At 43.9% G+C, this 288358-nt stretch overlaps 3 protein-coding genes and 1 long non-coding RNA gene across 5 annotated transcripts; 3 read left to right on the top strand and 1 right to left on the bottom strand.

Moving 5' to 3' along the window:
* Positions 1-92483: 92483 nt before the first annotated feature.
* On the bottom strand, positions 92484-177212 carry BTD (biotinidase). 2 transcript variants are annotated; one of them, XM_077491372.1, is made up of 5 exons: positions 177163-177212; positions 150242-150329; positions 118719-118944; positions 103284-103433; positions 92484-93766 (listed from the first exon to the last, which is right to left on the bottom strand). In XM_077491372.1, exons 3-5 carry the CDS (start codon positions 118935-118937, stop codon positions 92603-92605), a joined length of 1533 nt encoding a protein of 510 aa, XP_077347498.1. In that variant the 5' UTR covers positions 118938-118944; positions 150242-150329; positions 177163-177212; the 3' UTR covers positions 92484-92602. The 2 variants fall into 2 exon arrangements, with proteins under 2 accessions (XP_077347498.1, XP_077347497.1); XM_077491371.1 differs by lacking the exon at positions 177163-177212 and having other exon boundaries at positions 150193-150329.
* LOC143998219 (uncharacterized) lies at positions 127035-133614 on the top strand. The gene is made up of 3 exons (XR_013277789.1): positions 127035-127251; positions 132457-132604; positions 132683-133614. It is a non-coding gene; the product is annotated as an uncharacterized LOC143998219 (long non-coding RNA).
* On the top strand, positions 141292-151137 carry CUNH2orf66 (chromosome unknown C2orf66 homolog). The gene is made up of 3 exons (XM_077491373.1): positions 141292-141508; positions 141596-141716; positions 150213-151137. The coding sequence occupies exons 1-3, from the start codon at positions 141459-141461 to the stop codon at positions 150369-150371; spliced, it is 330 nt and encodes a 109-aa protein (XP_077347499.1). The 5' UTR covers positions 141292-141458; the 3' UTR covers positions 150372-151137.
* Positions 177213-177318: 106 nt separating the features above from the next.
* HACL1 (2-hydroxyacyl-CoA lyase 1) lies at positions 177319-251627 on the top strand. The gene is made up of 17 exons (XM_077491370.1): positions 177319-177483; positions 183722-183826; positions 193783-193823; positions 204879-204959; positions 208541-208613; positions 211485-211562; positions 212125-212219; positions 216028-216140; positions 216612-216747; positions 217265-217370; positions 219914-219997; positions 220588-220689; positions 223694-223848; positions 229026-229184; positions 233456-233563; positions 235745-235931; positions 248303-251627. The coding sequence occupies exons 1-17, from the start codon at positions 177412-177414 to the stop codon at positions 248333-248335; spliced, it is 1728 nt and encodes a 575-aa protein (XP_077347496.1). The 5' UTR covers positions 177319-177411; the 3' UTR covers positions 248336-251627.
* The last annotated feature ends 36731 nt before the right edge of the window (positions 251628-288358 follow it).

Raw genomic sequence — 288358 nt, 5'->3', positions numbered from 1 at the left:
TAGATTGGGGCCTGTGCTGGGTGTCTGAGGTCTCTCCGCTGGGTGTCTAGAGGCTCTGCATGTGCTGTGGCCATAGTTCTGTTCTGCTGCCATTATCTCTGTTCATTCACTGTGTACAGTTGCTTGTCAGCCATTTTCTGTGTGTCTCAGTGGAAAGCATGGTCGGGGGTCATTTTCCCTGTGATTGTCCCTTATACAGGGCAGCTGGCGGCCATTTTTGTTGTAGCTCAGCACGGTTTTTATCCTCAGCACTGGTCCCTGTTGCTCAGAACGGTGTGTTTTTTTTGCTCTGAACACCTGGGAGCTGATAATGGATGCAGACACCTGTAACAGAATGGCGCAGCACTCGGTCTGGGTGGTGAGTCCTGCGGTGGGGGCCCCTCAGTCTAAAGCAGCTAGGAGGGTGGAATTGTGCACCTGTCCTAAGTCCCCAAGGGTGGCAGACAGGGTGGGTCAGCATGGCTTCAGAAACAAGTGTTTCTTCCCCAAAACTCCCTGCAATTGCAACCGGCTCGTCTGCAAACCTGTACACGTAAGGTGTTTCCATATCTGACTTATTTAGATAAGTTCATATACAAGGAATGGGGAAGCCTGCCGCGGACCTTCTCGGTCCCCAAAAGAAAGGTGCTGTGATAACCCTTTGAGGAGAGCCTTCTTAAATGGTCGGCTCCTCCGGTCGTGGAACCCCCAGTATCCAGATTAAATAAAGTAACCACAATCCCGGTAAAGGGGACTCCTGCATTTAAGGACCCTACCGATAGGAAGGCAGTGGCAGTGGCCCTTTGCTGGCGGTTGTGGGGTCAGCAATACAAGTACTGGCCACAGCACTAGTGTCACAGACGCTGAATAGGCAAAACTTTTCCACCGTGAATTGGAGAAGCAGCAGGCTACTCCTGTCTGCGTGGAACTAGCAGACCAGTTAGTGCACAGCCTTAAGTACGTTTGTGGTGCAGCCCTGGATGCGCTTCCTTTACTCTACAGGGCTTCAGTGTCAGCAGTGGTGCTGCGGCGCTTGATTTGGCTAAAATGCGGACCAGGCATCTTAAAAAAAAAAAAAAAAAAACACCTTGACGGATCTACCCTTCCTTGATGAGCCGCTATTTGAAGCCTCATTGGATGACATTATTAAGAATGTCACAGGTGGGAAGAGCACCTTGCTCCCACAGGCAAGGAAGAGTAAGGAGGTTTCAGGGGTTCTACTCCAATCTGTAGTCGCCAAAAAGGAAGTGGTATGTCCAATCTTGGACCTGAAAGCCCTCAATTGCTTTATAAAAGTACAGAGGTTCAGAATGGAATCGCTTCACTCAGTTGTCGCTGCACCCCATCAGGGGGACTCCCTGGCGTCCTTGGACATCCAGGACACGTACCTGCATATACCCATATGCCTCAGGCATCAGAGGTTTCTGTGATTTGCAGTAGGGGAAGCCCACTACCAATTTGTGGCTCTCCCCTTTGGCTTGGCTTCAGCACCCCAAGTCTTTACCAAGATATTGGCTCCAATTTTGATGTTGTGACAACGCGGTATTGCAATCGTGGGTTACCTAGACTATCTCCTCCTGGGAGCAACTTCCGCCTCAGAATTAAAGGATGATGTGGCGATCACCATGCAAACTCTGCAGGTATTTGGGTGGCTGTTGAACCTAAAGAACTCAGCGCCTGGAGTACCTAGGCTTACTGCTGAACTCTGTGGAAGCGAGAGTGTTTCTCCCTTCAGACAAACTGCAGACTGAGTCGCGGTAAAGCTGTTGATGAACCACAGGTGGTAGTTGCTGCGCTTCTGCATGCAATCCTGGGCCTCATGGTGGCCTCCTTCGAGGTGGTACCGTACACCCAGTTTTGCACCAGAGTATTGCAGAAGGAGATATTGACAAAATGGGACAAATCTCCGTTATCCCGGGATATGCAGATTTGGGTGAGCCAGTCAGTCAGGGACTCCCTGCGCTGGTGGCTGAGATCCCTGGCACTTCAGTCTGGGAAGTCGTTCCTACCTCTACATTGGACAGTGATCACAAGGGACGTCAGCCTGACTGTCTGGGGTGGAGTACTGGGAGTACAGTCGATATAGGGCCTCTGGTCGGGGGAGGAATCCAAGTTGCTGATCAATGTGCTCGAGCTCCGAGCGATCAGGCTATGCCTCTCCACATGGTTTATGAGACTAAGAGGGCGGGCGATCAGGATCCAGTCAGACAACGCCACGACGGTGGCGTCAACCATCAAGGAGGAACAAGAAGCTTGGCTGCAGCACGGGAGGTTGCTCACATCCTTCGGTGGGCAGAGCGGCATGTACCGGCCCTGTCGGCCATTTACATCCTGGGAGTAGAAAACTGTCAGGCGCACTGTCTAAGGTTCGTATCCAGGACAAGCGATCCTTGGGCGGATGCGTAAGATGCGTTGGTGGCTCCGTGGGATCAGTACCAACTGATCTACGCCTTTCCTCCGCTAAAACTGTTACCACGTCTACTCCACAGAGTGGAGGCCAAGGATACCAGTGATACTGATTGCCCCAGATTGGCCTCTGCGTCCCTGGTACGCCAACCTAGTATGCCTGGTTGCCGATGCTCCCTGGCAGCTGCTGATGCAAGAAGACCTTCTGGCTCAAGGTCCGATTCTCCATCCTGCTTTACCATCGCTGGTTTTAACGGCATGGCTGTTGACAGCCAGGTGCTAAGGAACTGAGGCCTGTCTGACTCAGTAATTTCAACTATGTTGAGGGCACGGAAATAATCTTCTCGGAAGAAATACTATCGTACATGGAAGGCTTATATCTCCATGTGTGAGGAGATGGGGTGGCATCCACGCACCTATTCAGTTTCCAGGATCCTGCTGTTCCTACAGCGAGGAGTAGACAGAAACCTGGCTTTAAGCACCATTAAGGGAGATATCTGCTTTGGCTGTTTTTTTTTTATTTTTTGTTTTTTTTACCCAACGACCCCTGGCATCTCCCTCTCTAGTGAGCACCTTTGTACAAGGGGTCCGGCATGTAGTCGCTCTGGTACGTCCACCCTTGCCCCAGTAGGATCTGAACCTGGTGCTATCGGAGCTTCAGAAACAGCCATTTGAGAACATCGGGGAAATTCCCTTGTTGACTTTCTCAGAAAGTGGTCTTCCTAGTGGCCATTACATTGGCCAGGAGGGTTTCAGAACTGGCGGCCTTGTCTTGCAAGTCGCCCCATCTTGTTATCCACAAGGATAAAGTGGTGTTGCGTCCGCAACCTTTTCTACTGAAGGTGGTTTCGGCTTTTCACATCATTGAAGACCTGGTGTTACCATCTCTGTGTCCTAAACACACGTCCTCCATTCCGTGGCCCTCCATTCCCTGAATGTGGTCCAGGCTCTAAAGGTATATCTGTCTGACTCTGTTTCGGTAGCTGGTCCGAAAAAATTGATGGTGGTCTCGTTGGCCACCATTTCCAGGTGGATAAGACAGATTGTGGTACAGGCTTATGCCTTGAAGGGGCAGGCGCCCCCCTTTCCTGTCACGGCCCATTCGGACCGCTTGGGCTTTCTGACATCAAGCGTCAGTCACTCAAGTAAGGCGGTGACTTGGTCATCCGTTCACACCTTTACAAAGTTCTATAAAGTGGATGTAAGCACATCATCTGCCTGCTTTTGGCCACAACGTTTTGCAGGCATCCGTGTAATGTTGCAATTTTACACTCTCTTCTGTTAAGAAAAAGTTACTTTCCCAAGTGATCTTCCAGGACACCCCTTGAGAGATGGAGTCCCTCCCATCGACCCAGGAACCACATTGCCACAGTTCAAAAAGTGGTCCCTCAGGTCCCTGGTCAGTCATTAGTGTTTCCTCCGGAGGAACATGTTGCCAGGAACCTGGAGGGACTATCTGAGGCTACAGTGGGGTCCTTCCAGCTGACCAGAGCAGACCCGTTACCCTCCTCCTTCCAGTGCCGAGGTGGCCAGGGGCAGGATGGTGCCGGTTTCCCCCAGGAGCGGTGAGTGGAACCTTCCATCTCAGCTCCTTGTTGTGGGGGGGCTGGAGACGCCGAGCATAATTTCCGGCAGAACTGCGTCATCACTGCGTGCTGAGACTTCCGGTTCTGGGTCTCTAGGGCACAGGGAGGAGAGGGAGAGCCAGCGTCCAGCTACACAGGACTAGCGGCGGGATCCGGAGCAACAGGGGGGGGGGGACCATGGAGGCTATTCCCCAGGACACTCTGGTGAAGGCAGGCACCAGCCAATCCCAGGTAGGCTGCTGGGAATGCTATTACTCTGGTGGTCTAGGGAGTTGTGGTGTTGGTAAGGCTGGGATCTGTAGTGCCCCACGGTGGTGGTTAACTCAGTTAAGGATGTATGCAGTGATGGTGATTCTAAGAAAGGAGATAGAGCTGGATGCTAAGAATGTTGTTTTCTTATTTTCAGACTAAAGAGCTCCCAAAGGAACACAAGGCAGGCTGCAAAAAGTGCCCTAATTGTGGGAATGAGATTATCCTCTGGCTCTAACAAAGCCCTGTGCAAGCAATGCATTGCAACTTTTAAGTCCCTCTGAGAATTAATCACGGATGTAGGCACAGCTGCACAGCTGCCTCCACTAGTAGAACTTGCGATTTCCTTCTCACCATGCCTTACAACACCCAGCTCTGGGGAGCCCCGTATAGTCAGGGAGCCTAGCCCCACGTTGATTAGCCCTGATTCCTCTGATGCAGATTCAGATCAGGATGAGGATCAAGCGGCATCTAAAGTCTCAAAATATAAGCTGTCTCTTGAGGAAGTAGATGAGCTATTGAGCGCCATCTATGATACGCTGTAAATTGAGGAGGAGGAAACTCAACCAGACATAAGATGTATGAGACTCTGGGGAAAAAGAAAGCAAGGGTTTTTCCAATACATAAAGTGCTTTCTGACCTTGTCCGTAAGGAGTGGTCTGAACCGGATAAAAAGATTTTGTTTCCTAATACCCTTAAGAGAAGGTTTTCCTTTGATGAGAGCACAGAGGCGGTCTGGAATAAAAATCCTAAACTAGATGCCCCTCTGTCCAAAGTCTCAAAGCAAGCTGATCTGGCTTTTGAGGATATGGGTCATGGACAGGAGAACAGACAGACATAGTTTTAAAGAGGGCCTGGGATGCCTCTATGGCAGGCTTGAAACCAGCTCTAGCCACTTCTTGTGTAGCTAGAAACCTGAAGTTCTGGTTGTCACAACTGCAGGAACACTTACAAGCAGGCACTCCTAGGGGGGAGCTTTTGAAAACCTTCCCTGTGCTTTTCAAGGCCACTAGTTTCATTTGACGCATCCACTGATTCTGTAAAGTTTATGGCTAAGTCAGCAACGCTTTCAGTGGCAGCAAGGAGGTCCGTATAAATGAGAACTTGGGGGGGGAGACATGGCGTCTAAAACTCGCCTGTGCAGCGTCCCTTTTACAGGAGACTTGGTCTTTGGGCCTGAGTTAGATACCGCCTTAGAAAGAACGGCGGATAAAAAGAAAACATTTCCCTAAAAAAAGAAAAATTTTCAAAGGAAGATTTTTCTTCCCTCTAAGGAACTCTCTAAATCAGAGAAGGGCTCCATTACCAAAAAACACTGGTCGGGACATAAGGGGAAGGGAAAAGGGGGCATACTTTTTAACCGCCCCAATCAAGACCCCAAACCCCAGTAACGTCAGGGTTCCTGTGGGAGGAAGATTGAGCAAATTTCTTCCACAGTAGGAAAAGACCACCTCGAACGAGTTTGTCTTAAATATAATAGAAAGGGGTCACGCGCTGGAATTTCACAGCAGCCCTCCCTCAAAGTTTTTGGTGACAAAACTCCCAAGTCACTCAGAAAAGGCCAGGGCCTTACCATTACTGATAGGGGAGATGGTGGATCAAGAGGTATTGACACCAGTCCCTATTCAGGAACAGGGGGACGGTTTTTACTCAAATAGTTTTGTGGTAAAAAAAAAGCCGTCAGGGAAGTTCAGACTAATTATGAACCTCCGACCTCTGAACCACTCCATCCGTTACAAGAGATTTCGGATGGAGTCCATTTATTCCATAACAAAATCTTCTCCAGAAAGAGATATTTATGACTACCCTGGATCTAAGGGATGCTTATTTGCATATCCCAATAAGGAAGGAATGCCAAAAATTCCTTCGGATGGCAGTGCAGATAGACACGAAAGTTTATCGCTTTCAGTGCAGAGAGCTCCCGTTCGGACTGTCGTCCTCCCCGAGGATCTTTACCAAGGTTCTTGGGGAGGCACTAGTTCCGTTAAGACTCCAGTCAGTCTCGATTATTCCCTATCTAGACAACTTACTCCTAACAGCACACTCGGAGAGTTGTCTTTCTCAGGATTTAGAGTTGACACAACTCAGCCTGAGTTGATTGGGGTGGATTATCAGTCAGGAAAAATCCAAGACTACCCCAACACAGGAGATCCTGTATTTAGGTTACAGGATCAAGTCTGTAGAACAAAGTATAGTCCTGCTGGAAGAAAAGATATTGAATCTGTGTCAGAGAATGTCTTTTCTTCAGTGCAGCCCCAAATGTACAGTGAGGGAGGTAATGTCAGTACTAGGTCTTATGACAGCAACCATCCCAGCCGTACAATGGGCCAGGATCTACCAAAGAGACCTTCAGAGGTTCTTGTTGGAACAGTTAAAGAGCAGAGGTCTGGAGGAGGAGGTATCGATCCCCTCAAAAGTAAAACGCTCCCTCTGGTGGTGGAAGGACAGGGAGAACCTAAACAAAGGGGTTCCTTGGGTCCTGCCTATCACATCAACACTGACCACGGATGCGAGCAACTAGGGCTGGGGAGCCCACCTCGGCTCGAGCTGGGTCCAGGGCAGGTGGACCCCGGAAGAGATAGGTTTCTCCTCCAATTGGAAGGAGCTAACAGCAATCCTAAGAGCTATTTTAGCTTTTCAGACCACAATACAGGGTCACCATCTACAAGTCCGCTCAGAAAACATGACGGCTGTAGCTTATATAAACAAACAGGGAGGTACCAGAAGTCCTCGTTTGATGTTGGTGGCCAGACGCATATTCCAGTGGGCAGAATCCAATCTAGGATCCATTTCTGCAGTACACCTGAAAGGGGAGCTGAACAGCACGGTGGACTTCTTGAGTCAACAGAGGTTCGAATCAAGAATGGTCTTTGCACTCGGAAGTATTCAATCTTATAACAGCTTACTGGGGAAAACCAGTAGTGGACCTTTTTGCAAGCAAGGAGAATGCAAAGGTTCCCAGTTTTTGCTCGCTAAGCCCAGGAGATCAGCCCCTGGCTGTAGATGCCTTGCAGACTCCGTGGACCTTCAGTCTGGCGTATGCATTCCCCCCTCTTCACCTCATTCCGAGGGTCCTAGCAAAATTCCTAACAGAGGAAACCTGTTTAATCCTAGTAGCCCCGTTTTGGCCCAGGAGACCGTGGTTCACAACCTTGCTACAATTGACAGACCATCCTCCTCTAAGACTCCTGTCGCAGGGACCTCTCTATCATCCGCAGGTGGCCATGCTGAAGCTTTCGGCATGGTTACTGAGGAGGAAATTTTGAGGAGTAAGAGCTTGACAGACGAGGTAATTGCAACCTTACTACAGAGTCGTAAACCAGTCACGAGAGCTAATTACAAGAAAATTTGGAGGAATTTTAATAGTTGGCTGAATAGCCGTAAGGAGAAAAACATGAATACGGCTAATATTCTACAGTTTCTCCAGGAGGGGATAAACAAAGGGTTAACTCTAAGTACAATTAAGGTACAGATAGCTGCCTTAAGTGTGTACCTAGATGAACGGTTACAGAAAAATCCTGTTGTCGCTAGATTCTGTAAGGCAGTTGCTAGAAGTAAACCGGTCAGGGTCAACAGAGTTCCATCCTGGGATCTAGCAAATGTGCTGAAAGCTTTCTTGGGGTCACCTTTTGAGTCTCAGAAGCCTCCCTAATACCCCTTTCACACCAGGGCGTTTTGCAGGCGCTATAGCCTTAGAAATGGCACATGCAATCCTCCCTAAAAAAAGCTGCACCATTGTTTGTAGAATACAGCGGTGCGCTGGCAGGACGTCAGGGAAAAGTCCTGCTAGCAGCTTCTTTGGAGCGGTGAAGGAGCGGTGTGTTTACCGCTGCTCCCCATTGAAATCAATGGGGCAGCGCTGTAATACCGCCGGCAAAACGCCGCTATTGCAGCGTATTGCCTGTGGTTTTAACCCTTTCTCGGCCGCTAGCGGGGGGTAAAAGCGCCCCTCTAGCGGCCAAAATGCGCCACAACAAAAAAATAGCTATGGGAGGTGTGGTATGAAAGGGGTCTAAGGCTTATTACGTTTAAAACAGTACTCCTGGTGGCAATCACTTCAGCCCGTAGGGTCAGTAAAATCCAAGCCCTTTCCATCAGAGAACCGTTCTTACAGATTCTAGAAGACCGAGTCATTCTAAAGACAGACCCTGGGTTCTTACCAAAGGTAGCATCTAGTTTCCATAGGTCACAAGATATTGTCCGAAATTAAAAAATTGGACAAAGCCGCGCTTATGCAAAACGAGAAGCAGAAGAAATACAAAGAGCAAAAAGCATACAAATATCTGTATATACAGGTTGCTGCCCCCCCCCCCGCAATATTTCCTGACGGGGTGCTTTACTGGTCCAGGGGTGTGGAACCCAGGGCCGGATTTCCCACAAGGCCACCAAGGCCAGGCTTTGGGGTGGCAATCATGCAGGGGCGGCGCCCAGGGCCAGTACAAGGGGTGGGCCCTGGGCGGGACCATTTACTGGAGAAAGGGGGATGCATTAGAGGCCACTCTACAGGCAGTCTGTCCTGGGGCTGCTTTGATCTGTTTCTGCAGCGCTCCTCTCCCACCTCCTCCTGTTTGTCACACAGCGCCAGGAGCACTGTGTGTCAGGGAGCTGGACCCACCCCCCCTAGACCAGCTCATGTGGTAGCAGATTAAATCAGGATTCCACCTATCACATGAGCTGGTCTGGGGGGGGGAGCGGGAAGTTGTTACGGCACCGGCGAACACACAGACCCAGCTGTGTGACGCACAGCGCTGCCGGAGATGTGTGATCCATCCAGGGCAGGCTTATAGTGTTTGCATTCATAGGCAAAGTGAGGCACAGAGGCTGAAATTATGGGCACAGAGAGGATGCAATAATGTTCACAGAGGCTGCGATTAAACTTTTAAATACTTTGTCCTACGAAGATATTATCGATGAGTTTGCCAAAAGAAAAGTTAGAACTAAAAAATTCTAGGGAGTTTCTTACTGCTATAATCTTTAAAAGGCATTTATTTTCATACATCAGGGGACACAGAACCATAGTACATACTACGTGGGTTATAGGGCTACTGATAGGTGATGGACACGGGCAAGCCCTAAGGCAAGAAGTGTACTCCCTATATAACCTCTCCCACTACTGGGAATCTTCAGGTTTTTTTTTTTTGCCAGTGTCTAAGGTGTTGGTCATTTTTCTTAAAAATGGCTCCTTTTGAATTATGTTGTCATATCTATGTGTCACCACTGGGGGCTGTATTGAGCACTCACCGACTGATGCTGGAAACAGCGCTGTGTCAGAATCCTTCATTTCTCCTCTCCGGCAAGAAAGGGGGGACTGGCTCTCCTCCTGCGCCCCCCAGTGTTGGAATCTTCCCTTCGGGGGACTTGTATGCCAAAAGCATTTCTTTTTTGAAAAAAGACAAACCGCGAGTCAGATGCCAGTAGGGTTGCCACCTGTACGGGAATGAACCTGACAGTCTGGGTTTTGATAGTTGTGCCCGGGGTTTCTGACCTCCTGAACCTGGACACAGCAGCATACCTCTAGTCCCAGCCAGTGTGGGAACTCGGTGGGAGGGGGGTCATACATCCAGTACAGGCCCCCCCCATATACTTTAAATGGTGTGCTGCTAATTAATCCTGAAGGCTGTGGCTTCAGTGCTCTCTCCCTCCCCGTATCCTTCAATCCAGGCTGATGAATAGTGCTGGCAGACAAGGAAACGGACAGGTACAGTGGAGATGTGTGGCTGCCATAGCCAGGATGGGAGGACAGAGCGAATCAGGGCATTGCAGGTGACAAACACTTGGTCTGTGTTGCGGGTGTTCAGTACAGGTGGGCGCGGTGGGGTGGGGAGAGTGTAAGGGCAGGGGATACAGGTACCTCATGGGGCTCAAGCAACAGTTTCTGCCTCTGCCCCAGTGGTTGCTTACAGACAAGATTGGTGCAGTGGGTTGTTTTCAGCTTCCTCCTCCATCTGTCCCCTGGGCTTTCCCTTGGTTCTAGCAGTAGGTAAGTGGGTGTTCACAGCGGGTCCCTGGAGGGTCTGTGTGGCTTGCTCCTTCTCGGAAGCTTCATGTGTCTGTCAGTCCTTGGTCCTCTCCACCTCTCAGGCTGTGTGACCTAACTATCCAGCACTTTTTTACTCAGTTTCAGACAACTGGCTGTTTGTATCCTTTAGAAAAAGACAATCACAATGTATCCTTCCAGAGAACAATGTTTTACAATAAGCCAATCTACTCCATTGGTCACTGACATCCTGAAAGCTGAGGTAGAGCCATTACACAGGTTAGATCCATCCCATGGATGGATTGGCTGCACATCATGCCTGACAGATTTCTTCTGATGGGCTGTGTGGGACTCAACAACTGATTTAGTTGCTCACTGTTAACACTAGCATTACTGACCTTATTATTATACCAACACTTTGGGCTTCTAGGGTATGTTTTTTTGGCACAGTTTTTTCTGGAATTCTGGGACTAGTAGTCCATTCTAGCTGGGTGTGGGTGTAGTAGGAGTCTGCTCCCATTCCCCCATGTCTCTTAGTAGCTGGTAGAGGAGGTGGATGGTCTGGGTGCATGGCAGGAGAATGTGTCCTGAGGAACATAGGGCCCATCATAGATTTGCTGTGTGTACATTTATATATGTGCTGGGATACTGGCCACATCAGACCGCACGGGGAGAACCCCAAAGCCCCTTTAAGCCCCCTTTCACTGTTAATGCAATTGGCCACACCCACTCTTCGCCGCAGCATGCTGGGCGTGCTGCATTGCTATTTTATAGTCCCATAGTATATATGACAAAAAAAGAAAAAAGTCATGCGCCGCGGAAGTGTTCGACTCAACGAAAAGGTGGCAACTAGAGATGGCCTTGCGGTTCGCGGCGAACTTTGCTTGTTCGCGATTCGCCAAACCAGCGGACTTCTGGTGCTGTTCGCGGCGGACATATTCGTTTACATTGTGAAGAAGCCTAGAGGCGATTCAGTTCGCATTGCGCGCTATATAAGTATTTCATTCATTCATTCATTCAAGAACTTTGACCTATGACACATCCATCATGGGGTACAGGACAGCCAATTGAGACATTTCAGCACATGGACATACCCCCTACTTTTTAAATAGACCTGATCTGGCGGCCATTTTACATTCTGTCTTTTGTCAGTGTAGGGAAAGGACGCTGTGTGGAGCAGGGACAGTCAGTCAGTCTGTCGCTAGCTATTACGATTAGGTCCACAAAAGTCCTTTTAAGGACTGGTATAGGTGTACAGTATATAGGGTATGCTCTACCATCTTGTCACCTATATATAAACCTTTGGTTATCCATTTATTGAAGATATCACTCTGTCACTCTTCAGTTATAATACTACCTAATGACGATATAAATGATGGTAACATCTTCTGCTGATACATTTTGGAGTATATATGACTTGTTCCTTTTCTTTTTTTAAATTATGTATCTATGTAATACATGTTTTTTTGTAAATAAAATTATATCTTTTTAACTAATTAGTTTTTTGTACCAGTGCCTATAAAGTCCAAAAGCCCTCCCCTTCTCCTTGTATTATTCTCTGTAATTGAGGGCGCGGCAATTCTCGTAAAAAAAATTCTAAGGTATATCCACCATACCACTAGGTGTATTGATATGGCTATTCCTATAAGGTCCACAAAGGTCCTTTTAAGGACTGGCATAGGTGTACAGTATATAGGGTTGTAATACTTTATACTTTCTTTCAAATATAGAAAGCATATTATAGTGCACTGCAGTGCTGACCGATTCTGCAGCTGTCTTTTCTCAGTGTAGGGACAGCTTGTAATTCACTCGCTGCTAGCTAGCTACTATTAGGTCCACAAACGTCCTTTTAAGTACTGGCATATGTATACAGTATATAGGGTTGTAATACACTTATAATATACTTTCAAATATAGAAAGCGTTTTATAGTGCACTGCAGTGCTGAAGTGACCAATTCTGCAGTTCTTTTCTCAGTGTAGGGATAGAGTTTGCTGTTGGAGCAGGCACGGTCTGTAATTCACTAGCTAGCCACTATTCGGTCCACAGACATCCTTTTAAGGACTGGTACAGTATAGGTGTACTATTTGGTGTGCAGTATATAGGGGTGTAATACATGTATAAAATACTTTCAAATATAGAAACCATATAGTGCATTTCCACTGTGCAGCATTGTGACTGCTGAGCGGTTCTGCAGCGATACTACAAAGAGTGACAAACGCATTAGAAAAAAGTATTCTAACTAATGTGATAGACCAGTGGCCCCCCAAAACGACAGTTCGAAGCGGGGTGTTTTATACCTTCTTCCACATATACTGCACTTCTCTAGAGACTTTTGTCAAAGGGTCATTTAAAAAATGACAGGCAAAGGAAGGGGCAGGCCCTTCCGCAGGGGTGGTAGGGGTAGGGCAGGAGCCAAAGTGGGAAATAGCAGAAGGTGCGTTCGATTACGTCAAAGGTGGCTCACTCAGCCTTAAGCCCCGTACACACGAGAGGACTTATGTCCGACAGACTTCCGAAGGAGTTCTGCCGGAGTTCCGACAGAGTTCTGACGGACTTTTCGACTGAGCGGACTTGGCCACACACAATCACACCAAACTCCGACGGATTCGAACGTGATGACGTACGACTGGACTCGAATAAGGAAGTTCATAGCCAGTAGCCAATAGCTGCCCTAGCGTCGGTTTTAGTCCGTCGGAATAGCATACACACGAGCAAATTTTTCGGTAGAAACTGGGTCCGGCGGAGTTCCGTCGGAAAAATTTGAAGCATGTTCCATTTTCTAAAGTCTGTCAGACTTTTGCGAATCAAAAGTCCGTTGCAGCCCACACACAATCGAATAGTCTGATGGAATCATTCCGTCGGACTTTGGATGTTGAAAAGTCCGCTCGTGTGTACGGGGCTTTACTCTTCTGCACCCTCCTCATCCTCTCGATCTGCACCCTCTTCCTCACTCTCTGCTGTGTGCACCCCTAAAGACACTACCACCAACACCACCACCACCATATACCATCCGCTTGAGTTACAGGAATTATTTTCCGATCCATCACAAGACATTTCCGATGCACAGCCACTCTTGGCATTGGATCAGGAAGAGGAGGTAGCAACAACCGCCACTCAGCAGTCTGACCACAGTACCCAGATCAGCCCAAGGAGGTTGGTCCCCGCTGTTGCTGCCTACTCTGAGATCTCCAATTATAGCGGTGGGGAAGGTGACGTCGATGGTGACGTGTCTAGGGATGTCACGTGGGTGCCCACAAGAGAGGAAGAGGGGAGTTCAGAAGGAGATATGGACCAGCAGATAGGGAGGAGAAGCAGGCGGAACTTAGATTGCACAGGAGGGACAAAGCAGCCTGCTAATGTATCAGGAGCGAGGCATCAACAATGTACGGTCACATCTGGCGCTCCCAGGACGCCGGCACATGGCTCCACAGTGTGGGCTTTTTTTTAACGTGTCCGCTGCTGACAATAGTGTTGTCATCTGCAGCCTTTGCAGTCAACGCATAAGTCGTGATAAGCCCAACACTCACCTAGGGACGACCGCCTTAAGAAGGCACATGAGCTGCCATCACTGAGCCCAGTGGGAGCAACGGAACCCACAAAGCCACACTCCAGGCTCTCACCGTCCAGCCTCTTCTACTTCGCCTTCTCCTCTCTCCTCAGAATTGTCCTCCACTCCACCTTTCATCATGCCGTCCAAGTTTTTCTGGGAAAAGGCAGGCTTCCGTGGGCCAAATGTTCGAGCGTAAAAAACCCTCTTGCCCAACGGTTGACCGCTGGCTTGTCAGAACTGATTGCCCGCCAACTACTGCCATATAAACTGGTGGATTCGGAGGCCTTTTGAAAATTTGTGGCCATTGGAAAACCACAATGGAGGGTCACAGGAAGGAAGTATTTCTCACAGAAGGGAATCCCAGAGCTATATGGCCATGTTCAGCAGCAAGTGAATGTATTTCTGGCACAGTGTAGGTGCCAAGATGCATCTGACCACAGACACGTGGTCTAGCAAACACGGGCAGGGAAGGTATATAACTTTTACTGCCCACTGGGTGAACCTTCTGATGGCCGTCAAGCATGTAATCCATGGCACCCGTGTAGATTTGGTTTTACCGCCGCGGATTGCATGCAGGCCTGCCTCTTCTCCTACTCCATCCTCCCTCTCCTCCACGGCTGACTCCTCCTTTTCTGCTGCTAGCGTATCTTCCACTGCGCCGCCCAAGATCCCCAGAACCTATTCGACATGCCAGGTGAGATGTTGCCATGCTGTGCTGCGTCTGTTGTGCCTGGAAGCCAAGAGCCACACTGGCCCTGCACTCCTTTCAGCTTCGCGTTTACAGGCAGATCAGTGGCTAACACCGCTCAATTTGACAGTTGGTAAAGTGGTGTGCGACAAAGGTGCCAATCTGCTTAGAGCATTGAAATAACTTGGACGTGCAGCGATTTGTTGTCAAATACCCTGGGGCCCAGGACATCTTGTGGCAGGCAAGGAAAATCTTGGCCCATTTCAGAAGATCTTACACGGCCACGGCTCGGCTTACTGACATTCAGCGGCGACACAATCTTTCTGTCAGTTAGGCGTCTTATTTGTGATTGCCCAACGCGATGGAACTCAACCTTCTATATGCTTGATAGGTTGCTCCAGCAGAAACGTGCAGTTAACGACTACCTGTACGAACTCTGTGGCAGAACAGGTTCTGGGGAGCTTGTTTTTTTTCACCGCGCCAGTGGCTGCTCATGTGCGACGCATGCATGCAGACTTCTGCGGCCATTTGATGAGATCACCAAACTGGCCAGTCGTAGCCATCAGTGACATCGTACCTTTATGCCTTCTTTATGGAGCGTGAATTGCATTGTGTCATTGATCAAGCCGTCGAGGAGCAGAAGCAGGAAGATGAGGAAGTCGCAATGCTGGATGAATTCCCAGGGGGGCTACTCCATCTGAGACAAGTCAACAACAGGAGTCTGAAGAGGAGTCAGAGGAGGATGGTGCCGGGGCGGATGAGGAGGAGCAAGAAGAGCATGCTTTAAACCTTTCTGGGATCCATGTTGTCCGTGGATGGGGGAGGAGAACGAGGACAACGACATTATCCTGGATGATGAGCAGGAGCCAGGCCACCACACTGCTTCCAGTTCAGTGCAAATGGGGGCCTTTATGCTTTTTATACAGGGGTCCCTGTTAAACACTGGAGCATGAAGGTCAAGGACCAGTACTGGGTGGCAACGTACTTAGACTCCTGGTACAATTACAAAATGGCGGAAATGTTACCACCATCACAGAGGGCTGTCAGAATGGAGTACTTACAGGCCTTGCTTAGAGAAATGCTGCATTCTGCTTTTGCGTGCGCTGGCAGAGGAATTCTCACTCCCAAAGAAAGAGTTGTGGGTACCAATCCAACAGCGCCTGCAAGAAGAGGGCAGTTTGAAGATGTGTTGGTCACTTCTGATATGAGATCATTCTTTCAGCCAACCCATCGACAGGTGTCATCCGGATCCAGCATCAGGGAACGACTAGACCGGCAGGTGTCCGACTACATCGGGTTAACAGCTGATGTGGACACTCTGAGAAGTGATGCACCCCTGGACTACTGGATGGGCAGGCTTGACCTCTGCCCAGAGCTTGCACAATTTCCAATGGAACTGTTGGCTTGCCCCTCGTTCAGTGTCCTGTCCGAAAGGACGTTCAGCGCAGCAGGGGGGATCGTGATTGATAAGCGTACTCACCTAGCTCATGACAGTGACTACCTCACATTTATAAAAAATTAATGAGGCATGGATCTCGGAGGAATTCAACACATCTGACCAGTAGACCATGTATATGCATAACTCTATAAACGATTTATATAATCTTGCACACGGACCTTTTTAATACTTTTTGGCTCACTTGTACAAAAAAAGCGCACCACACTATATGCCCCTACCCTCCTGTTTGAAGAGGTTGAGCGGTGTCATATTTTTGGGTCCCGCAGCGAGTTGCTGGTGTCAGTGCTCTCTATCATGGTGCTGGTGTGGTGTCAGTGCTCTCCATCACGGTGCTGGTGTGGTGTGAGTGCTCTCCATCACGGTGCTGGTGTGGTGTGAGTGCTCTCAATCACAGTGCTGGTGTGGTGTCAATGCTATCCATCACGGTGCTGGTGTGGTGTGGTGTCAGTGCTCTCTATCTCGGTGCTGGTGTGGTGTCAGTGCTCTCTATCTCAGTGCTGGTGTGCTGTCAGTGCTCTCTATCTCAGTGCTGGTGTGCTGTCAGTGCTCTCTATCTCGGTGCTGGTGTCAGTGCTCTCTATCTCGGTGCTGGTGTCAGTGCTCTCTATCTCGGTGCTGGTGTCAGTGCTCTCTATCTCGGTGCTGTGTCAGTGCTCTCTATCTCGGTGCTGGTGTCAGTGCTCTCTATCTCGGTGCTGGTGTCAGTGCTCTCTATCTCAGTGCTGGTGTCAGTGCTCTCTATCTCGTGCTGGTGTCAGTGTTCTATCTCAATGCTGGTGTCAGTGAGGGAGATGGCAGTGGAGAAGCCAATCAGCAGACAGTGCCAGCACCATGGCTGAGGATCAGCACTGGACTGGCACCTCCGGACCACCACAGTGGAGTCCTGCATAGGTGGGGGTAGGGCCTGGCAGAGGCAGGGGGTCGGGCTCAAGCACAGGTGGGGACACTGGCACAGGACTGCGCTGCCCTGACAGTGGCACTGATCATCTCCTGCACCCCCTTCATAGCCTGGCCTGACCTTGCCTCTCCTCAATGGCCTTCATGCGCTCCTAAATTGACAAAATTTCACAGATAAAAAAAAAAAAAAGGTTGTCGTTGTCGATCCCAGATTCACTTAATAATTCTGGTATGTCAGTGTCCATGTTGTGGGACTATGTGTGCACAGCTAGTAAGTATTCTGTGGCTGAAAATATGACCTGGAGGTTTTTAAGGTTCGCCTGCCAATAAAGTGAATGGGGTCTGCCGTTTGCACATTTTGCGTTCGCGAAACGTCCCATCGGAAGTTCATCCATCACTATTGGCAACTAGATGCCAGCCACAAGTGGAGGAAGTTTTTAAAGCACTGTATGTAGCTACTGCTGGCTGTGGAGGGACACATGAGCACGAGGTTGGCTTGCTTTAGGTTTGGTGACACAGACATTCCCTTTGACACATTATTACTTTACCAGGCTAGGTATTAATAGCAGCTTATAGCGCTGGACTATAACCTAGCCGTGTACATTCTTTTGCTGGTAGTGCCTCCGCTTTGTGCTTTAGGCTATGAGGGTAAAGGGACCAGGAACTCCTCCAAGGGTTCTAAAGGGTCAATGGTTTCACAACAAACTAAATCCATTTCCAAAAGAATGTCGTCATCCTTTGAGAGCAATATGGCCCTGTCAGATTGAGCAGTCAGGGGAGACTGTTGTTGCAGCTGCACTAGACACTTCAGTCCCTGTATATATCACACAAGAGGTTTTTTCTTCTTCTACCATTTGTAATTTGGAAAACAAGATTGATGCTAGGATATCTCTGCATAGTGGGGCTAAACGTAGCAGATCCCCATCTAGTGCTCAGGACCCTCTTATTGAGGTGCAGGGGATCAGGTAGATCTTCCCAAAGAGTTGGAAGATACTTATATATCCTCTTCCTAGGATCCTAATATAGAAGGAGTAGCATCACAAGACAGGTTGCTTGTGCACTCTCTTACTAAATTGGCTCGTTCAACCTTCAAGCAGTGCAGGCTCTTGAGGAACCCACCTCTAATTTGGGATCATTAAAACCTCCCCCATCTGGGGATGCTTTTCCTATTCATGCATGGCTAAAAAAAAGCTTAAGTATTCTGAATGGAAACAATATTTTCCTTCTAAAGCCCCATACACACTATCAGATTATCTGCTGAGTTTTTCCTTCAGATTTACCAAAACCATGTAGTAGAAGGGCCTGCCTGATTGCATACACATTGAAACTCCTAAGGTTTGTCCTCATATTATATGGTTTTGGTAAATCTGAAGGAAAAACTCATCAGATAATCTGATAGTGTGTATGGGGCTTTAGAAATTCTCCACACTTTATCCTATGGAAGAGGATTTCTATAAGAAATGGAGGGGGTTCCAGCAATTGATGCTGCAATCGCCTCAGTGAACAAGAGTCATGTCCGGTGGATAATGCGCTAAAGGATCCAACAGATAAAAAGTTGGAACTTCATTCTAAAGCAATGTCTTCAGCAATGTCTTTAGCAAGTTCAGTAGAGCGGCCGATTCTTGCGGCAATTGGTGTATCTCAGTCCATTAAGGAACAGATTGTAAAGATATATATAAAAATCAATAAATGGTGTTGCGCTACCAAATATAAATTATTAAATTAAAGTGCCTAGTGCATAAATATAAAGTGAATCACGTGTATTTGTAAAGAACTAATTGCAGGGGTGCAAACCCCACTAAGATTAATTATATAATAAATATATCCCTCAAAAAAAACAAATGCAAATACTTTCAGCGATGTCTTCTCTTCTCTGCCACATGGAACGTCTTGTCTTTATTCCAGATTACTTCCTTCGCTTTGTAAAGATACTTAAAATTCTGCCTGATCAGCAGGCCCAGCAATGGGCTAGTGTATCAGATGCACTATGTGTCACAGTAGATGCTATGAAAGATTCTATCATTCAAGCCTCACTGCTTATGCTTGGACTAGTGCATTCTCGCAGAGTAAATCCGGGCCTGGTGGAACCCCCAATAAAAAGGGGCCCCGGTCCCTGAAGGTTTTTTTTTTTGCCACATCAGCTATCATGTTCGGGAGACCCAAATCAACTCTGCCGTTCATCGTAGCCCTGACTCTTTTTCAACATCATGGTAGCATTTATCTCTCCAGTCTATGTGGTTATTTTTTATTTTTTATTTTTTTTCCCTTTTTTTTATTTTTTTTTTATTTTGTCCTTCTTTTTCTTTTCTGTTTTTATTCAGACATGCCCAATGGGCTCCACTTATCTACTTCCCTTGATCATTCTTTTACCAAAAAAAAAATAAAAAATGTACCTGCACTTCCCCCACCCTAACCCCCCCGTGGTCTCTCCTCTGTATCAGGTAGGCAACCAGGTCTGCCCTTACTCATACATCACTCTTTCTGCCATCCTTTCGACATATCTTGGTGTTTGTTGGTACTTTTCCCAAGCATTCCATCGCTTGACAAATCCCGTTTCCCCTAATTCTCCACTGTGCTTTAGGTACTCCAAATTGTGAATTCTGTTGATTTTGCTGAACCATCTTTTCACCAAGGGGGTCTCAGGATTTTTCCAGTAGCAGGGGATTAAACTCTTTGAGGCATTTAATAGGCTTGGTATCAATGATTGCCTATATTGTTTAATAGGCATAGTGGTTCCATGCAGTAGGCATACCCTAGGATCCTCTGGGATTTTTTGACCGGTAATTTCTTTGATTATTGATAATACAGTCTGCCAGAAAACTTTTATTTTAGGGCATGCCCACCAAATGTGGACCACGGAACCCTTCTCTGAGCATCCCCTCCAACATAAATTTGAGAGTCCTTTTTGGAAATGGTGTATTTTATCCGGGGTTATATACCACCGGGCTATGCACTTATAATTCATTTCCAATATGCTACAATCCAGTGAAATTGCATGCGACATCTGTAGGATCTTCTTTATCTCTCTTTCTGAACTTCTAATCCCCATCTCTTCATCCCACCTTTTCATGCATATGGGGGGTTCCGATATTTTTAAACCCATCAATATTTTGTATATCTTTGCAGTAACTCTCTTTCCATCCGTCCCCGCACACAGCTTCTCTAATGGGAGCAAATCGTCTGCGGATCTAATTGGATGTGGGAGGGACTCCACAAAATGTTTCAACTGGATGTACCTCCACCAATTTATTTCTACCACCTCTTTTTGCTTCTTTAATTCCTGTAACGTGCATATTTTCCCATTGTTCATAATATCCCTGACTTGTGCCTCCCTCTTTCTAATCCACCCTCCAAATGACCTATCTTTCCCTGGTGCAAAATAATTAGTGTCACATAAAGGTGTTAACGGGGAATTATAATCCCATTTTTGGATTTTGTGAACCCTGTCCCAGATTACCATAGAAATCCGAGCAATTATGTGTGTGAGCATCTAAATCTCTTAAGTGTGTCGGAATCCAAATCACTTTACCTAATAAAGTCTTATCCCTTTTTCTAACTTTACCCACCTTTTTTCTTTAGGCCCCTTTCACACGCTCAGCGGGGATTGCTCTGTTGTCCCTGCTGAGCCGGCGGCAGACAGGGCGGTCTCCGCACACTGTGCAGGGACCGCCCTGTCAGCTCTCCGCTCTCCTCTATGGGGATCAGATGAGCACGGACCGTCTGTCCGTGTTCATCCGATCCACTCTGCAGACGGATAGAAAAATAGGATTTTCCTCCGTCTGCAGAATCGGACAATTGCGGAGGCGGACAATAGTGGGTGTCTGCAGATGTTCATCCGCAGACACCCACTATCCCATAGGGATGCATGTATGTCCGTATTTCATCCGCAAATGGATGGATGAAATACGGACATACTGTCTGCATGTGTGAAAGGGCCCCTATCTTTTACCCAATCCACCACCGTGCCATTAAAATTGCGTGGTAGTATGTTTTAATATCCGGAGCCCCCAAGCCCCCTTGAGTCTTATCTCTAGAGAGTATCCCCAGGCTTATTCGTGTTTTTTTTTTATTCCACCAAATGAACCTACGGGATTGCAGATTTTGTTTATTAAAATATGAATCGGGGATCGGGATTGGTAACATTTGAATTTTATATAATATTTTGGGAAGTATTATAATCTTTAAACAGTTTATCCTATTAATCGAAGATCGCTGTCTAGGGGCCATAATGTTTAGTTGTGTTTTAATATCGTTCATTAACGGAACAACATTTTGTTGGTATAACTTATCTTGTGAAGCAGTTATTTTAACACCTAGGTACTTCATTTCCTTATCCCTCCACATGAAAGGAACATTTTTTTAAGCCTTTGAACCTCCTGTAGGGTAAGATTTATATTCAAAATTTCAGATTTAGCAGGGTTCATCTTAAAGTTTGATATTTCCCCGTACTGTTTTAAGATGTTCAATAAACACGAGAGGGTTGTCCCCGGGCTGGTAACATAAAACTAGACATCAGCATATGCGCCTATTTTATGAGCTTCATTATCGATCTGCAGACCTTTAATTTCCGGGTTCAATCTTATCCTCGTCCGCAGAGGTTCCATTGATAAAATAAATAAAATAAGGGGGGCAACCCTGCCGTCTCCCATTGAACATCTCAAAGGGCGGCGATAGAGACCCATTTATTTTGACCTTCACTGTAGGGTGTTTATGTAAAGCATATATCCGACTTAACATCTTAGGACCTACCCCAAATGCCTCCAGAGAGTTTAACATGAATCCCCAGTCTACGCTGTCAAACTCTTTCTGGGCGTCTATAGACAGTAGCAGCCCTGGGGATCCACTCTTTCATTTTATGCATAACCAAGAGGGTTCTAATCCCATTATCCCTGCTCTCCCTGCCTGGGACAAATCCCACTTGGTCTGTGTGCACCAGATCATTCAATACCATTTTCATTCGATTGGCTAGAATCTTTGCGTATAGTTTTACGTCAGCGTTTAACAAAGAAATCCTCAAACAGTTAAGCTACCCTTAACTGAGTCAGTTGCAAAGCCCACTTCATGTTTGGGTTTACTAAAACCTCCTCAGGCTTTGCATGCCTTTCCTATCCATTTGTTGCTGGAAAAGCTTATATATTTTGAGTGGGATCACCCAGATAAGCATTTTCTCCCCCCTAAAAAGTTTTCAACACTATCCTATGGAGAAAAATTGACTAAGCTGTGGCGTATATCAGCAATTGATGCTGCTGTATCCTCTGTGAATAAAAGCTTGATTTGTCCGATTGACAATGCACAAATGCTTAGAGATCTAACTGATAAAAAAAATTGGAATTCCTGTTAAACATTTTCTCATTGGGGTATGTCAATCGTTGAGAGACCACTTGAAACAGGTGCTCAAGGTTTTCCCTGAACAGCAGGCCCAGGATTTAGCTGAGCTGCCAGCGGCTTTGTGTTTTGCAATTGACACAATCAGAGATTCTATTATTCAAGCCTCACGATTGGGTTGGTGCATATGCGTAGAATCTTATGGTTGAAAAGTTGGTCAGCCGAAGTGCCATGCAAAAAGCTCCTGGCTGGTTTTCCTTTTCGCAGTGAAAGGCTGTTTGGGGATGATTTGGATAAATATATCCAAAAGATATCAACTGGAATAAGTACCCTTTTGCCAGTTAAGAAAAGGAGTAAACATCCCTCATTTAAACAGGCTCTTCAGTGCCAGGGGCATCAGCCTCCAGGCAGATGCAATGGCCTCCACCATCAGGTTCAAAAGGCAAACCTCAGGGTCAATATTGCAGCTGTCATGTGAACAGCCCCGGCCGCTGCCTCTCCCTCTGCAGCAAAAAGGGGGAGTAGTTGAAGGGGGCTAAAACTGTGGCTCCACCACAATATTTTAACACCTCCCCAACCTCATGTGTGAACAAGCCCTACTACTGTAGCCAGTCACAGTTGGTGTCCCTGTCACCTGTACTAACCCTGGCCAGTTTATTGACCACGTTTCGGCCTGTTGCCTGGATCGATACTTTGCCTGTTTCCTGGCCATGTCCCTTCCTGTGCCTGAACTGACCCATCTGCATGTTTGGCTAACTATGTTCCTATGAGACACCGGTTCGAGCCATTCCCTTTGGACAATTGCCCTGCTGGAACCACAGGAACCCCCTTTTGATCTTCCTATCTACAGCCTCATATACTTCCTGGCCAGTGAACATGGCATTCCTGGAGGCAACCATGTACCAGTATGCTAGGCTTGCTTGGTTTATAGGAACTGGGACTGCTATAGGTGACACTACACTAAGTTATAGTGCCTGATCACAAGTATAGGGGCGATCATTACAGTACATTGGTTTTGATACAATTGGCTTGTGCAATACACAAGATACAATGTCCAATATATAATCAGTCCAAAGAGTGAAAAGGTCTCGTGGTATCACCATACTTGTAAGAAGTAGCAGAATGTGCGTTGAGGTGTATTTCCAAGTATGCCTATGCAGTGTGTGAGCACTATCTTATAAATTGACAACCTGCCTAAAGCTTTTGCATAGTAATGTATATAAATGAGCAATTCACTGAAGAAAAGTCTTAATGAATGATTGTGAAGCAGGAGAATGCAGAAACCTAACCCTTAAAACCCTTACTCCAGGTTTTAGTGAACGTTAGCCACTGGCGGACCGCTTGCCTGCAATTTACTGTGTTCGGGTGGCCTGCACAGGCAGAACAACATACCTATAAGTTTCTGCCTGCTTCTGAGTTTGGGGTGCACGCATGCGCACCAGCTGTGATTGTACACAGTGGGAGCCTGTCGGCAAGTCCTGGCCAATAATTCATGGGTTCGACCTGCTGATCGGCTGTGTGCAATCCCAGCCCAGAGCCCAGTGTTGACAATCAACACAGGTCTCTGTACAGAGGGAACATCTGGTTTTTTTTTTTTATATCTCTGTAAAGCAGATAAGAAACAAAGAAATCTGTAGTAAAAAGCAGCACACATTTTGTCATCTTACGTAAAATGGAAAATTTCCTATCAAATACTTACCGTAATTTTCCTTTCCTGATGGACTCCATGGCAGCATACCCCTATGGGTTTACCTCGCTTCCACTCCCATAAATCTTTGCTCTGAGTCAGAGGCCATGTTCCGTAACTAGCCTACTCAAGACACTGGGGGGACTCCTGCTGCCATGGAGTCCATCAGGAAAGGAAAATTAGGGTAAGTATTTTATAGGAAATGTTCTGTTTTTTTTTTCTGACAGACTCCATGGCAGCATACATATGGGAACTAACAAACCATACACCTAATGTGCAGCCAATGCTAACCCAAATGCTTTAATTTGTACTGTCAACAGACAGGACCTGAAAGCCAAAATAAATAGAGGATAAGAAAGTAGACTCTATTCAATAATGAGCCGTAAACGTATTGAGCATGAGGCCGCCCTACATACTACTTTGGGAACCACATGCTGCAAAGCTGCCTAAGATGTAGCTCCACTCCTTGTGGAGTGAGCAGATACTGCCTCCAAAGTGAGCCTATTGGATGGCCTAGGCAATCTGTGCCACAATCGTCCTAGATGAGGCAAGTTTCTCTGTCCTTTCTGGCAAAAGAATGAACAGGCGTTCTGAAGCCTGAAGGAAGTTGTAGCTTTGTAGATATAACTTCACAATATCTGAGGGATTCCTAGAACTGAAGGAAGGTACTGCTGGGAGTCAACTTAGGATTCCCTGTTTAATAGCCATGCACTTATACCAACTAAGCCACAGCGCGCCCTCTCTCACGTCTAAAGGATGTAAGTTAGAACTCTAAGGGTTGTCAGAAAAATTTATTGGTTCCCATGAAAGACTGATGCTCCCTTGGGAATTGAATCAAGCATAGATAACAGCGGTGACCAGATAGGGATCTGAGAAGACATGATTGTGTAGATCTCCTGCTATCCTGTTGATCTATCCTCAATTCTTCTTCTCCATCAGACCTACCTCAATTCCTGCAAGTCCCCAGACTGTCAGTGCGTGCCATAGGCTGTCATCTTGGCTCTCCTCCACATCTACAGCTGCCTGGCTGTCAGCCTGTGGCTCTGACTCAGGGAGTAGTGGCCATCTTGCTCCACCCAGCGATGATGCCAGTACTCACTCCTGGCATCCCTGACTCCTCCACGCCCAACACACTGCATACCAGCCAACGGAGCTGCCCAGCCTGCCACCCGGGGCTTCCAGCCCTCCTAGCAGCACTTCTCTGCAGCTGCCTGAAAAACAGTCCACAGCTCAGGCTCTGTAAGTAGCGGCCATCTTGCTCCACCCTGGCAACTGCTCTAGGCCTCCCTGACTTCTCTGTGCCTGATCCACACCTGGAGTGATCACTGGTGGGGGGGGGTTGTGGCCAAGTGCAGACCGAGAAGACAGCTTAGTGGAGAGCTCCAGCCACCCGAGAATCATCATCTGCTACTGCTGTCTCCTACGCCTGTGCTGCTTACTCTGACCTGTTACCGCTCTGTCCCTGCCTCTCCACTCTATGCCTTCTTAGCGGCGATCCACCATCCCCCCAGCCACACAAAAGTACATCAGCAGTGGTGGTCCAGGCTGAGAAGCCATGTGTTGATGCCACCTTAATCCAGAGGCTCTGCTCACAACCATGGAGGAAGGTGCCTTTGAACCAGCTCCGGCTCCCTCAATGTCTCAGCCCCCAGCAGCTGACACTGATACTGTTCAATCCTAACTGCAATTTAAAGCAGCAGAGCCTCACTGCTAGTCAGAATAGATAACCTAGAGGAGGAGTGTATCCTCATACGCAATTATCTGGACAAGATAAGAGGTCGTCTCTCAGAGTCTGAGACCCGAGTATCACGGTGGAAGACCGTACAGGGCAGCATGTGGATCAGCTCTCTGAGCTCCACCACACAGTCAAATTCCTGGTCGCAAATGCAGATGAGGCTGAAGACCGGTGGAAGTGCAATAACGTCAGAGTATTGGGTCTCCCTGAGGGGAATAGACCAGCAGACTTTGCGAAAGCCTTCTTTAAGGAGCTTCTGGGCCTTGTTGATGTCTCTCCCACATACGTGATTAAACGGACACATAGAGTCCCGATGATCTCAGAGGCCACCCTTTCCTGGAATGGTTTTTAAACTTCCAAGACCGCAATCGCATACTTGCAGAAGCCAGGAAACATCAGACCCTGCATTATAGCAACAACTCCATTATGCTGTTCCCTGATTTTTCTCTGAAACTTCAAAGAAAACGCCAGACCTTCACAGAAGTTCTTCGCAGACTACATGACCGCGATAAGTATGGCATGCTCTATCCAAGCTGCCTCCGAGTTCCACATGTGGGTACCAAATTCTTTGACACATCGGCAGAAGTGGATACCTGGCTCAACGTACTATGATAATGGTATTTGTCCCTTATCATTGATGCTGTAAGGCAGTTTCTGGAAACCTGTTCTCCTGTGTTTGAGAGGTACTGTTCCATTTTGTAATTGTATACTCAACCTATAGCTATAGGATGTTTGGCTCTGTATCTTGTTTGGGGACTCTGCACCATGATTTTTAACCTGTTGGCACCTCACCTAGCGAGGTAAGAGGAGCACAAAATTGCTAGTTTTTCCTAAAGGCTAGCCTTGTGAACTACCCTCCTCCTACTCCTCCCCTGCCCGTTCGCTATGTCATTCTCCTACTCAATGCACAAACTCCCATGCTTAAGGGAGCTGTCCACAGGTAACTACACATTTGATACCTAAGGAACTCTTCATCCCCCTTCTACTTCCACTTGCTTTCCTCGTGACAAAGAAGTTTGCTGTAAAAGTTTGGGTCCCCTGCTTGGACCGCACCATGGAAGCGAATTGCATCACCATTTTGGGACTTAAACTTACCTAGTTACTGTTGGGAAAGTATGGTGGGAGGGTGCACGTGGTGCACTAAACCCTGGCGCTGCAAGCTGCTGCAGAGGAGGGGCACCGAAGCTATGGCACTCACTTGACTTAATATTTCTGCACCCAGGTGCCTGTGACCCTAGGATCGGCCCTTGTGAGTTCAATATAGGATGTTTAATGTGTAATATGTTTGATTTTTTTTTTACGTATTCAGGATCTTTCAAAAAAGTACATTCGTTCCATCCTCGAGATGGCTACACAGTTTCCAGGGGGTTCCCATATTTTGGTCACTTCTACCCCCTTTTATGTCAAGGCTTTAAAACGAATATCGTGGAACATTATGGGTCTTAATGACAAATTCAAAAGGGCACTAATGTTTAAATATCTCAATCCTCACATACCACATGTACTGTTTCTCCAGGAGACTCACTTGGTGAGCAGTAACCTTCTGGTACTACGCAAGCAGTGGGTCCAACAATCTTTCCATGCTACCTACTCAAGCTATGCCAGGGGAGTGGCGATCCTCCTGAACAAATTTCTAGCATACAAAGTTTTACATGTTATCACTGATACCTCAGGGAGATATAATATTTTATTATTGGAAATTCATGCACTGGTTATTGTTTTTGTGAATGTGTATATCCCCCCTCCCTTTAACCAACAGGTCCTATACACGATATATGCTAAATTGACCCCTTTAAATCTTTCTCTGTAATACTTCACTGGGGATTTCAATTCCGTAATGGATCCCCAGCTAGACTCCTCTAATTCTTTGCAAGCACATTCCCCAGATTTACTGCAATTGGCCAAAGCCCTGGAATATACAGAACTCTGGCGCTGGAAACACCCTGGGGCTCGGGCATATTCATGTCCCCACGACACATAAATCAGGTTCTCGTATTGATCTTGCCTTTGGTAATACACGTGCCATGGCAGCACTCACTGATATCTCCCATTTACCCTCTGGCCTCTCGGATCATGCACCCCTAGAGCTCTGCGTCAAACTACGAGATGTCGGATGGTCTAATTGCTGGCGCCTAGCTACTAAATGGGTAAAGGACCTAAAGGTTGGGGAATTAATCTCGCCCAAGATAGTGCAATATTGGGAATCGAATGAAGGATCAGCCACCTCCGCAATGGTGTGGGACGCTTTTAAGGTGCATATGTGTGGTGAATATAGCTCTGCCATAAAAGTGGCAAAGTCTGATTTATCCTCACTAGTTCAGCAGCTGGAGGAAGATGCAGCGGAGACCTTTTCTATGTCCCCAACTCCAGACAATTTCGGCCTCCTTGCGCAGATGAGACGTGAATTGTCTCAACATCTCAAATCATATCCACTGACAATGCCCTCGCATCTGCAATTTTTGGGCAGAGGTCATATAATTTATTCACACAGTGACCACACTATTCAGTTACCACGCTCCACCCTAGCCAACCATAGAGCCCCCCAGAACTCTGATTGGGCTGCTATTGTTTTATGCAAGAAAAATCATTGTACTTCACAGGAAGGCTCCAGCTGCCCCTACCCTGGCCAGATGGGAAAAACTGGTCAACTCTAATCTGTCCTTATACAAGGCCACTTATCTGTGGTTAAGGAGATGCCCACAAAAGTTCTACAAAGTGTGGGACATTTGGACTGAAACCCCCTCCACCAACGCAGACCCTGATCTTTCTCCCTAAACATTCCACCACCTGCTTTAAAGTTACCAGGCCTAAAGATTGACCATGACTGGTTTAACTAGTTGCCACCCACCCACCATCAAATAACGGTGGGGCGGTGCAGCTCTCGTTCAGAGATGACGGCATCCCAGAACGGCCGATCTCGCCTCAGCCGCGCCATGTTCCTAGGACATGGTGCGACCCCAATCTCTGTAAAAAGCCGCGTCCATGGCTCTTTAACCATGTGATCGGCTGTGTAAAATAACAGCCGGTCACATGTAACCACGGAGATGCCGGTAATCGGCGCTCCTCGCCTCACACTGACAGTGTGTGTGGAGAGGACAGCCGATCAGTGGCATCTCCACGCAGGGGGACAGCTACACATGTGATCAGGGCACTGATCATCAGTGTCCTGATTACAATATAGCACCAACAGTGTCACCAATCAATGCCCATTAGTGATGCCAGTCAGAGCTGGCAATCAATGCCCATCGGTGTTGCCTATCAGTACCGCCTATCAGTGCCCACCAGTGCTGCCTATTAGTGCCCATAAGTGCCGCCTCATCAATGCCCACCAGTTCAGCCTATGAATGCCCATTAGTGCCACCTCATCAGCGCACATCAGTGAAGGAGATAAATTATTTTGTTTCTGTCAGTAAATTTTGTACCGAAGTAAAAAATAACAATTTTTTTTTCAAAATATTTGGTGTTTTATTTTTTTATTTTTTATTTAAAAAAAAAAACAGCAGTGATTATACACCACCAAAAGAAAGCTCTATTTGTGTAAAGAAAATGTTAAAAACCGCGCAATTGTCATTCAAAGTGACAGTGCTGAAAGCTGAAAAATGCCCTGGGCAGGAAGGAAGTGTAAGTGCACTATAGGCACGTGGTTACATACAAGCACTTTGCTGTAGATTTAGGAGCACACTTTTAGTCTAAATGTCAGTTAGGGCACTAATGTTTTTGACTGTTCTAAGTCATGTTATGTTGTGTACAGGTTCTGAACCTTTCAAAAACATCAATAGAAAGTTTTTTTTTTTTTGTTTTTTTTAGAAAAGCATATATAACAGCACCGCTCGAACTGCAAAGAACTTTAAGAAAGTTCCCCATGACCAGTTAATCTCTGGGGCTTTTTATGCCGACGTGATAGCCAGGAACAAGGCAAACTTGACAGAGAGGTATTTAATGGAGACAACCCTAGAACACTTTGTTCCAATTCCCGAGAAGGAGTTGAGATCAAGAGAGAAACTCCACTTGTAAAGTCGCTGCTTAATCTGAGGTCTGAGCCTAGCTACTCCCTTGGAGATTTGCTGGGCAGGAAATGATGCCTAGACCGGGATACACCTGTGAATGCCGATAAATAAATCTGACTGGAGGAAGCTTGGTTATTTATAACTTCTAGATCACTACATGATTTGTCAGCAGCAGACATGTATTGAACAAACTTTAACCAGATTCTCCCATAAACTTTGGTTGTGTTCATTCTTTTAGTATTCAAGAGAGTAGAGATAATTTTGGAGGAGCAGCTGAGGACCTCCAATCTCAAGAACCAGACCATCAGACACAACCATGCTGGACATGGATGTAGAATTGCACCCAGTGATAGGAGGACTGGTCTAAGGAAAAGGTGCACTGGGTTCCGGTCACTGAACTGTGCTAGCAAGGGGAACCATGGCCTAATTAACCAATAAGACATCATTGCCACTGCCTCCACATCCTCTGTTCGGAGTCTTCATATAAACCCCAGGTTGACCAGGACTGGAAAAAGTGCACAGGTCCCACTGCATTTCCAATGATCTGCCAGGGCATTTGTGCCTGAAAACCTCATGCAGAAACCATTTGTTGTTGTCCAATTGGGCTCTGGAAAAAACTCTGATAGAATATTTTGGACTCTGGGGACATAAACTGCTGAGATGTAGGCTCGATTCTTCTGAGCTCAAGACATAATTGGCTCTGCTTCCTGTAATAGAGAACAGGCTGCAAGTCCCCCTTTGTCTTTTAATGTAGGAGACGGCCGCAGTGTTGATTAACCTAAGAGCACTGGCACTCCCTTCATTATATGGTGAAAGGCCTGTAGCGTGCCCTTAGTTTCCGAATGTTTAACACAATCTTGTGAAATTGACAGCCCCATCTGCCTTGATCTATTCCCGACAGACAGCATGCACCCCATTCAATATTGCTAGCATCTAACGTAATTGTGAACCAGGAAATGGGGCAATTGAGGCACACAAGAGACTGAGTGGGCTCCAGGTGTCTCTTTTCCAGATTCAGCTGCCAGCAGAATTTAAGGAGCATTGAAAAGACCTGAGCGTTGGGCTGCAGTAGCTGCCCTCTGTTTTGATACAGTAGGAGGAGGACATCCACCTAACTCTACAAGACTCTGTTCCGGACACACCTGGAGTATGCTGTCCAGTTCTGGGCACCAGTCCTCAGGAGGAATGTGTTGCAACTGGAGAGAGTCCCAAGAAAGACAACAAAGCTAATTAAGGGACTAGAGGATCTCACCTATGGGGAAAGACTGCATGCGCTGAACTTATTCTCTCTGGAGATGAGACGCTTGAGAGCGGATGTAATTTCAATGTACAAAGATCGTACTGGTAACCCCACAATAGAGATAAAACTCTTCAAAAGGGAATTTAAAAAGACACGTTGCCATTCACTAAAATTAGAAGAGAAGAAGTTTAACCTTAAACTGCATAGAGGGTTCTTTACTGTAAGAGCAGTAAGGATGTGGAATTCTCTTCCACAGACAGTGGTTTCAGCAGGGAGCATAGATAATTTCAAAAAACTATTAGATAGGCACCCGAATGACCATAACATACCGGGGTATACAATGTAATACAGACATAAAAGCACGCACATAGGATGGACTTGTGTCTTTTTTCAACCTCACCAACTATGTATCTATGTAGACGTATGCTCCTTGTTTTGATAAAGACTATAACAACCAATAAGACCCTGAAAACACACAGGGTGATGTTGAAAGCTCAGATAGCTGGAGCTTGAGCTGGAGATGGTCTTGACTTACAGCGAACCGAAGGAACTTGTGGAAGTCTTCTACAATGAGCACATGAAAGTAAGCATCTTAGGTCTATTGGAAACAAGCCAGTCACCTGGATGGACCCCCTATGAATCGGGAACAATGTTTCCACCTTGAACTTCTCTTTTGCTGAAAATTGTCTCAGGTGCGCAAGGTCTAAAAACGGCCTCCACAAGCTTTTCCTCTTCAATGACGATTAAGAGGGGCGAATACCTGCCCTGAAATCTCTCACATTCAGAGACTGGCACGGCAGTACTTTGCGACACTAGTGTCTTATGTAAAGCATGAATATATGCTTCCTTTAACTCAAAATGAGGCAAAATCTATTGAAATTAATCCGAGATGAGGACGACTTCTGATGGACCATGCATGTCCCGAAAAAAACACTTTGATGTCCCAATAGTCTGAGGCCAAACTCAGTAGCTTCTTGGATACCAGAGTTCAAGCTTTTAGCATACTTCTGAGGGGATATCTGGTCTCCTCACCAGCTCTTCCTAAAAACCCAACCTGGTCTGTAAAAACGTGTGACCCTCGCACACTTGTTCTGTAGACTGTCATCTTCCGGCCTATCAGGCACCGGTCCCGAGGCAGGACCCCAACTTGCCAACTGTGGTTCGGGGTACGGTGCTATCCAGCTTGCCAAAAGATGAAGCTCCCTCAAAAGGAATGCTATATTACACCTGTTAGACGGGGGATCAGCAAGCCCAGGCCCCAGCCATAGCAGTCACTTGCTATAACTGACGGAATTTCTGAAAACGCTCTTGAATACTGCGTCCACATTCTCCATCCACATTTTCATCTTTTTTAACACGGCCACAAGAGCCCAGGCCAACTTTCGGGCAATTCACGACATCTTCCAAGGAAAAGGGAGATGCTTGCGCAGAAGGGAGGTATATCTTTCGACTTTGCTCGGCTCATCCAAAATTATGCCCCCTAGCTCCATTAGGAATGGGGAAAATAGAACACTCTCTAAGGTTTACATCTCCATTATTGCGACATGATTTAGAGTGCGACTGAGTGCAGCCCTGATCCAATTTTACAGTCTCTGGATCAAAGCCGAATCAAAAGTAGTGCAGGAACCTTTTCAGTCGCTGCAACCTTAAGTCACATAGATTGGAACAGGTGCCATTGCAATCAATGGGCTGCAACTCGTCATGTGATCCTATGTGTCCAAAGTCGCATGACATGTCGCACTAGAGGAAAAACGGAGCCCAAGGTGCTTACAGAATTTCCTCTTGCTTTGCAGGAGACTCTACAGGTTCTATTCATGTAAATGTACCCATCATGGCCTTGACCAAAAGGTGTTACAAGGGTAAAGAGATTCACCTCCCTCTGCCTCACTGTCTGACGTCTTCATACATGGATGGCTTGGTTGGGACAGTTCCAGTTCTTCCTGGTCATCTTAGTGGGAGAACATGCCGCAATGGCTGTTAAACTTTGCGTGTGGTTTGTTTCCCACTCTTTAAAGCGGGGCTCCACCCTAAAGTGGAACTTCCGCTCATCGGAACCCTCCCTCCTCCGGTGTCACAATTGGCACCTTTCAGGGGGGAGGGGGGGTGCAGATACCTGTCAAAGACAAGTATTTACACCCACTTCCGGGCATAGACTCCCACGGGAGTCTATGCCTCTTCTGCCGCGTACACACGATCAAACAGTCGGGTTGAAAAGTCCGGCAAACTCAAGTCCGCCGGACAATCCCCTCGTGTGTAGCCTCCGGCATACTTTTTTGACCCGAAAGTACAGCGGACTTAGAAAGTAGTTTTGCACTCCAATCTTCCCGCATTTCGGCGGACAATCCGGCCGTGGGTATGCCAGTCCGCCGTACTTTTGAAATGAGCTCGAAGGAGACGTCGCTGGCCCCGCCACCTGGTATGGACTTAAAGGGGAACCCCAACGCCGAAAAAAAAAGCGGCGTGGGGGTTCCCCCCAGGTCCACATCAGACTCTTGTCCGAGCACGCTACCCGGCCGGACAGGAAAGGGGGGGATGAGTGAGCGCCCCCCCCCCTCCTGAGCCGTACCAGGCCGCGTGCCCTCAACATGGGGGGTGAAGAACCGAAGAGGGGGACAAGACCCCCCCAAGTCGGAAGAAGAGGCCAGCAGCGAGGAAGAAAGCCGGGCTCCTCAGCTAGCAGTCCGGCGAGAAGACCCCCCGAAGACGGAAGACCCCCGGAGCTGTGCAATAAACTATTTTATCTAGTGTGTTGTGTTTTTTTTGTACTTTATTTTACAGGTGAATGGGTAGGGGTACATTGTACCCCATACTCATTCACATAGGGTGGGGGGCCGGTATCCGGGGGCCCCCTTATTAAAGGGGGCTCCCGGATTCCGATAAGCCCCCCTCCCGCAGACCCCGACAACCAACGGCCAGGGTTGTCGGGAAGAGGCGCTTGTCCTCATCAACATGGGGACAAGGTGCTTTGGGGTGGGGGGGCGCGCGGCCACCCCTTTCTTGGCCGGCCAGGTAGCATGCTCGGACAAGGGTCTGATGTGGACCTGGGGGAACCCCCACGCCATTTTTTTCGGTGTTGGGGTTCCCCTTTAAATCCATACCAGTTGGCGGGGCCAGCGATGTCTCCTTTGCGGGCCCCGCCTACCTGGAGACGCGCTCGAAATGAGCGGACTTTCCTCCGCGTGTGTGGGCGAGTCCGTTCATTTCAAAAGTAGGGCGGATAGTACGGCGGACTTAGTACGCTGTATTACTCTACTGAAAAAGTGGCGTGTGTGGGCAAGTAGCCTGTTCGGAAAGTCCGACGGACAGTCTGGCGGGAAGTCCGCCAGACTAAGTCTGTCAGATAGTCGGCTACGTGTGTACGCGCGGACAACTCCTATTGCGCTGCGCGACTCGCGCATGCGCAGTAGGGAAACGGGAAGTGAAGCCGCAGCGCTTCACTTCCTGATTCCCTCACCTAGAATGGTGGCGGCAGCAGCCGAGAGCCGAGCGGTCGATCGGCCTCGGCTGCCGGCATCGCTGGACCCCGGGACAGGTGAGTGTCCATTTATTAAAAGTCAGCAGCTGCAGTATTTGTAGCTGCTGGCTTTTAATATTTTTTTTCCACAGTGAAATCCCGCTTTAAGGGATTCTTCCACCATGTGCCTCACCAGAGATTCCATTTGCTTCAAATCACCACCCCCTTTCCCAACCGCCTGGGCTTAGCATAGCTCACACAGAGACTTGCCCTCTTGGACCGGAGTCCTGTATCTCCAGCAGGCTCCTTCCCTGGAATGGCTGGCATAGTGGTAAGTGCACAAAGGAGGATTCAGAGCTTCTAATATGAACATTGGACCTTGATGGTGACCTATGACAAATGCATCTGGAAGAAGAATGACCTAATGAGGTCTTTATCATTTCGTGCCATGTATTGTCAATCTGACCTAGAAGGACTAAAGCAAAATAGGATTGAAAGAAATGGATCAAAAACCCCAAAAGAGTACCCAGGTCAGCAAGGAAAGGGAAGGGTTAACCCCCCCCCCCCATACCTGCTACATAAGGGATGGCCACAAGGAGGGGGACAGTGAATCATCCACAGTGTGAAACTGCACAGACAGACAACCTTCACAGGTGATCAAATCATAGCAGAATCACACAGAGGCAGCATATAAGGGTGTGCAGAGCATATACCTGTGATGATTGCACACAGCATTTAGGGAAACTGCTGCAAGCTGCCCACAGAGAAATCCCAATACCAACAGTACTGACCGCTGATTACATTTTTCCACTGAAATTATGCCACCGCCTCCCACAGCAGGAGTAATCCAGGGAGGCCAGGCCGGAAGAGAAAGCAGCGGCTTGGAATGCCAATGCGCTCCAGCTGCCATAGAATGGAAGGCACTAGAGCCAGGGAAGAAAGCAAACAGAGAAAAAAAACACAAACTGCTGCCATGGAATATGTAATATAAAAATATACATCACCACACACAGCATGAACACAGATCTGCAATTCAATCCTGCTTCCACGATCAAACCAGACCAGGTACTTGGGGCAGATAGGGCCACCCGCTAATAGCTAGGCTATCTGGCTATTGCGCCGCTTGCCTGCCAATGGCCAGGCTTTAGCTCTTCCAGCGCCTCTTCCGCTTGCCCACTCCATAACCTGCTAATAGCCAGGGCTTATCAGAGTATCGTGACCTGTCTTCCCAGTGGTCACCGTTGGCCGGCCTTGATCGCAGAGAGGAAAAACTTCCGGTAGTCGAATAACTAAACCAGTCCTTAGGAGGAGGACAAAAAAAGAAACATGGCCTCTGGCTCAGAGCACAGATTTATGGGAGTGGGGTAGGGGAGGATTGGAGGCAGGGTTAACCCATACGTATGCTGCCATGGAGTCTGTCAGGAAATGTATTTTATTGGGATTTTATGTGATAGGCCAATGCAAAGTGGCACATAATTGTGAAGTGCAAGGAAAATGATAAATGGTTTTCAGAATTTTTTACAAATAAATATCTGAAAAGTGTGGCATGCATTTGTATTTAGCCCCCTTCACACTGATACCTCTAACTAAAATCTACTGGCACCAATTGCCTTCAGAAGTCAATAAATAGAGTCCACCTGTGTGTAATATAATCTCAGTACAAATACAGCTGCTCTGTGAAGCCCTCAGAGGTTTGTTAAAGAATCTTAGTGAACAAATAGTATCATAAAGGCCAAGGACCACACCAGACAGGTTAGGGATAATGTTGTGGAAAAGTTTAAGGCAGGGTTTTGTTATAAAAAAAAATCCCATCTCATGGAGCACTGTTCAATTCATCATTCAAAAATGAAAAGAGTATGGCACAAATGGAAACCTCCAAAGACCACCTAAACTGACAGGCCGGGCAAGGAAAGCATTATTTATAGAAGCAGCCAAAAGACACATGATAACTTTGGAGGAGCTACAGAGATCCACAGGTGGGAGAATCTGTTCACAGGACAACTAAAAGCCCTTGTACACACTGTTGGACATTCCGATCACCAAATCTGTTGGAATATTTCCGACGGATTTAGTCCGGAACTGTTGTTGCCTACGCACGGTCAGACAAAGTTGTCGGAATTTCCGATCGTTAAGAATGCGGTGACGTAAACCGCGTACGACAGGACTAGAAAAGGGAAGTTAAGCACCACGTGTGGCACCCTTTGGACTCCTTCTGCTGATCTCGTGTTTATCGTGTGTTAGAAGTTTGGTTAGAGACGATTTGCGCTTTTCAGATTTGTGCTTCAGATCGTTACTGCTCTACAGTTTGTGCTTGTGGGTGCGTATCTACTTATCAGTGCGTGTAGTCAGCTCGCATTTGTTGGTCATTGCAGACTATATCTTGATATAGTACGCTTTGATTCTCAGTGCTTATTGTCTGCTGGTTTCTGATTTTCAGTTCGTTCTTTCAGGTCCTGCTGTTTATCGGTGCTTTCTGTTAGTCCGTTCTGACCAGCTGACTGTTTTGAAGCCATGTTTCATGTACGTACTCGTCGTAGAGTTCGTGCTGTGCAGGGGCTTGGTGTTGGACTTTTAGCTTTGAACAGGGCGAGGAGGAGTTAGTGGAGCAAGAATTAGTTGCTCCAGCGTGAGCAATTCTCACACATGCCTTTGCTTTGTGAGATCCGGGAGAATAATCCTGATGATTTCAGGAATTATCTCCGGATGACGGACCCCGTTTTTCACCGTCTGTTGGCTTTGCTGTCCCCTTATATCAGCAGGCAGGATACCTGCATGCGGCAAGCCATCACTCCGGAGCAGAGGCTAGTTGCCACCTTGCGGTACTTGGCAACAGGGAGAAGCCTTCAGGGCCTCAAGTTCTCCACACGCATCTCCCTCCAGGCTCTGGGAATCATTATTCCAGAGACCTGTTCTGCCATCATACAGGTCCTGCAGAAGGACTATATTAAGGTAAGATTTTTCCTTTAACATCACATTCTATGTATTTAATGTTTGCTAATGTATTGTATTTCTTTCATCGTTCCCTTAATACCATGAATGTAATATGCTGTAATTGATATGCTGTGCCTCTTTGTCCTCATACATGCTGGAAGCTTTTAAAGTTCCTTTTTTTTGTCCTTCATGCATATTTGCCTTCACTAACCTCCCCAGCATGCTCTTCTGGGCCCATACACCTCTAGCCTAGTCACTTAGCAATGTATTTTGTCAGCTCCATAGTATTGCTTTACCCTAAACAACCCCTAAAATGTGTACAAATGTTATGTGTGTGCTTAAATTCAGTGCCAGAGTTTTTTTTTGGTGGGCCAATCTCATTAGGAACCCCCCTCCCCCAACTGCTAAGTCAGATGATAGCAATCCTCTATCTGCTGACTTTGCCAAACCTAATACACACTATGCTTACCTCTTTTGTGGTCAGATTTATGGATGAATTCACCAAAGCATGTAGTGCAAGGGCCTGCCTCAATACTTAAAAAAAAAAAAAAACACAGTGTATTATAAATATGCAGGCATACATTGATTACCTGAAGCTGTGGTCTCAGACACTCACCTGTTGTGGTGCCAATTTCGCCTATTTCTACTATCTCTCCTTCCTCCTCCTCCTCTGCTTCTGGTGTTGGTATTTCCCCTTCTTTGGGAGGTGGGGGGTCCCTGGTGTCCTCAGACGTCCAGAGTCTTCTCTCCCCCTATGAGAATGTAAAAAAGGAATACTTGGCACACAGATATTTGAGGGCAGAAATAGGAATATGAAACATTGCTTGGAAGTGTTGTACAATTGTGTTTTTTGGCAGAGTTCAAAGCTGAAAAAAAAATTTTGGACACTTTCTAAAGCTGGAATACTTACCTGTTTTGTGAACAAATGTAGTCAAGTGCAACTTGCCAAAACATCGTCTTTGGAGTGGGCTAACGAACGATGTTTATTATGAACGATTGAACCCATAAACATGAAAGTGGCCATTTTAAACTGTACAACATTAAATCAAAGCACATGGAGCAGTATGCAAACAATAATAATAATATGAACACACGACAACTACTTACTTTTTTGAAGAACTCGCTTGATCCTTCTGTACTGATCGTGCTCCCTCAGTTTCAGGTCTGACCAGCGTTTCCTCAGTTGATCCATGGATCGTCGTACCCCAAAATTCTCCTGAAGACTCTTCACAACTTTAGTCATGATCTTGGCCTTTCTGACATTTGGGTTTGGGTAAGGTCCATACTTCCCATCATAGTCGTTCCTCTTCAATATGTCCACCATCTCCAACATCTCTCCAAAAGACATATTTGAGGCCTTATATCTTCTCCTCCGGGATCGAGATGTTTCTGGCTCCGGGCTTTCCTCGTCGTCCTCCTCCTCCTAGTTACTGGTGCTCTCCCCACTGCGCCGAAAGAGAAGGGGCGGGGAATAGACTAGAAATAACATCAGGGGCGGGCGGAGTTTCACGCATGCCCACTGTATATAAACCGCAACACGCGTGTGCAGTATGATCTGTGAGCACAGGAAGGAACTGACACGCCGATTGTTCGAACGAAGGTACAATGTTAACTTGGTACATCACTAGCCTATATTCTAGATTGAGGCCTATATTGGGACAAGATTAGGAGAGTTTAGCCTGACATTAGGGTTTGTCTTGTGTTGTGTCTTGCAGATAACATGGTTTAACGACCACAGCTTTCTCCCCCTGTTTATCGACAAGTACAGGGAGCTGCCCTGTCTGTGGCAAGCTAAACATCCCCACTACAGCAACAAATTAAAGAGGCAGGCAGCGATGGAGAAACTGTTGGGGAAGCCGGTGGTCCCCAGGGCAGACAACTATTTAAGAACGAAAATTGGTAGCCTGAGGAGTACATATCTGAGGGAGCGCAAGAAGGTGCGGGAGTCCAGGCTGTGGTACTATGGGAGGATGCATTTTCTGGCAGACCAGAGTGAGGTCAGGGAATCACTCTCCACTCTTCCTTCCACGCTTCCTTCTATGCTTCATTCCACCCCCGCTGAGGCTTCTGACGCCAAACCTGGGCCTTCCAGTCAGGTAAGTGTGGAGGAGCCCAGCTTGAGCCAGGTATAGTATTGTTCTATATATTTTTGGAGTAAAAATGAATGATGTTAACTTGATTTTTGCTCACTAATTACTGATTTTCTAAAGTGTTTTACATCTCAATAGACAGTAGTGGCCAAAATATTTGGGACAAGAAGGAAAAATGCTGGGCTCAGAATGATAGTCTTTTCTATTTGTTAACAATTTGCAACAGTCAAGAGCTGAAAATTGCGTGTGTATTTAATACACAGGAATAACTCCAGGAGGAGGGCGTGGAATGTGGCAGCCAGGAGGTGGCTGTGGAATGTGGCAGCCAGGAGGAGGCAGGGGTAAGTGGCAGCCAAGAGGCGGGCAGGCCTAGGAGCCTGACTCAGTCACAAGTCCCTCCCCTCCGCCTTCCACCCAAAAGGGCCAGAAAGGGGGGGAATGTGGAGGAGTTGGCGCTCAAGCTAATTGGGGAGGCTTCTGCAGCCCTCAAAGCCACCCCCACAAATGGTGGAGGGGCAATGCCTCATGTGTGAGGAAATGATTGTCCAAACTTTAAATAAGGGGTTGAAGGGCCAAATGACACAAAAATTGCACTTGTGCAACTTGGACCATGCTCCTCCTCCTCCTTCTGCGACACCACCAGTACCACAGCCACAGTCTGGAAAGAAGTGTGGAAAGAAGACCAGAGAGTGATGACCTGGGTTCAGTCTGGTCTGACAGAAGATTGCTCTTGTATGAACACAACCTGGGGACATAGATGTCATCTGCTACTGTTCCGGATTTCTTGGACTTCTGGACCAGACTGTTCTCCCTTTAGATATGTACTCCTCAGGCCACCAATTTTTGCCTTTAAATAATTGATGTGTGCCCTGGGGGCCAAAGGCTTCACCAATTTCCCCAGTTTCTCCAGCGTTGCCTCCCTCTTTATTTGTTTATGACACCTAAATGAAGGTTTTTTTTTTTTGTTCAAGAAATACTTGCGTTTTACTTCAAAAAGGACAGTTTATTTGTGAGTAGGCAGGTACATTTCAAAAATACAAAGTCAAATTAACAAGGGGCATCAACACCAAACAACTCCTAGAGATTAAAAAATAAAACAATAAAATAAAAAGATAATAATGGTGTTGTGGTAAGTTGACACACAAAACACACCAAAAAAATAATGAAGATGAGAAAAATGTTGATTAAAAAAACCAACCACAAAATTTAAACCAAAAAAAAATAAAAAAATGATCTGACGAATAAAAATATTCTATTAATGAAATCAGGAAAAAGAATAAAAGAAATAAGTTTTGGAGAAGTGTATGTAAATATGAGCAGCAAAACAACTTAATTCTAGCATTATAAAGAAAAAGAAAATGCACTGCATTAAACAATTTTTAACATTGCAGTGTGATGAATGTGCTATATCGATTACGAACGCTAGTTTTACCTGACCGAGTGCTTCCGTCTCAGAATTTATTCTGAGCATGCGTGGCGCTTTGTCTGTCAGACTAGGCTACAGACGATCGGAATTGATGCGCATTGGATCATGTTGTCAGAAAAGTTTAGATCCAGCTCTTAAACTTTGTTGGTCGGACAATCCGACAGAAAAAGTCCGATGGAGCACACACATGGTCGGATTATCCGGTAACATGGTCCAATCAGACATTTTCCATCCTAATTTCCTACTGTGTGTACAAGGGCTTATGCTGGATTCATACATATGCATTTTTGGTGCTTTTTGCAGATTTTCACTACAGAACATGTTCCATAGCAAACCATGTTAAATGGACTGTAGTGCAAATCTGCAAAATGCAAAAAGCACTAAAAATGCATAGGTGTGAATCCAGGCTTATGCCGCGTACACACATAGCAGACTATCCGTTGGACTTTCTGCCGGACTTTCCGAACGAGCTACCTGCCCACACATGGTACTTTTGCGGCGGACTAATACGGCGTACTAAGTTCGCCGGACTATCCGCCGTACTTTTGAAATGAACGGACTCGCCCACACACGCGGAGGAAAGTTCGCTCATTTTGATTGCGTCTCCAGGTAGTCGGGACCAGCGAAGGAGGCGTCGCTGGCCCCCCGTCACCTGGTATGGACTTAAAGGGGAATCCCTAGGTCCATATCAGACCCTTATCCGAGCACGCTACCCAGCCGGCCAGGAAAGGGGGTGGGGACGAGTGAGCCCCCCCCTCCTGTGCCATACCAGGCCGCGTGCCTTTAACATGGGGGGTGCCTTGGGGAAGGGGTGGCCGTGCGGCCCCCCCACCCCAAAGCACCTTGTCCCCATGTTGATGAGGACAAGGGCCTCTTCCCGACAACTCTGCCCGTTGGTTTGGTCTGCGGACGGGGGGCTTATCGGAATCCAGGAGCCCCCTTTAATAAGGGGGCCCCCGGATACCGCCCCCCACCCTATGTGAATGAGTATGGGGTACAATGTACTCCTACCCATTCACCTGTGAAAAAAAGTAAAAAAAAAAAAAAACACAACACACAAGGGTTAAAATAGTTTATTGCACAGCTCCGGGGGTCTTCTTCTGTCTTCGGGGGTCTTCTCGCCAGACTCCTCTGCTATCTTCTGCTCTTTTGCTATCTCTAGCGGAGGAGCCCGGCTTTCTTCTTTGCCGCCGCCCTTTTCTTCCGACTTCGGGGGTCTTGTCCCCCTCTTCGGTTCTTCTTTCCAGGCCACCGCACCTTCTTCTAGCTCTTTTACAAGTGGTGGCCCGGTCTTCTGTCGCCGCTGCCACTGTCGCCGTCTTCTGTTCTTCTCTTCTTCTGTTCTTCTCTTATTCTCTTCTGGAGATGTTGCCTCGTCGCTGTCTCCGGTCACAATGGCAGGGACGCGGCGTGCAGTGACTTATATAGGGACATCACCGCATGATGTCCCCGCCCATTATGATATCACAGTCCCAGCCTCCTTCGCTGGCCCCGGCTACCTGGAGCCGCGCTCAAAATGAGCAGACTTTTCTCCGGATGGGAAAAGTCCGTTCATTTCAAAAGTACGGCGGACTGGCACACACACGACCGTACTGTCCGCCGAAATGCGAGTCCAGCGGACAGATTGGATTGCAAAAATACTTTCTTAGTCCGCCGGAGCCTACACACGGTGAATTGTCCGGTGGACTTTTCCACTGGATTGTTTGATCGTTGGTATGAGGCATTAGTCATGCACTCCACAAATCTGGCCTTTATGAAAGGGTGGTAAGAAGAAAGCAATTGTTGAAAGAAAGCCATAAGAAGTTGCATTTGCAGTTTGCGAGGAGCCATGTGGGACACACACACTTATGAAAGAAGGAACTTTTGACAGATGAGACCAAAATGTAACGTTTTGGCCTAAAAGCAAAACGCAATGTGTGACAGAAAACTAAGATTGCACATCACCCTAAGATTGCACATCACCCTAAACACCTCATCCCCAGCTTTTCTTTAACAGGGACAGAGAAGCTGGTCAGATTTGGTGGGAAGATGGACGGAGCCAAATACAGGACAATCTTAGAAGAAAACCTGTTAGAGCCAGCTAAAGACTTGAGACTGGGGCAGAGGTTCACCTTCCAGAAGGACAATGACCCTAAACATACAATCAAAAGGGGGCATGTCCAAGATGGCGACTTGAGAGGTTGTGGCTGCCAGAGCTCTGCTGTTCTATTATCCTGAATACCAATTTCCTACACATATTTTTGTCCGAAAGCTGCACTCCGGTGCTCCGGATGTCCAGCAGAACGCGCCGAAAGGGGAAGAAGCTTCATTTCCCGGATCCAGCCCCGGTTTTGAACGTGCAGGCCGTGGTCCCCCAGGCCAGGGCGCGCAATATGGCGTCTCAGACGGAGATGGAGGCCCCGGCGGAGGACGCCGAGATCGGCTTTCGTGAGGTGATGGCGGCCATTGCTACATGTCAGGTGGCGCTGACCAATAAAATAGAGGCTGTACAACTTGATGTGGGTCTCGTCCGCCAGGATCTCGACAGGCTGCGCTCGCGGGTCTCGGAAACGGAGCAGCGCATTGGGCGGACGGAGGACATCACATCGGAACACGCGGAGTCCCTTCGCTCCCTCCATACGCGGGTGCGGGCTCTGGAGTACAAGGCCGACGACGCAGAGAACAGAAACCGGAGGAACAATCTTCGAGTCGTCGGCCTGCCAGAAGGGGCTGAGGGGAAGAACCCCACTATTTTCGTAGAGGAACTGCTGCGCGGTCTCTTACCTGAAGCGCAGTTTTCCCCTTATTTTACGGTGGAGAGGGCGCATCGTGTTCCCCCCACGCCGGGGCCTCCCGGAGCACGACCGCGCACTCTGATCTTCAGGCTCCTGCATTTTTGGGATCGAGACGAGGCCCTGAGATCTGCCCGGCGGATGGGGGAGTTGCGATACCAAAACGCTAACATTATGCTGTTCCCGGATTATTCATTGGAAACACAAAAACTGCTCAGGTCTTTTGACCAGGTGAAAGCGGGACTCTGGTCACGGAACATTAAATACAGTGTTCTCTTCCCAGCCCGACTGAGAGTACAGGATGGCGAAGCCGTTCGCTTCTTTACCGACCCGCGTGAGGCCGCTGCCTGGCTGGAATCTCTTCCTCCGCGCCGGTGAGGGATGGAAGTGTCCGTGATGTTTCTATGTTGCTACCGGTTGGATGGAGTTATACTTGGATCGTTGTGCTCTACCCTCGCATTTTCCACTATGTTACCTACTTGTTGGAAGGTTCCCTGGCCGCTACGCGTTGGCACTGGACAGGCTTGCTCCTGGCTTCCCTCCTAGGGACCGGCTGTGATTTAGTGCGGCCTGGCGGAGTTGCTTGACTATTCACCTAGCTACTTACCGGTTGCATGGGAAAATACACGCTGGTGAAGGATTTTCCCAAAGAAATCTGCTTTTACACGGACCAACGCAGCCTACCATGGACCGGTTATTCATACCTGTGTAAACATGAGGTGAGCGGGATGCTGGTCAGTGGGGGACGGTGCATCTCTTTGGTATTAATGGAGGGACTTTGACTGTACCATGCCTCCGCATTTACGCAGGCGCTCGGGCTACTGCTCGATCCCAGGCTGGGGACTTCTTTACTTTTACAATGGAGTAGATTATACTAGCCCTTTATTTGACCGTGGATCTGTTTGTAACTAAGTCGGTACCCCTAACAGGAGTTGGGAGACTTTGGTTCTTTTTGGACTTTTTTTTCTTTTATCTTCAGCAACTCTATGGCTCACTTATGCCCGTTGGGCGAAACCTCCAGCTATGAACTCACGCTCTCCATAGCGGATGTGTTAGATCTTTTGTTGGGGGCATGAGGCGCCCCCGAGGTTCGGGGGGGTGCGGGGAGGGGGGAAATACTTGTTTCTGACGTTGCAGACGGGGTGGTCATGTTATTTTCTGTTCCTTTTTCTGTTTTATAACACTTTTGGTTTATTATTTTCCTTACCTTTTATTTTTTGGAGTGACTTTGTGGTCGGGGGGAGTGTGCTCATGTCCTATTATAATAATGTACGGGTCTGGTTTAGCCCTACTTGATTCTGTGGTATTCCCGGATGGGGGGTGGAGGGAGGGGGGATGCCTGTGGATTGGGTGGCCTCATCTACATAATAACTACGATGGCTGATGTCTCAATTGTTTCCTGGAATGTCCGGGGTCTTAATTCGGCTACCAAAAGATCCCTGGTTTTTAAATTTTTACAGAAATATCACCCCCAGATATGTATTTTCCAGGAGACCCATTTGATTGGTTCGCAGACACTTGGTATTCGGAGGGCTTGGGTGGGTGCTCATTATCATGCTACCTACTCTGCTTATGCCAGGGGTGTCAGCATCCTGAGCCATAGGTCTCTCCCGCTCCAGATCAAGACGGTGCGGACTGATCCGGGTGGAAGATTTGTGATTTTACATGTCTCCCTATACGAAAAAGAAATGGTACTGGTGGGGTTATACCTCCCGCCTCCAGCGAATGGCCCGTTGTTGTATGATATTATGCACACAGTTATGGGATTTCAAGCACCAGAGGTTCTAGTATTTGGAGACTTTAATTTGGTGCCCCATCAGGACCTGGACAGGCTCCGTCCCATATCTCGGTCTGGGGGTGGCCTCCAGGCATGGGCGGACACATTTGCTCTGGTTGATGTCTGGCGCCATTACCATCCCTATGCACGTGAGTTCACGTGCCACTCCGCTACCCACCGGGCGCTGTCTCGCATAGACTTGGCCTACGCCTCCCCTGGGGCCTTACGGTGGGCTAGGTCTGTGCGACATCTGCCCCGAGGGATATCGGATCATACCCCGCTCCTGCTTACTCTGTCCCTGGCCCAGTCTCCGGGCCCTAAGCTGTGGCGTCTGTCCAGGTTCTGGGCCACTGATGTGCGGTTGCGGGAAAAAACTGAGGAGGCGGTATGCAATTTTTGGCAACAGAACGAGGACTCTGCAGAGGGTTCTGTTGTGTGGGACACATTCAAGGCTGCAATGCGGGGCCACTACATCTCTAATATTGCCGCTATCCGTAAGGTAACAGCTAAATCTCTCGCAGATTTGGAGGAAGAATGAGGGCGGCGGGAGGCAGAATATGTCCGGACAGGAAATGTGGATACCTATCGCAGATGGCAGGAGATCCTTAGGGAGGTATCTCTCCTCCAGGTGACTCAGACTCAGCAGTCTATGTTGTATTCCAAGCAGAGGCTTTTTGAATACGGTAACAAAAATGGCAGGTTACTGGCATGGTTGGCGCGGGTTCAATCAGCCTCCACCCATATAGCAAGTGTTACGGACGCCCAGGGCAGAGAGCTTACCTCCCAAGTGGATATCAACAGTAGATTTTGTGAATTTTTTCAAGGCTTATATGCGTCGAGGACGCAGTACTCGGTTGAGGAACTGCAGGACTATCTGGCGGATATACCCTTCCCGGTTTTATCTGGGGAACATAGGGCGCTGCTGGACGGGGATATTTCCCTGGAAGAGATACAATTAGCGATCGGGGGTCTTCAAAATGGTAAGACCCCGGGAGCTGATGGCCTGCCTGCCGAATTTTACTCCCAGCATGCTGACCTGGTGGCACCCAGATTTCACAAACTCCTTGAGGGGCTTGGGAGGGAGGACTGCATCCCCGAATCTATGGGGGAGGCTATAATTGTTCTGATCCCCAAGCCAGGCAAGGATCCCCGGGAGTGTGGGTCATACCGCCCTATTTCCCTCTTAAATGTAGACGCCAAATTGCTAGCCAAAATCTTAGCCACTCGGTTGAATTCAGTGAAATCTACGTTGGTCCATGCCGATCAGATGGGCTTTATGCCCGGTAAAGGCACAGATATCAACATCAGACGCCTGTTTCTCAATTTATCTATAGACCATGAGGTGGTGGGGTCCAGAGCGATTGCCTCTCTCGATGCCGAGAAGGCTTTCGATTCCGTGGAATGGAACTTTCTCTGAGGGATACTCCTTTGCTTTGGGTTTGGCCCTAGGTTCATCAATTGGGTCAAGCTGCTTTATAGGGCTCCTAGGGCCAGGGTGCGCACAAATACCTGCCTCTCGGAACCTTTTTCCTTGCAGAGGGGTACCAGACAAGGGTGCCCTTTGTCGCCTGGATTGTTTGCCCTGGCCCTGGAGCCCCTGGCTATTCTGATCAGGGGGTCGTCGGTCGTACGGGGTCTTCGGATAGGCACTGTGGAAGAAAAGATATCCCTTTACGCGGACGACACCCTACTCTATTTAAATGACACGGGTCCATCTCTTTTGGCGGCACTCACGATATTTGATAAATTTGGCTCGTTTTCAGGTATCAATATTAACTGGTCTAAATCCATCCTATTTCCCATAGATGTTGGAACACCTCCGTCGGTTGGCACTGTGCAATTGCACTGGACTGCCGAGTTTAAATACCTGGGGGTGTGGGTGACTAGGGACCCCAGTCAGTATTACAATCTGAATGTGCTCCCTCTTCTCCGCCTCCTGCGTGAGAAGTGTCAATCTTGGTCTGGACTCCCGTTAAATCTGCTGGGACATATTAATATTTTTAAAATGGTTCTTTTACCCAAATTTAACTATGTTTTCCGGAACTGTCCGGGCTGGATACCGGGATATTTTTTTCGGGAAGCGGACAAACTTATAGGCTCCTTTATATGGAATGGTTCTGCCCCTAGGCTAGCCAAGTCCACGTTGCAGTCCCCAACGAATGTTGGGGGCCCCGCTCTTCCTAACCTGCAGCTCTACTACTGGGCCGCCATGTTGGTTACCGTCTCTTGGTGGTTTGCGGCGCGAAGGTCAAATGCGGCGGTGTGCTTGGAGGCAGCTATCCTGGGTTCCCTGCAGGAATTGGGGGTATTGGCCTACAAGGGGGCGCGGGCCGATGCGGTTCTCCCCGGTCCCACGAAGACGTCGCTTAGGGTTTGGAGGGTGGCCGGACGTAGGTTTCTGCGGCCGGGATATTGGTCTCCGGCTCAACCTTTGTGGGGTAATCCGAACCTGCCTCATTTTAGGACAGTCCCGGATCCGCAGGTATGGGTGAGATTTGGGGTCCGAACGCTGGGAGAGATAATGCCGTCGGGTAGTCTTCTTTCCTTTGCTCAACTGACCGCCTCCCATGCTTTGCCCGGTTGGATGTACTTCAGGTATGCCCAGCTGCGCCATGCAGCCAGAGCGCAATTCCCTACCCCCCCCCGATCCTGCAGGCCGCTCCGCTGGAAGAGCTGTTCGCGGGAGATGGCCCAAAAAAGCCACTCTCCGATGTGTATCGTGTCGTGTCCCCTGTTGCTCTTTCTAAACTGAACTCTCTATGGGACAAATGGAAGGCGGATATTCCGACGTTGGAACGGGATGATTGGGAGAAATGTCTGGATAGGGGCATTAAATTGGTAATATCCGCGGGAGATAAGCTTGTTCAAACCAAATTTATACACCGGGTATATCACACCCCCATGCGTCTATCCAGAATTTATCCCGCTAGAGACCCGCATTGTCCCCGATGTAAAACGGAGCTGGGGACATATCTTCATATGTTCTGGGATTGTGAGAAACTGGCTGATTTCTGGACTGGGATATTTGATCATTTAAATTCCAGGCTAGAGCTGGGTGTCCCCAGGCTTCCTGAACTGGCTCTGTTAGATATACAGGCTGATGAGCAAACACCCTACCATACTAAACTCTTGATTTCATATCTCCTTTTTTACGCCAAAAAAGAAATGATCTGTCATTGGTTTTCACCCTCTCCCCCTAGTGTGGCCCTGTGGGAGAAGAAAATAAATAGTGTTCTGCCACTTTACAAACTCACGTATCACAATCGAGGCTGCCCGTGGAAGTTCGATAAGGTCTGGCTCCCATGGACCTCTGGATAGTATAGGAGCACTTACTTACTCCGGGTGTGTTGTTTCTTTTTTTTTTTTTTCTCTCTATGCTTGATAACGGGATGGAAACTCTGTTAAGATTGTGTGTCTTCCTAATGGGTTACCTGTATTATATGTAGGAAATGTCCCTTCTTCTTTTTCTGTATCCGACTGTGATGTGGGCTACTCCCCTGTCTTTTGTTTTATTATTCTGTACACATGTCTTTGACAATAAAGCACTCCTGTTGTTTAAAAACATACAATCAAAAAAAGTGCAGTGCTGAACATAAACCATATTGTTTGCTACATCATATTCTTTAATCCATCATGTTTGAACCAGTAAAAATGCAAATAATCAACATATAAATTTGTGTAGCGGTCTCGCTGACTTCCAATTGCCTGAAGGTGACCCCCAGAGCCAGGGAGAACTGACATTCCTCCTCAGGGTGCAGGTAACTATGCATAGTGGGTGTGGTGCAAAGTGGAAAAATTGGGCACCAGTCATTTTTTGTAAAAATGAACAAAGAGATTTTATGTCTCTTAGCCGCTTGCCGCCCGCCGGCTGTCATACGGTGGCCAGCCGGCACGGCTCTCGTTCTGGGCAGGCGTCATATGACGTCCCTCCATTTAAACAGGGAATGCATGCAATTGTGTGCGTGCATCCCTGTTCATTCGGTGGCGGCGTGTTCCCGGGAATGCTGCTCGTCACCAATGCTGGTAAACAGCCATTGGCCGGTGGCTGTTTACCACGTGATCGGCTGTGATCCTTTCACAGCCGATCACGAAATGTCAACAAACCACGGTAACGAGATGTTACCTGGTTCTCCTCCTCACACACTGATCGTGTGTGAGAAGGAGATTGCGGTAACATCTTATTACCACTTACAGTGTACACCAATCACATTGATTGCCCCCCCCCCCCCCCCAATAATGAGGACCTGTGACTACCTATCAAAGTACCTGTCACAGTTCATTTGAGTACCTGTCAGTCCATATGAGTACCTGTCACAGTTCATCTGAGTACCCGAGTACCTGAATACCTGTCACAGTCCATATGAGTACCTGAGTACCTGTCACAGTTCATCTGAATACCCAAGTACTTGTCACAGTCCATATGAGTACCTGAGTACTTGTCACAGTCCATATGAGTACCGAGTACCTGTCACCACCCTTCAGAGTACCTGAATACCAGTCACCAGCCCATCCGAGTACCCGATTACCTATCTGTAGCCCACCAGAGTACCCGAGTATCTGTCACCAGGCCATATGAGTAGCCTAGCACCTGTCACCAGCCCATCAGAGTACCCAAGTACCTGTCACCAGCCCATCAGAGTAACCGAGTACCTGTCACCAGCCCATCAGAGTAAATGAGTACCTGTCTGCAGCTCATCAAGTTACCCGAGTACCTGTCTCCAGCCCATCAGAGTACCCGAGTACCTATCTGCAGCCCATCAGAGTACCCGAGTACCTATCTGCAGCCCATCAGAGTACCCGAGCACCTATTTGCAGCCCATGCCTCATAGAATATACGTTGGGGTGCTTACTGTCCAAAATGGATAAATCCACTGGGGGCTCAATGACCTTCAAAAGTGTGATAGGTAGGAATGAAATGAGATGTGTAATTTATGCTCCTAGAACGCCTGAAGGTACTACTTCAATGTTGGGCCTCTGTGTGTGGCCAGGCTGTGTAAAAGCCTCACACATGTTGTATCGCCATACTCGAGAAGAGTAGCAGAATGTATTTTGGGGGTGTAATTTTTGCTATATGCATGCTATGTGTTATAAATATCTTCTAAATTGACAACTTTGTGTAAAAAAACAAAAACAAATACGTTTTCATTTTTTTTCCACATTTTCCAAAAACTTCTGGAAAAAATTAACCGTTCAAAAGACTCATTATGCCCCATAGATTATGTGTTGGGCTGTTTGCTTTCCAAAATGGGGTCATTTTGTGGGCAATTCCATTGTCCTGGTGCTCCAGGGCCTTCAAAAATGTAATAGGTGGTTGAGAAATTAGATGTGTCATTTATGCTCGTAGAACGCCTGAAGGTGCTACTTCAATGTTGGTCCTTTTATGTGGCCAGGCTGTGTAAAAGTCTCACACATGTGGTATCGCCATACTCGGGAAAAGTGGCAGAAAGTATTTTGGGGTGTAATTTGGTGTATGCATATGCTGTGTGTGCAAAATAACCTGATAATATGACAATTTTGTAATTAAAAAAATAAAAAATCTTCATTTTGCAAAGAATTGTGAGAAAAAACGTAATACCTTGAAATGTCTACTTTCTAAAAAAGGGGTAATTTGGGGTGTGTTTTGCTGACTTGTTAGTGTCTCAAGAAATTAGATTCACCTGATGTACTGAAGGCCTGATCAGATGTGATCAATTTTCAGTGATTAGTGCCATAGTTTGTAGACTATAACTTTAACAAAGACCAAATAATATACATTCATTTGGGTTATTTTACCAAAGATATGTAGCGGTATAAATTTTGGCCAAAATTTATGAAGAACAATGACCAATTAGCAAAATGTTATGACAGAAACAAAGAAAAAGGCATTTTTTCTCAACATTTAGGGTATTTTTTTATTTATAGCACAAAAAAAATAAAAACCCACTAGTGATTAAATACCACCAAAAGAAAGCTCTATTTGTGTGAAAAAAAAGGATGTAAGTTTCATATGAGTACAGTGTGGCATGTAATTGTCAAACTGGGAGAGCGCTGAAAGCTGAAAATTGGTCTGGGTAGGAAGGGGGTGTAAGTGCACTGTGTTGAGATCGTTAACCGGAACGGTGGGAGAGAAGGTTAGGGCACAGGACATCTTTAGGCAAATTCAATAGCAATTAGGCAAACTCCATGGACAAAATAGAGACAGGTAGGCAGCAATACAGAAAAAGGGCCTTTAACCACTTCGCACCTGTGCTATAGCCAAAAGACAGCTACAGCGCGGACGCTAACTGCCGGGAGGGCGTCCCTGCGCATCCTCCTGTTTACTTCCCCTCTGCGCACAACGCCGCCTGTCAGTGCCATCTGCCCCCACTGATACCTGTCAGTGCCATCTGCCCCCAGTGCCACCTGTCATCAGTGCCATCTGCCCCCAGTGCCACCTGTCATCAGTGCCATCTGTCCCCAGTGGCATGTATAAGTGTCACCTGTCCCCCAGTGCCACGTATAAGTGCCACGTGTCATCAGTGCCACAAGTGCCATCTGTCATCAGTGCCACGTGTCATCAGTGCCACATAGTGCCATCTGTCATCAGTGCCACATATTAGTGTCATCTGCCATCAGTGCCATCTGTCATCAGTGCCACGTCAGTGTCACGTGTCATTGTCCTGGTGCTCCAGGGCCTTCAAAAGTGTAATAGGTAGTCAACAAGTTAGATGTGTAATTTATGCTCCTAGAACACGTGACGGTGCTCCTTGCATGTTGGCCCTCTCTAAGTGGCTAGGCTGTGGAAAAGTCCCACACGTGGTATCGTAATACTCTGGAGGAGTAGCAGAATTTATTTTGGGGAAAAAAATAAAAATAAAATATCTTAATTTTGCAAAGAATTGTGGGAAAAAAATGACAACATCAAAAAGCTTACCATTCCTCTTACTAAATACCTTGGAATGTCTACTTTCAAAAAAGGGGTCATTTGGGGGTTATTTGTAATTTCCTGGCTTGTTTGGGTCCCAAGAAATGAGATAGGCCGCTAGTACATCAGATGTAATCAATTTTGTATGATTTGCACCACAGCTTGTAGACCCTATAACTTTCCCAAAGACCAAATAATATCGACCAATTTGGGTTATTTGTACCAAAGATATGTAGCAGTATAAATTGTGGCCAAAATTTATGAAGAAAAATTTATAATTTGCAAAATTTAATCACAGAAACAAAGAAAAGTGCGTTTTTTTTCAAAATTTTCGGTCTTTTTTCATTTATAGCGCAGAAAATAAAAAACCCAGAGGTGATCAAATACCACCAAAAGAAATCTCTATTTGTGTGAAAAAAAGGCCAAAAAATGAATTTGGGTACAGTGTTACATGACTGAGTAATTGTCATTCAAAGTGTGAGAGCACCGAAAGCTGAAAATTGGTCTGGGCAGGAGGGGTTTTAAGTGCCCAGTTGTCAAGTGGTTAAGCTGAATGCAGCAATCTGTATCTTGTAGTAACTGCTGTCTCCTATAACAACAACTTCTCTCACAATAATCCCACTGTAGATCATCAAGCTCAGCTCGCCAACTCTCACTAGACTTCTTGGACTCTCAGCTACCTGCTGGATTCCTCAAGCTTCACCCACAACTAAACACTGTACTTATCTTAAAGCTTTACTTACAGCTGCCTGCAGTACTCCTTCAAGCTTTACTCACAGTATTCCTGGATGAGTCTCCACTGAAGCTTTCCCACTTACTTCTCCATCCCTGGCTAGTGAAGCATCTGCTCTGGTACTCTTTCGGAACTTCATAACTTCCAAACTTGCCTCTGGTAACAGTAGTGGTCGTCCCTCCGGTGACTGCTTCTAATTTACCCCTGGCAACTGCTTATCCTTTACCCCCTGACAATGACCAGGCTCCCCTCGGGCTGAGCCTCTAACACATGCGGTTCTGCCCCAGGCTTTGGGCTTAACCTCTGCTGCTCCTCCTTTGTGGACCTTTGAATTACTGAATAGGCCACACGTAGACCTATCTGCCAGTAGGACACCTGGATAGGCTTCAGGCCTGGCAGCCAGGAGCTGTTTGACACACATCCACCCAGGCCGCAGCCCGGGCGGAAAGAACCCAGATCACCTGACTCCTTTCCAAATAAATAGCCTATCCCAGCATGCACAGCGGCCAAAAGAAGCTCCTGCTAATTGGACAATATATTTACTCATCAACTAGATTCACTTTAATCCATCATTCTAATGCCAAAAGCAACAGTGCCACCTATTGACAGAAGAGAGACTACAAATGAACTCAGACTTAGGACAGAAATAAGTGCTACATGTGCAAAACCAGACTTTATTGTGCATATGAATGATATATGATGAAATATAAATATAAAGTTCAGCGTGCTAAAAAAAACAAAAAAAAAAAACAATAAAAAGTTTAGATGGGGAGACTGAAGCTCTAATTGCCAGTGACAACTCTGCATAAACCATTCAAGGTATGGAAATATTTTAAGTATTTTCTACCCCAATTCCTTCACGTGTGGTGTTTATATATTATCATAGGGGAGAAGAGGCAAACACCAAATGTGAAGGAATCAAGGTAGAAAAAGCACTGCAATCAGGAGTTCAAGGTCTGTTGATGAGATGTTGCAGTGTATTGTGGAAGCTAATCTTCTGTGACGTTCCCTACAGTTTCATCCTCATGCTTGTCTGACTCTTTGCCGCTGGCACAGGGTCCACGCAGTTTGGTAAGAGTATTCACTCTCCCTTTATGGTGGTACATGCACAGTCCTGGGTGACACTTGCAGTGGATGGTGGTCAACTTCTATTTATGCTGAGTATATCTACATCCTCAACTTTTTTCACTCTGAACTATTTTTAAGTCGTCATCTTTATCTACACTGAATGGACTATTTCTTCAGATTTCCATACCTTGAATGGTTTATGCAGAGTTGTCGCTTGCAATTAGAGCTCTCCCCATGTGCACTTTTTATACTTTTGATTATTGTTGTTTTTTTTAACATGCTCCACATTATATTGATATTTCATCATATATCATTCATATGCACAATCAAGTCTGGTTTTGCACAATTATTGTTGATTATTTGCAAATTTTTGCTGGTTCATACATGCAATATGGTTTATGTTTAGAGCTGCACTTTTCTTGATTCTAATGCCGCGTACACACGACCGGACTTTTTGACGGACTAGGTCCAACGGAATGAAGCCGTTGGATATTACGATCGTGTATGGGCTCCAGCGCCCTTTTTTCCCCAAAAGTCAGACGGACCTAGAAATAAAACATGTTTCAAATCTTTCCGATGGACTCGAGTTGAAAAATCCATTCGTCTGTATGCTAGTCTGATGGACGAAAATTGACGCTAGGGCAGCTATTGGCTACTGGCTATGAACCTCCTTATTCTAGTCTGGTCATACGTCATCACATTTGAATCTGTCGGACTTTGGTGTGCTTGTGTGTGGCCACGTCCGTTCGTTCGGAAAGTACGTCGGAACTTTGCCAAAAGTCCGTCGGGAAGATCATCGGACCTAGTCCATCGAAAAGTCTGGTCGTGTGTACGTGACATATCACTTACACAATTTGCCCGAGTGTAGTGTCAGCAGCTTTTTATGCTCTATTACACAGCGCAGTAATTCTTTTAGATTTTTATAGACCAAACATACAGCCAGAGCTACAATGGAATGGTTTAGATCAAAGCACATTTATGTGTTAGAATGGCCCAGTCAAAATCCAGACCTAAATCCAATTGCTGTTCACAGACACTCTCCATCCAATCTGACAGAGCTTGGGCATTTTTGCAAAGAGGAATGGGCAAAAATTTAGCTCTCTAGATGTGCAAAGCTGGTAGATACATACCCAAAAAGCTTTGCAGCTGTAATTGCAGCAAAAGGTGGTTCTACAAAGTAATGACTCAGGGGGGCTGAATATAAATGCACGCCACACTTTTCAGATATTTATTTGTAAAAAAGTTTGAAAACCATTTATCATTTTCCTTCCACTTCGCAATTATGTTCCACTTTATGTTTGTTCTATCACATAAAATCCCAATAAAATACATTTAGGTTTTTGGTTGTAACATGACAACATTTCAGAGGGCATGAATACATTTTCAAGGCACTGTAGCAAAAAATGGCCTGGTCATTTAGGGGGTAAAAACTTCCGGAGCTCAAGTGGTTAAAAAGCTAATTTGGACAAAGTTGGTTCAATCAAACATTTTCCTTCAGGCTGGGTTCACACTATTGCGAATTGGATGCGAGTTCCCTGCATCCAATTCGCAATAGCATGAGATTTTGAACGGCTCTCTATGGAACCAGTTCACATATCTCCAGTGCGATATTGCACAGGATTCCTGTGCGTCTTTTGGTCCGTTTCATGTCTGAATTCAGCCAAAAAATGTGGGCTGAAATCAGACCTGAATCAGTGAAAGGGGACACACCAGACCCTGCTGTGAGCCGCATTCGAAGATAGTGTGAACCCAGCCTTACTGACAAAGGCAAATGCTGTCAGTTTTGTATGAACTGTATGCCGCCTCTAATACATATGGTATACAACACTGTTTCTGTAAAAGGACAGGAACTGACAGTTGCTGCCTTAAAGAAAGTCCAAAATATGAATGGCATATTCACTTAGACTCAGCGGTCTGTCATTGCACCAGGCAAAGTAAGCCTTCCATGTGTAATGATAAATCTTGCAGGAGGTAGATTTGCTCACCCTAAGTAGGGGGGAGGGGGGTGGGGGAGAACAGGGTCAGAGATACTCCTTTCCTTCGGTACTTGGTTTTCAACACCCATTTTTTTTAAAGCCTGGAACTGTGAAGTAGAGTGGAATAGAGGGCCCTGCACCAGTAAGCCTGGTCTGTTTGGAAGAGGCCAGAGCTCATCTGCCAATAGGTGGAATGAGAATTTCTGCTTAGAAGAGTATCAGATTTTTCTTTACTTTTCTACTTCTGGTGCCTCCCTGATATTTTGTGGCATTGTCCAACTGCACCCTGACTGTATGATCTTGCAGAAGGCGGGTCTAGTTGTTGATGGGGAGTCTTGACTTTTCTGTGGACTAATTCCCCTGGACAGTTAGGGGATTCTAAACTCAACCCCAGCCTGTAAGGGTGGCACCTATTCTCACCATCTAACAGGGCATAAGAAGGAAAGACTTTCCAGACTCTACGGCACAGTGTGGGATCCATCATGCTAGCTGGATAGATACACAGGACAATCCAGAGAGCATATCTGTTTGTTCCACGCCATGAGGATGTTGAGTTGAGGGTCTGAATGTGGTAGCATAAAGAGGCAATATTTTTTGGAGGAAGGAAAAACTCAGACCCAGATACTTCAGCCAGTCTGAAAGCAGACCTTGGAGAAATTGCTTAATTAACCAGCTGAAGATTAGAGAGGACTAAATTGTCCTTTGGATGTTGGCAGACAAGGTTATGGCTGAGGAGTCCTTCAGCAGAAGGTCATCCAAGTACCCTGTGACATGAATGCCCCGGGTCCACAGAAGAGCACGAAGCTGGGCAAGCTTTTTTTGTGAACACTCAGGTTGCAGAGGAGAGCCCAAAATGTAGTGCTACAAATTGGACGTTTTGGTGTTTCACAGCAAAATACAGTAGGTGCTGGTGTAAATGGAAGTGGGAGGAGTGTAAATAGGCATTGTTGTGTGTTTACGAAGGCCAACTATTCCCCTTGTCCAGAAAAAGCAATGACAGATCTTGCTGATTTCATAGGGAATTTTAGTACACAAAGTAATCTATTTAGAGATTTTAACTTCAATATGGGGTGGATGTCCCCATTTTGGTTTGGGGACTGTGAATAGGTTTGAATTAAAAACCATGTTCCAGTGACAGAACTTTTATAACCACTATTCATGACTGAAGTTGACACAAGTTGGCCAGTAAATCTGCTTGTTATTGAGCTGTTACTGACAGATTGGGAGGGGGGGGGGGGGGGGTAGTAAGTGATGAGGGGAGAGAGAGATAGCAATTCTTTTTTGTACCCCTCTGAAATTACAGATTGGATCCAGAGGTCTGGGGAGGTTTCAAAACCAGATTGGCTCAAACACCAATAAAGGAGGCTTATCAGAATCCGGGAGCCCCCTTTAATTAGGGGGTCCCCAGATTCCGACCCCATGCCTTATGTGAATGAGTATGGGGTACATGGTACCCCTACCCATTCACCTGGGGGAAAAAAGTATAAATAAAAAACACAGGTTTTTAAAATACTTTGCTTCTTCCGTCTTCGGGGGGTCTTCTCACCGGACTTCTCCGCTATCTTCTGCTAGCCCCTTTGCTAGCGGAGAAGCCCGGCCTTCTTCTTTTTGCCGCCGCCATCCGGGGGTCTTCTGCCGACTTCAGGGGTCTTGTCCCGCTCTTCGGTTCTTCTTGCCGGGCCTCCGCTTTCTTCTTCCAGCTCTTTTACTAGCGTTGGCCCGGTCTTCTGTCGCTGTCACCGCTGCCATCGCAGCCTTTTGCTTCTTCTTCTCTTCTTCTTCCTTCTTCCAATGTTGACACGACGCTCTCTCCGGCCGTAATGCTGGGGACGCGTTGTGCGGCGACTTATATAGGGACAAGGGGCAGGGTCACCAAGTGATGTCACGTGGTGACCCCACCTCTTATGATGTCACAGTCGCTGAGGATACTGGGACTGTGACATCATAAGGGGTGGGGTCACCATGTGACATCACCCACTGACCCCGCCCCTTGTCTCTATATAAGTCGCCGTACGTGTCCCCAGCATTACGACCTGAGAGAGCGTTGTGTCAACATCGGAAGAAGGAAGAAGAGAAGAGGCAGAAGCAGAAGGCAGCGGTGACAGCGACAGAAGACTGGGCCAACGCTAGTAAAAGAGCTGGAAGAAGAAAGCGGAAGCCCAGCAAGAAGAACCGAACAGTGGGACAAGACCCTCGAACAGCGGGACAAGACCCCCGAAGTCGGAAGAAGACCCCCTGATGGCAGCGGCGACGAAGGAGAAAGCCGGGCTCCTCCGCTAGTAAAAGAGCTAGCAGAAGATAGCGGAGGAGTCCGGTGAGAAGACCCCCGAAGATGGAAGAAGAGAAGACCCCCCGGAGCTGTCTAATAAAGTATTTTAAAAACCTGTGTTGTGTTTTTTTTATGTACACTTTTTTCCCCAGGTGAATGGGTAGGGGTACAACGTACCCCATACTCATTCACATAGCGTGGGGGGCCAGAATCTGGGGGCCCCCTTATTAAGGTGGGCTTCCGGATTCTGATAAGCCCCCCGCCCTCAGACCCCGACAACCAATGGCCAGGGTTGTCGGGAAGAGGCCCTTGTCCTCATCAACATGGGGACAAAGCACCCTCCCATGTTGAGGGCACGCAGCCTGGTACGGCTCAGGAGGGGGGCCGCTCGCTCGTCCCCACCCCTTTTCCCGACCGGCCGGGCTGCGTGCTCGGACAAGGGTCTGCTATGGACTTTGGGGGGAACCCCCACGCTGGCTTTAAAGGGCTTCCCCTTTAAATCTATACCAGATGACAGGGCTAGCGAGGTGTCAATCTCAGTGATGGAGGTGGCGACATTCACTTCCTTCGCTAGTTACGTCTGCCTGGAGCTACATTCAAAATGAAAGGACTTTACTCCGTGTGTGGGCAAGTCTGTTCATTTCAAAAGTCCGGCGGATTGTCCCCCCGGATAGTCCGATCGTGTGTACGCGCCATTACAAGCACATTCAGCAGACCAAGCTTTTAATCACAAAATCCTGCTCCTATGCAAAGAAGGGCTTTTAGAGGGCTTCAAAACACCTATTAACATAATCCTTAAGAGGGATTGTCTTCAAAATGAACTGTAGGCTGTTTATTAAGGACTGAAATGACAGGATCTACTACAGGAACATCCCATTTTTATTTTTATTTTTTTTCCATAGCATAAATGTGCCAAAAGACCTAGTAGAAGTGTATATCCTTTCAGGGTGGATGGAAAATTTTTTCTTTTTAATATGTAACCCTCTCTGCTAGGCAAAGAGTAGTTCACACTGCATCAATCAGTATGTCAATAGTGGAGGGCATTTGTTGATACGGCATAGTTTAAGGCTCATAAAATGCAGGGACTAAAAAAATCTGCAGCTTCTGCTGCAATATCTGTGTTCCTATAACATGTTTTAGTTTCATCCTCAAACCGGTTTTGGGATTCCAACTCTGATTCATGAACTAAGTCGGGGGAGGAGGGAGGTGGGGAAGAATAGTGTAGTTTTTTTGTCCCCTGAAAATGGAAGGTTTCAGGAGTGCCAAACATTTTACAAAGAATTCAGACATAGCACAGACATCTACCTTTGTCAGATAAGCCAAATGGTGTGCACCTTAGAGGCAGCAGAGGAGGAAAGTGGTGTCATAGTAGCACACAGCTCCAGGACCTGGGAACAGCTATTACCCTGAGCAATGTTCTGAGTTTCCAGTCAAGGCTATCAGCAGAACTCATGTTAGTCGGCTCATTTGCCCCAACTCCCTTACACCTGTGATCTACCATTGTTAAAATAAGTGGATCCTCAGTGATGTATCATGGAATGGGATGAAGAAGAAATGGGGTTTTGCATGTCCAGAATACAAGAGAAATAACCCAGGCACTGACCATATGGGTGTGCCTCTATAAAAGAAGGTAGCAGAATGTACAGCAAACGTTTTGTGTGTATTTTCAGTGGATTTGGCAGGTGGAAGTGTGTTACCCACAAAAAAAACTGCAAATTTAAAAGTGATCAATATTATTGCACCAAAAACACTGGAGACAATTACAACATTGAGTAACACAATAAAGTGAACTAACCGTATTGTGTGCTAAGCACTGCGGGTTGTCAAATCATAGCCAGGAACAGGTGTCAAAGTACAGGACAGCCCTGCCTAACCTTATCCACGTTGCTGAGCCCTTGAAGGGTCTGGGCTTTGCTTATTACAATGGGAATAACCCCAAATGGGTTCTCATGGCCTGGGAAAACATACAAAATGAAAGACATTCTTTAAAAGAGAAAAGGTTCATCATCTAAAGACTCTAGCAACAAACTGGACTTTCACAGAGTGGATGGGGTTATAGGGGTGACTCTAGCAAGTTTTCTTTATCAGTGACCATTCACATGACGGTAACCTGCATATAATCCATGGTCTACAAATACAAACCCTGTGCCATATACTACATAATAAGAATATTAAGCTTGGTCTCCTGTTGACTGAAGTATGAATAACAGATATTATGCTTCCATTTTGTGGAGTTTGGTAGCAGTTGCTAAATAAAAATAAAAAAAGGACCAGTCTTTTCAAGTCGGGTAGTCAAGAGAAAGAATACCTTGAAAAAGTTGATAGATCTGTTCAGAGAGTGGGGTAGGGGTATCATTTTTCATAATGCCCTTTGGAGGTCAGTAATGCTCCAACTAAAGTTGCAGTCTGCAGCAACTATTTCCTGTACTTTAACCTTACCCATTCTAATTGCCTAGGCCTAAGATAAAAATAAAACAAAATACAAAGAAAAAAAAAGGAGTAGATTGCCATGAAATTGAGATCTGCAGGTTTCTCAACATCCTGCAAGTACACCAAGTTAAATTAGGCTACCTTTTGAGATTGTACAAGGCTCCCTTATTAGTACAAAAGACAGCTCTCACAGGGCTCATTCACAGCCTAAAAGCACATTAATTTACCTATAGCATTAATGAGCAGGGGTGTGTTGTATAAGCGTTCGTTCAGTCAACACTTCTCAAACAAGGCTTTACAAGGCTAAAATGGGAACTGATCACTTTTGACGCTTTGCAACCTTGCTATAGGTGGGTTTACATCTCGTTTAAGGTGCGGTTGTGGTGCGTTTCAATAGAAGTGTATAGAGGCAGTTGCCAATCCTCCATCTGCTCTCTATTGTATCAATTTTGTGTGGCAGTAATAGGCGTTTGGGAAGCGTTAAAGCACAACCCAACAGCCTATTTTCAATGCCTGTGTGAAAGAGCCCACAAGGCATTTGGTGGACTTTTAACTAATCAATGATGCAATAAAAAAAAAAAAACCTTGCCGAAAATCAGACCTCCAAAAAAAGCTTTCCTAAATAAGTGGACTTGAATCAACTGGTCTCAACTCTGTTTGTTCCCAGAGACCACATCTCTGGTTTCTAACTTTGAAAATTGCTTTTGTGATAGGAATCACTTTGAGCTCCCGAGTTTCAGAATTGCAGGCCTTTCTGCTATGTCTTCAAAGATTGGATAATGCTTTGTCCTTCACTAGAACACCTTCTAAATGTGCTCACCACCTTCCATCTTTCTTTAAGAATCTACTTCCTCTCTCTCTCCCTCTCTTTTGGATATGGTGAGATTAGTCAGGTTATGGGTAAGCAGCTTTTGACTTCAAGGCCCAGAAAGGTACATCCAGGTTTTATAAGAGTGTTGCTTCATAGGGCATCCTGCCAACAAGAAAATGGCTTTTTCATCTGGTGTATAGCACATATGGCAGCAAGTTTTTACTACTCAATTCAAATGTTTCTGTGTTGTGCCATATTTACAAGTTACTTTCTGTGACCATAATAACGTTACCCCTCATTTTGCTTTGTTTGCTCCAGAATGTGAGTGCACAAAATACAACACTATTGATACATGTGCTCAGCAGTATATGGCCACTTGGCCAATATTATAGCACAGCAGTCTATTTAGAGCTGCTGCCATAAACTGAAATGTCACTGTGTTTTCAATATTGGCTTATCATTCTACTAGAAATAAACTCTGAGACATTTAGGAGGAAAACAAATGAAAATATAGTTAAAAAAAAATCTCTCTGCCAAATGTAAATGAACACAATGTTTGACTAACAGCTGACGAGTATTTCAAAATGACTCAAGGAATTATTTCACGCGCTAAACATCTAAAATTATCATTTACTTTATTTGGCATACAGATTTACTAGCCTGTGTGTATTTGATAGAGTAGCAAAATGCTAGAATTTATACGTACGCCTTCAGATCTAATGTAGTTGCCAAATTCATACTGTGAGTAAACTGCACAAACAGTAACTTGCTGTATATTAATTATTTATGGAAAGTTTCAAACATTTAAAGTGAAAGGAAAGGCATCACTCTGAAAAAGCACCAATCAACTCCAATCCACCATGTCAAAAGATTTGCATTATCAAAAACTGCAAAATTTGCATCCTTTTCCATTTTTTTTTAAACCCGCCTGTCATGTGACCTTTGTCGAGTCTGGTTATTCTGTTCTGTGTGGGTCCTCCTGGGCGTGTTCCTCCTTGGCTAGCTACGTCATTTCTGGAAGACACATAGCTAGCCCGTGGGTGTTCACCAAGAAACCAAGCACCACACATGTTTTTCAGGAAATTACGCCTGCAAGCCTGTCAGCTGTGGCAGTGTTTCCATGGTAATAGGACACCCCGGGAGACCTGTTTTTTACAGGTATTGCTGTACCGGCCTCATCTGTGGGTTTACAAAAACTCACACATGCGCACACATGTAAATATGTAATATTTTTTTTACATATGTAAAAACATAAACACATTTACCATACTAATCATGGGCAAAATTAGAATTTTGACTTTAATTCCACTTTAACTGGCAAAGGAAGTTAACAGCTGCAAGTAAGTGTGCACATGAGTCATTCACTGGTTCCAAAAGATTCATCAACATATGGATTTTAGGACTGCTCAATAGGAAATATATGTTCCATTTACTGTGTAAACATATATTGAAAGAAATATTGCGACTGCTGACTAATCTGCAACAAGTATCCAAATCAAGAAAAATTTGAAATCCTGATCTGCACACTTCTTCCTGGTTTCTGACCCAAAGTATCGAAGCAAGACAATCAATATGAAAGCAAGGTAACTTACTTTTTTAAAAGGAGACCATCGATAGAAGCCCCCATATTTCTGCAATGATTGGTTAAGTGTAAGGCACTGATGTGCTGAATCCAGTGATTATCTAAGGAGATCCATAGCCATAATTTGCCTAGCTCCACCCTAATCATATATTGATGTAAATTTGCCTAAATCCTTAATTTCATTCTGCTAACATTTATAAATATGCCCCAAAATGGTCTGTACTGTATTTAAGCCACTCCATTTTGCCATGCGAATATTGCCAATAACCCACATACAGGTTTTGGAAGTCTGTTTACAACTGTCATGTCCTTTTACTGTAACTATGGTTGTTAGGGTTGCCCAAAGACATGCAATGAGTGAAGGGCTTTACTGGCCTACCCCTTGAAGGGGTACCACCACTGCCTACATGGGCTTTATCAGCTTAATAAAGGCATGAGTAGAGATGGACTTGCGGTTCGCGGCGAATTTTAATACAAAGAATTACCGCTCTAAGGTAATGACTTCTCCCAAAACAGCTGTCTCCAAAGTCCCACAGGGTGCTGGCTCTGTTTGCAACAGGAACTGAAGTAGAAAAGATGTAACTGGATAGCCGCACTCCGAATTATTCAACTTTATTTCAAAAATGTAATTAAAATCATAGCATCTAGGCTGGTAAACAGACTAACTGCACAGCCGCTGACATGTTTCACACTGAACACAGTGCTTAGTCATAGCTAATGAGCAGAATATACATACAGAGCTATATACACACACACACAAGCAATTAGACAAATGAATAAAATACGTGTATGACAAGATAGCAATTAAGGAAACACCTGTGAACATCCAAAGTCTGAAGATTAAAGCGGTTCTTCACCCTAAAGGGGAAGTTCCGCTAATCTTATCCCTCCCCCCCCCTCCGGTGCCACAATTGGCACCTTTAAGGGGGGAGGGGGGTGCAGTTACCTGGATAATCCAGGTAACTGCACCCACTTCCGGCCAGACCGCCGCAGCCCCCCGCAGACGCTCCGCCCCCCCGTTGTGTTCTGGGAAACACACAGTTCCCAGAGACACAGCGGGGGACCATAAGAGACGCGCAGCGCGACTCGCGCATGCGCAGTAGGGAACCGGGCAGTGAAGCCGTCATGCTTCACTTCCCGATTCCCTGACAGAGGATGGCGGCGGTGGCAGCAGCGAGACGAGCGATCGCTCGTCATCTGCCGCCGACATCGCTGGAACCTGGAACCTGGGACAGGTAAGTGTGATTTTATTAAAAGTCAGCAGCTGCAATATTAGTAGCTGCTGGCTTTTAATATTTTTTTTTTTTTAGGTGCAGCTCCTCTTTAACATTTAAATGGATGAAAGGAAAAAGCCCTTTTCACCTAAAACACCATAATCAAGCTGACACGTTGAAAGCATACATAATGGTAATAAATGAATGACATGACAAATCTTATCCTTAGGTGAAGAGGTATAGGTGTAACCTAAAGAAATAAAAAATGACATAAGTAAAAACATTTTTCATTTTGTATGTAAAAAAAAAATTATATATTTTCACACGCATTGGCAGACACACAAAAAAAGCATGATGCATGGGGCTCATTGAATGTCAAAACCACCAGAGAAAAAATGCACAAAAAATATTCCCTAAAAATATTCCCTAAAAATGACACATCCCAAAAAAGGTTTCATAATAGAAAGATTGCAAATATCTCATTATTGGATGTGTCTACTTAGGTCTTCTCCTATGATACAATACATAGATATCAAAAATAAAAGTAAATATAGGAATAGACCAAATAAACAATCGTTATTGAATGTTCTAAAACCAAGGGCACGTTCAATGTGAATGTCATTATACCGACAGGTATAAGGAGCTAATACAAAAACCCTGTTGATTGATCACACACCCAATATAATATATCAGCTGTGTGATTATCAAACGAATGACAAACATGTCTAATAGGATATTAATTAACATAAAAAATACTGATATTCATAATCACTGCAGAGAAAAATGCTGCAATATATGCATACAGCCCTATTCAAAAAACAGTCTCAATCGAATAATTGGCCTGTCCTCAATGTAAAGCAATTATAATAAATGGAAAATAGTGAATAAACTCTGGCAGAAACATAATAAAATGAGCCCAGCAGAACCAGGTGAAAAAACCTGTCAGCATCAGACCGACAACCAATGAAATGGGAGCCATACACATTAGCTTAGTAAATACTGGGCAATCAATATGTGGAAAATTCACTCATAAAATAATAAATTGTCCCACTCAAAATTAAGGCCCATAGGCTGCCTCGTATGGAGATGGAATATCCAATAAACCTCCCTTTTGCATAACAGACTAAACCTATCACCCCCTCTTTTAGATAAAGTGACTTTTTCCACCCCCTGAATACGTAAGCCACTGACATCCTTATCATGGCAAAGATTCCAATGCTTTGCCACATTAGTGGGGTGGTTTTTGGAAATGTCATAGAGGTGGTCACATAATCTGTCTCTCAGTCTTTGTGTGGTGCGTCCAACATACTGTATGCAACATTGTTCACACGTAACTGCGTAAATAACAAATTTAGTGTTACAGTTAATGAAAGCCATGGCTTTAAAATCCTTATTTAGAGACCTAGAAAGGATGGTATCGCCTCGTAAAAGGTGGGGGCAACATGGACAATTATTGCCCCCACATCGAAACGATCCCTTAAACTGTAACCAATTGGGGCGTTGAATGCTGCTCGAATAGAGGCTGGGGGACAACATGCCACCAATAGTTGGGGCCCTGCAGGAGACTGATCTAATACCCTTAGATAGAATTTGAGCATAGACAGGATTGTTGTAGAGAATAGGTAAATATTTCTCCACGATCCCTTTAATTTTACTAAACTCTAAACTATAAGGCGTGGAGAACACCGGAATTTTTATGGATTTGTCAGATACCCGCCTTCTCCCATCTCCATTCTTGACCTTATCACGAAGGAGATGCTATCCAGTTACATCTTTTCTACTTCGCAGTGAATTTTGCGTGTTCGCGATTTGCCAAACCGGTGGACTTCTGGTGCTGTTCGCCCAGCAGACATATGTGTTTACATTGTGAAAGAACTTTGACCCATGATGACACATCCATCATGGGGTACAGGACAGCCAATTGAGACATTTCAGCACATGGAAAATTGGACATTCCCCCTACCTTATAAATAGACTTGATCTGGTGGCCATTTTACATTCTGTCTTTTGTCAGTGTAGGGAAAGGTTGCTGTGTGGAGCAGGGACAGACTGTCGTGACACAAATCGCTAGCTATTAGGTCCACAAAAGTCCTTTTAAGGACTGATATAGGTGTACAGTATATAGGGTTCTGGTGCACTGCTGTGCTAGTGATTGCTGAGTGCACTGCTGACTGATTCTGCAGCTGTCTTTTTTCAGTGTAGGGACAGGACGCTGTGTGGAGCAGGGACAGTCAGTTTAATCACTAGATATTACTATTAGGTCCACAAAGGTCCTTTTAAGGACTGGTATATGTGTACAGTATATAGGGTTATAGCATCCCAGCTATAGTAAAATGGGAACAGGATATGAGTATAAAAGTAGATGAAGTACAGATGATGGAGATAGCGCATAGATATGTATCGGACGCAACGTCCGTAGAAGTTAATTATAACTGCAAACTACCTGGAACAACATATCACATATGGTGGGAATGTCCAGAGATAAAAGATTATTGGCATAAAATAATAGATTATATAGAAAAAATAACAGGGGAAAAAATACCATATAGTCCCAGGGAATGTCTGTTTTACGGGGTAGAGGAAGAAAGTGGTAACCAAAACACAAAACAAAAAATAAACCAAAAGGAAAATAAAAAAATAAGATTGATACCCTTTTTACTCAATGCAGCAAAAGCGTTGATACCCAAAATTGGTTACAAGTCAAAAAGCCCCCAATTAGAGACTGGATACAGAGAATCGAATTTATTAATAATATGGAATACTTAATTAAAATGGAAAACAACCAAATGAATAGATACTGGGCAACATGGGAAAAGTGGAGAGCATTCAAAAAGATGGAAAATTACATCCAGGCATTAGTAGAATAAGTAGTAGATGGTGGGCCAACAGCATAGGGGGTGGAAGGGTGGGGGGTGGATAGGGGAAATAAGGGTTAGTGGGTGGGAAATAAGATGAAAATTGAATGTATCTACTTAACTTGAAAATATACGGATTGTATAAGACAGTCTTTATTATGTCTGTATATCATACTATTTTTGTATACTTTTAAAAAAAATCAATAAAATTGAAATAATAAAAAAAAAATAGATATTACTATTCGGTCCACAAAGGTCCTTTTAAGGACTGGTATAGGTGTACACAGTATATAGGGTGCTGGTGATTGCTGAGTGCACTGCTGCCCGATTCTGCAGCTGTCTTTTGTCAGTGTAGGGACTGAGGGACAGTCTGCAAATCACTAGCTACTAGGTCCACAAAGGTCCTTTTAAGGACTGGTATAGGTGTACAGTATATAGGGTTGTATACGTATAATCTACTTTCTTTCAAATATAGAAAGAATATTATATTTGACTGCTGCCCGATTCTGCAGCTGTCTTTTATCAGTGTAGGGACTGAGGGACAGTCTGCAAATCACTAGCTACTAGGTCCACAAAGGTACTTTTAAGGACTTGTATAGGTGTACAGTATATAGGGTTCTGGTGCACTACTGTGCTGGTGATTGCTGAGTGCACTGCTGATTCTGCAGCTGTCTTTTGTCAGTGTAGGGACAGGACGCTGTATGGAGCAGGAACAGTCAGTTTAATCACTAGCTATTACTATTAGGTCCACAAAGGTCCTTTTAAGGACTAGTATAGGTGTACAGTATATAGGGTTGTACATGTATAATCTACTTTCTTTCAAATATAGAAAGAATAATATACTTGACTGCTGCCCGATTCTGCAGCTGTCTTTTATCAGTGTAGGGACTGAGGGACAGTCTCTATCATGGTGCTGGTGCTCTCTATCATGGTGCTGGTGTCAGTGCTCTCTATCACGGTGCTGGTGTCAGTGCTCTCTATCATTGTGCTGGTGTGGTGTCAGTGCTCTCTATCTCGGTGCTGGTGTGGTCTCAGTGCTCTCTATCACGGTGCTGGTGTGGTGTGAGTGCTCTCTAACTCGGTGCTGGTGTCAGTGCTCTCTATTACTGTGCTGGTGTCAGTGCTCTCTATCATGGTGATCATCTCCTGCACCATCTTCATAGCCTGCCCTGACCTTGCCTCTCCTCCATGGCCTTCATGCGCTCCTGAATTGTCAAAATTTCACAGATAAAAAAAGAATGCTTGTCGTTGTCGATCCCAGATTCACTTAATACTTTTGTTATGTCAGTGTCCATGTGGTGGGACTATGTGTGCACATCTAGTAAGTATTTTGTGGCTGAAAATATGACCTGTAGGCTTTTAAGGTTCGCCTGCCATTAAAGTCAATGGGGCCCGCCGTGAACTTTGCGGTTCGTGAACTTTTGGCCGCGTTCATGGTTCGCGAAACGTCCCGTCGGAAGTTCGTCTATCACTAGGCATGAGTACACTACCTTCAGCTTGTAAACCTCCACATATACCCAGTGAAGGGACTAGCCTCAGGTGAAACACAGAGATGAAACAATCCTCCTACATAAATTGTATTTGATCATCTGCAATATTTTCTTCTCTACATCCGTTCAAAGTCTAGAATTTATAAAGCTTGTCTGAGTTGTCAGAGAGCTAAAGTTACACTTTGCAGAGCTCAGTGAGGGAAGCTCTGAGAGCTGATTGGAGGAAAAAACACCCCCTCCCCCTTTCACACAGCACACAGGAACAGAGCTGAGACTGTCAACCTGCTGGAGCTCCCTTCTCTGCGTTGTTCATCGTTAATGTCTGATGTTTACAACCACTTTAAACCCTCAGTCACATGGGGTGTACTACAGTGTACGCCCACGTGAGGCTGAGTTTACCTGCACAGGCATACACAGGTGTTCCGTGCACCCCCGTGTAAGCAGTCCCACTGATGTCAATTGGAATGCAAAGGCTTCATGGACACACCCGCTGCTCCCAATTTGACATCCATGTGGGTGCATGTCCCCGAACTCATACAGTGTGTACTTGGGGATGTGCGCTAAAATGGATGTCAAATTGGAAGCAGCAGCTGTATCTGTGCGGCTCCTGTGTTCCAATCAATATCAATGGCACTGCCTGCACAGGGATGCATTAAACACCTGCGCATTCCCATGCAGGTAAACATGGCCTTGCATGGGTGCACTGTAGTAGTACACATCACGCGAACGGGGTCTAATTGTAACATTTATATGTTTAATTGGAAAGTACCTTTAAAGTAAACCTGTGTGGCACCATTGTTGAAGCTAAATTACTTACTCTACTCCTCCCTTCCTTGGCAGCCTTCAGTGCTCCTTCAGCATCCTCGTGTATAGTGCAGAGCCTCTGATTCTACATTGTACATGATGACATCAGAGAGTTGTGACTGCTCAGGCAGTGAAAAGGAGTGGATTCAGGCAACTTAGTCTTATGAAGCGGAGGAAACCTGCAGAGGGGAGGTATACTGTAGGGATCTCACCTCATCCCTAGCCATAAGAAGCATCTAACTCTTGCAGTGAGGGGGGGGGGGGGGGGCAGAGCCGCTGATAAGGCAATACAGTTCAAAAGGAAAGGGGGGCTCAACCACCTGCCAAGTAAGAGGGATAGCTGTACTGCCTTATTGCTGGCACATGTGACTCATGCGAATTCTAATGCAGTGCTTCAGACTTCTACTCCTCTTTTTCCCTCCAGCTGTATGCAGGGAGGGATCCGTTCTAGGATCTGTGCCCTCTTCCACCTGCTGTCAGATCCCCCCTGTGTGCCCCCCTCCTCTGCGGTGCTGTCAGCTTCCCTCTTTTTCTGCCGGCCGAGGGCACACAGGGGCTTTTTCAGGATGGAGAGCAGAAGGGACCAGTAAATATGTCATATTTACCAGCCCCTTCCTTTCCTGAATGAACACAGTGAGAGATCAGTACACTGCGCTCCTGTGTCCATTCATCACTGAAGCATAATGAACTGTTTACTATGCTTCAGTTAGTGAATAAACAGGAGGCCTCAGAGTGCTTCCTATTTATTGATCTGTGGAGCTGAGGCTGCAGAGAAAGGAACTGGTGCATCTACAGTCTGTTGTCAGTTACTTTACCTGTCTGAATCGTGAGACATCACATTACATCATTCGCTAAAGCCCCCCCCCCCCCCCATAAGGGCAGTTAAAAAAAATGTATATATATAAAATTAAAAGAAATGTAAAAAAATATAAAATTTTATATAAAAGGACTTTTCAGAGAGCATTGGAAAGGCGGTGAGGAACGTACTACTGTCTTACTGCTTGCCTTAACCCCATACTAGTGCACTAGTCTACATGCTTTGCACGTGATTGTGGGGCACTTGCAGAGCAGCACTATTTAACTGTCTTGATTGATGGGGGTATTATTTCTGCCATGGCTGCAAAGCATAGCTTTATAGCTGCTGCATTTTAGTGACATCATTTGATATTCTGGTGGGGGGGGGGGGGTTCTGTCAGGTAGGCTGTCCAGGGCCCTGTGATTTCTAATAGCAGCCCTGCAGGGGGCCATTACTACAAGGGTAACTTTTTCTCCAGCTGGAGTTTAGCTTCAAAGTTTTCTTTAGCTAGGAGGTTATGGATGTAAAAAGTTAGACTATGAAAAGCTGGCTCATCCTTCTAAAGTTTATAGAACAATTATATAGCTTTAAAAATAACCCCTAGTGACAAATTGAATATATTGATTTGTTCTTTCAAATATAACCATTGTACTGAACATTATCATGAAAGAGATGTTATGAGCACATACAAGAAAAAATGACTGAATATGTAAATTTAAAAAAACAAAAAAGTTCAGTTGTGTGTTCTTGAAGTATCTTGAGTGGTTCCTCCCACACAAACTATTACAGGTATAAGAAAAGAAAATGCACATTATGGTGCTTACAGGATGGATCGTCTTCAGCAAACATAAAAATAAATAACTACATACTTAATGTGCTCTTAATTCTGCTAGGAACACTCTACTCTTCATCACATCTTTGAAAATGACAGTTTCACAGCTTTTTAATGTTATTTTTATCCCTAATAATTGTATACTCATACATGACATAGGATGACTAATCAGGATGTGAAGTGGAGGGGCTTAGAGGAGAAAGCATTTCAAGCCACTCAGGACATCAGGCAAGCAATGATTCGTTAAAGGCCGCTCTGCCTCCTGCTCCAAGTCATTAAAGTGTATGAGTGGGCAAAAAGAAAAAAAGACCAAAAATATATTCATTACATCTCTGCTATAAATACACATTTCGCTATGTGTATGTGCTTCTAACTTACTGTTGGGCTGACAGCACATTGGCCTTTGCAGTCGTGACATTTCAACCAGCATGGTCAGCCTGTTAGACTACAGGAACCCCACATATTCCCCATCCTTCTCTATCTTACACCACATGCATTCATTGATTGCTTTTCAGTAGAGTTGGGCGAATGTTTCGGGCCGAACATTGGCTGTTCACACGTTTGACGAACATTAAAATTATCAGGGCGTTCAACCATTTGTTTGGCCCGCCGAATGACCACAATGAACTGCGTCACTGCACAGTGCATTGGAAGCCCTGATTGGCTGAAGCAATAAAGGCTTTGCTCAATCAGGGCACAGAGAACTGTCAGAGTCATTATTGGAGAAAGTAATGATGACTCTAGCCAATCATGGCTCATTGCTCTTAGTTCCGCCCCCTACTATAAAAATATTCTCACCACAGCGGCCACTTTCTGTGCGATACTGGCGTGGAGAGAGATAGAACAGGGCTTTGTTCAGTGCTGCTAGCAAGCTAGTGTGCTACAGTGCTTCAATTGTCAGTGTAGAATAACAGTTTACTGTGAATCTAGTGATAGTTCAGTGTGAGTGTAGTGTGACCATTCATTTTTACTTTAGTGTCAGTTTAATTTGTATGGGCAGGTTTACTGCAATATATATATATATATATATATATATATATATATATTACTGCACATTTAACGCAGTATATATCCGTGCGATACTGCATGTTTAACGCAGTATATATCCATGCGTTACTGCACATTTAGCGCAGTATATATCTGTGCATTATTGGACATTTAATGCAGTATATGTCAGTGTATTACTGTACGTTTAATGGAGTATATATCAATGCGTTACTGGATGTTTAACGCATTATATATCTGTGTGTTACTGCACTTTTAACGCAGTATATATCAGTGCGTTACTGTACATTTAATGCAGTATATATCAGTCTGTTACTGCACATTTAACACAGAATATATTAACGCATTAGTGGACATTTAACACAGTATATATAAGTGTGTTACTGCATGTTTAAACACAATACATTTGAGTGTGTTACTGCACGTTTAATGTAGTATAGATCAGTACATTACTGCAGTGGTTCTCAACCCTGTCCTCAGGTACCCTCAACATGGCATGTTTTGGCAAATTGTCTTAGGTAAAATAGCTGTCCAAAATACCAAGCCATTGTCTCTGATTTAAAGCACCTGTGCAAGATAAAGGAAAACCTGCAAACATGGCCTGTTGGGGGTACTTGAGGCCAGGGTTGAGAACCACTGCGTTACTGCATGTTTAACGCTGTATATTTGAGTACGTTACTGCACGTTTAACGTAGTATATATCTGTGCAATACTATAAGTTTAACGCAATATAAAGTTGTTTTTTTTGCATACATTTAATTTTTCTCATAATTCATCAGTTATTTATCGTTCTTACCAATTTAAAATAAAACAGATATACCCTAAACCACGTATTTTTAACAGTAAATACTTAAAGATAATGTATATATGTGCTTTATAAAAAATTGTTTACAGCAAATAATTAAATATAGAAACAGGAGAGGACTGTTAAATAGTGCGTATACAGGTTGAAATTAAAGCATATAGCCGAAATAGATACTGATGTAAAGGAATGTTATTAATAAAAAGGGTACCACTGTAACATCTGGGTGGGGAAGTGTCATCAACCGATCAGCTTGTGGGTTAAACATGGAAAAGGATGTATTAATCCATGTGGATAGCGATGGAAGCCCAGTGATTGGAGGGGGGTAGTTGTATCACAGCCCCTTACCTCTGGCTGGTGGTTAACTTCTGCTGGTGTCCAGATCGGAAACCGCAACGGTGTAGGACCCTTGTGAAAAGCAATTACATGTAGTGCGACCTGCCACAACCAATTAGTAGCAGCAGCAAGCCTCCATCCCAGGTATGTGTTCAACATTAAAAAGAAAGGGAAAAGGGACTTTAGAAGAGGTGTGTTGCTGAGTAAAAACTATAATGAAAATTTGTATTCATTAAATGCACACCATATCATAAAACGTGTCAATCTTTGGGTATAGGACACGATTTACTATGGTACACTTCTTTAAATACATTTGTTTGAGTATACAATAGTTTGACAAAGTACAATACAACATCATTGACAATACAGATGCATAGACATACTCATCCATTCATAAAACCAATAAACATAAGCAAATGCTCATAGTAGGCCGAAATGATCTCGGCATCGGTTGGATATATACTCGACGCACGTTTCATGGCTCTTGCCAATCATCAGGAGTAAAGATGCTCTGAAATTAAATCAAGAATATCTGTAAATATGGGGAGATAGATATTCCTGCCCTCTGTATCCCCTGGACAGATGTTTGGTATCACCTTTTGGCCGGACAGTAAGGTATAGCTCCCCCTTTCTTTGAGAGATGGTTCTCCGCTTAAAGGTTATCCCATATTTACAGATATTCTTGACACTTTTTATGATATGGTGTGCATTTAATGAATAAAAATTTTTATTACAGTTTTTACTCAGCAACGCGCCTTGTGAAAAGCAGTAAACTCTGTAACTGGTCACGAGTGGGAACCCCGCTGAGCTGCAGGCAGTATGGTGTCGTGTCCACCGCTGAATGGGACCGGGAAAGCTGAATGCGCTCACTGGTACCAGGCGGACTGGATGAAGTCAGCGTCACGCCGGAAATTAAGAGAAACTGGAAACCCGTCTGTCATGGTGAACCTCAAGCTCTGGGTTGCCATGGCTTTCATGTTTTGTGCGCATGCACTTTTTCAAAGTCACGGAGTGAGTGGAAACGACAGAATTTAAGCACACTGAAAGGGATGGGGAGGGGGTGGAGATAACAAGCATGAAATTTGATTTTAACCCCTCACTCCGCCCTTTAACTTGAAGTAAGAAATACAGAATGCATGTAAATCTACTTGATTCACCAATTGATATTAATAAGCTGATATTTACACACAAATTATAAAATAAATAAATATATATATATATATATATATATATATATATAAAACCAAATGTCTAGGGTACCCCTTTTTTTCAAACTTTCTCTGCATATGCTCACCCTGTATACTATAATCTTCCATTTTTGTACAGTTTCTTGCTAGTCTGAGAAATTGACCATTGGGAATATTTTCTTCCAGGTTGGGTAATATCTTTTGATATGGAGATATGAATTGCCCCATGTAGGTTTTGTGTGATTGCTAGTGATGATATTCTGTTGATCATGAGATAAAACCAGTTCAAGAAAAACTAATTATTTTGGATCCAACACGTGTGTGAACGATAATCCCAGTATGTTGTTATTACAATAGGCAACAAAGGAGGAAAACAAGTTCGGACCACCACTCCGAATGAGCAAAACATCATCGATGTAACAGCAATAAAAGAGGATGTGCTCAGAGAAGGGGCTACCGGCCCAGACATGCATCTCCTCCCAGTACCCCAAAGTGAGATTACCATACACTGGGGCAAAGTTAGCCCCCATAGCTGTTCCCTTGCATTGGAGATAAAACTGATCCAAAAAAGTGAAATAACTGTGCAAAAAATCTATGCAAAACATAATCGATGTAACAGCAAAAACTCAGATTGTTTAGAATTAATCTCTCCTTTTTAGTGAGAAAGTATTGTACAGCAGTAATTCCAGCTTCGTAGGGTATTGATGTGTACAATGAGGCAACATCCAAAGAGGCCCACAGGTATCCATCCTGCCAGGAGTAGTCTTGTAAAATGTCGATGACATGGCTAGATTCTTTGATATATGATGACAATTGGCAGACTTTGGGCTGTAATAAATGGTCTATATAAACTGACAAGCCATTAGTGAAGCTGTTGGTACTGGCAACAATTAGCCTACCTGGAGGGTCCACCAAGGATTTATGCACCTTGGGGAGGCAGTAAAAAATAAGGTGTGCTGCACACTTTCAGTAGCAAAAAACGCTTCTCATTCTTGTTTAGCATACCCTCACTATAGGCTGATTCAACCACGGTAATTAGTGCCAACTGTTAATGAGGAAGGGGGTTGGAGAGAAGTTTTAAATTAGTATCAGCATCGGCTAATAGCCGATAGGCCTCTCGCAGGTAATCTGATTAGTTTTGAACAACCAGACGGCCTCCTTTGTCTGCCTGTTTTACTATAATGTCTTTATTGGATGTTAGGTCTTTCATGGCTTGTTGTTCAGCTATACTAAGATTACAGGGAGTCTGCTTTGCCAAGGTATCACACAAATCTACAAAATCTTTATAAAGAGCTTGGTAGAATGTCTTGATGTATGGGCCTATGGACTGTGTGGGGTTGACTATGGACGGGGTTTGAAGCTAATGTGTTTGATATCTGGGTCTAGGAAAGGACATAGAGTTTGGCTTTCTGTATTTTATTCGCACCATAGGACCTCTAAGATGTGCAAGATGTCATCTTGGGATTTGGAAGTGGCCTCATCATCAGTGGCCTCTTGTTTTGGGTTCACATTAGGGTTTGTGACCTGACACTTAGCATAGTGTCATTTCAAATTGAGAGAACAAATACATCGATTTAGATCTTTGAAAAGGCCAAATTTGATGGGTCCCATAGAGGGAGAAATGCTTTTTCAGTAAAAGGGATTCAGCCGAGGTAAGTATATGAATGAATGAATTAAATACTTGTATAGCGCACAATGCGAACTGAATCGCCTCTAGGATATGTGAGGACAGATTATAAATCTTGATGGTACTATCTTCTAGATGGTGTCTATCTACTCCTTTTTGTTTGACCTTGGATTGTATTTCTCCTCTTCCACCTCGTTGAGTTTTCTGTTTTTCTTTTAGTTGTGGAGCTCCCTTTGGAGATTGGAATAAAAAATTCTCATCAACTAATGATGTATTATTCACATCATTAGTGATGGTAGCAGGAAAAACGGGCAGCCCATTGTTCCTGGGTCGTGCCCCCTCCTTGATAAAAACATCCAGGTCCTTAGATAACGGATTTTATATGTTTGATGTCATTTTTACCGCAAAACTTAATAATGTGTTTTTTGCTGAAAGTAATGGCTTTCTTCTGGCAACTCTGCCATAAAACCAAACTATATAGAGCACACGGCTTATTGACGTCCTATGTATAGATACTCCAGTCTCTGGTGTGGAACTCTGCAGCTCCTCCAGGGTTCTGGGGCCGTCTCTTGGCAGGTTTGCTGTTGTGCCATGTTCTTTCCCTTTGGTTATGATAGATTTGGTGATGCTCCTAGGGATCATCAAAGATTTGGATATTTTTTTTATAACCTATCCCTGACATGTACTTCTCAACAACATTGTCCCTTACTAGGGATGAGCTTCGAGTTCGAGTTGAACTCATGTTCTACTCGAACATTGCCTGTTCGCCTGTTCAGCCAACAGTGAACAATTTGGGCTGTTCGCAGCTAATTCGAAAAGCCGGAACACTCTATACAAGTCTATGGGAGAAATCTAAAGTGCTAATTTTAAAGGGTAATATGCAGGTTACTGTCCTAAAAAGTGTTTGGGGACCCGGGTCCTGCCCCAGGGGACATGGATCAATGCAAAAAAAAGTTTTAAAAACGGCCGTTTTTTCAGGAGCAGTGATTTTAATAATGATTAAAGTGAAACAATAAAAGTGTAATATTCCTTTAAATTTCGTAGCTGGGGGGTATCTATAGTATGCCTGTGAAGGGGCACATGTTTCTGGTGCTTAGAACTGTCCCTGCACAAAGTGTCATTTGTGCAGGAAAAAAAAGTCTTTTAAAATCACTTGCGGCTATTGTCGGGTCCCGTAATACAGAGAACACTCAATGAGTGTTCTCTGCATTAGCCGACAATTCATTCATTCATTGATAAAAAAAAAAAGCGTGGGGGTTCCCCTAAATTCAATTACCAGGCCCTTCAGGTCTGACATGGATATTAAGGGGAACCCCGTGTCAAATTTAAAAAAAAATTGACATGGGGGTCCCCCTAAATATCCATAACCAGACCCTTCAGGTCTGATATGGATATTAAGGGGAACCCCGCATCAAATTTAAAAAAAATTGACGTGGGGGTCCCCTAAAAATCCATATCAGACCCTTTATCCGAGCACGCAACCTGGCAGGCCGCAGGAAAAGAGGGGGGGACGAGAGAGCGGCCCCCCCTCCCTCCTGAACCGTACCAGGCCACATACCCTCAACATTGGGAGGATGCTTTGGGGGTCTGTGACCCCTCAAAGCACCTTGTCCCCATGTTGATGAGGACAAGGGCCTCATCCTCACAACCCTGGCCGTTGGTTGTGAGGGTCTGCGGGTGGGGGGCTTATCAGAATCTGAAAGCCCCCTTTAACAAGGGGACCCCCAGATCCCGGTCCCCCCCCCTGTTTGAAATGGTAAGGGGGTACAAAAGTACCCCTACCATTTCACAAAGAAAGTGTCAAAATGGTTAAATAAGACAAACACACTTTTGAAAAATTCCTTTATTAAAAATAAAAAAAATAAAAAAAAGATTCCAGCGGTGCTAATCCACTCTTGCTATCCAGCGACGGGTCTCCGGGGTCCAGCGATGGATGATCATATCCAGCGACGGGGGATCTCTCAGTCCAGCGCTGTCCATACATCCTTCTTCTGTCTCCACTCCGGAGACACTGCAGAGATCCCAGCGCTGACGTTTCTTATATTAGGAGGGCGGGGCCACCCGTCACCTGACCCCGCCCCCTCTGATGTAACGCAGGTTTCCGTTACATCAGAGGGGGCGGGGTCACCCACACGTCACTGAGGAACCCCTGGCTTCCCTCTCCAGCGTCAGAGGGGCGGGGTCAGGTGACGGGTGGCCCCGCCCTCCTAATATAAGAAACGTCAGCGCTGGGATCTCTGCAGTGTCTCCGGAGTGGAGACAGAAGAAGGATGTATGGACAGCGCTGGACTGAGAGATCCCCCGTCGCTGGATATGATCATCCATTGCTGGACCCCGGAGACCCGTCGCTGGATAGCAAGAGTGGATTAGCACCACTGGAATCTTTTTTTATTTTTTTTATTTTTAACCACTTCAGCCCCGGACCAATAAACAACTTAAGGACCAGAGGTCTTTTTCCAATTTCGCACTGCGCTGCTTTAACTGGAAATTGCGCGGTCATGCAATATTGCACCCAAACGAAATTTGCGTCCTTTTCTTCCCACAAATAGAGCTTTCTTTTGATGGTATTTGATTGCCTTTGCGATTTTTTTTTTTTTACGATATAAATGGAAAAAGAGCGAAAATTTAAAAAAAAAAGATATTTTCTTCTTTTTGTTATAAGAAAAATCGAATAAACTAAATTTTAGTCATACATTGAGGGCAAAATTTATTCAGCCACATGTCTTTAGTAAAAAAAATGTCAATAAGCGTATATTTTTTGGTTTGCGCAAAAGTTATAGCGTCTACAAACTAGAGTACATTTTCTGGAATTTACACAGCTTTTAATTTATGACTGCCTATCTCATTTCTTGAGGTGCTAAAATGGCAGGGCAGTACAAACCCCCCCCCCCCCCAAATGACCCCATTTTGGAAAGTAGACACCCCAAGGAAATTGCTGATGGGTATGTTGAGCCCATTGAATATTTTTTTTTTTTGTCCTAAGGGATTGAATAATGACAAAAAAAAAAATAAAAAATTTTTTTTTACAAAAAGTTGTCACTAAATGATATATTGCTCACACATGCCATGGTTATATGTGGAATTGCACCCCAAAATATATTCCGTTACTTCTCCCGAGTATGGGGATACCACTTGTGTGGGGCTTTTTGGGAGTCTAGTTGCGCACGGCACCCTGAAAACCAATCACCACCTTCAGGATTTCTAAGGGTGCAAATTTTTGATTTAACTCCTCACTACCTATCACAGTTTCGAAGGCCATAAAATGCCAAAATAGCACAAAACCCCCCAAAATGACCCCATTTTGGAAAGAAGACACCCCAAGCTATTTACTGAGAGGCATGTTGAGTCCATGGAATATTTTAGATTTTGCCACAAGTTGCGGGAATATTACAAACTTTTATTTTTTTGCACAAAGTTGTCACTAAATGATATATTGCTCACACATGCTATGGGCATATGTGAAATGACACCCCAAAATACTTTCTGCTGCTTCTCCTGAGTACGGGGATACCACATGTGTGGGACTTTTTGGGAGCCTAGCCGCGTACGGGACCCCGAAATCCAAGCACCGCCTTCAGGATTTCTAAGGGCATACATTTTTTATTTTACTCCTTACTACCTATCACTACCTATCACAGTTTTGAAGGCCATAAAATGCCAAGATGGCACAAAACCCCCCCAAATGACCCCATTTTGGAAAGTAGACACCCCAAGCTATTTGCTGAGGGCCATGTTGAGACCATTGAATATTTTTTTTTTGTCCCAAGGGATTGAATAATGACAAAAAATAAAAAATAAATTTTTTTTTTACAAAAAATTGTCACTAAATGATATATTGCTCACACATGCCATGGTTATATGTGGAATTGCACCCCAAAATATATTCCGCTACTTCTCCCGAGTATGGGGATACCACATGTGTGGGACTTTTTGTGAGTCTAGTCGCGCACGGCACCCAGAAAACCAATCACCACCTTCAGGATTTCTAAGGGTGCAAATTTTTGATTTAACTCCTCACTACCTATCACAGTTTCGAAGGCCATAAAATGCCAAAATAGCACAAAACCCCCCAAAATGACCCCATTTTGGAAAGTAGACACCCCAAGATATTTACTGAGAGGCATATTGAGTCCATGGAATATTTTATATTTTGCCAAAAGTTGCGGGAATATTACAAACTTTTTTTTTTTTGCACAAAGTTGTCACTAAATGATATATTGCTCACACATGCTATGGGCATAAGTCAAATTACACCCCAAAATAAATTCTGCTGCTTCTCCCGAGTACGGGGATACCACATGTGGGGGACTTTTTGGGAGCCTAGCCACGTACGGGACCCCGAAAACCAAGCACTGCCTTTCGGATTTAAATATAAAATGCTACCAAAAAAACTGTTAGCGATCGCAGGGATCAGGCCTGACTCTGCGATCGCTGCAGTTATGTGTTTAGTGTTTTGTAAGTGACAGTGATCGATCGATACTGCACTTGGGTGGGCTGGGCAGAGGGGCAAAACGCAGGTGCTAGCAGGTATCTAGGCTGATCCCGCTAACAATGCGTTTTTTTGGAACCCTGAACTGCTGGGGACGCTAGTATAGATCTGATCAGATCAGATATTGATCTGTTCAGATTCTATACCACAACAGGAGGTGTATGCTTTGCGCGTGGGTGTTAGCGGTACTGGCACTAACCTAGCGCTGCCTGGGGCGACGCAGACCCTGACCCTAAAACCTAATTGATATCACCCGCCGGGTGATCAGGGGGTTAAACCTTTATTGGGTAATAAATGGTGGGTGCCCTGATGCTATATAAAGCAAACTAACCAGAGTCACCCGTAACACTTATACGGTGATCAGTGGTGAAAGGGTTAACTAGGGGCAATCAGGGGGTTCAAATTTTTATTAGGTAGTATATGGGGGTCCCTGGCGCTATATAAAAACCTGACGGGGAACCTAAATAACTAACTGGCTAACCAGCGTCACCAGTGACACTTATACTGTGATCGCTGGTGAAAGGGTTAACTAGGGACAATCAGGGGGTTAAAACCATTATTAGGTAGTATAATCGGGGTACCTAGCGCTATAAAAACCTGGCGGTGAACCTAAAAAAATAACTAGCTACCTAGCGACAGTAGCGACACTGATGCAGCGATCAGAAAAATTATCGCTTAGTGACACTGGCAAAAGGGGGTGAAAGGGTTAACTAGGGGCAATCAGGATGTTAAAACCATTATTGGGTAGTATATCGGGGTACCTAGCGATTTAAAAACCTGGCGGTGAACCTAAAAAAATAACTAGCTACCTAGCGACAGTAGCGACACTAATGCAGCGATCAGAAAAATGATCGCTTAGTGACAGTGGCAAAAGGGGGTGAAAGGGTTAACTAGGGGCAATCAGGGGGTTAAAACCATTATTGGGTAGTATATCGGGGTACCTAGCGCTATAAAAACCTGGCGGTGAACCTAAAAAAATAACTAGCTACCTAGCGACAGTAGCGATCAGAAAAATGATCGCTTAGTGACAGTGGCAAAAGGGGGTGAAAGGGTTAACTAGGGGCAATCAGGATGTTAAAACCATTATTGGGTAGTATATCGGGGTACCTAGCGCTATAAAAACCTGGCGGTGAACCTAAAAAAATAACTAGCTACCTAGCGACAGTAGCGACACTGATGCAGCGATCAGAAAAATGATCGTTTAGTGACAGTGGCAAAAGGGGGTGAAAGGGTTAACTAGGGGCAATCAGGATGTTAAAACCATTATTGGGTAGTATATCGGGGTACCTAGCGCTATAAAAACCTGGCGGTGAACCTAAAAAATAACTAGCTACCTAGCGACAGTAGCGACACTGATGCAGCGATCAGAAAAATGATCGCTTAGTGACACTGGCAAAAGGGGGTGAAAGGGTTAACTAGGGGCAATCAGGATGTTAAAACCATTATTGGGTAGTATATCGGGGTACCTAGCGATATAAAAACCTGGCGGTGAACCTAAAAAAATAACTAGCTACCTAGCGACAGTAGCGACACTAATGCAGCGATCAGAAAAATGATCGCTTAGTGACAGTGGCAAAAGGGGGTGAAAGGGTTAACTAGGGGCAATCAGGATGTTAAAACCATTATTGGGTAGTATATCGGGGTACCTAGCGATATAAAAACCTGGCGGTGAACCTAAAAAAATAACTAGCTACCTAGCGACAGTAGCGACACTGATGCAGCGATCAGAAAAATGATCGCTTAGTGACAGTGGCAAAAGGGGGTGAAAGGGTTAACTAGGGGCAATCAGGATGTTAAAACCATTATTGGGTAGTATATCAGGGTACCTAGCGATATAAAAACCTGGCGGTGAACCTAAAAAAATAACTAGCTACCTAGCGACACTGATGCAGCGATCAGAAAAATTATTGCTTAGTGACACTGGCAAAAGGGGGTGAAAGGGTTAACTCTAGGGGCAATCAGGGGGTTAAATCTTTATTGGGGGGTGATAGGGGGCTACCCTGGACCTAACACTAACTGCCTTGACAGTTTTTACTTTTACAACTGACACTGAATGCATTGATCAGTAAAGAAATGATCAATGCAATCAGTGACACTGTGACTGGGGGGGGGAGGGGGGGCCGATTCTGTACCTATGTGTACCTATGTGTCAGTGTAGTGTTTTGGTGCACTTACTTTTAGTCTTCTCCTCGTAGTCCGGTCAAAAAGACCGCCCCGAGGAGAATGACATCACTTCCTCCTTCCTGTGTAAACAATACACAGTGGGAGGAAGTTCGTCATTGGCCAGGAGCGATCGAGAGGGGGTGGCCCGAAACCAACGGCCATCCCCTCATCACGGATCGCTCCCGGAGGGAAACGGACCGCCTTATCCAGCGGGAGGGGGTCCGATCGGACCCCCCACCCGCTGGAAGGCAGGCACGTACATGTACGTGCTAGTGCCTGCCTGTGCCATTGTGATGACGTACAATGGCAATACGGCGGTCCTTAAGTGGTTAATAAAGGAATTTTTCAAAAGTGTGTTTGTCTTATTTAACCATTTTGACACTTTCTTTGTGAAATGGTAGGGGTACTTTTGTACCCCCTTACCATTTCAAACAGGGGGGGGGCCGGGATCTGGGGGTCCCCTTGTTAAAGGGGGCTTCCAGATTCTGACAAGCCCCCCACCCGCAGACCCTCACAACCAACGGCCAGGGTTGTGAGGATGAGGCCCTTGTCCTCATCAACATGGGGACAAGGTGCTTTGAGGGGTCACAGACCCCCAAAGCATCCTCCCAATGTTGAGGGTATGTGGCCTGGTACGGTTCAGGAGGGAGGGGGGGCCGCTCTCTTGTCCCCCCCTCTTTTTCCTGCGGCCTGCCAGGTTGCGTGCTCGGATAAAGGGTCTGATATGGATTTTTAGGGGGACCCCCACGTCAATTTTTTTTTAATTTGATGCGGGGTTCCCCTTAATATCCATATCAGACCTGAAGGGTCTGGTTATGGATATTTAGGGGGACCCCCACGTCAATTTTTTTTAAAATTTGACACGGGGTTCCCCTTAATATCCATGTCAGACCTGAAGGGCCTGGTAATTGAATTTAGGGGAGCCCCCACGCTTTTTTTTTTATCAATGAATGAATGAATGAATTGTCGGCTAATGCAGAGAACACTCATTGAGTGTTCTCTGTATTACGGGACCCGACAATAGCCGCAAGTGATTTTAAAAGACTTTTTTTCCTGCACAAATGACACTTTGTGCAGGGACAGTTCTAAGCACCAGAAACATGCGCCCCTTCACAGGCATACTATAGATACCCCCCAGCTACGAAATTTAAAGGAATATTACACTTTTATTGTTTCACTTTAATCATTATTAAAATCACTGCTCCTGAAAAAACGGCCGTTTTTAAAACTTTTTTTTGCATTGATCCATGTCCCCTGGGGCAGGACCCGGGTCCCCAAACACTTTTTAGGACAGTAACCTGCATATTTCCCTTTAAAATGAGCACTTTAGATTGTGAACGTTCGAGTCCCATAGACTTTAATAGGGTTCTAAAGTTCACACGAAGTTTAGGTCTGTTCGCAGGTTCTGGTGCGAACCGAACAGGGGGGTGTTCGGCTCATCCCTATCCCTTACTTGTTTGGAGAGTTCCTTGGTCTTCATGGCAGTGTTAGTTTAGTGGTGCCTCTTGCTTAGGTGTTGCAGCCTCTGCGGCCTTTCAAAAAGGTGTGTATATGTAAGGACAGATCATGTGACACTTAGATTGCTCACAGGTGGACATCATTTCATTAATTATGTGACTTCTGAAAGTATTTGGTTTCACCAGAGCTTTTTATGGGCTTTATAACAAAGGGGGTGAATACATACGCACATGCCAATTATTTTTTTTATTTCTGAAAAATTGTTTTCTGTATCTATTTTTCTAATTTTACTTCACCAACTTAGACTATTGTGTTCTGATCCATCTCATATAATTTAGATAAAAAAAAACATTGAACTAAAAGCTGTAATGTAACAAAATGGGTAAAAAGCCTATATATACACACACGGTACCTCACAAAAGAGTTGTACTCATGTGAAATGTGCGTTACTTTATAGCATTTTTCACACCTGCCTAAATCTTTTGCACAGTAGTGTGTGTGTGTATATATATGTAATGTGTGTGTATGTATGTATATTCAGTATCTCACAAAAGTGAGTACACCCCTCACATTTTTGTAAATATTTTATTATATCTTTTCATGTGACAACACTGAAGAAATAGGATTTTTGTACTCAACGTAAAATCCTTTTCTCTGAAGTTAATTGATGGATACAGCATCTTCATCTTGACCTTAGGGTTATATCGCCCCTTTAGGAGAGGACTAGGCAGAACGTGTTAAAAAAACAGCAAAACTGCACAGTACTGCCCAGGGGGCGGTCCTACTGGCTATGACCCCTCACACTGCATCCAGCAGCTCAGTTTGTCAAAGGCATTACAAACATAAATAGGAGGGGTGGGTGCCGTGTCCATCAATGAACTTCAGAGAAAAGGATTTTACGGTGAGTACAAAAATCCTATTTTCTCTTTCATTCATTGACGGACACAGCATCTTCATCTTGACCTTAGGGACGTCCCCAAGCAGTGGCAAAAAAGAGGGGTGGGAACAGCAAGAAAATAACTCCACCCATAACAACCAGAGCTCCTCAACGGAGGAGTTGAGTTTTTTTTTGTTTTCCATTCAAATTCATGCTCATGCCTATTTGTAGTTTAAATTAGTTAATTTGTTTTATTGTGCATGTAGCGGCACACTTATCTATTTAATAGTGCACTCATTGTTATGTAGCACAGATATTGTGTAGTTTGCACAAGTTATTTAGTAGCGCATCTATTCCTATTTTTACACAAACCCTAAAGAGCTGCCTGCAAAACCTTGTGGCCGAAGCATGCATCCGAAGATGGACTCACATCAACCTTGTAAAATTTAGTGAAAGTGTGAACGGACAACCAGGTCGCCACCTTACACACCTGATAAACAGACACTTTATGTCGGAAAGCCCAAGAGGCACCAATTGCTCTGGTAGAATGTGCCATGACAAGAAAGCCCCCTTATGGCATAAGCCTGAACCACAATCTGTCTGATCCACCAAGAAATGGTGGCCAACGAGACCACCAGGCCCTTCTTCGGACCAGCCACCAGGCCACATCCAAGGAATGCAAAGCAACCTCTTTGGGGTGTGACGGCCGAGGACATAAGGACGGAAGCACAATGTCCTCATTTAGATGAAAGGCCAAAACAACCTTTAGAAGAAACAAAGGCTGTGGTGCTTATCCTTGTGGAGGACCAAGTAGGGAGACTTGCATGACAAGGCCACCAACTCAGAAACCCTCCTGGCAGATGTAATAGCCACTAGAAAGACTACTTTCTGAGAGAGTGTCAATAAGGGGATCTCCCTAATGTTTTCAAACAGCAGTTTCTGAAGCACCGAGAGCACCAGATTCAAATGCCACAGAGGCAGCGGTGGTCGAACCGGAGGACCCCCTGAACAAACTTACTCACCAATGAATGAGTTGCCAAGGGTCACTGAAAAAAGACAGCTAAAGCTGATATCTACCCCTTAATGGTGCTTAAGGCAAGTTTCTGATCCACTCCTCGCTGCAAAAACCACAGGATCCTGGAAACTGAGTATGTGCGTGGACGCCACCCCATCTCCTCACACATGGAGATGTAGGCCTTCCACGTACGATGATAAATCTTCTGAGAAGATGACTTCCGTGCCCTCAGCATAGTGAAGATTACCAAATCCGACAGACCTCGGTCCCTTAGCACCTGGCTTTCAACAGCCATGCCGTTAAAGCCAGCAGTATTGGACCTTGTGACAGAAGGGCCTCTCGCATCGGCAGCTGCCAAGGAACATACGCCACCATTCATACTATACTATGTTGGCGTACTACGGACACCAAGGCCAATCTGGGATAATCAGAATCACCGGAATCCCCTCGGCCTCCACTCTGCGAAGCAGAGATGGTAGAAGTTTGAGTGAGGGAAGGCATAAATCAGCCGATAATGCCCCCATGGAGCCACCAATGCTTCTGCAGCGTCCGCCCAGGGATCTTTTGACCTGGCCACAAACCTCTGTACCTTCTGATTGAGTCGAGAGGCCAGGAGATCCACATCTGGCATGCCCCACCTTAGGCAAAGGAGCCGAAATACATCCGGATGCAGCGACCATTCTCCTTGATCCAGCATCTGACGACTTAGGTAGTCCGCCAGTTTTCTATGCCTGGAATGTACACGCGCCGCTCTGCCCACTGCAGGATTATGAGCAACCTCCAGTGCTGCAAGCTGAGCTCCTTTTCCTCTTTGATGATTTACATATGCCATCGCTGTGGCATTGTCTGACTGGATCCTGACCGGATGCCCCTGCAGCCTCTGTGACCATGTGGAGAGGCCCCGCCTGATCGGCCGAAGCTCCAGTACATTGATTGGCAGGCGGGATTCTTCCTGCGTCCAGTGACCCTGGGCGGACTGTATGCCCCAAACTCCCCCCCAATCAGTTAGGCTGGCGTCCGCTGTGATCACCATCCAATGAAGAGGAAGGACCAACTTCCCGGACTGAAGGGCCGGTGACCTTAGCCACCAGAGAAGGGAATCCCTGACTAGCTGGCTCACACGAAATTTGACAATCCAGGGACAATGGAGATTTGTCCCATTTGGACAGGATCTCCTTTTGCAAGATTCAAGTGTGGAATTGAGACAGGTGGAACCATACTTACCCCTCCTGCAGGGACTGCTGGACGCATGCCATGGACAGACCCATCACCCGAGCAGTACGGGGTGGCTGTTGGCCATGGCACACTGTGACACGGACAGCAGTAGCCCAGTCAGATGTGTGCCCCGGAGCATATAGCTCACCGGGCACCCCTGGATCAGATGGGGCATGTCGTGGCCGACCCATCGCTTAGCTAAGGTCTGCTCACGCTTGATGGCCAGGCTGGGGAGACTACCAGGATCTATATTATCCAGCCTGTCACCCAGCCCAGCTGTTATAGATCACAGGAATCAAAAATGCATAAAAAATAAAAAATTCCTAGGACCAATGGTCCCACCGGGAGCCAGGTCCTTCTCCTACACTAAGCAGAAAAAAACTGAGCTGCTGGATGCAGTGTGAGGGGTTATAGCCAGTAGGACCGGCTCCTGGGCGGTACTGTGCAGTTTTGCTGTTTTTAACATGTTCTGCCTAGTCCTCTCCTGAAGGGGCGATATAGCCCTAAGGTCAAGATGAAGATGCTGTGTCCGTCAATGAACGAAAGAGAAAATTACACTTTGCTACAATGTAAAGTAGTAAATGTACAGCTTGTATAACTGTACATTTTCTGTCATCTCAAAATAAGTCAACACACAGCCATAAATGTCTAAACTGCTGGCAACAAAAGTGAGTACACCCCTAAGTGAAGATGTCAAAATTGGGCCCAAAGTGTCAATATTTTGTGGGGCCACCATTATTATTTTGTGTGGCCCACAGATGCTCAGTAGGGTTTAGGTCTGGAGACATGCTTGGCCAGTCCATCACCTTTACACTCAGCTTCTTTAGCAAGGCAGTGGTCATCTTGGAAGGGTGCTTGGGGTCGTTATATGTTGGAAAACTGCCCTGCGGCCCAGTCTCCGAAAGGGAGGGCATCATGCTTTGCTTCAGTATGTCCAGTACATGTTGGCATTCATGGTTCCCTCAAACTGTAGCTCCCCAGTCCCGGCAGCACTCATGCAGCCCCAGACCATGATTTGCCCACCACCAATGCGTGATTGTAGGCAAGACACTCTTGTCTTAGTACTCCTCACCTGGTTGCCTCCACACGTGTGACACCATCTGAACCAAATAAGTTTATCTTGGTCTCATCAGACCACAGGACATGGTTCCAATAATCCTGTAATGTCCTTAGTCTGCTTGTCTTCAGCAAACTGTTTGCGGGCTTTCTTGTGCATCATCTTTATTCTGGGATGACAGCCATGCAGACCAATTTGATGTAGTGTGCAGCGTATGGTCTGAGCACTGACAGGCTGACCCACCACCCCTTCAACTTCTGCAGCAATACTGGCAGCACTCATATGTCTATTTCCCAAAGACAACCACTGGATATGATGCAAACAACTTCTTCTTCTCAACCATGGCGAGGTGTGTTCTGAGTGGAACCTGTCCTGTTAAACCGCTGTATGGTCTTGGCAACCGTGCTGCAGCTCAGTTTCAGGGTCTTGACAATCTTCTTATAGCCTAGGCTTTCTTTATGTAGAGCAGCAATTCTTTTTGTTCAGATCCTCAGAGTGTTCTTTGCCAGGAGGTGCCATGTTGAACTTCCAGTGACCAGTATGAGAGAGTGAGAGTGATAACACCGAATTTAACACACATGCTCCCCATTCACACCTGAGACCTTGTAACACTAACGAGTCACATGACACCAGAGAGAGAAAACCGCTAATTGGGCCCAATTTGGACATTTTCATTTACGGTGTACCAACTTTTGTTACCAGTGGTTTAGACATTAATGGCTGTGTGTTGAGTCATTTTGAGGGGACTGCAAATTTACACTGTTATACAAGCTGTACACTCACTACTTTACGTTGTAGCAAAGTGTAATTTCTTCAGTGTTGTCACATGAAAAGATATAATAAAAATATTTACAAAAATGTGAGGGGGTGTACTCACTTTTGTGAGATACTGTATATACACACATAAATGTACACACAAACACACACACTACTGTGCAAATGTTTTAGGCAGGTGTGAAAAATGCTATAAAAATAAAGCTCATTTCACACGAGCGGACCGATGGGGCCCATCTGTCCGTCCTTCCATTCTCCTCTATGAAGCAATGGGTATAAACAGACATGTGCCGGTTTACACCTGCCTACATCCAATTCGATTCACTAAAAACAGACAGATAGGGATCTTCCATCTAGCAAATTGGATTGGATGGCAGTTGGGTGCAAATAGACAGGTGGACCCTTTGCATCCAACTGCCCATAGAGGATATGGAATGGAGCAGACATGGACCAGTGGACAGACAGAGGCCGCCTCGTGTGGAAGGGGCCATAGAATGCTTTCAGAAATAGCAGTGTTAATAGTTTATTTTTTAATCAATTAACAAAATGGAAAGTAAAAGAACAGAAGGGGAATGCAATATTTAGTGTGACCAACCTTTGCCTTGAAAACAGCATCAATTCTTCTAGGTATACTTGCACACAGTTTTTGAAGGAACTTGGCAGGTAGGTTTTTCCAAACATCTTGAAGGACTAACCACAGATCTGTGGATGTAGGCTGCCTTATATCCTTCTGTCTCTTCATGTAATCTCAGACGGACTCAATGATACTGAGATCAGGGCTCTGTGGGGGCCAGACTATCACTTCCAGGGCTCCTTGTTCTTCTTTACTCTGAAGATAGTCATTTATTTTTTAATTATGTACTTGGTATATGTCTCCTACCATGGCTATGCACTATTTTACATCTGATCTCTATACAGCAGCTCTAGACTGTGGCTAAACCTTGACTTTGTATTGATTTCTTCTTCTTGTTGCATCTTTAGGATAGAAAGTAAAAGGGAGTTCCCCCAGGACACAAAAATAGTGAAAAAATGTGAAAAAATAGTTATGACTAAACATACACTTTATATAGCAAAATATTTTTTTCTAAATACTGTAATTCTCGTTTGCCTAATTAAACCATGCTATTACCTGTATATTAGTACATTATAAGTAATTTTACCCAGAGTGGGTAGATGGGAAAAATAGATGAGCCATATTCTACATAAGAGCCTGAAAAATAAAGCAGAATGGGTAGAGACGATTTACCCTCTGTAATCAGACATCTTAATCACCAAGCAACAGAAAACAGACAATTTCTTTCTGGTGCTAACAACCCTTCCAACACTTGCTGGTGCTAAACCTTTCTTGATAGCACAGCCTTACCAACCAAATTTATGTTAATGGGCTGCAGGATTCAAAATTGTGTGTTTAGTGGTCCATGCGGTACGAAAGGTTGGCAACCACTGGCCTAAAGCAATATTCATGCTGTTGCTCTAGCAATAGTCCTACACAGTGCACATCTATTTCCTGCCCTCCTCGGTTTGTAGCTGAGACAGACCAAAGACGATACAGGCAGGGGGGCTACAGAGAAGGTCTAAAGCAAGACTCACTTGTCAACTTGGTGGCAGGGAAAGGAGTGATGTTAAAGTGGAACTAAGCTCTCCTAATGTTTTAGGAAACAGTTAAATTGATGGGTTTAGTTGTTCTTTATGTTTCAATATGTTTATTGAAGATTTTCAATACAAAACAAACAAAATTCTCATCAATGCGGCTAAGGCCGCGTACACACGCGGGGACTGTTCGGCCAACTTTGTCCGTCAAACAGTTTCGGCAAACAGTCCGCTCAAAATTAGCATGGACGGACATGGCCACACACGACGTACGAACAGTTTGCTGAAACCGTGCGCGATGACGTGAACGGCACGTACGACGGGACGAAAAATACGACGTCCTATACACTGCATTATAACTTTCGGCGTGTAAATCCTTTCTGAGCATGCGCGGAACTTAGTTTGTCGAACAAGCCTACACACGAGGGAACTGTTCGCTGAAACAAGGTTTCAGCGGACAGTTTTTCGGAAATTCCGAAAAACCTTGTTCAGCGGACTGTTCGCTGAAACTGTCCGCTGAACGTCCACACACGGGCGGACTGTCCGCCGAAACACTGTTCAGCGGACAAAGTTGGCCGAACAGTCCCCGCGTGTGTACGCGGCCTAAGTATTACATCTAGTACAGTGCACAATTGAGTAATTCACCGGTCATTTCTTAAAATACTCTGTCGGTGGCCACTCAATTCCTACAGCCAAAGACTCTGGATCACACATGACCCTACCTGCCGATGCTTGTTACCTCTTATTTTTTATAGGTATCTAATCGTGCAACTAGCACCGCTCAATGAGAGATGAGGAGAAAACAAAAAGCAGAAAAGAAGAGGGGAAAGACCCAATAGTAGAAGGGGAGAGAGGAGTAAAGAACAGGAGAGAGTGGGGAAGGAAGAGAATTGGGGGAGAGCCGTGGTCCTAGATTCTCGAGCCCTTACTGCTATAATACCATTAAGCAACGTGTGCCCTGGGATCCTTAGTTAGGTAGGCAATCCATGGGTCCCATATTCTGTGAAACATTCCCATCCTGTCTTGAGACAGTGCGGATAGCCGCTCGTTAAGCATTAACCATGACATTGTATGTTTGAGCTGTGCTATCGGCAATGCAGCAGACCTCCAGTTTCGTGCTATGGTAATCTTAGCTGAAATAAATAGAAAGGTGAGGAGCCTCTGCTGATACTTGGAGGCCTGGTTTAGTTGTTCTTTAACACTCCAGCTTCACCATGATACTCTTTTCAAAAAAGGAAAATGCACATAGTTGGATCAGTCCACTTCCAGTGGGGATATCCCAGCATCTGCATTTTTCTGTGCAGTTGTGACATCCATAACTGGTGCTGCTGAATTTTACAATTGTTTTATGCTATGAAGAATGTTTTAGTCATACAGTGTACACATTCAGGAGGCCAAAACGTACCTTCAGCCCTATTTTTTAAAGTTGCTGGAGGACCCATGTCATTCTTAGGTCCCTTTTCACACTGGGGCAGTGCGGGCGATAGCGGTAAAGTGGCACTAGTTTTAGTGGCGTTTTACTGCTGTTAAAGCGGCACTTTTTGGCCGCTAGTGGGGCACTTTTAACCCCTGCCAGCGGCTGAAGAAAGGGTTAATAGTGCCGTGTTGCGATGCTGCCAAAGCGTTTGGCAGGCACTTCGGCAGCGCTGCCCATTCATTTCAGTGGGCAGGGGCAGTGGAAGAGCAGTGTATACACCACTCTTGCACTGCCCCAAAGATGCTGCTTCCATTACTTTTTTTTCCCATCCTGCAAGGGCACCGCCCCAGTGTGAAAGCACTCTGGCTTGAGAGGCGCTTTACAGGCATAATATTTAGCGCTAAAACACCTAAAAGTGCCCCAGTGTGAAAAGGGTCTTATATGCAAGCGTTGACACTGCTTGGTAGAAAAAAAGTTTTGTCTAGAATTCCACTTTATTTTTTTAATACAGTTAGTAAAAGTATCAAAAACACAGCTTTTGAATAACATTTTTCAATCATTTTCTGTTTTCCTCATAAGTCTGTAGCAACACTCTAATGACACATGTAGAGACTAGTCCCTTTCGTAGTATCTCCCATACAATGCTGCTGTCACTAATCCCATCTTCATTGTCTCTTTGCTCATGAAACAGTTATTATCCCTCCAGCCCCAGTGGTCAGGTAACTGTAGGTTGACTCCTGATGTAACGATCATGGGAAATACATACTTGGTACTGAAACTGCCCCAAAGGTGAAAGGTCAAGATACTACTTGCATGAGTCACTTCCTGTCCACACGTTGTGATATTTGGACCCCCACATTTTACCAAGGCACAAATCTGAAGGGAGTATTGACCATGAACAGTGTGCAAACCAATAAATACCCCCAAAGCATACAGCTCATTGGAGGTATTCTGTTTATGATAAGTCACATAGCAGCAGAGCGCCTCATCACACACTTGTACTGTCCCTTCACTTGTATTCAGGGGGACAAATGTGAAGTTGTCGTACATCATCTCTGAATTAAATGATGCCTTCTCCCAAGCTGATTCTCCACAATGTGCTTTTCTGTCTTTTAAGTGACATGTCTGAGAACTAGTATGGAGGACATTATCTTTGAATGTCTCACTCTTTACACACGACACCTGATCTTCATCCCCTGGGCACAGCTCTTCTGATGGGTCCACTGGAACTTTGGCGATTATAAGCTGATCATTTTCACTGTCCATGTCATAGTAGTATGAAGAGCCCATTGGACTGAATATTCCACTTCCAGTCATACCCAAAGTTGTGTGGTGGATGTTAGCAGCTAGAATATTAACATTGAACCCAGTGGCAAAGGCTCTCTGAATCTGAATGGAAGACAGAAGTGGCAATTGGTTCATCCAAGCTGTTGGGTACACTAGGTGTTTCACGTGATGTTTTTCAATAAGAGTAACAACTGGTTCATAAAATAAGATATCAAAGCACGTAAAAAGGCCAAACGTGGCAAAGGAGGTATGAAATACAACATGTTGGACATGCGGAGGTGTGTCAAATCCATATTCAAAATACAAGTTCTGTTTAAAATAGCTGGCCATCAGTGTGCCATTGTCACTAAACACAACATTCGTGTTAAAGTGGTACCTCCCATCAGTTGGGCACTTGGGGTCCACATGCTCACAGGGCACTTTAGTTCCTAAGTTCGCCACCACAAACATTCTTCCTTTCTGTGCCATGCAACTGAGCCGCTGGAAAACCTGAATGAGAGAGCACAAAGTACATAAAAACAAGCAATTAAAAACGTTCATTTGATTATTGTGCTATACAATAATCTGGCTAATATTTTAACTGAAATCTAGATAAACTACACATGTTCTCCAATTAAATACAATTCTGTGATACTTTAAGAAATCAACCTACCGTATTTGTAATTAACATACATACAGATAACTTCAGATTGCAGAAGACATCCCTGGCCAAAGGGTGTCAGTATGTAGAGTCTGGCACCTGGTTAGATTTTTATGGACCATATTTTTGCTCTGTGTAATACTGGTGTCAGATGAATGGATGTAAATGTAAAATCCAACCATCTTAAAATATTTTGCAGGCGCAAGTGCGCCTGTTTAGGGCAACAAAAATAAAGATGGTCACAGTGAAAGTACTTGTATGCTGGGGCTCTGGGGAAAACTTAGAAAAACACATAGGGAACATACACAACTAGAGACTTGCTGGGATATGTGGTCTGCCGATTTGCTGGTAGACTCCAAGTACATGGACTTCTCTGTTCGATCTTTGCCCAGCATGGATTGTGCGGGTAACCTGGGGCAGCCACAGTTAGGTATAGTTAGGAGAAAGTCGTTATTGCATGTTATACGTGTTGTGCCAAGTTTACATTAAAAGTTGATTCAACTGCTCAGAGCCTGGTCTAAAGTTACTCAATGGGTACATGTGAGGTCTTGGCATATTGCTAGAGAACTTGAGTCCATAACCACAAAATGAGGTATGTGTAACATCAATACAACAGTGGTTCATTCAACAAGACAAGAAGGAAGAACAGCAACCAGTCGTTGGCATGGTACCTGGTTAGGTGACAGGTTCTCTGGTAGCAAGGGGGTCGGTGCTTTGACTCCCTCCCTAGCTGGCCATCTCTGCGGGTCAATGGGAGTGGACTACAGAGACCTAGGCCTGGTCACTAGGTACGGAAAGAGAAGAGTAAAGTGAGAGCATGTATGAGGTCTGCGCTATGAGCATGATGGGAGTTCATTTTATTTTTTTTTTAACTGGGAGTGAGGTAACAGAGCAACGCTGACTGGTGGCTCAGCCTGTCCCTCCGAATGCAACACATACATCAGTACAAGTGTGTAGGACATGGGATAAAACAGCTTAGGGAGGAACTTCGTACATTGGGTATTATGTACATGTGGCTCATCTCTCAGTTTGGAGGCCACCTTAATGTTTGACTTTTCACATAAACGTGGCTACCACCTGGTCCTGGGAATTGGTGAGCAAGCCTTCGGGCAAAGTATTAGCCCACATGCAAGGATTAGTGACCCTGTTACACTTTTGATGTAGCCCAAAGAAACCACCTGGGGGGGTAGGCCTCTAATGTGACCCCTTGCTTGGTGCCCGATGAGGAGGGGAAACATGGAGGACGTAGCAACAAACCTATCACCCTACCCTTACATATAATCAGACTAAACTGCTCTATTGTTTTAAAGCCTGGACTTTCCTAAACTTCCACTAATAAAACACATGATCAAATGATCCAGCCAAAAATTGTTACACCTGGAAACTATGATCCACTGTCTAGGGGCAACTTAAAGCTGAACTTCTGCCTTACCTTCAGTCTAGCACAGTTGTACAAGCTCCTATCCTGTACCGAAATCATTACTATTATTACACTGCACACAGTAGGCTTCTCACAGTGTGCACTGAAAGATTAAATAAAGCCTAATTTCCAGGCTAGAGGAAGTCCAGCATCATCTAACACTTTTCTCCTCAGCCTGACTGTCCTTGACCCATCCCATTTAGTCATTGGATTTTAGTTCTTACCAATTAGGTGCTTAGGTAGCTGGTCCAGGTAGGTGCATGGAATGATCATGGCCAGCAAAGCTACAGGCCATAGACACAACATCCAGCAGTACAAAACAAAGTAGACACTTCAATCAATGCTCTTGTATACTGCACAGAAAATAATGCATCGTGAACCAGGCAGTTGCAATTCAACTGCTCAAATTCTGCGCTATTGTGAACAAAAACAAAATAAGAAATATACACAAAGAGCAGCTCCTTAGAAAAGTGAAAAAAAACACCTGTGGAGTGATAGCAATGATTAAGGGCGCTCTGCAAAAAACATTATTCTAAATCACCAATTTGCAAAATATTTACTAAACCACTAAATTAAAATGGCTGTGAAAAAAATGCTTGAAACAATGTGGTGATCACTAAAGTAAAAATATGCACATATATAATGACAATAATAATACTAGATAAATAGTGAACATTAGTGAACCACCATAAATAGTAATGATGCTTGGCAATGTAAAGTCCCAATAACGTGTCTCTACAAAGAATGAATTCAGCCGAATTCTACCGATCCGGAATATGGAAAACAAATAGTAATCGTGATATAGCAACGATTCGCAACAAGTCGGGAAAAAAGGCTTGCGACTCCCTCCACCATACACGTAGAACTACACCAGTAGTGAAGATACAAGTCCAAACTGCTTACCAGATCCGTTTGACCACTTTAATTAAAAAGTAAGTCAAACAACGCTTGTACAGGATAATGACTGCTCATATGGATACCGATGCAAATGATGGTAGATGGTGTGTCTCTCCTCACAGACTCAAGCGGCAAATGTGAAAAAATACAAAAAGATCCGTAGCATAATACTGACTTTAATAAAAAAATAAGTAAAAAACATACAGCCAAAAGGCTCCTTACATGGTTATGTGCCTGACCTGGCACTGGGACTGCTCGCTCTGACCGAAAGAATCGCTCTCCAAACCAAGGAAAAAAATCCTTCCGTATTCGATAATGGCGTGCGTTCCAGGCCTACAGACCGACGAACCAGAGGGCCGGAAATGGCGTAGAATAGCGTGACCAAGTACCGCTCTGACGTACGTTTCGTTGTTAACGTCTTCAGGAAGCAATCATTTGCATCGGTATCCATATGAGCAGGTATTATGCTGTACAAGCGTTGTTTGACTTACTTTTTAATTAAAGTGGTCAAACGGATCTGGTAAGCAGTTTGGACTTGTATCTTCACTACTGGTGTAGTTCTACGTGTATGGTGGAGGGAGTCGCAAGCCTTTTTCCCGACTTGTTGCAAATCGTTGTTATATCACGATTACTATTTGTTTTCCATATTCCGGATCGGTAGAATTCGGCTAAATTCATTCTTTGTAGAGACACGTTATTGGGACTTTACATTGCCAATTATCATTACTATTTATGGTGGTTCACTAATGTTCACTATTTATCTAGTATAATTATTGTCAATATATATGTGCATATTTTTACTTTGGTGATCACCACATTGTTTCAAGCATTTTTTTCACAGCCATTTTAATTTAGTGGTTTAGTAAACATTTTGCAAATTGGTAATTTAGAATAATGTTTTTTGTTGAGCGCCCTTAATCATTGCTATCACAGAAAATAATACATTAATATGCTGTATAACAAGTTAAGGGGCCAATCGACCCGTGTTAAAAAATATGCATTCATTTTCTGTGGACTGTCAAAATCAATAAGCATAATGACAAAATGATACCACATCTATAGACCAAAGTATCCAATGGTCCAATGAGAAAAAGGCATTCAATTATTTTGGCACTCAGAAAAACCACCAAAGATTCATTCACCTAATATAAGAGCTTGTCTTGCATCTCTTTTATCTGCACTTAGTTAAACAAAACAGCATGGTTTTGACATCCAACTAATTAATTGAGCTTGTAATGTACTTACTCCTTTTGATGTTGATAATGACATCAGCAAACATGTTGTCACTGAATTAAAGCTTCTGAAGTGTGTTTACAGCTTGTACAATCTCAGGCTTTATACTCTACTGCATACTTGATAATATCCCGCAGCTTCCTACAGTTTCGAAATTTCAGAGGCAGGAAATGGTGATAACATGCAAGGTTTACCCTAAAAAATTTAAATCATACAGAGGAAGACCCACACTGTCTCTAATTACCAAGCTGACAATGCATTTGTGCACCAAGCAAGTGTTCTGTGAAAATGTATTCTGCTCTATTGGGCTCAATAGATGCCTACAGATAGGAGAGGACAGTCTCAAATCCAAAAAGCAGATACCAACAGGGCCACAAGTTGCTGTGATGTGAAAAGAGTGAATCAGACAGCTATTGCCTTAGTATCCACCAATAAACCAACACTCGCAGTTTCCTGGTATCCTATACAGTGTGTTCTTCTCTCCTTAACCCTTACTAGTCATGTAAAAAAAAACAAGTTTACAAGTTAATAGAAACCTCTGTTGTGCTCTGAAGATATTTTACCCCAAGGGTGGTTGAAATATGCCTGGCCATACAACTTCTCTCTAAAATCTATAGGCAGCTTAAAGTGGTTGTTAACCCACTACTACAAAATCATCTTATCCACTCTGCTACATAAGTTCCCCTGTGCCTGTGTTATGTAAAAAATATGCCCATCGGTACCTATATGAGAGCGACTCCCAGCGCTCAGGTGCTTCCTCTCCTCTGCCTGACAGTTCCAGTGGGCGGGGCCGAGCACTGCTGATGACGTCAGCTGGGGAGGAGTGAAGAGGAGAGAAAGCCGAGGGGTCATGTGATCGCAGGGAGCCGCTCTCATATACAGTGCCTTGCAAAAGTATTAACCCCCCTTGGCATTTTTCATGTTTTGGTGCCTCAGAATCTGGAATTAAGATGGATTGTTTGAGGATTTGAATCAACATGCCCATAACTTTGAAGAGGTTTTTTTTTTATTCTGAAGCAAACAACAAATAGGACAAAATAACAGAAAGTCAATGTGCATAACTATTCACCCCTGTAAAATCAATACTTCGTAGAGCCACCTTTTGCAGTTCTCACAGCTCCAAGTCACTTTGGATAAGTCTCTATGAGCTTGTCACATCTTACCACTGGAATTTTTGTCCATTCCTCCTTGCAAAACTGCTCCAGCTCCTTCAAGTTGAATGGTTTGCGCTTGTGAACAGCAATCTTTAAGTCTTACCACAGATTTTCTATTAGATTGAGGTCTGGGCTTTGACTAGGCCATTCCAACACATTATATGTTTCCTCTTAAACCACTCAAGTGTTGCTTTAGCAGTGTGTTTGGGGTCATTGTCCTGCTAGAAGGTGAACCTCCATCCTAGCCTCAAATCACACACAGAGTGGTACAGGTTTTACTCAAGAATATCCCTGTATTTAGCACCATCCATCTTTCCCTCAACTCTGACCAGTTTCCCAGTCACCACCATGTTTCACTGTAGGGATAGTGTTCTTTGGGTGGTGTGATGTGTTGGGTTTGCGCCAGACATAGCATTTTCTTTGATGGTCAAAAAATTTAATTTTAGTCTCATCAGACCAGAGCACCTTCCTCCATACATTTTGAGTCTCCCACATACCTTTTCACAAACTCAAAATGTGCCATTTTGTTTTTTTCTGAAAGTAATGGCTTTCTTCTGGCTACTCTGCCATAATGCCCAACTCTATGGAGCGTATGGCTTATTGTCGTTCTATGTACACACACTCCAGTCTCTGCTGTGGAACTCAGCTCCTCCAGGGTTACCTAGGTCTCTGTGCTGCCTCTGATTAATGCCCTCCTTGCCCGGTCCATGAGTTTTGATGTGCGGCTGTCTCTTGGCAGGTTTGCTGTTGTGCCATGTTCTTTCCATTTAGTTATGATAGATTTGATGGTGCTCTTAGGGATCATCAAAGATTTGGATATTTTTTTATAACCTAACCCTGACTTGTACTTCTCAACAACATTGTCCCCAGCTTGTTTGGAGAGTTCATTGGTCTTCATGGCAGTGTTTGGTTAGTGGTGCCTCTTGCTTAAGTATTGCAGCCTCTGGGGTCTGTCAAAAGGGGGTGTATATGTAATGACAGATCATGTGACACTTAGATTGCACACAGGTGGACATCATTTCACTAATTATGTGACTTCTGAAGGTAATTTGTTGCACCAGAGATTTTTATGGTTTTCATAACAAAGGGGTTGAATACATATGCACATGCCAATTGTCAGTTTTTTTATTTCTGAAAAATAGTGATATGTATATATTTTTCAAATTTTACTTCACCAACTTAGACTATTGTGTTCTGACCCATCACATACAATTCAGTTTAAAAAATATATATATTGAACTAAAGGTTGTAATGTAACAAAATAGGTAAAAAGCAAAGGGGTGAATACTTTTGCAAGGCACTGTAAGTACTGATGGGCACAGGGATGCCTATTATGTAATAGAGGGGATGGGAGGGGATTTTTTAGTAGGTATGAGAACATTAGGAACGGGGGGCGGGGACTGTCATGAGTTGACAGGCATGGAGGGGAGGGGAGGACACAGGAGCACAGAGGAGACAGATAGCAGGCTGCGGATGACAGAGGCACAGGCTCTGACCACGGTGTCAGGGCTCAGCGGCACTGACATTTTGTGGTCAGCATACAGAGGGTAGGGCCGGAACCAGCAGGATCAGCCAGGTACTTCAGGTGATGCAGGGGGCCAAATGACACAGCAAAAGCACTATGCTGTATAACATGCTTTAAAGAAACAGGATCTTTTTTGGGGGGGGGGGGGGGGGTTAATAAACGCTTTAAAGTCTAGTACACATGGGTCAAATATCTCCGGCCCTTTTGTCGAAGGAATATGACCAAAAAAGGTCTGGAGATTGGCTCTCGGTCAGCCGGAGTGTTCTGGGAAGGGGCCACTCCCCTATCAGAACACAACAGAACAGCAGGGGAGATGACTGTAAGATTATCAGATTGTTAGTACAGCGGTTCCTCCTGAGCTGTCAGTTATTTTTGAGAACAGACAATTTTTATTGATTATAGTTTTTCAAGGTAAAACAAAGACAGCACAGGACATTCAAATTAGCAGAGGACAAAAAGGACCAGTGTAGAAATGATAAAACAACAAAGGTAGTGTAAATGAACCCCAAAATAGACTACAAAATATATTCTCGCCTAGTGTAGGGATGACATAGTGAGTACAACAAACTGACTTCCAATAAAGGAAAAAGGGTGCAGTGGCTCAACTAAATCCCATCTGCACTAAGGTATTAAACCAAATATCAAAAGGCACTATTCTTAAACACAAAAGGAAAAATAGAGAGCTGTCAGTTTGTTTTTGTTCAGCCCTGCTGGGTTGGATGAAAAATATTACAAGTGTGTACTAGGCTTAAGACTTCACATTTCTGAGGCTACAATAATGCAAGCCAGGGAGCAACCAAGACACTCAATGGGATTTACTAAAACTGGAGAGTGCAAAATCTAGTGCAGCTGTGCATGGTAGCCAATCAGCTTCCTGGTATTTTATCAACATCTAATTAAACTAGCTGAAGTTAGAAGCTGATTGGCTAATATGAACAGCTGCACCAGATTTTGCACTTCCCAGTATTAATTAGGGCCATTTCACATGGGCTGTCCCATCAGGTCCGCCTGTCAGTTTTTCAGGCAGACCTGATTGGACCCTCCAGTCTCCTCTATGTAGCGCATGGATGCATGTCCACTGACACCTGCCGCCATCTGATCTTGCCCGCCAAAAACACACGGATGGTGGTCCTATTTTCCATCCATCCAGCGGATTGGATCAGATGGAAACGGACAGACAGTCCATTTATACCCTATTTCCCCATAGAAGAGAGTGGGACTGTGTGAAACGAACCCGTCATTCGCCTGTTCTGCGTGGATCAGCAGACCGATGCCCTGCTGAGCAAGCAGATTCTGTTATGCGGAGGCGCCCGTGTGAAAGGGGCCCAAATCAACTCCATTGAGTCACAAAAAACACATGGGCAGCAGAAATAGCATGATGTCTTTTTAACAGACACATCCTGGGACCACTTGGTTGGTTATAGCTAAATGGAAAATATTTTTAAAAGAACACATATTTTATGAATTTAGCAAATTTATAATGTCTCTCATCATTAGCAACTTACTAATTAATTTCACAAGTTGTTTAGACTTGTTCTTTTATAATGTTTCCACAATATCTTATTCAAATTGTTCACTCTACAATACAATGTACTCTGCTTTCACTAATATATGTTTTATAAAGCAGATTCATAGTTGGTAGGGTTGAATAATGACACCAGTCCATCCAGTTCTACCTGTGTGGGTGTGTGTTTATGTCAATAATAATTCCCATATCCCTGTATGTTGGGATCATTAAAGCAGAGCTCTACCCAAAAAAGGGAGCTCTGAATGAATGAGCTCTAAGTGAATGCACACTGCGCTGTGCATGCGCAGCTCAGCACGCATTCTCAGCATGACGAACTCCCACAGGCTTGTGCAGGGTGACTTCATTCTGCCACTGGCCAATCAAGAGGCTGAGCATCCATCACCCAGAAAAAGTCAGAGGAAAAGATAACAGTGGCCAATGAAGGATTTACCCACCACATTGCTGGAATAAGGAAGTGAGTATATTTAGATTTAGTTCTGCTTTAAGATAAGAAAAACTGAGAAGGATGAAGTCCTTTTCAAATTTTTTTTCTTCTGGACCTGGATGGACCTGGACATAGGTGGGTATAAACTGATATCAGGGCTGCATAAAGCTTCCGATCAAGTCCGCCTGAAAAGCTGACAGGTAGACATGATCAGAAAGCACCTGTGAAAGAGCCCATTTGCAGATCAAACTTCTAACTTCTCTCTGGCTTCACTTGCTGCACACTTGTTCTAGGTCAGTGAAATGCCGAAATTGTAGACAGCCAAGCAACTAGGATTTTCAGAAGATGGTCAGAACTTGCAGTCAACAATTTCTAATTTGCAAGGCCAGCCAATACAAATCAGCCTATGTTACAAGGAATTAGCCATGTGTATTCTGGTCAAGGCACAACTGTCAGATTGTCTTAAAAAAAAGCTCTTCTAATGACTTGTGTGCAGCATAGTAGCCAAGTGGTTAGCCCTTCCACCTGGTAGCACTCACATCATTGGTTCAAGTCCTAACCATGGCAATACCCGCTTGGAGTTTACGTATTCTCCCTGTCCTTGCTTTGGTTACTCCAATTTCCTCCTACACTCCAAAGAGATGTTGTAGGTTAATTGGCTCCTATCTAAATTGGTTCTAATATGTGTATATAGTGAGTTAGGGAGCTTAGATTGTAAGCTCCTTGAGGGCAGGGACATATGTGAATGTACAATATTTATGTACAGCGCTGTGTAAATGGTCAGCGTTATATACTGTAAGTACCTGTAATAAATAAATAGAAATGACTGCTTGAATAGGTTTGACAAAAACAATTGTCCTGCTCATTAGTTCTTAGGATCTAGAAAGCAAGTTGCCTATTTGACTGATATTACATTGTACTAAAAAAACGAGTGTTGATGTTTGCAATGGAGTTTGAAGTCCCATCTTACTGTGATTTATGGAACACCATCTACTACAGTCACTACAAGCACCCATCTATTACCAAGGTCGAACACTAAAAGGAGTGCGGTCCACATTCTTTTAGGATCTGTAAAAAGATTACACCAAGAATCCGACCCACCCATCCTTTTATAAAAACTGGATGAATAGGAATGCCGGGGTGATGAGGACAAAAAAAAAAAAAGAGTGAATGTCCTCAAATTACCTCCGTATCCTTGAACTTGTCTGGCTCCACGCATGGATTCCATGGCAGTAAATGGGAAGGAGGGAGGAAATCCAGGTACGGGTAAATAGACTTTCTGCTGTAGTTAAAGCCGTGGATGCCATCTTCAGGAAAGACGATGATCTGGACACCCTGGAATCCCAAACAGGAAACATTAATAACCATTACAGGAAGAGCTGTATAATATGGATGCAGCATGGAAAGTTCAGAATACTCTTTGTTTTGCTATGGAAGTGTGAAAATAGTTTAATTGGGATTTTTTTTATATAAAAGGAAATATGAAGGACTAAATGGTATATGGTACAGGCAGATAAAACCAGAAGGCTGAATCTAAGCCACCATGAAAACTTGCATCTTTAATAACCTAAAAAGTAACATTACTTTTGTTGAGAAAACAAACATTCCCCTCTGGGTGATCTACGTACATTATAGGGATTTTAACAAATGTTGTTATTCTGTTTGTCTGTGTCCATGTGAAAATGAACGTTGATGGGAGTAACTTTATAATTATCAATCAACTGCTGCATTTGCAGGATTCTAATGAGGAAAGTGGCAGGGCCTACATCCCTTTTGACATGATTTCACTTTGGAAGTATATCACCAAAAATGAATTTTTTTGCAGCGGATGCCCAAAATCTGACTTGTATTTTAATGCAAACATCTGAGAAAAAAAAAATATATCACACAGGATCACAAGCAGGAAATTACATTTCTGGTAGAGCATTCTGTAAACCAACTGTGTACAGAAAGCCTCCAGGTTACATAGTTACATAGTTAGTCAGGTTAAAAAAAGACATAAGTCCATCCAGTTCAACCACAAAAAAAAAAAAAAATTATAATAATATCATACAATCCCATATACCCAATTCTATACCCACAGTTGATCCAGAGGAAGGCAAAAAACCCCAGCAGAGCATGATCCAATTTGCTAAAGCAGGGGAAAAAATTCCTTCCTGATCCCCCGAGAGGCAATCGGATTTTCCTCGGACCAACTTTACCTATAAATGTCAGTACCCAGTTATATTCTGTACACTTAGGTTGTCATATTGCATTTTACAGAAAATGACAGCACTGCAGATTGAAGCTTAAAACAAATTTTTAATAACATTCAGTTACTATATGATTTGTGAGAACTTAAACAAGTGATTTGAACAAAAAACATGAATTCACCACGGCGCCAAAGAAAAAGTATGCAAAACAAATCTTGAAAAATATAATAAAAATTAGAAAATTTAAAAAAGCCGCTACTTATGATATAAACCTAATCACCTAAAAACTAGAAGTGAACAGCAGTGCTAAAAAGAAAAACAATTGATTAGAATGGTAAAACATAGCCAAAGTCATCAACCTTTAAATCTGTTAAACAAGTGTTAAGCTCTTAAGGCCAACACCGTAAACCAAAGAAAAAAAAGGTGCAGATTATGGAAAAAAAAAGTGTATGAAAGTCCACAAAAAACTCACACAAATTAGTGCAAAAGATGCCAAAGTGCATGGAAGCGGTCCTCCAAAGAGTAATGAAATCTTAACACATCACCGTGAGTGTAGCAAGCACCCTTCCCTGTCAGTAGTAAACTCACCAAAGTTTTTTGTCTCACTTTCGCGTGTTTGGCAGCAGAGCAGATACCCACAAAAGGGTTAATGACTTCAATATGCCACTCGCCAATTGATAAAATACAAGTGTAACATGCTCACATAAGGGGGGAGATAAAAGAAAGCTCCACTAGTGCAATACATCTAAAATCCTAATCCATTTATTGCATAAAATTTTCAAACGTTGCACTTACAAAATTCACATGCATCATGAGCATATATACACACACACATATATACACACATACTTTATAACTTTTTTTTTGTTTAATATTTTTTCCCTTTAAAAAGGGAAGTATGGCCAAAGCTTTTTTGGGCCATACTTCTCTTGTGAATCACATAAGTACATTTATTATTGCACTCCTGAACTCCAGGAGACATAAGATATCCATCATTCAATACTACTGAAACGGGTGGTGACAGACCACATTATGTGTGTGTGAAAAGACCCTCAGCAAAGGAGCTACAGTGCAAGATATGTCAGTCCATTGTCTATTGGCCCCTTTGCAAATAAATTTGCATATTTGTAAAATACAAGCACACATGTTTAGGTGTCCGTTATGATCAAACACATGATCAAACAATCGGGTGGAAAAGTCCGGCAAACTCAAGTCCGCCGGACAATCCCCCCCGTGTGTAGCCTCCGGCGTACTTTGACCCGAAAGTATGGCGGACTTAGAAAGTAGTTTTGCACTCCAATCTTCCCGCCGGACTCGCATTTCGGCGGACATTCCGGCCGTGTGTATGCCAGTCCACGGTACTTTTGAAATGAACGGACTTTTCCCACCCGGAGAAAAGTCCGCTCATTTCGAGCAGGTCTCCAGGTAGGCGGGGCCCGCGAAGGAGACGTCGCGGGCCCCGCCACCTGGTATGGACTTAAAGGGGAACCCCAACGCCAAAAAAAATCGGCGTGGGGGTCCCCCCAGGTCCACATCAGACCCTTGTCCGAGCACGCTACCCGGCCGGCCAGGAGAGGGGGGGACGAGAGAGTGCCCCCCCCCCCCTCCGAGCCATACCAGGCTGCGTGCCCTCAACATGGGGGGTGCCTTGGGGAAGGGGGGGCCGCGCGCCCCCCCCACCCCAAAGCACCTTGTCCCCATGTTGATGAGGACAAGGGCCTCTTCCCGACAACCCTGCCCGTTGGTTGTCGGGGTCTGCGGGCGGGGGGCTTATCGGAATCCGGGAGCCCCCTTTAATAAGGCGAGAAGACCCCCGAAGACGAAAGACCCCCGGAGTTGTGCAATAAACTATTTTATCTTGTGTGTTGTGTTTTTTTTGTACTTTATTTTACAGGTGAATGGGTAGGGGTACATTGTACCCCATACTCATTCACATAGGGTAGAGGGCCAGTATCCGGGGGCCCCTTATTAAAGGGGGCTCCCGGATTCCGATAAGCCCCTGCCCGCAGGGACAAGGTGCTTTGGGGTGGGGGGGCCGCGCGGCCCCCCTTCCCCAAGGCACCCATGTTGAGGGCACGTGGCCTGGTACGGCTCGGAGGGGGGGGCGCTCGCTCGTCCCCCCTTTCCTGGCCGGCCGGGTAGTGTGCTCGGACAAGGGTCTGATGTGGACCTGGGGGGACCCCCACGCAGATTTTTTTCGGCGTTGGGGTTCCCCTTTAACTCCATACCAGGTGGCGGGGCCAGCGACGTCTCCTTCGCGGGCCCCGCCTACCTGGAGACGCGCTCGAAAATGAGCGGACTTTCTTCCGCATGTGTGGACGAGTCCGTTCATTTCAAAAGTAGGGTGGATAGTACGGCGGACTTAGTGCGTCGTATTAGTCCGCTGAAAAAGTGCCGTGTGTGAGCAAGTAGCCCGTTCGGAAAGTCCGACGGACAGTCTGGCGGGAAGTCCGCCTGACTAAGTCCGTCGGATAGTCGGCTACGTGTGTACGCGGCATTAGGTGAATTTTTTAGTGGTTGCCTTAATACTTGCCATCTGATTGTGATCTACTGTTTTAAGGGTGGGCATTTAGGGGTTGGCAATACCACAGATAAACAGGACAACCTGAAACATAATCCTATGAAAAAGAACAAGCAGAAGATGATGGGAAAGTAGTAACAGAAGATCTGATCATTTAGAAAGTATTTAGAAAGAGCCGTGAGCTAATTTTCTCCACCAACACAGAAATAATGAATACCAATGAGTAGACACTGCTTTGCATTATTTCACTGTGGGATTATGGGAGCGTTGCCAGCGCATGTGACTAAATAGTAAACACGCAAGTCTGATCATTATTTACAAATGTTCAGATCTGTTCTTGTATGGCCAGCCCATGAGTGGCTCAATAACAAAGTTCACTATAATATCCCACTGCTCCATTGTACCACATGATGAGAACAATTAAAGCCGCTTTCTCTATAGCCCACTATACCAAGGAGGTAAGAATTCCTTGCAACATAGTTTGCATTCCCTATTCTTAAGCCAGGGGTAAGCAACTTTTCAGAAGCGGAGATCTCCCCGCACAACATGGAGGAAATCAAAGGGGGGTCCCTTTAAAGAAAAAATCAAAAAAAAAAAAAATCAAACCCCAATAAAAAAAATACAGCATAGTTCCCTGACATGCCCCCCACAGTAGTGCCCTCTGCCCTCCATTCACCCCCTACCTCATAGTGTCTTCTTCCTCTGCATATCAGTGTCCTGCCCCCCTTCACATAACCCCCCTAACTGTAGTGTTCTATGCCACCCCGTCATAGTAGTGTGTTCTGCCCCCCCATCACACCACCCCCACACAAGTGCCACCTTCACATCCCTACCTGCCCATAGTGTCATCTGCCCCCCTTTACAAACCCTCACCATTTAGTGTCCTCTGCCCCCTCCCATAGCAGTGCCCCCTCAAGCAGTTTCCTCTGTCACATTACCTCATCACCCCCCCCAAACAACTGTAGTGTTCGCTTCCCCTTTGTCCCTTTCACATCATATTCACACCCAATGTAGTGTCCTGTGTCACCCCCCTCTTTCCACCATAGCAGTGTCCTGTGGCCTCTGCCCCACTTCACATCACTTCTCCCTGTGTTGTCCTCCGCACCACCATTACCATGGGTGTGCCCCTTATTAAATTGGTAAAATAAATATGTGTATATACACTATATAAAAGTGTACATTTATTATTTATTAATAAATATATTTTAAAAAGTGCATAAAATAAAAAATAACTGACCCAAAACCATGAATACACTAGATCATTGTATCAAACATACTATAAAATCTGGATTTGTTGTTTTATTTGTGTTAATGCAGAGTTTTTTGTTTTTTTTTGCTCTGTGTGGTAATTTCTTTAAATGTTTTATTTACTGGATGGGGACCATGTCCTGTTTTTGCTGATGACAAACATTTAACATTTCAGTTGGGTTCATAGAACTGAGTACAATATGGCAACATCAGCGTTCCAAGAAAACAGAGCTAGAAACAGAAAATCCATCAATGTTATCAGCCAAGTATAAAGAAAGCATTTCTTAGTTATATGTTCACATTTTCCAAAGCCAAACCAATTAATACAAAAATTCTGATAGTAATTCCAAACTAAAAGGGTAAATATAGTTTATTTCTTTAGGCTTAATATACACGGGATGTTTTAAAACCTCTCCTGAACGATTTAACTTGACAGATAGTAACCGACGTTTAAAAACGTCTGTTATGCCGCTTTTACATGCCGTGTTTGTGTTTAGAAGCTGTTACAGGTGTTTGGCGTTTCAAATGCCTCTGAACATCCATCCTGAATAAATTTTTTTAGTTTCCAAAAAAATGCTTCTAAACTCAACTGCCTTGAAACACTATAAACAGCCCTGTGTACATGTGCTGATAAGATAACAGAGGAGAGTTCAGGGGCAGCTGAAAAAAAGCCCAACTGTTCCTAAACGTCCAGTTACCAGCAGCAGTGTACATGAAGCCTTAGGCCTCATGCACACGAGACGCTGTTAAATGCGTGTTCAGAGGCAGTTGGAAACTTTTTTCAACTGCCCCTGAACTCATTCAATGTTATCCTATGTGTCCATGTACAGTCTCGTTTGCCGTTTTTATGCAGTTGCGCTTAAAAAAAAATGGGTTCAGACGCAAAAATGTCCACGTTTCAGATGCAAAACGCGGCTAAACACAGCACCCGCGTTTAGCCGCGTTTGCGTTTATAAGCGTTTTTAAAGGAACCCAATTTTTTGGACCTGAAAACTCAGAAATATGATGGAAAACCATAGAAAACAATAAAAAAAGTAAAAAAAAAACGTTGTAATTACTTTATATAATTCATAGAGCGTATTTACTTTGTGATACACTCCCATAAAATCTCTAGTGTTTCCAGTAGCTTGGACAATGAGGAATGCCTCCACTTCTTTGCCCCAAACCCTCATACAATTTCTAATCTAATCAGTGACTCCACCTAGTCTGGCCAAACCATAGCATTGTCTTTTTTTCCACATAGAAAAACCTGCATACCAATGTGTAGTCAGCCCCAACCCCCCACCATGTTTCCATGTTGAACATCCATCCTTCCTGTCGCATCATGGCAGCATACACCTATGGGTTGTGGCTCCGCCCCCGCAACCTGATAGGACCGTTTAACTATTAAATCTTGAGAGGGCTCCTGCTTCAGCATTCTCCTTTTTTTCCTCACCTGAGAAGACCGGACATCACCCCTTACCGCTATCGCCCCAGCCAGGTTCAAGCCTCTCCTGGGTGGAAGTCCTACCTGTACAGCCTCTAAATGAGCTTAATGGAGGAATCCCCACTCTGATGGTCTCAGGGGTATCGTTATTTATCTTTACAAATCTTAAACAGATTTATTATGCAGCGGCCTCTAACCTGTGCTTTCTAGGTATTTTCTGTTCCTTTCCTGTCAAGCTCTGTAGAACCTCGCTCCTCGGGCGCCGATGATTGAACTCCTCTGCGCGAATGCGCTGGCGTTCAGTGCCTCGTTGTATTGCCGGTTCGCCACTTTCCAAAATGGAGCCGAACGTCGTGGGACATTTCTGCGCATGTGCGGGATGACGTCGGCGTTACGACGGCATTAGCGCGGGGTTTAAAAATGGCATTTTTGCTTTGTGTACCGTGGCTGCTGCTTCACGACCAAGATCGTCTTCGTCATTCCGATCGTTTCTTACATATCGTTCCCTTCGGATCTCAGGTCAGTCTCTTCGTTTCTAAAGTTCTTTTTCTGCAACTGGCATATCTCCCTACCTGTCTTTGCACACTGATTTCCGTTCGTTTTTAGGATTCACTCTTCATGGAGGCCGCTGCCCCAGCAGACCATTGCCAGCCTATTAGGTAAGTGGGGTCAACTTGGTAAGTACGAAGAGGAAAAAGAGAGCCTGTCACTAACGCTGTCTAAATTGCACAGCCCTATCAGGTCATCCAGATCGTCGCACTCAAGGCGCTCAAGAAGAAGCCGCTCAAGTCATAGACGGGACCGAGACCATAGCAGAAGCCGCTCAAGGCGCAGAGAGAGCGGAGATCACAGGAGGAGGCGATCAAGGTCCTACTCCCGACATGGACACTCCTACCACAGAAGATCCCCTACTAGCAGACACTCATCTCACGCTCAAAGTCTCCATCCCTCTGGAAACTCATGCTGGGTTTGTGGCGCAATAGCACTCCCAGATAAGCTGGCCTGTCGTTCATGCTTCAATGAAGCAACAAAAGACAGGGAATTAGATCCTAGTACTCCAGCTACTGAATTGCCCCTCCAAATCGCAGGGCCGGAAACTAGCAGACCTTTGCAAGGCACCACATCTGCTGTTCCCTCCACTTCAAGGATGTCAGATCCTTTGTCAGATAATGAGGACACTGACGCCTCTAACGGCTTCGACTTCGCACTAGTTGAACCCTTCATTAAATCAGTGAAGGAAGCGATCAATTGGGTGGATGAAAAACAAACTCCTCAGAAGCTGAGGAAATATTTTCCAAATCTCAAGAAAGATCCTGAGACCTTCCCTTTTATTGAGGAACTAGAGGATTTGATTAAAGAGGAATGGCAAAAGCCGGATAAGAAGATCAGTCTAACTAACAGGTTAGCAAAACTTTATCCCCTGAAGGAGCCTAGTGTCACTCCATTAGTGACCCCGCCAGTGGTGGATTCTTCTCTGATGCGTCTTGCCAGACATGTGACACTTCCAATCGAAGATGCGGTTACATTTAAAGATGTACTAGATAGGAAAATTGACCTAGATCTGAAAAGATCTTACCTATCAGCAGGAGGCGCATGCAGACCAGCTGTGGCCCTAGCAGCTGTGGGTAGAGCCATTTCCAACTGGTCCGCCAATACCGAGAGACTGGTGTCAGAAGGAGGGGAACAAGAGAAGGTAATCTCAGCCCTACAGGAACTATCTCTCGCAGGCGACTTTGTCGCAGAAGCCTCTGTAGATATAATTAAATCTACATCTAGAGCAATGCTGAGCTCAGTAATGGCCAGAAGGGCACTTTGGCTGAAACCCTGGTCTGCAGACCCATCCTCGAAGACAAACTGGTGCAAGATTCCCTTTGACGGAGCAAATCTCTTTGGAGAAAAGCTAGATTCTGCGATTTCTAAAGTTACCGGGGGAAAATCGGGTCTGATCCCTTCAGATAGAAGATCTAAACAGCAAAGACCGTCAGCCCCCAGACGTAACCTCCCAGACAAATATAGGGAGGCAAGATCCTATAGACCTGGCAAGGAGTACAGGAGAAACTGGAAGAACCCTCAATCATCCTTCCTCAAGCTCCAGAAAGCCAAGACCCCTACTTCAGGGGATCAAAAGTCTTTTTGAAGGTGCGCCCGCCCAACCAACTGTAGTAGGAGCAAGCTATAAGGGAAGTTCCTCTACCACAGAGAGGGAGAGGATTCTATTCTCCTCTATTTCTGGTAAAAAAAAAAGACAGGAGACTTACGTCCTGTCATGGACTTAAAGAAACTCAACCACCGAATCCTGGTGGAGGCATTCAAAATGGAGAGTCTGCAGACAATCCTCCAGGCCATCAACATAGGAGATTGGATGCTCTCCATCGATTTACAAGACGCCTACCTGCACGTTCCCATTCACACCTCATTTCAGAAATTTCTCAGTTTTGTTGTAGGTCATCAACATTTCCAATTCCAAAGTCTCCCGTTCGGAATATCCACTGCTCCAAGAACATTTACAAAAGTGTTACTGCCAGTAATTGCCCTATTAAGGGAGCAAGGCCTGAGGGTGCACCACTACCTAGACGATATCCTTCTCCTGGCCGACAACCGAGATTCCCTCCTACTTCACCGTGCAATCCTAATTTCCACCCTGCAAAAATTTGGGTGGCTGATAAATTGGGGGAAGAGCAGTCTAAATCCCACACAGCGAATGATTTTTCTGGGGGCAGAGCTGGATACCCGACTCAATACAATAGAACTCCCGGAGGAGAAAGTTCCCATCCTAATCCGGAAAGTAAAGAGGTTACTCGTGGCCACTACCATCCCCGCCAGAGAATGTCTCAGTATTTTAGGGTCATTCTCGGCGACTATCCCAATGGTACAATGGGCCCAGTGGAATGCCAGGCCTCTTCAAATATCATTCCTCAAACAATGGAACGGCGTGTCAATGACCCAGCCGATAGTGATCCGGGAAGAGGTGAAGCAATCGCTATCATGGTGGACAAAACCACACAATCTGAAGAGGTGCAAACGCTTAGTCCTTCTCTCTCAAGAAGTAATCACCTCGGATGCCAGCATGGAAGGATGGGGAGCACACTATCGTCACCACGCAGCCCAAGGTTGTTGGCCATTCAGGACACACGATGTGGTTTCCAACTTATTGGAGATGAAAGCAGCATTCCAGGCACTACTAGCCTTCAGCCCATTTCTGGAGGGAAAAGATGTCCTACTAAAGATGGACAATCGAGTGGCTGTGGCCTATATCAACAGGCAAGGAGGCACCAGGAGTCGCTCCATGTTGCAAGAAGTCCAACCAGTCTTCCAATGGGCGCAACTGAATTTAACCAGTCTCAGGGCAACATACGTACCAGGTGTCCAGAATCAGATAGCAGACACCTTGAGTCGACAGTTAGTATCCAACCACGAATGGGCCCTAAGCAGTCAGGCCTTTTCTCTGATAACGAAGACTTGGGGGGTTCCGGATATCGATCTGGCAGCAACTCCAAACAACGCAAAGTGTCAGAGGTACCTGGCGAGAGTTCCCTTTCCTTCGGCGGAAGGCACGGATTGTTTACAACACAACTGGAATTTCCACCTATGTTACGTGTTTCCACCAACTCCAATCATTTCGAGGTTTCTACTCAGACTCAGGAAATCAAGTTCCACAGTTTTAGCAGTCCTGCCCTTTTGGCCGAGGAGGCCGTGGTTCACGACCCTACTCCAATTGAGTACAGCAGAACCATTGCCGCTTCCTGTGACAGCGGATCTACTCTCTCAAGGTCAATTTCTCCATCCATGCCCGGAGAAGTTACACCTAACAGCATGGAGACTGAAAGGGCTAGGTTCATAGCTCACGGATGTTCCCACAAAGTGATAAACACCCTTCTCCAAGCCAGAAGGTTTACCACTAATAACACTTACAAGAGAATCTGGGATAAGTTCCTCTCGGTCGCACAACAACAAGCCTGGGACCCTTCATCCCCTACAGTTGCTCAGGTCCTAGAGTTCCTTCAGCTAGGTCTTGACAAAGGTCTTGGTTCAAGCACCTTGAAAGTACACGTATCAGCTCTATCTGCCATAACGGGGGTGAAATGGGCTCAAGAACCTCTTATTTCTCAATTCCAGAAGGCTTGTCTAAGATTGAGACCTCCCAGAAAGCCCTCATTTCCAACTTGGGATCTTTCGATAGTTCTGGACTTCCTATCCCATGACCCATTCTTTCCAGTTGAAAAAGCTTCCCTTTGGAATCTAACCCTCAAAATCACCTTTCTGATAGCGATTACATCAGCCAAGAGGGTGTCGGAAATGCATGCACTAATGGCAAAGGAACCATACCTTACCATCTACCCAGACAAGGTAGTTCTGAAACCTTCAGACCGCTTCGTCCCCAAAGTGGCTTCCTCCTTTCATTTTAATCAGGAAATATGCCTTCCCACTCTTTCTACAGAGCAGGGCGACCCTCATCCACTGGATGTAAAATCTAACTTACTGGCCTACCTCTCGAAGACCAATGACTTCAGGAAAGTGGAAAACCTCCTAGTCATCCCTCATGGCTCCAGAAGAGGACAGGCAGCTACTTCCCGCACCATCGCAGCATGGCTTGTGAAAATCATAAAGAAATCCTACTCTTCTAATCAAGCTCAGATACCTGAGGGCTTAAAGGCGCACTCTACAAGGGCAATGGCAACCTCCTGGGCAGCCTTCTGCAAAGTCTCCTCAGAAACCATCTGCAAGGCAGCCACATGGTCTTCAAAAAGTACTTTTATATCCCACTACAAAGTGGACTCCGCTAGGTTGTCCACGGTGGAATTTGGTAGAGCGATTATTCAGTCCAATTCCTCCATTTCTTGTAAATAAACTTTTTCTGCTTAGACCCACCCAGTTTTGCGAGTTATTCCCCATAGGTGTATGCTGCCATGATGCGACAGGAAAACGGAAAATTGTATACTCACCTTTCCGTAATTTTCCTTTCCTGTTGCATCTCATGGCAGCATACAGATGCCCACCCGTCTAAGGTGAGGTATCTATATATTGAGAATGCTGAAGCAGGAGCCCTCTCAAGATTTAATAGTTAAACGGTCCTATCAGGTTGCGGGGGCGGAGCCACAACCCATAGGTGTATGCTGCCATGAGATGCAACAGGAAAGGAAAATTACGGAAAGGTGAGTATACAATTTTCCGTTTTCATGAAACTGAAACTTCCACAAGCCACCCCCCTTCCCCCAAGCTAGGCTTGTCCACACCTTGGATTGTGATTAGCAAGTTGATCATGTTGGAAGACACATCTCTGAAAATGACTTCCGATGTAACCCAAAACCAATTAATTGAAGTAATTCAGAATCACATGCAATTATGGGACAAATCCCATATGGCAGAAATAGTTAAAAAAAAATTCTTTGAGAGCTTGGGGAGGGTCTACATGATGTTATCTTTATAAACGCTTATAAGCGCAAACGCGGCTAAACGCAGCTAAACGCGGCAAAACAGGCGTTTCTAAAAACGCGTTTCAGCTTTTTTTGAGCAGCGTTTTCACCAGCGTCTCGTGTGCATGCCTTAGGCTTCATGTACACAGGACGTTTCTCAACCTCTCCTGAATGCTGGAACATCACAGTTAGTATCCATGTTTAAAAATGCGTGTTTAGCAGCATTTACAAGCCGCGCTTGCTTTCAGAAGCATTTACTAAAGATAACCTCAGGAGGGCACCCCAAATGATTAGAAAGCACTAAAAACAAGTATTTATTAACTATTTCAGCCATTCTGTGACAGTGTGAGTAGCAGCTGAGAAAGCAGAGTGCTTGTAGCTAGCTGTTATTTTTTGGTTGGTTTGTTAATATGGATCCCATGATGAGCATGTGTGAGGAAATGCTCCTGATGTTGCTTTTGCTGAGGCTCCAAAGATGTAGAAAATTGCGTGAGGACCAGAGTTCATCGCTACTGGACACATCCATTGATGGCTCAACACATGTCCACAGGATGCTTTCTAATATCTATGGTCAGCTCCGTACTTACCTAGAAAATTTTTCTTAATTTTACACGCATGTCAATTGCCACCTTTGATGTTCTCTTGGAAAAGGTTAGACCCCATCTAGTGCGCATGGACACCAACATGAGGAAAAGCGTGCCACCAGAGGAGAGTCTGTTGGTGACACTCAACTTCAGCGTCAAGTAATGAAAGTCATGTATTGTATGGCATAATTGGCTGATGAGGGAAATATCACATGGTATATCATGCTTGCAGGCAGTAATAATTGAGTTTTTGGTGTGTTTTTAGCATTTTCCAGGCTCAAAAGTAATAAATAAAATGTTTCTCTTTAAAACCGCTTCTAGACAAAAACGCGCCTAAACGCAGGTAGCTGCGTTTAGTGATTGAAATGCCTCTAAACACAGCTTTAGAAAGCCTCTAAACTCAATTGCCTAGAAAGGACTATAAAACGAACCTGTGTACATGTACTGATAACATAACAGAGGAGAATTCAGGAGAAGTTGAAAAAAAAATATGCCCAACTGCTCCTAAGCGTCCATTTACCAGTAGCAATGTACATGAAGCCATAGACTGCTGTAAAATAATTTTTGCCAAAACGTTCACAATTTTAGTTATCTAGTGCTGATCATTCTTATATTTATACATAGTGTTAAACGTGATTGTTACAAATTTGCATATGCCCCTGTTAATGTTGGAACATGATTAGCATCCTATGCTTATGAGCTTCGGTACATGGGCATTTATTTGTGCCAAGCTTTCTTTTCTAGCCATTCAAGTCAATGGGAATGCAAAAACAGCATAAGCAACCAAAAAGGCAGTCAGAAAAAAACTGAATCTGCAGTTCAAGGTGCTTGAGTTTCTTCACCCTTGCCCTCTGTTCCCATACGAGACTGTGTTGTTGGATGTTACCACTGCAAATAAAAAAACTTTCAAAAGGACTTTATAGGTGTCAACGTCCAAAGTTGTTGGGTACCAACCCTGGGAACCCCTAGACGTGGAAGAACAAGCCAAGCGGAGGTAACCCCAAAAGTTAAGGCCACCCTGCAAAGGGTTATGGCCGCTACATATGTATACACAGTATCTCACAAAAGTGAGTACACCCCTCACATTTTTGTAAATATTTTATAATATCTTTTCATGTGACAATACTAAAGAAATGACACTTTGCTACAATGTAAAATAGTGAGTGCAAAACTAGTATAACAGTGTAAATGTTATGTCCCCTCAAAATAACTCAACACACAGCCATTAATGTCTAAACCGCTGCCAACAAAAAGGAGTACACCCCTAAGCGAAAATGTCCAAATTGGGCCCAAAGCGTCAATATTTTGTGTGGCCACCATTATTTTACAGCACCGCCTTAACCCTCTTGGGCATGGAGTTCACCAGAGATTCTCAGGTTGCCACTGGAGTCCTCTTCCACTCCTCCATGACGACATCACGGAGCTGGTGGGTGTAAGAGACCTTGCGCTCCTCCACCTTCCGTTTGAGGATGCCTCACAGATGCTCAATACGGTTTAGGTCTGGAGACATGCTTGACCAGTCTATCACCTTTACCCTCAGCTTCTTTAGCAAGGCAGTGGTCGTCTTGGAGGTGTGTTTGGGGTCGTTATGTTAGAATACTACCCTGTGGTCCAGTCTCCAAAAGGAGGGGATCATGCTCTGCTTCAGTATGTCACAGTACATAAGAGTCTCATCAGACCACAGGACATGGTTCCAGTAATCCATGTCCTTAGTCTGCTTGTCTTCAGAATACTGTTTGTTTGCTTTCTTGTGCATCATCTTTAGAAGGCTTCCTTCTGGGAGGACAGCCATGCAGACTAATTTGATGCAGTGTGCAGTGCATGGTCTGAGCACTGGCAGACTGACCCCCCATGTCTTCAACCTCTGCAGCAATGCTGGCAGCACTCATACCTCTATTTTCCAAAGACAACCGCTGGATGTGATACTGAGCACATGAACTCAACCTCTTAGCTCGACCATAGCGAGGCCTATTCTGAATGGAACCTGTCCGGTTAAACCGCTGTATGGTCTTGGCCACCATGCTGTAGCTCAGTTACAGGGTCTTTGCAATCTTCTTATAGCCTAGGACATCTTTATGTACAGCAACAATTCTTTTTTTTCAGATCCTCAGATAGCTCTTTGCCATGAGGTGCCATGTTGAACTTCCAGTGACCAGTATGACAGAGTGAGAGCGATAACACCAAATTGAACACGCCTGCTCCCCATTCACACTTGAGACCTTGTAACACTAACGAGCCGCATGACACCGAGGAGGAAAAATGGCTAATTGGGCCATTTTCACTTGGAGGTGTACTCACTTTTGTTGCCAGTGGTTTAGACATTAATGGCTGTGTGTTGAGTTATTTTGAGGGGACAGCAAATTCACACTGTTATACAAGCTGTACACTCACTACTTTACATTGTCGATTCTTTAATGTTGTCACATGAAAAGATATAATAAAATATTTACAAAAATGTGAGGGGTGTACTGAGTACATTTTCGGCACTATAAAAATACCTGTCGTAATAATAATGGGGTTGAATAATAATAAATAGGCTTTTCATTTTGCAAGGGAAGTTGCAGTTTGCGCTGGTATTTTACCCAGAGATTAGTAAATGTGGTAAAGCTTCACTTTGCAAAAAATACCCAATCATGTGGAAGAAAAATTAATAAAAAAAATGCTTCACCTAATTTGCTAAGCTCTGGAGAAAATTCCCTTGCAAAGTGCAATAGTCTATTTGTCTTTGGCAACTCAACCACAATGAATTCTTGGTGCCCATTAGGGACTTTTTCAAGGGTTGTTTAGATATGATCAGGTATGTTATAGGGTCTACTGTTGTCAGTCAGGCCATACATAACCATAGGCTTGTCTTCGGAGAGGAGCTGTGACGTACAGTCATTGTACACATTTAGTAAACAGTAAAAGCACAGCTTACCCAGATAATAAGTATATATGACTGAACACGCACACACATTTGAAAACGCTTCATAGCATCAACATTCAAACTCATTAATAAGTTTCATTATTTAAACCGGATGCCATACAAATATATATTATATCTAAAAAAAAAAGTTAAAGGACCATAGTTCCCCCTCATTGTACGTTTAGCATTAAAGACCTGTTTTTAAAGAGGAGGAGTCAGCAACAGATCACATTACCCTATTAACACATTTTTTATTGAGGTCAAACAACTTTTGGAAACCGTAAAGCCTACATCCATATAAATTTACTTTGGAATAATAAAGTGACTTACCTTTTTTGCAGCAATATTAACTTGCTGTTCGTAAATATCTAAATTTTTGGACATAAATTCCAGAGCAGATTTTCGGTCAGACAGGGCTGTAGAGTTGGGATTCAGTATAGAATGGTGTTCATACACAGCAGCCACATAATATTCTATTCCTAGGCCAATCCGGGCCAATAAACAGCAGGAGAAGACTTGAATTATCAGTCTGAGGCTTATCGAGGCCATCGTAATACTATATGTAAAAAAACAAGAACAAAACTATTATTGGACACATTTGTGGTTACGGATATATAGCTTGCTGCAGTCAATTGTGACTTCAAGATGGGATGTAGCTTAATCTAATAGATGCACTATGTCAAAATGCCGATCTTGTAAATGGGTTTTAAATGTGGGCCACAAATATGCAGCCAGGTGTTTCCATCCTCTGGTTATCTGAGAGATACTCCATGTCATAGTGTAATGTAGCAGGAAGCTACAGTCCCATCCAGTAGCATGGCCAATAACCTACTGAATATTTATTTCAGGTACTTATATAGTGCTGTCAATTTACGCAGTGCTTTACATATACAGTGTACATTCATATCTGTCCCTGCCCTCAAGGAGCTTACAACTTAAGGTCCCTAACTCACATTCATACATACTAGGGCCAATTTAGACAGGATCCAATTAACCTACCAGCATGTCTTTTAGAGTGTGGGAGGAAACCTGAGTACCCGGAGGAAACCCAGGCAGGCATAGGGAGAACATGCAAACTCCAGGCAGATGGTGTCTTGGTTGGGATTCAAACCAGTGACCCTTTTTACTGCTAGGTGAAAGTAACAACTTCACCACTGTGCTTCCCTGAATATGACTGTAGAACACAATAAAAAGCTAATACGGACGAATGTTTACATACCTGTTAGTAAATTTAGCCTCCCTACTAAATAGATAAAATTAAAGCGGAGTTCAACCCTATTTTACAACATTTGCTCAATCAGATTACAGCAATGTATTCACTTAAAAACTGAACTTTTTTTTTTTCTACTGTGTTTCCCTGATGTTCCTCTCTGTTTCCTGTCTGTGTATTCTGCAGATATGCTGATGTCTGGCTGTGAGCATAAGGTCCTCCATTTTGTTTGTGTCTACAACTTTTCTAAGCCATAAGTCAATGATCGGTGGGTGTGGGGATTTCCAATGGAGGGGGATACATGCCTTGGTAGCGTCATGGAGCTGGCAGGACTTGGATTTCTTAGAAATTTTCACCTGAGTGGACACGTGTGATCGGAGCTCTGCTTATAACATGTTGCTTTTATCTGGCTGTAACAGGATATACCTTCACGTCACCCGGTGACCTCTGGGGATGAGAAAGGGTAAATCCGTCTCTGGACGGAAGAGTGTCTCCGCTTCTAAGGCATCCCTGCAGCAGAAGAAGGCCATCTCCAGCTGTAAAACTGCACTGATGGCCAAAATTGACCTCCTACAGACATGGACAAATTTCATGACCAGTATTAATTTTTGAGGCCATCGTATTTTTATTTTTAATAAGCTTTTATACTTTAGATTGGTCTATTAATAATGATTGTTTTTTTGCTTTGAGATTTATATTTTCACATGTGGGAGCGCAACACCACTTTTATTAATACTATTTACTTTAATGAGAGTGTTTGGCTCATAAGGTGTGTGCAGCATCCGTATAGACGTTATTATATTATATTATTTTCTCTGTTCCATAAATAGCGCAGGAGCCTACATATACAAATTTCATGACCAGCTGGGGGGGCCCAGAGTGACGCGCGGGCGACTCTGAGGACTCCATTAGGGATCACCGCGCCTCTATACATACCCACCAGGTTAAAATGAAGGCCCTTGAATTTCGTGCAGAGGACAGCACAAACAAGAACTGTCAGAACAATCTGCGGATGGTGAGCCTGCCGGAGGGGGCTGAGGGCCAAGACCCCACGGCCTTCAACAAGCACCTTCTACCTACTCTCCTCCCTCGGGCGGCATTTTCCCCTCACTATGTGGTGGAAAGGGCCCATAGGATGCCGCCTGTACGGGGCCCACCGGGTGCCCTCCCATGCACTTTTATTTTCCGTCTGTTGAAGTTCCAGGACCGGGATCTGGCCCTGCAAGAAGTAAGAAAGGTGGAGGAGCTCCGCTTTGGAAATATGAAGATCATGCTCTTCCCGGACTATTCTGTTGACACCCAGAGGCTTCGTAGAACCTTCGACCACGTTAAAGCTCAACTTTGCACCAAAAGGCTAAAGTACAGCATGTTGTTCCCGGCTCGCCTACAAGTTGTGGATGGTGAATCCACCCATTACTTCACCGCCCCTGAAGAGGCTTCCCAATGGCTGGAAACTTTGCCTGAAGCCCGTCTATACTCTAGGTTTATTCTATCTACCCATTAGTCGCCCTTCCTCCCCTTGGATATGTTTAGCTGGGCCTTCCCGCCATGTTGGGGCCTACAACATATACTTGGCTCATCTGCCCCCGACCAGTTCATAATGGCTGCTTATATTACAGGACTCTATTGACCGCTGGGGGTTGGAAACTTAATGTTTCAATCTAAAGGCTGCTAGGCTTCCTGGCCTTCCCTGCTGCATTGTTCCCGAAGGAAATTACACTACTGCAACCTCTGGCATGGGACTCTTAGGTTGGCTCGGTACCCCTCTGCTATGCTAAGACATCGTCCGAGTCTCAGAAGGTACAGTTGCTTTTAGCCCCCCCCTTTTTTTTATTGAGTACAAGCCTGAGACTGAGCTGCCTGCCTATCCATGATACCTACTCCTACAGTGGGCCCACGCGATTTGATAAAGGAAACATCCCAAGCATCATTCCCTGTCTATTTCTCAATGTTCTTTTTGTGGAAGATGGAAGTGCTGCCCCACATGTGCCTCTACTACCCCCTACTCAATTTGATGCTTCCCCGAGGCTCCCCACTGTTGGAGGGATGGAAGACATACAGGGAGACTGTTATATCATGTTAAGTGTAACCAAGTCTGTGCCCTTAGCCTATGCTAGGTGCTTTTTTATTTTTATATTGCGTAGAACCCTATTACTTTTTTTCTCTAGAAGGTATCTCAGGCTATTGCTACATATTCAGTGTTCACTAGCTTTTCTGCCACCCATAAAAGAATTTCCTAGTGTGTGGGGCTTGTTAAGTTATGGTTTTGGGAATAACCACGCTGAGATGCGCGGGGTGGGGGGTTGGGGATGTGTGTTTCTGGTTTCCTATTTTTGTTAGTTACCGTTCACTGCAGTGGTCTTTTTTGGATGTCTAGCCTAACTATTGTACCGATTGAAGGCTGGGTGATGAGTGTTCCAGTTAGAGATGTTTATGTACTGAGCAATGCATGGCTTGCTCCGGGTCACACAGGCGGGTGTTCACCTGGTGGTTATATTCTGGATACCTTTGGCATGGCCCCCATAAGATTTATCTACTAGAATGTCCGGGGTCTTAACAACAAGGTCAAGCGCTCCCTAGCTATGGCTTACCGTAAAAAGTACAATCCACATGTTTGTATATTACAGGAGACTCACCTGGTAAGGTTCTAAGCTTGAAAAAACCTGGGTAGGACATTACCATCATGCCACATACTCTGGGTATTCCCCGAGGGGTTAGTATATTAATCCATAAGTACCTAACTTATGACTTGTTAGATGTCAAAACTGACCCGAAGGGTAGGTATGTGTTACTACACATGGTTATTGATGCAGTTGAAATGCTGATTCTTGGCTTATATATACCACCACTTGCTACAATATCCTTCTTAAAATATTTGACTCCTCTCCTCTCTGAATACAAAACTGACAATATCGTTATTGCTGGCAATTTCAATATGCTTCTGAACCCGTCTCTAGATAAACTGACTCCTGGGACTGGTACGGATTCTCCCCTGTCCCAGTGGGTGTCTCTCTATAACCTGACAGATAAGGAAGGACGGAAAAAACTTTGGGCAGCCGCACTCCGAAAAGAATCAATTTTCTTGTGCCTTTTATTGTAAAATAAAGATCACATGACACGATTCACAGCAAAAGTGATACAGAACAAAATTCTGACACATTTCACACTGAAATCAGTGCTTACTCATAACAGGAAGGCACGTAGTGACATCACCACGCCATTTTCTTACGAGGACAGGCTCCGTTTATGTATGCAAGCCGGCATTTGCTTTTACGACTATATAACTGTAAGTGCAACTTTTAATCAATTTATTAAGTATTGAACATACTACACCATGGTAGTCCTCTCTTTGAGCAATCTATGAGAGTACACGGACATTGGGATGGACGTGGTATACAGCTCTACTCAGTTTATATCTGTGTTGTGGACATCTGCAAGCTTAAAGGCCCAGGCTGGGTTAATCCAATCGTCTTTAATGCTTGCCATTTGGTAAGCACAATCTACATCTAAGGTGGATGGGCATTTTTTGAAATTTCATGCATGTACACGGCCGTATTTACAACCAGTGATTTTAGCATTTATATTTACATTCCTAGCACCTTATGGGTTCTATGGACTTAATTGCATATAATTTATAGCGCAGTTTTTTTTATTCCATTATAGTGCCCTACTTTCCTCCAAGGTGGCCATTTCGGGGGGAGGAGTTGGACTTCTTCCTTGGGCAGATGACCTTTCCCACTCTTGCTGATGTGGCCTCTTATCGTTTAGATCAGGGATATGCAAGTCCCATGAAGCATAGCAAGACTCTGACATCCACAAGCATGACACCCAGAGGTAGAGCATGATGGGACTTGTAGTTTTGCAACAGCTGGAGGTCCGCTAATTGCATATCCCTGATTTAGATAGTCCAATTACTCTTGGGAAGGTTCAGCAAGCTCTCAGTATTGTGCAGGCCGAGAAGACTCCAGGAGTGGACAGCTGCCCCCCGGAGTTCTAGAAACAATACGGGGAACAGTTGATACCTAAATTACATGAGATGATAGTCAAGACCTTAAAAGAGGAAACTTTTCCAGCTACCATGGCCAAATCGATTATAGTGGCAGTCCCTAAACCGGGTAAGGACCCAGAGTCATGTGTCTCATACCGCCCCATCTCCTTGCTCAATGCCGATGCTAAGATTCTTACCAAGGTCCTAGCTAGGGGGCTTAATGAGGTTATTCTTACCCTGATATATGAAGACCAAACTGGATTTATGCCAGGCAAGGGGACGGACATTAAATGTCGGAGATTGTACATGGCCCTGGGCTCAAAGGATTCTCTCACCCAGTCTGATGCAGTGGCCTCCCTGGACTCTGAAAAAGTATTCTTTTCGATGGAATGGAATTCTCTGGGAGGTCCTGCATCATCGGTTTTGCACCTAAATTTATCTCATGGGTGAAGGCTCTGTCCAGATCTTTGAGGGCTAGAGTATGCACTGGGTCGATTCTCTCCCCACCCTTCTACCTCCACAGAGGAGCCAGGCAGGGCTGCCCACTTTCACCTGAGCTCTTTGCATTGGCCATAGAGCCAATGGCGATCCTTTTGCGCTCCTCCTCTGCGATTTGTGGAATACCTATAGGTTAGAAAAAATATCCCTCTACGCCGACGATACTCTTCTGAATCTTAGGAACACTACTGACTCACTGGAGGTAGCCTTGTCGATTATCAACACCTTTGATAGATACTCTGGCATATGTATTAACTGGGGAAAATCGGATATATTTGCTCTTCATTCTACAAATGCCTTGTTACAAGCAAATACCCCGCTGCAGCGGGTCTCACAGTTCAGTTATCTGGGTGTTGTAATCCATAAGGGCCCATCACAGTTTATCCCTCTTGACCTAAATTGTTAGAGCCAAGACGAGAGAGTTTTATGCCCTGTACACGCGATCGGATTTTCCAACAACAAAATGTTGGATGTGAGCTTGTTGGCGGAAAGTCCGACAGTGTGTATGCTTTATCGAACATTTGTTGACAAATGTTGGCTAGCAGGTTCTCAAATTTTCCGCCAACAAAATTTTGTTGTCGGACTTTCCGATCGTGTGTACATAAGTCCATCGCACAGAAGCCTACGCATGCTCAGAATCGAGTACAAGCTGGAAGCGCTCGAACTTGCAAAACTAGTGTTCATAATGGAGATATCAGGTATGTCTTGTACGTCACTACATTCGTAACTGTTGGCCAACATTTGTGACCATGTGCATGCAAGACAAGTTGGAGCCAACAACCTTCGAACAAAAATCCACGGTTTTGTTGTCGGAAAGTCAGATCGTTTGCATGGGGCATAACCGTTAGTCCCCACATACTCCGCTGTGGGGGAATCTGCGACTGCCACATTTTCAGTCCATCCCAGATCCTGTGCTGTGGGCCCGCTGTGGAATTAAAACAGTGGCAGATATTGTCTCTCCTGATGGATTGCTCAACTTTGACGCTCTAAAAAAGGGTAGATATTTACAACTCAGTCATGCTTTTTAGGCCCAATTCCCCCATCCTATAACATTAGAGGGCAAACATATAAAAAACCTACTGAGCATGTCGGAGGAGATTAAGCCTCTATCCGCTCTGTACTTCGTGTTGGCTGAGCTCAATACCTCTAAAGTTTCTCAGCTGTTCTCTGTGTGGCAGGCAGATATACCTGCGCTAGCCGATGATGACTGGGAAGAAGGTATCCAACAATATTTCCCTCTGATGATTTCAGCAAGGGATAGATTTATTTAACTCAAGTTTCTACATCAGCATATTACTCCCCAGAATGGTTGGCCAGAATCTACCCGGAAAGGAGATTGGTTTGTCCTAGATGTGCCTCGGGGGTGGGCTCCTTCTTTCATACTGTATGATCCCGTCAGCAACTACAAACCTTTTGGAGGGGAATGGTAGAAGACATTGACTCTACAAGTAAAATACGAGTCCCCTGTGACCCGATACCTTTAATACTCGGTATCTGTGACACATTGGATGCCCCCCAATCAAAAAACTATTTGTATTATATGCAGCTTTCTATGCCAGGAAAGCAATTCCGCTACAATAGAATAAGCCTCTCCCTCCGATAGTCCACCAGTGAAAGACCTTGGTGAACTTGGTGACCTTGGTGAACCTCTATACAAAACTGGCTTATATGGGATGTAATTGCCCAAAAAAGTTTGATAAGGTTTGGGCGGCGTGGGCTCATGAGAGGCAGCCAACTCTGGAGTACAATTCAGAATCCAGTATACTGGCGGTATCATAAATATGACTTGACTACACCTGAGCCTTTTGGGGAACCAACCCCTAAGCATTTATACTGTCTGTTGAATATGCCCTCTCCCAGCCACCCCCCCCTTTTTTTGTACTACTTTCTACATGGGATTGGGTACCCACTGTCTTTGCAGAGGGCTGTGCCCCCCCCCCCCATTCTATATCTATTTTTATATCTATTTGTACTTCTATCCCCATACGTAGGTATATCTATCTCTACATTGAAATTCAAAAAGTCACTCCCGACTAAATATTGCAATACTGCTTCTTGACGATGGCCTCTTTTTTTTCTATGCATTACTTAAATTACTCCGACTGATGAGAATGTATCACTGTCTTTTTTTATTATATAAACATTATGTAAAAAAAAAAAAACAAGAAGTATAGAATATGGGATGACAGTATGTACACGACATCATGAGAATAGTAGAAATGACAACAGCGTTACCATAAAGAAAGGGCCAAACTTTCTAAGTTAGAAGAAAATATGTCTCAGAAAATGGTTACTCTCCTAAATGTAAGTTTTAATGATTATGACCCAAACCCAATTTCTAACCACAAGAAGCCTTCCATGTCATTTTGCTTACAGAATGTACTTTGTAATCATTCACCATTATCTGTAAAATGTCAAAATGGTCTAGAGAAGGTTAGCTATCAATGTACTGTACACTTCAATTTCCATTTGCCAAGTACAAGAGTTTGGTATAATTTATAGCGTTTTTTCAGTATTTTCCTTTTTTAGGGCTGAACAGCTGCTCTTGTCCTTGCTCAACATACCATACAATAATTGTGTTTTTTTTTTTCTTTTTGGTATTTTCCTCATTTAGGCTCCATGCACACTGAAACTCAAATGGCAGATTTTGGGCGTTTTTTTGTTGTTTTTTAAACAGCCCATAAACTCCCCTCTGTTATCCTATGTGTCCATGCACACACGGACGTTTATCAGCAGTGGAGTTTATGGGCTGTTTGAACGCCCTACAATCACGCTCAGGAGCTGTTTTTCTGACCCCATAAAACGCTCAAAAACATTATGAGCGTTTGGTTTTTTTTGTGATGTCGGAGCTTAAACAAAAAAAAAAAACCACACACCCACACCCACACCCACACACACACACACAGGAAGCAAAGTTTGACCTCCGATCCTCCCCTCTTGGGCAGGCCACCTCCCCTCTTGCTGCACACACGTCTGAGTCCTGTGCAAAATGGCAAACGTTTCACAGTCACAGCTCATTGCTGCAGTGCAAATGCACCCTGCAGTTTGGGACTTGTTTCACCCTCGACATGGTGACCGTGTATCCAAAAGGAACAACTGGAATGAGATCAGCCGCAGCCTAACGGAAGGCTGGGATGAAATGAGCCATAGGCAGAAGAACAATCAAAGTAAGTGCATATATGTAGGGCCGAAACAACTAATCGATTATGAAAATAGTAATAGATTAATTTCATAATCGATGAATCAGCCAGTACCATGATGGGTTAAAAAAATAAATACTAAAATTAGCCCTTTATAGTACAAAAAGAGCAAATTGCTACTGTAAGTATTACTTTCACTGTTCTACAGTAAAAAAAATAAATAAAATGAACTCCTTACAGTAGTGATTATTTGCTTTTTTTGAACTATAAAGGTTAATTTTAATTTTTTTTTTTAACCCCATTATGTTACTAAACGTCTTATGCCGGATTCACACCTATGTATTTTTTATGCTTTTTGAAAAAACACACTACAGTTCATTTAACATGGTTTCCTATGGGACACGTTCACATCTATGCCCTTTTCAGCTGCTGCGTATTTTGAAAGGGTCAAGGACTTTTTTTCAAAGCAGAATGGTGCTTTTTTGGTTCAATAGACTTCAATGGAGAAGCTGCAGAAAAGCATGTAATGCGTTTTTTTGCAGCAATTTGTGTTTTTTTATTTTATTTGTTTAACTGCAAAACAGATCAAAAGCAAACTGCATTAGGTGTGAACTGAGACTTATTCTGGGCCTGGCCACACAAATCATTTTTCAGAAGATAATATTTATACTAAAAATCTTTGTACATTCGCTGAATGAAAGAATGTTGTTTGAAATTTTCACTTGATTTTAACATTTTGTTTTAAAATGATTGTAATTTCTGAACAAAAACCACATGCACTGTCTGAAAATTTCTTTTGACCAAGTTTTCTATTTATAAATTTTACCGTCACTGTGGTTGAAAACTAAGATCGATTTGACCACACTAACGATTAGCAAATCAAATGAACGGTCTTAAAATAACTTTTTTTTTTTTTTAAGGCAGACATTGTTTTTGTATGGCCAGCATATAATATATTAAAGTCCTGTTTGAAAATCTGCAAAACAGTCCAACTCTTTTTTCTTCAAATAAAAAAAATTGATCTGAGTCTGGTGATATTTATCAGATTCACCCTCTAGTAGTATATACAGCATATCTCTTCTGTTTGTCCTTCTCAGAGTGGATTAGAGATTTTGCTCCCTAAATATATAGTTGATATTTTATATTTACTACTACATAGGGAATTTTTTTAAACTTAACTAAATTATACATCACACTTTAAGGTTAATAACCGATTAATCGAAACAACTAATCAATTATGAAAATAATTAGTTGCAGCCCTGCATATATGTAATTTTTTATTTTTATGTGTATGTTGTATATAGTTGCAAAAATGCTTAAGTCACTTTTTTTGTCAGTTGAGGCTATGGAGACTCAATGGAAGTCACTAGTTGACCGAATAAGGAGGCAACTGAAAGATAAGCTGCTTGCGGAGCACCTTCAACTATTAGGCGGCACCCCTTAGCAGAAGAGCTTGTTTTCCTAAGACGATCCATGGAGTCGAGAGCGCAAGTAATTTTTATTGCAGGGAGTGACCAGTGGGGTGATGTTGCATTGGTATTGAGTGTATTTTTAGGTAACAGTAAGAATTTTTTTTTTTTTTTTAAATATCACATTTTTATGTGCATTTTTTTTAAAAAGATTTTTTTAATTTTTCACATTTTTTTTTTTTTACATTTGTTACAATTTGTATGTTTAGTTTTTAAATATAGTTGAATTAACCACTTCAGCTCCGGACCAATAAACACCTTAAGGACCAGAGGTCTTTTTGCAATTTCGCACTGCGCTGCTTTAACTGGTAATTGCGCGGTCATGCAATATTGCACCCAAACGAAATTTGCGTCCTTTTCTTCCCACAAATAGAGCTTTCTTTTGATGGTATTTGATTGCCTCTGCGATTTTTTTTTTTTTGCGATATAAATGGAAAAAGAGCGAAAATTTTGAAAAAAAAAGATATTTTCTTCTTTTTGTTATAAGAAAAATCGAATAAACTAAATTTTAGTCATACATTGAGGGCAAAATTTATTCAGCCACATGTCTTTAGTAAAAAAAATGTCAATAAGCGTATATTTTTTGGTTTGCGCAAAAGTTATAGCGTCTACAAACTAGAGTACATTTTCTGGAATTTACACAGCTTTTAATTTATGACTGCCGATCTCATTTCTTGAGGTGCTAAAATGGCAGGGCAGTACAAATCCCCCCCAAATGACCCCATTTTGGAAAGTAGACACCCCAAGGAAATTGCTGATGGGTATGTTGAGCCCATTGAATATTTATTTTTTTTGTCCTAAGGGATTGAATAATGACAAAAAAAAAAAAAAAAAACTTTTTTTTACAAAAAGTTGTCACTAAATGATATATTGCTCACACATGCCATGGTTATATGTGGAATTGCACCCCAAAATATATTCCGCTACTTCTCCCGAGTATGGCGATACCACGTGTGTGGGACTTTTTGGGAGTCTAGTCGCGCACGGCACCCCGAAAACCAATCACCACCTTCAGGATTTCTAAGGGTGCAAATTTTTGATTTAACTCCTCACTACCTATCACAGTTTCGAAGGCCATAAAATGCCAAAATAGCACAAAACCCCCCAAAATGACCCCATTTTGGAAAGTAGACACCCCAAGCTATTTACTGAGAGGCATGTTGAGTCCATGGAATATTTTATATTTTGCCACAAGTTGCGGGAATATTACAAACTTTTTTTTTTTTGCACCAAGTTGTCACTAAATGATATATTGCTCACACATGCTATGGGCATATGTGAAATGACACCCCAAAATACATTCTGCTGCTTCTCCCGAGTACGGGGATACCACATGTGTGGGACTTTTTGGGAGTCTAGTCGCGCACGGCACCCCGAAAACCAATCACCACCTTCAGGATTTCTAAGGGTGCAAATTTTTGATTTAACTCCTCACTACCTATCACAGTTTCGAAGGCCATAAAATGCCAAAATAGCACAAAACCCCCCCAAATGACCCCATTTTGGAAAGTAGACACCCCAAGCTATTTACTGAGAGGCATGTTGAGTCCATGGAATATTTTATATTTTGCCAAAAGTTGCGGGAATATTACAAACTTTTTTTTTTTTTGCACAAAGTTGTCACTAAATGATATATTGCTCACACATGCTATGGGCAGAAGTCAAATTACACCCCAAAATAAATTCTGCTGCTTCTCCCGAGTACGGGGATACCACATGTGGGGGACTTTTTGGGAGCCTAGCCACGTACGGGACCCCGAAAACCAAGCACTGCCTTCCGGATTTGAATATAAAATGCTATAAAAAAACAAACTAACCAGAGTCACCCGTAACACTTATACGGTGATCAGTGGTGAAAGGGTTAACTAGGGGCAATCAGGGGGTTCAAATTTTTATTAGGTAGTATATGGGGGTCCCTGGCGCTATATAAAAACCTGACGGGGAACCTAAATAACTAACTGGCTAACCAGCGTCACCAGTGACACTTATACTGTGATCGCTGGTGAAAGGGGGTGAAAGGGTTAACTAGCAGCAATCAGGGGGTTAAAACCATTATTGGGTAGTATATCGGGGTACCTAGCGCTATAAAAACCTGGCGGTGAACCTAAAAAAATAACTAGCTATCTAGCGACACTAGCGACACTGATGCAGCGTTCAGAAAAATTATCGCTTAGTGACACTGGCAAAAGGGGGTGAAAGGGTTAACTAGCGGAAATCAGGGGGTTAAAACCATTATTGGGTAGTATATCGGGGTACCTAGCGCTATAAAAACCTGGCGGTGAACCTAAAAAAATAACTAGCTACCTAGCGACTGTAGCGACACTAATGCAGCGATCAGAAAAACGATCGCTTAGTGACACTAGCAAAAGGGGGTGAAAGGGTTAACTAGCGGCAATCAGGGGGTTAAAACCATTATTGGGTAGTATATCGGGGTACCTAGCGATATAAAAACCTGGCGGTGAACCTAAAAAAATAACTAGCTACCTAGCGACACATGCAGCGATCAGAAAAATGATCGCTTAGTGACACTGGCAAAAGGGGGTGAAAGGGTTAACTAGCGGCAATCAGGGGGTTAAAAACATTATTGGGTAGTATATCGGGGTACCTAGCGCTATAAAAACCTGGCGGTGAACCTAAAAAAATAACTAGCTACCTAGCGACTGTAGCGACACTAATGCAGCGATCAGAAAAACGATCGCTTAGTGACATTGGCAAAAGGGGGTGAAAGGGTTAACTAGCGGCAATCAGGGGGTTAAAAACATTATTGGGTAGTATATCGGGGTACCTAGCGATATAAAAACCTGGCGGTGAACCTAAAAAAATAACTAGCTACCTAGCGACACTAGCGACACATGCAGCGATTAGAAAAATGATCGCTTAGTGACACTGGCAAAAGGGGGTGAAAGGGTTAACTCTAGGGGCAATCAGGGGGTTAAATCTTTATTGGGGGGTGATAGGGGGCTACCCTGGACCTAACACTAACTGTCCTGACAGTTTTTACTGTCACAACGGACACTGAATGCATTGATCAGTAAAGAAATTATCAATGCAATCAGTGACACTGTGACTGGGGGGGGATCGGGGGGCGATCGGGGGGGGGATCGGGGGGGGTTTGTGTGCCTGTGTGTACCTACATGTCAGTGTAGTGTTGGTGCACACTTTTACTCTTCTCCTCGTAGTCCGGTCAAAAAGGCCGCCCCGAGGAGAATGACATCACTTCCTCCTTCCTGTGTAAACAATACACAGGGGAGGAAGCTTCTCATTGGCCAGGAGCGATCCAGAGGGGGTGGCCGAAAACCAACGGCCATCCCCTCATCACGGAGCGCTCCTGGACCGAATCGGACTGCCGTAAACAGCGGGAGGGGGTCCGATCGGACCCCCCACCCGCTGGAAGGCAATCACGTAGATGTACGTGATTGTGCCTGCCTGTGCCATTGTGCTGACGTACAATGGCAATACAGCGGTCCTCAAGTGGTTAAACATTTAATATTTTTAACTAATTTTTTAATAAATTATTAATCTTTTCAAAAATGTTAAAATTTGTTTTAAAATATGTATTGAAATGTTATTACTATTTTAAAATATTGAATTAGATTCATATTCAATATTTAATTCAATTTATTAAAATTTTTAGAGCTTTATTTTGTCAATTTAAAAAAAAAATATGTAATTTACCAAAGAATTAACATTAGAATTTTTTTAGATAAAACATTTTCCTTAAAACAATTTTAGTTAGTCACAACAATTCTGTTATCTTTATTAGAACCACATCCATCTGGAATGCTGATACAGAGGCAGATGAGGAGGATGATCAGAGGGAAGGAAGTGTTGCACAGCCAACTGTTTCACCAAATCTTTGCACATTGTCCTTGCCGTCAGAAGTTGGGAGTATGGATCTGGCAAATGAGCAGGTATATTTCTTTCTTATTGTAATCAAATCTATCTATCCCCTTTTGTAAGAATCAATTGTATGCTTTTTTTCTTCATAGGAAACTCCAGTTCACAACACACAAGCTCTTCCAATGGTCATGGTAATCATCGGCAGCGTGATCCAGACAACAGCAACCAAAACGAAACAACATATTATACAGCTGATTTGAATAAACAGAGAACATAAAGCGATGCGTTCCTGGACCACAGTCATCCTTGTGTGTCTGTCGCAGCCTATTCATGCTGTTTTAGGATCTTGATGCTGAATGGGAGAAGCAGTGCATGGAGTACATGTACACATATGTGTTGGCCTGTAGGGTGGCGCAAAGGAGTGGAATGCCAACACCACTCATTTAAGTTTCTCCATTTGTCAACATCTCAAGCACTGCTTCTCCTGTTCAACCAACTAATCCTACCTAATCTAAAATAGTGCCTGGTCCCTCTTCCACTGCTCCTCCTGGGCCACCAATGTACCACTCCACCTGTATGCCAGATCCCTCTTCCACCGCTCCTCCTGATCCACCAATGTACCACCCCACCAATGTGCCAGATCCCTCTTCCACTGCTTCTTCTGGGCCACCCATCTACCACTCCACCAACGTGCCAAGCCTGTCTTCTAGCAGCCCTCACACTGGTCAAGATTCCCCTTCTGCCTACTCATACAATGTGCCAGATTTCTCCTCCTACTTACAAAATGTGCCTCCTGCAAGCATGCCAACCCCACCTCAACACCAGGGACATCGATTTGTCACCACTGATCCCTCCAATTCACCACGCCAGGAATCACAGAGTGAATATCCTGTTTACGAATGGTTAGGATTTCTTTTGATTAAATTTGTGTTTTTTGAACATGTCACCCATTTTATTGACATTAGATAAAAAGTTTTTGGGCAGTTGATAGTCAGTTGTTATATTGGCTAACGAGTTTGGCCTCTTTTTTTTCTTTAAGTTCTTTAGTTACACTTATTAAAGAAGTAATTTGTTAATATCATACTGTTTGGTTGTATTATTTTCCATTACCAAATAAAAAAATGTTGCCACTTTCCTGCAACATGGACTGCAGCCACTGACATTGCATGAAACAAGTCCCCTGATAAAATAAGGAAATGTTAAAAAAAATAAAAAAGCAGCAAAAAGTTTATAACTTTATTGAAATTTACTGAACTTTATTGAAATATGCAATATTTTTAATCAGTGAGAGGTAAGGGTCAAGTAAAAGGCTAGTATCAAGAAAAATTCAATTAGATATATTGGTTTTGCCAGGCCAAACTACCACCAGAAAAAAATTGGCAAACTGATTTCTGATGTTCATAATTCTAGCGGTGCTGCACAAGTCCATGAATTGAATATCATGTGCTGGGTTTGAGGGTGCAGGTTCTGTGGAGACTTTCTCGTTGACAATTAAAAAGTTATGCAGCATGTTGCATGCTAGGATGACTTTTATAGCGTTCTCCACATCAAGCTGAATGGCGGAGAAAAGTACACACCACTTGCTGTACATACTCCAAAGGCGCACGCCACAATACATCTGGCTCGGCTTAGTCTATAGTTATAAATTCTCTGCTGGTAAGCAAGTCCATTTCCACTATATGGGTGCATTAGATATTCTGCTAAACCAAAAGCTTCATTGGCTATCACCACCAGTGGAAGACTGGGCTCCATAGTGCCCCGGAAGTGGTCTATAAGAAGGAATTCCTAGGCGTCCTTCGTGTAGCCAATGACCCAATGCAGACTTCTGTGGGCCCCCACATCAACAAATGTGAAGGGCAGATTTGCATCCGCCAATGCCAGAAGTACAACTGAGAAGTACTTTTTATAGTTGAAATAATGTGACCCAGAGTTTTTTTTTTTTTTTTTTTTCACTCGGACATGCTTTCCATCCAGAGCTCCTATACAGTTTGGAAACTGTCTTTTCCCAAAATTCCTTAGCCACCTGTTCTCACATTTCTTCTGTTCGCTCACGCATATCATTATTTGCAGGTCTCCCGGGTCACTTTTGCCACCTTGCTTACACCCATCAGAAAGTAATGATGTAGAGAGACAAACATTTGCCCTGTGGCCAGGAACCTACAAAAAAAAAAAAAAAAAAAGATATATTATATATTTTTATTTTGTGAATAAAATTTTTACATATAAAAAAATAAATAAAATAAAAAGTCTTAAACTTTAAGACATTTTTTCTATTTAATACTTTAATGTAAACTTAAAAAATAAGTTATAAAAAAAAAAAGTTCATTAAAAAAATATGTAAAAAAAGGCAAACTAATTTTTCCAATTTTTAATTTTAAATTTTTTAAATACAATTGTGGAAAACATAACTGTTTAACATTAATACATGTGACTAACATAATGACATACCCGAGTGTCACCAGGAAATGTTCCTCAAGAGACACACATCCTCATCTGGGTGTCCATTCAAGTAAGGCGTGGTCAAATGTGCCAAAAACTTTTGAGGATAGTTATGCAGCTGAATGTATAGGCTGGTGAAATATCCAGAAGATATGCGTTGGTCCATCAACGGATGGGTCCAGTACTGACAAACTCTGGTCCTCTCATGCAATTCTCTCAGTCTTCTGATCCGATGCAACAAAATCAGGAGGAGTATTTCCTGCATGGTCTTCAAGGCTGGATCCATAGTGAACGCAGCTAGCAACAGTAGACAGCACAAAAAAAATGTGCATAGACTCGATTACAATACACTGATAAAAAGCACGTTTTTCAAGCACTTATACAAAATCAGCAGGGGATCAAATACTTTTTTTTCCCTCGCTGTGTAGGTTTGCCCACTGACAAAGAAATAATCAGTCTAATTTTAATGATAGGTATATTTTAACAGTGAGACAGAATCACAACAAAAAATCCAGAAAAACACATTTTAAAAAAAAAGTCAAATTGATTTGCATTTTAATGCATGAAATAAGTATTTGACCCCTTTGCAAAATATGACTTTGTACTTGGTGGCAAAACCCTTGTTGGCAATCAGAGGTCAAACGTTTCTTGTAGTTGGCCATCAGGTTTGCACACATATCAGGTGGGATTTTGTCCCACTCCTCTTTGCAGATCCTCTCCAAATCATTAGGTTTTGAGGCTGATGTTTGGCAACTCAAACCTTCAGCTCACTCCATATATTCTCAATGGGATTAAGGTCTGGAGACTAGCTAGGCCACTCCGGGTCCTTAATGTGCTTCTTCTTGAGCCACTCCTTTGTTGCCTTGGCTGCGTAATTTGGGTCATTGCCATGTTGAAATACCCATCCACGACCCATTTTCAATGCCCTGGCTGAGAGAAGGAGACTCTCTCCCAAGATTTGATGGTACATGGCCCTGCCCATTGTCCCTTTGATGCGGTGACATTTTCCTGTCCCCTTAGCAGAAAAACACCCACAAAGCATAATGTTTCCACCACCATGTTTGACGGTGGGGATGGTGTTCTTGGGGGTCATAGGCAGCATTCCTCCTCTTCCAAACACGGGCTAATTTGATGCCAAAGAGCTTGAATTTGGTCTCAACTGACCACAACACTTTCATCCAGTTCACTGAATCATTCAGATGTTAATTAGCAAACTTCAGACTGGCCTGTACATGTACTTTCTTAAGCAGGGGGACCTTGCGGGTGTTGCAGGATTTCAGTCCTTCACGGCATAGTGTGTTACTAATTGCTTTCTTGGTGATTATGGTCCTAGCTGCATTGAGATCATTGAAAAGATTCTCCTGCTTACTTCTGGGCTGATTCCTCACTGTTCTCATGATCATTGAAACTCCACGAGGTGAGATCTTGCATCGAGCCCCAGACTGAGTGAGATTGACAGTTATTTTGTGTTTATTACATTTGCAAATAATCACACCAACTGTTGTCACCCAGGCTGCTTGGCGATGGTCTTGTAGCCTGTCCATGACATCCTTGGAAAGCTCTTTGGTCTTGGTCTTGGCCATGGTGAAGAGATTGGAATCTGATTGCTTCTGTGGACAGGTCTCTTTTATACAGGTAAGCTTAAAAGCACTCCCTTTAAGTGAGAGTTCTCCTAATCTCAGCTCGTTACCTGTATGGAAGACACCTGTTATTCATAAATCTTGCTAATTGGTAGGGGATCAAATACTTATTTCACTCATTTAAATCAAATTAAGCAAATCAATTTATAAAACTTTTTTGAAATGTACTTTTGACATTTTTAAATATATTTTATTATATCTTTTCATGTGACAACATTGAAGAAATTACACTTTGCTACAATGTAAAGTAGGGAGTGCACAGCGGGTATAAGTGTAAATTTGCTGTACCCTCAAAATAACTCGACACAGCCATTAATATCTAAACCGCTGGCAACAAAAGTGAGTACACCCCTAAGAGAAAATGTCCAAATTGGGCCCAATTAGCCATTTCCCTCCCTGGTGTCATGTGACTCAGTGTTACAAGGTCTTAGGTGTGAATGGGGGGCAGGTGTGTTAAATTTGGTGTTATCGCTCTCACTCTCTCATACTGGTCACTGGAAGTTCAACATGGCACCTCATGGCAAAGAATTCTGAGGATCTGAAAAAAAAGAATTGTTGCTCTACATAAAGATGGCCTAGGCTATAAGACCTTGAAACTAAGCTGCAGTACAGTGACCAAGACCATACAGCGGTTTAACAGGACAGGTTCCACTCAGAACAGGCCTCACCATGGTGGACCAAAGAAGTAGAGTACACGTGCTCAGCTTCATATCCAGAGGTTGTCTTTAGGAAATACATGTATGAGTACTTGTGATCTCTTACTGTATTTCCTGCTACTGGACAAAGACAGTTATCCCTTTACTAAAACACCAAAACACAAATATTATTTAGTATATGGGTCTGTAAGCTGAGCAAGCACAAGAACAGCTGTTCAGTCTAAAGGCTCTATGCAAACACTTGGTTAGGGAGGTAATTATTTGAGTTGATAACATACTACTGGGCAAGCTTGCTGAAGGCTTGTAACATTTCTGCTTATGGATTCGGAATTTATCGGGCAAAGCAAGCGGAATTTCCACCTGTCCATTCGCTTAATTACATTGTCCGGTACCCTGTGTTGTGATGCTGCTGGCACTGCTCCGATCCAGAAGGAATATCCAGATTATCGGCCAGGTAAAGGCCTAAGTTAAGCAAGAGGATCCCAATGTGTCTGGTGAACTGGTTACCACTCAGAGGTTTGGTAAGGAAAGGTAGCAATGGGCTAGACTCCTACAGGTCGGTCAGTTGAGATAATGACTGGTCTAGAATGGGCACTAGGCACCAGGTGTTGAGAGTCTGGAATAGCTTGAAATCTAGCCTGGGACTGGACTGTTGTGTTTTTGGACACTACGAGGTTCAGCATGACGTGATTCTGATTACGTGTCAGATGCGTGTACCTGACAGCCGGGGCCGGTGAATTCGCTTGGACGTAAGAAGCCATATAAGGCCAGGTAGATGGCTGCTTGGAGGACCAGGCTGGGCAGTAACCTGAAGGGGGAATGTGACAGGATGGTAGACATGTCTGGAGATGGCGCTAGTGCCGGGTAGGTCCTTGCTACTAGTTGTGGGGCTGCTGCCTATGGATACAGTGTAGGATGGTTTTGACTGTGTGGGCAGAGAAGGATGGCTTTGTAGGGTCCTGTAAGGAGACGAAATGCTGGATGCCAGCTAAGTAGAATCTGATGGTATTATGTGATAAGAGGCAGCTGCATATGACAGTACGATATGAAAGCCTGAGTGTGTTTAAGATCTCCCAACACTGCCTGGGGTTTGGGGCTAGGAACCTGCCATAGGAATCCCAGGCTGTACGATAGGCCTACAGGGTGTTCCGGGATAATAACTGATTTACAAGGCGGGTCACATCATGTAGATTTTGCTTTAATCCATTGTCAGCTGTGACCAAGGTGGGATAAGAGATGTGGTCCGGTCGGTTCCTGGTTCCTACGAGAAGAATGATGCAAAGTTAAAGCGGGATAGTGTGTCGGCCGAGTCTTTGCACTTGCCCGGGATATAGATGCAGTGCACTCTGAATTCATGCTGCAGCGATAGTTGCACCAGCCTGTGCCAGAAGGACATGATGGTTATCGATTTGGACCTACCTATAGTTATGATACTAGCTGTGGCCCGAATTGTCTGTGGCAAATGTCACTGTTTGCCTGCTCGGGTGCTGCCCCAGACTTGAGCTGCAGCCACAATGGGGTAGAGTTTGAATTGTGAGAAGGACTGACTAAACCTGAGGATCAGGAGGATTTCCGGTTGGCGTGGCCCTGTAAGCAATGATGGGTAAATACTGCTGCAAAGTCTGTAGAGGCTGCAGCGTCTGTGGCGACGAAGAGGATGCCGATGGAATAAAAAATTCATCCCACATTGACAAATCCACTATTGCTGCTGTGTCTAGCCTAGGAATTTGGAAACTAAGAGGCGCGAGATGAAGGATGATCCTCATGGCAAAATCTAGCTTGCCAAGCAAGGATTGGAAGAAGAAAGAAGATTGTGAATAGAAGGAAGGGAAACCAGTCCAGTGGAAATAGAACGCAATAAAGATTCAACCCCCCCACCCCATTTAAAAAAAAGTTCAGTTTAAAACTGTAACACACAAAATGGGGCACCTGAAAATACCAGAAACCAGAGAAAAAAAAATACATAAAAATACAGTAGTATTATTGGCACAGCCAGATACTGAAGAAATCAACTACCTGTATGTGATTTCGTGCACAGGGTCTGGGGCGCGCACGCCAGGACATGCTGATTGTTCACAGGCGAGGCAGAATTGCGGTCTGCCTATGTAAACAAGGCAGACCATCATTCTGTCAGAGAGGAAGATGCCGATCTTTTATTTCTGCTAAGTAGAAACACTGATCTCAGTTTTCCTCCAGTTAAGCCATCCCTCACATAGTTATAAAGCACTCCCTAGGAGCACACGTAACCCTTTGATCACCCCTGATGTTAACCCCTTCCCTGCCAGTATCATAGTATGGAAGAGTGCATTTTTTTTTGCACTGGTCTCTGTATTAGTGTCACTGGTCCCCTAAAAGTGTCACTTAGAGGGTTATTTACTAAAGGAAAATCCACTTTGCACTGAAAGTGCACTTGGAAGTAAAGTCGCTGTAGATCCGAGGGGGACATTCAAGGAAAATAAAAAGACAGCATTTTAGCTTGCACATGACTAGATGATCAAATCAGCAGAGCTTCCACTCATTTCAGATCTACCCCTCAGATTTACAGGGACTGCACTTCTGAGTGCACTTTCAAGTGCATTTGCAGTGCAAAGTGGATTTGCCTTTCATAAATATCCCTATAGTGTCCGATTTGTCTTTCGCAATGTCGCAATCCCGCTAAAGATTCCGCTCTGCCATTACGAGTAAAAAATAATTAAATAATTCCATAAATCGATTCCATAGTTTGTAGACGCAAAAACGTTTGTGCAAGCCAATCAATGTATGCTTATTGGGATTTTTTTAAACAATATGTAGCAGAATACATATTGGCCTAAATGGATGAATAAAATTAAATGTTTTACCTTTTTTATTGGCTATGTTTTATAGCAGAAAGTAAAAAAAAAAAAAAAAAAATATTGTTTTATTTCTTCAAAATTGTCGACATATTTTTGTTTATAGTGCAAAAAATAAAAAACGCAGAGGTGATCAAATACCACCAAAAAGAAAGCTCTATTTGTGGGAAAAAGGACATAAATTGCATGACCGTGCAATTGTCAGTTAAAGTAGAGCAGTGCTGTATCGTCAAAAATGGCCTGGTCATGAATGGGGGGTAAATCTTCTAGGGCTTAAGTGGTTAACATCCTTTAGCCCCTCCCCTAGTGCAATACCTATGCAAGGATATAAAGAAATGTACATTTGAGGTACAGCCTAGGAAAATTTAAGCATGACAATACCATCTTTACAGGAGGAGCCCCACAGCAATGTTAACATACTGACATCATCTGCCACAACATGATCTAACACAGATTTTAAAAGAGAAGTATGTTTTTTTTACTATGAGGAATTCATACTTACCTAGGTGGATACAGCATCAGACTGATGCTGCTGCATCTGCCCCCTACCGCCTCTGCACTGAGAACTGAGCCACCGCTCGGCTCAGTTCTCTCACCTCCCCAAGTGGAGAGATGCTGCCTGTCAGTCAGCAGCTCTCCTGCTCTGCTCCTCCTCGCTCATTGGAGTGCTGAACTGTGGAGGGGTGGGGAGCAGCTGTCTCAGTGGCTCGCCGAAAGGCTGAGACTGCCATCAGACCAGGCAGCTAGCGGATCCAGACTTCCTAAATGGGATCAAAAACATTCATTTTTGATCCCATTTCTATAGCTACACTCCTTAGTGTGAGTGTTTAGCAATAAAAGCTCTTATGTGTACATTGTATAGATGCCACACTTCTATACGTGGTTAATGCATTAATACATTTTATTGGTTGTGTTGAGCAGCAATCCTAAGACATTTGGAACTCCCCATAAACCTTCTAAAGTTTCTACACAGTTTTTTCCTGCATTCATTAGCTGTGTGGGTTAAATACATAAGTATGCATTTCCCTATTAGTAAAATGACAAGAATCAGTTCTCAGAACAGCGTCTATGACGTAAGAGTGAAGTACCTCTCCAAGCACAAGTGGCCTCTCAAAGTTTTATCAAACAAGATTTTTTTATTAAAACTTACTTTTATTCCACAGCTTTTTCCTATTCCCCGGAGTACACCCTGAATCCTTCATGACAATCTCAAAGGACTCTAATTACTGCTCTATTTGTGGGAGAACAAAGCAGGTCAACTGATATGGCTCATCTGCACACATATTCAGTGTGGGAAGCAGATTACCATTAAGGCATATAAATTGAGTCAGTGAAGCTGGCTGTCACTCTGTTCAGCGGATGACGGGGAAGCAGTCCTGGACACAGACTAAGCATCTGTTTTCCATAAGGTAAGTAGCCATAATGGCGGAAGTAGACATCTGCTTGTGGATTCTCTACACTCTATTTAGATTCTATTTTTACATTTCTTTTTTCAGGATGAAAGAGTCTTATTTTGTGGCAGCCTATGTAATATCTCTACTTATTGCAAGCGTAGCTGCTCAGTCATCCAGAGAGAGAGAATGGAAGTCTCTGGGAAATCCATACAACAGGGACTTGGTAATGGCTGTTTATGTACTTTAGTTAAAGTTATTTAAGTGTTGCATGTTTCACAGTTGGATTGTAGATTTCAATCTGATGTTTTAAATATTTTCACAGATTTCACTTACTTTTACTAACAGTTTTTTAAAATAGAATAGATTTTTTTATTTATATTTAGAAATATAAGTATACGTATTCTAATAGCAATTTGCATTCTTCCATCGTTGACCACGTTCTGTAAATGCTAGTGACCTAGTGGTCTCTCTTCTATACCTTGATTTGTTGACATAAGAACAAGCATGCAGCAAGTGAAGTCAGAAATCCAAATGTGGACATTTGTTCTGGGTCAGTGACAAGTACCAAAGTCACTGGATCAGAATAGAGGACAAAACTAGAACTTGTAAGATTACAAGTAAGCAGTGGCAACCTACAATTTCCCTCAGTACATGCTTCCTTCCATGGTATAATTGGATTGAAATGTGTTTTATTATATTTTTAGGTTTTATTTTATTTGCATTATTCTTTGCAATAGTGAAAAAGGTTTATTCTAATTTTAATAATAACAGCAATATAAACTAAAATCTGTAATACTATACTAATAACAATGCCAACTCATTCTGTAATAATAGTACCCAATAGCAATATCAACCCAAACTGTAATAAGAGGAATAAAAGCAATGTCAACCCAAATATTAATATCAACTAAAATCTGGAATACTAATAATAACAATACCAATCCATTCTGTAATAACAGTAATAGCATTATCAACCCAATAATAATAATAATATTAATAATAATAAGAATGTCAACTCAATCTGTAATAGTAGTAATAATAGCAATATCAATTTAAACCTGTAATAGTAATAATTTGTAATAGCAATATCAACCTAATCTATAATAACGATATCAACCCAATCTGTAATAGTAATAACAGCAGTATGAACCCAATTTGTAATAATGGCAATATCAACCTAATCTATAATAACAATACCAACCCAATTTGTAATAATAGCAATAATGAGTCTAATCATTGTAATAATAGCATGTTAGAAAATTAAAAAAAGATAGTAGTTAAAATTAATTGATTTGGGATACTTTTCCATTTAATTCTATAAGGCTGGGCTCACACTAATGCAAATTAGATGAGGGTTTCCCCACATCCAATTTTCATGTCAGGAGACTGTGTGGGTTATTTATGAAAGGCAAATCCACTTTGCACTGCCAGTGCACTTGAAAGTGCAGTCCCTCAAAAAAATAAAAATAAAAAATAAAGGGAGTAGATCTGAAATGAGTGGAAGCTCTGCTGATTTTATCATCCAATCATGTGCGAGCTAAAATGCTGTTTTTTTATTTTCCTTGCATGTCCCCCTCGGATCTACAGCGACTTTAATTTCAAGTGCACTTGCAATGCAAAGTGGATTTGCCTTTAGTATATAACCTCTTGTGACTGGCTCTCTATGGAGCTGGTTCACACATCTCCAGAGCGGCTCTGGTGCAACTTGCACAGGAGTCCTGTGCATCTTATGGTCTGTTACAGGTTCGAATTCAGCCAAAAATTCCAACTGAAATCAGACCTGAAATGGTGAACAGGGACGCACCAGACCCCCCGCTATGAGCTGCCACATGCTTCAGTGTGAACCCAGCCTAAATCAGTCTCACAGTTGTATTGTTTGCAACTTTATTAACTGATTACTTGAAACTAATTAATGAAGAGGAATATCACATTTTAGCATTACACATTTGGTTAGAACCCCTTACAAATATGACACGTGTTCACAATCTAATTATGGTCATATATAATAATCACTCAAAAGTCAGTTTCCACTTTTGCTGTTACATTTGCGAAACCCACACTACCAGTACAAACTGCACTTGAAATTGCACTTGGAAGTAAAGTCGCTGTAGATCCGAGGGGGACATGCAAGCAAAATAAACAGCATTTTAGCTTGCAAATGATTGGATGATAAAATCAGCAGAGCTTCCACTAATTTCAGATCTACCCCTCAGATTTACAGTGACTGCATGTTCAGTGCAATTTCTAGTGTACTTTGCACTTGTAGTTGCCTTTTGTAAATAACCCCTATATGTTTGTTATGTGTTCCCTTTCATTCAGAATGCCTAAAAATAATTTAAGAGAAAACATTTTTTACTTTTCTAGTTTGGAGCAGGTGAACAATTTCAAAGTGCATTTAGAAGGGCAGACAGGAGAACAGTGTTTTTTCTTTCCTAAGGTACATCAACATACAATGCACCAATGTGAGATTGTTAACCACATGTTAGGGCACACATCTAGTTGAAAACTGATAATGAGATCTGCCAGCACAGTATACGCAGAGTTAATTATTGTAAACTTATCCCCCAGCCCCTTCCTTAATATTACAGATGGGGGAAGCTAGATGGTAGTTTTTTTTTAACTTGTGTTAATGCGAATGGGAACATGTAACAGATATAAAGTAGGTGTTCTCCTAATATGGCTGCAAAAAGTCAACACATACTAAGATTTATCAATATATAGTATGCAACCACACTGACATCTAGCAATGACCACTGAAACGGGTAGTAGTGTGAAATGCTTACCTCATCATAGCTCTTGCAGCTAGGGAAAAGAGCTATGTGTATATTGACATAGAAGCTGCAGATGGCGCCTACAGTAAATGGATTAAGTCAACTTTCTTTTCTTATTTCCTTTCTAACACCTGCACGAGGGGTCGCCCTTGAATGCATGGGGCACTTAACGTCTGTACCACTCAGTACAGTGTTCAGCCACAGCCTGCTATAGACTTTCACAGGCTGCCTGTTGCTGGGCTAAAGTGTGCTAAAACACTGGGAGAGAAGCAATGCAGATGGGCAGCCACGTGTACAAAGGGCTCTAATTTTGTAGTTACATAAAATGACCGCATCAATAATTTTACAAACCTGTAATGTCACACTATACACCAACTCAATAAATATATATATTTATTACACACACACACAAAATATATATATACACACACACACACACACACACACACACACACAAATATTATATTATTATAATATATAATAATACACATAAATATACACACACTGTACATTGTCCTTTGCAATATTATGTGTATATTTGAAAATATATACGGTAATGCCAGCCATTTGAACCGTTATTGGGTAGGCTGAATATACCAAGTTGATTGATCAATTTGTGTAAAATTAGCCTGATGGATTCACTTTATCGTTAGCGGCTATAGCAGTGAATAATAATCACTGTCTTCTTCCGGTGGGAATGGCTTTCCCCGCCAAGAGAAGCCAATGGCCTGGCTTCCCCCCGCCGGGAGAAGATAATGATCCGGCAAGAGGGATTCCCCTACCAATACTGTCTGTGTTGATGGAGAAATCAAGCAAATTTCTTTATAGCAACCTGTGGTTGCAGGAAAGAAATTTGCTCCATGTATGGCTGGTCTAAGTAACCTATTTACGAACGAGTTCCATTCCGGGAGCTCAATTGTAAGTCCAACTTGTTCGTTAGGCTAGGTTCACACTGAATGCGGGTTTGAATTTGTGCGAGTTCAGCTGAACTTACACAATTTCAAACTGGCATTTCAGTCTGACTTTGGGGCGATTTGATAGACAACTGTGTGGGTTCATGCACAGATGTCTATTGAAATCACCCCCGAAGTCACCAAAAGTAGTGCAGGAACTATTTTGGGAATGGTTGTGGCGCCGCAAAGTCGGTGTCTCAATCTGGACAGTGCCGTTGCTGGCAATAGGCTCATGTTAAATCGCATGTCAAATCAGCCCAGTGTGAATGACGGCTAAATCCAACAAAGTTCAGCGGTTGCAAACAAAGGCTGCAGGGCGCTGATCAGTGTGTTCTGGCGGGAGGAGTCCCACTGTCAGAACACAATAGTACAGCAAGAGAGATCCCTTCAACATCTTAGTACAACAATTATGCCCTCTACACATGGTCAGACATTCCAACCACAAAATCCGTCAGATTTTTTCCAACGGATTTTGTCCGAAACTTGTGTTGCATACACACGGTCGCACAAAGTTGTTGGAAAATCTGATCGTTCTAAACGAGGTGACATCACACACATACGTCGGGACTATAAACGGGCCAGTAGCCAATAGCTTTCATCTCTTAGTTTATTCTGAGCATGCGCGGCACTTTGTCCATCTACACACGATCGGAATTTATGCGACAACAAAAATAGATAGTCCAATAGAGCCCACACACGATCAGATTTTCCGACAACATAATCCGATCTGACTTTTTCCATTGGAATTTTTGACCGTGTGTGTACAGGGCATTAGAGTTGCCACCTTATCCCTTTAAAACTGAACACATATTAATTACACTGGCTCTGTGGCTGATTAAGGAGGTAATTAAACCCACTTGGTGCCTCCTCTGCATTGAATTAGCCTCAGGACCTGTGTATTTCATAAGTGTTCGGATTTAAAGGGAAGAGGTGACAACCCTAACAACAATCTGTCCATTTTTTTGTTCAGCCTGCTGGGTTGAACGAAAAAACCACCATGTAAGCACATGTTCGTATTTTTGAAAGTTTGCACGTTGAAAGTTCGTATGTAGGGGACTTACTGTAGTATTAAATCTTTTGTACCAATTGATTGTGGGACTAAGACTCAAAGCAATTCCCATAAAAAGCAAGGAACAGTTTTGCAAACTCTGGCATCCTTAGCATACATATAACAATTGCTGCTGCCGATCATATATTTCCTATAGCTCCATCTAGAGGATGAAGGGGAGAAACACAGCCAATTCTCAATAGAGCCGTGGAAAGGGGATGTGGGATTTCATATAGTATTTTGTGTGAATCAAGCCTGCCACCAAAGACATGTGGGGAAGGTGGAGTAGAGGCACAGGGATAGTTTGCGGTATCTCAGTTGACAATTGAAGGGAAGGTGGGGGAAGATGCACAGGATTGCTGGATTTCTGAATTATGCTGCATCTCAGTTCCCTCATCTTAAGAGGGAATGTGGAGGGAGGGGGGGACAGGAATGGTGGTCTTCTTGAGCATACTGCATTTCAATGACTGTTGAAGGAAAAGCGGAAGAGAGATACAGGAATCTTTAGCAAATCAGACTCTGTATTTCAACAATTGCTAAATCTGAACTCCAGGTATGATCTGTATTGTATAGTTATATGGGTCCAGCTTGGTACATAAGTATGTACATCTCACACCGGAGGGTCACTTGGGAAGCTGACAAATCACGTATAGTCTGCGCTACTTCAGTGATAGCTAACTGGCACAGGACCTGAAAGATCATGGCTTTCTCTCTGCACTTTACCCATAGGGAGTCACTCGTTTGGTACTGCTGCCATTTACAGAACGCCATGCATTTATTTATTTTTTTAATGAATCCAAGGCATTTTTTGATTGTATGAGGTGGAGAGGCGAAGCAGTAACATCACTATCATTGAAAAAAAAAAAAAAAAAAAAATGTAAATGACAGCAGTGCCGAGTGAGTAACCTGTGCAGTCAGTGTGTATTATTATTATTAGTGTGTAGAGGGGAACCCGCTCGGCACATGACCTGAAAGATCGAGGCTAGAACAGGAGTAGCATGGACTACTACAGTGATTGTCAGCTTCTCCAACAGCCCCTTAGGAATGAGATATACATAATTACATTGGTACAAGCCAATCTAAGGATGCAGCAAAGATCATACCTGGAATCCAGCTTTAAGCAAGTATGGCTGGATGACAGCAATAAAATGCAAAGCGCCCTGTAGCAGTTATTCTTTAAAGCTCTAACACTAAAGTATACTTAAAGCCAAAACTTTTTTAGTTTTGAAGGAATACTTAAAACCCCCTATTAGCAAAAAATAAAAATAAAAATGTATGAAAACAACACCACTATCTGTGTCCCACTGGAAAGGATTGCTTTCACTTTCTGCCCCAAAAACACACTGGGTACTGAAAAGAAATTCTCTGTTAGACAATTGTCATTGGAACAGTTGACCACATTGGAAGATTTACCCTCCATTCTTGTTCTGGTGACACTCTATTGCTCTAAGCTTGCGGACAGGACTCTATTCTATTGCATCTAGTTACTGCTATTTATCACACACACACACACACACACACACACACACACACACACACACACACACACACACACACTAATGGTAAGTGAACAAACGGTAACATGCAATTCATTTCATGAGCAATTATTAATTCTTTGCACTTTGAACAATAACACATTTTAGACTGCAGTTGCCCTGTGTGCTAATCAGTGGCTTGTACTGACACAATATACAGTCCTGAAGCCAGTGTTATCTAGAGGAATCTTGGACAAAGTCCAACCCAGCCAAGTTACTTTTGTGATGCCAAGAACTATTGGATAATAGTCTAAGGATGTCTATGTCTAAGGATGTCATGAGGATTTACTAATCTCTAAACCTGGTAGCCAGTGTGCAAAATTGTGTGAAAATTGAATGAAAATTTTACCAGTGCTAAGTGGCTCCCCCTGCCTCCAATGTATAGGGCTGATCTGCACTGACTCCAAGCATCAGCATAAAATACTAAGCAGACATACAATGGCTTTGGTATTGAAGCATTGGAATGTGAGTAAGGCTGTGGTCTAAGTCAGACAAGTTCAGTCCTACATTGTGGATTTTATGCCCAGGATAAGAGCTTCCCTAAAACCATTTAAATCAGGGGTCTCAAACTGGCAGCCCTCCAGCTGTTGCAAAACTACAAGTCCCATGAGGCATTGCAAGACTGACAGAAGCATGATGGGATTTGTAGTTTCGCAGCAGCCGGAGGGCCACCAGTTTGAAACCCCTGATTTAAAGTATTGAAAAAAGTAGTTGCAAGCATATTTTTGCTGGCTAGTCAGTCATGCTGTTCTTCTATATAGCAACATAAATCTGACAGTTTTCCTTTAAGACTCACTGCTAGGTCCTTGTTCGGACTAAGGCATTCAAGTCAACTAACATCTATTACGTATATAGGAAAAAACCTTGTAATGTATATAAATGATAAAGATACTACGATAGTACAACATACATGGCTGTGCCGCTCTTGGGGCAGGTTTCAGATTTATGCAGAGCTGCAGGTGCACATCTGGGAGCAGTAACATTGTCAGCTTGTCATGGCCTACACGTCAACCGATCTGTGGGCAGATAGGCTGCATATGGACGGGGTCATTCTCAGTGGTAGCAATCACACTGAAACAATTGGCATGCTGTGCAATGGCACATCAGCTTGGAGGGCAGGGTTAGTCTGCAGTCAAAAGTTACAATGCTGAACCTCAGAAGACAGCAAGGCAGCATTGTTACCATATGGAATAAAGATTCAGAATGGCAGGATTACCAGGTGCAAATGTTTCTGATCTAAAAGGGTAAGCTACAAATTCACAAAATTATAAATTTATGTTTTGCACTTACACATCTTTAGGGTTTACATACCAAGTAATATGTATTGTCTTTTAAAAAGGTCACAGTAATTCTTAAAAAAAAAAAAAAAAAACTCCTTTATCTTCCTTTCTTATCAAAAGACTGGAACCATCTTTGTTCAGGGCAAATACTTATTTTCTGAAATAAACTGTCCCAGAGATGACAGGGTTATGCAAATTTGAATATCTGTGTAGTAGACTGTGAGGGTTAATAAAGCTGGAGAGTGCAACATCTGGTGCAGCCAATCAGCGCCTAAGTTTTATTGCCAAAGCTTAATTGAGCGGACGTTAGAAGCAGATTGGCTACCATGCACAGCTGCACCGGGTTTAGTAAATCTCTCCCTGTGTTTCTCAGCTGTGTGCACATTTCTCAAACAGCTACTTACAAAGCCTGGTTGAGCGGTTCATAGATGGCTTAAAATTTCAGCTTTCCAGCTCACAAAAGCGAGAAAATTGTTTGATTCTCTGTAACCTCCATTGTGTTGCTGCTGATACTGCCAAAGAGTGGCTGCCTCTGATAGGTGATCATTTTTTACGCAGCTCAGTCAATTTTTAAATCTACCTTTATCAAGCTGGGTGATGGCTCAAAATGCCAGCAACCTATGGTGGCCTTTACTTAACTGCCGCTCTACCTGGGAGTTGCGTCAGTGTAAAGCAAGCCACACACTATACACCTATATAGAAAACTGCTTTATTCCCCCATCAACACAGTGTTGATGGGGGAATCCCTCCCATGGAGCTATTGTATTCTGAAAGCAATCACTTTCGCTAGCTATAGCTGTCCACAGTGGGCAGGAAGCCTGCCCATAGGTTCCGATTCCTTGATCTGTCTATGGCTATCCTATTTATTAGCCTACCCCCAGCCCATTCTCCCATATGACTTGCCAAAAAGTTACAATAAATAGTACAAGTCAATGGAAGGCCTTTTTTTATTGTAGATTTAAAAATGACAGAATTCGGAGCTCAAGGATGGTTTTCAAATGCCAAAAAAAAAAAAAAAGGAATCACAGCATTACTGTAGGTGTTTAAATAGGATTTGTGAATGCACTATTAAAGAAAGCGTATTGGTTGTGTAATATGTCTCTGTCACTCACGATTATTGTCTATATCTCAGTTTTTCAAATTCTTGAAGTCATACATCACCGAGAGAGGAGCACATATGATGAATCCGGGAATCAAGGACAAGCTTGAAAGTGACTTGAAAGTTAATGGAGAGTCCAAATTCAGAAACCTGCAGCAATACATGAACAACAATGAGATAGCGGACATCTAATTCATAATGCCTGGCTGAATACCATTTCAAAAACCATTATAATGTATGCAAGCGGTGTGTGACTGCTTATGAAGCTCTTTAAAAGGGGCTTTCCGCATTCTAAAGACATAGGCTGGGGTCACATATGCAACTGCGGTTTGCAGTCCAGAATCTGGTGTGTTTCTGTTCACCAATTCAGGTGCAAATTTTTCCCTGAATTCGCACCTGAACCAGAGGCAAAAACCCACGGGACCCTTTTCAAAACCGCATCGTGACTGCCCCACACGTGTGAACTGGCTCCATTGAAAGCCGGTCACATTCAAATTGGATGCAGTTAAAACCGCATCCAATTCCCATATATGTGAACCCAGTCTTAATGTTGACTTTTACAAGCTTTTCTACATTTTTTTAATAAATATAATGCCCTTTCTCGCTAACGATTAATGCTTTATTTACAGTATATAGGTATATCACAATGATGCAGAGAGGTTCAAGCACACAAATGGCCTTAGCGGTTTTCCTTGGCACCACAAAAAGGAAGAAAAAAAAAAAAAACACAATAAAAACTATACCCATATGAATAGAAAATAAACTATAAAAAGAAAAAAAAAGAGATTCAGTAAAATTATCAGAAAAGCATGTAAAAACAGATTAAAGTATTGCAAAGCTGGAAAACTCCTTTTAAATATTATTAATACATGTACATATGTGTTCTGTCACATTCTATATTAATGGAAAATGTTTTTTAATTCATCTGCTGTAATTAAAGCTTTACTGTAATTTTAAATTCTTGTTTTTTTTGGTTAAATCATTTTATTGGGTTTTTCAAGAGAGAACAAAATTAGCACCGATTTTGACCATGCAGGGGCTAAGAAAAACATTCCAATGTACAAAACATTGTAAGCTGCCAAATAAATCCAGGACCATAAAAAGTATGAACAAGTGAAAGGGGAGGCCCAGTAGGACACGAGTAGGCCTCCCTTATGTGGTACAACCCAAAACAAGGAAAAACAAGAAAAGGGAAAGGATTAGGGGGCAGGGGTGCCCAACCAGTGGCCCGCGGAGCTGTTTGATGTGGCCCGCGACCTCCTGCTCTGGGATGGCTGGTTCGCAAGCCCAGATCGCGGGTTCCCGTCCCGGAATCCCAGAGCATCAGTGTTGTGAATGAAGCCGGCGTTAAAAGAAGCAAGTGGCTGCGTAGCAGAGCCACATAAGACAATGCTTCCTGTATAGCGTCACCTCCTGTCACAGGCATAGTGATACCAAATGGACTCTGCCTGGAAATGCAACAGCTGGCAATACCCAAATTAAAGACTGTTATTAAAAGGTATGTTTAATACTATAATCACAGTGTATATATGGGCATATCTGTTCTGCAGTGGTTACCGGGCTGCTTTCAAACTGATCCGCAGGTCCAGTGCACCTGCAAGTTACCTGCACTGAGCCATAGACCTCTGTTATTACCTATGGGTTTGGTACACCACACCTGCAGGATACAAAATAATTCTATGGCAAAGTCCAGCTAACCCACAGGAAAGCCAGCAGTGCACTGCTCTGGGTAAACCACAGCACATCAGTGTGAAAGCAGCCTTATGCCCCGTACACACGTTCCGATTATCGGACCACAAAAGTCGCTTTCGGACAGATCGTTCGATAATCTGATCAATAGTACGCAGCTTTCGACAGCCGATCACGACAGTCCATCCAACCAAATCCGAAGGGACAAACAGGAAAACTTTGGTCGGATGACAGCCCATCGTACGACAATCGTGTAGTCAGTACAGTATGCGTCCGATAAAAGTAGTTCAATAAACACCACGCATGATCACAAACACAAAAATAAACTAGAAGCACACACGGGTCACACGTATTTGACATCATTTAAAATACGTAGCTACGCACAACAGAAGATTTTTCCAGAATCGTACGACAAAAATCTTACACACATTTTGCACTGTTGTATTCGATCTTAGTTGTATGCAACAAAATGTGAACGATCTGTCGTACGATAATCAGAACGTGTGTACGAGGCATTAGGCCCTTTTCACACAATCGGTCCGACCCAATCAGACCCTCCATTCACCTCTATGGAGCGGCAAATGTAAACAGACTTGTGTCCGTTTACACCTGCCTACCTTCAATCCAATCCGCTAAAAGAAAAAAACAAACAGAAGGGGATCTGTCCCCTTCCAACTGGGTGGATCGGAGGGCCCACAGAGTAGAGTGGGCTGTGTTTGTGTCCGCTCTGCATGTGTGGCGTGTACACGGACCTGTCATCCGCCCACTCCGCTCATTGTGGCCCGCTACAGGTTAACATGTCGCTTAAGTGGCCCTTGCTCTTCAAAAGCTTGGGCACCCTTGGATTAGGGGGTTAGAGACCCCAAGTGCAAAAGAAAGGGGTGGGGGGGGGTGACATAGACTCGGGCAGGGCAGGTCTTAGGGTGGTGGGGGCCCCTGGGCTTGAGTCACTTTCGGGCCCTACCTTCTATACATTATCGTATTTATCAGCGTACAACTCGATCCGGCGTATAACACGCACCCCAAGTTTAGGAGGGAATTTTAAGGAAAAAAAACTTACATTTAAATGCCCATAAATGCAGCCTGACAGTGTCATTTGCAGCCTTGTCATTTACAGCCTTGCCCCAGTGTCATTTGCAGCCTTGTCATTGCAGTCTTGAAGTTTAAAAATGGCACTGCCGAGATACAGAGCCCTGTGTATCTCGGAGGCTCTCGGGTCCTCTCGGCGGCTCTCGACGGCTCTCGAGTCCTCTCGGCGGCTCTCGAGTCCTCTCGCAGTCCCGAGAGGAGCCGAGAGTAGTGTACTCGGCTCGGCTCACAGTCGCGCCCAGTCCCTGTGTCATGTCCATCATAGGTCGAGACTGGGTGTGACTGTGAGCAGAGCTGAACTGAGTACACTCGGCTATGTATCTTGGCGGGGCCCATGGGCTTGAGCCCAGTCAAGCCCAATGGTAAGTCCTGCCCTGGACTCGAGGCTGGCTCACGTGTCAGTCACACAGGACCAATACTAGCCGGATGTAATGATGGAATGCATGGTTCCAGGGTTCCTATATTTTGAGAAACTGAGTGGGAGTCCTTTATAATACTACACCTGTTTGGTAATCATGAGGGCTGTCATATGATCTTTCACTCCCTGGAACAAGAACACAGGTTTTTTCCAGGCCTGGGGGATGATTTGTTTGGCTGATAGAAATAAGTATGATGCCAATTTCTGTTGGTGGGTGTATAGGCCCAGGATAGGACAGTGTAGTAAGGCCAATTTAGTGTCCTTGTGGATTGTCAATTTAAACAACGTGCCCAGCAGGCCGAAGACCCGGGACCAAAATCCTATCAGTTGTGGACATGTCCACCAAACAAGGAGGACATCCATGCAATGGCCACAACTCCTAAAGCAGTGGTTGCTATAACTAGGGTTGGTATAGGCGATCCGGGCAGGAACCCAGTACCATTTCAGGAGAACATTATGTAAATTTTTCTTTTAAGCAGATTTTCACTTTAAGGAGCTAGTGGCTAATACAATACTTTCCTTTATAGGATAACTATTATTGTTATTTAAAAGAGGCCAGTGTAGTTATACTTGACAGCACCCATAAACTCACAGCTTTGGACTATGCAAGCCTTGAATGAAGTACATTTTAGCGGTAAAAATGTTTTTGTTTCACAGTTTAAAGCGTGTTGTACTCAAATTTGCAAGTTCATCTTAATGAAATCTGTTAGGGCCATAGATGCTCAAAATGCCCATTAAAAAAAAAAAAAATTTTGCCGTAATTACCTTTTAAGCGTAATTAGTATCTTGACTTCCGGGCTCTCCTCCCGTGGGAGTAGGCGTGTTTATCGCCTTTCCCCGGCTACGCAAAGACCCCTGGGAGCTTTGTCTGAGTCTTCTCAAGAATCAGTGCAGAACGCAGTCATGCTGAAATCTCGCAAGATCTCGCAAACCGAGTGACGCCGGTCACGTTGCGATGGCAACCCGGATTTTGGCGGCGCTGCTCGCTGTTATCATTGAGCATGCGCGGGATCAAGAGGTGAATGCTGGGAGCTCAGCATTCACTGCCTCCCAGAAATAAATGCTTGTAGGCTTCAAATGCCCACAAGCAAAATTACAACGGCCAGGATACATTTTTATAAGTTATTGTTGTTGACGAAAATCGGCAAGCGAGGGAACTTAAAACCACAAAAAGTGAGTACTATCATTACATTAATAAAGTATATAAATAAACCTGGAAAAAAAAAATATATAGGTGGGCGGAATCCCGCTTTAACAAGGGTAAGACACAACATCAACAAGGGTACAATATTCAGCAAAATGGCTATCGCCCACAGCATGACATGTTCAGGTCCAGAAGGAACAATCTAAACCAAATATTGTGTAATTTAAAGGAGACCAGGCTTAACCACTTCAGCCCTGGAAGAATTTACCCCCTTCCTGACCAGAGCACTTTTTGCGATACAGCACTGCAACGCTTTAACTGACGATTGCGTTCATGCAACGTTGTACCCAAACAAAATCAATGTCTTTTTTTCCCCACAAATAGAGATTTCTTTTGGTGGTATTTAATCGCCTCTGCGGTTTTTATTTTTTGCGCTATAAACAAAAAAAAAAGCATTATTTTTTACTTTTTGCGATAAATATCTCCCAAAAATATATTAAAAAAAAACATTTTTTTCCTCAGTTTAGGGTGATATGTATTCTTCTACATTTTTTTCTTTTTAACCAAAAATATTGCAATAAGCGTATATTGATTGGTTTGCACAAAAGTTATAGTAGCTACAAAATAGGGGAGAGATTTATAGCATTTTTATTTTAATTTTTTACTAGTAATGGCGGTGATTTTTAGCGTGACTGCGACATGACGGACACATCGAACAATTTTGACACATTTTTGGAACCATTGGCATTAATACAGTGATAAGTGTGATTAAAAATGCATTGATTACTGTAAAAATGTCACTGGCAGTGAAGGGGTTAACACCGGGGGTGGTGAAGGGGTTAACTGTGTTCCCTGGGAGGTGATTCTAACTGAAGGGGGAGGGACCAACTACAAATAGGATACACGATCTGTCACTCATGTCAGAACAGAACAGGGAAGTGTGTTTTTACACACGATTGTCCCTGTTCTGTTTCTCCAGCTCACGATCGCTCGTGGCTGGCGGTCATCGCAACCATCGACCATGAGCATCGGCACCCCCGTTGTGCAGCAGGCGCCTACTATCCGCACCCCGCGAACCCACGTATAGTTACATGGTTTCACACAGGGGAGCCAACCTGCCGCAGTAAAACGACAACGGCTGGTCCAGAAGTGGTTAATAAAAACAGCATAATGAAATTAGTAATATAAGTAGTACCGAAACAAAAAACAGTGGATATATGCTTATCAGAAAACAATTATATGTCCATTGTTTGGTCCACAATAGCGGGTGATTCAAACATAGCCTGGAAAATATAGTGTTCAAGCAAGAATTGTAAAATGAAAAAAAATAAAATAAAAAAAAGTGAAGGGGAAAAAAGGGTGTGGGAGAAAGAAGACAAAAAAAATAAAAAATAAAAAAAAAAAAAGAAGAAGGGGAGGAGCTGGGATGAGAGGAGAGAAATAAGGGTCCAGAGGCCCAGCTGGTCAAGAGAGGTCCCGCATGAGTGATAACATCCGTTTGTTCGGAAAGTGCGTCGGAACTCCGCCGAAAGTTCGTTGGGAAGACTGTCGGAGTCTGCCGGGAAAGTCCGGTTGTGTGTATGTGGCATAAGTGGGACACTTAAACGCCCTGATGATCCAATGTTACCATGTCTATACTCAGGGTACATTCTCGGTCAGTGTCTGTGTGTGGAGTGTGCATACATAGTTATGCCATCCTGCACAGACCTGTAACAACAGCCAAAGAACTGGCACCCAGAAGTTTGGAGAGGAGATGCTGGAAACAGCTAGGACCTTGCAGAGGTGGGACGGCTGGAGGAGAGGCGAGTATTGTGGAAATAATTTTTTTTTGGGCTTTGGTGCCCATTTTTCTTACACCAATGTGTAAACATAATTATGCACAGGAAGACATCTGACATAAAGAATATTATAAGAATAACACATTTATTATAACTGTACATGAGAGGTCCCTACCAAGGAGAGAGACTAGTGTGAAACAAAAGCAACAAATTAATTTGGGTCCAAAACATACACAGTTCCAACAAATGAAGGAAAGTTGGAACATTTAAAAAGATGGATTTCTTAATTATTCTGTATGGCCTTCTTCACATAGGACATTGTACGTGGTGTGTATGGCAAGCTTTGTAAAAGATTTGCAGAGATTTTGGTTAAACCTTTAGTGTACCATTCAGTTCTGGTTCAGGGAGGTTAACATGGATCTTAATGGAAGTAAAAAAAAAAAAAAAAAAAAATCACATTGAATAAGCTTCTCGCATGCCTCAGTATACATCAGAAAATGTTGCTGAAAGGCTGCTGTAATTGTGGTTTAAGCGACAGTCCTATTTTTGAAAAAAGAAAAAAAAAATTTGACACTCAGCACATCTTTTAAAGGTCTGTTATACATCCCCAAAGTGGAACTGAAGAGCTCTTTAAACGCAGGGGTCTACAAACTTCTTAGTATGAGGACCACGTTGTATATTTTAGAAATATTCGCAGGCTGAAATAAAAATATGCGTTACATCCAGGAGTGCCTATAATGCCCCGTACACACGATCGGACTATCCGGCGGACCAGAGTCCGCTGGACAATCCGCCCATGTGTGGGCTCCGGCGGACTTTTTCTTCCCAAAACTCCGGCGGACTTAGAAAGAAGTCTTGACTCAAAATTGTCCGCTGGACTAATCCGCCCGTCTGTGTGCTTGTCCGCCAGACTTTTGAAATGAACAAACTTGCCCACATATGGAGTAAAGTCCGTTCATTTTGAACGTGACTCCAGGTAGACTGAACTAGCGAAGGAAGTCAATGTCGCCACCTCCATCGGCGAGATTGACACCTCGCTAGCCCTGTCACCTGGTATGGATTTAAAGGGGAACCCCTACGCTGAAAAAAAACGGGCGTTCCCCCCTCCTGAACCGTACCAGGCCGCGTGCCCTCAACATGGGGGGTGCTTAGGGAAAGGGGTGCCCCCCACCCCAAAGTACCTTGTCCCTATGTTGATGAGGACAAGGGCCTCTTCCCGACAACCCTGGCCGTTTGTTGTCGAGGTCTGGGGATGGGGGCCTTATCAGAATCCAGCAGCCCCCTTTAATAAGGGGCCCCCAGATTTCGGCCCCACACCCTATGTGAATGAGTATGGGGTATGTTGTACCCCTACCCATTCACCTGGGGGAAAAAACTGGAGTTAGTACTTACCGGTAACTCCTTTTCCGGTGGTCTTCCAGGACAGCCCTTGAGATGGAGCTCCTCCCATCGACACAGGAAACACATTGCCACAGTTCAAAAGGAGGTCCCTCAGGTCCCTGGTCAGTCATTCACCAAGAACCGAAGGATGGAACTGAAAAACATATAAACCATAACAGGTAATAACATTAGTACATCACTATAATCAAATAAAGGGTGGGATCGTGCTGTCCTGGAAGACCACCGGAAAAGGAGTTACCGGTAAGTACTAACTCCAGTTTTCCCAAGTGTTCTTCCAGGACAGCCCTTGAGAGGATCCCCAAGTACTTACCAGATTAGGAGGGGACCACGGCCTGGAGGACTTTCCTCCCAAAGGCCTGATCCTGACTAGACATTAAGTCCAGTCGGTAATGCCTTGTAAAGGTGGAAAAGCTTGACCATGTGGCTGCTTTACATACCTGCTCCGGGGTGGCACCAGCTCTTTCTGCCCAGGATGCAGACAACGCTCTTGTGGAGTGAGCTTTAACACCCTCAGGAGGATCTCTATTCAAGGCCTTATACCCCTCTGCTATAGCTAGCCTAATCCATCTAGCTATGGTTACTTTTGAAGCTTTCTGTCCCCTACGCTGTCCGGAAAAAAGGGAGTCTGAGATTCTGAATGGATTTGTTACTTTAAGATATTCTAGAATACACCTCCTCACATCCAATAAATGAAAACGTTCCTCTTTCTCATTTGCTGCATTTTGACAAAATGAAGGGAGGACAATATCTTGGGACCTATGGAAGCTAGATGCTACCTTTGGTAAGAACCCAGGGTCTGTCTTTAGTATGACTCTGTCTTCTAGGATCTGTAGAAATGGTTCCCTGATGGAAAGGGCTTGGATTTCACTGACCCTACGGGCTGAAGTGATTGCCACCAGGAGTACTGTCTTAAATGTAATAAGCCTTAGGGAGGCCTCTGAGATAGGCTCAAAGGGTGACCCCAAGAAAGCTTTTAGTACAACTGCTAAATCCCAGGATGGGACTTTGGTGATTCTGACTGGCTTACGTCTAGCGACTGCCTTACAGAATCTAGCGACAAAAGGATTTTCCTGTAAGCGTTCATCTAGGTACACACTTAAGGCAGCTATCTGTACCTTAATAGTACTTAGGGTTAAACCCTTGTTTACACCTTCCTGTAAAAACTGTAGAATATTAGCCGTATTTATGTCACGGCTATTCAGCCAGCTATTACATTTTTTCCAGACTTTTTTGTAAATAGCCCTCGTGACTGGTTTGCGACTCTGTAGTAAGGTCGCAATTACCTCATCTGTCAGGCCCTTACTCCTTAAGATTTCCTCTTCAGTAACCACGCTGAAAGCTTCAGTGTGGCGACCTGTGGATGGTAAAGAGGTCCCTGCGACAGGAGGTCCTGTCTGTAGGGAAGCCTTAGAGGCGGACAATCTGTCAATTGTAGCAACGTTGTGAACCATGGTCTCCTGGGCCAAAAAGGTGCTACTAGAATCAAACAGGTTTTCTCCTTGAGGAATCTTGCTAGGACCCTCGGAATGAGATGAAGAGGGGGAAATGCATACGCCAGACTGAAAGTCCATGGAGTTTGAAGGGCATCTACAGCCAGGGGCTGATCTCCTGGGTTTAGCGAGAAAAAATTGGGAACCTTTGCATTCTTTTTGCTCGCAAAAAGGTCTACCTCTGGTTTTCCCCAGTGAGTTGTTATGAGATTGAATGCCTCTGGGTGTAAGGACCATTCTTGGTTCGAAATCTTTTGTCGACTCAAGAAGTCCGCCGTGTTCAGCTCCCCTTTCAGGTGAACTGCAGAAATGGATTCCAGATTGGCTTCTGCCCACTGGAAAATGCGTCTGGCTACCAACATCAAACGAGGACTTTTGGTACCTCCTTGTTTGTTTATGTATGCTACAGCCGTCGTATTGTCTGAACGGACTTGTAGATGGTGACCCTGTATTGTGGGGTGAAAAGCTAGAACAGCTCTCAGGATTGCTGTTAGCTCTTTCCAATTGGAAGAGAAACATTTCTCTTCCGGGGTCCACTTGTCCTGGACCCAGCTTGAGCCGAGGTGGGCTCCCCAGCCCCAACTGCTCGCATCCGTTGTTAGTGTTGAAGTGATAGGAAGGACCCAATGAACCCCTTTGTTTAGGTTCTCCCTGTCCTTCCACCACCAGAGGGAGCGTTTTATCTTTGAGGGGATCGATACCTCCTCCTCCAGATCTCTGTCTTTTAATTGTTCTAACAGAAAACCCTGAAGGTCTCTTTGGTGGAACCTGGCCCATTGTACGGCTGGAATGGCTGCCGTCATAAGACCTAAGACTGACATTACTTCCCTCACCGTACATTTGGGGCTGCATTGAAGAAAAGATATTCTCTGCCACAGATTCAAAATCTTTTCTTCCAGCAGTATAATTTTCTGATCTACAGACTTGATCCAGTAACCCAGATACAGGATCTCCTGTGTTGGGGTTGTCTTGGATTTCTCCTGACTGACAATCCACCCTAATCGACTCAGGCTGAGTTGAGTCAATTCCAGATCCTGAGAAAGACGACTCTCCGAGTGTGCTGTTAGGAGCAGATCGTCTAGATAGGGGATAATTGAGACTGATTGAAGCCTCAGTGGAACTAAAGCCTCTCCGAGAACCTTGGTAAAGATTCTTGGGGAGGATGATAGACCGAAGGGAAGTGCTCTGCACTGAAAGTGGTAAACCTTTGTGTCTATCTGCACTGCCATCCGAAGGAATTTCTGGCATTCCTCCCTTATTGGAATATGCAGATAAGCATCCCTTAGATCCAGGGTCGCCATAAATATCTCTTTCTGCAGGAGATTCTTTATGGAATAAATGGACTCCATCCGAAATCTCTTGTAACGGATGGAGCGATTCAGTGGTCGGAGGTTCATAATTAGTCTGAATCTCCCTGACGGCTTTTTTACCACAAAAATGTGCAAGTAAAAACCGTCTCCTTGGGGCGTGGTCTGGACATGGCCGAGTAGAGACGCATCTATACAGAGCTCCCGGCCGCCTGAACTTGCACCGGCACTAGCGTACACCATACCGCAGGATGCACGCCTCTAAGAAGAAGAACGGGAAGCGGAACAGATTGCAGACCAGTCCGGTGGTTCAGACGCCGGCGGGGGGTGATATCCAGCGGCTTTTCAGGACACCTGGCGCGGACACCCGGAGACCCAAAATGGCGGACCCGCATGGTGAGTGCTCGGAGCCTCCTGTGGACGTGTCTGCACCCTCGGAGGAGTCCCGGAGTCCCCTCATCTTCCCCAGCTCGCCCATCCCTTCGGACACAGAGCCAGGGGGTCCCTCGCAGCTACCACTTACCTCCGGAGCGGACACAGAGCCTGGGGGTCCCTCGCAGCTGCCGCTTACCTTCAGAGCGGATGCGGAGTTGCGAGCAATCCTGCAATCATTGCCTACTAAGGCAGACATAGAGGGACTTGTGGGGAGAGTGGAGGCTGCACACAGGAAAGAAATCCAGGCAGTGAAACAGGATGTACGGGCTCTGGATGACAGGCTTGTATCTGAGGAAACCAGGCTGGCAGCATTAACACAAAGGGTCATCGCTCTGGAGTCCCAGCATAAGGCCCAGGCGGATTCGGCTACTGAGCTTCAGCTCCGCATGGAGGAGATTGAGGACCGCAGCAGACGGAACAATCTTCGGCTGCGGGGCTTGCCAGAGGCTACAGGCTCTGCGGACTTACTTGCCACGGTGATGGACATCTTTAAAAGACTAGCAGGTGCCCAGCTCCCGGAACGCTTTGAGATTGACCGGGTCCATAGGGCCCTTGGCCCCCTTTCCCCGGACCCTGCCAGACCGCGCGACGTTATTTGTCGCCTGCATCACTACACTCATAAGGAGGCCATAGTTCGCAGGGCTTGGGAGGCTGGTGAGGTTGTTTTTGACGGGGCACCCGTGAAGATACTGCCGGATGTTTCCAGGCCTACACTTTACCGCCGAGCTCTGTCGAGACCCCTTCTGGAACTGGCGAGACGATGTGGGGCGACCTACCGATGGGGGTTCCCTCTGTCGGTCACCTTCATCAAAGACCAGAGACCGTTCCTGCTGAGATCCCGTGAGACTCTTCCGGCCCTCTTCCACTTCCTTGGCGCGGATCCGATCACTGTACCGGACTGGCTTGGCTACCTACCGAGATTCCAGGGTCGTCCGGAGGCGATGAGAGCTCCCGGCCCGCAACCACAGAGGATGCCACGCTCCAGGCACCGCTCGCGGACACCGTCCACCGAGACGGCTCGTGAGATGCGAGTAGCTCCCATTTCTCTGGCTCACCCTGACCCCTACGTTCGTGTGGCCTCCGGCACACTTTCATCCTCTCTGCCCCCATATGTGCAACCGTGGGGCCGTGGCCCGGTCCCTTTCCCTTTCTGCACGAGCTACTGGGGATTGTGGGGGTTGTTGGGGTGCCTCTGTTGGGCGTTGTTGACTGCTGTGCTCTCTATACCCCCTATTTATCGGACTATCGGTCAGTCATTACCATTCGCTCTGATGTGCAACGGGAGGGGGCCTCCGTTTTTTGAGCCAGCGTAGACTGCCTGGGTCTCCTGCTTGGAAGGTGCCTGCCCTCTACGGGACCCTTTCCCTCACAGGCCAAGGGATGTAAGTTTCGGGTGGCCCGTCTCCATCTACCTTAGGGTCACCTACATCTCGTGACAGGACTGCCTTGCCCCCCCGGCCATGGAGGGGTGGGAGATGGACGGTTTTCCGGGACTGCAATTTGGGGGCTACATCTGGACACTACACTACAATACTATGGGGAGCCCCGGCCCTCTCTTTTTGGAGAGCCCTCCTACACTGGGGATCTGGGGCCATGTTGGCCCGTGCGAGTGGCCGTGCCTTGTGCGGGGGGTTGGGCCGGTGGAAGTCCTCGGGAGTGGGGATGGAGCCCGGGGGCTTAGAGGAGGTCTCCCTACTTCCCGGTGGCCACAGTAGACGCTTTGGCAATATGGTTGGGGTCGCTGCTGGAGAGATGGAACGCCGCCGCGTTCTCTGCTGGGCTACTGGATTCCTTTATGTTATCTGATGTTTAGTTATGTAACTCAGTTTATGTGCTTTTACTTTCCTTATGGTTTTCTTGACTGTTCTCGCTTGTTTATTTTACTAATGGTGCGTTTGATATTCTGCTTCCATGGCCGGCTATATCTAGATGTTGCCGGTGTGGGTTGGTGGCCGGGGCTTTGGTTTCCAGGCTCTGTCCACCCACTCTCCACCTAGTTCAGTGCGCGACCAGTTTAGGTCGCGCGCATTTCAAGTTTTAAAAGCTTGGTTAATTAGCTACCCCTATACGGGGATGTGGGGTGCGGGGATATCTCTGACTGGTCGGAGCCTCCTCCCACCCCCCCATTATTTCTCCTCTCTCTTTTCTTTTACGCCCTTCCCCCCTCCCCCCCCGCTCCTTTCTACTAGTAACTGTGAATCCCATCTTCCCCCCTCTGTTCGCTATCTCTTCCTTTGCCCTTAAACCTCTTCCCTGAGACATGGTGGTGGATTCTATCAAGGTGACCTCTCTCAATGCTAGAGGCCTCAACACGCCTGAGAAGAGGCGTATGCTACTTCACGATCTTAAGAAATTTCACTCGGATGTGGCCTTCATCCAGGAGACACACTTTAAGAGTGACAAATTGCCATTCCTGCAGAACAGGTCCTTCCCCCGGGCATACCATTCCACATACCATGCGTCCAAGACTCGGGGGGTCTCGATATTGCTCTCAGGTAGATTGTCGTGGCAGTTGACGGACAGTTTGGCCGACCCTGAGGGGCGCTACCTGTTCCTTAAGGGGCAGATATGTGGGGTGCGTTTTACGCTGGCTACGGTGTACGCCCCTAACGACCGCCAAGACAGATTTCTTAGCCAGGCGCTGTGCAAGTTGCAGACATTTAGAGAGGGACAAGTTTTGCTGGGCGGAGATTTTAATGTCCGATTGCTTCCCGCCTCGGATACTTCGACGGGTACCTCATCCTGTGGGAAACGGGTGGCACATATGCTCCACAAAGCACAACTGCGCGACGTGTGGCGTCTACAGCATTCGGGTGAGAGGGATTATACCTTCTATTCGGCCCCCCACAAGTTGTACTCCCGGATAGATCTTTTTCTAATCCCCCATGACCAATTACACCTAGTGCACACCACAACCATAGGTCTGATAACCTGGTCGGACCATGCTCCAATCCACCTGACGTATGCTCTTACCGACCGACCCTCACCCAGATCCTTATTCTGGCGCCTGAATGAGAGCCTCCTTCAGACACCAGAAGTGTTGTCCGATGTGACCAAACAACTAGACCTGTATTTCAGGGAGAACGAAATCGGGGACTGTGACCCCGGGGTGCTGTGGGAGGCTCACAAGCCCGTTATACGCGGCGTTCTCATAAAACATGGGGCAAGGATTAAAAGGGATCGGAATGCACTTTTGACCACTTTACTTGACAAACTGTCTCTGGTGGAAGCCCAACATAAACATGCCCCCACGCAGGCCGTGGAGTCCGAATTGAAGACTCTTAGGTCCCAAATAGCGGACTTACTACAGTTCAGGGCGAAGGCAGCCCTGCAGTTTTGCCGCAGGTTGTCCTACGAAACGGGGGATAAGTGTGGGAGGAGATTGGCCCAGTCGGTTAGAGAGATTAAGGCGGCGTCCTACATACCACAGATATCACGACGGTTCAGTGGCCATGGCTCCGACACAAATCTCGGACGTATTCGCCAAATTCTATTTCTGGCTTGTACAACCTGCCGAGCCCCACCCCCACCCAGCTAGCTATAACTAAATACGTTGTTGACTCGCAAATGCCGACACTCTCATCGGAGACAAGCGCCTCCCTGGAGGAACCCATAACTTTGACCGAAATCCAGGAGGCGGTTGACTCCTTGAAGATTGGCAAAGCCCCGGGACCGGATGGCTTCACCGCTCAGTATTACAAGTCCCTATTCCCTATTTTAGGCCCACGTATGGTGACGCTCTTTAATGCTTTGGGTTCGGGGACTGTTTTCCAAAGAGACACTCTTAGAGCCCATATTGCGGTAATACAGAAGGAGGGGAAGGACCCGAATCAATGTGGCAGTTATAGGCCCATCTCCCTACTGAACATTGATTTGAAGATCTTCTCGAAGATCTTGGCCAGGAGACTGACTCAACACATGCAGGACTTGATACACCTAGACCAGGTGGGGTTTATGCCTTATAGGGAGGCCAGAGACAATACCATCAAGGTGCTTAATCTACTTCGGGTGGCGCACTCTACTAAGACATCATGTGTCTTTGTGAGCACCGATGCCGAGAAGGCATTTGATAGAGTGAGCTGGGGGTATATGTTCTCTGTCCTCCGTCATTTGGGCCTGGGTGCCAGGATGCTTCGTTGGATAGGCAGCTTGTACTCCAACCCCTCAGCTCAGGTAAAAGCTAATGGGGTCCTCTCGGGTGCATTTTCTATCGGGAACAGAACAAGACAGGGATGCCCGCTGTCCCCCCTGCTCTTTGCCATTTCACTAGAGCCATTTCTAAACACTATCAGGTTGAACCCGGACGTCTCGGGCCTTGTGGTCGGTGATGTTGGCTACAAGATCTCGGCGTATGCTGACGACCTTCTCTTTTCCTTGACCAACCCCAGAATCTCTCTACCGAACCTGCTCCGAGAATTTAAGATATACGGCGCATTGTCCCATCTTAAAATAAATTTCTCGAAGTCAACGGCTATGTGTGTAGCAACCTCTCCCCAGACGCAACGTGACTTACGGGACAACTTTGGTTTTCATTGGACTGACACGGCTCTACCGTATCTGGGCACACGACTACCTCCCGATCTGAACCGTACTTTTGACCTCAATTTCCCACCCCTTTTGATAAAGACCAGAGACCTGTTAGAGAAATGGCATTCGGGATTTCACTCCTGGTTTGGTAGATGCAACCTTATCAAAATGAGCATTCTTCCCAAGTTCATCTACCTTTTCCAAACATTGCCCATTCAGATTCCACCCTCCTTTTTTAAGCAAATCCAAGCCCTTTTTACCAGGTTTGTATGGGCCCATAAAAAACCCAGATTACGACGATCACAGCTGACGCTCCCTATACATTGCGGGGGTCTGGCTTTGCCCGACATCCGCCGATACTACCTAGCCTCCCATTTGGGGCGCATTCTGGACTGGAGGCGAAATGGGTCTACCAAACTGTGGACGAAGGTTGAGCAAGCCCAATCCCCTATACCGTTGAAGGGTGCGCTGTGGTGTTATGACGACCTCCCACGTGACCTGAAACTACACCCGTTACTGGGGGTTACTTTGAGACACAGCCACCAGGTTGCTATTCAGACATCCCTGACGTCGGGGTGCTCCCCACTGCTTCCCATCTTAGGCAATCCAAAATTTCTACCAGGTCTACAGCCCACGGCCTACCCTACCCTTGGGGGGGGTGGACTTGACTGTGCGGGCCGGTTTGTGGAAGACGGGCGGTGGCCACCCCTATCGAGATTGACCGACCCCGCGGGTCCCTTCTGTCTACCTTTCTGGAAGGCGCTGCAACTGCACCATTTCCTGCATTCTCTTCCAGCACCCCAGGACTTTGCCCGACAGCCAACGACGTTCGAGGGACTGTGCGCGGACGAAGGCCCTCTGACCCATGTTCTGTCCCACACCTATTCTTTGCTTAATACACCGAAAGAACAGCCACACTTGCCGTGTCTCGCCAACTGGGAGAAGGACTTATCATGTAAATTCACACCAACGCAGACGCAGCGTATTATCTCATTTGCCCTAAAGTCTTCGCGATGCACGAAGACACAGGAAACTAACTTCAAGCTGCTTACACGCTGGTATTTAACACCAGCCAGGCTGCAGCGATGCTTTCCCTCGGCCTCGAATCGGTGCTGGCGCCGTGACGAGGAGGAGGGAACGCTGCTCCATGTTTTCTGGTCCTGTCCTAGGATAAGGGAGTTTTGGGGGGAGGTCCGTCGCATCTCCCAGCAATTCACGGAATACATTATACCTGATGACGCGGCTTTCTTCCTCCTGCACCATTCCACAATCTCTACTAACATCTACAAAAAGTCGTTATTGCGACATTTGCTCAATGCAGCTAAAGCCTGCGTCCCCTTGCGATGGAAGCAACGGGCTCCCCCAACAGTGGTACATTGGCTGCGGAAGGTGGAGGAGGTTAAGAAAATGGAGGACTTGGTCCTCACCTCACAGCATAAGCAGGAAGCCCACAAACAGACCTGGGATATCTGGAATGCCTTCATCTACTCAGCAGAGGGTCAGCGACTGCTGGGGCGATGACGAGACCCTCCCCTGCTAGGATCTTTCTTTGCCCATGTGCCTTCTGTCAATCCTTTTTATGTATGATGACCACCGCCATGTCTCAGCCCCGTCCCCCCCTGTCTGTTCCCTTCTCTTCTCTCGTCTGCACTCCGCCATCCCTTTCCTTCTGTCTTCCCCCTCCCATCCCCCCCTTCTCCCCCCCCACTTGTCTTCCTCCCCCTCTTGGTACTTTCCACTAGGTCCTCCTCGTGGACTCGTGCCCACCCACCTTTGGGGGGGGGGGGGTGGTGATGGGGAGGTGGGCCCCGGAATCTCATTCTCCTAGCGGAGAGTTCTCTCTCCTTTATGCGGTATAGCCGCCCTGTATGTGGTCCATGAGACATAGGAGATTGTTACTGACAGTTATGCTGTATTCTGCACTGTTCTTACCTTACATATTTGATTGATCTGCATTTTATTCTGTCTTGTTTTTTTGTTGATAACTGTGCCACTGTCTGTATCACGGGGTTCCCACCCCAGGTTTGGGATAATAATAATAAAACTTATATTTGAAAAAAAAAAAAAAAAACGTCTCCTTGTTCCTGAATAGGGACTGGTGTCAATACCTCTTGATCCACCATTTCCCCTATCAGTAAAGGTAAGGCCCTGGCCTTTTCTGAGTGACTTGGAAGCTTTGTCACCAAAAACTTGGAAGGCGGGCTGCTGTGGAATTCCAGCGCATGACCCCTTTTTATTATATTTAAGACAAACTCGTTCGAGGTTGTCTCTTCCCATTGTGGAAGAAATTTGCTTAATCTTCCTCCCACAGGAACCCTGACGTCACTGGGGTTTGGGATCCTGATTGGGGCGGCTAAACAGTATGCCCCCTTTCCCTTTCCCTTTATGTCCCGACCAATGTTTTTTGGGGGTTGAACTCTTCTCTGATTTAGAGGGTTCCTTAAAGGGACGAAAAAATTTTCTTTGAAAATTTCTCTTTTTTGCGGGAAAGGTTTTCTTTTTATCTGCCGTCCTTTCTAAGGCGGAGTCTAATTCAGGCCCGAAGACTAAGTCTCCTGTAAAAGGGACGCTGCACAGGCGGGTTTTAGACGCCGTGTCTCCCCCCCAGGTTTTCATCCTTACTGACCTCCTTGCTGCCACTGAAAGTGCTGCTGACTTAGCCGTGGAGGCTTCAGAGATGAAACTGGTGGCCTTAAAAAGCATAGGGAAGGATTTCAGAAGCTCCCCCCTAGGAGTGCCTGCTTTTAAATGTTCCTGTAGTTGTGATAACCAGAACTCCAGGTTTCTAGCTACACAAGAAGTGGCTAGAGCTGGTTTTAAGCCTGCCATAGAGGCATCCCAGGCCCTCTTTAAGGCAATGTCTGTTCTCCTGTCCATGGGATCTTTCAGATGGCCCATATCCTCAAAGGCCAGATCAGCCTGTTTTGAGATTTTGGACAGAGGGGCGTCTAGTTTAGGATTTTTATTCCAGACCGCCTCTGGGCTCTCATCAAAAGGGAACCTTCTCTTAAGGGATTTTGGAAAGAAAACCTTTTTATCTGGTTCAGACCACTCCTTAAGGACAAGGTCAGAAAGCACCTTATGTATAGGGAAAACCCTTGCTTTCTTTTTCCCCAGAGCCTCATACATTTGATCATGTCTGGATAACTGAGTTTCTTCCTCCTCAATTTCCAGCGTATCATAGATAGCCCCCATTAGCTCATCTACTTCCTCAAGAGACAATCTATACTTTGAGGCTTTGGATGTTGCTTGATCCTCTTCCTGATCGGAGTCAGTGTCAGAGGAATCGGGGCTAATCAACGTGGGGCTAGGCTCCCTGACCATACGGGGCTCCCCTGAGCTGGGTGTTGTAAGGCATGGTGAGGAGGAGACTGCGGTTGTTTTACTCGTGGAGGCAGCCGCAGCTGACCCCACGTCAGTGATTAACTCTCGGAGGGACTTAAAGGTCGACGCCATTTCCTCTTTAAAGGAGCCCAAAAATTTTGCCAAAGGGGAATCTGCCTCAGATTTAAGCAGGCTTGCAATGCATTGCTTGCATAGGGCTTTGTTAGAGCCAGAGGACAACCTATTCCCACAATTAGGGCACTTTTTGCGGCCTGCCTTGTCTTCCTTTGGTATCTCTTTAACCTGAAAATAAGAAGACAAAGGATTTTTTAGCGCCAGCTCCCTGTCCCTCCTTAGAATCACCACTAACTGCACACAACCTAGACTGTGAGTAACCACCACCGTGGGGCACTACAGAACCCAGCCTACAAACACCACCACTCCACCAGAGTAATAGCATGCCCAGCAGCCTACCTGGGATTGGCTGGTGCCTGTCTCCGCCGGAGTGTCCTGGGGAATAGTCTCCATAGTCCCCCTCTGCCGCTCCGGATCCCGCCGCTAGTCCGGTATTGCTGGACGCTGGTTGGGCTTCACAGGCACAGCGCTGGCTCTCCCTCTCCCCCTTGTACCTTAGAGACCCGGAACCGGATGTCTCGGCACACAGAGATGACGCGGTTCCGCCGGAAGTGAGCGCTCGGCGTCTCCGACCCCACCGCAACAAGGAGGGGAGATGGAAGGTTCCACTCACCGCTCCTGGGGGAAACCGGCATCATTCTGCCCCTGGCCACCTCGGCACTGGAAGAAGGAGGGTAACGGGTCTGCTCCGGTTCAGCTGGACGGTACCTGAGCCGCAAGAAAAAGGTATGGACCCAAACTGCAGCCAAAAACCAGGACCCGGTCCCTTATGGCTTGCAGGTTCTCAGGCAGCCCCTGAGAGGGGCCTCCAGGTTCCTGGCAACATGTTCCTCCGACGGAGGAAACACAAATGACTGACCAGGGACCTGAGGGACCTCCTTTTGAACTGTGGCAATGTGTTTCCTGTGTCGATGGGAGGAGCTCCATCTCAAGGGCTGTCCTGGAAGAACACTTGGGAAAAAGTGTTAATAAAAAAAACACAGCGTAGGTTTTTAAAATACTTTAGACAGCTCCGGGGGTCTTCTTCCATCTTCGGGGGTCTTCTCGCCAGACTCCACCGCTATCTTCTGCTCTTTTACTAGCGGAGGAGCCGGCTTTCTCCTTCTTCGCCGCTGCCGTCCGGGGGTCTTCTTCCGACTTCGGGGGTCTTGTCCCGCTCTTTCGTTCTTCTTGCCGGGCCTCCGCTATCTTCTTACAGCTCTTTTACTAGCGTTGGCCCGGTCTTGGCGCTGTCTTCTTCCTTCTGATGTTGACACGACGCTCTCTCCAGCCGCAATGCCAGGGACGCGTTGTGCAGCGACTTATATAGGGATAAGGGGCGGGGTCTCGGGTGATGTCATGTGACCCCATGTTGAGGGTACACGGCCTGGCACGGCTCAGAAGGGGGGCGCTCACTCGTCTTGCTGCGTGCTTGGATAAGGGACTAGTATGGACTTTGGGGGGACCCCCACGCTGTTTTTTCGGCGTGGGGTTCCCCTTTAAATCCATACCAGATGACGGGCTAGCGAAGTGTCAATCTCGCCGAAGGATTGCCCCCTCCCCCCCCCCCCCAGCTCACTCTGATTTGCCCATTACAGGCAGTCCCCGGGTAACAAACAAGATAGGGTCTATAGGTTTGTTCTTAAGTTGAAACTGTTTGTAAGTCAGAACAGGTACATTTTTTAAGGGTAAAAAAAAACAATTAAGCTTTTTGGATAGCATAGGGAAGGGTTAACACCCCTGTAACGTTTGTTTTGCTGTTTGTGCCCCTGTTCAGAAGGTTTCACCTCACTTTCTGTCACAATGACAATTGGATTTTGAAAATTTTGGGTTGTTGTGGAAACAAGCCTTGGTGATAAAGCTTCAGTGGAGACACCCTGTTCCCATAATAACTTACAGGAGTGAAATTACAAGTGAAAAGTGGTCCTGCGCAAGTCAACCATATACATAGATAAAGTGCTACGTGCTTATAGACAAAATTAAATAATAAAAGTGATTAAATATATAGAAAGCAGGCAAAAACAAAGTCCATATAGTAGATCTCAAAATCTTGTTCAATGGCACCAAATATGGAAAACAGCAGGCAAGAAGGTATTTCTAAAAATCGGGGGGCTAAGGGCTCCCAGAGCTCTCACCTCCAACTGTAAAAAAGTAGGCACATCAAGCAAAGCAGGCAACCTCCATTCTCATTACCAGCCACCAGGGGGTCCTCCGCCACGGCCGACTAGGAAACAATCTCCGCACAAGGCCACAAGGGGGCCATATATTACTGTGTAGACTGTACTGTAGCTACGAAGAGGGTTTCCACAGGAGTGTGCAGCTCAAAAAAATATAAACATGGAGAGAGAGGGAAGGCTCTGATAGTGTAGTATTTCTTAAAATAGTAAAGTTTAATCGATAAAAATTGTATAAATCGGACTCTCACATCTTAAACAATAAAACAGCACATTAAGAAAAATAGTGTTCTGGCGTTTTCCGCCAGTCCTACTTCACTTCCGGTACGACGTTACGGCCACTCCCTACGCGTTGCGTCAATCATGTGACTTCTTCAGGGGATTTTCTCTGCTGCTGTTTTCCATATTTGGTGCCATTGAACACGATTTTGAGATCTATTATATGGACTTTGTTTTTGCCTGCTTTCTATATATTTAATCACTTTTATTATTTAATTTTGTCTATAAGCAAGTAGCACTTTATCTATGTATATGGTTGACTTGCGCAGGACCACTTTTCACTTGTAATTTTTGTCCGATAGTTTTGTGTAACGCTATCAGGTTCAGCTGCAGTTTTTAGCACTTTATTGCAATATTTGCACGTGTACTTATTTATTGCATAATTCACTTTTATGTATTAATATTTATTTTCTATATTGATTTCATATATGAGGTATATTATTACTCTGTTTTTTATTGATTTTTCTCACCTAAAAATAGTAGCGCAAAGGCCATTTTTCACTAACTTACAGGAGTGAATTTCCATTCCTAGGGGTAAATTTCCCCTCACTTCCTGTTGTCTCCCTCCATTCGTAAGTAGGATGTTTGTAACTAGGGGACTGCCTGTGTAGCGGCCTGGCACTACTATGTATTACCTCATGACTTGCCCACTTTACATCCCCTCCTACTTTGATCACCTGTTGCTGGCGGCTCACATGGCTGCATGCTTTACTTGATCTTGGCCCCTACAAAGCATTGAGGTATGCTGATAGCGTTCCGCAAAGGGATCTCCTTTTATCTGCCAGAAACAGCACTGAAAGTGCACTTGAAAGTAAAGTAGCTGTAGATCCGAGAGGGAAATAAAAAACAGCATTTTAGCTTGCACATCAGCGCTTCCCCTCATTTCAGATCTACCCCTTAGATTTAGAGCGGCTGCACTTCCAAATACACTTTCAAGTGCACTTGCAGTGCAAAGTGGTTTTGCCTTTCGTAAATAACCCCCTATGTGTCTCAATTGTATATACTATATTTTTTTATTTGCTATTTTCTTTTGCCACGAAAGTGGAATTATCCTTTAAAGCAGGCAGCAAGGAGCCAATATGCCTCTTCATTTCCTGTTAAATGCTCTTTGAAGAGTGATCCAAATGCTGACTGCTCTTCAGAAAGCAAACAACATTTGAACAAGCCCTTCATTTTTTTATTTATTTTTTTATTACATTTTTTTTACTGCCCTTTTAGGGGGCTTTGGTGAAATATCAGAGGTCTAAACAGACCCCTGATGTCTCACGTTTGAAAAAGGGATGGCGGATTCATCAGTCCTTTTCTCTGCAGCTGCACTGGACAGTGAATGAATGGGAAGCGCTCTGAGGCTTCCTGTTATTGAGCAAACACAGTTGACTATGCTATAGTGATGAATGGACACATGAGCAGTACGGATTGCTTATTGTGTTCATTCAGGAAAGAAAGTGGCCAGTAAGAATGGCATATTTAATGGTCCCCTCCCCGCACTTCATCTGCTTCAGCAGCTGCCTCCGGCAGAAGAGGACATAAGCCAGCAGCACTGCGGGGGAGAGAGGCACAGAGGGGCGCCCGCCAGCATGTGGAAGGGGGCATAGATCCAAGAACCAATTAACCTGCAATGCAGTTGGAGGGATAAAGAAGAGTAAAAGCCTGCAGCACTGCAGGGGGATCCACAAGAGCCAAACGTGTCAGCAATAATAGAGTACAGCTGGCCCTCCAGCTCAGGCCCTATTTTGAACTGATGGGGTCAGTGTCAGGTTCAGGACTGCTGGCTGTAATGCCTTATCAGTAGCCTTGTGACCTGATGGCAGATGTTGGGGTAGATGGACTTTGAGGTAGCCATCTTGGGCGCGCTCAGTAGAATATCATACTAGGGCAATTTTAGACAGTAGCCTATAAACCGCTTTCCGACTGCCTCACAAGTATGGCGGCAAAGCGGCCTCTCTGCCTGGATCACATATCTGATACATGAACCAGCACTACTGGTTAGGGGGCGTGCACACACACGCCCGCCGCCTTGGCTGTGCTGTGAAAGAAAAACAAAATGTCTCAGCTGCAGAGCCATTAAAACGAAGTATACAAAGATAGCAGTCACAAGGGAACACAGAGAGCTGTATAAAGAAATGGCATGTCCTCAGGACCTACTGCCTTCTAAACTAACCTACCTGGAGAGGGAACAGGCTCATTCACCTGTAATAATCAGGTATTTTCCCACCAAACCACACACTAAAGATCAACTTAAAACAAATAATGCTGCACTAGTGATAATAATGTATCCAACCACTTAGTGTATCAATTCTACTGTGCAAACATGAGTGCCAACATAATAACATGTGAATATACAATAACATAATACATTCATGTGCATTTCTTCTTGTGATAATAGAAATCCTGTGCTTGAGTGCATTCAAATACTTAAAGGGGTTGTAAAATACGTGTTTTTTCACCATCCTCTTCGCCGCTCAGCCTGGCCGTTCATTGGTTACAGTGGATGATTGAAAGCAGCACAGCCATTGGCTCGCGCTGCTGTCAATCACAGCCAATGACGTGGCGCGCAGGGGGCGGGCCGAGTGAAACAGTGAGGGGCTATGGCCGCCGGCTGTATCACAGGAGTGCCCCCGCAAGCACTCCACACCATGCGAGGGAGCTCGAATGAAGGTGTTAAGTCCTTGCAGGGGGGGGGGGGGAGCCGAGACAGCCGCCGAGGGACCCCAGAAGACCAAGGGGGCCACTCTGTGCAAAACGAGCTGCACAGAGGAGGTAAGTATAACAAAAAAAAAAATATAATATCTTTAGTGATCCTTTAAATAATGAAAATGTCAGAAAAAAAGTTCAGACAAAAGTGCAAATCACATGCGATCTCTGTGCGATGCGATTTCAGCCATACAGATAGTATGGCTGAATTAGCATCGCATCCGGCCCAAACTCGTAAATTACCCTTTTTTTGGTCCGCAGCAGAATCGGATCGCATGGGTGTTCACACCATGCAATCCGATTCCTGTCCGAGTTTGCAGATCACACTGCGATATGCGGACTGATTTAGAGGTGTCATTAACTTTTCACTGACACTCCCAGCAGTTCGCATAGGGCAGTGTGAACTGCCGCCGGGAGGCATGCGATGCAGGAACCCGCAGTAGATTTGCAGCGTTCCCGCATCGCAGCAGTGTGAACCCAGCCTAAAGTCGTAAATGTTTGTAAGTCAGAAGCACATACGCAGAACGGCAAAGATGTCGTCTTCCGATGTTCTGTCAAGTAGCCGTCCATGTGCAGACATTTTCCGAGGTGCGTGCCAATGAAAAGTGGCCGCGCATGCGCAGAACATCACACCGCCTCCCGTTTGGAAGCAGGAGTTGTTCGCAAATTGGAAGTTCGGAACTCAGGGACTGCCTGTAATCTGTTAGCCCGGGGTGACTAAAAAGCTTTATTTGACCAAACTTAAGTGTGAGGTTACACTTTGTGAGGGGAGCGCATTTCTTGTGGGGGAGCACTGAGGATAATAGTTACAAACCACGGATTTTTAAGACTCAACAAGACAACTTTTGTCTGACGTTTTCATTATTTAAATATGTGATTGCACTCAAGCACGGGATTGATATCATCACAAGAATAAATACACATGAATGTATTATATTATTGTATATTCACATGTTATGTTGGCACTCATGTTTGCACAGGAGAATTGATACACTAATAGATTGGATACATTTATTATCACTAGTGCAGCATTATTTGTTTTGAGTTTATTTGCACATTTATATAGGGAATGTATTACTTTTGCTTACATATATTACTCAGATTGTACTCTAGTAAGATGAGTTTGCCCGAAAATTGTGTTGCATACAAATGGTCGGACAATGTTGTCGGAAAATCCGAACGTTCGGAACGAGGTGACATTCATTGCGTACGACTGGACTACGTAGAGGATAGTAGCCAGTAGCTTTGGACTCGTAATTTACAGTAATCTGAGCATGCGTGGCACTTTGTCCGTCGGAATTCTCTACAAACGATCGGAAAAAGTTTGATTGGATTTTGTTTCCCGGAAAATTTTAGATCCAGCTCTCAAACTTTTTCCGTCGGAGATTGGGTGCAGTTCTGCTGGGGGGGGGTCCCTGTTTCCAGGAGGAGGACGATTGTCTTGGCCACTGCTAAAGCCAATAACAGTCCTACTAGCCCTGCCCACCATCTGGAGGAAGATGATTCGCTTGGTTGCCACTACCAATCTCGGAAAGAAGGGATTTCACTGTGATTGAGAACCACAATCAGGAGACAGTTTGTGGAATTACAGCTGAGCCGAGAACTTTGTTGAAATTATTCCTGAACCTTTGCATCATTTACTACGGAACCCCGGCACTCTGTGTCCCTTTAAGCCACAGCTAGTATTCAGCGCAATGAAAATGACACCCAAGCACCTTTTCTCAGCTGCGGGGGCCCAACTTATGATCCTGCACACACAGGCCCACTGCTTTCAGAACATGCCCCTGACCTGAGCTCATCAGTGCGCATCCATTCCAGATGCTTGTATGTGACCTCACATACATCACATACAAGCACATGGGCTGGATACGAGTGTTGGATCAGCAGGATGAGTGTGCCAGGACAGGTAGATGTGTCTTATCTCTGCTTCCTTTCACCACTCTGCATATCATAGATGACAAGAGGGTACAGGGGTGGAGCAGATGAGCAGAAGGGTACAGCAGTGGGGAAAATGAGCAGGAGGGGTTCAGAGGTGGAACAGAAGAGTAGGAGGGTACAGCGGTGGGGCAGATGTGCGGGGAGGTACAGTGGTGGAAGTAATGAGAAGGGGGATCGGCAGTGGGACAGAAGAGCAGAGGGTACACAGTGACAGCACAGATTGGCAGGGAGGTTCAGTGTTGGGCCAGGTGAAGGGGGGGGGGGGGGTAAAGCAGTAGGGCAGATGTGAAAGGAGGTGTATTGGTGGGGCAGATGAGCAGGGGGTGAGACAGATGTGCAGGAGGTACATTGATGGGGCAGTTGAGAAAGTGGGTTACAGTGGAGGGGCAGATGAGTTCAGTGTTAGGACAGATGATAAGGTGATTCAGTAGTGAGGCAGAAGAGCATGGGGATACGGCGATGGATCAGATTGGGGGGGGGGGGGGGGGGGGTCAGTGTTGGGGCAGAGGAGAAAGGAGGTACATTGGTGGGACAGCTGAGCAGGGGGTTACAGCAGTGGGGCAGAGGAGAAAGGAGGTATATCAGAACACGTGGAGCACAGGGTTACAATGGTGGGGCAGAAGAACAGATAAGTTCAGTGTTAGGAAAGATGAGAAGATGGTTCAGTGGTGGGGCAGATGTGCAGGGAGGTACAGTGGTGGGGCAGATGACAAAGGGGTAACATTGGTGGGACAGATGAGTAAGGGGTTACAGTGGTGGGGCAGATGTGCAGGGTGGTACAGATGAGAAAGGGGGTACAGTCACAAATTCTTACACCAGCCCTGCCTAGATCATATATTTGTTGTTAAAGAATTGTCTTTATTTATAGATGATGATATATACGAAATCCTTTGTCGGGGACATTCATCATACATAATACAGACCAATCACCGCAATCCATCGCAGTCACCTACACAGATGTGTGCTCTGCCCTCACTACATTACCCAGCCGTGGCTCAGTGTCTCACAAAGCCTCGCAGCCAGGGACAGCCAGGCATGTAGCATTCCCAAAAGACAGTTATATATATTTTTTTAATCTCCCCACGTGAAAGGCTAAGGCCACGCCTTTTTTAAGCAAGCCACACCAAACCCACGGCTATCAGAATGAATATTTATGGATCGCTATCAGCAGCCATCACATACCGATCACCTCTGACACGCTTCTTCTTCTACACCTTGGACTTCACTCTGCCCCTTATCAGTCATCAGGGGGCGGTGACAGTCTAAAGCTCCAATTTGCAAACAACATAACGACCCGCCCTCCGCCTCTTTTCAGTGGTGGAAGGGAAGTGTGCGGGCGGGGTTAGGCGGCTGCGAGTTAGCGATAGGCTGTGCGGGCTGTGTATAGGAAGTCAGTGCTGTGTGTACAGAGATCACTTATCCTGGGTCAGCATGGCAGGTGAGCGGAGCCTCCAGGAGCCAGTCACCGGGGCCCAGATCATTGCAGAAGCCTTGGCTGCACAGGTAAGAGCCTGCGGCTTCTCCATCCCATTGGATAACATAGACAGCACTGGGCGGGGCTTAGCTGCAGCCTGTAGGATTGTGGCACGTTTGGCTAAAATGGGGTTAAAACAGATGGTGGGGAGGCATTGCATTGCTCATTGGCTTCCTGTCAGTAGTAAAATATGAACACAGATCACGATTCAATAAAAAAACTCTGATTTAAAAGAAAATCTACCGTCAGGGCGGGTTCACATCGGTAGGACAGTCGTACGACTGTGTATCCGACTTTGCCCTGCGACTTCATGTCCGACTTCAATGAACGGGATCCGACTTTGATCCAACAAATACTGGGCGTGTTGAGTCTAGTATGGATCTTGAAGAGGAACCCCTTGCCAAAAAAAAAAAAAAAAGAAAACGGCATCCCCCATACCGAAAAAAAAAAAAAAATCGGCATGGGCCCCCCCCCCCCAAATCCATACCAGACCCTCATCTGAGCACGCAGCCTGGGAGGGGGGAGGGGGACGAGCATGCGCCTCTTCCCAACAACCCTGGTCGATGGTTGTCAGGGTCTGCGGGAGAAATCTGGAAGCCCCCTTTAACAGGGGAGGGACCCAGATCCTGGACCCCCACCCTATGTGAATATGGGGTACATTGTACTCCTACTCATTCACCCCAAAAAAAGTGTCAATGAAATAAAACCAGCACTTATTAAGGCAGCTCCAGCATCTCTTCTCTCTTTTGATTTCTTCTTTTTTGGGTGAATGGGTAGGGGTACTACCCTGTTTCCCCTAAAATAAGACCTAGCCTGATTGTCGGTGTTGGCTGCAATATAAGCCCTACCACCCAAATAAGCCCTACCCTGTTTCCTCAAAAATAAGCCCTACCCTGAAAAGAAGACCTACAAGGACTTTAACTAGGGCTTATTTGGGGGGTAGGGCTTTTATTGCAGCTATCACCGACAATCACACTAGGTCTTATTTTAGGGGAAACAGGGTATGTACCCCATACTCATCCACATAGGTTGGGGGGCTGGGATCTGGGGGCCCCCTTGTTAAAGGGGGTTTTCAGATTTCGATAAGCCCCCTGCTTGCAGACCCTGATAACCACCGTCCAGGGTTGTCGGGAAGAGGCCCTTGTCTCCATCAGCATGGGGACAAGGTGCTTGGGGGGGGGGAAGGGGGTGGCACAGAGCCCCCCTGCCCCAAAGTACCCTTCCCTTTATGCTGAGGGCATGTGTCCTGGTATGGTCCAGAAAGGGGGGGTGCTTGCTCGTTCCTCACCTGCCAGGCTGCATGCTGGAATAAGGGTCTGGTATGGATTTTGTGGGGGACTCCATGCCGTTTTTACGTTTGTTTTTGGCGTGGGGTTTCCCCTCAAGATCCATACCAGACCCAAAGGGCCTGGTATGGAATTGGGGGTGAACCCTGTGCAGTTTTGGTTTAGTTTTTGTAAGTACTGTATTTCACTATATAACCTCAGTTTACTGTTAAAAAAAGTGTAAAATGCAAAACTCTGGCGGGTGTAACAAGATGTCTGCTTGCCCCTTCTCAGTGTATCCTTACTGTGGAGGAGCGTGGGGTGTAGCAAGATGGCGGAAGTGAAATGTCACTTTCGTTACACATTCTAACGAGTCGCCTAATCTGACTAAACACCTGCAGCTCTCATTGGCCCTCATATGACTCATCCCCCCCTCCCTTCCTGGCAAACTCTCACCAGAGTTAGAGAGAGAGCTGTGCATGATGTCATAAGCCTAGGATTGTTACCAGACAAGAAACAAGAAGTGGGCTGTATACGGGATTTACTGGCAGAAAAAAATGTTTTATTATCCAAAGTTAAAACAACAAGGACAGAAGATTTAATAGATGGAAAGTTGAAAAACCGACTGGAGGTCCACTTAGATATTATATATTTTTTTCAGAACTGCTCAGTAATGCTGGCCACACAAGTAGATGTGTTCGAACATTTTTATGAAAATTCTTTGTACGTTCAACTGCCATTCAAAAAGTTCACTTGATTTTCAAGTTCCCCTCTTACACCCCTTTCACACCAGGGCGTTTTGCAGGCGCTATAGCGTTAGAAATAGCGCCTGCAATCTGCCCTAAAGAAGCTGCACCATCGTGTGTAGTGTGAAAGCCCCGAGGGCTTTCACACTACAGCGGTGCGCTGGCAGGACGTCAGAAAAAAGTCCTGCCAGCAGCTTCTTTGGAGCGGTGAAAGAGCGGTGCGTTTACCGCTCCTCCACCGCTGCTCCCCATTGAAATCAATAGGGCAGCACTGTAATGCAATAGCGGCATTTTGCCGGCGGTTTTAACCCTTTTGCGGCCACTAGCGGGGGTAAAAGCGCCGCAAAAATGTGCCTCAAATCCGGCGGTAAAACGCCGCTAAAAATAGCGGCGTTTTACCGCCGACGCAAAGGGCGGTGTGGTGTGAAAGGGTCTTAGTGCTTGTTCGCATGGACAGCCAGAGGGTGGTAAAAAGCAGGTGATCAAGACATGGTTTTACCACTCTCCGACCGCCCACCTGAACAAGTTGATGCAGATAAGGGCTGTGCCAAGATTAAACAGCAATTAAATGGCAAAACATAAATGGCAGGCAGTACCACTGCAACTACCAAAATCCATTCAAATGGGCAGTGGGTTGGCATTTTCAGGGTTAAAATAGGTGTTGAGTAGGTGACAATGCCTCCTTGTCCCCTGTGAAATGCCTACTGAAAAGCGGATCATCTGTGATCACCGAGTGGAAATTGAAGCCTCGTGTCTGATCAAGCTTTTAGATGGTTCTCAGCAGAACAGGTACTGCCATATGACAATTTCTCTCACCCCCCCCCCACTACACTATTGATAGTATAGATATGAACACGCATGTTTACATGAATACATACATGTAGGTAAATTAGGCCTGATGTATGAGTGTCACTTCAAGGATGGAAAAGGACCTGGGGATCCTAGTAGATGATAGGCTCAGCAATGGCATGCAATGCCAAGCTGATACTAACAAAGCAAGCAGAATATTGGTATGCATTAAGAGTCGGTTCACACTGAGGCAGCACGACTTGCAGCGCGACTGCCTCAGGTGACCGGAATCCGACTTTAGCGGCGACTTGCAAAATTACTTCTGTATAGAAGTCAATGCAAGTCGCCCCAAAAGTAGTACAGGAACCTTTTTCTATGTCGCAGCGACTTGAGTCGCTCCTATTAGAACGGTTCCATTGCACAGAGCGGGACGCGACTTGTCAGGCAGCTAAGTCGCCTGACGAGTCGCCCCTGTGTGAACCGGCTCTGAAAAGGGGATCAACTCCAGAGATAAAACGATAATTGTCCCACTCTACAAGACTCTGGTCTGGTCGCATCTAAAGTATGGTGTCCAGTTCTGGGCACCAGTCCTCAGGAAGGATGTACTGGAAATGGAGCGAGTACAAAAAAGGGTAACAAAGCTAATAAAGGGTCTAGGCCCTAGGGGATATTAGTTATGAGGAAAGGTTGTGAGCACTGAACTTATTCTCTCTGGAGAAGAGACGCTTGAGAGGGGATGTGATTTCAATATACAAATACCATACTGGTCACTCATTAAAATTAGAAGAAAAGAGGTTTAACCTTAACCACTTCAATACATGGCATTTTTCACCCCCTTCCTGCCTAAGCCATTTTTCAGCTGTCGTCGCTGTCACACTTTGAATGACAATTGCGCGGTCATGCAACACTATACCCAAATGAAATTGTTATAATTTTTTCCCCACGAATAGTGGTATTTGATCACCTCTGCGGTTTTTATTTTTTGCGCTATAAACAAAAGAAGAGTGACGAGTTTGAAAAAAAACAATACTTTTACTATAAGGCCCCTTTCACACGGGACGGATCAGTAATGATCCGCCCCGTGATGACCCGCTTGCTCAGCGGGGATCACTCTGTTGTCCCCGCTGAGCTGGCTGCGGACAGGGCGGTCTCCACACATTTTTGGGACCATTCATGTTTATACGGCAATCTGTGCAAAAAAAATGCATTGGTTACTGTATAAATGTGACTGGCAGGGAAGGGGTTAACACTAGGGGGTGATCGAGGGGTAAATTATGTTCCTAGGGAGTGATTCTAACAGTAGGGGGAGGGGATTCACAAGGGGAGGAGACCGATCAGTGTTCCTCTGTACTGAGAACACACCATCGGTCTCCTGGATCTGTGTAACTGAGCAATCGCGGGTGCCCGGCGGACATCGAGGCCACCGGCCACGCGCATTGAGTCCCCAGTGACACTGGTGGGCCGGGAAGGCGAGGGCGTCATGACTCCCTCCCAGAACGAGAGCCGCACCGCCTGGTGGGCGGCAAGCAGTTAAACTACGTAGAGGGTTCTTTACTGTAAGAGTGGCAAGGATGTGGAATTCCCTTCCACAGGCAGTGGTCTCAGCAGGGGGCATTTGATAGTTTAAAAAAAAAACGATTAGAGAAGCACCTGAACGACTGCAACATACAGGGATATACAATGTAATGCTGACATATAATCACACACATAAGTTGGACTTGTGTCTTTTTTCAACCTCACCTATTATGTAACTTCTGAATGTTGGCATTGCTTCTGAGCAGCCACCAATCCGATTTCATTCTGCAGAGAAGGTACAGATCTAACTGGGGAGAGTATTACTGCAGAACCATTATAAACAATGTAAGGGTTTATGTACACAAGGATCAGAGTCAGTAACCTGTCAAGCAAATACACTGCCGGGTGCTTCAGTTTGGCTTGCAAATCTTAAAGCAGAACTCCAGCCACAGAAATTTCCTAAAGAAATAGGTAATTAGTTACCCCTGTAAGGGTTGATAAATGGTTACATCACCTGTGAACAGGATACAAGGTGTTCTGTGAATGTACAAAGGGCAGAGGAAGGAAAGGGTAAACGGCATTGGGGATTCAGCACACACTGGCAGCAGTACCTGGAAAACGAAGGTGTATTTTTGTTGCCTTAAGAATGTAGATACATTTCTGTGGCTGGTGTTCTGCCTTAGTCCCCGTTCCCCTTTCATAAAGCAGGAATAAGCATACCCACTTGTGATTTTATTTTTTCAAAATTAACATAGGTTTCCACGTGCCCTATGCGTGTTTGTCGCAGCAATTTTTACACATGTGCTTTGTCCTGCAACAATCACGGCAAAATCGCGATTTACCATTAGTAATGCATGATGTTCAGTGCAATTGGGAATCACGGGCAAAATCGTGCTGATTCTGCCCGCAATTCCAAATCGATAAGTGTGCACAAGGCCTTAAAGCGGAGTTCCAACAACGTTATTTTTTTTATAATGCATATCTTAGGATCATTACATACACTAATGACACTCACGATTTTTGTTAATTTTGCCGCTAGATTGAATATTTTACATAAAGAAATACCTTATATTCTGCTGTCTTGGAAGTTCCCATATTGCTTGTGGGCATGTGAAGCCCACAAGCAGAATCTTCCAGGATACAGGTGCAGCTGAATGACCAGCATGCACCGCCCGTTCTTACGCAGCATGAAAGCCTCGCAGCGCCGCAAACTTTTTACGTCGCCATCGCAATGGGTGGCGTCGTTGGAAGGGCCCGCCCTGTTGTGATGGCAACGAAGATCCCCCAATGACTCGTAGGAATTAAGAAACAGAGCTCCCAGGAGACAGTGCGCCGCAGGAAATGACGGGATTAGCCGTGGGTCGGAGAAGGCGGTTAAATAGAACAGCTTATAATCAGGGTAAGCTGACTGAAAAATAAATAAATAACTATCAATCAGGAAAATTATATATATATATATATATATATATATATATATATATATATATATATATATATACATATACTATAAGTTTAATAAATAGGTGGAACTCTGCTTTTAAGTAGTTGCTTATTATATTCGTGAGGACATGTATGAGAGGGAGGGGAGCAAGTGTGGTGTGTACACAGGTATGAGGTTCACAAGCAAGTCCACAGGATGTTCTGAGATGCTTTGCCTTGCCTCAATTTTGATTTGTCTTTCAGTTGTTCGAGGAGTTGCTTTTTGCTTTGCCATTGACTTGTATGGGGAAGAAAAGCAGCTTCGATACAAACAAACTTTTGTGCAAATATGAAATAATAAAAATAGGGACTGCTGTGATGAGGAACATGAAGTATATTGATAAGTCAAAGTATCTGGTTGTCTTGAAATCCAGCTCTCTGCAGTACAGAGATCCTATGAAAAAGATACTGCTCTCAAAACATGGAACACTAAATTATAACTATCTGCTACTAGAATTTGTTTCTATTTTCAGAATGTGAAGTACATGTTCGGTATTGTTGGCGTTCCTGTGATTGAAATCGCTATTGCTGCCCAAGTAGCAGGAATTAAATATGTTGGCATGAGAAATGAGCAAGCGGTAAGTACAGCAAAGTAATGTACTACTAATGAGTCTAAATTTGCCCGCCTACTAATGAGTCTAATTTGCCCGCTTATTAATGGGTCTAATTTGTCTGCCTAGTAATGGGTCCAATTTGACCTCTTAGTTTTTATCTGGGACTACAGAATAATTAGTAGAGACATCGTGGAAATAAAGTGGTTGAGATTCAGTAGTTTAGCAGACACAACTGGCAAAGCTATGCCATTTTGGTCCACAAAATTTTCTGTGCCATGTCAGCTGATAACAGGAACTAAGAATTGAGTGCATGGCTGATACTTGAACAGGTATATTTCTGTGCTTTCAGGGTCTTTAACCACTTCCGGACCGCCCACCATGCATATACATCGGTACTTTGACGTTGTTAGGGCAGCAGATGGCTGCCATAACCCTGGTATTTTTCTCCACAGTGGGCGGCTGGCTTTCAGATAAAAGGGGTCTCTGCAGCAGATTTGCCGCAAGATCACTTTTATCGGAGGCGGTCACGTGCTCTGGTCATCTCCGACGCTTACCGGAGCCGTTGGTAGCAGCAGAGATGATTGGGTCCTTTCCCCTTACTGCCTGGATGCCGAGTGAGGGAAAGATGGCCCCCGGCCCCGCTCGGCTCCATGGCATTGGAGGACAGAAGTGATGTCAAAGGTCATTTCTGCCCAATGCTCTTAAAGGGTACCTTTTTAAATAATTTTTTATTTATTTATTGCATTTTAGTGTAAATATGAGATCTGAGGTCTTTTTGACCCCAGATCTCATATTTAAGAGGTCCTGTCATGCTTTTTTTCTATTTATACGGTATGCTTACATTCCTTGTAATAGGAATAAAAGTGAGCACGTGTTTTTTTTTTTTTTTTTTTTTTTTTAAATGAGAGTGTAAAAAAAATAAAAAGTAAAATAGAAATAGAAATTTAAAGCGCCCGTCCCACCGAGCTCGTGAGCAGAAGCTAACACATATGTAAGTTGCGCCCGCATATGAATACTCTGTTCAAACCACATGTGAGGTATAGCCACGATCGTTAGAATGAGAGCAATAATTCTAGCAACTCTAAACCTCTAACCTGTAAAAAAAAAAAATGTAAACATCACCTATGGAGATTTTTAAGGGTAAAAGTTTGTCCCCTTTGGAAGACCGCTGCGCAAATACGGTGTGACATAAAGTATTGCAACGACCGCCTTTTTATTCTCTAAGGTGTTCTAAAAATAGATATATAATGTTTATGGGTTCTAAGTAATTTTCTAGCAAAAAAAAAATGATTTTAACTTGTAAACACAGTCTGAAACTGTGTTTAGAACTGATTGTAAAGCTTTGGTGTTTTTTTTTTTTTTTCCAATAACAAGCATGTCATACTCGCCTCACGGTGCAGTTTGTTTTTCAGAGTCGCCCTGGTTATCCTCTTCTGGGAGCCCCCGCCGGGGGACATCAGCTCCTCCTCGCATCATATAATCGTATAACCCCCTAGGAGAAGAGCTCTCCTGGGGGGTTACCTTGCGGGCACACTCCTGAGTCCAGCATTTATGTTCATAGATGCAGAATTTAGGACTCGGCACTGCCCCCAGCACCAGCGTAATTTGATTTGATTGACAACAGCGGGAGCCAATGGCTGTGCTGCTATCAATCTATCCAATCCAGAACCGAGAAGCCCGGGCAGAGAGGTATAGCACGTCTCCGCCGAGGGATCGAAGGGGGTCAGGTGAGTAAAACGGGGGCTAGGGGACCGGTCACTGTCAGTTTTTTTTCACCTTAATGCATACACGAGGGTTTACAGCCCCTTTAGTGGTTAAAGAATAAAATACATATACATGTACTGTTCCAACACCAGTCAGAATTCATCATCTACTGATCTTGCTGGATGAACAGAAATGTTTGCTTTAGGGGTAGCTCCACACAGACACCAGACACCTGGGGGCACATTTACAGAGACTAGATAAAACGGAATCTGGAGCAGGGGTGCATGGCAACCAATGGGTTTTTATCTTTTATTCTTAAAGCGGAGTTCCAACCAAAAATGGAACTTCCGCTTTAAGTGTTGGTGACCCCCTGACATACCACATTTGGCATGTAATTTGTTTGGGGGGGGGGGGGTGTCTTTACAGGCACCTAGCTCTCACTTCCTCCCCTGGCGTCGGGGCACCAGAAGGAGGATCACCTCTCCCCCCTCCCTCCCTGCAATCTTTTGGGACACGTCACAGGTCCCAGAAGATTGCCCAGCCATTCACAGCGTGGCTTGCACATGCGCAGTGCGCATGTGAAGCCACAGCCGGGCGCCCACAGTTTAAGTGCTGCCGCCACGGTGAGGAGAGGGAGAGGAGCGGGGCTTCATGCACCCACATCGCTGGACCATTGGACAGGTGAGTGTCTGATTATTACTTTTTGTAGCTGCTGACTTTTAAATGGGTGGAACTCTGCTTTAACTGAACAAGCTGAAGATAGAAACTTATTGGTTACAATGCACAGCTGCTCCAGATTCTATCTACTCCAGTTTTAGTAAATTCCCCCTCGTGGTTTAATCAAATCTGTTTTCCCCCACTGCCCCATCATTGTCATCAACTCCAGGTTCTTTCTGCTGACGTTTGCCTTGACGGTGGGTCATGTGGTCAAGTCAAAAGCAATCTACTGCTCTGCCTCAACCAACAGTTGTGGTTAGGCTAAAGACCTTAAGCCTATTGGGCCATTGAAATCATGTTATTTCCGTGCGATTTAAAAAAAAAAGTAGCGCAGAAACTTTTTTCAAAGTCACTGCATCTTGAGTGGCAAAGATTTAAATGGTTCCATTGCTGGCAATGGGTTGCAAATTTTGAACTCTCAAAATGCATGACAAATTGCAAAGGTGATTAAATATATTTGATTTTAGACTAGGATTTGGTTGGCCCTAGGGCTGGATTCACACCTATGAATTTTTTTGTGCTTTTTGCATTTAGCAGATTTGTACAAAAAATCGTGTTCCATAGGAATCAATGTTAAGTGGACTCTAGGGCAAATCTGTAAAATGCAAAAAGCACTAAAAATGCATAGGTGTGAATCCAGCCTAAGGCCCCGTTCACACCAAAGCAGTTTTCGACTTGAAGCTTGTCACTCTAAAAATGCTCAACAAGCTAAATCCCATTCATTTCAATGGCCCCTGTTCACATATGAGTGTTCTATTGCCTGAAGCAAAACACCTGTCACTCAAAGTACATGAACTTCTTTTTGGCAGATCACAAGTGTTTTTGGCCCCGTAGACTTCAACAGAAACACCTGATTTGAGCGTTTTCTGCCCAAATAGTGTCTCTTCACCTCTAATTTCCTCTCCCTGTCATCCACCTAGTGCTTTCTATTGTCTAACCTGAACCCACCAGGAATCGGTCATTGTACTGAGCCGATCGTAGGTGTCCAAGGTATTCCCCACACACAGCCCCATGTATAAATGCCACTTGTACACTAAACAGTCACTATACAGTGCCTTGAAAAAGTATTCCTACCTCTTGAAATTTTCCACATTTTGTCATGTTACAACCAAAAATGGAAATGTATTTTATTGGGATTTTATGTGATAGACCAACACAAAGGAAAATGATAATGGTTTAAAAAAAAAAAAAATCATCTGAAAAGTGTGGCATGCATTTGTATTCAGCCCCCTTTACTCTGATACCCCTAGATGAGAACAAAATTTTACTTTTTGGCCTAAAAGCAAAACTCTATGTTTGGCGGAAAATTAACACTGCACATCACACTGAATACACCATCCCCTCCGTGAAACATGGTGGTGGCAGCATCATGTTGTGGGGATGCTTTTCTTCAACAGAGATAGGGAAGCTGGTCAGAGTTGATGGGAAGATGGATAGAGCCAAATACAGGGGAATCTTGGAAGAAAGCCTGCAAAAGACTTGAGACTGGGGCGAAGGTTCACCTTCCAGCAGGACACTGACTAAAAACATACAGCCAGAGCTACAATGGAATGATTAAGATCAAAGCATATTCATGTGTTAGAATGGCCCAGTCAAAGTCCAGACCTAAATCGAATTGAGAATCTGTGGCAAAACTTAAAAGACTCCATCCGAGCTTAAGCTATTTTGAAAGGAAGAATGGGCAAAAATTTCACTCTAGATGTGCAGATGGTAGAAACATACCCAAAAGACTTTCAGCTGTAAGTGCAGCGAAAGGTGGTTCTACAAAATATTGACTTGGGGGGGGGGGGGGGCTGAACACAAATGCCCGCTACACTTTTCACATATATATTTGTAAAAAAAATTGAAAACCATTTATCATTTTCCTTCCACTTCACAATTATGTGCCACATTGTGTTGGCCTATCCTAATAAAAATACATTCACATTTTTGGTTGTAACATGATAAAATGTGGAAAATTTCAAGGGGTATGAATACGTTTTCAAGGCACTGTATGTGCAGCTGCAGGGCGGGGAATATGCTGCCTGAACATGATTGACCCAGTATAAGGCTGGATTCACATCTATGCTTTTTGCATTTTGCATATTTGCACTACAGAATGTGTTCCATAGGAAACAATGTTAGACTGTACTGCAAATCTGCAAAAAGCACTAAAAATGCATAGGTGGGAATAAGGCCTAAGTGCCAGATTCCTGGCAGGCTCACTCTGGTGGGTTCGGACTAGAATCCAAACATGTCTGAGCTCATTCCTAATTAGGAAATCTTGCAAAGGTGTGTGTGTGTGTGTGTTTGTTTTTTTTTTTTTTCACTTGGATGCAGAGGATGTATTAGTAAGTAAAAAATAAAAATAAAAAACTGAAGCCTTTACAACCACTTTAGGAGCATTCATTAAATTTTCTAATCAGTAGTGGGGTTCAACCGTAGTGAGAAGAAAGAACAGGATGCCGAACAATTTTATTTGATTTATTATTTTTTTTGCTCTCAAATTTCTAATGTGGTTTTTATCCGGGAATGTCCATTCATCCAGAAATCAAATGTTAAAAGCAAAGAAATGTTTAAGCACTACGTTTTGTCAAGTCATCAAATGTTACAAACTTTTGTTCAAAAAGTGTATGGCCAGCTTTATTCTGTAGTGTGTAACTAAAGCCCCGTACACACTATCAGATTGTCTGTCTGCTGAGTTTTTCCTTCAGATTTACCAAAACCATGTAGTAGAAGGGCCTGCCTGATTGCATACACATTGAAACTCCTAAGGTTTGACCTCATATTATATGGTTTTGGTAAATCTGAAGGAAAAACTCAGCAGACAATCTGATCGTGTGTACGGGGCTTAAGAAGTGTTAAAGAGGAAGTAAACCCTGATGAGTTTACTTCCTCTTTCATTCCCTGCAAAGGTAAAGCATAATGGACTACTATGCATTGCATAGTAGTCCATTATGTGTCACTTACCTGACACAGGAGCCAGCGAAGTCACCGCTGTCCCCTGTAGTCCGGCGCATCCATCTTCTCGGTGGGTCTTGCTGCTCCGTCGCTGTCATTTGGTGAAGCCGCGATGACGTCACTCCCGCGCATGCGCACGGGAGCCGCCACTCGCGGCATATCGCCGTTGACCGCGGCGCGCCGCTGTTTACGGCGCATGCGCCATAGACAGCGGTGCCTGTCTTTCGGCAAATATCTCCTAAACTGTGTAGGTTTAGGAGATATTTCTTGGACCTACAGTTAAGCCTTAATCTAGGCTTACCTGAAGGTAAAAGTGTGTTGTAAGGGTTTACAACCACTTTAAGGCAGCAGAAATGGTGGTTCTGCAACAAAAGCCCTTTAATTCCCTATTAACAGGTGAACTTTAATGGCCACAATTCTTTTAAGGGAAAACCTGTAATAAGAAAAATACGGGGATGCTATTGCTGAAAGTAGCTTACATGCTACAAGCATACATAAGCACAATCGCAGTAATTTCTGCATAAGTGTTGAATTGGCATGATTGGCCAGGCACATTGTATTTGACAGGTGAGGGTCGTTTGTGGGCCTAAAGATCAAAGAACCTCACACAGGCAGTGATAATGGAAGTCCTGTAATGGAACACATTGCAGAAACAGAATTTCACAGTTTGCAATACACATGATTGCTCCAATATGCAGACGCCCACGGTGGATGACAAAGAACCTTATTAATATATGTGTTACTTACCACCCACCTTTTATTACAGTGCTAATGAAAAGTGTTTTTCAACCATTTTTTCAAGTGCAGCCACGTGAGTGATGGTCTCCGTGCAGACCCTTGCCAGCTTCAAGCATGCCCTCTGATGTGTTTTTCAGGTGTGTGTGTGTGTGTGTGTGTGTGTGTGTGTGTGTGTGTGTATTTTTGTTTTTTACTACATTTTTAAAGAGTAACTCCACTTTTGCGGAGAAGAAAAAAACAAAATAAAAATTATATATATTTACAGTATCTCACAAAATTGAGTACACCCTCACATTTTTGTAAATATTTTATTCTATCTTTTCATGTGACAACACTGAAGAAATGACCCTTTGCTACAATGTAAAGTAGTGAGTGTACAGCTTGTATAACATTTATAAATTTGCTGTCCCCTCAGAGTAATTAGACACACAGCCATTACTGTCTAAACCACTGGCAACAAAAGTGAGTACACCCCTAAGTGAAACCATCCAAATTGGGCCCAGTTGGCCATTTTCCCTCCCCAGTGTCATGTGAATCATTAGTGTTACAAGGTCTCAGGTGCAATTGGGGAGCAGGTGTGTTAAATTTTGGTGTTATCGCTCTCACTCTCTCATACTGGTCACAGGAAGTTCAACATTGGACCCCATGACAAAGAACTCTGAGGATCTGAAAAAAAATAATTGTTGCTCTACATAAAGATGGCCTAGTCTATAAGATGATTGGCAAGACCCTGAAACTGAGCTGCAGCATGGTGGTCAAGACCATACAGCGGTTTAATAGGACAGGTTCCACTCACAACAGGCCTCGCCATGATTGACCAAAGAAGTTGAGTGCATGTGCTCAGAGTCATATCTTTGGGAAATGGACGTATGAGTGCTGCGAGCATTGCTGCAGAGGTTGAAGGGGTGGGGGGGTCAGCCTGTCAGTGCTTAGACCATATGCCGCACACTGCATCAAATTGGTCTTCATGGCTGTCGCATCAGAAGAAAGCCTCTTCTAAAGATGATGCACAAGAAATCCGGCAAACAGTTTTCTGAAGACAAGCAGACTAAGGACTGGAACTTATTTTGTTCAGATGGTTTCAAGCGTGTGTGGCGGCAACCAGGTGAGGAGTACAAAGACAAGTGTGTCTTGGCTATGGTCAAGCATGGTGGTGGGAGTGTCATGGTCCGGGGCTGCATGAGTGCTGCCAGCACTGGGGAGCTACAGTTCATTGAGGAAACCATGAATGCCAATGTACTATGACATACTGAAGCAGAGCATGATCCCCTCCCTTCGGAGACTGGGCCGCAGGGCAGTATTCCAACTGATAACGACCCTAAACACACCTCCAAGATGACCACTGCTTTGCTAAAGAAGCTTAGTGTAAAGGTGATGGACTGACCAAGCATCTCTCCAAACCTAAACCCTATTGAGCATCTGTGGGGCATCCTCAAATGGAAGGTGGAGGAGCGCAAGGTCTCTAACATCCACCAGCTCAGTGATGTCGTCATGGAGGAGTGGAAGAGGACTTCAGTGGCAACCTGTGAAGCTCTGGTGAACTCCATGCCCAAGAGGGTTACGGCAGTGCTGGAAAATAATAGTGGCCACACAAAATATTGACAATTTTGGACCCATTTGGACATTTTCACTTTGTTGCCAGCAGTTTAGACATTATTGGCTGTGTGTTAAGTTATTTTGAGGGAACAGCAAATTTACACTGCTATACAAGCTGTACACTCACTACTTTACATTGTAGCAAAATGTAATTTCTTCAGTGTTGTAAATATGTTATTATAGCTTCATGTGATGAAAATGTGAGAGGTATACTCACTTTTGTGAGACTGTGTGTGTGTGTGTGTGTGTGTGTGTGTGTGTGTGTCTATATACATAAACAATTGCAACACAAGTCATATATTGTAATTGAATGTTGCCTTTCCTTTTCAATCCTTTTGTAGCTGCTGACTTCCTCTTTGATTCCCTGCAAAGGTAAAGCATAATGGACTACTATGCATCGCATAGTAGTCCATTATGTGTCACTTACCTGACACAGGAGCCAGCAAAGTCGCCGCTGTCCCCTGTAGTCCAGAGCCTCCATCTTCTTGGTGGGTCTCGCTGCTCCGGCGCTGTCATTCGCCGGAGCCGCGATGACGTCACTCCCGCGCATTCGCACGGGAGCCGCCACTCGCGGCATATCGCCGTTAACTGCGGCGTGCTCTGCAGCTCTACAGCGCATGCGCAGGTAGACAGCGGTGCCTGTCTTTTGCCAAATATCTCCTAAACTGTGTAGGTTTAGGAGATATTTCTTGGACCTACAGGTAAGCCTTAATCTAGGCTTACCTGTAGGTCAAAGTGGTTTGTAAGGGTTTACAACCACTTTAAGTTGTACAGAACGACCCCAAAAATGTAATTTCCTGCTTTAGTGATTCCCTTACAGATTTTCCTTGAAGTATGCACTAGGATACAAGTCTGATTCTAGGCATTCCCTGCAACAAAAATTTTATTTTTGGTAATATACTCCCAAAGAGAAATCATGTCTCAAGGAAAATTACAAGGTCTGCATCCCTTATTAGAGCCCTGCAAGTGGTTCTGAAATCAGCCCCATGCACATTACTTTGGCACATGGACACAGACAAACATTCTTCAGAATAACAAAAGATAGGAATCTGCAACACAGTTTAAGAATCCTTGCAATGTACATGATCACCCGGGGGGGGGGGGGGGGGGGGGTGTTGTGGTGTGTTAACAAAAGTAGCGTTCTTCTTTAAGTTTTACACATTACAAAGACAAAAGGAGACAATGATGTTGACCAAGAGAACAGTTACAGGTCAGGAATATTCCTACCCAAAGTCACATTATGGCTGCATCAGTTGGATCGGTCCTATATGTGATACATTAGTGACATTGAAAAAAAAAAAAAACTATTATTATTTATAAAATTGGATAGTGGGTTATTTGGTTATTTAAGGGTTCCAATCTTTTTAGAACATTTTCATAGTCCACCAGCATGGCAGTTTTATTTTTTATTTTTTTTGTTACTTGGGCACTAGAGCTGCACAATTAATTGCCAAGAATCGTTATGGTGATCTTGACTAAAGTGTTTCATAATTCTTTTTAGCAAAGAATTCTCTCTGCTCTTCTGAAGCCACAGCAATTAAAAGAACAGAAGAGAAAAACTGGGCAGTCTGCCAAGAATCAAAACATTCTTTATCAGTTGAACTTGAGTATAAACATTGTAACAATTTGTCAATGGAATAGACTTTGTGTGCAAGTGAAAAAAGTCGAACCATTTAAACACTAAACCTTTTTCTGCCATTTGTTGGTTTCGTTAAAATCATTTTTTTTTTTGCTAGAAAATTACTTTGAACACCCAAACATATATAATATAATATAATATAAATATATATAAACACCCTAGAGAATAAAATGGTGGTTGTTGCAATATTTTATGTTGCATATATTTGCGCAGCGGTCTTTCAAATGGAATTTTTTTGGGGAAAAAAACTAACCAGTTAGCCCATATTATTTTTTTGTATAATGTGAAAGATTTTACGTTGCGAGAATCATGAGAAAATCGTGATCTTTTTATTCCAAGAAAAAAAAAATTGTGATTCTCATTTTGGCCAGAATCATGCAGCTCTATTGGGCACCAAGTCACTTTTGTTTGTTAGATTGATTAGTTAGTTGATAAATAATTTTCAGATGATCCCGTCATATATGTATCTATCTTGTTACAGCCTCTAAAGCTTACTGTAGGTCAGATATGTCGTTGCAGTACTGTATACCAATGTAACAGTGGCTTATGGTCTGTAGTGATTTTCATAACCCGATCCGCAGTATTTTAAAGTTGTCTTATTAAGCTTGCATCTAAAAGTATTTATTTTCATATTTTGTATCTTTAGGCATGCTATGCTGCCTCTGCTGTGGGATATCTTACAGGCAGGTAAGGTTTACAAAAAATATTTTTAAACAAACTTTTAATAAGGTAAAGATGTAAATGACATACAGTGCACCCCCCCCCCCCCCGCATACCCGGGTTCCCTAGGACCCGATAGAAGCACGGATATACAGCCTGGCGTAGCAAAAAAGAAAGAGCCTTAACATAAAGAAATTAAGAGATAATTACTCTAAAGAATAAAGAAAGCGGCGGAGAATAAGTAGCAGGGATGACAACACGCAGACGTGCAGCATTACAACCAGCAGCAGGAGGAAGTAGGAATTCGGCAAATGCGCTGCGTGCATACTTGACGCCGCAAAAGGGAGATCGATGGGCAACCCGGAACCAAGAAGGGAGATGGGGGAGCCTGGAGTTGGCAGGTGGGCACACGAAGGTGGGACGAGGTGCTGCAGCATCGAACCATAGTGAACCCATGGGGTACGGCCGTGGACTACAAACATCAGGCAGGGAGGAGCGGAGATTAAGTGGAAATCATCTGGAGGGGAGGCAGAGAGAAGGAATACAAACCCCAGGAGGCATGAAAGAGGACTGGAGGAATGGTGGAGTGAGAGGGGACAAAAAGAGACTCTCAATATTGGAAGGCACCCCAACAGAACAGGATCAGGAACCACAAGGACTCCAGGCTAAGGAAACAGCAGCAGCCAGCGAAGATGAGGAAACTAGAGATATAGTAGATAATGGGGGTAATCCACCTGAGGAAGAGCAAATGGAAAGAAGGGGGAAAGGCCAGGACCCCATGGGACCTCACGTTGATATACTTAGGAAAGAAATGGCAAAAGAGAGACTGGAAAACCCCATAAGGACAGAACAAAATAAAGGAGGTCTTGAGGGGGTAGGGACAGAAAGTATAAACATAGAATGGGACCTTAGAGAGCATATAAAAGCCCTACCTACGAAGGCGGATATCCAACAGCTAATAGCTTCAGTAGAGAAATCATGTAAGCAAGCAGTGGAGGATTTAAGAGAGGAGGTGGAGGCAGTAGGTAATCGAATGGAAGGAATTGAAAATGTCCAAGAAGAGATGGCACAAGCAGTAGCGGAGGTTCAGGACACTATTCAATATCATGAGGAAGCAATGAATAATTATAGAGATCAAATGGATGAATATGAGAACAGGGATCGACGACAGAACATACGAATACGAGGCTTACCTGAAAAATATCATAGTAGCGACCTGCCAATGGTGGTGCAAAAGCTATTTTGTCAGATTATGGGAACAGCAGCGCCCGAATTTACCGAAATAGACAGGGTTCATCGTGTTACCTCTTTTGGAACTCAAAATAAAGACAAACCAAGGGATGTGATATGCAAACTACATAAGTATACAATAAAGGAAACAATAATTAGGATTGCACGGGACATCCCCACAATTGAATATGAAGGTGCTCACATCCTTCTGTTCCCCGACATAGCTCGCCGAACATTAATGCAGCGTAGAATGGTCAAACCACTGTTGGAAGCCTTACAGGCAGCAGACATTAGGTACCGATGGGGGTACCCATTTCGCCTAATAGCATCAAGGAATGGAAAAACAGCAGTACTCCGTACCAGAGACGATCTAAAAGAGTTCTTGGGAATATTAGAACTTCCATTTATAGATTTCCAAGATTGGAGAATAGCTAACATTAAGACACTAATCCATCGACCGGAGCCCTGGTCCCAAGTGGGAGGAAAAGGCTAAGGAAAGATCCTAGTACATTTTTGTATAAGAGGCTCGAAGTAGGGAAAAAGAGAGAGACTCAGGAAGAAAAAGAAACAAGTGAAGCCAGGAGGGAGGGGGGGGGAGGAGGGGTCAGTTCTCAAACTCGCTATTTAATTTTGCAGTGTTTTTATTTTTTTTGGTTTTGTTGTTGGTCTTTTTACTTATTATTTTTTTTTTTTTTTTTTTTTTTGCTGGTCTCTTTGCTTGTTTTTTTTTTTTTTGTTATTTTTTTTGTGTTTGCTCTCAATTAGGTGGGTCCCATGGAAAGGGATTGTTTAAACTGCAATATGCAGAAGGGGGGGAGGGCTCGGGAGGAGCGAGGAGCAACCAAGCGGGCTCACCCTACCGATAGTTGGTACATTTTACTAAGTAAAGTGTTAGGTTGTGGTTATGGTTTTCTTGGTGTACATGGAGGCGGGGAACACGAGATACGGGGTAACAGATCAAGAATGGTATATAAATACCTAGAATAAAGAAATGGTTAAAACATTAAAAATAATGACTTATAATGTAAGGGGACTATGCTCACCCCAAAAAAGAGGCCGCTTATGGCAGGAACTAAATCATCATGCTGTGGATATAGCCTTTTTACAAGAAACACATTTTACGTCAGGATCTGTACCAAGGCTACCGTTATTCCCATATAACAAGTGGTATCATGCTGTATCGCCCATTGCGAGAGCCAGAGGAGTATCGATAGCCTTTGGGAACACGTGCCCCCTGACATCCATAGAGGTGAATATAGACCCAGAAGGGAGATTCCTTTTCATTAAAGGAACACTGCAGGGACAAGGGTACACATTTGCATCAATATACGCCCCAAATACACACACGGTTGAATTTTTGGGAAAAGCATTAAGAGAGCTAGAAAAATTTAGGGAAGGGTTTTTGATTTTGGGAGGGGATTTTAATATTATTGTGGACACTAAATTAGATACAACAACAAGGAAAACACCATTATCATTTAGAGCACTTAAACATGTAAAAAAATTATTTCAAACTTCACATTTGGTAGATAGCTGGAGGGCATTAAACGGAGAAAGGAAAAACTATAGTTATTATTCAAAGAGCTATAATGCCTACTCCAGGCTGGATGGATTCTGGTAGACCAATACTATTTAGAAAATGTAAAAACAGTAAGCATCGAACCAATAACGATATCAGATCATGCCCCGGTGGTGGCGGTGATCTTCCTTACACACGCGGGCCAAAGGGAACGAACGTGGAGACTAAACGAATCATTATTGGATGATAAAAAAATACTAGAGGATCTCCAACGTAAATTGGTGGAATATTTTGACTTAAATACATCAGAGGAAATATCGGAGCAAATAGTATGGGAAGCTCACAAAGCGGTAGTTAGAGGCGAATTAATAGCACACGGAACACGAGTTAAAAGGGAGAAAAGAAAAGAGATAGAAGATCAGATGGAAAAAATAAAGGAATTGGAGAAAAAACATAAGAGCACTTGTGAACCAGGAGATGCTAGGTGGCTGGGGATTTTGAGGGAGGAGCTTTCCAGATGTCTGGATAGAAGGGTCAGGGATAAATATAGATTCTTAGCACATAGATTTTATGAACATGGGAATAAATGCGGCCGATTATTGGCTAGACAACAAAAAAAAAAAGAGAGAACTATCCCATGTACACGAGATAAGAGTGAATAATAAACAAGTAAAGGATACGAAAATAATAGCCACGGAATTTCAACAATTCTATAAGAATCTATATGATATCCAACCCATTCTGAGGCAGGGGGAAGATAGGGGGAGGATAGAAGAGATGAGAGATTATATTAGCAGCTCTACAATACCAATGCTCCCCCCTAGGATAATAGAAAAATTAGAAGAACCAATAACTAAAGAGGAAATAAGAAAAGCAATAGAGAATTTACCGAGGGGGAAAAGCCCAGGACCCGACGGGTTAACTAATTTATACTATAAGAAGTTTGCCCAAATTCTAGAAACACCCTTATGCAGATATTTTAATAATATAACTGCCTCTAACCCAATGTCCTCAGAAGCACTGTTAGCATATATAACAGTCTTACCAAAATCAGGGAAGGACCCACAGGAATGTGCTAACTACAGACCCATATCATTGCTTAATACGGACATCAAATTAATAGCAAAAATTATAGCTACCAGAATACAAGAAGAGGTAACACAATTGGTCCATCGTGACCAAACGGGCTTCATGAAAGGCAGAGAAACTAAAGATAACACCATACGAGCCTTAAATATACTCTATTGGATGCAAAATGGCCCAGAAGAAGTACCCAGAACACTGCTATCAATGGACGCCGAAAAGGCATTTGATAGAGTGGACTGGGAATTTATGAAGGAAGTGCTGAAAGCAGTAGGCATGGGAGATCGAATGATGGGATGGATAATAGCTCTATATGCAAAACCTAGAGCAAGAGTGAAGGTAAACGGTACTTTATCAGGCTGCTTTGAAATACGAAATGGCACAAGACAGGGGTGTCCCCTGTCTCCAATACTGTTTGCCTTGACTCTGGAACCATTTCTGTGCAGGGTGAGAGAAAATAAAGGTATAAAAGGGATAAGAATAGGATCTGAGGAGCATAAGGTATCAGCATATGCTGATGACCTACTATTCTATCTGTCAGAACCACAGGGATCAATAATGGCACTAATGGAGGAGGTTCAGAGATATGGGAAAGTGTCCAACTTTAAAATAAACATGGAAAAATCCATAATATTACCCTGTCACGTACCCCCATTGATGTCAATGGCAATGAAGAATAACCTTCCTTTCAAATGGGAAAAAAAATCATTATACTATCTAGGAGTACATATTACAGCGGAGGCTAAATCCCTATATGAACTTAATTATGAGACACTAATAACAGAAATAATTAAAGATCTAAATAGGTGGAAGGGTTACTCTTTGACATGGTTTGGAAGGATAAACACCTTGAAAATGAATATATTACCCAGAATAATATATATCTTAAATACTGTACCTATAGCAGTGCCTCAGGTCTTTTTTAAAAGAATACGCAAAATGTTTATATCTTTTATATGGAATGATAAAAACCCTAGAATAGCATATGATATCCTGCGTAGAAATAAGAAGGAAGGAGGAATAGGGCTCCCAGATGTCTTTATGTATTATAAAGCAATGTCTATGGTACGAATACTAAACTGGTGCCATGACTCCTCAAATAAGGCATGGGTTTCGGTAGAAGAAAGTATGGCAGGCAGAAATTTAGCGGGGGCCCCATGGATACAGGCCACAAATAGAGCTCTATCAAAGTGGACATCACCACTAACACGGAATACGTTAGAAGTATGGGACAGATTGAACAAAAACGAAAAATATGCCCCACGTACATCACCACTGGCCCCACTAGGAGGATATCCATGGTTTCCACCGGGGGGGAAGAAAAGGGAGTATTAGGCTCCTGGAGCTCAGGGGGGGATACAAGGTGTTTAAGATATGCTCCATTGGGAAGTCTACTCCCGCTGACAGAATTAATATTATTACAAGGAGATATACATATGTCGGGATGGAGATACTATCAAATGAGAGATTTCTTCAATAAATTAGAACCCCAAGTAAGACCACTGAGCTCCCTTACGATATATGAGAAGATGTGTATGAAAATAGAAAAACCAAGTAATTTACTATCCCAGATGTATAAATTGGTCCATAGCGAACAAAACAGTACAACCCCTTATTTTATAAGAGAGTGGGAGAAAGAACTAAGATGCACATTTAGACCAACACAAATAAAAAAACGTATGGAAATGACGCATGCGACATCAAAAAGCGCAGCAATACAAGAAATGTCATATAAGTTTATAGCCAGATGGTACCGAACCCCAGCCAGAATAGCAGAGATATACCCAACAGCGGATGGGCATTGCTGGAGAGGATGTAGGGAAAAGGGGACATACCTTCATTTATGGTGGGACTGCCCAAAAATTAGGATTTTTTGGGAGGGAGTTGCTAAATGGATAGGGAGGACAACAGCAAAACCAATAGAAATGACACCCCTACAGTACCTGTTTCATGGGACAGAAGGATCCATTAAATCTTATAAAAAAGGAGTTATACCACATCTGCTGAATGCGGCCAAAATATTAATACCTAGATATTGGAAGCAGAAAGCATGCCCCACCCTTCTGGAATGGAAGAGAGAGGTGGATAAAACAATGGAGAAATAGAGAGAGAGTAAGTCTTAGGCCGCGTACACACGGGCGGACTGTTCGCCCAACCTTGTCCGCTGAACAGTGTTTGGGCGGACAGTCCGCTCGTGTGTGGGCTTTCAGCGGACAGTTTCAGCGGACAGTTGGACGGACAAAGTCTTTCGGAAATTCCGAAAAACTGTCCGCTGAAACTGTGTTTGAGCGAACAGTCCGCCCGTGTGTGGGCCTGTCCGCTGTACTTTCGAAATGAGCGGACTGTTCCCGCTCGGAAAGTCCGCCCATTTCGAGCGCGTGTACAGGTAGGCGGGGCCCGCGAAGGAGACGTCGCGGGCTCCGCCGCCTGGAATGGGCTTAAAGGGGAACCCCAACGCCGAAAAAAATCGGCGTGGGGGTTCCCCCAAAGTCCACACCAGACCCTTGTCCGAGCACGCTACCCGGCCGGCCAGGAAAGGGGGGCGAGCGAGCGCGCCCCCCCTCCTGAGCCGTACCAGGCCGCGTGCCCTCAACATGGGGGGGTGCCTTGGGGAAGGGGGGGCCGCGCGGCCCCCCCACCCCAAAGCACCTTGTCCCCATGTTGATGAGGACAAGGGCCTCTTCCCGACAACCCTGGCCGTTGGTTGTCGGGGTCTGCGGGCGGGGGGCTTATCGGAATCCGGAAGCCCCCTTTAAGAAGGGGGCCCCCGGATACCGGCCCCCCACCCTATGTGAATGAGTATGGGGTACAATGTACCCCTACCCATTCACCTGTGAAATAAAGTACAAAAAAAAACACAACACAGGGAAAAAATATTTTATTGCACAGCTCCGGGGGTCTTCCGTCTTCGGGGGTCTTCTCGCCGGACTCCTCCGCTATCTGTGTGTAGCTCTTTTACTAGCGGAGGAGTCCGGCTTTCTTCCTCCCCGCTGCCGGCCTCTTCTCCCGACTTCGGGGGTCTTGTCCCCCTCTTCGGTTCTTCTGCCGGGCCACCGCGCCTTCTTGTAGCTCTTTTGCAGGCGGTGGCCCGGTCTTCTGTCGCCGCTGCCTTCCGTTCTTCTGTCGCCGCCTTCGGTTCTTCTGCCGGGCCACCGCGCCTTCTTGTAGCTCTTTTACAGGCGGTGGCCCGGTCTTCTGTCGCCGCTGTCGTCGCCGCCGCCTTCCGTTCTTGTTCTTCTTGTTCTTCTTCTTCTTCTCCTGGAGATGTTGACTCGACGAGCTCTCCGGCCGGAATGCCAGAGCCGCGCTGTGCGGTCACTTATATAGTGACAATGGGGCGGTGTCACATGGTATATGTCACATGGGTTGATGTCACATGGGGACTATGACATCGTAAGGGGGCGGGGTCACCATGTGACCAACCCATGTGACATATACCATGTGACACCGCCCCATTGTCACTATATAAGTGACCGCACAGCGCGGCTCTGGCATTCCGGCCGGAGAGCTCGTCGAGTCAACATCTCCAGGAGAAGAAGAAGAAGAACAACAAGAAGAAGAACAAGAACGGAAGGCGGCGACGGCGACAGCGACAGCGGCGACAGAAGACCGGGCCACCGCCTGTAAAAGAGCTACAAGAAGGCGCGGTGGCCCGGCAGAAGAACCGAAGGCGGCGACAGAAGAACGGAAGGCAGCGGCGACAGAAGACCGGGCCACCGCCTGCAAAAGAGCTACAAGAAGGCGCGGTGGCCCGGCAGAAGAACCGAAGAGGGGGACAAGACCCCCGAAGTCGGGAGAAGAGGCCGGCGGCGGGGAGGAAGAAAGCCGGGCTCCTCCGCTAGTAAAAGAGCTACACACAGATAGCGGAGGAGTCCGGCGAGAAGACCCCCGAAGACGGAAGACCCCCGGAGCTGTGCAATAAAATATTTTTTCCCTGTGTTGTGTTTTTTTTTGTACTTTATTTCACAGGTGAATGGGTAGGGGTACATTGTACCCCATACTCATTCACATAGGGTGGGGGGCCGGTATCCGGGGGCCCCCTTCTTAAAGGGGGCTCCCGGATTCCGATAAGCCCCCCGCCCGCAGACCCCGACAACCAACGGCCAGGGTTGTCGGGAAGAGGCCCTTGTCCTCATCAACATGGGGACAAGGTGCTTTGGGGTGGGGGGGCCGCGCGGCCCCCCCTTCCCCAAGGCACCCCCCCATGTTGAGGGCACGCGGCCTGGTACGGCTCAGGAGGGGGGGCGCGCTCGCTCGCCCCCCTTTCCTGGCCGGCCGGGTAGCGTGCTCGGACAAGGGTCTGGTGTGGACTTTGGGGGAACCCCCACACCGATTTTTTTCGGCGTTGGGGTTCCCCTTTAAGCCCATTCCAGGCGGCGGAGCCCGCGACGTCTCCTTCGCGGGCCCCGCCTACCTGTACACGCGCTCGAAATGGGCGGATTTGCCTCCTCCTTATGTGGGCGAGTCCGTTCATTTCAAAAGTTGAGCGAACTGTTTGGCAAACAGTTTGCTGAAACAGTCCGCTCGTGTGTGGGCAAGTCCGCTCATGCAAATTTTGAGCGGACTGTTTGCCGAAACTGTTTGACGAACAAGGTTGGGCAAACAGTCCGCGCGTGTGTACGCGGCCTTACCTAGATTAAAAATTTTGATTCCTTCCCGAGCCTCCCAGAGATCCCGGATAGGGAGAGGGAGGGAGGAAGGGAGAAAAAAAAAAAAGAAATATAGGAAAGAAAAGGGAAGGAAAAGGGAAAAAAAAAAGAGGAAAAGAAAGGAAAGGGAAAAGGAAAATAAAGAAACTGTTACGCAGACTCGTGTCCTCCAAAAGTACACCGTAGAAAGGGTAAAGGGGAAATATGAATCCGAACCACAACCTTTAAATTTTGTTGTATGTAGTATGTTTTAAGGTATATGGGAAGTGAATAAATGTTGGAAATGTAATTAGAGGAGGGGCTTGAGGGAGGGGGGCAGGAGGAGAGATAACCAGTGGTGGAGACATAAAAATGAACACAATTTTTAGGAAATATATAGGAAGGTTGAGGACCTCCCTAAGCACAAAACATAAACAATACACCAAGGGGTCACAGATGGAATAAAAGCACGCAATAATGAAAAAATGAGCAAGGGTATTGGGGTTTTTTTTTTATTTATTTATTTATTTATTTATTTATTTAATTTTTTTCTTCTTAAATAAATAAAAGGAAACACAACGGCACAGTAAAAACACATTAAGAAGGGCAACAACACAGGGGAGAAATTTAAATTTGCCCACACCTTTTTTATTTTTTATTTTTTATTTTTATTTTTTCTCACAGGTTAACTCTCCACCAAGTACCCCCTTCTCTCGGGCCACCACCTAACAATGTTATAGATATGTAATGGAATAGATGTTAGTAAATGTGAAGACATTGGGGGATGTGTTTAAACCTCAATGTCTTAGGACTGAATGTAATTGTTTGTAGAATCATTTCTCAAGAAAATAATAAAGATGATTTAAAAAAAAAAAAAAAAATGACATACAGTGCCTTGCGCAAGTATTCGGCCCCCTTGAACTTTTCAACCTTTTGCCACATTTCAGGCTTCAAACATAAAGATATAAAATTTAAATTTTTTGTGAAGAATCACCAACAAGTGGGACACAATTGTGAAGTGGAACGAAATCTATTGGATATTTTAAACTTTTTTAGCAAATAAAAAACTGAAAAGTGGTGCGTGCAAAATTATTCGGCCCCTTTACTTTCAGTGCAGCAAACTCACTCCAGAAGTTCAGCGAGGATCTCTGAATGATCCAATGTTGTCCTAAATGACTGATGGTGATAAATAGAATCCACCTGTGTGTAATCAAGTCTCTGTATAAATGCACCTGCTCTGTGATAGTCTCTGGGTTCTGTTGAAAGCACAGAGAGCATCATGAAGACCAAGGAACACACCAGGCAGGTCCGCAATACTGTTGTGGAGAAGTTTAAAGCTGGATTTGGATACAAAAAGATTTCCAAAGCTTTAAACATCCCAAGGAGCACTGTGCAAGCGATCATTTTGAAATGGAAGGAGTATCAGACCACTGCAAATCTACCAAGACCTGGCCGTCCCTCTAAACTTTCAGCTCAGACAAAGAGAAGACTGATCAGAGATGCAGCCAAGAGGCCCATGATCACTCTGGATGAACTGCAGAGAACTACAGCTGAGGTGGGAGAGTCTGTCCATAGGACAACAGTCAGTCGTACACTGCACAAATCTGGCCTTTATGGAAGAGTGGCAAGAAGAAAGTAATTTCTCAAAGATATCCATAAAAAGTCTCGTCTAAAGTTTGCCACAAGCCACCTGGGAGACACACCAAACATGTGGAAGAAGGTGCTCTGGTCAGATGAAACCAAAATCGAACTTTTTGCCCACAATGCAAATCGATATGTTTGGCGTAAAAGCAACACAGCTCATCACCCTCAACACACCATCCCCACTGTCAAACATGGTGGTGGCAGCATCATGGTTTGGGCCTGCTTTTCTTCAGCAGGGACAGGGAAGATGGTTAAAATTGAAGGGAAGATGGATGCAGCCAAATACAGGACCATTCTGGATGAAAACCTATTGGAGTCTGCAAAAGACCTGAAACTGGGACGGAGATTTATCTTCAAACAAGACAATGATCCCAAACATACAGCAAAATCTACAAAGGAATGGTTCACAAATAAACGTATCCAGGTGTTAAAATGGCAAAGTCAAAGTCCAGACCTGAATCCAATCGAGAATCTGTGTAAAGAGCTGAAAACTGCTGTTCACAAACGTTCTCCATCCAACCTCACTGAGCTCGAGCTGTTTTGTAAGGAAGAATGGGCAAGAATTTCAGTCTCTCGATGTGCAAAACTGATAGAGACATACCCCAAGCGACTTGCAGCTGTAATCACAGCAAAAGGTGGCTCTACAAAGTATTAACGCAAGGGGGCCGAATAATTTTGCACGCCCCACTTTTCATTTTTTTTATTGGTTAAAAAAGTTTCAAAAATCCAATAGATTTCGTCCACTTCACAATTGTGTCCCACTGGTTGGTGATTCTTCACAAAAAATAAAAATGTTATATCTTTATGTTTGAAGCCTGAAATGTGGCAAAAGGTCGAAAAAGTTCAAGGGGGCCGAATACTTTCGCAAGGCACTGTATATTAGAATTTCACAGTTCCCAGTTGCTGCTAGCAGGTGAAATATTCTATCAGACTTGCACACATAATAAATAGTTGTTGGTTTTTATTTTTATTTTTCAGACCTGCCGTGTGCCTTGTGGTGTCTGGACCCGGTCTCATTAATACCCTCAGTGGGATGGCAAATTCTAATATGAACTGCTGGTAATATCACTTATCTTCTAAGAGCCAGGATATTCAGATGATTGATTGTCATAATAATGGTCATTAGAGCACATAGTTGTGATTTACTGTAGATTCTGCTTGTTGCTTTTTAAAGTCCCCCCCCCTCAGCCAAATCTTTGATCACCTGCAGTTGATAATGTAATAGGCACGCCTAATCTATGAGATTTTATGAAGATGCTCCAATAGGTATTTAAAGATTGAACATAATTCTATGGTAGCACCCATAAGGCTAAAGGCGGCTATAAAGGAGTTGAATTTAGATTCATGTATATGCAGGCTGGTTGTACTGAAGTCCATCTATTGATCAACTTCAGAACCAGTCTGGTGTGTGTGTGTGTGTGTGTGTGTGTGTGTTTTTATTTTTATTTTTTTCATGAAATTGCTGCCGACGGCTATAGCTGCCAGAAGTGATCATTGTATTCTGATGGCTGGGAAACCTCCCATTGTCAGAATATAAAAGCACAGCGGGAGGGATTCCCCCATCAACACTGATTGTGTTAAAAGGGGAAACCAGCAATTCTTTTTCCTTCAACCCATGGTTAAAGGAAAGAAAATTGCATAACATATGGCTTCTCTTAGTTCTCCCAGGCAGTTGCGGAGCGACCGTTTGTCAAACTCGCTGAATAAATTCAATAGGATTATGCAACAAGTGCATTCCAAACATGGCTACAATGGTTAGGATGCAGTAGTTCATTGGAAATGTAAAAAAAAAAAACATTTATTCCCTGTACACACGGTCGGACTTTCCGATGGAAAATGTGCGATCGTGTTGCCGAGAAAATCCGATCATGTGTGGGCTCCATCGGACTTTTTCCGTCTGAATTTCCCACACACAAAGTTTGAGAGCTGGATCTAAAATTTTGCAACAACAAAATCCGATCGTATAAATTCTGATTGTGTGTAGACAATTCCGATGGACAAAGTGCCACGCATGCTCAGGATAAATTACGTGATGAAAGCTATTGGCTACTGGCCTGTTTATAGTCTTGTCATACGTGTTTTACGTCACCGCGTTCAGAACGATTGGATTTTCCGGCAACCTTGTGCAACCGTGTATATGCTAGACAAGTTTTGGGGCAAAATCCGTCTGAAAAAAATCAGACGGATTTTGTCATCGGAAGATCCCACCGCGTGTACAGGGCATAATGCCAGTATGCCTGTAAACTGGCTCTAAACCGCCTCTGTCAAGCCATCCATTGGGCATCGCTTTTCAGAGAGGAGGTAGAGCCTGCAACCTATTTGAATATTTGAATAAGTACCAAAACTGCTTGTATATATTAAATGGTGTCTGGCTTTGCATGCATGACCTAGCCTTCAAACATTGTACAAACATGCAAATTTATATTGGGCGAATATGCATGTTTGTGCCTTTTAGAGGAGAGAGAGGCTCAGCACAGTGGGGGCACTGGCTGTTTCAGGGAAACAATAGTGATTGCCTTGGAGAATCCATCAGTTGATAAAATTAAAGACTAGAATGCTCGGCCTGGAAGAGTTGGCCAGTGTCATGGAGGAGGCCTCCAAAATTTGGCACATTCTCCCAGCCTACCATAAACAGCCAGACTGGGCAGCCTTCTCCAATATCCATAATCGATTTTACATACACAGTTCTGTACAACTGAAGTAATATAAATGAATGTGTTCTGTAAAACCACTTCCTACATATTTCCCTAAAATCTTGTGTGTAAAAGTATGAGCCAAAGAGACCTCCTACCACCTCTTTTTATCTTAACTACTGGCCTATACATTGCATCCGGAAAGTATTCACAGCGTTTCACTTTTTAAACATTTTGTTATGTTACAGCCTTATTCCAAAATGGATTAAATTCATTATTTTCCTCACAATTCTACAAACAATCCCCCACAATGACAATGTAAAAGAAGTTTGTTTGAAATCTTTGAAAACTTATTTAAAAATAAAAAAAATATCTCATGTACATACATAGCATTTGCCATGGCACTCAAAATTGAGCTCAGGTGCATCCTGTCTCCACTGATCATCCTTGAGTTATTTCTACAACTTGATTGGAGTCCACCTGTGGTATATTCAGTTGATTGGACATGATTTGGAAAGGCACACCTGTCTGTATAAGGTTCCACAATTAACAGTGCATGTCAGAGCACAAACCAAGCCATGAAATCCAAGGAATTGTCTGTAGACCTCCGAGACAGGATTGTATCAAGGCACAGATCTGGGGAAGGGTACAGAAAAATCTCTGCAGCATTGAAGATCCCAATGAGCACAATGGCCTCCATCATCCATAAATGGAAGGGGTTTTGAACCACCTGGACTCTTCCTAGAGCAGCCTGCCCAACCAAACTGAGCGATCGGGGAGAAAGGCCTTAGTGGGGGAGGTGACCAAGAACCTGGTGGTTACTCTGACAGAGCTCCAGCATTTCTCTGTGGAGAGAGGAGAACCTTCCAGAAGAACAACCATCTCTGCAGCACTCCAACAATCAGGCCTGTATGGCAGAGTGGCCAGATGGAAGCCACTCCTCAGTAAAAGGCACACGACAGCCCGCCTGGAGTTTGCCAAAAGACACCTGAAGGACTCTCAGATGATGAGAAACAAAATTCTCTGGTCTGATGAAACAAAGATTGAACTTTGGCCTGAATGGCAAGCGTCATGTCTGGAGGAAACTAGGCACTGCTCATCAGCTGGCCAATACCATCCCTCAGTGAAGCATGGTGGTGGCAGCATCATGTTGTGGGGATGGTTTTTCAGCGCCAGGAATTGGGAGACTAGACAGGATCGAGGGAAAGATCAATGCAGCAATGTACAGAAACAACCTTGATGAAAACCTGCTCCAGATCGCTCTGGGCCTCAGACTGAGGCAAAGGTTTATCTTCCAACAGGACAACGGCCCTAAACACACAGCCACGATAACAAAGGAGTGGCTGCAGGACAACTCTGTAAATGTCTTTGAGTGGCCCAGCCAGAGCCTAGACTTGAACACAATTGAACATCTCTGGAGTGATCTGAAAATGGCTGTGCACCGACAATCCCCATACAACCCGATGGAGCTTGAGAGGTCCTGTAAAGAAGAATGGGAGAAACTTCCCAAAAATATATGTACCAAACTTGTAGCATCATGCTCAAAAAGACTTGAGGCTGTAATTGGTGCCAAAGGTGCTTCAAAATAGTATTGAGCAAAGGCTGTGACTACTTATGTATATGGGATTTTTTTTTATTTATTTTTTTTTGTTTTAATACATTTGCTAAGATTTCAAACAAACTTCTTTCACGTTGTCATTATAGGGTATTTTTTGTAGAATTTTGAGGAAAATAATGAGCTTAATCTGTTTGGAATAAGGCTGTAACATAACAAAATGTGTAAAAAGTGAAGCACTGTGAATACTTTCCGGATGCACCGTATAGGCTGATCACAGATAAGGCCAGACTTCATTGGTCATCTGCTCTTCAGTAGATGTTCAAGGGATAATAGATCAGCCAGTAAACTGATAAGTAGCTTTGTTGTTCATTAAGCGTGAAGAATATCATTTTATTTTTTATGAGTTTTTTTCTTTTGACTATATTCATTGTTGTATTTATTTTTGTTAGGCCTCTGATTGTCTTAGGTGGATCTTCTGATTCTAATCAAGAAACAATGGGAGCATTTCAAGAGTTTCCCCAGGTACATAGTGGGTGGTCAATCTCAGTTTGTTACATGGTTTTCAAACCAGATATATTTTGTAAAGTCAGATTTGCGCCATTCTTACTTGAAGTGGATCTGTCAAAAAGTAAATACTAGTCTCTTGCAGAAAGCGTAGCAATACTGAAAAGTGTCTTTACAGCCACCGATCAGATTTAGACCCACCATGGAAGCTTCACTGTGATTGATAATACACAATGTACAACATATACTTCAGGTTAGACTTGTAGTGACCATTCTACATACTATTGGGATTCTGACTGCAGTGAATTGCAGAGAGCCAAGATTAAAGTGTGTGTAAACCCCAACAATAAAATTCTCTTAGGCCGCGTACACACGCGGGGACTGTTCGCCCAACTTTGTCCGTCAAACAGTTTCAGCAAACAGTCCGCTCAAAATTAGCATGGACGGACATGGCCACACACGACGAACGAACAGTTTGCTGAAACCGTGCGCGATGACGTGAACGGCACGTACGACGGGACGAAAAATACGACGTCCTATACACTGCATTATAACTTTCGGCGTGTAAATCCTTTCTGAGCATGCGCGGAACTTAGTTTGACGAACAAGCCTACACACGAGGGGACTGTTCGCTGAAACAAAGTTTCAGCGGACAGTTTTTCGGAATTTCCGAAAAACCTTGTTCAGCGGACTGTTCGCTGAAACTGTCCGCTGAAAGCCCACACCCGAGCGGACTGTCCGCCGAAACACTGTTCAGCGGACAAAGTTGGGCGAACAGTCCCCGCGTGTGTACGCGGCCTTACTTGCTAACCTGATTAAGCCTAGGTTTTCACTATTACGACCTAAAAGTTGAGTGGTTTTGCCTCAATTTTTTTGCTCTGATTTTTGACATGATGTTGCTGCGACTTGAAGCAATGCCTGTGCATTCTTAACGTCTATGGACCTCAAGTTGCATCAAAATGGGACCAAAGTAGTGCAGGACTACTTTGAAGTCGCTGTGACTTGAAGTAGCACAGATATGAAGGGTACTCATTGAAAATCATGGGGTACGACTTATCATGTGACTTTTCAGTCCCAAGTCGCATGGCAAGTCACACAAGTGGAAATGTAGCCTTAACCGCTTGCCGGCCAGCCGCCGTCATTATACTGCGGCAGGACGGCACGATCCCACAAGCCGTCATAGCTATACTTTGGCTCCTTTTTTAAGTGGGATAATCTACAATTGAAAATGTTTTTGTTACTGTGTATTAGTTTGCTATATTAAACAAAAACAGTTGATCCTTCTAGAAATCCAGGGAGCTCTTATTTTATATATATATATATATATATATATATATATATATATATATATATATATATAATTTTTATTTTTGTGTGCTCTTTGCCTGTAATGCCTAACTTACATCTGTGGACTACTGACTACCCGCCCCTCCCCAGCTCCCAAAAACACACACAAGTTGTGGGACTGAGATTCTGCCATAATCACTTAAGATCGTGTATATAATGAACTTGGTGGCAGTTCAAGTACCCCAAGTGGAAGAGACTTAAAATTAACATTGCTCTTTAAGTTCCAGCATATCAAACTGGTGTTTTATGGGTTAAAGAAATAAAAGCGTTCCCAGCTGTTCTTCAGTTGATACATTACACTTACTTATGTCCCTTTTTTAGATTAATAATTCAGGAAAAAAACCTCTTTCTCTGGGGTTAAAACAAAATTTTGAGCCCCCACCCCCAAAAAAGAAATATACTCACCTCGGTGGATGCAGCATCGGAACAATGTCCCCCGCTGCCTCTTCACTGAGAACCGAGCGATCAAACACTGCAGATCTCTCAGTTCTCCCTTCTGCTTTGAGCACAGAGCAGTCACTGACTCTCTGCTCTGCCCCTCCAGCCCTCACTGGAGCGCTGAGCTGTTCAGGGGGTGGGAGCCGCTAGCTCAGTCTCCCAGCAGCTCGCTGAGAGGCTGAACCAGCTACCAGCCCAGGCTGCTGGGTGAATCCAGACGGTAAAGTCAGGAATGATCCAGTGCCTGGACTGGCTGAGTGACAGTTGAAAATGGGTCGCAGGAGTGCAGAACAAACTTCACTGCTGTGATCCATAGAAGTAAGGCCAAAAAAGCTTTGTTCATACAACTCCTTTAACCACTTGACAACCAGCAATAGTTTTAGCACCAGACCTCCTGTGTAAAACTAAAGTGGTAACCTGTAAAGGTCTTTAAAGTGTTGGCTATGGAGACTTTTAAATACGATAGTTTGGTGCCATTCAGTGAGCATGCACAGTTTTAAAGCATGACACGTCCTGTATCCATTTACTTGGCATAACACCATATTTTATATTTTACAAAAAAATTGGTATTGTATTCTGTTTTTGTGCATTAAAATTAATGTGTGTTTTTTGGTGAAAAAATTAACGTGTGACATAAAAATTGCAAAACCCATCATTTTATTTTCTAGGTCCTCTGCTCAAATAAATAAAAATATAATGTTTTGGGGGCTCTGAGTAATTTTCTAGCAAAAAATACTGATTTTAAATGTAAATAAAGAATGTCAGAATGAGGGCCAGTTTAGTCTGGTTTAGATAGTTAGGCTCGGTTCACACAGGGGGCGATGCGAGGCGACACGACTTGCCTCGCCGCGACCTCAGCGGCGACTTGCAAATGACTTCTGTATAGAAGTCAATGCAAGTCGCCCCGAGGTCGCCCAAAAGTAGTACAGGAACCTTTTTTTCTGAGTCGGAGCGACTCGAGTCGCTCCTCTTAGAACGGTTCCATTGTACAGAACGGGGGCGACTTTTCAGGTCGCGGCACGGCAAGTCGTGTCGCCTCGTGTCGCCCCCTGTGTGAACCGGCCCTTAAGGTAAGTATCTAAAATCTTTTATTTTGTATTTTAGGTGGAAACCTGTCGACTGTACAGTAAATTCTCTGCCAGACCCAGCAGCTTGGAAGCGATACCCATTGTTATTGAGAAGGTAAATTCTATCGGAATGTCTTGTATTATGTCTTGTATTAGGCCTGCTGCACACATGAGTAAAAATTAAAAAAACTAATTTAAAAGTGTTTTTTTGTTTACAGATCTGAATGCAGGTACATGCACACAGGAACACCAACCTGCACTATATTCTGATCCATAACCCAAAATAAAAAAAAAATCAGCATTTGAGGGCATACGTTTTAAGCACTTATGAGTGTAAACGCATGTATACATTGGTATTGAAAAAAAGCAGAACTATATAGAACTACAATTTTACACATTTTAAAAAAGTATCTAAAGGCAAGCATTTTACTGATCATTTATACTGGAAGTTTGTTCTGGAAACACCTTCACCCCTCTGTGATCAGTAACATTTTTATAGTCATGTGCATGTAGACTTAGTTAAATGATGGGGCAGTTTGTTTATACTTTGAACTGGTATGCTGTTCAGTGTAATTTGTATGTGATCCTGATTTGGGCTTCTCTATTGTACACAATCCATTGTGAGGGTTTATTGTAAGTATGTTTTTAAACAATCCTCCTTTTTTTTTTTTTTTCAGGCTGTAAGAACAAGTATGTATGGCCGCCCTGGTTCTTGCTATGTGGACATTCCTGGAGACTTTGTAAACAAGTTGGTTGATAGTAGTGAAGTCAGGCAAGTCAATACCTCCATAAAGGTTGGGGGTGCTATGTAATTACAAAAGTTTAGGATTTCCTAAATTTGTTGTCCGGGTAATAGTGCTGATTTGTAATCATGCTGTTTACAATTTCGAACAGAGCCTTGTGGGTTGTGTATATCATCTATTCACAATGTGGCACCCGTATCTTTGTCTGTACCTGCCAGTGCTGACACTTGAGTCTCTCCTTAGGCTGGGCTTAAATGGTTTAAGGTTTTTTTTCATTCAACCAGTGTGTTGAACGAAAAAGGCTGTCCCGATTTCTAGGTGGATGGGGGAATTGACTTCTGTTCAACCACAGTCAGGGCCGCCGATAGGGGGTACCACTGGCCCTCCTGTAGGGGGCAAGGGAAAGCAGGGGGATTAATATGGCAGGCCAATTACAGAACAATGTCTGTAATTTCCCCTCTGCATGGATCCCCCTTTCTGTTCTGCTGACATTTGATTCCCCCTGTGTGTGCGCGCGTGTGCCCCTCTTCGCTTGAGCCTTTAGGTGCCGACTTGCCGGCCATAGGGGAGGGGAAGAGTGCTAGGAGCAGAGGGGTGAGACCTGTGGAGGGGGAGGGTATTTTAGGTGCAGAGGGGTGAGAGTTGGGGGGGGGGGATGCTAGGTGCATCCCCATATAGTGACATGGGTTGCCTGCACACATCAATAGCCAACATAAAAAAAAAAAATGATTCGCAACTGCACAGGACATGGCATCTATATGAATCAACCCCAAGATCTCATCTACACACAGAACTTAATTTATTTAATGAATGCATTTTTAACTTTTAAGGTGTATGTTATGTTTGTGTCCGCTAATAATGATTTTTGATATTTTCGGGGCTGCTGCCATGCAGGCTGTACGGACCCCCGTGCTTTCTAACAGCAGTCCTGACCACAGTGGCCATACCCAGATTGAAATGTGTCCCTGTTGAACTGGCCAAATTTCATTCCATGTATGGCCAGTTCAAGTCTTTTTTGTATTAATAAAATTTCTTCTTCTTCTTCTTCCTCTTCTTCCTCCTCTTCCTCCTCTTCCTCCTCTTCCTCCTCTTCCCCCTCTTCCTCTTCTTCCTCCTCTTCTTCCTCTTCTTCCTCCTCTTCTTCCTCCTCTTCTTCCTCCTCTTCTTCCTCCTCTTCTTCCTCCTCTTCTTCCTCCTCTTCTTCCTCTTCTTCTTCCTCTTCTTCCTCTTCTTCCTTATTTATTTTAATTTATTTAGTTTTGTTTTTTAGTATTCTTTTTAACAAAACATGGAACAAAAAAAAGTCCCTCTTCTCTAAACTTCTCTTCTAGTCCCTTTTTGAAATGGATCCGCTCTTGCCGCTCCTGCCTGCGCTTAGAAGTGCAGTGTTGGGTCATAACAGTGCTCTGGCCAAATAGATCAACACAGTCCACAGTACAGAACACTTATAGTCTGACTTAAAGTGGAACTTCGCCCTAAAAGGGAATTTCTGCTTTATGTTCTTTTCCTATAACACTCTTTTAATCAGTGTCCAAAATGGATTACAGTCATTATTTTCCTAAAAATTTTACAAACAATACCCCATAATGACGACATGAAAGAAGTTTGTTTGAAATCTTTGCAAATTTATTAAAAATTAAAAGTTAAAAACAACATGTACATAAGTATTCACAGCCTTTGCCATGACACTCAGAATTGAGCTCCGGTACATGCTGTTTCCACTGATCATCCTTGAGATGTTTCTGCAACTTGATAGGAGTCCACCAGTGCTCTTTGTACAAACATGCAAATTTATATTGGGCAAATGTGCATGTTTGTGCCTTTAGAGGAGAGTGGGGGCACTGGCTGTTTCAGGGAATCCATCAGTTGATCAAATTAAAGACCAGCATGCTCGGCCTGGAAGAGTTGGCCAGTGTCATGGGCGAGGCCTCCAAAATTTTGGCACATTCTCCCAGCCTACCATAAACGGGCAGACTGGGCAGCCTTCTCCAATATCCATAATCAATTTTACATGCACAGTTCTGTACAACTGAATATAAATGAATGTATTCTGTAAAACCACTTCCTACAAATTTCCCTAAAATCTTGTGTGTAAAAGAAGTAAGAGCGAAAGAGACCTCCTACCACCTCCTGTTATCTTAGTTACTGGCCTATACATTGCACCTGGAAAGTATTCACAGCACTTCACTTTTTAAACATTTTGTTATGTTACAGCCTTATTCAAAAAATTCTACAGATGATACCCCACAATGACAATGTGAAAGAAGTTTGTTTTGAAGTCTTTGCAAATTTATTAAAAATAAAAAACAAAAAATATCTCGTGTACATATTCATAGCATTTGCCATGGCACTCAAAATTGAGCTCAGGTGCATCCGGTTTCCACAAATCATCCTTGAGCTATTTCTAGAACTTGATTGGAGTCCATCTGTGGTGTATATATAGTTGATTTGGAAAGGCACACCTGTCTGTATAAGGTCCCACGGTTAACAGTGCATGTCGGAGCACAAACTAAGCCATGAAATCCAAGTAATTGTCTGTAGACCTCCAAGACAGGATTGTATCAAAGCATAGATCTGGGGAAGGGTACAGGAAAATGTCTGCAGCATTGAAGATGCCAATGAACACAATGGCCTCCATCATCCATAAATGGAAGAGGATTGGAGTCCACCTGTGGTATATTCAGTTGATTGGACATGATTTGGAAAGGCATATCTGTCTATATAAGGTCCCACAGTTAACAGTGCATGTTAGAGCACAAACCAAACTCTGGCAGAGCTCCAGCATTTCTCTGTGGCGAGGGGAGAACCTTCCAGAAGAACAACCATCTCTCCAGCACTCTACCAATCAGACCTGTATGGTAGAGTGGGTCCTCAGTAAAAGGCACATGACGGCCTGCCTGGAGTTTGCCAAAAGACACCTGAAGGACTCTCAGCCAATGAGAAACAAAATTCTTTGATCTGATGAAACAAAGAATGAACTCATTAGCCTGAATGGCAAGCGTCATGTCTGGAGGAAACCAGGCACCACTCATCACCTGACCAATACCATCCCTATAGTGAAGCATGGTGGTGGCAGCATTTTGTGGGGATGTTTTTCAGCAGCAGTACCTGGGAGAATAGTCAGTATCGAGAGACAGATGAATACAGCAATATGCAGAGACATCCTTGATGAAAACCTGCTCCAGAGTGCTCTGGACCTCGGACTGGGGCAAGGGTTCATCTTCCAACAGGACAACGACCCTAAGCACACAGCCAAGATAACAAAGGAGTGGCTACTGGACAACTTTGTGAATGTCCTTGAGTGGCCCAGCCAGAGCCCAGACTTGAACCTGTTTGAACATCTCTGGAGTGATCTGAAAATGGCTGTGCACCGACGCTCCCCATCCAACCTGATGGAGCTCGAGATGTCCTGTAAAGAAGAATGGGAGAAACTGCCCAAAATAGGTGTGCCAAGCTTGTAGCATCATACTCAAAAAGACTTGAGGCTTTAATTGGTGCCAAAGGTACGTTAACAAAGTATTGAGCAAAGGTTGTGAATACTTATGTACATGGGATTTTTTTTATTTTTAATACATTTGCAAAAATTTCCAACAAACTTTCATGTCATTATGGGGTACTGATTGTTTTTTAGAATTTTAGATCAAATAATGAATTTAATCCATTTTGGAATAAGACTGTAACATAACAAAATTTGGAAAAAGTGAATCGCCATGAATACTTTCCAGATGCACTGTATGTGCCACGCTGTCTATCGGCATGTACACCTCCAGTGAAGCATCCCGCACTTTTTTTTTCATGTAGTTTAAAAATAAATATTTTTTATTTGTCTTTCTCAAGGTACCCAGCTTGTTGTTTACCACGTCCCATCAGCCTGGCTGACCCATTAGAAGTACAGAAAGCAGTTACTGCACTAAAAAAAGCTCAAAAACCTCTGATTATAATAGGGAAAGGTAAGGTCTGATGATAATACTGCAAAATGCCAATTACCCAGTGATTTTTAAATGCAAATTAACTTTGCTTGTAACTAGTACACGGAGGACTTGGATTGTCCAATTGGAAGCTCCTATGACAAGCGCAATGATGCATATACTTTTATTTTCACCCAGCTCTAGTATATGCAGCACCCCATTCTACAATTTTCAGAAAGTTGTCTTTTTGTGAATAGTAACACTTTGTTTTTCTTTTCCATTTAGCAAGGGGAATGGCTAGAACCTTTGTCAGGCATTTACTGTTGTGTGTATCCTTGTATTGGAAAATTTACCCCATCATATCCTGATCCAGCTGTTGCCAGAGGTCCCTACAATTTAACTTGTGTTGGGTGACCTGAGTTTTCATATGATTGTAGCTTTCACCAATTTGAATAAATTATTATTATTATATATATATATATATAATTATTATTATTTTTATTTTTTTTTAAGGTGCTGCTTTTTCACGTGCAGAGAAAAATATACGGAGATTAGTGAATGAATGTGGGCTTCCATTTTTACCAACGCCAATGGGTAAAGGTGTTGTACCTGATGATCATCCATTTAGTGTTGCTGCTGCCAGATCCAGGTATGTTTACCGGGGAAAGTAAAGGGTTGATTTTTCCTAGCAAATAAGCAACAAATGTTTGACTCCTCAATCATTCACCTCTTTATAAATTTACCATTTAATCCCTTATGCGGCCCTTCAGCACCTGGTCCTTAGCGGAGAGAGGCTGCATATTTGCGTGAATTGCTGCCAAAACACCTGTGCTGAGAGCGCGCTGAATGGAAGCTTGAAATCTGGAGTTTTCGGGTCACATGACTCGCATGACAGACAATCACTGTGGTCACGTGGTCTTAAGCCCCGCCCTGCTTCCCGGTGTCATAAGCCTATTAAAGGGCCGGGAGGCCCCGGCCCTAAGAGGTTAAAGTGTGTTAAAAGGTGTGAAGGGGGCAAACAATGGTTACAATTTATTTCTTCCTTTACTGTTTATAACTATTTGTCTCTTCTTTTTATTGCTGCTTATAAACAAGTTTTCATGTTGCTCACTATATACAGTATTTTGATTGGTTGTTACCTGATAATGGATTTTTCTTGCCTCCAGTGCATTGCTGCATGCAGACCTTATACTGCTATTGGGTGCCAGACTGAACTGGATGTTGCACTTTGGTCTTCCACCAAGGTTTCAGCCAGATGTGAAGATCATCCAGGTAAGATGTGGTTTGTTTGGTTAGAAAAATAGAAACGCATGTTATGATGCCATAGTGATGTGATGTTTTGCATAAATGTAATGCTGTGAGAAGGACTTTTTGCAAAGTTCATACTTCTATTCAACTTCTATTATAATCTGCGAGTTTGGTGCACTTTCAGAAAGAGCACCACACCTGCAGGATATAATAGAAGTCTGTGGCTAAGTGCAGCAAACCTGAAGAAAAGATATCGGTACACTGCACTGCACCCATTAGCAGGGGGCCCAAAAGAGTAGGGGTTCATTATACATTTGCAGTTTGGGTGTGGTAAAACCCCATAGTTAAGATATATGTTTTTATCACCCCTGTCCCAACCATACCCCCTTTAGCTGCTGTGGCCAGGGGTGTACACATGTACACCTGCATCAGCAGGAGTTATATGCCCTGTAATGGTTGGTAGGTGTAGCACCTGCCAAACATGACCCATTCAAGTGAATGAGGCCACTCTACAATTGCCCTTCAACCTTGTACAGTACAGCAAACAAGGGGGTTAATGCAAGCAGCATTGTGTTGCTTTCTCACCATCGCTTTAACCTCTTGGATCCCACAGAAGCATGCAGTTGCAGAGTGCTTACAGAGTGACCCCATTTACTTAAATGTTTCACGTTTGGCAGGTGGTAGCACCCACCAAAAGCAACAGGTGACTTAATTCCTGCTGCGGCATGTGTACACCTTTTGGCTGCCACCTCAGCTGCTAAAGGGAGGTAAGAATATCACCTGATTTAAACCCATGACTGGCGTGCAATGCACGCAATTGCGACGCGGTAGTAAGGCAATTAGAGGATTAAATTGGGGTGTGAGGAGGCGACACTGGGCCCGGTGATCTTTTGACTTTTCCCATGTAGTTCAGGTAGATCTACACCTCTTTAAGGTTGCCTACCCCTTGTATACAGCAACGTTTTTTCTTTGGGAAAAAAAAAAGTGTACTGAGAAAAATATATGTAGGCTGCTATTTGTGATCTCTCCATTTGAACGTGCTAGTTACTCGATGATCACGGAGTCCCTGCCTGATACAAATTAGGAGTTCTGACTTCACTCGCATTCTTCCTACCAAATAATGAAGTTTTAGGAATTAGGGCATCCTAAACTCTTAATGTACCCATGTCTTTGAGATGCCTACACTTAAAGAGGGAGTACACTTCCCTGGTATGTTCTTACCTATAGGTACTATAAATATCTCCTAAAACGTGCAATGTTTAGGAGATATTTACTGTATACCCCGCTGATTGCATCATCTGCGCATATGCCCTGAAGGAATTGGCACCCCGGTCACAGAGCTGGAGTCCGCGGACCTGGAATGAAGATGGGCAAATATGGATGCGGCCTACAGTGAAGACAATAAGGGCTTCCTTTTGCAGTTAAGTTTCACATAATGTGCTAGTATGTGATGCATACTAGTACATTAGGCATTTACTTTGCAAGTAAGAAAAAAATTAATAGAAATGGTTTACTTCCTTCTTAACTTCCCAGTTCTGCCAAACTGTTGCAGCCATTACTTGAGTGTCACACAAGTCATGACACTTCATGGCATGGGGGTGAGGGATAGCAGAGCAGAGCTAAAAACTCTGGTTAGGATTACCTCTGTAGGTATTTAAGAAATCAGTGGGCCATTTAATTTTATTATGTAGTTTAGGTATAGAACATTATATAGAGCAGCGGCTGCCAACCAGTGGTCTGAGAAAATGTTGGTGGTCCCCATTGTGGCAGATTCATTCAGCCCAATATTTCCAGTGTTGTTCTCAATGCCTGCTGACAGCGTTGATACCCGATGCTTCCTCCTGTAGTTTTGGCTCCTGTGAACTTGAGGGGAGTCGCTGGGAGTAATGCAGAGAGCGGGAGGTGAAGAAGGAGGGGACTTCCATCGGCATTGCTGATCAGACTTTGGGAGGGAGCATGGAGCTCAGGCACTTGGCTAGCTAAGGAGGTGAGATCCAATGATGAGTCTGTGTAAGCCAGCACTGTGATACAGAATGCAGAGGGGGGGGCAGAGAGCCAAAGCATTGTGTATATACGGTAAGGCATCAGTGTGATCCAGGGGGAGGAGGGCAGAGAATCTGAGCATTGTGTTGTACAAGGCATGTAAAATTCATGTTAGTGGTACATGGGATTCAAAATTGTGTGTTTAGTGGTCCTTGAGGTCCGAAAGGTTGGCGATCACTTATATAGAGTATGCTTTTTCTCCATTCCATGATGTGCATTAAGCTTTAAACCCACATTATTTACATTTCTGTTTGTTTAAATATGCACACTTCAATAAAGACTTTGCTGGAAGAGCTTTCAAAGGTATGTATCATACACTGCAGTTGGTGCCACTATGGTAGTAAAACCCCAGTCTGACGTATTTAATATCCTGACTGCCTATCTCCCCATTCGCCACCCATAAAACTTCTGCAAAAGATTTCATGGCCTAGTTTTGTCTGAGCTGGTAATATTATAGCATTATTACTCAAATAAATTTTAATAATGATTTTTAAGCTGAAATGTTTCTCCTCTGCTCCTGACAGGTTGACATTTGCCCAGAGGAGTTTGGAAATAACATCAAACCTGCAGCAAGTCTCATGGGTGATATTAATGCAGTGACTCAGCAGGTAAGATGAGTCTGTTATGTCTGCTGTCACTTGACATTGTACATGCCTTACAGTAGAAGTTCTGCCAAACTCTAACTCTAAATCTTCTGGCAGCCACATTCTAAAGCCCCATACACACGATCAGGAATTCTTCCAGCAAAAGTCGGATGTGAGCTTTTGGTCAGAAATTCAGACTGTGTGTATGCTCCATCGGACTTTTGCTGGCAGAATTCCAGCCAGCAAAAGATTGAAAAGATTGATAGCAGGTTCTCTATTTTTTAGTCTGAAAAAGTTCAGATCGGAAATTCCATCTGTACTAAATTTGTAAGTGATGCCGACAGGACAAACTTCTCACAATGCTTCTCTAACTTTATATATTTTGTGTGCAATGGTTGTATTTTATATTAAATTACAAAGAATGCAGCAGTAGGAGTAAGACTATATGGTGGTGGAAATACAGAATCAGAAACTCAAGTGTACAAAAGATGCAAGTGGATGTTTAGCCCACCTACCCATTTCTGTTTTTGGCAGGAAAACATCAAATGTACAATATAAAGTAATATCTATAAACACTGTAAAATAGAATTTAATTTTTTTATTTATTTGTTAAGCTTCTAGATGAGTTGCTTAAAAGCTCCTGGAAGTACCCGTCCACTACAGGATGGTGGACAGACCTAAAGACGAAGATAAAAGCCAATGAAGAAAACACAAAGGTGAAAAGATGGACAGTTATAAAGTGGACTTGTATATCAGAATGTTTACAAGGAATCCGTTCATTATGAATCTGTACCATATGTTTAATGTGAATTATTTATTAGCTGCTTCTCTCACCCCCTCCCAGAAATCAAAACTTCTGTTTACTGGTTATAGCAATAGCTTAAACGGAAAGTATAATGTTTTTATACACTAAATTGCCAACAATATTGGGACACCTGCCTTTAAACGCACATGGTCTTTATTAGCACCCCAGTCTTATGCTGCGTACACACAATTGGAATTCCAGCCAGAAAAAGATAGATGAGAGCTTTTCATTGGAAAATGCGACCATGCGTATGCTCCATCGGAATTTAGCTGTCCGAATTTCCGCCAGCCAAAAATTGATAGCATGTTCAAAAATTTTCCTGACGCAAAAACTTTCTATCGGAAATTCAGATCGTGTATATGCAATTCCAACACGCCAAAAATCACGCATGCTCAGATTCAACTACGAGACGGAAGCTATTGGCTACTGGCTATTGAACTTCCTTTTTCTAGTCCAGTCGTATGTGTAGGCAAGACAGCTTGAGCGGAATTCCGTCAGAAAAACCATCAGAGCTTTTTCCGCCGAGAATTCTGATCGTGTGTACGCAGCATTAGTTTGTAGGGTCCAATATTGAGCTGGCCCACCTTTTGCAGCTTTAACAGCTTCAGCTCTTCTGGGAAGGCTGTCCACAAGATTTAGGAGTTATGGGGATGTTTGGCCATTCTTCCAGAAGCGCATTTGTGAGATGTCAGGCACTGATGTGGGTGTAAAGGCTTACTCATCCATGTCTTTATGGACCTTGCTTTGTACACTAGTCGAAATCATTTGGTGCAGGGGGGATTATGATGTGGGGTTGTTTTTCAGGGATTGGGCTTGGACTCTTAGTTCCAGTTGAAGGTAACACTTAAGGCATCAGCATACCAAGACGTTTTGGACAATTTTTTTTGCTCCCAACTTTATGGGAACAGTTTGGGGATAGCCCCTTCCTAGCCCAACATGGCTGTGCACTACTGCTCAACGCAAGGTCCATAAAGACATGGATGAGCGAGTTTGGGGTGGAGGAACTTGACTGGCCTGACCTCAACCTGATAGAGCACCTTTGGGATGAAATTGAGCGGAGAATGCGAGCCAGGCCTTTTCGTCCACATCAGTGCCTGACCCACCTCAAAAATGCGCCGCTGAAAGAATCGTCAAACATTCCCATATGCACACTCCTAAACCTTGTGGACAGCCTTCCCAGAAGAGTTGAAGCTGTTATAGCTGCAAAGGGTGGACCAACTGAACGTGAACCCTATGGACTAAGACTGGGATGCCATTAAAGACCATGTGCGTGTAAAAGCAGGTGTCCCAATACTTTTGACAATAAATAGTGTACATTGTTTTCTAGTATCGATTGACCATAAAATTGCATTTTTAGTGCTTTAAATTCACATGAATAAAACAAATTACATTTGATATATAAATGACTAAAACATTCTGTTCTCTGTCCCCGAAGATTTGTTAGCTGAAAAAAGCACATTAACATGCACTGTGTTAGGACAGCCCATTTGTTTCATCTCTGCTCAATGGTGTGCACTGGCCTTAAAGTGAAAGTTCACCTTTTCAGGAAAAATAAAAAGGTAAACAAACACCCTACACCCATCCCACTTTTTCTCCATAGGTAACGAGCGGTTAGTGCCCATGCAGCTGTTGTAGCAGTCTGGGGATTTGAAATCCCCTGGCTCTTCTCCAGATTCTTTCTGCAGGGCTTCTGGGAAGGATCAGAACAATTCTGTTTGGTCATTGCCAGCACAGAGAATCGCTCTGATGTGTTCCAAAAGCCCTGCAGAAAGAAGGGGGAACAGCGCAAGAATTTCAGTTCCCTAGACCACTACACCACTTGCAATGGGCACAAACACCCCATCACCCACAGAGCATACAGCAAGGACTGGGAGTGTGGGAATGGTGTAGGTGGTTAATTTTTTCTGAAAAGGTGAACTGACATTTTAAAAAGTAGGGAGGAATTAGATCTTGTTTCAGCTATTTATTTCTGCCTTTTTCACCGCTGGGGAGAGTTCCCCCTCATATTTTATATTCCAGGGATATTCAGTGCAATCTTCCGGTTTGCCCCTGTCGAGTGTTTACTCCTATATTTTCCTATGCAGAACCATTAGAGAGCCAGACATCTCCTCCTACCTGTGCTGGGTAGCTGTATCAACAATAAGTTGACGTGTGACTGTTTTGCTGTATTGGCCTCATACTCCCTCTCCATCTCCAGTCAATAGCAAAAGGCTGTTCATATTATCTCCAGTGCAGAAGTGTTTAAAACAGAGTTCCAATAATTTTTTGTTTATTAAGTCAGCAGCTACAAAAATTGTTTAATAAACAATAGACCTTTTAATAAACACACACTCGCTTATCACATGATCCAGCGGTGTACTCGCCCCAGCTGTGTTCTCCCTGTGTCCCTTGGCGGTGCCGGTATCGCTACTATGGGCACCCGGCTGTGACACCTTGCAGGTTCACAGCCGGGTGCCCACTGCCCATGCGTGGTCCCAAGTCTTCGAGGTCAGAAGACATTTCGGGAGGGGGGAAGAAGAGCTTTCGTTTCCGATCGCCTAAGGCAGGGATAGGGAACCTTTGCTCTCCAGCTGTTTTGAAACCACAAGTCCCATGAGACATTGCAAGACCCTAACAATCACAGGCATGACTCCTAGAGGCAAAAACACATGGAGAGCCGAGGTTCCCTACCCCTGGCGACTGGAGTGGAAGTGGAGACCTGGTTACCAATGCCCCCCCCCCCCCCCCAAAAGCTCAGTTTCACAGACAGGAGCCAGGGAGGAGGCCTTAAAGTGGAAGTTCCACTTTTGGGTGGAACTCCGCTTTAAATACTTCGTATTGAGACACCAATTCTGTGTTTTACCGCTTTTGCCATTTTGACAGTTTTACCATCTTTACTTTAGTTTCAATATGTTATTTTTATTTGGTTTCTGCAGGTTTTGACATCACAGACAACCCTTCCGATGAACTACTATACTGTTTTTCACCATGTGAAGCAAGTTTTGCCCAATGATTGCATTATTGTGAGTGAAGGAGCGAATACAATGGACATTGGCCGTACTGTGCTCCAAAACTTTCATCCACGGCACAGGTTAGTGTTTTGGACTACCTGCAGTTTTATATTTTGAAACTTTTGCTTGCCTGGGTGCCCACAGTTGTGAAATGGGTGGAATGGACAATCGGCTGTGAGAATGTTTACAGCAGCATGTAGTATAGTGAAAGCAGCGATTGGCTACATAGCACTTTTGTCCTGCAGCTCTGGGTCCTGGTTACATATCCTTTAAGTAATGCTAGCTGCAGGGGTCAAGTCCTGGGAAAAAAAGTGTGGGAACTCCCACCCAAGATCCATTCCCCCACCAAAAAAAAAAAAAAGGTACGCTTATATGCATATATACTTTACAGAAAATACAGTACAACATTTATTGTAAAGTGCCAGTTTACAAAAACAAAATAACGCGTCAAACAAAACAATCAACACAATGGGTGATGATCTTTCCCTCGCAGGGAATTTCTACCACAAATACACCCTGTTCCAAATTCTGTTACACAGCCCATTAGAAAATATCCCACAAACAGGAATAAGTATTGGCAGGGTATTGCAGAGTATTGGCAGGGTATGTATTGAAGAGTATTGGCAGGGTATTGCAGAGTATTGGCAGGGTATGTATTGAAGAGTATTGGCAGAGTATTGCAGAGTATTGGCAGGGTATTGCAGAGTATTGGCAGGGTATGTATTGAAGAGTATTGGCAGGGTATTGCAGAGTATTGGCAGGGTATGTATTGAAGAGTATTGGCAGAGTATTGCAGAGTATTGGCAGGGTATGTATTGAAGAGTATTGGCAGAGTATTGCAGAGCATCGGCAGGGTATGTATTGGCAGGGTATTGCAGAGTATTGATAGGGTATTGCAGAGTATTGGCAGGGTATGTATTGCAGAGTATTGGCAGGGTATTGCAGAGTATTGATAGGGTATGTATTGATAGGGTATTGCAGAGTATTGATAGGGTATTGCAGAGTATTGATACTGATAGGGTATTGCAGGGTATTGGCAGGGTATTGCAGAGTATTGGCAGGGTATTGCAGAGTATTGGCAGGGTATTGCAGAGTATTGGCAGGGTATTGCAGAGTATTGGCAGGGTATTGCAGAGTATTGATAGGGTATTGCAGAGTATTCGCAGAGTATTGCAGAGTATTGATACTGATAGGGTATTGCAGGGTATTGCAGAGTATTGGCAGAGTATTGGCAGGGTATTGCAGAGTATTGGCAGGGTATTGCAGAGTATTGGCAGGGTATTGCAGAGTATTGGCAGGGTATTGCAGAGTATTGGCAGGGTATTGCAGAGTATTGGCAGGGTATTGCAGAGTATTGGCAGGGTATTGCAGAGTATTGGCAGGGTATTGCAGAGTATTGATAGGGTATTGCAGAGTATTCGCAGAGTATTGCAGAGTATTGATACTGATAGGGTATTGCAGGGTATTGCAGAGTATTGGCAGAGTATTGGCAGGGTATTGCAGAGTATTGGCAGGGTATTGCAGAGTATTGGCAGGGTATTGCAGAGTATTGGCAGGGTATTGCAGAGTATTGATAGGGTATTGCAGAGTATTCGCAGAGTATTGCAGAGTATTGATGAGTATTGATGAGTATTGGCAGGGTATTGCAGAGTATTGATGAGTATTGGCAGGGTATTGCAGAGTATTGATGAGTATTGGCAGGGTATTGCAGAGTATTGATGAGTATTGGCAGGGTATTGCAGAGTGCAACTTACACACTAGTGACTAACCTGGTAGAGAAGGAGAAGTAAACTGGAAAAGTGCAGCGTGTGGCCCCAGGAGGCCAGGACTGACTGGCACTGGGTAGAGGGGAGGAGGGGGGGGGGACAGTCCGGAACTCCGGATCCAAGCAGGCGCGCAGCGTGTGTCAGCCTGCCCACTGACTCGCGCCAGTGCGTGCCCACGTGCACGGACGAAGTCATGTGACCGGTTGCTAGATGCGGAGCAGCCCCTGCCTAGCAACCAGTCACTTGGCAGCTGAGGTGCGGCGGCGAACTACGCGCTGCATAGCCTCAGCCCTCAGGCAGCTAATGGGAACGGCGTTCCCGCTGTGGGAATAGTACGGGAACGCCGTTCCCATGCGTTCCCGCAGGACTCGAGCCCTGTTGCTTGTGTGTGTTCTCCCAGCATTTGTGTGGGTTTCTCCTCTGTGTGAGATAGATAGATAGAGAGATATAGATATATTATATATATAGATATGTGTCTATAATCCTCTCTATCTCTATTCTAGCTATCTCTAATATTATAATGTCGGTAATTTTTCATCAACCCATCGGGGTTGAATTACTAAAACTGGAGAGTGCAAAATCTGGTGTAACTCTGCATAGAAACCAATCAGCTTCCAGGTTTTTTTTTTTTTTATTGTCAAAGCTTAACTGAACAAGCTGAAGTTAGAAGCCGATCGGCTACCATGCACAACTGCACCAATTTCTGAGTGCTCCAGTTTTAGTAAATCTCCCCCATTTTTTTTATGAGCATCGCAAAGGGATATTGTGGTCTTCTTTTGATGCAGAGACCAATATCATTTGCCCTTGCCCCCCCCCCCCCCCCCCTGTTCTGTGAATTATTGTAGTTTAGGAAGAGCCTGTTTACTAGCATTTACTTTGCAAAATACTGTAAAAGGTGAACCTGGTCACTTTGAATACCAAATCATGTGTTGGCAAAAAAATTATTTATTTTCAATTTCCCTCGCACATAATAATTTTACCACTATTTGCTCAAAGTGAACATATACTTTTCTAAGCCCACTGCCTCTTCTTTAGTACATTAACTTTATTATGTAATTTAATGGCAATGTGTAAATGAGAAAATTGACTAAGAGGCAGTAAGGTATTTTTTTTTTAAGTGTTTGTAAACCTCTGAAATGAAAACTGAACAGAGCATATGCCTCTATAGTGTGTACTAGCCTCAATCCAAAGCACCATGTGCGATTGCTGTTGCCTCTGACAGGTTATTTAGCTCCTCACACCCCAGCATACAGAAAGTGATTGACAGTGCCAGCTCTGCATTTTCCCTATGAGACTGTGTAAGAGGAAGTGCCCTTTCCCTCCACTCAGGTCTCTGATTTCACTTAGCTTCTCTGTGCAGTGCTCTGTGTGACATTCGATCCTGAACCCCTGCCTGCAGGAGCTGAGAAATAGCCTCTGATCTGTGTTTTTTAGAAGGCTGTAGAGAAGGGAGGGCAGCAGATAAACAGGTACAACTTATGTAGCAGAGTATTTTTTTTAATTTTCGTGTATCAAGTGAGGTCAGTCCCTTCACTGGGTATATGTAAGGGTTTACAAACAGTTTTTTAACTGGGATTGTACGTAGTAAGCATGGTAGTGCATATGTTGGGGTTAGTGATGTTATCTGGGTGATGTTGGAAAAATAAATGCCAACTAATCTTGCTGTAGCATAGTCAGAAAAATAAAATATATTTGGTGGAAATATTGGTTAGGTTAACAATATGTATTAATGTAGAAGGGTATAATTTGCTAGTTGCCAGGTCATGAAATATGTATCAAGTTTTTTTTTCTTTTTTTAAATAACAAACATGTTATACTTGCCTGCTCTGTACAGTGGTTTTGCACAGGGCAGCTCTGATCCTCTTCTTTTCAGGTCCCCCCCCCCCCCCCCCAAGCAACTCCCCTTTGAGCAGTGCCAGCAGAGTAAGCCACTTGCCTTGGAGGCGCCACTGCGTGCTTGTCCCCGAGCCGCTGCTCCATGGGTTCATAAGACACAGAACCGCAGCCTGGCCCACCCCCTCCTCATTGGCTCAATAGCTGTGATTTAACAGCCAATGGGCTCCCACTGCTATCTCAGCCAGTGAGAAAGGAGAGTCCCGGGACAGCTGAGGCTATCGTGAACATCGCTGGATCAGAGGAAGCTTAGGTAAGGATCTCTCATCTCTAGGGTTTACTGTTTATTGAATATATTTTCTATGACATTGTCTTTTTGTTTCAATATGTTTTTATTTTATTATTCAAAGTAAAAAAAAAAAAAATAAATAAAAAAAAAAAGGAAGCTTTAATACCTCTTTAACCACTTGCCGACCGCCGCACGACGATGTACGTCCATTTTTTGAAGAGGGATATCTCGGTAACGGCAGCAGCTGCTGCCACAACCGAGGTGTCCATCTCTTCAGGCGGCGGTCGGCTGTACGATAACGGTGGTCTCCGCGGCGGATTCGCCGCGAGATCACCGCTATCGGCGGCGGGAGAATGGCACCCTAAAATGGACCTCCGCTCATCGGAATCCCCCCCCCCCCTCCGGCGCCACAATCGGCACCTTTCAGGGGGGAGGGGGGTGCAGTTACCTGGATAATCCAGGTAACTGCACCCACTTCCGGGCTAGCTCTCTGCGGAACGAGCGTAGGTTACGCCCCCGTTCCGCAAGCGCCCGCCCCCTTCAGCAAGTGCCCCGCTGCCTGCTGGGAAACACACAGCTCCCAGAGGCAGCGGGGACCGTCCGGATTGCGCCGCGCGGCTCGCGCATGCGCAGTAGGGAACCAGGAAATGAAGCCGAAAGGCTCCATTTCCTGATTCCCATACCCAAGATGGCGGCGGGACCCGGCAGCCGAGCGAGCGATCGGCTTCGGGTGCCGACATCGCGGGCGCGCTGGACAGGTAAGTGTCACTATTTAAAAGTCAGCAGCTGCAGTATTTGTAGCTGCTGGCTTTTAAAAAAAGTCCCGGTGGACTCCCGCTTTAAACATGGAAACACCAAGTCCGAAAAAGAGGCCTGGTCCTTAAGTGGTTAATGCAATGCATAGTGAATGGGCCCCCAAAAGCTCATCATTTACTGCTCCAATCTATTATTCAGCCCAAAGCAATGAGCAATACCATTCTAGAATATGTACTTTCCAAGGTATGTTCAGGTTATAGTATGTTTAAATGTTTTATTTATCTTTTAAGTGGCAAAGCTGTAATTCGTTATGACGATCCCTGAAAACACTTCTCTTCAGAGAAGCCTACCCCACCCACACCTAACTGTATTTTCATGTTCTCCATCAGCTCATCCCCCCACAGTCATTACCTTTTTGTTTCAACTTGACCCTCCCTTCTAGATTGTAAGCTCTAACGAGCAGGGCCCTCTGATCCCTCCTGTATTGATTTGTATTGTAAGTGTACTGTCTGCCCTCATATTGTAAAGCGCTGCACAAACTGTTGGCGCTATATAAATCCTGAATAATAATAATAATAATAATAATGACAGTACATTTTGTTGTTTTCTACAGATTAGATGCCGGCACATTTGGTACAATGGGAGTTGGTTTGGGATTTGCCATAGCAGCTGCCATGGTGGTAAAAGATGAATGTCCAGAGAAGAGAGTGGTCTGTGTGGAGGGAGACAGTGCCTTTGGTTTCTCTGGCATGGAAGTTGAAACAATCTGCCGGTAGGGCTCTTTTAGAAAGCAAATCTTGATCGTGTATTGTGTATTGTTGCATTCAAAAATAATTGCACCCTTATCACCCTTATCATTGGAAAAAAAAAAAAAGTACTTTTATGTGTATATCATCATATCCAAATGATACACTATTAAGTCATTTTTATAGTCCAAAATTTCTAACTTTCTATGGTAGCCTATGCGGCCAGCATCTTCAAAAAACCACCGTGAATAAATGCTGAGGGTAGTTCAAAAAAACGTTGCACTGGAGATTATATATATATATATCTCTATTATTTTTATTTAATTTTTTCTATTAAATGTGGCGCCCATTGATCAGCTCTAGGTATATCTGAGGCTCCATTCACATCTTGGCATTCTGAATCTTCTCGATTCTGCCCGTAAATCACAGGATGCCCGTGCGATCCCCGTCACTTCCAATGGCACCCTGATCATGGCCTGATTCCGTCCGCAATTCTGAATGCCAAGATGTGAATGTAGCCTAAGTATTGTCCTCAATGGCAGTACAAGTTATGGAAATTAGATGTATATGATATACTTTTCCTATCTACGGACTGCTGTTCTTGCTGTACATTTGTTCACCGGCTGATATGATTTCCCCGTGCTATTATGGAAATTGTTAATGCTTATGCTCGTCTTCGTCTTCTTCTTCGTCTTCTTCTTCGTCTTCTTCTTCGTCTTCTTCTTCGTCTTCTTCTTCGTCTTCTTCTTCGTCTTCTTCTTCTCCTTCTCCTCCTCATTTTTTGTTTGTTTCAAAAAACAAAAAAAAGTTGCACTTTTTTGTTCTTTAGTACAATATTCTGCAACTATCTATCAAATTTATATTTTCAGAAAGAAACCCCCCACTAAAATGAATATTATTGCACACAAATTCAATTTTTAATGCCTAATTTTTTGGACACAAAAATCAGTAAATATATGTCAAGATTCAAAACTGCATGAAAAATGATGACAAATTATAGTATCCAAAATTATCCACTTATTAACTATAAGTGAGGGACCTAGAAATCTTGCTCTCACTCTGACATTTGCGGGAATATACAGGGAGTGGTAAAAAGTATTTGATCCTCTACTGATTTTGTAAATTTTGCCCACTGGCAAAAAAAGATCAGTCTATAATATTAATGGTAGGTTTATTTTAACAGGGAAAGACAGAATAACAAAAAAATCCAGAAAAACACATTTCAAAAATGTATACCTTGACTTGCATTTTAATGAGTGAAATTAGTATTTGACCCCTTAGCAAAACATGACTTAGTACTTGGTGGCAATCGCAGAGGTCAGATGTTTATTGTAGTTGGCCACCAGGTTTGCACACCTCTTGGGAGGGATTTTGTCCCACTTCTCTTTGCAGCCTGTCTCTAAGGCAATAAGGTTTCGAGGCTGACGTTTGGTAACTCGAACCTTCAGCTCCCTTTACATATTGACTATGGGATTAAGGTCTGGAGACTGGCTAGGCCACTCCCAGGTCCTTAATGTGCTTCTTCTTGAGCCACTTCTTTGTTGCCTTTGCCGTGTTGTTTGGGTCATTATCATGCTGAAATACCCATCCACGACACATTTTCAATGCCCTGCCTGAGGGAAGGCGGTTCTCACCAAAGATTTGATGGCACATGGCCCTGTCCATTGTCCCTTTGATGCGGTGAAGTTGTCCTGTCCCCTTAGCAGAAGAACACCCCCTAAGCATAGCGTTTCCACCTCCATGTTTGATGGTGGGGATGATGTTCTTGGGTCATAGGCAGAATTCCTTCTCCTCCAAACAGGGCGAGTTGAATCGATTTTGGTCTCTTCTGACCACAACACTTTCACCAGACGGGCTGTACATGTGCTTTCTTGAGCAGGGGGACCTTGCCGGTGCTGCAATTCAGTCTTTTACAGTGTAGTGTGTTACCAATTATTTTCTTGGTAACTATGGTCCCATGTAGTTCTGAGCTGATTCCTCACCGTCCATCTCCGCTATGGTCCGATTCTGCAGACGGAGGAAAATCCTATTCTATCCATCTGCAGAGCGGATCGAATGAACGCGGACAGACGGTCCGTGTTCATCCAATCCCCCCATAGAGGAAAGCGGCGATCTGACAGGGCCGTCCCTGCACAGTGTGCAGGGACGGCCCTGTCATCCATGACTCAGCGGGATCAACGGAGCGATCCCCGCTGAGCAAGCGGATGTTCATGGAGCAGATCATCATGGATCCATCCCCTGTGAAAGGGGCCTAAGAGAGTGCTCCTAATCGCAGCTTGTTCGCTGAAGGCCACCCGGGAGTCAGAAATCGTGCTGATTTGAAGGGGGATCAAATACTTATTTCACTCCGTAAAATACAAATCTATTGATAATTTTTCTTAAATGCTTTTTTCTGGATATTTTTGTTGTTCTGTCCCTCACTGTTAAAATAAACCTACCATTACAATTATAGACTGATCATTTATTTTCCAGTGGGCAAACGTACAAATTCTGCTGGGGAGTTTACTTTTTCACTTCACTATACAACATGTGGCACAGTCGCTGTGTGTGTGTGTGTGTGTGTGTATTTGTGGTTGTGTGCAGGGCGACTGGATTTCTTTTCAATTTTATTATCACTTGAATATTTTTTTTTCATTTTAACTTTAATGTTATTGCAAGGAGGTTAACAAGCCCAATGTCATAGTACTGGGTAGGTGAACGGTTCTCTCTATGAAGATATCAGAGATATAATAGACCCCCTAATGTCTCCCCTGCCCTGCACTGCAGGTTATAGAGCACAGATCATTCTTTAATTGCTGCTTCCCAGACTATAGTGGCCAGGGAATTGGAGGGCTGGGCACTTCCAGTATCATAGATAGCAGAAGAGATCAAGGAATAGATGTTCCCTGATCTTCTCCAGCTCGTCATCCTGAAGGCCTTTGTAGTGGCCCTGACCTCCAAGAAACTCAGTGGGTGGGACTGGGAGGGAGTCATTGTAAAGGTGATCGAATGGCTATAAAGCCGCCTGGACCACTTTTACATTAAAGCTGGAAGCTGCCTATATAAAACAGATATAAGCTGCTACTACAGTTGTTAGATTGTTTCTGAATGCTTCAGAGCTGAAGTAAAGACTGATCTCTGCAGATCCTTTTACCATGATTCAGGAGATGACTATTGTAAAAGTGTATCTCAGGCAATAACAAAACAGATGGATTTCAGTTACAATGCGACTACAATTAGGCACCTTAAAGTAGAACTGTGGCCAGACTATGGATGTTCAAATATTTACATATTCCTAAAAAGCTGTAAATGAGCTTCAAAGCTGAGGTTTAGAACACTGTTATTCTGTGAACGGAGGAGGAGTGTATAAATGACAAGATCCCCCTACTCCATTCACAAAATGTGTTGCATTCTGAGAAATCATACATGGAGTTTTGTGAATAGAGGAGCGGGGTTGGAAGGGGAGGGAGAACAGTGCAATCATTTAGGGTTCATGCATATGAATATTTTTAGGCATCTGTGCATCTAGCTATAATTTCCCTGTGCTTTTTCACACCCAGAGAGCTGCAAACGGCTTGACCTGTTTGTGATTGTAGACAGCTGTAGGCTTGTAAACACCAATGCTTCTTTTGCACCAATTCTTCTTTCCACCAACGCATGCGCATCCAACAAGTGTATGTCAGTGTTTGATAGTGGTTACACTTTTATTTTCACTGTGTGCTTGCTGTGATCAGGAACTTCCTTTTCATCTCACACAGTGATTGCTATATGAGATGAAACTGAAAGCTGCTGCTAACCGCAGCCAGTGTGTAAACCATGTGAGACTGCTGTGATTGATCACAGCGATGGCATGGTACAGAGCCACTCTCATTGGCTCTGTATGCTTATTTGGTAAGCTGCACTGTGCAATGGACAGTGCACACACATTGGGATTCTCATGTGAATGCTAGATGGTACGCATGAGCACCCGAAAGGAGATACTGTTTTAAAATGTCCTCCCACCCATTTTATGTGCAACGCCCAAATGGTAAATGGTTGGCGTTTTCTTCAGGTATAGGTTTATCTTTATCTTAAAAGTATACCTACCACTTAGTACTAAACATAGTACTTTGCAGGGGGAAGGATAGACCCGGTCCCTTGACTTTTAAAGTTCTGTGTTCTTCCATCTAGTTTGCCTGCCAGTATTGCAGTGTTGGAGGCTAGGTTGCCTGTGAGTGAATTTTCCACCATCCACTGTAGGCTAAAACTTTTTCAGCCTGAATAGTAACAAAATGTTTTTGAATAATGCAATTAATCAAATTATTTATTTTATTCCCAGGCATAATCTACCCATTATTATTATTGTGGTGAATAATAATGGGATTTACAGTGGGTTTGATGAAGACACTTGGAATGACATGCTAAAGGCTGGAGACCCAGCTTCAGTGTAAGTATTAGAATGCGGTTATGGTTTGTATAAAAAAAAATAAAAAACAAACAAAAAAAAAAACGGTTCAGTTCCTGAAAATGGCCTTTTAAAATGTATAGTAAAGCAAAAAATGTCATTTTGTAACTGACCAATTCTTAGATTTGGTGGCTGAATTAGTGTTTTTTTATTTTTTGGCTTTTTTCCCCCTCTGTTTTCACCTGGTGATCTGACCCATAACACACCCTCCTGTATTAGCGTGCCCCCACTCTGGATAAAAGAGTACAGCTGCCTCTTTGGACAGCAGCATTGTCGGTCCGGGGTGAGTGATGAATGTTAGATGTACTAGCACAGGGCTCAAAATGTCCTGAGTCACTAGCCAGGCCTTAAGAGTTACTCACCACCAGTTGCCCCACCCCTAAATCTGCCCCTAAAAACACTCCCTTGCAAATTATCTCATGAAATTACACTGTTTTTCACAACAATGTTGAAGCAGAATTAAGTTCCAAAAAAATTATATTAACAACAACTTAACAATATTAACATAAACCATATCGGTGCCCATCAAATGCAGCCTCACTGTGCCCATCGATGCAGCCTCACTGTGCCCATCGATGCAGCCTCACTGTGCCCCATCAAATGCCGGTCTATGGGAGCGAGACCTTGTTACACTGCTCCACCGAACACAGACCCAGCTCCGTGAGACACAGCGGAAGATGCCTGCTGTGTGTATGATACACAAGAGGAGGAGAGAGAGGGATGGGAGCGCTGCAGCCTCAGCTCAAAGTGGCACCAGGGCAGTCCGGCCCTGCCGCTCTGTGTCCTCTGGCTGATAATTTCCTTGCTGATCACTTCTGTCAGGAAACAAACAGTCAGCCTGGTCCACCCTGCTCCTCACTCGCCATACATATACGGGTTTCCCTTTAAGAGCCACCAGAGGGCAAACGCCTGCTGCACGTGGCTGGCGGTCATGATAGCCGCCGATCACGTGCACGAGAGCCAGTCAGCCTGTCCTGTCAGGGGAGAGGAGACAGATCGTGTGTTCCTACTAAGTAGGAACAACGATCTGTCTCCTAGTCAGTCCTATCCCCATACAGTTAGAACACACCCAGGGAACACACAGTTAACCCCTTGATCGCCCCCTAGTGTTAACCCCTTCCCTGCCAGTGACATTTACACAGTAATCGGTGCATATTTATACACTGATCGCTGTATAAATGCCGGTGATCCCAAAAGTGTCCGATCTGTCCGTTGCAGCACCATTAAATCGCAGAGCACCGCCATTACTAGTAAAAAATAAATAAATAAACAATAAATCTTTCCCATAGTTTGCAGACGCTATAACTTTTGCACAAATCAATCAATATACGCTTTTTGTGTATTTTTTTTTTTTTTAGTTAATTTTTTACAAAAATATGTAGAAGAATAAAATATATATATATATAATGTATGGCTTAAACTGCTGAAGAATTTTTTTGTTTTTTTAAAAACATTTTTAGGTATATTTTTATTTATAGCAAAGAGTAAAAAATATATACTTTATTTCAAAATGGTCACTCCGTTTTTTGTTTATAGCGCAAAAAATAAAAACCGCAGAGGTGATCAAATCCCACCATAAGAAAGTTCTATTTGTGGGGGAAAAAGCACGCAAATTTTGTTTGGGTACAGCGTCGCACGACCACACAGTTGTCAGTTAAAGCGACGCAGCGCCAAATTGTAAAAAGTGCTCTGGTCAGGAAGGGGTTAAAATCCTCCGGGGCTGAAGTGGTTAACACAAATTTGTGTTATCCAGATATTTACTTCTTATTGTATGTTTCTTGTTCTTTTGGTAGACCTATTAGAGGTAGTGTGTGAAAATCTCAGGAGGTTAGCTGTAGCTGTGATACTGAGACCATTGTAACCTCAGGATTCAAAGTTTAAATTGGATGTACCTGATAAAGTTGGCTTGGGTGTCTAATCAATCTATATACATTACCTATATATACAGTGTATTATACCATTTTAAAAATGTAGAACATAAAGGTCCCTATTTGGATCCAATGTTCTCACCCTATTTTGTGAAAGAATGTACTGTTTTACCGCCCTCAGCTCACTCTCTTGATTGGCTTCCTTTTTCAAAACTTTTTCTGCATTTATTTGAATTCTAGAGAAAACCAATCTTGTGCCGCCACATTTTCCTAATTTTTGTTTTCTTTTCATTAGCACACCTCCTGTTTCTTTAATTCCGAATGCCCATTATGAGCAGGTAATGACAGCATTTGGTGGGAAAGGATACTTTGTGCGGACACCTGAGGAACTGCAGAAGGCGCTGAAAGCCAGCTTCTCTGAGAAACATCTTCCATCTCTGATCAATGTCATGATAGATCCTCAGTCGGACAGGAAGAAGCAGGTAACTCAGTTAAATACCTCTATTTCTGGGAACACCATCCATCTGATTGTAAGAGCTCCTGATACTGTAACTGTAGGTGCCCTTTCCATGCATTTACTACAGAATCTAATACTGTAGTGTTCATAAGCAAAACGCCTTGTGCACTCTCTAATTTATCAGTGATGCTGTGCTTACCAAAGCTCTTCTCCCATCCTGAGCATCCAAACACACTCTTGCAAGGTTGAACTATGTGATAAGGGGCAAAAATAAACTGATGCCCTTTCTATTTTACATTTACAGAGTTTAGATGCTTTTCTTTTAAATCCCAGTTCCACCACAGCTTTGCCAGAATTTAGGGTTTCTGATAAAACTGCGTATTTCCACTTTTGAGAAAACCCCACTATATGTTTGTGTCCCCATTTCTGTGTGTATGTGTGTGTGTGTGTATGTATATGTATATGTATATATGTGTATATATATATATATATATATATATATATATATATATATATATATATATATATATATATATATAATATAATATAATTTAAGGCTGTTCCTGATTAAAATGTTCATGTTCGATTAATTGTTTTTTTGAAATCGACTAATTTTGATTAATTATAATGCACATACAGATCTAACTTTTAGCTGATCTCCTTGCATTGCCACACTGCATTAGTCAGTGGTAATTGTGGTATACACTATATATACAATCACCCAACACTAGTTAGTTTCCACAATCCATGACTTAACTTCACAGTTCACACAAATACGTTTTAAATTCAAACTGTAGCACTGGCGTAAGTAATTTTTTTTCCACAGTAGCGTGACAATCCCTCCACCTCTAGTCTAACTAATCCGTAATCACTCTTACCTTATGGCATGGACCCCTGTGCAAACAGGTGGTCATGCAAGCGGGTATCAAAAGGGTTAACACAGACCATAAACTTTTCTCTCGCGTCTCTTTAGATCTCAGCAAGGACGCCAGGACATGGGTAGAAAGAAAAGATCTAAGTGCTCACCGCTTAAGTATAAGATTTCATTTTTGTGTTCAAACACAAGCTACTCACATAAAGATGATAAAAACACAGCATGTAAAGCCGACAATCGTGTTAGTTTCGTAGGGCAGCAGCGGGTGACGTCATGCGTAGCTCCTCCCCTGTACGCATTACGTTCAATCAGAACTTCAACATCTCCGGACTTCTCCCCCCCCCCTTCCCTTCATTAGAAGATGGAGGCACTTGGGGAAGGGGGAGGGGTCCTGTGAAGTCTATGTCCGTGACGTCACCGGATCTCTGACGGAACTCCCTGAAGACCCAGAAGCCGGCGGAGAGGTGAGTTTGATCGATCAAAAAAATTAACGATTAATCGAGGATTTATAAATATATAAATTACACGTACATACATACATACATTCACAGTATCTCACAAAAGTGAATACACCCTCACATTTTTGTAACTATTTTATTATACCTTTTCATGGGACAACACTGAATAACTGACACTTTGCTATGATGTAAAATATTGAGTGTATAACAGTATAAATTTGCTGTCCCCTCAAAATAACTCAAAACATAGCCATTAAACTGCTGGTAACAAAAGTGAGTACACCCCTAAGTGAAAATTAGCCATTACCCCCCCCCAACCCCGGTGTCATGTGACTCATTAGTGTTACAAGGTCTCAGGTGTGAATGGGGAGCAGGTGTGTTCAATTTGGCGTTATCGCTCTTACTCGCTCATACTTGTCACTGGAAGTTTAACATGGCACCACATGGCAAAGAACTCTGTGGATATGAACAAAAAACATTGTTGCTCTACATAAAGATGGCCTAAGCTACAAGATTGCCAAGATCCTGAAACTGAGCTGTAGCAAGGTGGCCAAGATCATACAGCGTTTTAACAGGACAGGTTCTACTCAGAACAGGCCTCGCCATGGTCTACCAAAGAAGTTGAGTGCACGTGTTCAGCATCATATCCAGAGGCAGTCTTTGGGAAAAAGACATATGAGTGATGCCAGCATTGCTGCAGAGATTGAAGGGGGGGGGGGGATCAGCCTGTCAGTGCTCAGACTACATGCCGCACACTGCATCAAATTGGTCTGCATGGCTGTCATCCCAGAAGGAAGCCTCTTCTAAAGATGATGCACAAGAAAGCCCAAAAACGGTTTGCTGAAGACAGACTAAGCACTGGAACTTATTTGATTCAGATGGTGTCAAGCATGTGTGGCGAAAGTGTCATAGTCTGGGGCTGCATGAGTCCTGTCAACACCGGGCAACTACATCTCATTGAGGGAACCATGAATGCCAACATGTACTGTGACATACTGAAGCAGAGCATGATCCCCTCCCTTCGGAGACTGGGCTGCAGGCCAGTATTCCAAAATAATGACCCCAAACACACCTCAAAGATGACCACTGCCTTGCTAAAGAAGCTGAGGGTAAAGGTGATGTACTGGCCAAGCATGTCTCCCGACCTAAACCCTATTGAGCATCTGTGGGGCATCCTCAAAAGGATGGTGGAGGAGCACACAGTCGCTAACATCCACCAGCTCTGTGATGTCATCATGGAGGAGTGGAAGGGGACTCGAGTGGCAACCTGTGAAGCTCTGGTGAACTCCATGCCCAAGAGGGTGAAGGCAGTGCTGCAAAATAATGGTGGCCACACAAAATATTGACACTTTGGGCACAATTTGGACGTTTTCACTTTTGTTGCCAGCGGTTTAGATATTAATGGATGTGTGTTGAGCTATTTTGAGGGGACAGCAAATTTACACTGTTATAAAAAGCTGTGCACTCACTACTTTACATTGTAGCAAAGTGTAATTTCTTCAGTGTTGTCACATAAAAAGATATAATAAAATATTTACAAAAATGCGAGGGGTGTACTCACTTTTGTAAGATAGTGTGTGTGTGTGTGTGTGTTTGTGTGTACATGTAATTATATATTATATAAAATCTCTCTCTATCCAGTATGGTGGCCTGAGTTTATGGGAGGAGTCGGGGGGGGGGGGGGGGGGTTTATTTAAGCAGCCCATTCATCTGTGGTCTTTGTCGGTTCCTGGGCGTAATTCGTTACGCCGCTAGGCCGACTCTTCCAACTCATTTGGTGTTTGTGAGTTGCGTGTCTGAACTTCCAGCTTCCAGAGGCTTTTGGTTCTCTGTTCATGGTTTTTGTAGATCGTATCTTGCTCAACTGTCACAGGTAGGGTTTGTATATCGGTTCTTCATTTCATGCATCGTTAAAACAGATACTGTTTCACCAAAACCCAGCTACGGAACTTGCGAGTCAATCGTTAAGTCTCCGTATGCAGCCTTATTTTGGTCTCTTGCAAAACACAAACTAGTGGCTTGGTTTGTGAGCACAAACACTAGCTGTTTTTTCATCGGTTTCATTCGTACATTCTCATACCTTGTTGTTTCACGCCACGTAGTAGGCCCATTTCACTTAAAGTGGTTGTAAACCCTTACAAACCACTTTGACCTACAGGTAAGCTTAGATTAAGGCTTACCTGTAGGTCCAAGAAATATCTCATGCGCGGGAGTGACTTCATCGCTGCTCCGGGGGCTGTGAGTGCCCGGAGAAGCGAAGCCCGGAAGAAGATTGAAGCTCCGTACTACAGGGGACAGTGGTGAAATCGCTGGCTCCAACCAGTAATTTTTTTTTTGTACACTTTTGTTATACTTCATTTGCAATAAAAACCTTTGTAAAAGAAATCGCTGGCTCCTGTGTCAGGTAAGTGACACCTAATGGGCTACTATGCGAAGCGTAGTAGCCCATTATGCTTTACCTTTGCAGGGAGACAAAGAAGAAGTAAACCCATGAGGGTTCACTTCCTCTTTAAGCACACTGTCTATCATTTCATAATTGTAAAAATCCACCCAAGTAGACCCAGAGGTTGCCAACATCCCGATATCAGAAATGTATGTATAGGGAGTACCCCCCCCCCAATGAAAGCACTATGGGACTTTAAGGGCAACTAACCAATAACAGAGTATGAGAAAATAGAAATATTGTTCGTATAAAAGATGTGGTGCATACATCACCATAAATCGAATACATGAAAACAAAGAGCATAATTGGATCATGTAAATACAGTTCCTTCATTATTAATCCCGACGCATTTCAGGATTCACTCAGATTCGAATACAGTTGCGCCTGCGACATACTGATTGGTGTCGACTCGTGCTAGTCATTCCATCTCATGCATTTCACGCTCGCAAATTGATGCACACACTTCGTGCCTCTGTCATGGCAAATCATTTCATTTTTTACATACCCTTCACTACGATTCGAATTCAGCCGCATCTGTGACGCACAAATTCATGTCGACTTGTGTTAGTCATTATTTCCTGTTCCATAGACAGGTTCACTGTCAGTCGTTATAGTGACACACCAATTCTTGCCTCTATCATGGCAAATCATTTAATTTATCACATTTAACATACCCTTCACCTCGATTTGAATCCAGTCGCATCTGCTACGCACAGATTTGTACCCACTCGTTCTAGTCATTTCATTCCATGCTACACAGTCCAGTTTGTTGTCAGTCGCAATCACGGCACACTGATCCGTGCCTCTGTCATGGCAAATCATTTCATTTGTTACATTTCGTATACCCTTCACTATGATTCGAATTCAGTCACATCTGCGATGCACTAATTCACGTTGACTCGTGTTAGCCATTGTTATTTCCTGTTCCACAGGTTTGCTGTCAGTCACTGTTGCAACACACCAATTCATGCCTCTGTCATGGCAATCATTTCATTAAAAAAAAGAAAAAAGAAATTAATAATTTCGCTTGTTTCATTTCGCCCTCATTTCATCCTGTATTCCACAGTCCGGTTCACTGTCAATTCACAGTTACAACTGATTCGTGCCTCTGTCGTGGCGCACATTTCAGTCATTTTCATTTCATATACCCAACACGCCAATCCGAGTCCAGTCACTTTAGCAGCACTCTGATTCGTTTTCGCATAATTTCGCTCATTCCGCCCTCATTTCATCCCATATTCCAGTTCGGTATTTGTGTCGCCATCACTTCAATCATTCAGTGGTCTTATTTCGTATATGGTCTGTCATGTTCTCCTTAGGTCCGGCAGTCGCTTTGTGTCAGGTCATTTGTGCATTTTTGTTTCTTTTATCCCGTCATATGCTCTACTGTTGTTCAATGTAGGTCGTATCAGCAACGCAATGGTTTGCTTTTAAATTCAGATAACTGTATGATTTGTCACGTCATTGACAGACACCCCTCAGTACGACTCACCTTACGGTCCAGTTCGAATCCGGACGCAACAAGGCACATCGGCTCACATAGCTTCAGACTAACTGTTCTCAAAGCTGTTTTCCTTCAAATTCCATTCATGGTTTCAAATTTCGTTTAACCATCGTTCACTTCCCGATAAGGTTTCCCTTGCAGTCGTTATAAACTCATCTTAAAGTCGCCTGACCCGTCCACTCATTCACCTTATAATTAGGGTTGCCACATCATCCCTTTAATCCAGGACACATATTAATTACACAGGTTCTAAAGGCTGATTTAATGCAGATAAGGCACCAAGTGAGTTTAATTACCATCTTAATCAGCCACAGAACCTGTGTAATGTGTGTCCTGGATTAAAGGGATGACATGACAACCCTACTTCTAATGGCATAAAGCCACACTCCGTTGTCTGTCATTTCTCCTCTAGGTCAGTTGAGTTGAGGTAGTTCCATCCTGCACCAGGTTGGACGTTATTCCCCCAGGTTCCGGTCAACCTGAGCTTTCGACCTCAAAAACCAGGACTTCACAATTAGGGCAAAAGTCAGCCAGCGCCATTTCACAGGCCGGCGGCGAAAACCTTGCGTTTGCCCCTCTGTCACCCTCTCCGGTTTCAGAGAACGGCAGCGTGCAGTCCCTCAGGGGATGGACGATCCCCAAGTTAACAGCGGAACTAAGGCGTAGGGGCTTGCCCTTCCCTGCTACAGTCAGGAAAGCTGAGCTCTTCAGGCTCCTCCTACCACCACCAGCAACAGACTGGCCCAGCTCCCAGCTGGCATCTCTTCAGTCCAAGTCCTCGGCCATTTCTCAGCTTCACATAAAAATTTTGTTTTGTGTACGAGCTGCCTGCGCCTCATTCTTCCCACATCCTAAGATTAAATTCCTTAATTCCTTCAGAGGAATTGTCCTTGAAATACGCTTCAGTCGACATGGCGATCCAGGCCATTTTCAAAATAGGCACAAGCGCCTTGCTCTCTAAACCTGACATATCAGACGCATGTAAGCTTCTACCCATCCAACCGTTCCTCTGGTGCTGGCACGGCATTAAATTAAGAGTCATATTACTTCACCACTAAACTGACCTTCAGCTCTTAAAAAATAAAACAAAAAAACAAAAAACAACCTGTGGCTCTTTGACACATTAGCACAGTCCCTCACTTGGATTCTGGCACACAGTGCCAGATGGTAATTTATTGTCCAGATGACTTCCTGCTAATCGAACAGCCCAGTGTGCCCCCAGTGGACCTAGATAGGTTAAGAGTGGTGTTTGGGTCATTGTGCCCATATCAGAATGCAAATTGGAAGGCCCAGCACACTCTCTCACCTTCCTTGGGGTCAACCTTGACACTCGCTCCATACAGGCCAGCCTGCCAGCCCCCCCCCCCCCCCCCAAACCGATTCGTATCAGGTCGGTTCTTCATGACTACCTGTGCACAGGGGTGTGCTAAGAAATGGCTTCAATCCCTCTTAGGGATGCTCAACTTCGCAATGAGAATTATTCCCCAGGGATAATCTTTTATTTCGCGCCTCTTGCTCTCTCAGACACAGGACCCGATCAAATCCTTAGACAAATCCGCTACTGCTGCTGTGTCTAGTCTATGTAGGATGAGTTCCTTACTAGTTGGAATGGTAATTCCATGTTTATACCTTCACTATTGCCTTTATCACTGCAGATAGTAACGTATACCGCAGCCTCCACAGGCTTCAGTGCATTTTTTGGCCATCATTGGTTTGCAGGACCGTGGCCTCAGAAGATGCTCCTAATCCCTGGGTTCATCCAGTCTTCCTCATTTCGAGCTATACCCGATCGTGGCAGCCGCTCACGTCTGGGGCCATACCTGACAACGAGGCCATGGCCGATGTCGTTAACAATGGCAGGTTCAAGTCACTCCCTGTTATATCCTTCCTATGCAGGCTGGTACAATTATCCCTGCAGCATCGGTTCCATGTGCACTGCACATACATTCAGGGCAAGTGCATCGTCACAACAGATGCACTGTCTCTTTTTAAACTCAATTTCATCTTTCCATCAGAAACCCGGAGCCGACCCAACGTCATCTCTTATCCCACCTTTGTCTCAGCTGACATTGGGTTAAAGCAGTACCCTCACAGCGTGACCCAGGTCACCAATCAGTCCTTATCCCGCAACACACTGAAGGCCTACCACACAGCTTGGAATGCCTTTTGCAAGTTTCTGGCATCCTGTCCCATGGCAAGGTTAACAGTCACCAAGCACATACTAGCTTTCATTTCATATTGCCACACTAAGTTGGCTCTATCACACAACATCATCATATACTTAGCCGGCATCCAACAATTCCTGGCCTTACAGGATCTCGCAAAGCAAGCCATCCTCCTTTGCAACCCATGCCATCCGAGCCATTTCCATGCGGCATTCAGAAGCAGCAGCCCATAGCCAACTCCAAATGCTTGCCCATCACGAGTTCCATCTTCAGAGACATGTCATTCATCCACTCGTTCCCCATTTGGCCAGCTTGGTCATTCAAGTGGCCATTTACCTGGCCTACTGCCGTTTCTGCAGCCTAAGCGAGTTTACCAGTAATAGCCCTGCCGCTCAGGTACTGTGTAGACGTCGCCTGGCTCGCTTCCAAGATCATTTTCATTCTCCACCTCGCAGTATTCAAAACCCAGCAATCTGACCCTGGGTGTCGACATCCGTCTTTTCAAGACAAACCGTAAATAACACTAAACCAGTAAAGTGCTTTCAACCCTACCTGAATGTTTTTGCCAGGGCACACTTCAGGTCCATTTTATGATGTAAGTCTTGTGGCGCGTTCATGTGGTTCACATTCATCCCGGTTAAAGGGCTTCGACCATAAAAGTGTGTGTGTGTGTGTATATGTATATGTATATATATATGTGTGTATATATATATATATATATAATATAATATAATATAATTTTTTTTTTTTTTATATATATATATATATTAAATATAATATTGTGAGATTAGCTCATGGAGTTCACCTTTTTCTGGGGGGAAAAGGGTCAGCGTGCAGGCAATTTCTTTAAAATCTGGCAGGTTGTCTGGTTTATTTAGCAGAGGTATGCACAATAATGAAAAGAAACAAATAAATAATAAAGCAAATCCTTGCCGTCCGGGGCGAAACTATACAGCAGACTTCTTCTCTGTACGGTGTGGGGCTGGTCCTCGACACCCACAAAACGTGTGGTAAAGCAAACCTTCTTAAGTCCAAACAGAGCTCTCAATCAGATTCCCTTCTGAGTCTCAAGACAGAGCTCTCCTGTACTCTCTTCCTGCTCATTTAAAGTCCACCTGAGCGTGGACTCAGGTGGACCACAAGATCCAGCGCGGATTCCGGTTCAGTCTCTTATAACAGAGCGCATGCAAGGTAAAATATAGTTATCCATTACTTCCTCACATACTGTCACAAATCTTGCCCCTGCGGCTGAGCACTTGTCCCAAGCATACAGTGCATGCGGGAGAGGGCATTCGCATTGTTTTGGAGCTTGCCCGGCCTATGCTCTACTGTAAACTTAAAGGGCTTTAAAGCCAGGAACCATCTTGTCACGTGGCCATTTATCTGTCAGGTACTCACCAAAGCCAAAGTGCTGAGAGCGGCTTCCCTTGTAGCTGGGTGCACAGTACCCCTGAGGGTGGAACAGTGGGTACAGGGCACGGAGAGGCACGGGTTGGCAGCAGGTGACTAGTATGCAGAAGGTCTTCTGAAGGAAGAAGTAAATGCCTGCCAGGGGTTCTAACACCTGGAGTGAAGGCCGAGGGTCAAACACAGGTATCAGTCTGTGAGACAGAGGATATTCCAGAGGCAGGCCGTGGGTCAAACACAGGTAACAGTCCGTGAGCCAGCAAGGCTAAGTGCAGAAAACAGGGGATATTCCAGAGGCAGGCCGAGGGTCAAACACGGGTATCAGTCCGGGAGTCGGCAAGGCTACGAGCAGGAAGTCCATTTAACAAGCCAGGGGTCAGATCAGGAGAGAATCAGAGTAGTCTTCAAGCAATCCGGGTCACAACAGGAAGTGGTCAACAGGAACAGGAAACAAGAACACAGGTGAGCTGAGTAGACAAACCAGCAAAGACACAGAGCACATTGATGCCTTTTATAGGCCTGTCAGGCCAATCAGGTAAGGCCCATAGCCATGTGCATAGGTTTGCACATGCGTGTACGACATTGTATCGTATCACGCATATGCGTGCGTCGTTGTGCAGCTCTTCCCCGCAGGCGCACGGGGAAGTGCCGACGTTGAAGTCTGGTGATTCTCTGACATTATCTCCCTGTTGTCGCACATCCACTTTAGGGGAGCATGGTCGGTGACCAGCTTAAATGACCTCCCCAACAAATAATATTTCAGGGAGTCTAAGGCCCATTTAATAGCGAGAAACTCCTTCTCAACAATGGCATAGGTTTTCTGGGTTTTTTTCATGCTTGTTCAGTTTTCGGCTCGGGTATACAACCAGATCCTCCTCGCCATCTCTGTTCTGGGATAGTACAGCCTCTAGGCCCACCTCAGAGGCGTTTGTCTGTACCACGAACCCCTTCGTGAAGACCGGGTTCACCAGCACCGGTAGTACACATAGGGCCTGCTTTAATTTCTGAAACGCCTCCTCAGCTTCAGGATTCCATTTGACCATGACCGACCCTCTACACTTCGTCAGATCGGTCAGAGGGGCAGCAATGGTGGCAGAGTTGGGTATAAACCATCTGTAATGCCCAGGAAGGCCCAAACTTGTTTCTTGTTTACCGGTTGCGGCCATTTTTAAATTGCCTCAGTCTTATTGGACTGAGGCTTGACCAGTCTCCAAGTTATTTGGCTTCCTTCAGGCCTATGGCACTTTTTTTGGGGGTTGGCCGTGAAACCCGCTTCCCTAAGGGAATCTATCACTGCCTGTACTTGGGGCAGGTGTGACTTTCAGTCTGGGCTGTGGGTGGAAAAAAAAAGGCTGCATACGGGCGATGTGGTCTCAAAGTTTTGTCCATCATTCGCTGGAACGATGCAGGGGCCCCATGCAGACCAAAACGCATCCACTTGTACTGAAACAAGCCCTCAAGAGTGGAAAAGGCAGTCTTCTCCTTAGTCGATTCAGTTAGCGGTATTTGCCAATAACCTTTCGTTGGGTCTAGGGTTGTTATGTAGCGAGCCTGTCCCAACCTCTCCACGAGTTCGTTGACCCGAGGCATAGGGTATGCATCAAACTTGGACCCACTGTTGAGTTTACCAAAGTCGTTACAAAACCTGATAGTGCCATCGGGTTTTGGGACCAGCACTATGGGGCTCGACCAATCACTATGGGACTCTTCTATCACGTCCAACTCTAACATATTTTTGATTTCCTTCGCGACTACCTCTCGCCTGGCCTCTGGGATGGCTTTAGATTTATGCAAACCCCAGGTTCCGTCACTATATCATGCTGGATCACCTTGGTCAGTCCGGGTAAGGAGGAAAGATGTCTCTATTTTTCTATACAAACGCCCTTTGTTGTACCATGGACAGGCAATCCATCCGTAAAAGCGTGTGGAACATGTAACATGTTATCAAAGGTTAACTTGTCCTTTAAGTGTATTTTAAAAGTGCATTTTTATTCTGTCGTATGGCTCTTTGATTACTTCAGCAACTGTACTTGGTGGAAGGAGAGTAATTGTGCCATTATGTCAGTGTGACCAGGGCAGATGGCATGTAGAGAGATGTGCAGAATGGAAGAGAGCTCTGAAGAGATGTGCAGAATGGAAGAGAGCTCTGAAGAGATGTGCAGAATGGAAGAGAGCTCTGCACAGATTGCACAAAGATAGCTAGAAATGTGAATGCTACAAGGGCAGAGGGCGGGATAGGGGAATGCTTATGGGTGTGACCAAGGACAGTCTGTGATTAATGCCCCTAGCATCGCTAATTCAGAGAAAGCCAGCACTGTAGTGACAGCTCCCTCTAGTGCTAAAACATGGGTCAAGTCTGTGATGGCAAGGATGCTGAGCAGCCTGGGCCATGCAGGGCAGGAACAGAAGCTACTGCCATGTCGGCAGGATCTAATAACCGTGTTAATGCTGCAAGGAGGGTACTGTGATTTAACTGAAAACCTTGAAGCAGGAGTTGGGCCTTAAAGTACTTTTCCCTCCATGAAGCCAATTGTAAGCTAGTGAAGGAACAATATAGTGTCTTAAAGCAGGCTTGAAAAGACATAAATATAAGAGTTGCCATTGTGTGTGTGTGTGTGTGTGTGTGTGTGTTTTTTTTTATTTTTTAAGTGCAAGCTTTAGGCCGGTCACCCCCACCCCTTTCTTTGCTTTACTAGTTAGTGATATGCTGCCTAGGAACAAGCAAGCAGTATGGAAGTCCGCTCTTAATGACTGCATGCTTGTTCAAGGTCAGTGACTGACTGGGTAGTGAATTGAGGATCAGGATAAAAGCCCTGCACGATTTACACGTGTTTTTTGTCCTCCTAGGTTTACCAAGTACACTTTAAATTTGTTTTAAAATGTTAGGCATAAGGATTGGTATGGTAGCTCAAGTGTTAACCCAAGTGTTTGGGCTAGTGTGTCGGCATTCTTTTGCTGCATTTGACGTGCATTGTACATGCATATCAAATGCAGGTTTACAGGTGCCCATTGACCACGGTTGTATTTCTTCTTTTTTTATTTTATTTTTTATCAGAAATAACATTTAATGCATTTTAACTACGGTAATAAACCCAACAAGCACAACCAATATATAGATCAACTACTGTTTTTTTTTTTTTTTTTTTTTTTACTTGCTTTGTAGTGCATATTTTCATACCATAAAGGTCCTTATTGAGGTGCATTTGGTTTGACAAAGAAGGTCAAATTAAGCAACAAATCATTCAGATGCAAAATGATTATGTTTGTTCTTGCAACGTGCACTAGCTGAACGGTGTTTGTATGCTTTCCTTCAATCTGCCAATCTGTATGACTTTTTTAACCTGGCCAGTTAAAAAATGTAACTTGTATAAAACTATATGAGACAACATTTTTATTAAAAAATGTATATATATATGTGTGTGATATATAATATATATATATAGAGAGAGAGAGACACACACAAACACACACTTTTATTTTTTTATTTTTTTTCAATTCTGGTGAGGTGAAGACTAAATTTCGCCATTTTTCTTTTTTTTTTACAGGAGTTCCACTGGCTCACTCGTTCTAACCTGTGATTGGCTGTCACTGTCCACATGATGGAAATTACGTTTCAAAACCAAAAGATACATAACCGTTCACACATGATGCAGTAAAATCAGTAGTAAGCAATTTCTCCAGCTTCACAAAAAAATGTGTGTAGCTGGAATCAATACAATTTTTTTTTTTTTATGTAAAACCTAAGGGAAATATGATGGCTGCCGTTGCTTCGTTCTGAAAAAATGCTAGCTGCCTGGCTTCTATGCACACCCTCTGGCTTTAATAATTTAGGTCACTTGCCAGTATTCTAATTGCACACATTTCTGGAATAGGCTCAGCAAGTAATGGGTGCTGCAGCCCTCTGGAGACTGGAACCATGCACAGTACAGTGTACCGTTTGGTGTACACTCAGAATAGTATTTGGTAAATACTTAGAATAAGAGTACAAATCAGGAATGTCACAGTAAATTCCTTATCAACATACCACATTGATGACCCAAAGCAAGATGGGGAACGTGACAGGCAGGCATCTATTCAAAAAAGATTGATTAGCACAATATAACTTTAACCAACACTTAAATATTTTTTTCCTACTGAAGTAAGAAGCTTCTGACTTCCATACTCAACCTAAAAGAGAGGATTGAACAATGGCTGCTGACCAGATCATAGACCATCTTCACCAGTGGCTGTTCTTATACCAGGCACTGGGTTACAACACTGCCTGTCCGTCCAGAACTTATATACTGAATATTTGATTCAGTCGGTTCATTTGACTAGTATTCCGCACTGCGTGCGCTAGGCAGTTATTAAACCAACCTGTCAAGATGTGCAACATTAGCCAAAGGAAAATTCAACTCGCATTAAGACAATGGAAAGTGCCTGCAAGTAACTTTGGCACGCTCCAAACCCCTTTTCCATGCATCTGGTGAGATCCTCCCTGCTCTGATTATCACTGAATCAAGGCCTTGGCTTCCCACCTAGTTCCTTTCATCTACACCAGTGAGCGTACTAGGATTGTCTGAGACTTCTTTTTATTGTGTGTCAAATGAATCGCTGTGTGCACAAAGGATTTTGGTCATGATATTAGTACTAAGTGTTAAATTTAAGTGACCGTGTAGCCTTATAATCATTCATTTTAATATTTTGGTAAACCTCAGACATGAAATCTGGACAAACCATATTCCTCTATAGTGTGTACTTGTCTCAATCCAGAGCACTAGGGCTCAGTTCACATATATGCGGTGCAAAACATTGCATGTGATTCACATAGGAATCTCACTGCATTCCTGTGCAAATCACATGTGATGTCTGTGCGGTGCGATTTGAGCCATTACTTTGGCTCAAATTTCACCGCATCCACACAAAAAAGGTGCAGGACCCTTTTTTTATTTATTTTTTTTATTTTTTCCCAGCACTGGAATCAGATTGCATGAGTGTTAACACCTATGCAATCTGATTCTGTCAATCGCACTGCATTTTGTGAACCATTTTGAGGTGTTGTTAACATTGACAAGTGCTGTGGTTCGCGTGAACGCTGTTCGATTTCAATGTGGTGTGGGAAATGCACAGGATTCACTGCGTTTCTAGCACCGCATATATGTGGACCAAGCATATGTGTCATTTCTGTCCCCTGTCTTTCCTCTGCTATCAGCATGAGCCACTTCTGGCAAGTTTTCCTGACACCAATAGAAAAATGGTGACGGGTGGGATCTCCAGTTTATTGACGGCCTCAGATCTGTTGCTTTTGTGTTGTGTGGAGGGGGTGTGTCCCTTCCCTCCAATCACCTTTCAGAGCTCCCCTCACTGATGTAACTTCAGCTCTCCACCCCCTGCTTTCCAGAGCTGAGAGATACTGTGTAAAATCTGCAATTTGAATGGATGTAGAGGAAAGATGGCTGTAAATGGACAGGTACTAATTGTGTAGGAGGATTTCTTTCATCTGTGTATCACCTGAGGCCAGTCAGGTCACTGGGTATATGTGAAGGTATACAACTACATTAAATCTATATGGAGTTCTGATTCCCAGCTACTAAATTACACACAGAATAAATCCCGTTTCATTGCTGTGGGTTGCTACATGTAAGATTTTGCACCTTGTGATAAGAACTCTTTTTTTGATGTTAAGTTGTGATCACTGACAGGCTCACTTTAAGGCATCCAATTCCAATTTACTTTAGCACACCACTGAATGTTAAATATCAAGTTCTAGTTGGACTTCAGCATGTTAATCAGCACGTCAGCACTTTATGAGCAGATCACTTAGGAGACTGAATACCTTGCATTGTTTGACCTTTGCAGTCATTAGCTTTTCTTGGTACTGCAACATAGCAGGTGTGTAATGTTATGTTATTGAGAGATCTGGAAGATCAGTAAGGTGGTGTGATGCATGCTCTATTAACCCTTCCTTCCAGTAGTTGTTGGAATGAGCTTTAACTTTTTTTTAAAGAGTTCATAAAGCTTTGTTCACACAACGTGATTTGATCCGTGCCCTGTCAAGTGCCATGTGCACAGGTGTTCAGGTGTTGCATGCATCCCTGTGCCAGCGGTCACAGCGCTGCTCCCAATTAGACATATGTGCGGGTAAAAGGCCTGGAATGCACCTAGGGTGTGTTCGGGACACACACCCACATGTACCCGCACCAACACAGATATCATATTGGGACACAGTGGCTGTGTCCGTGCAGCCGCCATCTCCAAATAGACATGAATGGGACTGCCCACACAGGAATACACAGAACACTTGTGCGTCCCTGTTCAGGTAAGCATGGCCCTGCATGGGGCATGGATCAAAATTGCCCCTTGTGACTGAGGACCATATCTGAAGTATACAATTTTGACTATAAAAGTCTTCCTTGGGTCACTCTGAGCTCCTGCTAAGGCTAAATAGAGTGATTACATGTAGGTTTATCAGCAAATTGCCCAGGCCTATAGATTATTTCATACTGTCAAAGAGTATTAGTATTGCTAGTGATGTCAGCAAAAGCATTACAGTCCATTCTATTTGTTTGTTTTTGCGGAGCATTAGCTGCCCTTTTCGGACACTAGTGGGACCCTTTTAACTCCCGCTAGCGGCCGAAGAAGCGGTTACACGCCTGTGTTTCGGAGCTTCTGAAGTGCTTTTCAGGTGCTTTGGGAGTGCTGTATACAGAGACTGAATAATTCACAATGAATTAATTGATTTAAACACATTTCTATAATATAGTATAGATTAAGTTGGTATATTAATCAAAAGCTATATATTATATTGAAATGTAACATGCTTTATATGGAAAAATGCCTCTGTCCCATGTAATGATTGTAGCACTAATAAAACAAACAAATTAAAATGTGTACATGTCTCTAGTTTATTTTTATTTTTTTTAAACACCGCTGAGATTGTAACAGATTATGAAAATTATGAAATAATTTTTTATTTGTATCTGAAAATGTAGATTTTATCAGGAAGGTGTGTTTATTGAAATGTATATGTATGATGACATATTTGTGCAAAATTGCTGATCTCATTGAAAATAAATGCTCAGGATTTATCATTGCACTATTAAATATGTCCAGCAGATGTCAGGATTATCAAAGAATTCCCCCAAAAATGGCATCATGCCGTGGAATTCGAATTACAAACAACTTTCCTGGCGTCTTCATGGCAGTATACATATGGTCCAGCCGGATTATTGGATGGTCTGTATAGACCTCCAAGACGCTTATTTGTATATACCAGCTTATTGTCGTATGTATGCTGCCATGTTTAGGCACCAGGAAAGGAAAATTACGTAAAGGTAAGTATTCAATTATCCGTTTTCCTGGTGTCTCCATAGCAGCATACATGCAGCAATATATGCAAATCAGCTTCTTGGAGACCATCCAGTCACCTAGCAGGACCATATGTATACTGACTTGGATGGACACCAGGAAAGAAAAATTACAGAAAGGTAAGTATTCAATGTTCCGGAATTTACAGGAATCCTCTATACCAGTGATGGCGAACCTTGGCACCCCAGATGTTTTGGAACTACATTTCCTATGATGCTCATGCACTCTGCAATGTAGTTGAGCATCATGGGAAATAAAGTTCCAAAACATCTGGGGTGCCATCAGTGCTCTATAGTATGTGTCAAACACAAGGTCTGCAGGCTGAATTTAGATGGAACGTGGTGGAACTCAATTTCACCACCTCCGACTCTCGCGCTCCACTCCCTTGCAGCTTTTCTTGTGCCAGCTCTCACAGATCCTTGCCTAATAAGGGCTATGGAGGAAGATGTGTGCAGAGGTGGAGGATGGGGGGGAGAGAGGGCCAGAGGTCAGAGCTGAGGAAGAGTGGAGATAAAATGTGGACAGCCTGTGAAAGAGAGCTGAACTCTGCACCCTGTGCATAGCATACCCCTAAACCCTTAATGCAGTTTGGTTGATTTACTAAAACTGTAGCGTGCAAAATCTGGTGCAGCTGTGAATGGTTGGTAGCCAATTAACTTCGAACTTCAGCTTGTTCATTTAAGCTGTGAGCAAAAAAAAAAGTAAAAAAAAAATCTGGTAGCGGATTGACTTCTATGCAGAGCTGCACCAGATTTTGCACTCTCCAGTTTGGCCACACATACAGTAGGTAGATTCAATGTCAGATCAGCAAGTTTGCCAGCCCTTGGTATTGTACAAGAGCCTACCATTTACATAATATATCTACTCTGTCCCTGCTAATACAAAGTAAACCTTTGTATTAAAGGGTTCTTTTAACTGCTTCCAGACCGCCTCACGTACATTTACTGGGGCAGGGCGGCCCGGGAGCACAAAATTAGGTACCAGGGAACACGTTTAACCCCTTGATTGCCCCTGTAGTTAACCCCTTCCCTGCCAGTGTCATTTATACAGTGATCAGTGCATTTTGTTTAGCACTGATCACTGTATTGGTGTCACTGGTCCCCAAAAAGTGTCACTTGGGGTCAGATTTGGAGTTTTCTGTATTTAAATGTATTCGGTGGAGTATTTGCACCACATCCCGGGATAAAGGTGTATACATTAAGAGAAGAGAATTGGGACTTTAACGGTGCTGTAAACTTCCTCCTGGAATAATAAGTCGTACGTCATGTAAAGTAAAAAATATTTTTAATAAATTGATAAAAGGAGTGTCTCAACTTTGAGACACCACTCTAAAAACATTTCACAGCATCATACCACTAAACCTCATTACCTCTCCCAAGTCTCCAAAAAGTATCGCCCCCTCTAATAACTGATCAGATATAACAGAATATCAGAAAATACATCAGTGGAGGGAGATGGCACCAAGGAGACAGCCACAACCCAATGCGTTTCGCCTTGTCGGCTTCTTCAGGGGGTTCTAGTGGAGGGTGGATGGGTAAGTAGTGATGCTGTAATAGAAATAGATAATATACATCCAAATATACAAATTTCATAACTCAATAGTCATGATGTACATAGAAACATGAATTTACATTTAGAATATTGATTCTTGGGGACCGAGGGCACTAGTGTGTAATACAAGTGATCGTTCAGCATAGAGCAGGTAGGAGATCAGCCCAAAGAGGGCCCTGCCTAGATAGGCCGACTGAAGATATACAAAGGTTTAATGATTCAGCCAATCCCAATCCACATATAAAGAAACCACTACAAAAAAGGACTTAATATGATGAACAAAAAATTTCCCCACCATATCCATTCCATCTCAAAACCAATCAGTATTGCACATAAAATTCCATACCTTGGAAGCAGTATCAACTTAGAATAGGGAATAACTTGCTAAAAAAAAAAAAAAAAGAAAAACTCCATACAATAGTGGCAGGCATGATAAGAATCTGTAATCAACATGAGAAGATATACTTTCTTTAATACCTATAGTCATCAAAACAGCCCTGTCATTTCATCCAATAAAGGTTACAAATAACATACCTTATTTATCTATTGTTCTTAAACATATAGATTGGAAGGTCTGCTCTGCCAGCACTGTGTACTTCCCAGGTACAGACCCACAACTAACAATGAACAAAACTGCTTTAAAGGGGGTTATAAACCCTCATGTTTTTTCACCTTAATGCATCCTGTGCATTAAGATGAAAAAACACCTGGCGGTGACCGGCCCCCTGTTTTACTTACCTGAGCCCTGGAACTTCACCTGGCGGAGACATGCTCTTTTTCTGCCCGGGGTTCTTGCCTCTTGATTGGATAGATTGATAGCAGCGCAGCCATTGGCTCCCGCTGCTGTCAATCAAATCCAATGGCCCAAGGGCGCAGGCCGAGTTTCTGGATGCCGAATGATGGATTCGGGAGCACGCCCGCAAGGTAACCCCCTCGGGAGAGCGCTTCTCCTAGGGCAGTGATGGCGAACCTTGGCACCCCAGATGTTTTGAAACTACATTTCCCATGATGCTCCACTACACTGCAGAATGCATAAGCATTATGGGAAATGTAGTTGCAAAACATCTGGGGTGCCAAGGTTCGCCATCACTGTCCTAGGGGGTTATCTGATGTAGGGAGGAGCCGCGACAGCTGTCGGAGGACCCCAGAAGACTAGGTTCGGGGCCAAAATGAGCTGCACAGGGGAGGTAAGCATGATATGTATGTTAAAAAAAAAAAAAAACCCTTTCAATCACTTTAAATGAGAGACTGACATTGCCGAATTCTCTCATATGTGCGGTAATGGCGGGAAGCACTGCCAAAGCCAGCCAGTGAACCAAAGGAGCCCCCCCTCCCCATTCAGATAAACCAAGGGCAGGAAAGGCATACAATGGCCACCAGGGCATATAATGCCGCCATGTCCCACCACGAGCCCAAGCAAAAACAACAATTCTTTTTCAATGGGAAATTATGTATGAACTGATGGTAATGCTGCCATCTGCTGGGGGAATTAATACTACTCCTGGTTATACAGTGGTGTGAAAAAGTGTTTGCCCCCTTCCTCATTTCCTGTTCCTTTGCATGTTTGTCACACTTAAGTGTTTCGGAACATCAAACCAATTTAAACAATAGTCAAGGACAACACAAGTAAACACAAAATGCAATTTGTAAATGAAGGTGTTTATTATTAAAGGTGAAAAAAAAATCCAAACCATCATGGCCCTGTGTGAAAAAGTGATTGCCCCCTAAACCTAATAACTGGTTGGGCCACCCTTAGCAGCAACAACTGCAACCAAGCGTTTGCGATAACGTGCAATGAGGCTTTTACAGCGTCCTGGAGGAATTTTGGCCCACTCATCTTTGCAGAATTGTCCTAATTCAGTTACATTAGAGGGTTTTCGAGCATGAACGGCCTTTTTAAGGTCATACCACGACATCTCAATAGGATTCAGGTCAGGACTTTGGCTAGGCCACTCCAAAGTCTTCATTTTGTTTTTCTTCAGCCATTCGGTGGTGGACTTGCTGGTGTGTTTAGGATCATTGTCCTGCTGCAGAACCCAAGTTCGTTTCAGCTTGAGTACACGAACAGATGGTCGGACATTCTCCTTCAGGATCTCTTGGTAGACAGCAGAATTCATAGTTCCTTTTATCACGGCAAGTCTTCCAGGTCCTGAAGCAGCAAAACAGCCCCAGACCATCACACTACCACCACCATATTTTACTGTTGGTATAATGTTCTTTTTATGAAATGCAGTGTTCCTTCTACGCCAGATATACTTGTTCCACTTTTGTCTCATCGGTCCACAGAATGTTGTCCCAAAAGTCTTGGGGATCATCAAGATGTGTTGTGGAGAAATTGAGACGAGCTTTGATGTTCTTTTTGCTCAGCAGTGGTTTTCTCCTTGGAACTCTGCCATGCAGGCCATTTTTGCCCAGTCTTTTCCTGATGGTGGAGGCATGAATGCTGACCTTAACTGAGGCAAGTGAGGCCTGCAGTTCCTTGGACGTTGTTGTGGGGTCTTTTGTGACCTCTTGGATGAGTCGTCGCTGCGCTCTTGGGGTAATTTTGGGCGGCCGGCCACTCCTGGGAAGGTTCACCACTGTTCCATGTCTTCGCCATTTGTGGATAATGGCTCTCACTGTGGTTCGCTGGATTCCCAAAGCTTTGGAAATAGCTTTATAACCCTTTCCAGACTGATAGATCTCAATTACTTTCTTTCTCAATTGTTCCTGAATTTCTTTGGGTCTCAGCATGATGTGTAGCTTTTAAGGATCTTCTGGTGGACCTTACTGTGTCAAGCAGCTCCTATTTAAGTGATGCCTTGATTGTGAACAGGTGTGGCAATAATCAGGCCTGGGTGTGGCTAGAGAAATTGAACTCAGGTGTGGACAACCACAGTTATAGTATGTTTTAACAAGGGGGGCAATCACTTTTTCACACAGGGCCATGATGGTTTGGATTTTTTTTCACCTTTTAATAATAAACACCTTCATTTACAAATTGCATTTTGTGTTTACTTGTGTTGTCCTTGACTATTGTTTAAATTGGTTTGATGTTCCGAAACACTTAAGTGTGACAAACATGCAAAGGAACAGGAAATGAGGAAGGGGGCAAACACTTTTTCACACCACTGTATTTGATGTGATTGTAGCCATATTAGTGCAATTGTGACAGAGAAAATTGAGTAGTGACCGTGATACTTTTTTTATTTGCACTAACATACAATTTTTCGGGACAAGCTTTCAGGGTCTGTCCCCTTCTTCAAGGTCCAAGCAGTACTCACTTGGACCTTGAAGGAGGGGACATACCCCGAAAGCTTGCCCTGAAAAATTGTATGTTAGTACAAATAAAAAAAGTATCACGGTCACTACTCAATTTTCTCTGTCATTCCTGGTTATCTAATCCACAAAGGTGAAATACTCAAGATTGCCATCTTGTGTCCCTATTTCAAAATGCAGCAAAAATTATTCTATATTAAGCGTCCATATAGAGACCAAAACATCACCGATATAAAATATAGGGACAGATAAATAGTATGGTAAAGTATATTCCTAGCATCCGACCAGAAAAGCATATTCAAAAACTTCATCCTAAAATAATTGTTATTTCCAATAAATAAAACATATAACTAAGTAGGACCAATCGGTAATTTACCGCAAGGGAGATAAACTTAAGGCTCACATATTCAATTGTCCTCACGGTCAAATCTGACTTCACCACGGCTGTGGAAAAGACTGATACCGGAGGGGACCCCCATGCTGGGCACGGCAGACCATCCTTTAACATGCATGAACAAGATCACCATCTCCTTGCAAAGTATTGTCCCCCAATTAATTAATTTTGTTATTCCAAAAGAACAAAAAATGTGTATCGCTGAGTCCAAAACATCCTGTAATAAATGCTAGCTAGAACGTCAAAAATATCCTAAGCAAAATTCCAATACTATAGATTATGTTATCCTCAGTTCTAACAGATTTTAATAGTGGGAATAGAATGGGGGAGAAAAGGTCAGAGGAATGGTCTGAAACGTATTTGTTCATTCAGTTTAGGTGTCTTAGTAGCCTGAAGCCTGAAAATCCATTGGGTCTCCAGCTGCAAAAGTCTTTTGTCAATGTCTCCTCCTCTGACCGATCCTCCCACATGTTCCAGGGCAAAGAACTTAATATGATCCAACTCAAAGTTATGATATAAGCCAATATGTTGACTTTTTGACGATTTTTTTTTTTTTTTTTCATTTTACCATTTTTAATTTCATATACATAATCCCTTATGCCTTTCTGAAAGGGTCTTTTGGTTTTCCCCACATAGAATGCTTTACAGCTACATTCCATATAGTAAACAAACCCTACTGTGTCATAGTTTATGGCTTACTTAGGAGTCCATAGCTGTCCGTTCGTAGGGTGGATGGTCTTCGCCTTCCATATCCAACTACAGTAGTTGCATTTCCCACATTTAAATGTACCCTTACGTTTGTTACTCCAGGGGATTCTAGAAACAGCTTCTTTCAAATGGCTATGAGTTAGATGATCTCTCAGAGATCTTGCCCTGCGATACGTTATCGATGGTCTTTCACCTATATGTTTTGCAACTATGGAATCATCCTGTAGGAGATGCCGGTGATGTTGCAGAATTTTGTTTAATTTGACATGATTATGGGAAAAACCCGTAGTGACTTGAGTAGGATCCTTATTGTTCAATTTGCGTTTAGTATATAGGAGTGATGAGCGCGATCTCCATTTGGTTCTATTAAAAGCTTTTTTCAAACACTTTTTGCTGTATCCTCTTTTCAAGAGGCGTGATTGTAAATCCCTTGCCTGAGTCTGGAAGCCCTCTTCCCTTCGACAGTTTCTCTTTAGACTCAAATATTGGCTATATGGAATACTGTTTTTGAGTGCCAACGGATGGCCACTACTAGCGTTGAAGGATCGAATTGACCGACATTGTCTTACGAAAGAAATAGGCTCAGATTTGTCGGCCGCAATGTCGCAGCCTGCTAAAAATCGCAGATCGCCGACATTACCAGTAAAAACAATTTAAAAAAATTAAACCCTAAACCTATCCCTTATTTTATAGACGCTATAACTTTTGTGCAAACCAATCGATATGCGTAAGATGGGCAGCAGGGGTACCCTCTGCACTTGGGATATTCTGGACTACTAAGACCCCTTTCACATGGAGCGGAATCCGTCAAGCGGATCTGCCGGCTCAGCAGTGGATCTCTCCTCTGATCCCCACTGAGCAGGCAGATGACAGGTCTGCATAGGGGAGTGGACACAGACACAGCCCGCTGTTCTCTATGGGGTGGTCGGATTGAAACAGACTGCTTGTCCGTTTCCATCTAACTGTCATCCGATCCACTGGATGGATGAAAAATGGATCCCCATCTGTCTGTCTGTTTTTATCGGATCAGATGTTGGCGGGTGTTAGAAGACACGTTCACTGACATCCGTTGCTCCATAAAGAACAATGGGTGGTCCAATTGGATCCACCTGAAAAACAGACAAGCGTACCTGATTGTAAAAGTACAGTGTTGTACATAGCCTGTGTAGAGAGCAGAGCAGCCTAGCAGCTCTATCCTGTACAGGCTGTCTACAGAAAATATAGGAGGGGCGGAGACAAGACCAGTCACCATGCACATGATGAGAGAGCAATGGTGACCATTTTTTTTAGTTTTACAGGAATCTCTTGCACAGTGGCAAAAATGACTGCAGATCCAGAATAAATGCACAAGACACACAAAAAGCACACGATTTTGATAAGAAATACATTTCAATTAAGATATTTGCTTATCTCGAAATTCAGTTATGAAGTGAACCTGTGCTTTACCCATGCAGGACAAAGCAACGGGTTCACTTAGTTGCCCAATTCCCAAGCATTCCTATTCTCCCACAGCTCTTCAGCCTCCAGGCACAAAGATGTATAGCCCTGTGTATGCCCAGAGATGCTTCAATTCACTTTTTCGTGCCAACATAGACAGTAATTGGACATTTCTGGAAGAGCAGAGGGCTGTGCTAAAGGAAAGAAGCTGTACTAGGATATTGACTCTTCATTGAGCATTACAATTTTCTATCAAGTTTAGCCCTGGTTCACATTGGAGCGATTTGGCATGTGATTTGACATTGGCATCGTCTGAATCGGTGTGACATTGACTTTGATTCCCAAAAGTAGTTTCTGTACTACCCAATATTCTAAAGTATGCTGTGCTTTCAAACATAAAATCCAAATAGTGAAATGTAAAGATGTGCTATATGTCAACAGCAATAAAGTGATAATGGGCTAAGTTACAAACAAAATTCCAAATAAAGTGCTTTCGTGCAGGATATGATAAAACATCCATATGGTGAGGAAAAAAAGCAATCAATAAAATTCTAAAAACAAGATAAACTAAAAAAATCCTTATTACAATAATATGTATATGTCTAATATATATATATATATATATATATATATATCTGAGAAAAAGTGCTTCAATGTGCTGTGCAATCAAAAAAAGTTCAAAAGTGCTCTAATGTAATCCATGCAATTTAGTGGTTGCTGTGCTATCAATCCAATATTAAGGTGCTGCGTGTGCATTCAGGTGTTCCCCCCCCAGGTAATGGCTGCTCACCTTAGAGCGTGTGACCTTGCTGATTAGGCTTGGTCAATGCACGCATTGGAACCTGTAAATGGTTCAGTGGTAAATCCGGATTCCTGCGCTAGCCTCACTCTGTGATTCCATATGGTAATGGAATTACCTTTTGTGCCTTAGTAATATCAATAGAAAAAGGAGGACTTCATAGTGTAGTATGTTAAAACTTTTATTATGAACACAGTAAAGATTCCTTTACAGGGTACTCACATTTGCATGGCGCTACAGGGCGATACTCTAAAATAGCATAAAACCGAGCAGTAGCGGCTGATATCGGGGTGGTATGCTAATCGTCCTTAGTGGATGCACTAAATAGCATTCCGTCCTGACCCCTTCCCCAACGCGTGTCGATACAAGGGATTAATTTGTATCTTCCTCAGGAGGGGATTTTCAAAAATCACCCCCTGCCAGTTTGGCTGAGAGCAACAGACAAATATGATAGTTATTATTCACATCATGCCTTAAATGTGACTGTTTTGGGCAACCGTCAAACCAGTGAGTTTATTTCTGCTGTAAGGTGCTGGAGTCGCATAGCCTGGGCTTTCTGCTCTGTATTCCCACCACTGACAGGACAGTGCGGCAATTTGTTGGTAACCAGACTTTGGTCTCTCTACATCGGCAAGGAGAAAGTTCCAGGGACAGTGTGGAATGCTGGAGGTGATCATCTGGACCCGCAGCCAGCAGGGAGAGCTGTCGGGAGACTGCAGAGAAAGAAAAAACAGCACACATGGATGAATCACGCAGGAGGCGGTAAACTACACTCCCCCTGGGGTTTTGGTTGATTTTGTGTCACTGCTGCTGACCTCTCGTGTCGTTTCTTGTGTTTTTACTGCTCGTACAAAAATGAGCTATTGCACTATTTGGTCTAATTCACATGGGTGTAAATATGGCATATGCCTAGGACACTCAGGTGCTGCATATAGCCGTCCACAGACAATGAATAGCTGAGGGCGGCTGTATGTAGGTATATGGTGGTACTTGCATAAACCTGTGTATAGCCTATGCATGTATTCTCTGAATGTAAAAGATCTGCTTTTAGGAATCCTTCTGTATGCTACATACGGGTTTACACGAGTACTGACATATATACCTGTGCACAGCCATTCATGCCTATGGCCAGCACCTGGATTTCCTGTTGTGTTTGCCCTCATACGTTTATGTGCATGTGGCCTTTGGGCACAAGGATTGTGGCATATGTTGCTCTGTAGGCTGAAGTTTTGAACCCTTCCCACTGTTTACACAGTATTGCTAGGCCTACAATTTACCACACAACAGGCCAACCTTTGAGTCCTACTGGGTTACCATGGTTACCTCAATAGACTTGCCATGTTTGGCTTTTTCTATGTATGGATGTGTATAACAAATTCAACCCACACTCTCTGCAGTCTCTGTTCCTACATATAGTAACTGCTTACATACACACTTTAATTCCCGCTGTTGAGGTGACGTGTAAGAAATGTAAATAGATGTCACTAACAATAGAGAACACATTGGTACAGAAAGAAGTGCAGATTAAAAATGGAACTACTTGGAAAGAGATGCCATTTAACCGATTTCAGCCCCGGAAGATTTTACCCCCTTCCTGACCACACTTTGTGCGATTCGGCACTGTGCCACTTTAACTGACAATTGCGCGGTTGTGTGACATTGCACCCAAACAAAATTGACGTTCTTTTTTCCCACAAATAGGGCTTTCTTTTGGTGGTATTTGATCACCTCTGTGGTTTTTATTTTTTGCACTATAAACAAAAAAAGAGCGACAATTTTGAAAAAAACACTATTTTTTACTTTTTGCTATAATAAATACCCCCCAAAAATATATATAAATTTTTTTTTTCCCTCAGTTTAGGCCAATATGTATTCTTCGACATATTTTTGGTAAAAAAGAAATGGCAATAAGCGTATATTGATTGGTTTGTGCAAAAGTTATAGCGTCTACAAAATAGGGGATAGTTTTATGGCATTTTATTATTATTATTTTTTTTTTTTACTAGTAATGGCGGTGATCTGAGATTTTTATTGGGTCTGCGACATTATGGTGGACACATCGGATACTTTTGACACATTCTTGGGACCATTGGCTTTTATACAGCGATCAGTGCTATAAAAATGCACTGATTTACTTTAAAAATGTCACTGGCAGGGAAGGGATTAACACTAGGGGGCGATCAAGGGGTTGATTGTGTTCCCTAGTGTGTGTTCTAACTGAAGGGGGGGGGGGGGACTGTGTAGGGGAGATAACAGATCGCTGTTCTTACTCTGTATGAACAGACGATCTGTCTCTTCTCCCCTCAGAGAACCAGAAACGGTGTGTTTACACGCACAGATCCCAGTTCTCCATGTGTCAGCAGCGATAGCATCGGCTGCAGGGGAGAGCAGCAGCCCCTATTGGCCACAGGATGAAGCAACGTAACATAACGTTGTTTCGCTCAGCCGTGCCATTCTGTCACAGTAAAACTACAGCGGCTGGAAGTCGAGTGGTTAAATTCAAACCTACAAAAAAAGTAAATTGTTTTCATCTATATTTATACAAGAAGGTCACATTTTGGTAGACGCCTCTTACTGGCTCCCTTTCGGAGCTCATACAAATAATGTTACACAACTTAAAGGATAAGTTCACCTTTTTTTTTTTTTCTTTTTTTTCAATAATAAATGCACATCTTTTGTAGGAAAAAAAAAGTGCATTTATAAGAGCGTTGAAAGCATTGAATCCCTGATCAGCAGATCGTGGGTGCAATCTTAGGCCGCGTACCAACGAGAGGATTGTCCGTCCAACTTAGTCCGCTCGTGTGTGGGCTTCAGCGGACTTTTTCAGCTGACAGTCTGGCGGACTAAGTCTTTCGGAATTTCCGTAATATTGTCCGCTGAAACACGTTTCAGCGGACAGTCCGCTCGTGAGTAGGCTAGTTCGACGGACTAAGAATGGCGCATGCTCAGAAAGGATTTACACGGCGAAAGGTTGCATTGCAGTGTATTGGACGTCGTATTTCTAGTCCCGTCGTACGTGCTGTACACGTCATCGCGCAAGCTTTCGGCGGACTGTCTGTTCATCGTGTGTGGTCAAGTCCATTCATTCGAAAGTAGGACGGACTGTCTGTCGGATTGTCTGACGGACTTAGTTGGACGGACAATCCTCTCGTGTGTACGCGGCCTTAGGCTCCTGCAGACTGTCAGTGTAGCTGTCTACTCATGCCTCCTACAGGCAGGCAGTTAAACAAAGACAGGAAGAAGCAATAAACTACTAGAGCGCTCACAAGAGCCTTGGTAGTCTATTGAAAACTACAAGCCGCCATCTGCAATGGCGGATGGTAGTTGTAATTCTCCCACTTACAGAACTCTTTGAATGAATGATGCAGCCGAGTAGGCGGAGCTGTATCTTTTTTTTTTTTTTTTAAGTTGTGCCAGCAAGTGCGGGTAGAAGATCCCTGGCTTGCTGTCAGAACAGGGGCTTGGGAGGGTGCAGATGCTCATATAGGCCTGGTTTGCACCTATGCGTTTTCAGTTTTGCAGAAACTCACTACAATTCATTTAATTTGGTTTCCTATGGGTCATGTTCACATCTCTGTAGGGTGAATTTGATTTAAACCGAGTCAATTTAAATTCTGATTTTAAATCACTAGTAAAAAGGCTTGATTTAAATCAACTTGATTTAAATCATCCTTTTTAAAGAGCAACTGTCATCTCTGTCCCGCAGCGGCTCCTCCCCTGCCCCGCTGTTGACTCACCGACGGTTCCATTCACTTTAATGGGATGGATGGTGATGCGGCAGTGACACAACTGCGCGAGGGAGGGACGTGGAGGCAGCAGGTGAGTGGATGCCCGCTAACAGGCGCTGTCATGATGGTTCTGAAATGACAGGTGCTCTTTAAACGCAAGGACTTATTCTTGCCGGTAGGTAGAATCTTTAATATTTGCAAACAAAAATTTAAGGTTTCCTTTTTAGAATAGGCTGTCAGATTAGTAAAACAGCGATATCAGAACAAATTCAATCATACAGTTTGTAATGTACATAGATTTGTAAAACAATGGGATACAGCAAAATGCCTAAACTTTGTTTTATCTTATGGTTACTGTGAAATTGTGTGGATACATCAATGCAGTGCATGTTTTCTCGCTTGCAGAGCTTGGATTCATTGAACGAGTTTACCAAAAATGTAAATATTGCAGAATATACAGCCTCATGCTACATACTGAGTTATTAATGTATCTTAAATAGAAAACTCTCTTTAGATAGATTTTTACTCCCAAAGAATTATATTAAAATAAATTTGATTAAAATCTGAATTAAAAAAATCTGATTTTAAATAAAAAAATCTGATTTTTATTTATTTTTTATTTTTTTAATCATTGATTTTTATCCACCCTGCATGTCTGCATTTTCCACTGGTGTGTTTTTTGGAAAGGGTCACAGACTTTTTTCCCACAGCAGGTTGAATATTTTTGTTCCATAGACGTCAATGGAAACGCATCAAAAGTGCATTTTTGATGCATTTCTGCTGCGTTTTTGCTGGTTTTGTCTGCAAGACAACAGGCACCTCTCAGAAATGCAAAATACATTACAAATGAATCAAAACACACGTGAACAAACACAACACACCCAGAAAACGCATCAACTGCAACCTGCATAGATGTGAACCAGGCCTTAGTAACATGTTACAGAGGTTACAATGTCCATAGGTGAATAGAAGAGGGAAACTAGATAGGAATAATTATAACAGATAGTAAATCCTGAGTATTGGTGCTGCTCTTCTCAACCTGCTGAGCCCTTGAATGATATTCTACAAAATACAGCCTTGGCTGCCATTGCTTGCTTTTTTTTTTTCTTGCCATTTACCTGATTGTGATAGTAAGATGTTGATCTATAATCATTTATAAATCACTGGCACAGAACAGTCATGCAGCAAGTGAAGTTCTTGACTTGAATTCCTGATCCTTTTGACTCAAAGGAATTGATTAACTAAAGGCAAATGGGCTGTTGACTCTGCAAAAGAAGTTGCTCTTTGCATGGGCCTCTTCCCCAGAGCTTAGTGATTGGGGAAAATATCACTTTGCAAAGAATGCCCAATCACGTGCAAGGAAAATGGGGAAAAAAAAACAGCATTTTTGCTTTCACATGATATGGATGTTGGACGTCAGCAGAGCTTCACCTAATTTATAAAATTCTGGGGGAAATTCCCATACAAAGTGCAACTTCTCTTGCAAAGTTAACAACCTGTTTGCCTTTATTAAATCAACCCCAGAGACTCAGAACTGGATACAGAAAATAAAGGATCAGTCTGACAGCCCAAAAACTAGCATCTTCAGGGCAATGGCAGCCTACACCTTTCTTTCCCGACAGGTTTCTTTAAGGCCCTGCCTGTAATGGAGATCTGTGTGGGTGACCGGGAAGGATGGGGCACAAATACCCCTTGGCTCACATTTCTGTAAAAAGCAATACAGGTCTGCTTTAATGTTCTATGGAAGCTGAATTCATACCCTGTTTCCCCTAAAATAAGACCTAGCATGAGTGTCGGTGATGGCTGCAATATAAGCCCTACCCCCCAAATAAACCCCATCCTCTTTCCCCAAAAATAAGCCCTACCCTGAGAATAAGACATAGAAGGACTTTAACTAGGGCTTATTTGGGGGGTAGGGCTTATATTGCAGGCATCGTCGACAATCACGCTAGGTCTTATTTGAAACTGAAATGTTCATATATTACAGAAGTAAAGTGTTATTTCCCGAAAAGGTGATTCTGTCTAGAATACGGAACTTAAAATCCATTGATTAAAGGCAATACCTAAAAGCAATCATTGACTGTCAGGAGATTTGCCTCCTAATTTTGGAAAATCCATTCAGGTTATCTGAGTTTTATAGTATTACTTAAAGCCACATTTAGTAGGATTCCCATACTGTTTCTAGGAGATTCTGGAGCCTCTTGTCACTTGATAGTATGTTCTGCTACATCATTCTTATGCTGCATTGTGTGCGCAAGAGAACAGACAGTAGAAATTCTCTGGATTAAAATGTCACCTGCTGATGCATTTCAGGCCTTCAATTCCACCCTTAACCACTTCTCACCCATAGGATGTCCTGGATATTCAGTGGTTATACCAAGATGTAGCCTGCAGCTACAGCCATCATCCTGGTATCAAAATGTTTGGCCGGCGATGTTCTTTAATTTAAAAGCAATCCTAGCAGCAGCCTTATGGTACCTTTCCGTGCACTCTTATCCTCCCAGGGAGACAGGAATTCAAGTCGACATTTTTTCACTGAGTTACCATAGGAATGATCGAGGACCGAAACTTCTCTGATCATCTCATGGTATAAGAAACCAGGAGTGATTAGAATTACTGGCTTGTAAAAGCATCTAAACAAACCAATCTCGGTAACAGACCTCAGATGTCTCAGTAAAGAGGACCTTTCACTGCTACAGCTATCACAAGGGATGTTGTCCATCCCTTGAGGTAGCAGAAAAAGTGCTAAAAGTTCAGTGTAGAATTTTTTTTAATAAAAACACGCTGTCCCCCCTCCCCCTATGCTCACGCTAAAGGCCCACACACATATGTAAATGGTGTTCGCACCAAACATCAGAGTGAAGAGCAATAATTCTAGCATCAGACCTCCTGTTTAACTCTAAACTGATACACTTTAAAAGCCTTTACAGGTTATCCTATGGAACTTTTATAGGTATCGTGGCTTAGTGCGTTCCACGAGCATACACAATAAAGGCTTTTTTTTTATTTATACCTACAGTATATGCACAGATATTTACTTTTGCAGCACTGGGACTTCACTATATATCCATAGAGAGCCGTGCCACAGCCGTGACTCCTGTGCGCATGCAAATGGCAGTGGCCAGCGAATCTGGAAGGAAGACTGCGGGGGGGGGGGCTTTATTTACAGGTAAGTCTTCCATAATGTGCTAGCGTGTGATGCGGTGCAATGTTTTTTTTTGGGGGGGGGGTGTGGTTTTCTGAGGTTTACTACTGTATTACTTAAAGTGGTATTAGACCCCCCCAAAAAAAGTAATATATTGCAGTTCATAATATCTTAGATGTGGTGGCTGTATTGATTTCTTTAGGTTTATTCTTTTTTTGGCTTGTTGAGCTTAAAGTGGTTGTAAACCGCAGATGTTTAAAAAAAAAAAAAGAGCACTAGCACTGTGGCCGAAATCACGATGACATCACTCCCCTGCGAGAGCTCTCCGTTTTGACACAAAGCTCTGATGTTTTGGCAATGTATGCCAGACCTTTAGAGCCCATGGGCCAGTGATGTCACTGGCTGCATGCAGGGGGAATATCTTTTTAACAGTGCATGTTTAGGAGATATTCATTTTACTTAAAGGTAAGCCTTATAATAGGCTTTCCTGTAGGTATAAATCACCAAGCGGGGATTATAACTGCTGTAAAGTGATACTAAAGTCTTGTTTTTTTGCTTTATTTTACTAACAATAACAACTGTTTAGTGGTTTTGCACAGAGCAGCCCAGATCCTCCTCTTCTCGGTTCCCTCTCCGGTGCTCCTGGCCCCTCCCTCATGTTGAGTGCCCACACAGCAAGCAGCTTGCTATGGGGCCACCCGAGCCAAGCTGCAGCTCCCTGTGTCCAATGAGACACGGAGCCCTGGCCCCCGCCCCTCCCTCTCCTCAGTATTGGCTCACTAACTTTGGCAGCAGCAGGAGCCAATGGCACTTCGCTGCTGTCTCAGCTAATGAGGAGGGAGAGTCCCCGGGCAGCAGAGTCTCTCGTGCAACATTGCTGGATTGAGATGGAGCTCAGATAAGTATTAACAGGGGACTGCTGCACACAGAAAGCTTTTTATCTTGATGCATAGAATGCATTAAGATGGAAAAAAAAAACTTCTGCTCTTACAACCACTTTAAGGCTGTTATTTTTCAACAGTCAGTTAGAGTGTAGAGATAAACCATTTAACACTGAAAGGGTGCTTAATTTGTTAGTCAAGTTCATCTAAATCTGCTAGTGCATCTAAGGCAGGCCATAGATTATTCAGTTTTCTGAAACCACTACTGGTGTAAACAGATCGCTTGATTCCCCCTTCAAAACAGTCAGTGTTGATGGGGGAATCCCTCCACTGAACTATTGTGTTCTGCTGACAGCAGTAATCGCATCCCAAAAGTCCAACAGGCTAGTTGTACTGAAGTCCATTGTTGGATCGAGTGATAACTGTTGTCATCCTACCTAGAACAAGAAGTGAAAGTAAAGGAAAAAAAGAAAAGTAATGCAGCCGCAACATCTAGGGACTAGTAAAGTAAAATATAATTCATTTTTGTGGATTTAGATGTGCTTTAAACAGAACCTAATACAAGTTCACCTTTAAAAAAAAAACAAAAAAAACTCAATGCACATTTTTTGCTTTTTTAGAATTTGGCGCCGTTCTCTATCCCCGTGCAACGCAACGCTCGCAGGGAACGGAGCTCAGCGATGTGATAGATCGAGCGGAGGACGGCTCGCTCGTACAGCGGGGGGACGGCTCTGGATCCAGGGGACAAGGTAAGTAAACTCTCCCTGGATTCAGCGATGCGGTCCCGAGTCTGGCTTGGGGTTACCGCTAATGGTCCAAAAAAATTTTGCGTGCCCCCCCCGTTCCTACGGCGGTTGGATTTGTTCCAAAACCAATCAATCTTCAGGTCCAGGCCAATGATTTCTGGCCTGGACCTGCTGATCGGTTCTGGAGAATTAAAATGCTTGAAAGTGATGTCATCTCCCCTTGTGGAATTATTTTTGGTTCCAGAGAGAGGAGAGAGGATGTCTAAACGTGAGTTACACAACACTACACTAACACCAGTACACATAGGTACACTTGTCACCCCCTGATCACCCCCCAGTTAACCCCTTCACTCCCTGTCACTGTGCCACCAATTGCAGTTGTCAGATTTTTCACTCATCGCTGCATTGGTGTCATTTGTGACTGTAATAAGTGTTAGGGCAGTTAGTAGTAGGCCTAGGGTATAACCCCCTAAACAAGGTTTAACCCCTTGATCGCCCACCAGTTAACCCTTTCACCCCCTGTCACCAGTGTCACTAATAGATCATCTTTTTTCTGATTGCCGAATTAGTGACACGGGTTAGCCAGTTAGTTTATTAGTTTCACAGTCAGGTTTTTGTAGCATCAGGTACCCCCATATACTACCAAATAAAGGTTTTAACCCCCTGATTACCCCCTAGTTAACCCTTTCACTCCCAGTCACCAGTGATCACCGTATTAGTGTTATGGGTGACACTGGTTAGTTCGTTTTTTTTTTATAACGTTAGGGTACCCGCCGTATATTACCCAATAAAGGTTTAATCCCCCGATTGCCCGGCAGGTGACATCATTTAGGTTTTGGCATCAGTTAGAGTCTGCGTTGCCCCAGGCAGCGTCAGATTAGTGGCAGTAGCACTAACACCCACACACGCACCATACACCTCCCATGGTAGTATAGTGTCTGAACAGATCAATATCTGATCTGATCAGATCTATACTAGCATCCCAGTAGTTTAGGGTTCCCAAAAACACAGCGTTAGTGGGATCAGCCCAGATACCTGCTAGCACCTGCATTTAGCCCCTCTGCCAAGCCCAGCCCACCCAAGTGCAGTATCAATCGATACTGTCACTTACAAAAAAACAACACGCATAACTGCAGTGTTCGCAGAGTCAGTTCTGATCCCTGCAAATGCTAACAGTTTTTTGGTAGTGTTTGAAGCAGTCGCTGACATTCAGGTGCTTTTTTTTTTTTTTCTGTGAGTCTCACTAGTGTACCAGTAAATTTAGAGGCCAAAATGTCCAATCGAAGGTACAACAGTGATACTATGTATGCTGGTGTCAGGCACCATGAAACAGACAGAGACAGAAGTACAATCAAATCACACTTGTTTATTAATAAAAATAAAAAGGTAAATAGAAAAAGCGTAGTCAAGCATAGCCAGAGTCCAGTAGACAGATCAGGTAGTCAGCCAGTCCAAAGTTCATAAACCAGATCGGTTAATCAGCCAGTCCAGACGTTAGGGATCCAAGGAGAGCAACTGCAAGCAGGATAGAAGCCAGGAGGGATGTCAGCAAGCCAGTCTTGAAACAAACAGCAGGAGATGGTTCCTAGTGATGTGACCAACGCGAATGCAAAGGAAAGAGTGAGCTGGATGGCTTTAAATAGGCAGGTCAGACGAGCATCATCGGGAACAGCTGGTAACTGTGGAAAGAGAAGAGAGCTGGCAATTAGCCGACAGCTGAGCGGCCAGCCCAGAGGAGGAAGGGCTAAGCCAGCCATGACAGCTGGTCAATTCATCGCCGTTAATCCCCATTTGTCCCTTGCCAGAGAATGGAAACTATTATGGTTTCCAAATTTAAGACCTTTCTGGGCCTATTCCTCCTAATGGGCATAACTAAAAAGAGTCATATGCCCATGTTCTCTGCCTCCATGGCCAGGACACGATATGAGCAGATCTTTCGGTTCATGCATTTTAATGACGATGAACTCTGTCGTCCTCAGGGTGACCCTGAATACAATCGGCCCCTTGTAAACCAATTCAACCAACAGTTTGCAGCCTTGTTTACTCCCGATCAAGTTGTCTGCGTCGAGTCCCTGATTACGTTTTCTGGCCGCTTGTCTATCAAACAGTATCTTCCCAGCAAGCCTGCTAGATATGGGGTCAAGATGTATAAGCTCAGTGACAGGGCCACAGGCTATACATATAGTTTTATGGTTCACAAGGGAAAAGATAGTCACATGGAGCCGGAGAACTGCCCGGACTACATAGGGAGCACTGGTAAGATGCTGTGGGACTTGGTGTCACCCTTATTCGTAAAGGGGTACCACTTATATGTGGATAATTATTACACGAGCGTGCCACTTTTTAAATATCATGGAATTGGTGTATGTGGCACTGTGCGATCTAATCACCGGGGCTTACCCCAGCGGCTTGTAGATTCCCATCTTAGGCTGGAGGAGAGAGCCTGTTTGAGATATAATAATTTGCTCGCAGTGAAGTGGAGGAATAATCAGAATGATTTTGTTCTGTCCTCCCTTTACGCAGACACAACGGTCCAAATTCAAACGGCGACTGGTGTTGTGGAGAAACCCCTCTGTGTCCATGAATACAACCTTAATATGGGAGGGGTGGACCTCAACGACCAGTTGATGGCGCCACACTTAATTGCCCATAAGGCCAGACGCTGGTATAAAAAGCGTCTGTATACTTATTCCAAATGGCTCTGCTGAACGCGTATGTGTTATACAAAGCGGCAGGACGAACTGGATCCTTCCTAAAATTCCAGGAAGAGATCGTCCAAGCCCTTCCGTTTCCAGACGGTGCTGTGCCCCAACTTCCCAATGCAAATGCAGTAAGCCGGTTGCATGAGAGGCATTTTCCACATGTCCTTCCTGGTACCCCAACCCAATGATCTCCCCAAAGAAAAAAGAAAGATGGGATACCGGCTTCTTTCAAATGTACTTACATGTGAACATCTATTATTGTTGACATTGTACTGTACTTTCCCTGTTTTTCCATTTTTCTGAAAACAATAAAATTTATATTTGAAAAAAACAAAAAGGTGCATGTATGCCCATCATTATAAGTGGGTGGATGCAGGGCGGTATTCTAATGGTGAGCATACCCACCGATCAATATCTTTTTTTTGTTCAGCCCACAGGCTGCATGAAAAAAAAGAACATTACAATATATGCCCAACAAGGACCAGCAATGTACTGGTATGTTGCTGGACTTTGAGTGGTTTTACCAGAATGATGCCTGCAGGTTTAGGTATCATCTTGGTATCCTTTTTTTCAGCCAGCGGTCGGCTTTCATGCAAAAGCAATCCTAGCAGCTAGCCACTAGACTGCTTTTACCAGCAGTGGGAGGGAGCATCCCCCCCTTCCCCACGCCCTCCCATAGTCTTCCTTGGTTTTCTCTGGCTCTCCTGTTCCACTGGGGAACCTGAGAATGCAGCCGGTGGTTCCGCCAGCTGACCATAAAGCTGATCAAAGATCAGAACGACTCCAATCATCTCTATGGCCAAAGAAACCAGAAGCTGCGAGCATTTCATGACTTCAGTTTCGCCAGATATAAACAGCGCCATTTGTAAATTGGGAAAGCATCTTATCACACCAATCTTGATCTGGTCAGCTGCTTTGAGGGCAGAGGAGAGATCTAGAGTCTAATAGACCCCTTTTTTTTTAAAGAGTACCTGTCACTACCTATTGCTATCATAGGGGATATTTACATTCTCTGTGATAACAATAAAAAGAAGAATAAAAAAAAAGGAACAGTGTAAAAACAAAAAAAAAAGCAAAAAAAAAAATCCCTGACCCCCCCCCCCCCCCACCGTGCAAAGGCGAACACAAGCGTTGGTCTCGTGTCATATGTAAACAGAAATTGCACAATGCATGTGAGGTGTCACCGTGAACATCAGATCGAGGGCAGTCATTTTAGCAGTAGACCTCCTCTGTAAATCTAAAGTGGTAACTGTAAAGGCTTTTAAAGTATTTTAAAATTGTTCGTAGTTTGTTGCCGCTGCACGGTTGTGCGCAATTTCAAAGCATGTCATGTTTGGTATCTATGTACTCGGCATAAGATCATCTTTTATATTATACCAAACATTTGTGTGTTTTAATGCATTTAAATTCAAACAAGTGTTTTTTTTTCCCAAAAAATTGCGTTTGAAAAATCACTGCACAAATACTGTGTGAAAAAATGTTTTGCAACACCCACCATTTTAATCTGTAGGGCCTTTACTTTACAAAATATATAATGTTTGGGGGTTCAGAGCAATTTTCTATAAAAAAAAACATTTTTTTCATGTAAACAAAAAGTGTCAGAAAGGGCTTTGTCTTCAAGTGGTTAGAAGAGTGGGTGATGTGTGGCATAAGCTTCTAATATTGTGCATAAAATACCAGGTCAACCCCCCCATTACCCCCCTTTGGAAAGTAGAGACCCCAAGCTATTTGTTGATAGGCATGGTGAGTCCATGGAATATTTTATATTTTGCCACAAGTTTTGGGAAAATTAAAATATTTTTTTTCCCACAAAGTTGTCACTAAATGATATATTGCTCAAACATGCCATGGGCATATGTGAAATTACACCCCAAAATACATTCTGCTTCTTTTCCTGAGTAGGGGATACCATATGTGTGGGACTTTTTGGGAATCTAGCCGCGTAGGGACCCCGAAAACCAAGCACCGCCTTCAGGCTTTCTAATAGCGTAAAATGGTGATTTCACTCCTCACTGCCTATCACAGTTTCGGAGGCCCTGAAATGCCCAGATAGCATAACCCCCCCAAATAACCCCAATTTGGAAAGTAGACACACCAAGCCCTTTTTGATGAGAGACATGGTGAGTGTTTTGCAGCTCTCATTTGTTTTGGAAAATGAAGAAAGAAAAGGAATTTTTTTTTTCAATTTTCAAAACTTTGTGACAAAAAGTGAGATCTGCAAAATACTCAACGTGCCTCTCAGCAAACAACTTGGAGTGCCTTTTCAAAATGGGGTCATGGGGGGGGGGTGTTCTATCTGGGCATTTTGTGGCCTCTGAAAGCAGTCCTTGGCTTTCGGGGTCCTGTGCGCAGCTAGACTTCCAAAAAGTCCCATACATGTGGTATGGGAGAACTCAGGAGAAGCACCAAAATGTTTTTTGGGGCGTAATTTCACATATGCCCATGGCATGTTTGCGCAATATATCATTTCAGTGAGAACTTTGTGTAAAAATTGTTTATTTATTTATTTTTTCATTTTTCAATCACTTGTGACAAAGAAATAAAATATTCAATATGCTCAGCAACCTCAGCAAATTCCTTGGGGTGTCTACTCTCCAACATGGTAATTTGGGGGGTTTTGTGCTGCCCTGCCATTTTAGCACCTCAAAATTGAGATAGACAGTCATAAGCTAAAAGCTGCTTAAAATTAAGAAAATGTACCCTAGTTTGTAGACTCTATAGCTTTTGCTCAAACCAATAAATATATGCTTATTGAATTTTTTTTTTGGCCTAAATTTATGACTAAAATTGAATTTATTGTATTTTTTCTACAGCAAAAAGTAGAAAATATCTTTTTTTTTTTTTTGCAATATTTTTTTGTTTATATTGCAAAAAAATTTAAATCGCAGAGGTGATCAAATACCACCAAAAGAAAGCTCTATTTGTGGGGGAAAAAAGGACGCAAATTTCGTTTGGGTACAGCATTGCATAACTGTGCAATTACCAGTTAAAGCAGCGCAGTGCCAAATTGTAAAAAGTGCTCTGGTCAGGAAGGGGGTAAAACCTTCCGGGGCTGAAGTGCTTTACAGAAAATGTGCCAGGTTAAGATTGAGGTTGCAGTTTTTAAAAGCAGCAGTTTCTGTAAGACAATAATTGATTCACAATGAATTAAAGTGTAAGTAAACCCATCGATTTAAACAGTTAAAAAAAAAGGGCATGCCGTGCATGCTAACTGTACATTGGCTGTGCTCTCAGCCAAACTATCAAACCATCCAATGGCTGATGTCATAACGAATCACATGTGCAGCACCATAGCAGTTGAAGATTAAACAGAGGCAAAGATGGCAGCTTCCTTGGCTGAAAACGATAGGGGAGTTTACATCCATTTTAATTGATTTAAACACATTTTTATAATGTACAGATTAAGTCAATATATTTAGCAATTTTAAAAAGGTGTTTAATATATTACATGGAAATGTAGTAACATGCTTTATATGGAAAAATACCTCTGTCCCGTGTAATGATTGTAGTACTAATAAAACAACCAAATTAAATGTATATGTTTCTAATTTATTTTTTTAAACACAGCTGAGATTGTATCGGATTATGAAAGAAAGTATGGCTATGCATGTATGTATAGGTGTGTGTATATAGTACATTTTTTATTTGCGTTAAAACTGTAGATTTTGCTGGTAACCCATGTTTTTTGAACGGCGTAGCGAACCTGTATATGGCACAGTGGGAAGAGGAAGTGTTATATAAAAACCTACCCAAACAAGTTACATTGTATAAAAGATACATCGATGACATTATCCTAATCTGGTCAGGAGATAGAGATAGTCTTAATGACTTCTGTTTTAATCTTAATATGAATGAGAAAAATATTAAGTTAGTTTACTTTTACCCATTTTAAAACAGTGGACAGAAATAGTTACCTGCCCCTAGATAGTTGCCATCATCATAGATGGCTTGATAATATACCCAGGGGACAGATGATTAGATTAAGACGCAACTGTTCTAATGAGTCAATGTTTCTTGCACAAGCCAAACGAATTGGTGAGAGATTTGTCCAGAAAGGGTACCATACCGACTTTATTGAAGAGCAAATAAGAAGTGTGGCACTATTAGATAGGGAGAAACTAATACAGGATAACACCACCAATTCAGAAAAACAGGATAGGCTATCCATCATTATGGATTATAACATTCAGTATAAACAGATAGAAAAGATTATAAAAAAACATTGGGGGATTATCAAAATGGATCGTCATCTCCGAGACATTTTACCAGAGGTACCTAAGTTTGTTTATAGGAGATCTCCTACTTTGAGGGACAGTTTGGCCAAAAATGTCCTAGATCCCCCCAAAAAACCTTTTTCTTTTTTTGAAGGAAAAGGTTTTTACCCATGCAAAAGGTGCTATGCATGTAGACATGTAAATGAAAAAAATAAAAAGAAGTCTTTTATATCTACAGTAACTAAAAAAGAATATATAATTGATGATCTTATCACCTGCTACAGCGAAGGGGTGGTTTACGTTTTAGAATGTCCATGCCACATTCAATATGTGGGAAGGACAAAAAGACAGCTATGGAAAAGACTTAGGGAACATGTTCAGAACATCAAAAAAGGTTTCGACAAACATAGCTTGTCTAGGCATTATGCCAAATTTCATCAAAAAGATCCTTCATCATTAATTATTTGTGGCATTCAGAAGTATAAGCCACACTGGAGGGGTGACAATAAGGTGATCAAAATTAGCCAGGCCGAATCCCGCTGGATACATGAACTCCGCACTTTGACACCTTTAGGCCACAATGTCGAATTTGATCTTAATTGTTTCATCTCTAATTTTTAATTTTTTATCTTTGTGGGTTTTTAATTGTTGCGGTATTTATATATACATTTTTTCTATTGGCACCGCACCCATACAATATTTTACATTTCATATATTTTATACATTCTTATTTATATTTGGTACTGTAATAGTTTTACATGAGTCTTAGTTTAGAGTGGTGCCCCTTCTCCCTCGCCTTCCCTTTCCCTTTTTTGTCTATATCAATATTTGACATTTTTCTAATTGATGGTTGGTGGAGGCCCCCTTTAATAATTGATGGTAGTGAAAATGGGGGAAGACAATATAAGGGTCCTTATTCATTTTTAGATCTATTTTCAGATCTATTTTTAATTAATATTTTTATGGTTTTTAATTTATTCGTATAATATTTTTTGCATTACACATTAAAAGGATATCTATTTTATTATCTAGTACTATTATAAAGATTTATAGACACTTTTTACTTATATTTACTATTTTGAATGTTGAATTGCATTAGAGGAAGAGATTCGTGATTTTATCACTAGATGTCGCTCTATATTTATTTATATATATCAGTATTCGTGTTTAAAAGTTATTGGTTATACCGGTATTGGTATTACTTTCTACATGCTGTATATATTTCATGAAGATTGAGATTACCTCCATTGAACTGTAATGTTGCTCGTATCTGTTATGTATATGTGGCGGCGCCGCCGTGGTTACCATGGCGACGGCGCGGACCACATATAAGCTCCATTGAACACCACAACTCCCATAACCCTTTGAGAAAGTCACTAGGGTGTGACGCAACGCGTCAGGGAAGGAGCTGTGGTGTTACACTCATCACTTCCGGTCGCGGCCGAGACCGGAAGTTCGGATCGTACGCCGCTATCTGCTGTTTTCTGCCTATATGTAAGTGACCAGTTACCTTATTAAACTACCTGTTTTGAATTACTACACATGAGAGCTCCCCTGTCCTTTTATTTCATACTCTATATACCGCACACTGTACTGGGAGACATGTGAAGAGCCTGAGAAAGAAATGTACAGTTATATACTATCTGCTGGATGGAGGAGGATGGAGTAGCTTTTTGCTTTCATACAGAGTCTGCTTACTAAGCATTTGAGGTGAGAGGCTGGGGGAAACTGGTGGTGCACCTGTTTGGCACTGAAGTTGGTTGCTGGAATATCACTTGTTTGGAAGTCACGTTTTCATGCATGGACTTTGATATATGTTCACGAAGCAATCATATGGACTTTTACTAAGTGGACACGATTTATTGTTTACTGTATTTATTTGCACATTTTATTTCAGCCACTTTTTATCATTTTTTGATTGTGCTATTTATTTATTTTTTACACGATTGTTTTATGTACGCACATTTTTTCAGTCATTATAGTGTATTGCCTTATATTGCACATTGGAACACTTGGTGAGGTGGATTCACTTTTCTCACTTATTTATGTGCTTAGAGTTTTTTGGAAATTTTTAGTCTAGTTTGCTGGCAGCGCCGCATTTATTATTAACACTTGTATTTTATGTAGTACTGAGATTACTATTTCTTTGCCTGGCTGCTTCCACTTATTTATTATATATTTTTTTCTACACGCATATAAATTGTTTTTACACGCGTACATATATTTATTATACACAGTTTTTTGTTGACACTTTTTTAGTGAGGTGAAGCGCATTAGCACTTATTTACTATATGCAAAGCTGCTGGTTTCATTGAAAATAAAAGCCTGAGATTAGTCATTGCACTATTAAGAGTGTCCAGCAGATGTCAGGATTATCAAAGAATTTACCCAAAAAATGGCATCATGCTGTGGAAATAGTATTACAAACCATTAGTCACAGGAATCCTCTATAGAGCACAATCCAGCACCTCCAAACAACAACATGCATAAAATATTTACGGTATGCATAATAATAAATTTTTCACAAAAAGAATACCTCATCATTTCCATGTTTAATAAATGTTCTGAGTCCCATGATTTATTCCATAGCCATGGCAAGTAAAGTAGGGTCTTTCCAACCAGGTACATGTTGAATGTTTGTCATTGTTAGAGACTGTATACTGAATCTATCTTTTTTTGTTATTATTATTATTTATATTGAATAGACCTTTTCTGTGAGATAAACAGTAACAACTAGCAAACCCAAATTATGTAGGAAATTATGGCTGCCCATAAGCACATAGAATATTAAAACGCATATACAGAAACAAGGGTTTTTATTTTAAAACAAATTGATTAGGTTTTTGTTTTGTTTTGTTTTTTGTTTTTTATTTTAGATGCATTTTAAGTGTAGATCTAAAAAATAATTCTTAAAAAATGTATAGGTCCTCTTTAATGTAGGAACTTCTAGTCCATTTTTAAAGAAATCTGTAGATTGAAATCCAAAAGATTGTGTTTATGTCATGGACTTTTACTATGTTCCTTATTAAATATTTATTGGCTGTACACAGTCACACAGTTATATTATTTTAATCATACAGTTCAAGACACTGGCAACCTATGCATACATCATGGGTTATAGTTTTGTACATTCAATTGGACACTGACAAGATTTGAGGACATGCCCCCCCTGGGATGCCTCCTCAATAACCCTACCCCATTCTTTGAGTCCTCAGTTGTTTTGCTAGCTTCTATACAGGATGGACATTTTCTCCTTCCCAGAGAAACCAGCTTCACTATTTTAATATTTTATTTTGTTATTTTCCTAAAGAATTCTTCAAGCAACCCTTGCTGTCTATAGAAGCAGATTTTCTGTATCTGTGAAAAACTTGAAAGCTGTACCCAGACCCCATGCTGTGGGGACAGCCTGTAATGTTGCTTCGGGCAGTGCATCCTGTGTGAGGCACTTAGTGCAAGGCATTGAGTTAGCCGCAGGCTATTATAGAGGACTTGTACTGTGGTACATCACAGTGGATTCTAGTCCCTGAAGACCCCTTCAGGGGTTTGCCAACCTTATATCCAGTCAAGCATCGTGAACAGGTAAGACAGAGTCACCATGTATAATTGACAGTTATTGTGTAATATGGGGTAAGGTTTTGCATGTATTAATTTCGCACTGTAAACTTTTCAAACTTTGCACTACAATTCATTCACTCAGATGGATGACCAGGTGTTACATCACACCACTGGTCTCACACTTAAACACCACTTCCGTCTAGAGGCCTTAAGAGATACTCAGGCGTTTCTTCCTGCCCTTTCACCTTGGGGATTCATTACAGGAGGGTCAATGCCTGGGTTACTGCACACTCCTAAGGGACACACTTATCCCATCTCCTACACTCTACTTAATAAATACCCCACAGGAGAGTACCCTCACTTGTAGGTATAACGGAGACCAGGCAAGTCTGAGCCATCTCTTAACAGCAGGCGAACATTCACTCTGCTAAAGGCCTGCTCAGCACTAAGCCTGAGTTACGATGCATCCTTTACATCGGAGCAGGAGCAGCTCTTAATACCGGCTTCGGCATCTGAAGTTTTATTTCAGACAAGTGACCTATTTGACAAAAGGAAAATTTCCTGTATCTTTGTCACAGTTTCTCAGACAATTACGACGTTAATTCAGCCATCTTTGTCCAGAGCTCAGAAATGCCACACATCTTCTCCTACTCCCATTTCTCAACCAGAGTCAGACCCTGATATCCCGGTCCTAGAAGACGTTGAATCAGAGGGGAATGAGAGAACATAGAAGCGGTGTTGAAGATGATTTTATCACCCAGCACTGTTGCTATATTGAATTCATAGAATGTCCAATCTATGACAACTGGGTTACTCCTGAAAGGATTTATACTCCGCGAAAGATATTTTTCTAAATTCAATCCAGTTAAAAAAGAGTTTTCATCTGGGCAGCCTTCATCAAATATGTTTGGCAAGGCAAACCTTCTTGTCTTCAACAATCGCTCCTGCAACGATCCAAACTAAGTGGAGGGGATGGCCTTCCAGACCTATATGGCTAGGGTGATTGGTGCAGACATTCCCCACATAAATTGTAGGTTTCCTTGGAGCAGGAGTCAGTACCTTTTCCCTTAGCCGGCCACCCATAGATGGAGGCCCCACTTTGTCGATTCTCTTTTCCACACCCACTGATTGTAACCACTTTATCTGAAATCTGCAAGTACTACAAGCTGGCCACAATCTCCAGCTTCCCTTCTCCATTGACTCAGATTATCGTCCACTCAGACTTCACTCCAGGCTGGATTGATAAAGCCTTCCAACTCCAACTTGACCAAAAGTCAGCGCCACCACCTTCTTTGGGCCCACTGGGTGGGTTCGCCCATTGGTCTTTGGTGGGTTCGGCCATTTTACCTCCTCTGTTCTGGGCCACTGGAAGCTCTTGCAACTTTCAAATTTTCTTCGGCCCCTTCCAGATCATAACTTCTTTCTCACAACTTCTACTCCATTTGAGGACCTCTGCCTAGAGCAGTGGTTCTCAACTCTTGTCCTCAGGACCCACTAACAGGCCAGATTTTAAGTATTACCCTGGGGAGATGCAGACTAGAATACTGTAATCACCTGGGATGTATTTCCGTTATCTTACAAACCTGGCCTGTTAGTGGGTCCTGAGGACAGGTGTTGAGAACCACTGGCCTAGGGGAAGGACCTATGCAGAAGTCTCTTTCCTCCTCTTATGATATCTTGCTTGTAGTTACATCCCAGCAAGATCCTCCCTATTTGGTAAAATGGGAAAGAGACCTTAATATCACTTTCTTGGAAGATCAAAAGAATCGGATCCTTTTCTTTGCACATAAGGGGTCGTTATGTAGTACATATCAGGAGACCTCTCTGACCCGCTGGTACTGGACACAGTCCGTATTAGCGTCAATGTTCCCCGGACACCGTATGTAGTGTTGGAGATGCAACACTCAACCTGGTTACCTGCTCCACATCTTCTGGGACTGTCTGAAAATCAAACCCTTTTGGCTTCAGGTTCTAGGAATTGTACAGAAACTTACAGACTTCCATCTTTTTGACAACCCAGCGGCAGTGCTCCTTAACTTGACTCCTATGTCCAGTAAGAGATACCACAAGTCATTTCTTAAACATCTCCTGAATGCCGCTAGGGCATGCATCCCCAATATGTGGAAACAACAGTCCCTGTCCACTGTGTCACAATGTTTGCAAGGGTGAATGACATCCAACAGATGGAATGCCTGACGGCTGCTATCAGGGACAAAACTGAAGAACATAATACACGCTGGCTATATTGGGACATGTTTCACTTTTTGGATGAATATTTAAATTATTCTTAATTTGAGGCTGTCTACCCTCGGAGTTCACCTCCAAAAAAATGGGAAGATTCTGTGGGTGACCCTGCCATCTCTGTCCTAAACGTACATCTCACTGTACCTACTGAAAATTTTCCATCTTCTAAAGGTACTCTTGACAGAAAATTTGGGATGCTTTTATTGGCTCTCTTTACCCTAGCAGGCCCAGCCCTCCAACCAGCTCTGACTGCAATTTCAGGATTTCAAACTACAGCTAACTGGACCAGACAATGAAAAACCATTGTGACCCTGTTTTTCAGGATCAGGAAATTGCAGAACAAAAACAAGAACTTCCATCTGCTTTTCTTTTCTGTGTAGATGCCCTTGAACATGAGACAAATATTCATAATGGCTCTTTTCTCTATAATTATGCACAGGATTCTCTGGCTAAAAGCTTGGACAGCAGAAGCTACCTTTAAGAGATGCTTTACACATATGGCCTTATACTGTATAATACTGTATATGGCCTCAAAATAAATGGCCTTAAAATAAAAGGGTGCCCTCACTCTTAAGACTGGGGGGGGGGGGGGGTGTCTGTTGTGGTTTGCATCCCTCTAGACCACAGACTAGAACTATAGATTACAAAACAAACAATGAAAGGATTAATATGGCACACTTGGAGTAAAGCTCTATACATAAATAAAAAGGAAATTAATTATTTAAAAAGACCAATGATTATTTAAAAAAAAAAAAAACAGCTGAGAGTTATACACATTTGGGGGGATGAGGGGGGGGGGGGGGGGATATAGGGAAGGATTGATAATGGTATGGGCTATAAAAGTTCAAGTCCAAACATTATTCCATGTGAGGATATGGAATGCTGAATTAATAGATGTGCAGCATGTATAGTACAACTGTTTTTTTATAATGGTATAAAACACTCACATTTGAGCAGAGATAGACCAGCATAATCGCAACAATGTTCATTCATCCGCGCGTTCCCGGGTGTGGAAATGTCACAGGCCGAAGGATGGGGTCCTTTTAGAACTGTAGATTAATTTGGAGGTTTTCAAAGGTCACAAGATACAATTCAAAATGCCACCTCCTCACTTATTTCTGTCAATTCACCCAAAAACTGTCCAACGACATCCTGATTTGAAAAAGGCCCTTACCCACCTGTTATCCCAGGGAATTGTAGTATACCAGCTTGCCACAGGACAGGTTCAATGGATTCTACTTAAACCTGTTCATGGTACCAAAGCCTAACATAGATATCCATCCTATCTTGGACTTAAAATCCCTCAACACATTCCTTCACATTATCATTTCGTATTAAGCCCGTAAATTCTGTAACTGCCTCTCTGTGACAAGTGGAACACATGGCATCAGTAGACATACAGCATGCCTATCTACATGTTGGAGCATTTTTTAATCTTTGCAATGGAAGACAATGGTTTTTAATTTGTTGCTCTGCCTTTCGACCTATCCTCTGCTCCCAGAGTGTTCAGAAAGATCTTAGCACTCCTGCTTGCCCTTCTCAGAACTTACCTTACACATAAAGTATCTGGGTCTAATTCTAGATATATCTTGGGAAAAGGTCCTTCTTACAGAAAAGTTCTTTCTTCAAGAGCTAATGCTCGACTACTGAGATCCTAAAGAAATCCCACATTGAGATTTGCCAATGAGAGTTCTGGGCCTAATGGTTTCCTCCTTCAAGTACCCTCCAACTAAACATTTTATTAGCATGGATAAAGCATTCTCTTTCACTGGATCTACCATGTTTCTATTCCCCCCAAACAAGAAACTCTTTGTCCTGGTGGATCACCACTTTAACTCTGACAATGGAAATATTATTCCTCCCCTAAAATTGGAAGGTTCTTACAGGTCAGGTTGGGGAGGAGACCTCCAAACCTTGATGTTTCAAGGAACATGGTCAAGGAAGGAAACCAAACTTTCATCATCATCTTGGAACTCAGACCTGTTAGCCTGTCCCTCCAGCACTGGACACCCCTTCTAAAGGGGCACCTTCAGTAAGTCAGGTGGAAATCTTAGTTTGCCTGCTGTGAGCGCAGTCAATTCAATCCCAGAGATTGCTCTGTACCCTGCATTCTGGCCTTCATACACGCAAGTCTTGACCAGAATCTCGCTCTCAGTACCCTGAAAGGACAAGTTTTTGTCCTATCCTTTCATTTTCAAAAGGCCTATAGCTTCATACTTTCTTATATGAACCTTTATTCAAGGTGTTTCTCTTAGTAAGCCCATCTTTGCTTCCCTGGGTCCTCAAAGTGTTTGTAATCCTAAAAAAATAAATAAATAAAAAACATATATATTTATTTAGTTTTGGATAGAATGGAGAGGAATTAGGACACCTGTCAGTTTTTACTGCAGTCTGTGCCCCCATTAGGGAGATTCACCCTCTCTTTTCCCCTGTTTACCATTGTCATTGAAAGTGAAAGTAAAACAAAATCCCAAATTTTGGGCTGTGGAAATCTTCCAATGGGGACACTAATTCTGGTGACCTGAGGGTCCCCAAGGAATTCCCTTCATTTTCACCTTCTCACTTCACCATCCTCTCACTTACTGTTTGGCTATGGGACAGGTAGTGAATGTAATCTGCACAATGGGACACAGGTGGCGAAACAAAAATCTGACAGGGTTTTTAACTCTTCCTTGCTCTATCCAAAATGTAAAAAAAAAAAGTTTTGCCTATAGTTTTACTTTAAAGCATGTTACACAGCACAGTGCCTATGCTGAGTAATTTGGCCCCCTGTATAACCTAAAAAACCTGGCTGATCCTGCCTAGTTCTGCCCTTCCCCCTATGAACTGACCACAGTTTATCATGGCTGCTGAGCCCTGACACCGTGGTTAGTTTACATGCCTCCTTCATCCGCAGATCTCCTCTGTCCTCTTCTCCCCCCTCCCTCCCTGCCTGCCAGCTGTGTGAGTGCCAATCTTCCCCCCTCCTGCTGCTATTAAACCGCAAGGACATTCCTACAATCAGTCCTGCTATAGAAAATAATATCCCCAGTGTATGTGTTTTATTTTTCTTTAAATTCCGCTGTGTACCTTGTTTCATAGTGCTGCTCAGCGCTCACGTAGCTGGTGACTCTCTCCTCTCCTCCTCCTGGCTGACGTCAGCGGGGGTTTCTCAGCCCTGTCCGCTTTGCTGTTAGATCAAGAGAGGAGAGAGGCGACCGGCCACATGAGTGCCATTTTTTTTAAAACGCATACACTGGGGACATTACTTAATATAGCAAAACTAATTGTAAGAATGTCATTGGCTCAACAACCACTTTAACTTGGTTCTTTCTGTCTTGCAAAAAACACTGTTTGAACATATCAGGAATATTCCCTTGGAGTGACTTACTAGCAAAGTAACCTTTCCTGTGGTCATCACGTTTGTTTAGATGTATCTCGGAACTAGCGGCTCTTTCCTGCAAAGAGCCCTTCCTCATATTTCATGACAACAAGGTCATATCATCCTTCCAAAGGTGGTTTCAGAGTTCCATCTCAGTGAGGACATTGTTCTGCCATCCTTGTGCCCTGCTCCCAAGCATCAAGAGGAAATCTCTCTACATTGCCTGGATGTTGGCAGAGCTACTACAACGTACCTAAAAGCAACTGCTTCCATTAGACAAACTGGTACCCTGTTTTTTCTCATCTCAGGTCTTTGGAGTACCCTGCCTCAAAATCCACAATTGCTAGGTGGATATGAAATTTAAACAAATGTTTTAAAACAAACAACTCATGCAGTACTCTTATGTGCACACTACAATGGATCTGGGCCATTAGGCAACAATCTTCTGTCACCCAATTCTGTAAGGCCACCACCTGGTCTTCTGTTCATATTTTTTCAAAGTTTAACCAGTCGCATGTTCATTCTTCTGTTGATATGGGCTTTGGCTAAAAGGTTCTCACAGCAATACTCTGAACCTGAGTTTTTTACTCCTGTTGTTTTTGAACCTGTTGGTACATTTAGTTTTGCCTAGTTGTTGTCCACCCTTGTATTCATTGTTTTATGATGTCCCATAGTATATGAATAAGTTGCCATTGTCCTGTACTATATGATTAAGATAAGAGGAATTTTGATTTACCCATAAAATGGTTACAAAACAGAGGGCTTACAGAATGGAGTAGGGTTGTAGGGGAGATGTATCCTCAAGAGATTTCCAGTGCTAATCACCTGAAGGTACAAAACTATAACCAATGGTGTATGCATAAGTTGCCTGTGTCCTGTACTGTATTCCATTATATGTAACTTGCGTGAAAGTCAAAATTCCTCTTTTTTTCCCACTCTTGAAAAAACATTTTTTGTTGTATTATGTATGCATGGTTTCTATTGTTAAACATTGTTTCCATTGTATAAGGCTACTGCCAAGGGACACCGTAGAAATGTAGGCAGAGAACCTTGTACTGGTCTCTGAATGGAAAATAGACATATGCTTTATTGCCTTTTGCCAATTTCTTTTCCAATGTTTAACAATGAACCTCAGTGTTAATAGGTACTTTTTTGTACACATTTTGCTGCATCTTTTTTTTTTTTTTTTTATCTCAAACTACTTTATATATTTATATATACACTTTAAATAGAACTTTTATATATGTTTCCTCTCCCCCTGTATTTTGTTGCCCCTCTCCTTTTCCCTTCCCTCCCCTTCCTTTTCTGCTCTGATTCTTAACAACCTTGTCTCTAATTTCAGATGTTTATATATGAATCTCCTAAGGAAACGTGCATTATCTCACGAAACGTGTAACAATGTATTGTATATACATTTACACCTTGAACTGTCAGTTATACCTTGATTTATGTAACTATGGAAACCCATGCATATGTGTATGTACTTATGTCTACCAGAATTATTTTAATAGTATGTATTAAAAGTGTTTAAATGTTCAATAAAAATGGTGTATATTTTATACCCTGTGGTTTGTGTCTCACAAAGTCCCTTGGGCATCCTTCTTTGTATATGCTGCATACTTTATATATCTCACTCTCCAAACACCAATACAACCAATTTTGTAGAGCTACATATTAAACTTTCATACGGATATTTCAGGTGTATAGCAGCATTCCAAAAAAAGTACCAAAATGTAATGGCCTTAAGGTATAGCCATTGATCTTTGCCCTATTTGCTTCAGAGTCTTGAGCTAATAACTATCAGTGCTTGACTATGTGAGCCTTAAGCATTGTGATATTGTTGGATGTTTCAATGACTATTAAAAAGGTATCCATTCTGTATATTATGCATTTAAAGATGAAGAATTGATTCACATTCCACCAAGATGCTTTTAACATCACTGTCAAGACTGTTTGGAGATTGGAGGTAAATTAGGGTAAATTAGGGTAACCTCATAATGGCACACATGTCAGCCTGCCCAGTGCCTACCAATGTGTTTTGGAAACCTGCCAGATGATCACTCAGTAAATACCATCATTCGTTTTTCAATGTCATGAGCTTGTTAAAGAGGTAGCAGTGAATTAGAGCAACTACAGTAAAGGAATTTCAAAATGCAAAGCTGTTCAGCTGTCAGGTGGTCCTCTACGATGATATAAAAAATTTACTCTCCTGCGCACAAATGGTGAACTAAGAGGTGTACAGTGTAGAAATATGCGCTGGTGGCCTTGCTGACCCCTTAGGACAAGGGGTATCTATATGGCCTGCAAAAACAAAAACAACAAGAGAAGGGCACTCTGACTTAGCAGAAGTTTTTTTGGGGGGGGGGGGGGTGCTAGAATGGGGAGGGGGATTTGTGCTCAGAGTGAAAATTTAACAGATAGGGGATTTGTGCAAGAAAGGGGGAATTTTTTTTTTTGGGGGGGGGGGGGGGTTGTGCTGGCAGCATGTGCAGAATGTGAGGATTTGAGCTGGGGGGATGGGGGAAAAGATTTGTGCTGGGAGGGGGGATTACAGCAGGGGTGTGGATTTGTAGTGGAAGGAGGGTGAATTTATGCTTGGAGGGTAATAGTGCAGATTAGTGCTCAATTTATTTTAGGGAGGGGATTTTTTCTGACACATAACGCTAATATATCATGGATGGGTGGGGGTGCAATTTGGAATGTTCACCCTGGACTCTAGATGACCTTGCCAGCATATGTGCCATACCTGATGTTCTCTTTCATGTGCAGGATTATTATCCGTACCTCATATGTGTAATTAATATCATGGATATTGAAGCATCCAGGCTTTGAGTGTGTAGGGAACCTATTAAGCCCCTAGGTTGTGGGTCCTATGTTAGAAACAGTGTGCACATTGTTTCTAACATAGGACCCACAACCTACAGGCCTGGTTATATATAACTCCAAGCTGGCATATATCAACCTGGAGATATGTGTAAATAAAGCCTGGTTCAAACAACTATTTTTTTTTTTGGTCACCCTAGTGGGCTGAACGAAAAAAAAAAAAAATAACCAATACATCAGAACACGTGTTGGTTTTCAAGCATGTCCCTTTGACAAAACCAGCGACATGGGAGCTGGGGGGGGGGGGGGGGCAGGGGGCGGGGCTGAGTCCTGCTGTCTGTGTTAATGGACGCAGCAGCAGGACTTGGGAGTATGCCTGCATGAGTGCCCCCATGGAAAATGGGTCTCCGTGGGGGCACTCGCTGAAGACGAAGAGCCAGGAGCGCTGCCAGGGGACCCCAGAAAATGAGGATCAGGGCAGCTCTGTGCAAAACCCAAACACAGAGCAGGTAAGTATAACATGTTTGTTATTTTGTTTAAAAAAAAAAGTAACCTTTACAATTACTTTAAGCCTGCTCTTGTTGGATAGGTATATGACAGCCATGTTATAAGGTGAGTAAGACTGGTTTGATTCTCATTAAATGTAACTATATACAATATATATATATATATATATATATATATACACACATACATACATACACAGTA

The sequence above is a fragment of the Lithobates pipiens genome, unplaced genomic scaffold (genome assembly GCF_037356315.1).
Source record: "Lithobates pipiens isolate NorthernLeopardFrog02 unplaced genomic scaffold, aLitPip1_a1.2 Scaffold_19, whole genome shotgun sequence".
Taxonomy (NCBI): Eukaryota; Metazoa; Chordata; class Amphibia; order Anura; family Ranidae; genus Lithobates; species Lithobates pipiens.
This window is presented reverse-complemented; position numbering and strand designations above follow the sequence as displayed.

What these genes read in the sequence shown, in the direction of transcription:
- BTD (XM_077491372.1), bottom strand. Translation starts at nt 118,937, where the DNA reads ATGGCCTCGATAAGCCTCAGACTGATAATTCAAGTCTTCTCCTGCTGT. An exon ending in TTAATATTGCTGCAAAAAAG is followed by an intron (nt 103,434 to 118,718) that starts GTAAGTCACTTT and finishes TTGGGATTCCAG; the next exon opens with GGTGTCCAGATCATCGTCTT. An exon ending in ACAAGTTCAAGGATACGGAG is followed by an intron (nt 93,767 to 103,283) that starts GTAATTTGAGGA and finishes TCTCTCATTCAG; the next exon opens with GTTTTCCAGCGGCTCAGTTG.
- CUNH2orf66 (XM_077491373.1), top strand. Translation starts at nt 141,459, where the DNA reads ATGACGGGGAAGCAGTCCTGGACACAGACTAAGCATCTGTTTTCCATA. An exon ending in AAGCATCTGTTTTCCATAAG is followed by an intron (nt 141,509 to 141,595) that starts GTAAGTAGCCAT and finishes TTCTTTTTTCAG; the next exon opens with GATGAAAGAGTCTTATTTTG. An exon ending in ATCCATACAACAGGGACTTG is followed by an intron (nt 141,717 to 150,212) that starts GTAATGGCTGTT and finishes TCTATATCTCAG; the next exon opens with TTTTTCAAATTCTTGAAGTC.
- HACL1 (XM_077491370.1), top strand. Translation starts at nt 177,412, where the DNA reads ATGGCAGGTGAGCGGAGCCTCCAGGAGCCAGTCACCGGGGCCCAGATC. An exon ending in GTTGCTGCTGCCAGATCCAG is followed by an intron (nt 216,748 to 217,264) that starts GTATGTTTACCG and finishes TCTTGCCTCCAG; the next exon opens with TGCATTGCTGCATGCAGACC. An exon ending in AGTCGGACAGGAAGAAGCAG is followed by an intron (nt 235,932 to 248,302) that starts GTAACTCAGTTA and finishes TTTTTTTTACAG; the next exon opens with GAGTTCCACTGGCTCACTCG.